Here is a 217,917-nt window from a genome sequence, read left to right as displayed (position 1 = left end):
GTTGTCCTAGTTGTTATCTTGTCTAAAAGAGAGGCGAAAGATACCAAAGGGATATTCAAACTATTAAGTTTACAACTGCATGGTTAAAACAAGAAAAGATAAACAATAGTAAAACAGACTAAAGAAAACTTGAGTTTGAGCAACACATACCTCATCAAAAACTGAGCTTGATCTCAGGTGTTATGGAAAGGTAAGCAGATCATTGAATGAGGGAGGATTTCAACTTCACCTTTTGAAACTCTTGGTTTAATAATTAGTTTCTTTGTGAGCAACAACTCTCAAGCAAGGATATCAAATTAGGAAATGCAAGTCATATCAAGTTGGAATTTCATTCATTGACATTCATACCACATCTTCTTATCTGATATGGTGTAATGGTCGTGTTTTACAGTGTGCATACTATCAATATTCGAAAGATATGTTATCCTCATTGTAGTCTTGTATATGTTTCCCCCTTAAAATGTCCTGTACCAAGTCAATAGTATAGAAGCTGTTATTATATAGTTCTTTTCTATGTACAATGTATGTAGCCTTTGTGTTTGTTTTTGTTGCACTTCAGTGTTTCTGTTGTTCTGGTGTTTGTCTCTCATGGTTGTGGTGTTTCCATTACTTTTAGTTTGTAAACAGGATTTGTTTTCTCTCCAGTAGTCAACACTTCGGTGTTGACATGAATATCAATTAAATGGTCATTTTTATAAATTTTCTGTATACAAAACTTTGAATTTTTCGATTAACTAAGGATTTTCTTACCCCAGCAGTAGATTACCTTAGCCGTATTTGGCACAACGTTTTGGAATTTTGGGTCCTCAATGCTCTTCAACTTTGTATTTATTTGGCTTTTTAACTATTTTGATCTGAGCGTCACTGATGAGTCTTATGTAGACGAAACGCGCGTCTGGCGTTTAAAATTATAATCCTGGTACTTTTGATAACTATTTACACCACTGGGTCGATGCCACTGCTGGTGGACGTTTCGTCCCCGAGGGTATCACCAGCCCAGTAGTCAGCACTTCGGTGTTGACATGAATATCAATTATATGGTCATTTTTATAAATTTTCTGTATACAAAACTTTGAAATTTTCGATTAACTAAGGATTTTCTTACCCCAGGAGTAGATTACCTTAGCCGTATTTGGCACAACGTTTTGGAATTTTGGGTCCTCAATGCTCTTCAACTTTGTATTTTATGTGGCTTTTTAACTATTTTAATCTGAGCGTCACTGATGAGTCTTATGTAGACGAAACGCGCGTCTGGCGTTTAAATTATAATCCTGGTACTTTTGATAACTATTCTCTCAATCGACTGATGAATTCTGAACAGCGGATACTACTGTTGCCTTTATGTAGTATCAAACTGTTACATACATATGAAACCATGACACTATTTGATGGATTGATTGCACATCATTACAGCATGTTACATCTGTGTAATTTTAATCTTTGTAATGAAGCCCTCCTCTGTGTGTGGGATTTTTTCGCTGTTAAATCCATTGACGGCTTTGAGCTATTTTATATATGCTTTTGGTCGGCCTGTTTTAATGTTTTGCCACATTCCCTATATCCATTCACAATGTTATCAAACATGCATACGATTTTGAGACATTTATAATTATGATTTCGAGATTCAATCATTAATACTACAATTTATTACGAGTTTGGTGACCCATTTTTGTCGAGCCTTCGACTTTAGTCGAAAAAGCGAGATTAAGCGATCCTACATTCCGTCGGCGTCGTCGGCGGCGTCAACAAATATTCACTCTGTGGTTAAAGTTTTTGAAATTTTAATAACCCCCTCCAACTATCCTGGGTTTGTACCAAACTTGGACAGAAGCTTGTTTATGATCATACGATAATATCCAGAAGTAAATTTTGTAAAAATAAAATTCCATTTTTTCTGTATTTTACTATAAATGGACTTTTTTCTGCAGGGAAACATTACATTCACTCTGTGGTTAAAGTTTTTAAAATTTTAATAACTTTCTTAAACTATACTGGAATTGTACCAAACTTTGACAGAAGCTTGTTTATGATCATAAGATAGTATCCAGAAGTAAATTTTGTAAATAAATAAATCCATTTTTTTCCATATTTTACTTTTAAATGGACTTAGTTTTTCTGCGGGGAACCATTACATTCACTCTGTGGTTAAAGTTTTTAAAATTTTAATAACTGTCTTAAACTATCCTGGGTTTGTACAAAACTTGGACAGAAGCTGATTTATGATCATAAGATTGTATCCAGAAGTAAAGTTTGTAAAAAGAATACTCCGTTTTTTCTGTAATTTACTTTTAAATGGACTTACATTTTCTTACAATCATAAAATAGTAACAAGAGGAATATTTTTATTGATTTTTTCCCTCATTGTTGTTGAGCCTGCGATTTACGAGGGCCCTCATGGGGTTTTTGATTATGTGATTACTTGGCCGTTTTTTTAATGATTATTTGATTATTAAGCCAAATATTTCATGATTATTTGATTACCTAGGACTGTATTTTTAGTTCATGATTATTTGATTACTAAAGATAAGCAAATATTTAATGATTATGTGATTATATTGACAAAAAAATGGTGATTATGTGATTACTAGGACCCCCCCCCCATGAGGGGCCTCATTTACAGCAAAAATAGGCGAGACACTCGGTTCCGCGGAACCCTTACAAATTTTATCTTATGATATAAATAGAAATTTCGTAGGCGATAACCTTCGTTTATTCTTTTTTTATTTAATCTCAAGTGAATATGTGGGAGCAATTTCAAAATATCATAATTCAAATAAGGAAGAAATTATTTCACCCATTTCCCGACAAACTAGACTATAAGTTTCGTTAGCTTTTAAAATCACAATTATCAAATGATATAGGCCGTTTGTGTACCCGATTCTTTTTAAAGTAGCTTTTTAAGCTTTGTTATATTTATTATATCTCAATATTCCTTCGATAATATGTCATCAAATTCACCAGGTTAACTCGCTTCTGATACAGTAAATCATAAGACAGGAAGATTTGATGAATTCTTAAGCTGGTATTTTACACACTAGGGAAAAAATTTTGTAAAAATTAACTGAACGTTTTATTACGTTTTCGTAATGATAAGCTTTTGAATGTCTTATTTATTTCGATAAAGCTCGTGATTCAAATTTCCTTGAAATTTTTATATCTTAGTCAAGCATGGTCAAGGGTCAAAGTAAATATTTTGTAATACTTCTCTGAAAAGTTTACGAGTCAAATTAATTTCAGTCAAGGTGTTTAATACCATTTTAAAAGAACGAGTATTAAAAAAGAAATATTAAAAGAACAAAAATCTGCTTACCCTTCCGGAGCACCCGAGATCACCCCTAGTTTTTGGTGGGGTTCGTGTTGTTTATTCTTTAGTTTTCTATGTTGTGTCATGTGTACTATTGTTTTTCTGTTTGTCTTTTTCATTTTTAGCCATGGCGTTGTCAGTTTGTTTTAGATTTATGAGTTTGACTGTCTCTTTGGTATCTTTCGTCCCTCTTTTACAATCATTGACGTTCCAAATAATCGATAAGAAGAATGAAAAACAAAGTTTTACAGCATTGCCAACATGGCAAACAAGTGGGAGTTGAAATAATGTATTAACATAAACTTTATAAAGAATAATCTGGTCATTCGTTTTTTCTTCTTCTTCATGTCTGCACACAAGTATGGCGTTTGATAAAAAAAAAGACTGGCAAACTAACTGATTTATTATATTATCAAAATATTTCCTGAAGCTGCTCACTAAGTCGTCCTGCTTTATTATATTATCAAAATATCATATGAAGCTGCTCACTCGGAACTGATTTATCATATTATCGGAACATTCTTCTAATGCTGAACTGAGTACTGATTAATTATATTATCAGAACATTCTTCTAATGCTGCACTGAGTACTGATTTATTATATTGTCAGAACATATTTCTAATGCTGAACTGAGTACTGATTTATTATATTATCAGAACATTCTTCTAATGTTGAACTGAGTACTGATTTATTATATTATCAATTCATTCTTCTAATGCTGAACTGAGTACTGATTTATTATATTATCAATTCATTCTTCTAATGCTGAACTGAGTAATGATTTATTATATTATCGGAACATTCTTCTCATGCTGCGCTGAGTACTGATTTATTATATTATCAGAACATTCTTCTAATGCTGAACTGAGTACTGATTTATTATATTATCAGAACATTTTTCTAATGCTGAACTGAGTACTGATTTATTGTAGCATCAGAACATTCTTCTAATGCTGAATTGAGTACTGATTTATTATATCATCGTAACATTCTTCTAATGCTGAACTGAGAACTGATTTATTATATTATCGGAACATTCTTCTAATGCTGTGCACAAAGTACTTAACCATTAATGTTAGCTGGTCATCATGTTTTACTCCTTTTTGTCTTAAGGATTTCTGTGCATTCATTACAATGACAGTAAACATATTCATTAAACCAAACACAAAAATAAATATGAACAAAAGTATAAAAAGAGGACCTAATTGTGGATGAAAATCAAGATATTGATTATAATTGACAATCCTGAAAGTACATTCTATAAGGACCATCAAACTGTCTCCGAATGATCTATAACCAGCTAATGATGCGCCAAATAACAAATGTCCACAACATGCAAACGCTAACAATGAAATAACATAGATAAAAAAGAAATATTTTAACGGTTTTTTAACATGTTCCATCAATGAAAATAGGTATTTCAATTTCTGATTCAGCATTAAAAGTTTCAGCAGTTTTATCATTGTAATTACGGTTAAAAAAGCCAAAATGTAAAATAATATGCAATCCCATAGGATTGCAAGACTAAAATTAATGTAACTGTCTTTACCATCATTTCTATACTGCCGGATAATGTGTGTTATCATTCTAAATCTTTCTATAAAAATCGCCATTGAAGTATAGCACAATACTAACATCAACAAGGAAAGTTTATTCCAAAACCGTTTAAAGTACGTTTTCAATCCGACCAGTCTTATCTTTTTGATCTCAATATAAGACACGAAGATCGTCAAAAGAAAAAATACTATCTCAAACACCAAACTTGTAATTTCTTTACTAGTGGAGTAGTGGGATAGAGGTGTTGTGTATATCTGAAATGATGTCGTTACTGTGCCAGGACTGCTATACTCAAACACTATCATAACTGAACTATACATGTTAACATTGGGATTATACAAGACAAATTCTATGAAAAAAGCTCTTGTTCTTGTATCAATCCATGACTTAAGCATTAGCTCTGAAATTTTTAAAATAGACGAAGGACCTGTGTTCAGGTCAACCAAGTAGCCTCCCCCACCATATATTGACCGCTCGCCTAGATATGGTACAGACTCTAAGTCCCAAGCATTTTGGAAGGACCATTCATCAGTGGATGGTAGTAGTTGTGACTGAATCTGCCACGATTTGTTGTAATTGTCATTGTCATCATTTATCGTATTCAATGTAGATGTACATTTCATGCCAAGATGGTCCAAGCCAAACAGTTTCCTCAACTTATCTGGGTATTTACAGCTGTCTAAAAAAAATGAAAACATAGGTATATAAAATGTTGGATGAGTTCCAATGAGACAACTCTCCATCCATATAACAATTTATAAAAGTAAACCATTATAGGTCAAGGTACGTTCTTCAACACGGAGCCTTGGCTCAAACCGAACAACAAACTACAAAGGGCTTCAAAATTACAAGTGTAAATCCATTCAAACGGGAAAACCCACGGTCTAATCGATATAAAACTAGAGGCTCTAAAGAGCCTGTGTCGCTCACCTTGGTCTATGTGAATATTAATCAAAGGACGCAGATGGATTCATGACAAAATTGCATTTTGATAATGGTGATGTGTAAATCTTACTTTACTGAACATTCTTGCTGCTTACAATTATTTCTATCTATAATGAACGTGGCCCAGCAGTTTCAGTGAAAAATGTAAGTAAAAATTTACAAATTTTATGAAAATTGACTATAAAGGACAATAACTCCTTAGGGGGACAATTGACCAATTTGGTCATGTTCATTTATATTTTAGGTCTTACTTTGCTGTACATTATTGCTATTTACAGTTTATCTTTATCTATAATAATATTCAAGATAATAAAAAAAAAGGCAAAATTTCCTTAAAATAACCAATTCAGGGACAGTAATCTAACAACGGGTTGTCCGATCCATCTGAAAATTTCAGGGCAGATAGATCTTTACCTGATAAACAATTTAAAATCAGATTTGCTCTAAATGATTTGTTTTTTTGAGTTATAAGCCAAAAACTGCATTTTACCCCTATGTTTTATTTTTAGCCGTGGCAGTCATCTTGATTGGATGGCCGGGTCACGCCACTCATTTTTTAAACTAGATACCCCAAAGATGATTGTGGCCAAGTTTGGATTAATTTGGCCAAGTAGTTTCAAAGGCGAAGATTTTTGTAAAAGATAACTAAGATTTAAGAAAAATGGTTAAACATTGACTTTAAAGGGCAATCACTTTTTAAGGGGTCAACTGACTATTTTGGTCATGTTGACTTATTTGTAGATCTTACTTTGCTAAACATTACTGCTGTTTACAGTTTATGTCTATCTATAATAAGATTCAAGATAATAACCAAAAACAGCAAAACTTCCCTAAAATTACCAATTCAGGGGCAACAACCTATCAATGGGTTGTAAGATTCATCTGAAAATTTCAGGGCAGATAAATCTTTACTTGATTAACAATTTAAAATCAGTCAGATTTGTTCCTAATGCTTTGGTTGTTGAGTTATAAGCCAAAAACTGCATTTTACCCCTATGTTCATTTTTTAGCTATGACGGCCATCTTGGTTGGTTGACCGGGTCACGCCACACATTTTTTAAACTAGATTTGAGAAAATAGTTTGGAGAAACAATCACATTGAATATAAATAAACTCATCATAGATACCAGGCTTATATTTTGTATTTACGCCAGACTCGCGTTTCGTCTACAAAAGACTCAACAGTGACGCTCATTTCCAAAAAAGTAAAAAAAGTCTAAATAAAGTAAGAAGTTGACTAGCATTGAGAACCAAAATTTGTAATGTTTTGCCAAACACACCTAACTAAAGATAGTTTATTCCTGATGTAGAAAAGCCTTAGATTTAGTATTTCAAACATTCAAAAGTTTTAGAAACGGTGACATGAGTACATTAACTATCATCAAACTCAAGGTTATTTGATAATAATGCCACTTTTCACTGGTAAAATGATTATCTGAATTCGAAAAAAACGACAGGTATAATTTTTACCAGGAAAATTCCGAAAAAATATGTAATGTTATTTTTTGTTGAGCCTGCAACTTTTGTTGCAGAAAGCTCGACATAGGGATAGTGATCCGGCGGCGGCGGCGTTAGCTAACTTCTTAAAAAAGGTTTATATTTTAAAAGGTGAAAGACCTGGATGCTTCATACTTTGTATATAGATGCCTCATGTTACGAAGTTTCTGTCAGTCACATGTTCAATGTCCTTGACCTCATTTTCATGGTCCATTGACCACTTGAAAAAAAAAGTTCAGAATTTTTGTTATTTTAAATTCTCTCTTATTTTAAGTAATAGGATAACTTTATTTGGTATGTGCGTACCTTGCAAGGTCTTCATGCCCGTCAGACAGTTTTCACTTGACCTCGACCTCATTTCATGAATCAGTGAACAAGGTTAAGTTTTGGTGGTCAAGTCCATATCTCAGATACTATAATCAATAGGGCTAGTATATTTGGTGTATGGAAGGACTGTAAGGTGTACATGTCCAACTGGCAGGTGTCATCTGACCTTGACCTCATTTTCATGGTTCAGTGGTTATAGTTAAGTTTTTGTGTTTTGGTCTGTTTTTCTCATACTGTATGCAATAGGTCTACTATATTTGATTAATGGAATGATTGTAAGGTGTACATGTCTAGCGGGCAGATGTCATCTGACCTTGACCTCATTTTCATGGTTCAGTGGTCAAAGTTAAGTTTTAAAGTTTTGGTCTTTTTATCTAATATTATATGCCAAAGATCAACTTTATTCGGTGTATGGAAATATATTATAATCTATATGTCAGTCCACCAGGTCTTATTTGACCATGACCTCAATTTCACAGTTCATTGCACACTGTTATTAAGTTTTAGTGTCTTGGTCTATTTTTCTTAATTTATAAGTAATAGGTCAACTATATTTGTTGTATGGAAGCATTGTTAGCTGTACATGTCTCATCTGACCTTGACCTCATTTTCATGGTTCATTGGTCTTTGTTGAGCTATCTTGGTTAATGTTAAGTTTATGTGAAAGTTGTAATAAAGCTTTATATTTAGGTATGAGTAAAGAAGGCGAGACATTTAAGCGTGCGCACTCTTGTGTTAGTATTGTAATTTATATTGTTTACCTCTTTTAACCCTTATCTGTCGCAGACGAAACTTTCCTATCAGTAGAAAATCATTTTCTGGAATTTTCTTTAACATGTCATAAGGTATTGTTCTACTCAATGGAGGAATAACACTTTCGTTGATATAAGTCCAAATATCACCACGTGTCTTAACCTACAACATAAAATTTAGATATAAGAAGTAAAATGGCAAACAGCATACACGATTAAACGTTGAATGCAGAAGCTCGAAGCTCGATTTTTTGAAAATTTTACATATCTGAATTCAAGTTTACAAGCCAATGCCGTACGTCACGTGGTAAAGCGGTATGACTGAACAAAAATTCAAAACGGGAAGTTCCTCCCCAGATTTAAAAATCTAAATCTCAACCACATCAAACGAATGGATAACAATTGTCATGTTCCTGACTTGTTACAGACATTTTCTCATTTAGAAAATGATCAAACCTGGTTTTATAGCTACATTTGTTTGACTTCTCACTTGCAAGACAGTCGCGTTGAATTCCATTAAATATGACAAGTGTGAGCAAACAAAACAGAAATCATAGGTAACAATGTAAAAGATAGAGAGACAGCAGTCAATGTTGTGTTATAATTTATAGTATTAAACGCTCAACTTGGTATAAGCCTTAAGACAATAATACTCATTTCAAAAATGTATTTTGACTTTTTTTTCTAGAGGAGAGAAAGGTACCGAAATTTACAATCTTATTTTGTTTGCATTCCCTTTAAGACTTAAACCACACAGAACACTTTAATATATTCTGTTTGATGTTAATTACCATATACTCGGCCCAGGCATATTAGACCATAAGGTCACACTAAAATTCTATTTTAGTATTTATTTTACTTCACACGTTAAATGTTGGTCTTTTTCTGTCTTTGAAGGCAAATTGATTTGTTTTTTGGAACCAATGCTTCAGAGTGCAAAATATACATCAGTTATAAACATGAATTTGCCATTTAAGTACAAGATATATATCAGAAATTAAATTTAGTTCAAAGGAAAAAAAATATTTTCTAGGTCTGCAGAGCTTCCCCTATGTGCCGTATTACATGAGTTATTCAAATTCCTTATGAAGAATGCAGAGCCTATCCCATGTGCCGTATTACATGGGTGACACAAATTCCTTGTGAAGATGGCAGAGCCTACATTATGTGCCGTATTACACGAGAAATACACAATCCTTGTGAAGATGGCAGAGCCTACCCTTTGTGCCGTATTAAATGAGTAATACAAATTTCTTGTGAAGAACACAGAGTATAACCTATTTGCCGTATCACATGAGTAATACAAATTCCTTATGAAGAACGCAGAGACGACCCTATGTCCCGTATAACATGAGTAATACAAATTCATTGTAAAGAACGCAGACACTACCCTATGTGTCGTATTAAATGAGTTATACAAATTCCTTGTAGAGAACAGAGTCAATCCTATGTGCCGTTTTACGTGAGTAATACAAATTCCTTGTGAAGAACAAAGCGCCTACACTATGTGCCGCATAACATGAGTAATACAAATTTTTGTGAAGATCGCAGAGACTACTGTATCACATGAGTTATCAAAATTCCTTGTGAAAAACGTAGAGCCTACCCTATGTGCCTTATTACATGACTAATACAAATTCCTTGTGAAGAACAAAAACCAACCCTTTGTGCCGTATCACATGACGAGTAATACAAATTCCTCGTGAAGAACACAAAGCATACCCTATGAGATGTAGTACATGAGTAATTCAAATTCCTTTCGAAGTGAAGAACGCAGATCCTACCCTATGTGCCGTATTACACGAGTAAGACAAATATCTTGTAAAGATATTTGTCTTACTCGTGTAATAAAAATTGTGCCAAGTTACTTGTAAAGAACGCAGAGCCTACCCTTACGGTACCCGAAAATCTTACGTGGTTGAATGCATTATTAATTAGTGCAGAACAGTTTAAATTATTTTCATGAGTGTCTGTCAATAAATAAATAAGTTGATGATTGTTAATATTATAAATGAAGCTATAAGTAAACGTGCTTTACTCTAGTTATAAAAAAAGTGCGTAAGATAACAGGCAAACTCATAAATTGAAACTACTAACAACACTTTGGCTAAAAAAGAAAAACTGCGAAATGATAGTGCAAAAGACAAAACAAAGAAAACCAAAGACTAATCATTAAGAACCCCGAAAAAAATGGGGTGGTATGAGGTGCTCAAGAAGGGTGAGCAGATCCTGCTCTAAATGCGAAACCCGTCGAGTTGCTAATGTTATTAAATAATTATGATGTCACAATCATACTGCATCTTCTTATTCTTAAATCTAGTATAGTAAACAAACAAAATCCTAATGTTATACGATAATTAATATAATTGTATGCTTGAGAATATTTATATTCAATTTAAGCTTAGTTTGGAGATATCTGTAATAATATAATACGTTTCGCTTTTGGAAAAGGTGTTCTCCTTTATATTCAGAAAAGTGCCCGTTTAATATAAATTTTAACACGACAATGGTTTGTTTTTTATGGTGAAATTCATTTGGACTTTTTTCGACAGACAATGTATGGATGCATATTCACGTTGCCCACCAAAAACAAAACTGTGTATTTTTAAAAAAAATAACATTGTCAAAACCAGATCCATTGATTTTGACATGACCTATTTAGTTCGTTTAATGCACACACTTTCACATATTGACGTTCTCAAAGTAATTATTCTTGCAATCTCCGTTACGGTAGTATTATCTTTCTTCCGGTGTCATCTTTTTCATGCAATGTGCAGTTTAACGAGAAATTCAACAAATTCGAGACAATATTCACTCAATTCATCATTTTGACGTGGCCGTTCACTTAGTCTCCGTTAAACTAGAAACGGTTGTAGAAAATTTATTACCTCAATCGAACATATATAGTTATTTATGTATTTATATTTTTCTGTATCATAAATAAAGATCCTACCTTTTCTCGGTCTGTTGATACATATTAGTTTTCATTATGTCCAAAATTGTTTGTGTTGATAGTTTATAAGACGCAGTGGAGTAACACGGCCAGCATTATCTCAAAGTGTCAAATATAAAACCAGTAACGGTGTTTCACTTAATAGCAATGTGCTTCGCGTCTTAGCTCCTTAGATCCCAGTACAGTATGGTCTGGTATTTTAACTTCTTTGAAATGAGGATGGAATGTGGATTGAATGTTGATTGAATGAGAATGGAATGTAGGTAAAATGAGGATGGAATGTGGATTGAATGAGGATGGAATGTAAATTGAATGAGGATGGAATGTGCATTGAATGTGGATGGAATGTAAATTGAATGAGGATAGAATGTGGATTGAATGTGGATTATATGTGGATTGAATGAGTATGGAATGTGGATTGAGTGAGAATGGGATGTCATTTGAATGATGATTTGCAAGGCGTGCGATGCATTAAAAGCAGTAGAAACTAATTTGTCGACATATCCTCTCTGGCACCTCATGGAGATTATTAAATTCTCATTTGTTTAAATTTTCATTTAGTTGTATCTTATTTATGGATTTATGAGATTGTTCCGTTTAATTTGACAAATGGTTTACGATTGCCCCTTTGCTCATTTCTTTCTTGTTTGTAATACTTACATGTTCTAATGTATTTTTTATAAAAATATTATTGATATCTTGTGACTGCATGAAACATTTCTCCACTGGTCGATGGTTGTGAACAACAAATAACAACATGAATGTGAAAAACACGTAAAGAATTATATCTTGAAGATTTGTCTGGATTTTTTCTTTTAAATCAAGTTCCTTTTTAGCTTTCTTCAAATCTTTTTTTGAAGCATGTCCTGGGATAAATGTCTTCGTATTACTTCTTTTCTGCAATAATGTATTGTTTTCTGGAATTAAAAGATTATTGTTTCAATATATTTCATCAAAGTTATGTATCAAAAAAGGTATCAATAATGGTAATCTTACATATCCAAAATCAGCTCAAAATCTGAAGGCCTATAGAAAAAAACGCCATAAAACAATTTTCAAAATCTTAAACCGTTAAATTCGGGGAAAATGAGCTGAGCAAAACTAAACTCAAACATAATCTGTAATTTATCACGGTTAACTAGCATACCAAAAATCAGCCCAATATCTCAAGGTGTTTAGAAAAAAAACCTTTGTTTAACAGTGATTTTCAATAACTTATCAAAGTCCAAAGCATTCGGCAAAAATTAGCAGAGTGGAACAAAATTTAAACTTGATCTGTAACCTATCATCGTTAACTCAAATACCAAAAATCAGCCCTATATCTGAAGGCCTTTAGAAATAAAATTCGTATAAGTCGAAAGTCCGTTATTTTGTCAGAAACTTAATACGTACATTTTACCTCATTATGGTTAGCTCACATACCAACAATGAGCCCAATATCTAAATGGGTAAAAAAACCTCAGTATAACTGATTTTCAACAATTCACCAAAGCCCAAAGCCCATAATTTCGGCAAAAATTAGAGGAGAGGAACGAAACTTAAACTTGGTCTGTAACTTATCATGGTTAGCTAACAAACAGAAACTTAGCCTAATATCCAAAGGCGTTTAAAATAAATCTCCGTATAATGGTTTGCTGCAAAATTACGGAATGACGGAATTAAGAAACGACGGACAAGGGTTAAACTATATGGCACAGACAACTTCGATGCGGGGACATAAAAACAAAGATCCGTATGTATGTTCACAATATTTATATATATATATATTTGTGAAATTAATTTGTGATAGATACTACTATTATAAATAAGTTATATCTTACCAATTAATTTTCCCCATCACTACTAGGTACGCTAACATGAGGTATACTTCAGTTACAAGCAGTAAACTCAATAAGTTGTTACAGAAAATATGCAATAAAGATATTGTTAAGTTAAAAAAAATTGTGTAAAGAGCTGAAAATCGCTGCCTTGTCACAAAAATTGTCTCGCAAGTCCAAAATTCCCAACACTTTTTAATTGTTTTCATGAGTAATAGACTTTTACCTTATTTTCAAAGATATGTACCCACAATTGAATGTCTGTCACAAGTCAGAAGCCTGTCATTCAGTGGTTATCCTTTATTTATGTGTTACATATTTGTTTTTTGTTTATTTTTCTATTTTTTTTTGTACAAAAATCAGACCGTTAGTTTTCTGGTTCGAATTTACATTGTCATTTCGGGGCCTTTTGTAGCTGACTCAGCGGTATGAGCTTTTCTCTTTGTTGAAGTTTGTACTGTGACCGTTAAATGTAAATTGCTGTGTTATTTGATATCTCGTTGAGTTGTCTCATTGGCTTGTATGCCTCACCTTCTTTTTTATATGGTTGAATGCTTTTTTTATATTTTCTACCCACCTCATATTTTTGAAGGTTTTTTCCCAAAAAGTATTCACATTTTTTTCTATAATTTTTGCATGCACATATTGACAAACATGAAAATCAAATATCCACGAAAATGCAAGTTTTCCTCAATCCACGAAAATAAATGAATCCACAGTAATAAGAAAGCCCAAATGACAACTCCCGATAAAAATCAAACAACAAGAACGAAGCGCAAACTTCATTTGTTGTACTTTAGTCCAAATATCTTATTATTTTAATCAAAGGAATTTAATTAAATTTCTCGAGTACTAGTAGTTTTCTATGTCAATGGACCACAACAACCAAAATATAAATCAAATTATATCTGTACCTATTAATGATATCATTCTATGTTAAGTATCTAATCTCTATCATATAAACAAAGTTGAAGAACAAGTGCAGGACCTGTTTTTATCCTTGTATATATGATAATATTAAAAAGAAGATGTGGTATGATTGCCAATGAGACAACTATCCACAAAAGACCAAAATGACACAAACATTTACAACTATAGGTATCCATACGGCCTTTCACAATGAGAAAAGCCCATACCGCATAGTCAGCAATAAAAGGCCCCGATAAGACAATGTAAAACTATTCAAACGAGAAAACTAACGGCCTAATTTATGTAAAAAAATGAACGAAAAACAAATATGTAACACATAAACAAACGATAACCACTGAATTACAGGCTCCTGACTTGGGACAGGTACATCAAACAATGAAGTGACGGGGTTAAATTTACTTAGCATATAAAGAAACAGACTGACAGACTGACTTACTGGTGAGCAAACATAACTCATCGTGACTTATGGCGTCATAAATAGGAGAGGTGACTTATGGCGTCACCGATAGAAGAGGTGAGTTATGACGTCACCGATAAGAGACTAGTATTATAGTAACTACACAAAAAATCTATTTAAGATTAACAAACTTACCTTCTGGTTTGTGTACAATCAATGCTGGAGCAGAATCTATTTTGATCTCCCGTTTCAATATAAATGTGAACAACATGGCAAAAAACACAACACTAATAGGTTCCATTAAAAAGACATCATCAACAAATGCTGTAAGAAAGGAGACTAGCCAATTCAAACTTTCATAGTAGCCATATTTTAATCCATACAGCATAACAAAATATGACGAAACCAACGATGTCAAAACAGTTGTGGTCCATGCAACGTATATAACCCACCATGGAAACCTGAAAATAATAAGTTTGGATAAAAATTACAGTAAAACCTGTCCAAACCGTATTTTTTATGTATCGAAAACATATCTAAACCAAACATGTTCTTAAGTCCAGTATATCAAACTTAATGAGATGTTAACTTGCTTAGACCTAACAACATATTTGTCCCCGAAAAGGTTGAGTTTAGACAGGTTTCACTGTATCTAGTTATATCAATATACAAATGTCATTTAAGTACTGATATGAAAAGATCTCAAAACATTGATGACAAGTATACGGTTATTTTGATTTACAAATGTCATAAAAAAATGATATGAAAAGATCCAAAAGCATTATGATTATAAGAGGTATTTCGATTAACTAATAATAACTACAACTACAATACCCTTCCCTTTTATAACGAATGTGACCTACCGAATTAGACTATTTACTTGATTTGTAATAACATAAGCAACACGACGGGTGCCACAATGTGGAGCAGGATCTGCATTCCCTTTTGGAGCATCTGAGGTTATCCCCAGTTTTTTGCGGGGTTCGTGTTGCTTTGTCTTTAGTTTTCTATGTTGTGTCGTCTGTTCTATTATTTGTCTGTTTGTATTTTTATTTTTAGCCATGGCGTTGTCAGTTCATTTATGATCTATGAGTTTGTCTATCCCTCTGGTATCTTTCGCTCCTCTCTTAGGAGAAAAGTATAATAACAAAAATACCGAACTCCATTTAATCATTCGAACGGAAAGTCTGAAAGAGAATTAGGAAAGATTTCGATGTAAGAAGATTGCTCTGCGATATTTTAATTACTTTGAGATAAAGAATAGCATTAAAAGCCACGTTTCTTTCTTTTTTTGTGTGTTATTTGCTGTGCATGTACTGATTTTGTTTTATAGATGACTACCTATTATATATTTTTTTTATATTGCAAAAACAGTTTCATATTTTATTTTGCAAAATCAAAAATTTTTAATCATATTTTTTTTGTATTACTTCAAGTTTTGTCTTCCAGCAATAACCAACCAAATCTTCATAAGATGAAAAATTCCACTTAAGGTAAATAGCTTTGGAAAAAAGCTACCAGAGAATTGTGATAAACATGAAAACAAATTGTAAATGATCAGATGAAGTAGAAGGAACGTGCACCTCGCGTACATTTGTTTTACTATGATATATATGTTCAGTTCATAGTCAAATTTCATACTAAATAAACAAATTCCCAGTCAAAATTTCTTGAAAAGGTTAACATTTTAAAATAGTGTCAAAATTAAAGCCATAAGGACGAATTAGAATGCACGCATGTTAACTACCAAAGATCTAGCTTATGATATAATGTGAGTTATATGAATTTGTTTTTTATCATTTAACCGTTAAACAAGGTTTTCATTTAATCTAGCTCCATAAGTTTTACTAACTGACATTGAAATATCCGTGCTGCGTATTGTTGAAATTCATTTTTTTCCTTTAAACATTTTTGCTTGGCGACGATACTTTCCTTTCAATCTTATTGCAGAATGTATATCACGTCTAAGCAGAAAGACTTCTAGTGTGTTAAGTCTTTCAACAATTTGTTTTTGTTTGTATTGTTAAAATGCTAGGAGCAAAATACTTGCGACCAAACTGTGTTCGTCTACATATTAGGAATTCTAAACAATTCGGCACCCAGACAAATCGGCACCTACCCTAGAGAAATCGACATTTGTGAAAGACAAATCGGCACCTTTCATAGACAAATTGTCACCTTACATAGAAAAATCGGCACCTTATCAACTATTTATCTTTGATCTAAATATAGTGAACCAAAAATTTAAATTTCCTAGCACTGTTTACATTTTTATGTATGAGGGCATGAACTCAATTTGCATGTTAAGTGTGAATATATATCAATTATGTCACTTTTGACAGCCATCACATTGTAAAGCTTCTTGTCTAGGGCGCACAACATTTTGACACTGTATACAACTGTCGTCTGACATTGTGTAAGAAAAAGTAACCCAAAAGTGTTGACCTTTATATATGTTTCTAGGTATTTATTCATTATAGCTTGCACACGTTGTTGTGTCAAGTATTGTGTTGTCTTAACAGATGTAAGGATCAAACGAGAACACAAGCTGTAAATCCAAGCTATACACTTTAGATCTCTATTGAGGAATTATAAGATTTAAACATAAAATACTGATTAATGCTTAACTACAATTTAAATATCATACCAAAATGTCCAAAATGGGTGCCGAAATGTCTTCGTACATTGGTGCCGAGTTGTCTGGGTATCGATATGTCTTGTTACCACATATTAGTATGGTCGAGTACATTCATTAGTATAATGTCTCTATAAACATAAGTATGCACCGTTGTCAATATAATAGAATATCATGCGACTGTCATACAAGTAAGAGGTTTAGCCAGCTATAAAACAAGGTTCAATCCACAATTTTCTACACAAGAAAATGCCGTTACCAACATGACCAAGTCAGGAATATGACAGTTGTTATCCATTCCATGTGTTTAAACTTGGTTTTTTTTTGTCATTTGATTAGGGACTTCCGTTTTGAATTCTTCTCGGAGTTCAATATTTTTTGATTTTACGTTTTAGGTATATTAGCCTAGCTTTACAAATAGGCTGAGCCCTTCGAATTAACAAAATTGGGATTCAAGAAACAGATAATAAAATAAGGTAACTTACATCCATTGTTTTACTGCTTTAGGTATATTAACCTAGCTGTATACATAGACTGAGCCCTTCGAATTCACACCATAGGAATACAAAAAACAGATAATAAAATAAGGTAACTTACATCCATTGTTTTACTGCTTTAGATATATTAACCTAGCTGTATAAATAGGCTGAGCCCTTCGAATTTACACCATAGGAATACAAAGAACAGATCATAAAATAAGTAAACTTACATCCATCGTTTTACTGCCACAATTTCATTATCTTCTTTATCTGATCTTTTTTCATCACTTGACGTTGGACGGTTTACATCAATTTCCATATATCGTTCTTTATGAAGCTGTTTTGTTTTTGATCGCACAAAGAGTTCAATAATGGCAAAGTTTATAGGAAACATTATTATACTACTTTGCAAACCAATGATAAAGTCTTTCAGCGAAAATTCAAATTGAATACTGGCTACATCAGAACTAATAGTTTCGTCAGTCGGAATTCCATGAAACATAAGACAGGACAACATTGTGCAAAACAATAAAGACAATGCGCATGATAATCTTTGAGCCCTCGTGAAATTACTACATGGTGGTTTTGAAATTATACTAATCCACAAATGCCCTCGACGTAAATCTTGACTTGTTCTTAGGAAAGACTGTTGCTTCAATTCGAAACCTGACTTGATTGACAAACACACTTTAGCAGTACCACTTTGAATTCCAAGCCAATTATCGTAGTAGAAATTAAATACTTTTTTAGTTTGCACGTCTTGTATAATTATTCTGGAAAGAAACCTAAAACATGATAAACAAATTATCTTAGTTCGTGTACTTTTTTTTTTATTGATAATCTATAAAACACAGATGTATACTTTTTCTTGAACTGATTCAGATAAGACACAATATTGAATTATTACTTAAAAAAAATCAATAGTAAACATCCATGTCATCTAGTTTTATTATTGGAAATTATACCACATATTTTTTTTATAGAACCACTTAAAATAGGACGACAACATTCGGTTATAAAAATCAAAGGCAAGGAAGGCAGCCAACTCTTCTAAAAATAGAAACTGTACATCTGTCGAGAATGATTTAACTTTGTACCGGTAAAATAAATATAAACTGTACCTCTGTCGAGAATGATTTAACTTTGTACTGGTCAAAATAAATATAAACAAGAATGTGTCCATTGTACATGGATGCCCAACTCGCACTATCATTTTCCAAGTTCAGTGGACCATGAAATTGTGTACGAAACTTTAATTTGGCATTTAAATTAGAAAGATCATATCATAGGGACCATGTATACTCAGTTCAAAGTTGATTGGACCTCAACTACCTTGACCAAACATTTTAACCTGAACTTCGCACTATGACTTTGTATGTTCAGTTGACTATGAAATTGGGGTCAAAACTTTAATTTGGCATTAAAACTTAAAAAAAACCATATCATGGGAAACATGTGTACTAAGTTTCAAGTTGATTGGACTTCAAGTTCATCAAAAACTACCTCAACCAAAAACTTTACATGAAGCAGTGCGAACGGACGCACGGGCGAATGAACAGACAGACAGATCAACGGACTAACAGACCTAACAACATAATGCCCCTCTATTATCGTAGGTGGGGCATAACAATGTACATTTGTCGTGAATGATTTATATTTCTACCGGTAAAATAAATATAAACTGTACATCTGTCGATAATGATTTAACTTTGTACAGATACACAACAATGAAAATATAAACTATACATCTGTCGAGCATGATTTTACTTTGTACCGGTAAAACAAATATGAAAATATAACCTATACATCTGTCGAGCAAGATTTGACTTTGTACCGGTAAAATAGATATAAACTATACATCTGTCGAGCATGATTTTACTTTGTACCGGTAAAATAAATAAAAACTATACATCTGTCGAGCATGATTTTACTTTGTACCGGTAAAATAAATAAAAACTATACATTTGTCGAGCATGATTTTACTTTGTACAGGTAAAATAGATATAAACTGTAAACCTGTCGAGCATGATTTTACTTTGTACCGGTAAAATAAATATAAACTATACATCTGTCGAGCATGATTATAATTTGTACCGGTAAAATAAATAAAAACTATAAATCTGTCGAGCATGATTTTACTTTATACCGGTAAAATAAATACAAACTTTACATCTGTCGAGAATGATTTTACTTTGTACCGGTAAAATAAATATAAACTATACATCTGTCGAGCATGATTTTACTTTGTACCGGTAAAATAAATATAAACTGTAAACCTGTCGAGCATGATTTTACTTTGTACCGGAAAGATGAAATTTAACTTTATCTCTATAGAGATTTCTACATTTGACACCTGTTGAAATGCATTTAATATACATTTTTGCGATAAAGTATATAAACCGTCGTTCTGTACAGATATATATATATAACAGGAAACTTATCTTTACAAATGGCACTACATAATATATACGGTTGTATTTAGTTTATAGTTTATATCTTTGATGACAGACGATAAACATTTTATGAAGCGTTAATTTCGATTTCGTGTTATGTCCGTCGTTGAAACTGTACAGTAAGCGGGCTTTTAACAATTGCATATAACGATTACTTTACGAAGATTGCTGTTTTTGGAAGTCATTAAGCCACCTTTATTTTCATCTTCAATTCATTGATTTGGTGTTGCTTAAACTGTTTAACTCAAATCGTAAATATTACATTGGAATTTACAAAGCCTGGGTTTAGATTTTAAATCATATTGAGTTTTTTTTTTCGATGACCTTAATACGCCATTTTTAACTACCTAGCTCTCTCATTTAGGTTGAACGTTCTAGTTCAAATCATATCCTGTTAATTTTTCTAATCAAATGTACAATGCATAACGTTTTAATTGATATATGAAAATAAATCAGAATAAAATTTCCAAAAAATTAGAAATATTTGAAATAAACATAAGATGTGATATGAGTGCCAATGAGACAACTCTCCATCAAACTCATACTTTGTTACAGTAAACCATTATGGGTCAAAGTACAGTCCTCAAAACGGAGTATTGGTTCACACCGAACAGCAAACTATAAAGGGTTTAAAAATGACTAGTGTAAAATAATTCAAACGGAAAACCAACGGTCAAATATATAATTATTTATATATATAAGTGTGTACAAACCATGATGGCGAGGAACCGCTGTTGTCGTGCCATACAATGACATTCACCATGTCTCCTATATCATAAGAAGAAGTTATTAGAAACCAGTCCTCACCACCAGATGTAAACAAAACCTGCGGTGATGAGGTCCTACTTAAACAATGCCTTGCACTTTGTCCATTGTTGCCTTTTATGTAGCATGAAACGTTCGCTGTAGTTCTAGCATCATACCGCCATCCAGTGACAATGCACATAACATACTTAAACGGGTCTGAAGGGTCACTTGGAAAGGGAGTCACAATACCATCCTACAGAAAATATACTTTGCAATATACATACATTATGAAATACCTATCGTGGTTCCTTGAATTGTCTCTTTGAATCATAGTATAACTATTAAATCGTTATTGAACTTAACACTTCATGATTCCAGAGTGAAAGAATTTGACATTGTTTGATAATGACTCTGTCTTATAAACAAGACTTCCAAATGTCCCAAACATATCCTTTCATCATTAAACTAGATATAGAGTAAAGATATTATGAACACTACCGTATACTTTTTAATGTTGTGTTTCTTTTGTATTGTTGTTCTCCTCTTATATTGGATGCGGTGCATTCAGTTTTAATTTGTAACCGGGATTTGTTTTTGCTCAATCGATTTATGAATTTCGAACAGCGATATATATACTACTTCTGCCTTTATTTTTATAATGATGAGTAACAGTGTTTTGCTTCAATAACTTTAAACCTTGATAAACTGACAACTTGTTGTGATTCTTTCCGAGCTTGGTTTGCTATCCAGCATACATTTTTTTTCGCTTACAGTTGCACGTCGTCTCATTCGGTTTACCCTTTTGAATCATCTTCAATTGTTGTCTCGTATATATAGCTTTTTTTTGCTCATATAATAAAGACGTCTTGTGACCCAACTTAGTCATTTGGTTTCCGGTATTCTATTTCTAAATTGTGTACTGCGTGAACATTTTTGTTGCATCATTTTTGATGTTCTTATTTATCGAATGATATTAATTCTGACTTGAAAGCTATTTCCGATACCCAGCGATGAATATCTGGATGTTTAGTCCATGATGGTAGCTAGTACTAAGTAGTCTATGCTTTGCCACCGACACAATTTATGTTTTATTTCGTTTAGTTTATAGGAAATATGTTCTGCTTCTACATGTATTAATAAACAAAGGCTTTAACTCCCTCAATCAATTATGATCAAAGATGATGATAGCTATCACTTATGGATCATTTATATTTGGTCTTATTGCTTATGGTTTTGGGCGTTTGAACTCCGTACATGTAAAAGCGACACAGAAGTTTTATTTTCAGTAATTATGATTTAATGTGGAACATGACAATAAAGGGAAATAACTCTATAAATTCAGCTGAACGTTTCACTAAAATTTTATTGTTAAGGAAATATAAAGCGTTTCAATGATCAAAATAAGTGTTTGTCAAACTACTATATAACCAATTTTTTTTTATAAAGTGGTTGGTTCAACTGTTTTGAAATTTTTATATATTTGTCAAAGGGTATAGTAAATATAAATTCAAATTTTTATGAATATTAAACGAGCCAAACTAATATAGGTCAAGGTGTTTTTGTTCCTCTTTAATGTTAAGTTTATTTACAAAAAAAAAGTAAAATCTAAAAAATAGTGGACTCTGAGGTAAATTCAGAACGGAAAGTCCCTTATCAAATGGCGAAATTAAAAGTTCAAACATATCAAACGAATTGATAACAACAGTCATATTTCTGACATGGTTCAGGCATTTGCTTATGTAGAAAATGCTGGATTGAACCTGGTTAGCAAGCTAAACCTCTCACTTACAAAATTTGAGTCCTTCCGATCAGCTTGTTTTGCCCTGTAAAGACCCAGAAAATATATCAACCAGACCAATATCACTACTGTAACTACAACTGGGTTGTCAAAGAACGTCAGAAAAAGTAGAGCATCTTGAAATGGATCCACAATATTAGGTAAAACAAAAACTCCTCCAGCAAAATCGGTAAGATGATCACATTCACACTCTAATGTTTCGCTTGATGAAACAGGTGAAACCTGCAAATGTAAATTTTCACAAATTATGAATAAGTATATAATAGTATGACGAGTGGTTAATTCCTTCAAGAAAATTCGATTTCATTAGTGTCATCATCAAAACCAACAACTGTAGTTCTGTAACCATTTTTTTTTGTCATGTGTTGTCTGCTTTTATCATACTATAAATTGGAATTAGCCATTATTTTCCTTTTCCCATCTAGCGTCCTGTAGTACTAATAGCTGAACAATTTAATATTGCTGATATTACATGCAGAGATTGATCTTTGGTTAAGGATTATGTAACCCCTGTTGACTCAATGAAAAACAAGGAGCAGTATTAACAAATATTTGTCAAACAACTAAGTTTCGCTTCGCGAGTTGAAAAATAACGTAAATATGAATCGTCGCAAAAATGTAAAACTTGGACATTTCCTTATTCTTGTTCCATTTCTTTTTTGCAACATTTCAGCAGCGCCTTCATACGATATTCCCTGGGTTATATTTCCTATCATAATTTCCGTATTAGAGAGTTGCTGCTTACAAGTAAGCTATTAAACCAAGAGTTCAAAATGGTGAAGTTGAGATCATTACTACGTTAATTTAACGGACGCCATAACGAGTAAGATGTGGGATAACCGTTTCACAGATGATATCGGATGTATTTCCAATGTCATTACTCCAATCCCCTGCCCTTTTTACGAATAAAACTATTCACCGGGTTTATAATAACATAAGCAACACGATGAATGCAACATGTGCAGCAGAATATGCTTACTCTTCCGTTGCACTTGAGATCACCCCTTGTTTTAGGGGGTTCGTGTTGCTTAGTCTTTAGTTGTCCATGTTGAGTCGTGTGTACTGTTATTTGTCTATTTATCTTTTCTTTTTTAACCATGGTGTTGTAAGTTTATTTTAGATCTTTGACTTTGACTGTCCTTCTGGAATTTTTGACCCCTCTTTTCTAAATCGACATATTGCCCGCAAAATTTTAAAACTCTTTGATTCAACATTTGCCCAATTGTAATGAGATTTCGTCGGCATTTACTTGTATATTCAAATTTTAACAAATAAAAATCTTTTTTAACCACAACAATTTATGATTTAAATGTCATAGGTCACTTATACAAACATACAAATGAATGAAACACGACCGAAGGTATGAATTTATTTAACATTTTAACATGTTTAAGTCATTATCAAATTTAGTATCTCAAGAAAGTCCATTATACATATTTTTAATTTCTTGATAATACAGCGAAATCAAATACACGAAATTTGTCAGCAATACCGATTTCATGAATATGATACATGCTCAAAAGGTACACTTACAATATACGGTATATAAACTAAAAAATAATGTATTATCGACTAAAAACTTTGCAATGGGTGTTTTATGTGTCTGTTAGTATACTTTAGACAGTTGTGTAGCAAGTCTGTCATGTGTATTTACACAATTTGGCCTGTGCTAGATCAAAAGTAATGTCTAATTTATTATAACCTAGAATGTATTAACAAGAAGATGTGGTATGAGTTCAAGTGAAACAACTCTTCATTTAAGTCACAATGCGAAAAAGTAAACAAAAATAGCTATAGATACGGTCTTCAACACAGAGCCTTGTCTCACACAAAAAAGCAATTGCAAAGGGCCCCCATATGACTAGTATAAAACAATTTAACCAGAAAAAAGCAACGGTCTAATCTATATAAAAACGAGAATTGAGAAACACTTTGATGTGCTTTAATTTTCGTTGTTTACGAATATAGTCCCTAGTGAAGACAGTGTGTTGCTCGCCAATTGTTTGTATACCCTTTCAATATCTATTTCTTCATGTTTTATGTCTCAAATAGCAAGAAGGGGACAAAATGACACTGTAAACAACTTTGGGTCATGAATTCGAAGGTCAAGGATTGATTTGGTCTAGCTAAAAAGGTAAGAAATTAGCATTTCGGAAGCTGGCAAAAGATTTCAAGACCCCTTAACATTAAAATGTCAGTATTCCAAGTTTAAGCTGATGAAGTTTTCTATAATTTTAGTATAAATAGTCCCAAAAGTAGTACAACACACTGTAAACATATTATATAGAAAGGGCAGGTGGGATTTTTTTAATTTTCATTTATTGTCTTTAAGAAATGCACTACTGAATAACTGTGGTATCGGACCACTTTGCATATCACCAACAAACGATATCACTGAACTACGGGCTCTGGATATATGCAATCAAATGTAGCGGATATAAACGTTTTAAGAAGCGCAAACCGTCATCTAAGCTATAACAGCAGTCATGAAAACATAAAATGATACACTATTATATATCAATTGCAATAGCCTAACTCGATCAAAAAGACCTACAGAAAATATAAGCTAAAGTGTCAACTCTTTCAGATAAAGTTAATAGATCAATGAAGCAATATAAGTAAGGAAATGATAATGTCTATGTGGGTTACTCATCAAAGTTTGTCTTTCCCGTTGGATGTTTTGCTAGCTATTAAACCAGCTGCAACTCTCCATTTGCTTAAGGAATGCCTGTACCATGTCAGGATTTTGAGAGTTGATTTTCACTCGGTTTTTTTTGTTGATAACGTTTGATTTTTTCAGTTAATGTGGACTCCATTGTTTAGTATTTTCGTTATACCTTTTTCATATTTGGATCACAAAATAACTATTTCATTATTATAGTTCTTTAATAACACGAATAAGACGATTCCTAACGTTACCCCTTTTTCGTTGAGCAGAAACTGGAAGGTATTCCACTCGTTTCATATTTATTTGTATTTTACATCTCTCCTTTTGTATAGATTATTATATTACATCCCATATTTTTATATATTAATACCTTACATCCCTCTGGTAACCATTTTCCGATAGTGTTATTCCAATATCGACAATTAACGGCAGTTGAGGAAATTCTAACAGATATATTCTGACTAATATTCCCATCGCTTCGGTCGTTGATGATAATTCCTAAACTCCAGTAGAGCGATTTCGTTTCAGGTTCTTTTAAAAATGCTATGTGTGCATTACTAATGAGCGTCCCATTTTCTGCATCTGACATAGACACCTGTTTATGAAATTCTATTGCAATCTTCACTGACATATTATACTGTGGACCATCTGTCATAATCTTCAACATGTAAAACATGTTCGCTGGCTGTTTCACTTTAAGACGTATGAAGTTATCTACTTGGGAATTCAAAATAAATTCGCTGTATTTTTCGTTTCCTGTAAAAAAAAAAGTATAAAAATATAACAACACATATTTATTGAAATATTTTTTTTCATTTATATTTAAATGAAACATTGCAAATAAAAACAGTTGTAAATACAATTTGACTGTGTTGGTCTTTAAGCATGGCCATCTTAAAACGTAGATATTACTGTCGCAAATTGAGATTACCTAGCGACGGATATTTGCTTAAGTTCAATTTTAGAGGAAGTAATTATAAATTATCCTGACTTGAGCTGAAAAATTCATATCTTACATTGCATATGAGCATGGCAAGAGCTTACAGGTTCCTGGAAGTTTGATACTACAAGACTAATACTTCTGATCTGAACAACAAAGCAAATGTGCCCTTCCCCTCTTTTATGATTTTTTATACTTTTTTTTTATCATACAAAAGAAACTTAAACAAGGATTTTACAGTAATCCCAATACCCCAGGCCTTCTGAGTTTTCTGAGCAATCACAAAGTGTTTCAAGATGGAAAAATTAATATGTTACCAAGGTTATCTTCCAACTTATTTTCCTGAGCGAACATAACGCCAAAACTAATCTTCGCGAATATATAAAACTTGTATATATATCAAGTAATTTAGAAAATCGCAGCAAAGTGAACAAGATAGAAGGGTAAAACGCAAAACAGATTCTTCGCTAAAAGTTTGTTTACAGTATTATTTTGGTGAATTCGTATTTGCAAAAGTCTATCTACTATTGTTTACATCCCCATTCATAACAAATAAATGTTTTAAATGACACCGGTATTGGGGTTTAACTCAAACAGCTACATATTGTATAACTAAGTATAAGACTATTAACAAGAGTCTTGGTTCGTAACCCATCATAATTATGCGTTACTTTTTTCTGATGATTATAGATTCTTACTTCCAATAGGTATGTCAATGATGATAGGCTTTGGTAATTTAGTTACATCAAGTGTTTTTTGGTTTAAATCCTTAAGAATTAGCGATATCATTGGAGAATTAATGTATGCAGATGACTTGTCCCAAGATCTTGGATTCTTTTCTGAGAAAAGCATCTGTAATAGAAAAAGGAAAATTAATGTTTGCAGACGATTTGTCCCAAGATTCTTGTCTGAGAAAAGCGTCTGTAATAGGAACAGGAGAATTAATGTATGCAGACGATTTGTTCCAAGATCTTAGATTCTTGTCTGAGAAAGCATCTGTAATAGAAAAATTTACAACTAATGTATGCAGACTACCTGTCCCAAGATCTTGCATTCTTGTCTGAGAAAAGCCTCTGTAGTTGAAAAAGTAGTACTATTGTATGCAGATGACTTGTCCCAAGATCTTAGATTTTTGTCTGAGAAAAGCATCTGTAATAGAAAAAGGAAAATTAATGTATGCAGATGATTTGTCCCAAGATCTTAGATTCTTGTCTGAGAAAAGCATCTGTAATAGAAACAGAAGAATTAATGTATGCAGACGATTTGTTCCAAGGTCTTAGATTCTTGTCTGAGAAAGCATCTGTAATAGAAAAATGACAACTAATGTATGCAGACAACCTGTCTCAAGATCTTTCATTCTTGTCTGAGAAAAGCCTCTGTAGTTGGAAAAGTAGTATTATTGTATGCAGATGACTTGTCCCAAGATCTTAGATTTTTGTCTGAGAAAAGCATCTGTAATAGAAAAATTTGTAAGGGTTCCGCGGAACCCAGTGTCTCGCCTACTTTTGCTGTAAATCGCAGGCTCAACAGAAATGAGGAAAAAAATCAATAAAAATATTCCTCTTGATACAGCCTTTTGATTGTTAGAAACTTCTGTCCAAGTTTGGTAAAAATCTAGGATAGTTAATGAATCTAATAAATGTTTTGAAAACTTTAAGAGCAGACTGTATGTAATGTTAACTGGAAGAAAATCTAAGTCCATTTAAAAGAAAACTACAGAAAAAATTTAGAGTTATCTTTTTACAAAATTCACTTCTGGATACTATCTTATGATCATAAACAAGCTTCTGTCCAAGTTTGGTAGAAATCCAGGATAGTTTAAGAAAGTTATTTAAATTTTAAAAACTTTAACCACAGAGTGTAATGTTTCCCCCCAGAAAAATTAAGTCCATTTAAAAGTAAAATATGGAAAAAATGGAGTTATCTTTTTACAAAATTTACTTCTGGATACTATCTAATGATCATAAATAAGCTTCTGTCCAAGTTTGGTACAATCCCAGGATAGTTTAAGAAAGTTATTAAAATTTTAAAAACTTTAACCACAGAGTAAATGTAATGTTTTCCCGCAAAAAACTAAGTCCATTTATAAGTAAAATACGGAAAAAATGGAATTTTATTTTTACAAAATTTACTTCTGGATACTATCTTATGATCATAAACAAGCTTCTGTCCAAGTTTGGTAGAAATTCAGTATAGTTTAAGAAAGTAATTAAAATTTCAAAAACTTTAACCACAGGAGGAATATTTGTGGACGCCGCCGACGACGACGAAACCGACGACGACGGAAAGTATGATCGCTTAGTCTCGCTTTTTCGACTAAAGTCGAAGGCTCGACAAAAATGACAACTTATGTATAAAGACGACTTGTCTAATGTTTGAAGATTCGTTTTTAAAAAAAATATCTGTAAAAAAACCCAGACGAGTTACATGTATGCAGACGACTTGTCCGAAGATCTAAGATTCTTGTCTGAGTAAAATATCTGTAATAGAAAAAGTGTCATCGCCACCGCATTGCCATTTAAAAAAATAGAACCCCCCGCCAAATGTTCCATTGAAATTTACTTATTAACCACAACCAGTCTGCATAAAAAAAAAGTGTCCCAAAATAAGTAATATACATATTACTGTCTTGTAACACTGTGTAATAGACATGTGAACCCAGCACGTACATCTTTCGAGGGCACATCATTCATCATTCATAAATATTCAAATAGAAACACCAAAATAAAAAAGATTAGAAGTGTCCTCCTTGAAGGGAGCATGGTATTTTCATGAAGAGCCCTAATTTACATAAACAAGATTGTGTTTAGCATTTTATTTTTTAATGAGATAATTGCTTTTCATATAAACTTCCACAATATCCAATAAAAAAGAGATTCACGGACCTTATGTTCCAAAAAAAAAAACCGCATATCATCCTACCACGTTCAGTACAATTATCTGCCCTTATGAGTTTACATTTTGTTAATTTCAAGAACAGTGAAAAGACGTTGTATTTTATGATAGTTTAATAATTCCAAGTAAGATGATTCTGTTGATACTTGGTACGCTTTTTGTAATAAAAAAGTATGTTTGCAACATGCCCCGACAAATCTACACAAAAATTACCTGAAATTTAAATCCATTCTTACTAGCTTCTTTAAGTTGTTCTTTTATTTCTGGTGGTAGTTTAAATGAGCTAGTGACGGTTTTATTACCAATTTTCCTGGAAGTGCTTATATCTGTTGAAGTGTTCGTTGAATTATTTAATTTTGAAACGCCAACTACTAAATTCATAGTCTTGGTTGAGAATTCCATAGTCATAGGTTCATCGTTAGACAGAGTTTTAAGTGCAGAATCAGCAATGATATCAACTGTGTGAAGGAGCTTCTTTGTTCTTTCGATCTAATATTAAAGTAATTATATATTCAAATTAATACGTGTGCATTGAGTAAGGTATATAATTAAAAAAAACTTGAAAAAAACCTCACCTTTTTGACTATGTCACAAACTCTGGTCATTGGAGGACATAAGTTTGTGCAATGTAAAACGTGAAAAGCAACCATTAAATTTTGCAAGGAATTAATCTTGAATTTTAAGTTTGCTATGAAATATACAAAAAAAACCAACTATGTATTTAATTAGATTTTTAGCACAGCCTAAATGACCTACAGGCAAAAGATAATAAATGTTATTCAAAGTAGCAAATAAACTGACAAAGTCACGAAAGAAATATAAAGACCGAAAGGCAAACAATAGTTCACAAAAAAACAACACAAAACTGTAAACTGAAAAATACGAACCCTACTAAGAAAATAGGATAATTTAAGGTGCTTAGCAAGGGTGAGCATTGAGACAAAAATCATTCTGAAATCAAAAGCAAAGTATTTTTCTCAAATTTATGTTCAATTTTCACATTTCTTGAACGATTTGTGAATAATATTCCTCTCACTAGTGAAAACCTTGTTCGCGGCAAATGATTGGTCGAAATTAAATTGTGACGTTAAATATTGTTAGCTTCTTCTGAATTTTCCTATTATAACGTGAATAACACGGGATTTTGAAATGAAGAAAAAAAAGTGTAAAGTGGTGGAAAATAATTAAAAAGTCCATCACCATGTCTCTTGTTGCTATTTGATGCTTATTTTTTTTAATCAGTTGTTTTTCATATATGTTCCAAATAAATTCAAATCATTCCTGTTCTATTCATTAAACTGTGAGTGTAGTCAAAACAGATATGCAATAAGAAAAATAGAATCATAGATGTAGTTGTTTGACTTTTTTTGTGTATTTCCAATTCGTAAATCTTCTTATACGAACCGTTTTCAAATTCGTTAAAAAATTCTAAAAATCTGCACTTTTTTTTCTTCTGAGCGTCACTGATGAGTTTTCTGTATACGTAATGCGCGTCTGGAGTATCAAATTATAAGCCTGGTAACTTAAATAAATATTAACATGGTTTCAACTTGATAAAAAATATACAAAACATTTTAAAAAAACATCAGTTTCGATATTTTGGCAAATATTTATAGTTTCCATATTTCTGCATGATCTGATTAATGTTAATGTAACGAGTTTTTATAAATACATTAAAAGTGATCGTTATACCTTTTTTTCTCTCGCCTTGATTTCTACCTCTGTTTCTTGTACTTGTGTTTCTTGTTGTTCTTCTGGACTTTCATATGGAACTTCTTGTTCGGGTTCTGTTTCTTCCACATGTATGACATCTTCAGTTTCAGATTTATCTTCCACTATAATCTTTTCTTTTACATTACGTTCAGGTACATGATTTAAATCCAAAAGATTTGAACTCGAATCAAAAAGTGACCTAAAAAAAGAAAGACGTGTACTATTATCAAAAAGGACAGAAAGACCACAACCGGAATTTTAATGAAAAAACATACGATTGATAGACTTCGTATCAGCTGACAGTACATCAGCAATTGCACTTAACGAGTTATAGTAATTTACTAAAATATACATGATATACATAGGTATTGGTTTTGCTTATTGTTGAAGAACGAGCAGTTTGCAATTTCTATGTACATGTCATTTGGTATGTTTTAAAACTAGAAACGTTATAATTGAAGTTCAGTAAAATGGTATTGTTGTTTGTCAATGTGATTACAACTCTGTTTCGATAGATTGTCTTGTCACTAATGTTAGATCCAAAAGCACTTTATCAGGACGCAGGTACAGTTTACTTGCAGCATCTACTAAAATCATTGCATCCTTACGTTTATGTCCTGCTTGTGACATAACAGCTAAGTAAGTATTCAAATTAAGGTGGTGAATGCCATGTAGGAGGTGCTCATCCCGTCAACATATCCGAATTCAATACTTTTTGAAGTTCGTTCGATCGTCTTAGTTGTTGTTTTTTACGTTTAGATCCAGTTTGTGACAAAACAGTGAAGTAATTATTCTTATTAAGGTGGTGAATATCATGCAGGGGGTGCTCATCCCGTCGACACATCCGAATTGGATTCTTTTTGGAGTTATTTTGATCCTGTTAGCTGTTGTTTGTTACCTTTGATTTGTAGCATGTTAACAATTTAAGATATTCGAACATCGGCAAACAACTATTGTCTAAATTTAGTATGAACTATCAAAAAGTTTGTGTGTTAGTCTACAACAAATCTCCGAATACAGTTCGACAATTCTTTGTTTTTTGCCTCTGATCTCCTGACATCGTCTTATTCTTCAAACCAACCGATGTGTAAACGTTTTTAATCAAAGCAAAGCCGAAAAGTGTTATTGCTAGATAGTAAATACATTTATAAATTTTTAGTCAAGTCAAACTAAGATTTAACCTCAAACTAATTGCAACAGAAAATGTTTTAGTTCTAATCTATAGCATTATGCCCTTTATATACACAGAAAAAAGTCCAATAAAATCTAACTTGAGGAAAACTCAAAATTAGCACTTTAAATTTCCTATGGGAATTAACATTGGAAGGGGAGATAACTTTTACAAAAAAGAGTCTTTTTTGGTCAGGTTTTGGTTGTTTTTCTTGAAATGTATGTATAGTATGATACTTTGATGGGGTTATAAGTTTGTATTTGACTGAAATATATAATCTTCTGCTCATGAAATGTACAAAACCAAAATGTTATGGGTAGTTTTATTTTTTTCATGCATTTTTCATTAAAGAATTTGCAAATTTGAAGCTTTGTAACCATTTTGAAAAGATAATGTGAAAAATTGGTAATGTTTATATCTGTATATTATATTATTTCAGCAACTTACTTATCTAAAGAAACTTTAAACCACAAAAAGAAGTATACATGCTTTATTATTTTTATTAAATTTGAGATTCTTTACCTTGAAATGTTGAAAAATTCAATAAATGGTCAACTAATGAATTACGAAATCTAGATTATAGCTTGATAAAATATATGAAAACACCTTATTGATTTGTTTATTATACTGTAAAGACCGCTAAAAAATCAAGAATCAATACATTCTGATGAATAGAAGCGGTAAAGTTATAATTTTGTATCAAATTTTATTGATATTTCTGCCTTTTTTGTAAGAGTTATCTCCCTTTTCAATACAAATCTCCATAGGAATTTTAAATGGTTATTTTTTTAGTCTTCCTCAAGTTAGATTTTATAGGACATTTTTCTGTGTATATTTGGGGTATAATGCTAAAGATTAAAACTTAAAAATCTTCTGTTGCAATTACTTTTAGGTTAGGGTCAAATGTATGCTAGATTGACTGGACTATTTAAGTAGATACAATAATGTAACGTTTAAAATATGATTCAACTATGTATAAATAAAAGAGAGAGGCAACATATATCAAAGGGACATTTTCACTCATAAGTCAGAAACAAAGTGACAACATCAGGGCTAAAATAAAAATAAAAAGACATGGAATATCGTATCAATTAGAAGATATATACCGTGATGAAGTTGTTGCTGTAGTGTTGCTTTATTGAAATGGATAGTTTACAATTGCAAAAATGTTGGCTTCATTTAAACGATAAAGAAAAATAATGAGAGCTAAAATATGCCAAATTAAATGTATCACCTAAGAGTTGCCCAATTTGTGGACATGTTCATTCATATTTTTCCAATATTTTTAAACCCAAGCAACCAATATCCCAATGCATTTTAAGGTTTACGTCAAAATATCGTTTTATCTTAAATTTTGAGTAAAGCCGATGTGTCAACAGTATAAGCAAAAACACAATACGTTTGTCTACCTCTCCTGGTGTTCTCAGATGGCAAAGTGCTATTCCATAGTTGGCCATATGGACACCAAACAATACAATGAATAACTAATTACATCTGGCTTTACCAGACCTTACCCCTCAATTTACCAAACGAATTTTACAATGATAATTGCATTTTTTTTTACAATATTTTTGAATTTAGAATTCTCCGGTTCGCTTTAAAGTAATACTCACTTGACCATAGTTTCTACTTTTCCCGGTTAGCTTTAACATTATACTCACTTGACCATATTTTCTACTTTCCCCGGTTCACTTTTATTGACATCAGTATGTGATATCTGATCAGATATTTTGTCCATAACATTAAGTAACGCATCCTGTAAGAAAACTAAAATGATCAAAATCTAATCCTCATAATCATGCTCATGATTTGATAAATTGCCCATGACTTAATTTTTAGTGTTTTATAATTATGAGTTGAATATTTTTCAATGTTTCAATACTTGGATTATTTTTTCTATATTATAATTTTAAGAAAAAGTTTCTTTGTTTCAATTCTTGGATTATTGCAACAAATTCTTATTACATTGACCATGGACTTTTTATTTCAAAAAGTAAAAAAAACAGAAGAGGAGGAACACTATTTATTTCTTCTCATTCTCAAGCAACGTAATCGACAACATCCTAATAATATCCATTATTGTATGCATAACGCCCTGGGCCGGTTGCTCAACTTGTCGTTAGCACTAACGATCCGTTAAATTTTGATAAAATATCGATTAAATTTAACGTAACGTTAATACTGTTGTTCGCCTTATAGTTACTTTTGAAGGTCCGTTATGTTGTTCTTAATTTGAATGAAATTAAACGCTGATAGGAAAGGACATAGTTACGATACTGTTGTCATGTCATTAAAGATTGCATATTTTGGCTATCATTTTCTTTCACTTATAGAGTCTTTGCATTGAAATTAAACATATTTATTCTAAATCTAGTTAAGGGCATGACACGGGTTATGTTCTTCTCAAATATTTTATGATTGTATAATAATAATTAATCCTTAACAAGACAGATTGCGTCTAATATTCATTTTGTGAAAACATAATATTTCAAGCAGTTTAATATATGGCTGGACCTGGCATGTCACTGCAAGTGGTCTGTTGTTATTTATGTATTATTGTCATTTTGTGTATTTTCTTTTTTTTCCCTATTCTTAATACGGACTAGTATACATACATCATATTTGTTTAGGGGCCAGCTTAATTTTTTTTTATGATCTAAAAAAGAGAGAAATCTAGTCAAGCAATTCATACTAAATTTTGTTTTACTACCTGAACGTTATCCGTTAAAGCATCTGCTTCCTTAGAAATTTGGTTCGACGCTTCTAAGACGTTTTCCATTTCAGCTTCGTTTTCTGTAGGTAACACAGCTAAAACTGTAACCATTTCTTCAATTATCTGTACACAAATTACATGAAATAAATATTGTACTGGGTATAATAATACAAAAATAAAAAAATAAAATGTAATCTGTTTATCAATCAGTTGTATTTTTTTTGGTAAAATGTATAGGACTTTTATACGTAAATAAAAAAGGAAGAAGATTCAACTTCAATATTTGTATCACGTTTTGTGGATTTTTTTTAATTTGTCATAATTTTCTCTATCTTGTATAAAAAAAAAACAACAAAAGAAGAAGTTAACCAATAATCCATGTTTACTAGGATGTAATGAATGGATTTTTTTTTAATTTGTCATAGCGTTTTCTGTCTGATTGTATAAACATTGAGCAACACAAATAAACATAAAAGAAACACCAGAAGTTAACCATGTTTACTCGGGTGTTACAGATGGACATATTCAGAAGTGACACCTATCATATAGTTCACGTTACGGTTGTTATAAGATATAAATAAACAAATAAACTGTTAAGACAAGCGATTTACAGAAACTGTCATACACCTACGACTAGGAATACAATTACACATACAAGTAGCATTCAATCTTGAATATTCTCATAGTGAAAATATAACCACTTGATACAAATCAAAGTCTAACACCTATGATGTTTTTCAATAGTTAAACTTATTTTTGTTTAAGGCAATATATGTAGTAATGTGTACACATTAATCATTGTACAGGATACAGCGGGTGAGTGTTTATTAACAGTTACTTTTCGCGTCTGGCGAAAATACTAACTTTATTCCTGGTATCTATGATGAGTTTATTTACAACCACTGGGTCGATGCCACTGCTGTTGGAGATTTATTTCCTCGAGGATATCACCAGCCCAGTAGTCAGCACTTATTGTGCTGACATGAATTGTCATTGATATGGTTATATTGATAAATTGACTGTTTACAAATTTTTTAATTTTTCGAAATACTAAGGCTTTTCTACCTCAGGCCTAGATTAACTTAGCTGCATTTGGCAGCTCTTTTAGGAATTTTGGTTCTCAATACTCTTCAACTTTGTACTTTATTTTGCATTTTAAACTTTTTTGGATTTGAGCGTCACTGATGAGTCTTTAGTAGACGAAACGCGCGTCTGGCGTATATACTAAATTTAGTCCTGGTATCTATGATGAGTTTATTCATTCTTCATGTCCTTTCACTTGCAAAAAGTAATACTTGTATTATCTATATATTTTTTTTATGAATAAGGAAAATACTTTTCACTTCTTTTTTGGATACTTTAAAAAAATAAAACACAAGTATACAAAAAAAAAAAACAACAACACCAACCAACAATAAAGCTACCAATGAACATCTGTCGAAAATAAAATCTAAACTATTTGTCTGTTGTGATGTAAAAATCTAGATGTACTTAAGTGGGTGGAATTTCAATAATATTAGAGATAAAAGATGCGAAGATGTATCAGGCTAGAAAAAGAATACTCCTTTGGTATCTTTCGCCTCTCTTTACATACAAAAGACTTAGGATTTTCTTATCCAAGGCATATATTACCTTAGCTGTATTTGGCACAACTTTTTGGAATTTTAGTTCTTCAACTTTGCACTTGTATGGCTTTGTAAATATTTTGATATCAGCGTCACTGATGAGGATCATGTAGACGAAGTGCGCGTCTGGCGTACTAAATTATAATCCTTGTACTTTTGATAACTATTTACATGCTGATCATCCACGTAACACTTATTGTATACGTTAAATAATGAATAATGGATTCAGTGAGAATGCTAATTTAATATTCCAATGGGATCTCTCTCTCATTATATATGAATGTTAATCCAAACGATTTACAATCCGATAAAGAAAAAAATGTTGTTTACAAAAACAAAAAGCACGACAGAGTGACAGAAGAAGGGGCAAAAAACAATATAAATGAATAGACCCATCTTACGTGCTCTTTTTCTTCTATCTCTATATGCATATGATGAATTGAATCCATCGTTGCTCCTACAATATTTCCAAATCCCTTCGTATCATTAACAAACTCCTCTGCATTGAAGCTAGCTAAAATGAAAGATGCAGTTCGGTTATTATGATAAATTTACATTTTACTTCAAATGTCTCATTTTTTTTTATGTTCATGCGTTGATGTAATAATATCATAATCCTAGAGAACAAACATAATTACAAGAGGGTAATCATAAATTCTTATTTGCTGCATTTTGATTTTCAATTGGTTTTGTTTATACTTTACTAACGTCAGATGGATTGTTTAAATCTATTATGTATGTTTGTTTATACTATTCTAAAGTCAGATATGTTGTATATAGATATTATGTATGTTTGTTTATAATATTTTAAAGTCAGATTTGTTGTATATCTATTATGTATGTTTGTTTATACTTTACTAACGTCAGATGGGTTGTTTAAATCTATATGTATGCTTGTTTATACTATTCTAAAGTCAGATGTGTTGTATACATCTATTATGTATGTTTGTTTATTCTTTTATAAAGTCAGATATATTGTATATCTATTATGTATGTTTGTTTATACTATTCTGAAATCAGATATGTTATATATCTTTTATGTATGTTTGTTTATATTATTCTAAAGTCAGCATGGTCAGATATGTTATATATCTATTGATGTTTGTTTATACTTTTCTCAAGTCAGATATGTTGTATATATCTATTATGTATGTTTGTTTATACTTTTCTAACGTCTGATGGGTTAATTAAATCTATTATGTATGTTTCTTTATACTATTCTAAAAATAGATATGTTATATATATCTATGATGTATGTTTGTTTATACTTTTATAAATTCAGATATGTTGTATATGTATTATGTATGTTTGTTTATACTTTTATAAATTCAGATATGTTGTGTATAGATATTATGTATGTTTGTATATACTATTCTAAAGTCAAATATGTTATATATCTATTATGTATGTTTGTTTATACTTTTCTAAAGTCAGATATGTTATATATCTAGAATGTATGTTTGTTTATACTTTTCTAACGTCTGATGGGTTAATTAAATCTATTATGTATGTTTCTTTATACTATTCTAAAAATAGATATGTTATATATATCTATGATGTATGTTTGTTTATACTTTTATAAATTCAGATATGTTGTATATGTATTATGTATGTTTGTTTATACTTTTATAAATTCAGATATGTTGTGTATAGATATTATGTATGTTTGTATATACTATTCTAAAGTCAAATATGTTATATATCTATTATGTATGTTTGTTTATACTTTTCTAAAGTCAGATATGTTATATATCTAGAATGTATGTTTGTTTATACTTTTCTAACGTCTGATGGGTTAATTAAATCTATTATGTATGTTTCTTTATACTATTCTAAAAATAGATATGTTATATATATCTATGATGTATGTTTGTTTATACTTTTATAAATTCAGATATGTTGTATATGTATTATGTATGTTTGTTTATACTTTTATAAATTCAGATATGTTGTGTATAGATATTATGTATGTTTGTATATACTATTCTAAAGTCAAATATGTTATATATCTATTATGTATGTTTGTTTATACTTTTATAAATTCAGATATGTTGTGTATAGATATTATGTATGTTTGTATATACTATTCTAAAGTCAAATATGTTATATATCTATTATATATTTTTGTTTATACTTTTATAAATTCAGATATGTTGTATATAGATAATATGTATGTTTGTTTATACTATTCTTTAGTCAGATACGTTTAATATAGATTTTATGTTTGTTTGTTTATACTTTTATAAATTCAGATATGTTGTATATAGATATTATGTATGTTTGTTTATACTTTTCTAAAGTCAGATGTGTTGTATATCTATGATGTATGTTTATCTATACTTTTCTAAAGTAAGATGCGATGTATAAATCTATGATGTATGTTTATCTATACTTTTCTAAAGTCAGAAATGTTGCATATCTGTATAACATGTATCCTGTATGTTTGTTTATACTATTCTAAAGTCAGATATGTTATATATCTATTATTTATGTTTGTTTATACTTTTCTAAAGTCAGATGTGTTGTATATACATGTATCTATGATGTATGTTTGTTTTTATTTTTCTAACGTCAGATATGTTGTATATCTATTATGTATGTTTGTTTATACTTTTCCAAAGTCAGATGTGTTATATTTCTATTATAAAATTGAGAATTAAAATGGGGAATGTCTCAAAGAGACATCCACCCGACCATAGAAAAAAACAACAAGACAACAGCAGAAGGTCACCAACAGGTTTTCAATAAAGCGAGAAATTTCCGCACCCGGAGGCGTCCTTCAGCTGTCCCCTAAAAAAATATGTACTAGTTCAGTGATAATGAACGCCAGACAAATTTCTAAATTGTACATAAGAAACTAAAATTAACATAATACAAGACTAACGAAGGCCAGAGGCTCCTGCCTTGGGACAGGCGCAAAAATGCGACGGGGTTAAACATGTCTGTGAGATCTCAACCCTGAGATCTGACAACAGTATCGTAACTATATCCCTTCTTTATAAGTCTATTCAAAGGTTTTGTTAGTTTCTGAGGTGAATACTGACACCTTTGTGCTTGATAAAGAATATTAATGCCCTTAAAAAATTTATGCGAAATACCTGAACGTATATAATAAGTCTGCATGTTGAGCTATATTTACGAATGACATCCTTATACCGTATGTTTGTTTATACTTTTCTAACGTCAGATGTGTTGTAAATATATTATGTATAAAATTAAGAATGGAAATGGGGAATAAGTCAAAGTGACAATTCCTCACCGCAGAGCAGACAAAAGCTGAAGGCTACCAATGGGTCTTAAATGTAGCGATAAAATCCCAAGCCCGGAGGCATACTTCAGCTGGCCCTTTAACAAATATATACTAGTTCAGCGATAATGGACGTCATACTAAACTCCGTATGATATAAGAAACTAAAATTAAAAATTATGCAAGACTAACAAAGGCCAGATGCTCCTGAATTGTGACAGGCGTAAATTTGAGGCGGGGTTAAAACGTTGACATAATTTTGGCTGATAGATCCAAATAACTGTCACGCTAACTAATTATGTCTGTTTGGGTTGCTCACAACATTTTGGCTTTACAAAAAAACTTAAAGCAGCTATAAGATAAGTTAATGGTATAGTTATCTATTTAACTAGGTTTGACTCACTATTTCTTTTTTTAAGTGCCTTTACCTTTTGAGAAATATAAAGCTTGTTTTCCATTCCTTGAATTAATTGATCATTTAGTCGAGCTTTTGTTTTTAACAGGTTTTATTGAATATCTCCTTTTCTTAATTCACGTGCGAGATCGTATTTTTGTTAAAGCATACTTTGTAAACAATTTAACCCATAAGATTAAAGCAATAAAAGGAAAACTTCCATAATAAAGCTGTCTATTGAAGGCCGTTCCGGTCAGAAATTGCCACAATATAAACAGAAGGAGATTATGTATGATAGGACCATGCGAGGGCTGCATAAACTATAAATGTCGTTAGAAACATCCTATATCATGATAATATCTTTTTATGATTTTTTAAAACTTTTTTTCAAAAGCAAGTTGTATAGATTTTAGTGCATTCATCGTCTGGAAACATATAAAGGAGATAAAATTGAGAAAGGAAATGGTGAATATGTTAAAGCGACAACCACCGACCATAAAACAGACAACAGCCGAAGGCAACCAATGGGTCTTCAATTTAGCGAGAATTCCCGCACCCGTAGGTGTCCTTCAGCTGTCCCCTAAAAATATGCATAATAGTACAGTGATAATGATGTCATACTAAACTCCGAATTATACACAAGAAACTAAAATTTAAAATCATACAAGACTAACAAAGGCCAGGGGCTCCTGGCTTGGGACAGGCGCAGAATTGTGGCGGGGTTAAACATGTTTATGAGATCTCAACCCTCCCCCTATACCTCTAGTCAATGTAGAAAAGTAAAAGCATTACAATACGCACATTAACATTCAGTTCAAGAGAAGCCCGAGTCCAATGTAAAAAGATGTAACAAAAGAAAATAAATAACAACAGACTACTAGCAGTTAACTGACATGCCAGCTCCAGACCTCAATTAAACTGATTGAAAGATTATAGATATAGGAAGATGTGGTGTGAGTGCCAATGAGACAATTCTCCATCCAAATAACAATTTAAAAATTAAACCATTATAGGTTAAAGTACGGCCTTCAACACGGAGCCTTGGCTCACACCGAACAACAAGCTATAAAGGGCCCCAAAATTACTAGTGTAAAACCATTCAAACGGGAAAACCAACGGTCTGATCTATATAAACAAAACGAGAAACGAGAAACACGTATATATTACATAAACAAACGACAACTACTGTACATCAGATTCCTGACTTAGGACAGGTGCAAACATTTGCAGCGGGATTAAACGTTTTAATGGATCCAAACCTTCTCCCTTTTTCTGAAACAATAGCATAACATCACAACAGAGAAAAACATACGATAAAATATCAATTGGCAGACTTAACTCAATCAAAAAATATGTCTTCATATGAATATCAGGCACAATCCCTCCCGTTAGGGGTTTAGTATCATACTGTCATTAAAAATATGAGAAGAACATAACCTGTGTCATGTCAACAACTGTTTTTTTTTTAGAAATAAATGTGTTTAGTTCCGATGCAAAGACCCTATCAGTGAATCAATAGTAAAGCCAAAATATGCAATCTTTAATGACCTGACAACAGTATCGTAACTATATCCCTTTTTAATAAGTCTATTTGAAGGTTTTGTTGGTTTCTGAGGAGAATACTGACATTTTTGTGCTATATAAAGAATATTTCCATAAAAAACTGGATGAGTAATACCTGAACGTATAAGATGTCTGCATGTTGAGTTACATTTACGATTTTTTTCTTTATACCGGTAATAAAATTTAGTAAATGTTTTGACCAGTTTGTGATATCGAAAACCCTGGCGTAATAATTTTTCAGTAATACATAAATTTCTCTTGCTAAAATCTAATACGTTGTTACATACACGAGCGAATCATACAAATTGAGATATATAAACACCAAGATGGTGACAAGGGAACGTCACCATCTAAAAATGGATAATTAACAATAGGAAATGAAAAATCATCTCTTTTATCATGAATATCAATAATGTGGTCATTTTTATAAATTTCCTGTTAACCATACCTTGAATTTTTGAAAAACTAAGAATTTTCTTATCCCAGGCATAGATTTCCTTAGAGGTATTTGGCACAACTTTTTGGAATTTTGGATCCTCAATGCTCTTCAACTTTGTACTTGTTTGGCTTTATAAATATTTTGATATGAGCGTCATTGATGAGTCTTATGTAGACGAAACGCGCGTCTGGCGTACTTAATTATAATCCTGGTACCTTTGATAACTATTATCATAATTTTTTGTATTAGGCTTCCCGTTTATGATATAGATATCAAGATCGACGAAAGGGCAGTGGTCATTGTTATCATTAGCTTTAATTAAAGTAAGTTCAACAGGATAAATTTCGTTAGTATACATACTGAAGTCGTCATTATTGATAGCCAATATATCATCTAATATCTGAAAGTATTGTTAAATTATTGTATCAAATGTTGTTTTGATGGGTCTTTGCTAATTTTAGTCATAAATTGTAACTCATAACAATACAAAAAAACCCAGGTCCATAATATGTGCTTTCTTAAATTCCTATTCTTTATCAACTTTGAGTCTTACGGCTCATCAGTATAAACAAGAACATGAACAGTGTATACATATGGCTTGATATTACAAACAATATGCATAGTAAACAATAGGTGACGTCAGAAGTTTCATCAATACAAAATATCTTTTATTGCAATAAACTGTTTCTTAATTTAAAGAGAAATTAATATACTTTCCTATAAAGTTACAGAGATGTTTTTTGTTTTCACTTGACAAATAATTCTATTGATTATTAATGAGATGAAATATTAAACACTTTCAAAAAATGATAACAATTAACCACTTTTATCTTTATTGGTATTGTTATTTTAAAAGACAATAAAATTTCATACCCAAGCTTACCTATTGTTTATTAAAAAAATGGAAGAAGTGATTGACACTTTTAAAATCCCAATAAAACTATATACGTAATTAATTTTTACTAATTTGTTCAATTTTTTTGTTAATTAGGCAGGTGGTTAAAATTTGTAGAAAAAAAAGTTATATCATTTACATAGAGACACTTGTCTATTTTATCAAATTAAACATGCTACACTGTACTTGTCTATAAATTCTATTACATAAGATTAATTAATTAAGGCGCATGAAAAAAAACCACATCAAAATTAGCTTTTTTGTGAGGATAAAAAATAAAACAAACAACCTTTAATATTGCAAGATACAATGTAAGCATAAGTAATCTAAAGTAATGATGATTAATTTAAAGAAAAGTGATCTAATGTAATCGATTACATATGAAATAGGGTGCAATCATAATGTAATTGATTACATTTTATAAGCAAAGTTATTGGAATTTAATCGATTACATTTAAAGTAATCGACCCCATCCCTGACATCTAGATGTAATTATGTTTCGAACCTTAAGTCATTTGATTCCGCTGAATGCCATCGAAAACATAGCTTACAGCTGTTCGGGAAACAAATTCTGTTAAATCTTAATGGAATAGCCCAGCCTCGGTTGAAATAATAGAACACCATGGATGCAAAAAAAATTTCTAAAGAGAAAGTCGTTCCATGAAGTCCGGTTCATTTTTTTTTTGCAGTACCGACGACTTCTTATTTCTCGACAACGGTGGTGAGTGAGCCACTCGCCGTTTATGCATGTCATATGGGCCATAAAAATCATTGTCTCGTAATTTCTGTTCATATATTTTTCTTACAAAAACACTTTACCGTCTGATTCAAAAAAATAAAAATAAAGAATTGAAGTTTAAGACAATCTATTCTTAAATATACTTTAACAATGACTCCAGAGTCCTGTATGATACATAGTATTTTTTAACCTTGTACTCCTATATACGCCACAACTTTCTTTACTGTTTTCTTCTTTCATATTTGTACCATTATATGACGTTTGCAATACTAGTATGCATTACTTAACTTAAAGTGTTTTTATATTTCTATTCATTTAATGTCTTGTATGGTAATTACACAAACACCATTACTCCTGATTTTCTACCTCTTTTGCTATAGTAATTACCTTTGGAGATTATACACTTCGTTTGATAAAAAAAGAAGATGTGGTATGATTGCCATTAAGACAACTCTTCACAAGAGACCAAAATGACACAAAAATAAACAACTATAAGTCACCATATTGCCTTCAACAATGAGCAAAGCCCATATTGCATAGTCAGTTGTATAGTAAAAGACCAAATGATAATGTAAAACGATTTAAACGAAATAACTAACGGCCTTATTTAAGTACACAAAATGAACGAAAACAAACATGTTACACATAAACAAAGCAATTACACACCTCTTAGCATTATTAAGACTTCACTATCATAATATATTTACAATAAAAAGTCATTTCATGTATATCATTTTATAGAGCATCAAAAATAGAAGTTAAAAGAACTGATTTTGCATAAGACGAGAAGTTGTGAGTTTGTTCTAAATGAGAGGTAAGTTTTACATGTTTTATCCGAATTCGACCTCACAATACAAGCACTTTAATTTTACTTATATCAACTGATTTTGGTAAAACTTGAATCTTAACTGCATTATGTGAACTGAGTTTGGGTCTATACAGGAGTAAGTGTAGATACTGAATACGTACCGTCGTTACAAGTATTATCATCGGCGTCATAATGCATCATTGCTGGCATTTCACAATGGCACACACTGGACGAACAAAGCAAAGGAGGATAACAACTTATATTTCTAACCGCTGTCGAACAAGAGTCAAGGTATCTTCCAGCTGTAATCAAAAACTTTAAATCAGCCATGTTTAAAGCAGACTATTATAATTCTTTATGTTTTGCACTATTACAATCAGTTTGTTAGGATTAATAAATATAATTGTATTTTCCAGCGGTTCGTATAGTAAAGCGGGAAAATATTGTATTGTCGTTTCGTTTTTCATAAATATTCACAAGACATGACAAAATTGACCAACCAGAAGATGAATTTTGTCTTACGATATATTGGTGTATTTCAAGCGCTTCACTTTTTAGCCGTCGTTAAACATAGTAAGCTGCATGGACGCCGATATTCAACAAACTATACGTGCCGAAGTGCATAATGCTGTACAAAACAAATAAGAACAGTTATTGGACAATATGACAACTTTACTAGAGTCTCGTTTGGACGGTTTCCAAAGAAGAATCCAAGAAAACCAGAAATCCTTGTCAGACACACAGATAGCAAAGATAGATGAAAATATGTCCGACACATATAAGTTCCGCAAAAGAGGTAATGAAGAGCAGTACAAACACAACCACAAAGTATTCGTGAAGATGAGGGAGGCCACAACCGAGATGGAAGCAGACAACATGAGTCAGACAAATTTTAACAACGCGAAACGGAAGATAGCTGAAGGTATGGACATAATCAAGAACAAAAGTTAATCAAATTAGCTGATTCTTCCGACGCAGGGTGGCGGGTAGTAGCTGAGTATATTGCTAATCCTTTGGCCGAGAATTCCGAGGACAAAAAGAAAATGTACAAGGCTCAGTCACGGGCAGATACCAAGATGAAAAAAGAAAAACTGAAAAAACGTACAGACCAAAGGGCAACACCATACACCAAAACAACGACATCAAATTCTACGGGAAGTCAGTTGATACTTGTTAATGTTAGCAGCGGATTTGGAAGACCTGGGGGATGCTTTTATTGTCATGAGAGTGGGCATTGGACATGACGGTGTCCAAAAGCCACAACAGAACAAAAGAATAAGATAAGTATAAATAGTACTTACAATTTTAATCGCATAGAATCGAGCGCACCTGTGTTGTGTAAACAAATATCAGCTGATTTTAAATCAATAAAATGTACACACAATAATGTATGTCAAGGTAACGGTACAGGTGTAGGGTATGTAAAAGAAAAGGTAGACTCGTGGAAAGAGATAGGTGCTACAAATTAAAAAAAACCCCACAAAATTAGAAAACAATAAAACTGCACGCGACAACTCTTATTTTGTCGCCGATGAGATAGAAAAACTTTTAGAAAAAGGTTGCATACGTCGAGTGAAAAGTAAACCTCACGTTGTAAATCCATTAACCGTAGCAAATAATAAAGGCTCAAAATTAAGATTGGTTTTAGATGCTAGGCATTTAAACCCACATATTGTAAAATTTAAACACAAGTATGAAGACGCAACAACCGCCAGACAGTTGTTTGGGAAGGGAAACTATGTATTTTCCTACGATTTCAAAAGTGCATATCACCACATAAAAATATGTCAAGCAGATACAACATTTTTAGGTTTCAAATGGGCAAATGAATACTATGAGTATAATGTTTTGCCTTTTGGGTTATCCTCTAGTGGGTATATATTTAGCAAAGTAATGAGAGATATCGTTAAACATTGGAGAGGTAGAGGCATGAAAATCGTTATGTATTTGGATGATGGCCTAGGTGGAGGTAACGGTTTTGATAGTGCTTTAGAATCAGGTAAAACAATCAAATCCGAATTAGAAAGGTTTGGATTTGTTTTGGCACATGAGAAATGCAACTGGTTGCAAGTTCAATCTTTAGAATGGTTAGGTTTTTTATGGGACATGTCGGAAGGGATTTTAAGACTCACAGAAAAACGCATAACTAAATTGAAAGGTATTTTGGTTATTTTCATTTACCAGTTTAGAAGTGGTATTTGGCTATTCAGAGTAAATTTGTGGCCAGTATTGTAGGCCAAATCATATCTATGCAGGCAGTATTGTGTGATCAGGCACGATTAAGAACTAGATATTTATATGAATCTATATTGTATAGAGCAAGTTGGAATGCTAAAGTACTAGTTAGTACAGAACCACTTAAAGAGTGCAGTTACGATCATCCCAATATGGCGGACACAAATATACGGAAATTTGATAAGGCTGATTTCTCCACTTTAGCAGGTTATTTTTAGATTTGTATTATGTCAAGGAACATCTTTATAAGCATTGCCATTAAAATATTTTTTCAGACAGGAGGGAAAAGCAACAAGAAGAATGGAAATCGACATACAAAAAATCACGATGATGATCATAGCTTGTGTTTATTTTTATCAACGATGATCGTAACTTAATTCTACTTAGGATGATCGTACCTGTCTGTTATAAAGAAGCATTATCTGATAAATAAGACAAATACAGCCGTCCAGTATGCGAAAAAAAAATGTACGTTATCAGCTGAAATTGTGAGGAACTATCACAAATAAAGGCAACAGTAGTATACCGCTGTTCAAAACTCATAAATCCATGGACAAAAAACAAAATCGGGGTAACAAACCAAAACCGAACGAAACGCATTAAATATAAGAGGAGAACAACGACACAACACCGAAACGCAACACACACAGAAACAGACCAATCATCAGACAAAACACCACAAGAATAACAAATGTAACATGAAAACCAAATACATGAATTTGGGAAAGACAAGTACCGTGCCACGTCTTATCTCAATATCTCAAAAATAAGAGAAAACACAAACGACTCAACGTAAAAATGCAACACAAAGAGAAACGAACAATATTATAACAATGACCATCTTCCTGACTTGGTACAGGACACTTTTAAAGGGGAATAAAAGTGGTGGGTTGAATCTGGTTTTAAGGCATGCCAAACCTCTCACTTAAATGGCAAAGTTAAATATAACATTGAAATGACAACATAATATTACAGGACTACAATACAAATAAATAGGAGAACATATTAGACACAGAAAAACATGATTAATAGATAACAAAAAGCATCAGGTTTAAAATTCAATACGCCAAAAACGCGCCTTGTCCACACAAGACTCACCAGTGACGCCCAGATATAAAAGATCGAAAGTGAAAAAAGTACAAAGTTGTACAGCACTGAAGATCAAAAGTTGAAAAGGTTTCGCAAAATACGGCATTGTTTTTATGCCCGGGATAAGAACATTCTTATTATATAGAACAATTCATGCTATTGCAAACAGTAAATTTTATCAAATGAATATGAAAGAGATATACACAAAGAAACTAAAGTATTAACTAATTACAGAAAACTAAACCTGAATACATAACGCCTAGATATTATCAAAGTTATCTTAGATTCTAGTTTAATATTAAAATGTTTTATATTGATTCAAATGTTTTATATAAATAAAGTTTTGCACAGTTCATATTAATGACCAGTTTGTTAAAATTGGATATTTTTTTCCCAGTATTTTCCCTTACACTTTATAGGAACAATAGTACCTTTCGAGGATCTGGTATTTCTTTTGAATTGAGACTTTATAGTTTTTTTTCATTAACAGATTTACGATTTTAAAAGGAAAAGTTGAACAAATAAAGCATTAAGAAGTGTAATCATATATTTTCAATGACAACAAAAAAAAACCAATGAAACCGTCAATAAAGGGAACTACTATTTGATTTTAATTTTCGGGAGGGATAATTTTGTCTTGCATTTTTTATGTTGAAATAACTATCCTGCTTTTTTTTTAGTCTATTCGATCCTGCTTTTTTCGTCCTGATTTTTTTTACATAAATTGTCATATTGCCTTTTTGTTCGGTCAAGATGTTCATCCGGCCTATTTTTACTCAAATCTCCTGTCCTGTCTTTTTCCAAATTACATCCCCCATATAAAAATCAAATGGTAGATCCCTGTTTGACTTAAAACAACTTCTTCGACTAACTTCAATAATACATGTCATATACCGTTTTTATTAAAATGTAAGAAATTGAAGCTTGAAAAATCTAATATGAACGTGTATACCATCTATTTCAACTTTTCCTTCTTAACATAAATAGCCAACCCATGGCAAATATAGGCATCAGTAGTCCAGTGGAGTATCCAGAGATTTTCATTAAGGGATGGGGGACTGGCTGCCTAAGAGTAGACCCGCTACAGTCATGCTTCATTGATTCCCTATACAATCAACCAAATTTCCCCCACAAAAAGGTGACGCGACCACCTTGACCCTCCCTCTAAGTCCGCCTCTATAGTCTTCCAATGTTAAATAGTCATAGTTGGATCTAGGAACAGTATTACTATATATGTTCCTGGTTTGACAAAGACAAAACAAGACCAGGTAACAATTTAAAACCGATAGAAAGTCATCAAAAGTAGTGTAACTTCATGCCTTCCTTTACTTTATTCCGTGAAAGTTTTGGCCTGTATTCTTAAACTGTATCATGAGAATGATATTTATATCAACTTCATATCAACGTGAATATATTTTGAATGTTAACTAAATTACTCATAAAAAATATATATTGAGGACATTTGCATATAGGTCTGCTAATCCCCTCATGTCATTTCTTTTTAGAATAGCGGTTTTCATTTATTCTTTGTGTAATTCTAAAATCATAAAATTTATTTTATTGTGACGACTAAATAGGTTGATAATTTAGTGACAAGAAAAACGTTCGTAAATTTTGAGTTACGATCATCTGTTTGTAAAAACAAGTCCAAGTTACGATCATCAATAGATGAAGTTACGATCATCATCGTGATTTTTTTAATCTCGATTTTCATTCTTCTGCTTGTTTTTCTATAATTTATGAAAAACACCTACAATGGTAATGCTTATAAAGATTTTTCTTGATATAAAAAAATTCTGAAAATAAGCAGTTAAAGTGGAAAAATCAGCCTTCTAAAATATCTCGTTATTTGTGTCCGCCATATTGGGATGATCGTAAATCACGTTGACGCCAGTGTTTAATGAAAAGCAAGATTATCACTTGTTCTGTGATGCATCAGGTAAGGGTTTTGGTGGTCAAATAGGTTCAAAGGACGAACCATTGGAGATGTTTGGAAGTTGGTCAGTAAACGAACAAAACAAAAGTTCGACATGGCGAGAGCTAGTAGCAGTACAGAGAGCATTACACAATTTTACAAATGTAATGAAGGATAAGATTATCCGGGTATACACAGATAACAAAAAAGTAACGCACATACTCTAAGTCACAAGCCGAAAAGCATCACTACATGAAAACGTGATGCAAATACATGAAATTTTTAAGAACCAATCAATTAAATTAAGTTCTGTTTGGATTCCATGTGAACAAAACACACACGCTGACATGTTAAGTAGATGGTCAGATTATGATGATTGGGAGGTACAGGATGAAATATTTACATATCTAGATCACTTGTGGGGTCCTCATAACGCCGATAGGTTTGCACATGACTACAACACCAAGTGTAAGCATTTCAATTCAAAATATTAGTTTCCAGGAACATCAGGTATGGAAGCTTTCACAGTTGACTGGAAAGGTAAAAATAATTGGCTTGTGCCACCACTAAATTTGATTCCTAAAGTGTTGAACAAATTCAAACAAGAAAAATGCAATGTTACTTTAGTTATACCAGAGTGGACCTCTGCACCATACTGGCCTATGATAATAGACGAGAAAGGGAACATGAAAGCTTTGATAGTTGCACACATTTTCTTTCAGGGAGAAAACTTGACCAAGGAAAGCCGCGGTCAAAGCGGAATATTTGGACAACAATTTTTGAAGTTTAGATTGATTGGTTTAAGAATACAATTTTAGATAAAAATATTTATGATTACTCTCTTTTTTAACAGGGACAAATTAGATTGTACAGTAAAGGAGGCCATTAGAAATAGCGGAATAGATGGTGACAGTTATCTTGATGGACTTTATCCAAAAATGTGCGAACTTTTTATAAACAGCAGAAGTGACAACACAGTCAAATCTTATTTTAGTGCTTTCAAAAGATGGTAACATTTCATATCAATCCTTGGACATGCTGCTTTACCAGCTCAACCAGTGCACGTCGCACTATACCTTACAGACTTAGTTAACAACGGTTCTACTTATCATCCGGTGTATAATGCAATATATGGTATAAAATGGGCACACGAAATCAACAGTTTAAAAGATCCTACCACGAACACTTTTGTAACTTCAATACAAGAAGCGTCTAAAAGAATTGCACCAAAGAAGACTAACAAGAAAGATCCAGTTACCACAGACGTTTTGATAGAACTTTGTGATAATTTCAAAGATTGTTTTGACCTACTTGTGTTTATAAGAGATTTGACTATGATGCTACTTTGTTTTGCAGGTTTCCTTAAATACGATGAACTTAGTTCTTTGCGTTTTCTTGACATTGATATACAAGATTCTTTTCTGATTTGACATATAACTAAGAGCAAAACTGACCGATACAGGCAAAGCAATGAGGTTATAATAGCAAAAGGTTCTACAATCGCATGTCCCTATAATACGTTAGTTAAATACACAAGTTTGGCTGGTTTTAGTAGTCATGAGAATACATTTTTATTTCGTCCTATCTACAGGTCAGGAGTTGTGTACATTGATAAATAAGGATAAGAAACTCAGTTACACGGCGGCTAGGGAGTGTCTTCTTTAGAGAATTAAGACTATTCGTCCTGGTTGTAACATAGGTCTTCACTCGTTCCGATCAGGTGGTTCCACAGTGGCTGCTAACGCAGACGTTAGCGACAGGTGTTTGAAAAAACACGGCAGATGGAAATCTGATTCGAGTAAAGATGGTTATATCGTAGACTCCAAAGAAAAACGTTTAAAAATGTCTCAAGTTTTAGGTTTATAGTTTTCGTATTTGGGACCGTGTACCCTTTCTTTGTATATTTCTATCAAGTTCGACGGGCTGTCGGCAAATTTATATTTGGGTTTTAGTTATATTTAGTCATGCAGTAGAGGCAATACCTATTCATTGTTTCCAGAATACATATTTAACTTTTCGCCAATGCGCTTGTAAATGTAATAGGGAGCATGATAATGACGAAATAAGTGAAACTGCAAACTACTGCTCACTGATGATACCCCTGCCCGCCCATGATGTTGTAATGACTCTGAAAACGCATCACACGGTTAAGCTGACTATTATAAACCCTGAAACCAACTTTTAGAAATCCAATTAGGAAGGATTAAGATGGCCGCCGAGCTGAAAACACTGTAAAAAGTCAGCTCCCAGTTTTTTGCAGTTTTTTGTGTTTTACATGAATTCTTGGATGATAAAAAGTGGATATACTGATAGATAACAATTTGCTGAATCATTGGATGTCAACATATGAGAAAAATTTGGTGGAACTTTTGTGATATTTACAGAAAACCATTTTTTGGATTTAAGTGTTCACCTATTATTGATTATATTTACTTGATCACAAAGGATTTAATACAACATGCCTGGAGGCAACAGCCTTACAAGTAACAAATCTGTGAATAAAAGTGGAAAATGTGGAAACACTGTTCAGACTTTACTAGCTGCCAAATTAGATAAAGTTGATAAAGAAAAAACTGAAAAACCTAATAAACAACCAAAAAGGACTCACTCTGAAGTGTCAAATGAATCAAATACAAGTGTTGATCTTACTGGTATAATTAGTATACAAAGGGACATAGAAGAAATTAAACAAAACCTTGAGGGTGGATTAAAAAAGATAGACCTTGAAAATGCAACAAAAGACCTTGTTAAGTCAAGTGATCTGGAAGTCATTGTAACTTCTATAGTGAAGAATTTATTTAAAGAATTTACTTCATCCATAGAGACAAAAATTGATAAAAAAAGTTTCAGAAGTCATAGGGGAAATGCAAGAGAAAATAGATGCATTATCAATAGAAAATGAAAACTTGAGGGAGAAAGCTGAGGTAGCTATGAAAAGCCTATCCGCAACAAAGAAAGAACTACACCAAAATGAACGACTGACAAGAGATGCTATTACCAGCAGCAACTACAATGAACAATATTCTCGCAAAAACAACGTAAGAGTTATAAACTTTCCATGGCGAGAGCGACAAGATCTGCGTGCGGACTTTATTAGTAAAGTGAAAAGGGACATGAATGTTGAACTTGAGGAAAGAGATGTTGTCGCCTTCCATAGAATTCCATCTGACAAATAAGGACCAAAGCCTCTTATTGTGAGATTATTCAGTAGTGATGTCAAACGAAGAGTGATGCGAGAAAAGAAGAATTTACAAGACCATGTAAGATTTTATGATGACATTTCCAAAAGAAACATTGAACTGATGAAAAGACTAAATGAGACTGAATGGTTCAGCGACGTATGGTACTTCAACTGTGGTGTATATGGAAGGATATCCGATGGTCTACAGCTGAAGTTCAATATATTTGATGACATTTTTCTAAGATTGAGACAAAGGAAATAAGTAGTTAACTTACTACTTGACTTTCATTGTTACATGTACATTATGTCTTGATGAACTTTGGTTTATTTTTTAAACATGTTAAAAGTGCTATTCTTATTTTTATGGGACAAATCTTAATACTATAAAAGTTGTCTCCACTTTGTAAAATAGTTGACCATGTCATAACTGATAAATCATATACAGGATATATAAAATTGAAAGAACAATTATACTGCAAAAAACTAAAAAAAATTTTTACATTATTTCAATCAAAAATGTATGCCATTTTGATGCTTAATTTTTGTTTTTATCTTTTTTCTTTTCTTTCCAGTCCTTCATTTTTTTTTATTAATTATTGCATTTCTGCAATATCATTCCATTACATTTTGTTTTGGTTTAGTTTATGGTGAGTTATCCTGTTTATCATTTTTATGCATCTTTATGTTGGTGAAATGTTTTTCTTTAGTATTGTTACACATATGGAGAAGACTCAGATACACTGTATTAATATTAGATTTTTTTAAGGTCATGCTATGTGCTAGTGTATTTACTGACATCATATCATGTGTGCCCTGAAGGTATTAACTGTTAATTGCCAAGGTTTAGGAGATAGTGTTAAAAGAAGAGATGTCTTTAACTATTTAAGAACAAAGAATTATAATATTTACTGTTTACAAGATACTCATTTCTTATGTGAAAATGAAAATAATATAAGAGCTATGTGGGGATATGATAGTTATTTTTCATCTTATAGCTCAAATTCAAGAGGTGTAGCAGTTATGTTTAATAACAACTTTGAGTTTAAGGTCCTAAAAGAAAAAAAAAGATGTTGGTGGTAATTATTTAGTATTAGACTTAGTTGTTGATACTTTACATTTTACATTTGTAACTATTTATGGACCAAATATAGATACTCCATTTTTTTATGATAGAATTATGTCAATTATAGATGATTTTGGTAATGATAGCTATATGATTTGTGGTGATTTTAATCTGGTTCTCAACCCTGATATGGACTATTCTAACTATTTACATGTAAATAACCCGAATGCTCGGGAGAAAGTTTTAGAAATCATTCAGGAAAGGTGTCTCATTGACCCTTTTCGTGAACTTTACCCAGATTTGAAGCGTTTCACATGGAGAAAAAGAACCCCCTTTAAACAAGCCAGGCTTGATTTTTTTCTTTTATCTGAAGATTTACTATGCTGTTTGAAAAACTGTAATATTGAGCCCAGCTATCGCTCTGATCATTCTATGGTTGTATTAAATCTAGAATTTAATCCTTTTGAGCGAGGTAGAGGATTGTGGAAATTTAATAATTCATTATTGTATGATTCAGAATATATAAAGATTGTTAAAGAAAAAATAGTTGAAGTTAAAAAACAATATGTAACACCTGTTTATGATATAGATAGAATTGAAGACATGAATAATGAAGATCTCCATTTTAATATTAACAGTCACTTATTTCTTGAGACAATGTTGATGGAAATTAGAGGTAAAACTATATCTTATTCAAGTTATAAAAAAAACTTTTAGAAATCCAGGTATTGCAGTTCCTGAGAAAAAAAATGTCAAAACTTTTCAACTTGGCTATCGTGTGTAAAATTGTGTAAAAAAGTGTTCCGGTAAAAATGAAGATTTGGAGTGATGAATCTGGGAACCAATTAGACGGTAATGATGTCTTATATAAACCATGAAACCAATTATCAGAAATTGTTGTACATGTTTTTCAACAAACTGTTGGCATCCCAATGGGAACAAACTGTGCCCCTCTTCTTGCTGACTTGTTTCTTTATTATTATGAGGCTGACTTCATGCAGGAACTTCTCAGGAAGAAAGCTAAGAAGTTAGCAATATCCTTTAACTCTACTTCCCGCTATATAGATGACGTTCTTTCACTAAACAATTCAAAATTTGATGACTATGTGGATCGCATCTATCCCATCGAATTGGAGATAAAGGATACTACAGATACAGTTAAGTCTGCTTCATATCTTGACTTACATCTAGAAATGGATAATGAGGGTCGGTTGAAGACAAAACTTTACGACAAAAGAGATGATTTCAGCTTTCCAATTGTGAACTTTCCATTTCTGCACCTGCATACGGAGTATATAACTCCCAATTGATACGATATTCCCGTGCTTGCATTTCCTATCATGATATTCTTGATAGAGGGTTACTGCTCACAAGGAAGCTATTAAACCTAGAGTTCCAAATGGTGAAGTTGAAAGCATCCCTTCGTAAATTTTACGGACGCCATCACGAGTTGGTTGACCGTTATGGAATAACCGTTTCACAAATGATATCGAATATGTTCCTTACGTCGTAACTACAATCCCCTACCCTTTCATGAATTTGACCTACCGAAATAGACTATTTACCGGATTTGTAATCACATAAGCAACACGACGGGTGCCACACGTGAAGCAGGATCTGTTTACCCTTCCGGAGCACCTGAGATCACCCTTAGTTTTTGGTGGGGTTCGGGTTGTTTATTCTTTAGTTTTTTATGTTATGTCATGTGTACTATTGTTTTTCTGTTTGTCTTTTTCATTTTTAGCCATGGCGTTGTGCGTTTGTTTTAGAATTATGAGTTTGACTGTCCCTTTGGTATCTTCCGTCCCTCCTTTGTAGTTCCTGAGAAAATATGACGACAATTTTTAATGATTTTGAATTCATAGCCTTAATTTACCACAATATATATGTCTACTCTACGGAAGCGTATTAGGGACATAGAAAAAATAAAATTGGCAATGAACTTTTTTTTCGAAGTCGAAATTTTGACATTTCAAATCACTAAAAGTTTGACTACAACTTGAAATTTTGACTTTTCAAATCCCGAAATTTTGACTACAACTTGAAATTTTGACTTTTCAAATGCCGAAATTTTGACTACAACTTGAAATTTTGACTTTCCAAAATCTTGAAATTTTGACTTTCTAGAATCTTGAAATTTCGACTTTCTAGAATCTTGAAATTTCGACCTTTTAAAAACTCGAAAATTCAACTTATTATAAACTCAAAATTTCAACTTATTTAAAACTCGAAATTTCAACTTATTTAAAACTCGAAATTTCGACCTATTCTTAAACTCGAAATTTCGACTTATTAAAACTCGAAATTTCAACTTATTTTAAACTCAAAATTTCAACTTATTTAAAACTCGAAATTTCGACTTATTTTAAACTCAAAATTTCGACTTTTTGTAAACTCAAAATTTCGACTTTTTTTCTTAAACCGTAATTTCGACTTTGATCTCAAAATTTCGACTGTTGAAATCTCGAAATTTTGTAGTATTCAAACACAGTTATTACAATTTTAGAAGGAGTAGACATGGACGCAAATTATTTAAGCGTCATCCACACATTTTGGCAATTTATATTCAGAAACTGGTCTTGTTCTTAAATTAAGATATGGATTAGCATTTAATATTGAAGAAACCATTCGTAAAGAACATGCATGTTGACAGAGTCCCCCCTCCATATTCCATGTTTTAGTTTCCACAACACTGTCATAGGATCATTAGGTCTGAGAACATTTAGCATCACAGTTTCAAAGGCCTGTTTGGTATACCAAATGCCCAATAGCAAGTCACTGACTTTGCCTTGTTTAAACAATGGTAAATCAAGTAGCCAAAAATGCCATGCATATTCAGAACGAACAATGAGCTGCTCAGTTTTTTTCTAGTTTTGGAAGTTTGAATTCTTATAACACAACTATTAACCCTTGTCTTTATATATTAGACTGTTGAGTAAAAGAATGTCGTAATATAGGTGTGTCGGAATAGCGGGGTTGTCTTGGTACACATATCTGAAGTCCACACTTGAAATATGTATTTGAACCTGAAACATATTTTGTTTATTCTTTGGCAAGAACAAGATTTTCTATCTAAAATAATCTCTTTAAAATGGTTTAGTTTATTAAAATATGCTTATGAAGTTTATGATGTAAATGGCTCTCCGTCTCGCTGATATAAATGACTGTGAATGTAGTAATCGCAAACGTATAAATACTGAGGAAAAGTCGAAATTTTAAGTTTTAAAAAAGTCGAAATTTTGAATTTAAAAGAAGTCGAAATTTCGAGTTTAGAAAAAGTCGAAATTTCGAGTTAAGAAAAAGTCGAAATTTCAAGATTTTAGAAAGTAAAAATTTCAAGATAAGAAAAGTTAAAATTTCGAGTTAAAGTCGAAATTTTGAGATTTGAAATGTCAAAATTTCGACTTTGAAATAAAATTTCACTGCCAAATTTATTTTTTAAATGTCCCTAATACGCTTCCGTACTACTCTTGTATTATTGTTCAAAGTTTCAAGCGTTTAGCATTGAAACCTAAATTCTTTTAAATCTATGCACTGATTTGTACAAAAACTGATTTTAAGATTACTTACTTTCATTACAACTATGTACATTTGGGTTATAATACTGGGTGGTGTTACAACCACAAACACCACTCACACAAATCATATTGCTGTGACAATTTGAACCATCTTCTGATGTTTGACACGGTTCTTTGTATTTAGCTCCTATAAATGAATTCATGTTACTTTGTTAGTCTTGTATGGTTTTTTTTAGTTTGATTTCCTCAGTATATTTCGGAGTTAAGTGTGTCGTCTATTATCACTAAACAAGTAAACAAAATATTAAGGAGCCAGCGTAAGCACGCCTCCCAATCGGAAGTTTCCGGCTGCATTAAAGACCTATTCGTGGCCTTCGAGTGTTGTCTCTATGACACATTCCACATTTCAATTCTCAATTTTACGATACATACATGTTATAACATGATATTTCAAAAGAGAAGAAGAGGGATAATCAATAAAATAATTTTCGGTAAATACAAAGTATTTCTCACAATGTTTTTGAATGTGTTGTTAACCAAACATAAAGTTAGAGCGTGAAAACGGCTAATTCATCATATTTTCAATTTATAAAAGGACATTATTCGTAAAACAGAGAAAGTGTACGACCCCCGAATTCAAAGTTGTATGTATTTGGTTGCATTCATCATTGCGTTTAAGTTTCATACTAATAGAAATGATCAGTGTATTGACAAACAAACCTTTCTCAATGAACCAACTGAATAGGAGCGTTCATTGTAAAACAAACGTACTTAAAACTTGTTATCATGTTAAAAGTGTATTTGGTTGCAATACATTAACAGTTATAAATGTTTTAAAAAATGTACCGATTTTAAAATTATCTTTATAATATAAATGATAGACGTTGGAATGTTTCCAAAAGATTCTAAATTTCTTAATTTACAACATCATGAACATAATAATAGGTTTTTGAAAAACAATTGGCATTTCTATGGGAATATTGTGTATAATGCTAAAGCCTGTTCCAATTTATTCCGATTTGGTATTTAAATATTACTAAAGAAAGCATCGGTAGAGCTACTACATGTGAAAGAGGATCTGCTTACCTTCCGGAAGCATTTGATCTTATTGTTTTTTTTTGGGGGTGATTTTTTTCTAAGTTTTTTTTAAATTGCTAAATTTATATTGTTTCAGCTGGTGTTATTTTTGTAACGTGAGGTTGACTTCTCTGTAATGTTAAGGTTTTGTCCTGGGATTTTCCAATTTATCTGATGGATTTAAAAGTTTTCTTTCCAATTAATAAGTAGGATAAATTGTATTCATGCTATGATTTGTAGCGCACAAGGCTATTTTAAGAACAAAAAGGCATTTTGAAAAAAATAGGTGATGTATGTGATGTTAAGTAAAATAGTCAGTGAAAAATGGCAAATTCATCAGTTATTACAAACTGTTTTGCAAAAAATGATAAATATTTAATACAATTCCAATTATTGAGTATTATGTAAATAAACTCATAATAGATACCAGGACTAAATTTAACATATACGCCAGACGCGCGTTTCGTCTACAAAAGACTCATCAGTGACGCTCGAATCCAAAAAAGTTAAAAAGGCCAAATAAAGTACGAAGTTGAAGATCATTGAGGACCAAAATTCCTAAAAGTTTTGCCAAATACAGCTAAGGTAATCTATGCCCGAGGTAGAAAAACCTTAGATTTTCAAAAAATTCAAAAATTTGTAAACAATAAATAATGCAAGTCTTGGGAAGAAATAAGCCTGGTTTATTAAATTAGTTTTCTTACTTCAACAGATATTGCTGGAGAAGCCATTTTGAGATAAAGTATCTACAGAGCTAAGTCAAAAATATAAATTATACATCATATAGTGTCGCTTATTTTATTCTATCAAATTTAGATTAAAATTGTATATCATGAATACGTACTTGTTTTACAACTTTTATCATAGTAAACGTAATACTGCAAGGCGGGATTCTCACAATCACAAATATCAGAAACACAAACCATATTATTGTAACATGTGGAATCTCCAACTAGTGTTGAGCAAGTCTCAGTGTAAGTTCTTTCTAAAAAAATATACTTAATTATTATATGTAATACATGTTAATACATTCATTGTGTAATCATACGTTTTTTGATTGAGTTAAGTCTGCCAATTGATATTTTATCGTATGTTTTTCTATGTTGTGGTCTTATGCTATTGTTTCAGAAAAAGGGAGAAGGTTTGGATCCATTAAAACGTTTAATCCCGCTGCAAATGTTTGCACCTGTCCTAAGTCAGGAATCTGATGTACAGTAGTTGTCGTTTGTTTAGGTGATATATGCGTGTTTCTCGTTTCTCGTTTTGTTTATATAGATTAGACCGTTGGTTTTCCCGTTTGAATGGTTTTACACTAGTAATTTTGGGGCCCTTTATAGCTTGTTGTTCGGTGTGAGCCAAGGCTCCGTGTTGAAGGCCGTACTTTAACCTATAATGGTTTACTTTTTAAATTGTTATTTGAATGGAGAGTTGTCTCATTGGCACTCACCCCACATCTTCCTATATCTAAGGATGTTCGCCGCTCAGTTTCAAAATATATAATTTTTCATTTAACTAATATGTACTAATAGGGAAAACATTGAGGAATCAAAAAAGCAAAAAAAAAAAAAAAAATTGGTCAATGTGCTTGTTTTCGAAATACTAGCCATCGGAATTTTGGCGGGACAATTTTCTCTCTTGATTTTTCATAGCTTTATCATTGACCAGTTAAAGTTCTCAAATACTATAAAAAAAAAATAAAAAAAATTTATAAGACTTTAACTTATAATTATACATGTGGAAAATTTATAAACAGAAAAATGGGTGTTCATGGGGATTTTTTTCCAAGGCATTCAAATGGATACAGTGATATTGTTTGCCTTAAATTAGCTGAGAATAAAGGCTTTTTCCCCTGGAGAAGAATCCCAATTTGAAAAAAATGGCTTAAAATTATTCCCAAAAAGACAATTTTTTTCCCAAACAGAGCTGTCTCAGTAGAAATTGTACATGACTGCAAACTGAAAAACACTAATTTAAACATTTTTCAGGCCAAAAATGACTATATTTGCAGATTTGAGGGTCTATCCATGTATCATCACTGACAAAATGAGGTCTTATTTTAAAGCAGGGTTTGACTCTTGAAAATGGCTCTGTAAATTGATGTTTTAGTCAAATTCATGGTTAATTTTAAATTTCCAAATTTGATGAAAATGACGCATATTTTCCCAATAAAAAAGGGTAGAGGTAGTTTTGAAAAAATCCAACAATATCACTACGGATATAACCAGAGTATTCCGAAAATCAGACACACATTCCAAAACATGACAAGCAGACATTCTCAAGAACAACAATCAAAGCTGTGTCCTTTTAAGACATTAAGTCCACGGTTCGTAGTTATGGCGAAGGTTGAGATCCTGCTCACATGTTTAAAGTCCAGTCAATGTAGCATAATTTTGACCCTAACCCGAAATGTATTGCAACAGAAGATTTTAAAGTTTTAATCTTAAGCATTTTACCCCAAATAAACACAGAAAAAAGTCCCATCAAATCAAAACTGAGGAAGACTAAAAAAAACACCATTTAAAATTCCTATGGAGATTTGTATTGAAAAGTGAGATAACTCTTGCAAAAAAGGCAGAAATATCAATAAAACTGATACAAAATTATAACTTAACCTCTTCTATTCATCAGAAAATATTGAATCTTGATTTTTTAGCGGTGTTTAGAGTATAACAAACAACTCTAACGGTGTTTTCATATATTTTATCAAGCTATAATCTAGATTTCGTAATTCATTAGTTGACCATTTGTTGAATTTTTCAACATGTCAAGGTAAAGAATCTCAAATCTAATAAAAATAATTAAGCATGTATTCTTATTTTTGTGGTTTAAAGTTTCCTTAGACAAGTAAGTTGCTGAAGAAATATAATATACAGATATAAACAATACCAAATTTTCCCAATATTTTTCAAAATGGTTACAAAGCTTCAAAATGCATGAAAAAAATAAAACTACCCATAACACTTCGGTTTGTACATTTCATGAGCAGACGATTGTATAATTTGGTCAAATACAAAGTAATAACCCAATCAAAGTATCATACTCTACATAAATTTCAGGAAAAACAACAAAAAACTGACCAAAAAAAGTAACATTTTGCAAGACTTATCTCCCCTTCCAATGTAAAATTTTCATAGGAAATTAAAAATGTTTCCTCAAGTTGATTTTATAAGACTTTCTTCTGTGAATATAAAGGGCATAATGCTATTATAGATTAGAACTAAAACATTTTATGTTGCAATTAGTCTGAGGTTAAATCTAAGTTTGACTGGACTATTTACCCTGCCACAGTCTCAATGTTTGTGTTTGTCCCAATTCAGGCGATTGTAATTTAGTGATATGCTACTTATTTGAATATCGTTATTTTTTTTGTTACATAAATTAGGCCGGTAGTTTTGTAGTTTGATTTTGTTTACATTTGTCATTTCGGGGCCTTTCATAGCTTACAATGCAGTATAGGCTTTGCGCATTATTGAAGGCCGTGCGGTGACCTATAGTGGTTAATTTCTGTGTCGTTTTGTCTTTTGTAGTGAATTGTCTTATTGGAAATCATACCAAATCTTCTATTTTATAGTTATAAATTTATTTCATGCAGATTATTTCATTACTAAAACTTTCTTATTTTGCACTTTTTTATGCAAAAGGAATTCATTAGTAAACATTTTAAGTCATTGATACATTAGATTCCCAGTCAGCAGACTAACAGTGGGCCAACGTTGGCAAATGGTCGGCCCGTTGGTCGACCGTTGGTGTTGGCTTCACAGCATTGGCCCAACGTTGGCAAATTGTCGGTCCGTTGGTCGCAAGTTTATGTTGGCTGCACAACATTGGCCCAACGTTGGCAAATTGTCGGTCCGTTGGTCGCAAGTTTATGTTGGTCTGTTGTTGTGAATTCATATTATTATCTCATGCTGGTTATAAATAATCGGGCATATGTTGGCATTATGTTAGTAGCAACATAGGGCCGATATGAAATTTTGTTAATAGAATTGATTATATAATATTTTACGCTTTATTTGTCTTGGGAGGCGGATAATTTCGATTGCAGCAGGCTTTATGAAAAGTTAATGTTATACCGAAAGTGTTTATCAACTGAAATTACATTTACAACTCTATGTTGGGCCAATGCTGGCCCAACGTTGCGTGATCATATATTATACTCTATATATAAGTCAGGTAAAATTTATACTGGAATATCATTACTGTAATAAAAAAAAATGTATATCGTAAACATAGATTGCCTGGTTAAAAAATAAAATTTATTGCAATCATTATTTATAATTACTTTATTCATTAAACTTTGTGAAACATAATAATAGCAATTATATGCAGAGTGATATTTGATACAGCCAGTCTGTTAATCAAGCCCATTCTGATAAGGTTGACCATATGTTCGACAAATTTCAAAGATAGTTGCTATGGTAATTAAGTTTATAGGAAATCTGAATGTAATGGGATGGTCACTTTTGTGATTATTTCCTGTTGTGTATTTGTAAGAAAGCAGTGATACGAAGAAAACAAAAAGAGAAAATCATGTCATCTGAGATTCAAAGAGAAAGATAGTAACATGTAAGTTGTAACTTTAAAAAATCTGATACATATATACGATTCAGAATGATAGATACAATATGATTGTTTAATCTGAGGGATGTTGTTAAAAATCAAAACATATATAAATTTCTATCATTTTATAATGCTGATCTTGAAGTTTAAACGTTTCGGGCGAAATATTTTCTAAATTTTAAATCATTTCAATCCTATTAATTATCATGAAATATTTGCCACTGAACATTAGTATCTTCAAACAAATGGTAAATTATATAAATCTATAACCACAACATGTATGATCATTACTGAAGTTAATGGAATAAAATTGTCTTAAGATGTACCTTATTCCGTAATGTTTCAAAAATGTGGTATAATGATTTCTACTTCATTAAAATATAAATGAATTTGTTAGTTTTATTGTATTTCTAAATCGCATGCAAACAGATACGATATATTTGTGAAACCTGATCATATACACACTTGAATGTGTAACAGTGTTTTTATATATCAAATATATAATTGTTCATTAATACACATCTAAATTATTCTTTATATATCATGTATATTACGAATATATAAAGTATGATACCGAATTCTGAAATAATAGTCATAAGGGGTTGTTATACCCACAAATCCGTCTAATACTAATAAATTTCTGACCATTAGACAAATAACCAATATAAAAAAATATGGTTATTTAAGATTTTATTTTGTATTAAATAGTGTTTAAACTATTTAGAATATACATTAATTTATATTACATATCTAGAAGGGAGATTTCGCACGCATGCATTAGACAAATACGCAATTCAAGTTTACTTATAACTTTATTACAGAGTCGGTTAGAAAAAAAACATAGCTGTAAAGAGTCTTCGGATAAGAAGATAGATGATGCAGTTAAAGATTGGCGGCGCTTGACAGAGAAGGTGGCAAGAAACAGAGAAGAGAAAAAAAGAATAAAATATATAAATAATAATGACACTGTTGAAGTTCAAATTGAGGAGGACACTACTCGTGGTGACGACCAATGATATCAAATTTAAAATAAATAAAGTTTCATCTTCTGAATTATTTAATTTTCATTCTGGATCTCGAACCAATACAACTAAAATTACATCTCGGAAAAAAACTATTTGTATGATCGCCTAACCATAAGCCATACGTCATTTGTTCTGTTAAAGAAAAAAATTAAATTGATATGAAAAAAGAAGATGTGGTATGATTGCTAATGAGACAACTCTTTACAAGACACCAAATGACACAGAGTGTATCTGGTCGATCCATCAAACATTGCCAAAGAAATATCTTAGCGTCACACAATAAATAAAATTAAAGAGGCAAAGTTCATGAAAAAAACAAGGACAGTAACAACAATGGGTAATACAAAAATACAGAATTGCTACCTTAAACTTTGGCAGTTTGGAACACAAAAAAAGATCAAATGCGCTCCGGAGTATTTATCATATACAGCTCCTCATGCAGCATCCATTGTAATTTGGTTGAAACAATAGACCAACGTATTGCCAACATAAATATGAGAAATACCTACCTTGGACCAACATGGTGCCAACATGAGAAAAGATATTTCTACGTTGGTCTTACGTTGTGCCAACATGGATTTCGTTTTTCATACAATGGGCCAACGTTTGCTCTATGTATTGCATATAACCGTACAACGTTGGGCCAACATGAAGCCATCATGTTGGGCCAACGTAGGCCCACTTTGCACTTATACGTTGGGCCAACGTTGAAATACAACGATGGGCCAATGCAATGATATACGTTGTGCCAATGGTGGGCCAACATACTCATGTTGTCTGGGTTAATACTTTTAATGTTTTTATTTTTTGGTAACATTGTGTGTCGGTTGGGAGAATTACATTACAATAGGATAAACAGAACTGTATTTGAAGAATTTCCACCGTCAATTGTGCATATGACGGTCGCAAATATCTGTTTTACTGGCTCAGCTTAGCGTCGTCAGTTAAACTACAATTGCCACCGTCAAATTCATAATTGAAGATTTCAACTCTTCAAATACTGTGCTGTTATTCTTTACTTGTTAGGTTAAATAGTACATTACAAATGTTAAAATAGAAACATTTCAAAATACAATTTATGCAAAATATTCAAAGTTATTTAACCACCCAAGACTGAATTTCCACAGCAAAATCCTCTCCGTGGAAATAAGATGTGCCAATTACAATACAACTGCATACCAAATATTATTAGTGTAAATATATTTTATTATTAATTAAATTGAGGTAAATTAATGTACACAAATAGGCATTTACATTATAATACACAGCAAAAAGTGCCACGCATGTTTCACGCATGTTAAAGAAAACGTGTGTAAAACGTATGTTTTTTGTGCGTTTAATGCATGTTTTTTACAACGTGCGTATAACAGGCGTGCAAAAACATATATTAAATATGCGTTACAAAACGCATGAAATACTTCACATGTGTAAAACGCGTGTTAATACAAACTCATGTAAAATACATGTTTTACATGCGTTTTACATGAATTTCAAAATTATATTTTTTTTATGACTGATTTTTTTATCTTTGGCTTATATGTTTTATTTTTATTGTGGAAATTAACAATTTAAAAATGAAAGACACGATTAGAATCCCTCCTTTATCTTTGGTTGGAAAAACCCTTTGAAAAATGGGCTTTTGGCTGGATCCGCCACTGAAGAATGTAATAACTTGAAAGTTTGAAAAATAAATGAAAAATACAAAAACATGTCTGCCTAAAATATTTAATATCTTAATTTTAAAGCATTTGGTTAAAGCTATATCATCTGACACAAGTTTGTTAAATTCTATATTTCATCACAGTCCTGTTGCTGCAAATGACTGGAACTGCTTCCTGGCACAGTTACTTCTTCTTTTTAATCTGCCCAAGACATTTCCAAGTGACAATTTCTTCTGTAAACATAAAAAAGATGATAAAGTAAAAAGACATTTGTGATGTTTATATAAGAGATGTCAAATTTCACAAGAACTGAATGGAACTGAAAGTTAAAAGTTCATGAAAGGCAAAAATATAATGAACATTCTTATGAAAAAAATGTGCAAAATCAACAGGTATATATTCTTGAAATAAGTAACAAATGCAGTTTTCTAAAGATAGGCTTGAGAGAGCTCACAATAGTATTTTTCATATCATTTATATTTCCAAGTGGCAACATGTGTACTAACTACTATTATTTAACTTCACCAAAACATTGTATGGGAAAAAGAATGTGTAAACATGCAAAAAAATGGATTAAATGAAAACTTGATGCATTTACTTTATTCCTGCAATGTGTTGTTTTGCAAGACAAAATTTTAAAAAGATGAAAAAGTACTAACCTAACTAGTTATGCAAATGCAGTGAAAAATTTGCAGCTAGCATGTATAGACATAATAAAGGACAGATTTTTTTTCTATAAAATTCCGGTTGCATATATGTATATTCATACCTTCTTCAGATGAAGGATAATTTATAGCATGGCACATTTGGTGTTAACTTTGTCTGATTCAGTAAGCAAAATATTTACTACTTGATATCTCTTCTGATTTATTGTTTGTTGGGATGCTGTCCCACTAAAATATACTTTACACATTCTATTATTCAAAAACAGATAAACTATTAAACAAAAGTCATTGCAGAATAAAACTTCTTACCTGAAGAGTCCATTTTTCTCACGTTTTTTAAACATTGTCTTGTCCCAAATTTTGTTTGTTATTGCATGTATTGACTTGCTTGGAAACTTTAATAAAAAATATATCAGTTTATTAGATAATTAAAAATGTTAAACAAAAATTGTAAAACAAATTGCTCTGATAATTACATCTATACATATATATATACATGTATATGTGTATGGGGAAAAATGGTTTATATATTAATGTTTGAGTTTTTATTAGCTTTTAATGAGCTTTCAATACTAGTAACTGAAAGTACTATTAAGTTTTGATTGTTTGTCTTCATGTTAGAAGTTTTTTTTAGCTTTGTTCCAATTCAATGAATCAAAACAATTTCTAAACGATTTCACCACTTTGTTCCTCTTTTGTGCTGTTACACAACAGTCCCAGTACACATACATTCTATTTATGCCTGTTCCAAGTCCAGATGAAATTTAGTTGTTGTTGGATGCAGTCTGCCATTTTTGATTTACCTTGGCAAATCATTTAACATTGTGTCATGTCATTAAGCCTTGATGGCACACCTGTTATACATTTTTTGTAGCTGACAGTATGAGCTTTGTTCATTGTTAAAGGTATTAAGGTGTCCTATATAGATGCTTAAATCCAGTTCATATGGACATTAGTAGATAGTAATCTCATAGGCAATCATACTAGTATTACTACATTGATCTCCTTATTTTCAATATCATCATTCAAAACTGTATAATTTTTAACACATGTATAATTAGTTACAAGAAATATAACTCAAGTTACAATCTAATGTAGCTTAAAAGCTGCCAGTGTAGTGTGCATTTCAACAAAAAATTGTATATATCTTAATTTTTTTAACACTGTGTCTGAATTCTGGTCATTTTGCCATGTTTGGCACCTGGTCAAATGGGCACCTTTGATAGTCAATATGGCATAAAAAGTCAAATCCACCCCTTTTTAATTCGGGTAACCCACAGTAGTTAAGTCCACACCCAAAATTACTATTATGTTTTGCAAGTGAACTATTGAAGACTCCCATAATTGTTTTATAAACTATCTAATATAATTGAACTGATCCTTAAACCTCCTTTGAAAAAGAAACCATATTTTTACATGTAGAATCTAGGTGCTCTATTTATATACAGTGCTGGATCTCCATCTACCATTACCACATTTACCCCCCCCCCCCCTTTGTGGGGAAAATTTTGTTGATTATATAGGGAATCATTGGAGCATGACTGGAGCGGGCTCCCGTTAGGTCAGTCAGAAAAAGTTATGGATCTGCAACTGAAAAGATCAGGAAAATCAGGAAAGGCAGATCATTAAAAAAAAAAAATCTGTGATAAAATTTAAGTGTTTTCTCTTCTTTTTTTCCTCGTCTGTATTACTATATACAGCAGTAGGGAAGAGTACCAAAAACTTCTTTCGTATAAAAGATGAAAACCGTTTTTAATATAAGGTGGCAGTTAAAAAATCAATTGCAGAAATTTCCTGAAAAAAGGTGCCGATTTGACTTATTAAAATGGGCTTAAATAAGGTGACGAATTGACCAGGTGCCCGTGTGTTTAATATCATTAAGTGTCCAGTAAAATTAATTAGAAATTACAGAGGTTTTTTTTCATGTTAATTGATTCACAGTATCGATATACTTACACTGATTGAGTCTTTGCAAAATTGTAGTTATACCGTATTTTATTGTACAAAAATAACCGCGGGAAATACCATTACACTGGCATGGAGACTCCGAGGAAATTACGGAATCCACATTCATATAGTTGTTTAAGGTCCAATCGGTTACATACAATTATTAATCATGTTTACTTGTTTTAATGACTTATAAATCTTCGGATAGATTTCAATCATTTAATGCCGTTTAAATGGAATCTTAAATGTTTCGTCTTTGGTTTAATATTAGCCCGTACGGTTCACCCGGAAACGAGCGTTCAGACAGACGACACTGATATTGACATCATGATTCGTGAACGCAAATTTTATGGAAGAAATGAGATGCAGCAACTACACAAATTCTTGGATGCAGCTAGGACAATGTAGGATATCTTCAATCTAGGACACTAAAGACAAGATGGGTAAGAATTCAACTTTAATATTTTATTTGATTAACATTTCATAAAGGATTTTTTGCCATTTCCAAAACTGATTTATTTATCCACAGGACTATCCTATACATGCTATAGGAGTTTGAAATCCTATCAACAATAACGGCAAATATACCTCACTTGAATATATGATTATCACAGTAGAGCTTCACTCGAATCAATCTTCTGTGATTCATCCAGTTTTATAAAAAAAAAAAATTTTTTAAACCTTTTTCAGCTGGACCAAATCACTACTTTCCTTAAAAATTCTGGACCCAATTTTTTTTACAGTGTAATTTCACCCCCCTACTTGCAATTTGAGGCATTAAACATGGAGAACTAAATTTGGAAGGGGTATAAAAATTAATGGCAAGTAACCCACTGTCAACACTAGGGACTATACCAATTATGAATAATACATGTACATGTATAGTCAAGTCATTATGTACCATTTAATCAGAAAAGATCATTATCCCCTGCAGAAATTTTAAGATTCAAGATTTCAATCATAACCTCAGACACATACTTGTGTTCAATATAGTATACAAACATTTCAAGATAATACATACCGATACAGGACAAACGAAACACAAATGCATAGTAATAAGTATATTATAAAAGACAATTGGTATAATCACGAAATTCGGAACCATTTATATTCCTATATTCCCAAGCAATATACACGAATAGCATACATACATAACATTAAAGTTCATTTAGTTTGTATTTTCCTAGCATGTTTCCACAGTATTGTCAAACATATTTGGCCGAGCGGAGCGAGGAAAAAAAAATTTTGAAGGGTTTTGGAATCGCTGAAGGCCCAAGAAGCTATAGACCTGCTGAGTTATTTTTTTTCAATACATTGCAAGTCAGGTTATTTATTTTCAAACTACCATAGAACAAACCATTTATTTTTGTGATTATCAAGGCTGAGTTATTTATTTTCAAAATCCTCCTGCCCCCCCCCCCCCCCCCCCCCCCCCCCCCCCCCCAGAATATCAAATGGTCGTCCCCTTACTTTTTCAGGCGTCAAAGAAAAAAATTATAATAGCCTTTCAAGACGTCATAATTTTGTAAACAAGTTAAGACCGTAAAGTAGAACCAGATGACCATTTATGCTTACACTTCCCGAGCACCCCTTGTTTTTGGAGGGGTTCGTGTTGTTTATTCTTTAGTTTCCTATGTTGTGTCGTGTGAACTATTGGTTTGTCCTTTTCATTTTTAGTCATGAAGTTGTCAGTTTATTTTTCGATTTATGACTCTGGTATCTTTCGTCCCTCTTTTATCTGTTTATAACCATTGAAATGTATAATCAGAGTTTGCGAAAAGTGTCAGTCCTCAGGATTTAACCACCAAGATGTTGCATAGGACTGACACAATTTTAGAATTTATTAATAGACTTGATAGTGAGGACCAGTAGATTTTCTTCAAGGACCACCAAGAAAAAAAGAATTGGCAATAACGACACAATAGCATTATACATGTACCACACAAAATATATCGTATAAAAAGAGATTAATGAAGCAGTTAAACCCTCACAGGTGGGTCAGACAAGCTTTTACTGTCAATGGCATTCGTTATCCTATATAAAAAAACAATATATACATTTACAAAAAATGTAGGTTAGCGATCGCTATTGACAGTAAAAGCTGGTCTGGCCTACTATTACTAAACAAGCCCCTGTCAACCACTAAAAACAATAAATCAAGCAGCTTCGACTCCATAATAAATGAGATGTTCAAACGCAGCCAATCATATCTGCTTAAATGTTTTGTCATTGGCAATCATATCACATCTCCTATTTTTATAGGACAACTGCAAGTTCTAATGGATGGTCTTAGAAAAATATCATAACATACATGTATATGATAGAGAAAAAAAATTCTCGGATAAGTATTTGTGGATAATGAATAAATGCCAGAGATTTTAACCTCACTGCAATAATATAGGGTTATTGCATGAATATTGGGGAATATTGTCCTGAGTAGAATTTTATATTGCACGAGCTTGCGAGTGCAATATATGTTCTACGAGGGACAATATTCCCCAATATTCATGCAATAACCCTTTTATTGTATAGCAATATAATATTTGAAAGTAAAAATTGGTTTAAACTATGATTTTGACGTTGATGACGTCATGAATTTTGAAGATTTATTGCACTAGTGCAATATTAGAATTTATTGCACGCTAACTTTTGGTTACGTTCTGTGGGAAATATTATATTGCTATACAATAATATATAATATTGTAGCACTTGATACAATCAGTTTTTATCATTATACTAAGGTTTGTTTTAATATATAAAATATTTATACACCTGTTCAAAATATGTATGAAAAAGAAGATGTGGTATGATTACAACTATCCACAAAAGACCAAAATGACACAAACATTAACAATTATAGGTCACCGTACTGCCATCAACATATTCCCTCAACCAATATAGTGAGTTCAGTATAAAATACACTTCTTAGTTTAATTATTTGATTGACATGAATTGTTTATACTGATATCTGAAATATTTGCCACTGAGACTTTATGCAGACTGCCTTATGTAGGCATTAAGAATTTAAGGCACTGTTGGTCCATCTTTCAGGATCACATTGGATGATGATCAATTTTTGTTTCCTTGTGTTAACTTTAGTTTACAATTGCCACTATTGTTTCAGATAAGGGTACAAGTTTGGTACCATTTAAACGTTTAAAACCCCTGCAGGTGTGTGTCACCTGTCCTTAGTCAGGAATCTGATGTCTAGTAGTTTTTGTTTGTTTTTGTTTGTTGATGTAGTTACTAAGTTTATAAGTTTTTCTTGTTTCTTCTTTTTATACGCCCATTTATGGGAGTACATACATGTATGTATTATGGTATACTGTTGTCTGTCTGTCCATGGTCAACATGTTGGACATGAATTCATAAATGCTTTAATATAACCATTTTGCATAAAAATTTGGTGAATTTGACATGAGCTCCCTTTCAATTTTTATAAATTTTATATTTTAAGTTTCTGAGTAGCAGGGTTGTTCATCAAAAAAGGATGATTCTTCAGTTTTTAGTCAATAACTCATAAATGTTTTCTTCTACTTGCAAGAAATTTTGGTGATTTTTTTTTAATATCTGTTGACATGAACTCCTTTTCAATTTTTATAAATTTTACATTTTACGTTTCTGAGTTACTAGGTTTTATATCCATAAAAAAGGTTGATTTTCCAGTTTTCGGTCAATAACTCAAGAATGTTTTCTTTTCCTGCAAAAAAATTGGTGAATTGTTTATTTCTTCTGACATGAGATCCCTTACAATTTTTATAATTGTAGATATTGGGTTTTTGAGTTACCAGATTTTATAAATTTATAAAAAGCTCTATGTTGAAGACTGTACTTTGACCTTTAATGGTTTACTTTTACTTTTATAAATTGTGACTTGGATGAAGAGTAATCTCATTGGCACTCATACCACATCTTCTTATATCTATGAACTTCATTTTGGCTTTCACATGAACACTGTGATTGTAAATTAATATGAAAATAGTTTCTGTAAGATTTTTATGAAATGGATTTCTTTTTATCCTTTAGGCTAGTTATCAAATTTGACCTCCCCTATATCATGCAGGAAGGTACATGTACATGGATGTTTAAAAAATTCCACAAATGGTGAAGAAAATGGCAAGGGAAGACGCCTGGTAAATGTTTCAAGTAAAATTCAGCAATTGTAAGTATATTTTTTGTATGGTGCAAGATTTTAACTCACCTGGCACGAAGGGCCAAGTGAGCTTTTCCCATCACTTTACGTCCGTCATCGTTAACTTTTACAAAAATCTTCTCCTCTGAAACTACTGAGCCAAATTAAACCTAACTTGGCCACAATCATCATTGGGGTATCTAGTTTAAAAATGTGTCCGGTGACCTGGCCAATTAACCAAGATGGCTGCCATGGCTAATAATAGAACATAGGGGTAAAATGCAGTTCTTGGCTTATAACTCAAAAACCAAAGCATTTAGAGCAAATCTGACATGGGGTAAAATTGTAACCAGGTTAAGATCTGTTTGTCCTGAAATTTCCAGATGAATCAAACAACCTGTTAATATGTTGCTGCCCCTGAATTGGTAATTTTAAGGAAATTTTGCTGTTTTTGGTTATTATCTTGAATATTATTACAGATAGAGATAAACTGTAAGAAGCAATAATGTTCAGCAAATTAAGGTTCACAAATAAGTCAACATGACCTAAATGGTCAATTGACCCCTTTAGGAGTTATTGCCCTTCTTAGTCAATTTTTAACCATTTTTCGTAAATCTGAGTTTATATCTTTTACAAAAATCTTCTCTTCTGAAACTACTTGGCAAAATTAATCCAAATTTGGCCACAATCATCATTGGGGTATCTAGTTTAAAAATGTGTCCCTTGACCTGGCCAACTAACCAAGATGGCCACCATGGCTAAGAATAGAACATAGGGGTAAAATGCAGTTTTTGGCTTATAACTCAAAAACCAAAGCATTTAGAGCAAATCTGACATGGGGTGAAATTGTTTCAAAAACAATATGTGGCCTTTCGTTTTTTTGCTCTTTGCGAGACTTACTGTATTGAATATGAACTTTGTAAGACAACTTGCTTTCAATACATTATTTATGCTGAAACTTATTACTATATATATATTAAGGTTACTTTGCTGTTACAATCAGCTGACAGTCTGTGCCAAACTGTTGTAAGTGTTTGTCTGACCAAACAGAAATTTTAACTTTTCTACTAAACATTCAACTGAAACCTCTTGAAAGTTCTTTCTTTCTGAACTGCTTTTTATCTGAGATTTGTTAGTGAGACAGAGTTTGGGATTCACTGCTGTTACAAATAGTAAGGAGAATTTATAAAAAAGGATAAAATGCAGTAGAAAACAACTGATAAATTATAAGGGGTATATATCAATGAATCAACATTAGTAAATACACAGCAAAAAAAAAAACCTCGTACAATTGCAAGATGGCCCATATATGGTATTTTGAACCTTATGGAAAATTGACCATTAGGTCAAAATACAGCTATTGTAATTTAACCCGCCTTGTATGGAAAATTGAACATTGGGGTAAAATATAGATTTTGGCTTACAAAAAAAGTATATCTCTGAAAACAAAGCATTTAGAGCACATGCAAGAGGGGGCTTCATCTGTGTCCCATGGAGACATTCCCCATTAATTTTCTTTAAACTCTTGTGAAATTAATTAAGCATATTTAATTTAAAAACAAAATAATGAAAATGGACTAACTGACATTTTGATAAACCAACTATTTATAGTGAATCAGTGTTTTATTTAGAGATGTCTAACAGGAAGGAACATAATGAACAGCATATAAAAAAGAAAATGTGGTATGATTGCCAATGAAACAACTATCCACAAAAGACCAAAATAACTCAGACATTAACAACTATAGGTTACTGTACGGCCTTCAACAATGATCAAAGCCCATACTGCATAGTCAGCTAGAAAAGGCAAAACACTGATAAGACAATGTAAAACAATTCAAACGAGAAAATGGCATGTATTACAGCTGATTTCCTTCTGCTTGCAAAGTAAAACTTTGGTTGGCTTGCTTGCTTACTTTGTTTGTATAATTGTTTATACAAGCTTTGTGAATAAGATTGACATCTTTAAACAAATTATGTATAGGCATATTTTAACCTGTATACATGGTATATATTATATTTGAATTCAATTGGGTGTTATCCTAATATGTTTGCACAATATACAAACAAAGCAAGCAAGCTAACAAAAATTTTGCACTTCATGCATTAGGAAATTAGCTGTAACCCTTTATTGAAAAACACTGTCATTGAGAGTGAATTGAAACTATTTGTACCTTTACCATGTTCATAATTAATACAAAATGACATCTTATAAAGAATTTATCCAAAACTTAATTTTATTTCATATTTATGTTACAGGAGTTTCTGGAAAGCCAAGCATACATAACCAAAGGATATTTTCATAGAATGGACTTCTGTAGGCCAAAAAAGTAGGTTTGTGTTTAAATATATATTTATAATTATGTAATATTTGGAGAGAGATTTAAAAAAAAAAAGTTTTAATCCTTGCAATCCTTGCTTTTCCTAACACATTGCAGTTGTTAAAAGTTTCATGGGTATTTAATACCTATAAATAAATGAATGAAAAGTTTCAACTAACATCTTATGGTAATAACACTTTAAAAACTGTTCGATTTTGTAAGTAAAAAGATCAGTTGTGGTTACGTTTTGTATTGCAATAGATTGTTTTTATTACAAATATTCATTGTGCCCAATTTTTAGCTACAATTTTTTAATATAAAAATAAGAAGATGTGGTATGATTGCCAACTGCCAATGAGTCATTACTCTCCACCAGCATTACCAGAGACCATTGAAGAAGAATTTAAAATAAGCAAAACTCATGCCAAATGTAAAACCAAAAATCATGTGTCTGAGACTTAAATATCAATCAGTACACATCTAATGGATTTAGTGAATATACCGCCATTAGTCATAGGATAAGAATATGATCTTGTACAATGCCAAAATATAGGTATCAACTGTTTGTAATACTGGTAAACATACATATGTGTATAACAATAATATTTAGTTTGGTTTTAATTTACTGATAGCAAAACAAATATTTATATTTATAAAATACTTTCCAGTTGTATTCAAATATGTTATATCAAAAGGAGAAAAATATAAAAAAGTAGATGTGGTATTACTGCCAATGAGACAACTCTCCACAAGAGACAAAAATGAGACAGAAAAGCATGTTTTAAGTCACTGAGGTTATTTCATTATATTTAAAACTAACAACTTACAGTATATGGGAATAAATCAAATTAAGTTTAAATGTATGATTATGAATATTATTGTTTTCTTTTCAGATAAAGACAACGTCAAGAAGAGTGACATTTAGAAGAAAGAACATTCAATTAATAATGTTATTATGTCAACAACAAAAACATAAATGTTGATTGTAACGTTTTGAGAATGCTGTAAATAAAAGTAGAGTGAAATCAAAATCCAAGTTTTTTTTCAAATTTATATTCTGCAACAAATAGACAACAGAGAGAAAAAATATAAATATATTCTTAAGCAGATTTATTGACTTTTTCATTTAATATGTTTAAAAACAATTATACAATCTCAGATCATTTAACATGCAAGGGACACAACTTCAAAATTGTATTTAAATTGATGCTAAAGGAACCATTAATACACTTTTTGGGTTTTCCTTTTCATATTACATGTATTATATGCATAAGTCAACAAATGTGTATGTTATAGTTTAACCATGAGTAACATTTTAACAAAAATTGTCAAATACATGTACAACATTCCACAAAATTTATTTAAGATAATTTTGACCTCTGTATAAAAGAGTTGTGGTATTACTGCCAATGAAACTACAGAGACCAAAGATTGTAGGTTTTTATTCCATCAAATATTTCATATTATTGTCTTTTCAAACATCTTAGTGTCAAATGTACTTGATAAAGGTTTTAGAAACATGAAAATCGTGTTACAGACATTTCTTTTGTTTATTGGTGTATTCAAACAGGGCTAATGAAAAGTGAAGTCTTGTCTGTAATATGATACTGATGTTGCTTGTTGAAAGGAGATTTGTGGTCAAAATAACATAAAAAGATGTTGTATGCCTGCCAATTGGACAACTACCCAACAGAGTCCAAATTAAACTGATTAAAGCAATTATGTCTAGGGAACAGCCTTCAAAAGTAAACAGAAGTCATCTTGGTTTTGTGGAACATATGGAATGTGAACTAGCTAACTTGACAAAGGTTTTATGGATGATTTGAAATATATGCATTATACGCATGTTTGTTTCACACATGTTATACGCATCATTTAAAACGCACATTATACACATGTTTCTTACAACACATGCTTAACGCATGGTTTTGAAACATGCGTTTAACATTACATATATTTTTCATGTGTAAAACGCACGAATAACGCATGTTTTTAACATGTGTTTTACATAACATGTATTATTCATGCGTAAAACGCATGTTTTTAACATGTGTTTTACATAACATGTATTATTCATGCGTAAAACGCATGAATAACGCATGTTTAAAACATGCGTTTTACATGTGTGGTAGGAAAAAGATGTTTCCCATGCGTTACCAAACACATGTTTTACATATGTAAAATATACGTAAAACATGCGTGGCACTTTTCCCTGTGTACAAGTGAATAATTTATAGGATCCAGAAATAAGCTGTTAGCTCATAATAATCCATTTCCAAATATCATTGACCTTCCACATTACGAGTGGTGCCACATAAGCTAACCTAATAAAAAAGCTAATACATAATTATGAATTAAGCAAATGGTTCACGAATCAATAGACAATGACTAGGCCAAAAAATTTCCATGGAAATGAGATGCAAAAAAATTAATAATACAACATAGCATTGACCTTCAACTAGTGGTTCCCCATAAAGAAAACAAATTAATAGATTTCAACTATTAAAGCAACAGTTTTAAAGGTCAATATGCAATTACACTTTAAATATTAAAACGATACAACACATCTAATTAATGTTAAATTCAAAGTTCAGGAAATATATAGACCGCATTTATCTCATTTAAATAGCGATGCAACACAAATAACAAAGTCGGATTCATGCATGATTTATATCTAGAAAGTGACATTAAGAATCCGTTCAGAAAAAAAAAGAATGGCAAAGGAGATTATTTCTGCTCCTTCATTATAAACTTTCTGTGCATTTCTATGTAGCATTATTCCAGCAGCGCCTGTATATATGAGTAAATTTCTTCTAGTAAATACAATATTAACAGAGTGTTCATGTTCTAACATGGTTTTTGTCTGGATGAAGGATTGCTTCTTACACTTTTAATTGGCGCCTTGGAGCTGGTTTAATGTTATAGAGTCATTTATTTCACAGATGATCACAAATATCATGAATATGTTCCTACAGTCTAAACCTATATCCCGTTCTTTTCAATTCTATTTGACATTAATTCTTATTATTTAACTAGGACAGATGCTTCACGTGGAAGAGGATCTGCATACATTTAAGGAGCATCTGATCTCATCCCAGTGTTTTATTTTGCTTTCCTCTTGTTTTGGGGAATTTAGTATTGTAAAGTCTTTAGTCTCTTTGTTACGATTTTGTAAAGTGGAGTCAGTTTTATCATCAATGTTTCGTTTTTCCCTAGGATTTCAAATTTTCTAATGAATTTTAAAGTCCTCTGGCAAATAACTGAGTAGGATTAGCTATACTAAGGTTGGGGTTAGTATTTATTTCTAAATTGATATGGCTTATGTTCATATACACTGCATTCGTGTAATGATGAGTTGCGCGCAAGGCAATGCTACCTATACACAGGCGTAATGTAAACAATAGGTAACGGTAGAGTCGAGGTTCGTTGCCTTGTAAATGAATAGCGCCATATTCTTGACATAAGTAACTACAATGTGTATTACAAATTTAAAAAAAAACGAATCTTTAATTCAAGCTCATTTAATGAGTCTTATACAGGCGAAACAGCCGTCTAGTGAACAAATAATCCTGTTTTTTTATGAGTTTTCTTTCTTCGACAGATAAATCTGCAGAAGCATAATAGAGATCAGTGTACAAAGATATAAAAAATTATGATCAAAAGATCAATTGTATAACATATATTGTTTATTAAGTTTGTTTTGTACGATTAAGATAACAAATAAATAACATAAATACGTACTTGCTTTACAACTTTTATCATAAGGATCGTGATACTGTATGGCGGGAATCCCACAATCACAAATACCAGACACACACACCATATTATTGAAACATGTGGTATCTCCAACTTGTGTTGAGCAATTCTCGTTGTATGTACTTACTAAAAAAAAATTATAAATTGTGTAATACATTTTAAACTTCTAACAACAAGACTGTGGAACTTTTATACATTTTTTAAATGGGACTAAGTCAACTATATTACAATTTACTATAGTACAGTCATGTTCAAATAGCAAAAATAAAAATCACAAAAATACTGAACTCCGATGAAAATTAAAAACGGAAAGTCCCTTATGGAACGGCAAAATCAAATGATAATTAACACAAATCAAACGAATAGACAAGAATTGTCATATTTCTGACTAGTAACAGGCATTTTAAAATGTAGAAAATGGTGGATTAAACCTGATTTTATTAGCGCTAAAACTCTTACTTGCATGACAGTCGCATCAAATTCCATGATATTTACAACGATGCGTTAACAAAACAGACGTAATAGGAAAAATTGTCAAAATACGGGTACAGTAGTCATGACGGTATAACAACTTCAAAACAAATAGATATTTGACAAAAAAGCACAAAAATGCATATATCAAATTTAACAACATTTATTGCTTACTTATCGCTGATATTATATTTTAGATAAAAAAAGATTGAAATCTTTGAAGTCATGTGACTACATTCACATCAACTTTTAGTGTAAAGTCGCGTGTTTCACTTACGTCACACAGAAAGAAATATGAAATAATTTTGTCGTAGAAGTATTTTTGAAATAATAATTTCACATGGGGAAAGATGATACAAACGGTTAAAAATTCAAAAAAATTGTCAGAACTAATCTCATAAAAAAGACCGAGATTTTAAATTATCCAGAAGTTCTTTATATTTTTTTTTAAGAATTCACATATGATTAATACCACTACGCAAGAAAAATAACAGTGTCGTTCAAAGTCTTTTCAAAATTATAATAGACCAATAACATAATGGCATTATAAAAGAACAACAACATAGTGGGGGGATCATGTAAGCTATGCAAAATATTCAAAGTTTTTGAACAATTAGGTACAGGGCAAAAGAATCGCAACGGTAATGAAACTTGCCATTGTTAATTCAACTAAAATTGAGAATGGAAATGGGGAATGTGTCAAAGAGACAACAACCCGACCAAAATAAAAAAACACAACAGCAGAAGGTCACCAACAGGTCTTCAATGTAGCGAGAAATTCCCGCACCCGGAGGCGTCCTTCAGCTGGCACCTAAACAAATATATACTAGTTCAGTGATAATGAACGCCATACTATAACATCATTGACCAACCACTTTGAACTGCCTACCATAACATCATTGACCAACCACTTTGGAGCTGATTTAATGTTATTGTACATTTATATTATAAATGACCTCGAATATTTTTCAACTGACTTAACCTTATTTAGTCTAATTTGACATTATTGAATTATTACTACAAAAGCATCAGGACAGGTGCTATATGTCGAAGAGGATCTGCTTTCCTTTCAGGAGCATTTCAGTTCATCCCAAGTACTTTAATTTTCTTTTCTTTTAGGGGGATTTGCACGGTTAAGTCAGACTCTTTAGGTTTTTTTTTGTGGTTTGTGCAATGAAGTTAGTTTATTGGAATGTTTCGTTTTTGTTCAAAGGTAACAACTTTGTCTATAGATTTTGAAAGTCCTCTGGCCAATAACTGAGTCGATTAAGTTATCTTTAAGGTAGTTGTTTGTGTTTAGCTCTTAATTGACAAGGCTTGTGTTCATATACACTGCATTTATGTACTGATGAGTTGTGAACACAGCAACTCTACATGTACAAAGACGTCACGTATACTATATATTTTGAAAAGACTTTGAACGACACTGTTATTTTTCTTGCATAGTGGTATTAATCATATGTGAATTCTTAAAAAAAAATATAAAGAACTTCTGGATAATTTAAAATCTCGGTCTTTTTTATGAGATTAGTAACATTAGTGTCGACCTTAGTTGCCTTGTAAATGAATAGCGCCATATCCTTGACATAAGTGAATTAATTACAATGTGTATTGCCAATTTGTAGTAACACACTTTAATATATGATTCAAACTCATTTAATGAGTTTTATGCAGAAGAAACGCCCGTCTGGCGAACCAATAATCCTGGACAGATAGTTATGAAGAAGCAATTAATAGATACAGTCTTTACAGAAATAAATTAATGATTAAAAAGATAATCTATATAACATATACGGTTGCCAAAGTTTGTTTTATCCAATTTATATTACAATTATATACCATGAATACGTACTTGCTTTACAACTTTTATCATAGAGATCATGATACTGCATGGCGGGAATCTCACAATCACAAATACCAGACACACAAACCATGTTATTATAACATGATGCATCTCCAACTGGTGTAGGGCAATTCTCGTTGTATGTACTTTCTAAAACATATACTAAATTGTTACATGTGATTCATTTTAAACTTCTAATTACAATACTGTGGACCTTTTTATACTTTTTTTAATGACTAGGTATGACATATTATCATTTTAACATGTAAGCTAGACAAAATATTCAAAGTTTTTGAACAATTAGGTACAGGACCAAACAATCTCAATGAAATGAGATTTGTCATTGTTAATTCGACTTCCTTCCAAAAATCATTGACCTATCAATAGTGGTTTCCTACCTTCGAGCTTGTTTAATGTGGTTGCGCATTTATTTCGAACTGTCTCAACCTTATTCTGGATCTCATTTATTCTCATTTGGCATTAATGAAATATAATTTCACAAGCATCAGACCAGGTGCTTCACAGGGAAGTGGATCTGCTTACCCTTTAGGAGCATCTGATCTTATCCCAGTGTTTTTTTCCCGTTTTATTTTTTTTGAGGGGGGGGGGGGGAGGGAAAGAGGAAGAAGGATTTGTATTGAAAAGTCTTATGTCTTTTTTAGTTTTGTTTTGTACAATGAAGTAAATTTTGTCTGCATTGTTTTATTTTGTCCTGGGATTTCATTGTTGTCTCATAAATTTGACAGTTCTAAGTCCAATAACTGAGTAGGTTATCCTGTATCTTTTATTTTTGATTCAAACTCAATTTTAGGGTCTTTTGAAAAAGTAACGCACGTCTAGCAAAACAATACTCTTAATTTATTTAGGGGATACTCAACACTATACCACCAACAAAGCATGTCGTTAAAGTTATTATGTTTTTCTCTCATTATACACTAGGCCAAGAAACATCTTTTAAAAAAAAATTGACAACTTAAATATGGCATCTTTTACATGCTAGTATCGGCCAAATTTGAAAGTTTAAGAAACAAGCGTAAAGAGGTATATATGTTGATGAATTTTAACCAGATGCTCCGCATGGCGCTGCTTGATACAACCGCAGAGGTCAAAATCTGAACAGTCGGGGCAAGTACTAATATGTTGACATATTTTTGGGTGAAAAGCACTTTTGCAGGCTATGACTTTAATGCAGTTCTGAATATTTTTTTGTTAAAAAATACACACTAATCAAGCTTTAATCATCCATGCAACAATATACACACATTTTGACATATCAACATATGCCTTGCACATTGAATAAATAATCAACATGAAAATACATAAAATTGTTTTTAAAATGTAGTTTCTATTGAAGCGCAGTATACGTAGTTAACTAGTCCACAGAATTATTTTTTTGTTAATTTAATACTTGGTCTCTCCTTGAAAAAGTACACGAGATGATAAAACAAAAAAGGGTGTAACCGATTTTTGTGTTTTGGATATGAGCAAAACCTCACTTAAGCATGAGACACCAAAAATACCTAGGATACACATGGAAAAGCTTAAAACTCAGCAGATAGCTTACATAATCCAGATTTTCAATGTATTGGTCTACATGTTCAAAAAAAGACAATTTAAACCCGAACGACAAAACCATTGATGCAAAGAACCACGGCTGCTGATTGATGAAATATAACTGACTGTGCAAGATCCTTATGTACAATCAAGGTCGTTTACCCTAGAATTTGTTAGTATTCTGCAGAGGTTATGAAATTATATACAACTTGTTTTTAGTTAAAAGCAAATCAGTGTCAAAATGCTGCTGTATCAAAAAAGAGTCTTTCGTCTGAGTTGCATGCTCTTTTTCTTATTTGTTAGTGGTATTGAACTACATGTCTAACAGGTACTGCAAGTATTCTTAGATCAGTACTTAAGGTTTTTTGTTGCTTGGATATACAAGTACCCGGCCACGTCCATTCTGAGTTTTTGTCAGATAGATTTCTATTCTAATCCATCTATAAGTTAAACCTTTCTCAACTAATTTTCATAGTTCGCTTTTATGTTGTACTGTTACACCACTGTCCCAGGTAAGGGGAGGGTTGGGATCCTGCTAACATGTTTAACTCCATCACATTCAATATGTATGTGCCTGTCCCAAGTCAGGAGCCTGTAATTCAGTGATTGTCGTTTGTTGATGTGTTTCATATTTTTTTTATTCATATTTTGTACATAAATTAGGCTGAATTGTGTAACATTTTTCATTTTGGAGCCTTTTAGTGAGCTGACTTTGCGGTTTGGGCTTTCTTTGTTCATTGCTGAAGGGCACATGGTTACCTATATCTGTTTATTTCTGTGTCATTTGGTATCCAGTGAGGAGTTGCCTCATTGGAAATCATACCACATCTTCTTTTTCTTTCATATACACCATACTTTGTTTTATTAGATTTTTAAAATCTAATTTAGAATACAATTATAAACATTGAATACGTACTTGCTTTACAACTTTTAACATAAGGATCGTGAAACTGCATGGCGGGAATCTCACAATCACAAATATCAGAAACACAAACCATATTATTGTAACATGTGGAATCTCCAATAAGTGTAGAGCAATTCTCTTTGTACGCACTTACTAAAAATATAACATATTGTTTAATCCTAATTTTAAATCAACTATTTACAAATCTTTGATTTTGTTTAATACTACCTAAAGATTAGATCACCTTCAACTTTGAACTTGAATTTGTCTTATTTTCATTTTCCTTTTTGATTGTCATTGTTGAGTCTTTTATACGAAAGCGCGTCTTTGGTAATTATAACAAATGCTTTCGACATTTTAAGACTTTTTGATAAATTGACAATGTAAATCATATTTTCATATTATTATCATATTAGATAGTACAACACAAATATTTAAGCAACAATACTTGATCATGTAATGTATGCAAAGTATACAAAGTAATTAAACATTGAGGTACAGGGCCAAACAATATCAATGGAAATAAGATTTGCTATGTTTAACACAACTGTATACCAACAAATCATTGACAAACCTCTAGTGGTTATCAGAAAACTTATTTTATTACAACCTCAACGTGTGAACTAAACAAGTGTAAAAGCCTATATATTATGATTGAAGGGAATGTGCCTAATAACTCGGTGAAAAAAAGATGTGTAAATGATAATACAACTGCTTATAAAATATCATTGACCTTTTTAAACACAAATGGTTCTCCGCATACTTATCTATTCAAAAACTAATACATGTAAACTAAGCAATTGTTTTACAAGTCAACATACAATGACTGAGTAGGCAGAAATTAGATCTGCCAATGCTAATAGAACTTCATAAAAAATAGCATTGACTAACTCCGAGTAGATTCCCATAAACTAGTTTAATCACAAATGGATTAATGTCAACCAAGCAAATGTTTCAAAAGTCAATATGCCATGATTGAGTGTGCAGGGTAAAACAATCTCCATGGAAATGAGATTTGCCAAAGCTAAAACAGCTGAATACTAGTACTAAATATAATTCAACTTCCATTAACGATCCCCCATAACCGACCTGATGAAACACTAATACAACGACAAAAACACTTGTGAACAACACTAACAAACTACAACAATTGATAACAGGTTCCACTTTGGACTGGTGCAACAAATGCAGTGGGTTTAAATGTTTTAACAGACAACAATATTTACCCTAACCAGCTTAACATAAGCAAATGGCTTTGAAATAAAGTTACGTACACAGGTAAACTTGAATATTATAATTTTGTTGTTAGAAGTACAGAATAATTTTTTTTCAAATTACATGTGCTATTCAATACCTATAATTCTGGTATTTTCAATGAGTTTTTCACTTCTTTGACAGATGTTTCTGGAGTAGCCATTTTTAGATACAGTCGATACAGAACTACATCTTAATGATAAAATTATATGTCATATAATAATAATTTCTTATTGTATTTTTTTAAGATTACCATCATATACCATAAATACGTACTTGGTTTACAACTTTTATCATAAGGATCGTGATACTGCATGGCGGGAACCTCACAATCACAAATATCAGAAACACAAACCATATTATTGTAACATGTGGAATTTCCAATTAGTGTAGAGCAAGTCTCGTTGTATGTTCTCACTAAAAGTACACTAAATTGTTATATTTGATAGATTTAAACTTTTAAAAATCAGTGCTGTGGACATTTTTTGACTGTTCAATTTAATGTGACTTAGTTAACCCTAGAATCATGTAAGTTAGTACAATACAAATGATAAAATAGCAGGACTTAAACAAGTGAGTTTTGCAAGTTATTGAACCATAAGGCGCATGGACAAGAATTTCAATGAGAATGAGATTTACCATTGTTAATAAAACTGCTTATCAAAATTATTGACCTACCAGGAGCGGTTTCAAACTTTCGAACTGGGTTACTGATATTGCACAATCATTTTATAGATGACCACGAATATATGTTTCAACTGTCCTAATCTAAATCCCGATCTCCTTTATTATTATTTAGCATGAATGATTTTTTACTACACTAGTATCGATCAGAACAGGTACTACATGAAATAAAGAATCTGCTAACCTGTCTTACTCCTATGTGGTTTTTTTTGCATTTTTTTTGGAGAGAGGGGGGGGGGGGTATTTAATATATAAAGTCTTTATTATTTTAATTGTGTTTTGTACTATGAAGTTAGTTTTATGTTTTCATTTTGTCTTTGAATTTGAAGTCCACTGGCCAATAATTGAGCAGGATAAACAGAAGGTTGTGGTAAGTTTTTATCTCTAAATTGAGAAGGTTTGTGTTCATGCAAAATGCATTTATGTAATGATAAGTTGCGCTCAACACAACGCTACGTATACAGAGGCGTACCCTAAACAGAAGGTAATGCTAGTGACGAAGTTTCAATTTAAATGAATAGCTGCAAATCCTTGCCATAAGTAATTACAATGTGTATTGCAAATTTGATGTAAAACATATTTTATATTTGATTCAAGCTCTATAAATGAGTCTTATGTAATCGAAACGTCCGTCTAGCAAACCAATGCTCCTGATTTATAAGATGAGTTTCATTTCTTCGACTGATGTTTTTGGAAAAGTTATTTAAAGATACAGTCTAAGCAGCAAAAACATTAGCATGATTAAAAAAGTAAATCATATACCATATACTGTAAATTCAGAAATTATTGCGTGCATTTATTATTGCGATTTTGTCATTTTACACTTGAATGCGATTTTAATTTTTACGATTTTGAGAAAAAGTCATGCTTAATTCAGTTAAAATATTACAAAATGCGAGTTTTAATTATTGCGTTTACAACTCAGTCGCATTATTCGCAATAATAAAAACCTCGCAATAATTTCTGAATTTACAGTAGAGTCTTTTTATTTAATTTATATTACAATTATATAGCATGAATACGTACTTGCTTTACAACTTTTATCATAAGGATCGTGATACTGCATGGTAGGAATCTCACAATCGCAATTTCCAGAAACACAAACCATATTATTGTAGCATGTGGCATCTCCAACTAGCGTTGAGCAATTCTCATTGTATGTACTTACTAAAAATATACTAAATTGTAATATGTAATACAATTCAACTTTTAACAACATATAGCAATGGACATTTTTTATACTTTTTTTTTAATGTGACAAAGTAAACTATAGTATCGTGTGAGATAGTACATAACAAATGTGGAAATAGCAACATTTTAACATGTAAGTTATGCAAAGTATTCAAAGTTATTGAACATTAAGGTACTGGGCAAACCAATCAAAATGGTAATAAGAATTGCAATTGTTATTACAAACACCTACCAAAAATCATTGACCTTTCAGTAGTTGTTCCACATCTTCGAGCATGTTTAAAGGTATTGCACATTTATTTCACCGATCGCCAGGAATATGTTTCAACTGTCACTATCTTAATCCCGGTCTCATTTTTCTACTTTGGCATCAATGAATTATAACGTACACTAGCTTCAGGACAGGAACTACTTGCTGACGAAACACCCATCTGGCGACAAATAACGCTGGGTTATCTTATTAGTTTTCTTACTTTGACAGTTGTTTATAGACCATTCTGAGATACAGTATAAACAGAAATAAATTTAAAAAAAAATTATATATCATATATTGTTGCATAAGATCATTCAATTTAGTTCAAATACGTATTTGCTTTACAACTTTTATCATAAGGATCGTGATACTGCATGGCAGGAATCTCACAATCGCAAATATCAGAAACACAAACCATATTATTGAAACATGTGGAATTTCCAACTAGTGTTGTGCAATTCTCTCTGTATGTACTCTCTAAAAAATAAACTAAGTTGTAATGACATAATGTTACACATTTTAGCTTTCAACAACAATGATGTGGACCTTTAAAACTTTTTATGTGTTACATGTTTGTTTTTCGTTCATTTTTTACTTAAAAAAGGCCTTTTGTTTTCTCGTTTGAATTGTTTTACATTGTCTTATCGGGGTCTTTTATAGCTGACTATGCGGTATGGGCTTTGCTTATTGTTGAAGGCCGTACGGTGACCTATAGTTGTTAATATTTGTGTCATTTTGGTCTTTTGTGGATAGATGTCTCATTTGCAATCATACCACATCTTCTTTTTTATACTTTTAAGACTATTCTGTAATATTAGTACGTAGATAATGTTATCATGTTTAATAATAAACTAAAACTGTTCAAATAGCTACACTTAAACATGTAAGTTTAGCCAAATATTGAAGTTATTGAATCATTATGAACAGGGCAAAACAATTTAAATGGAAGTTAAAGCTCTGTCCACTAAAAAAAATCATGATTTTTGAATGTCATTTCCAGAGTTGAATGACATTTAACTGTTAGCTTATTCCAAAAATAATTGTTTCTTTCCTAAAAGCATAAATAAGGGAAATAATTTGTTTCTTCCGGTTTAAAAATAGTCAATTCTGGTTTCATTTGATAGTTTACTTGACACTGATTCCAAAAATATATGGTTCTATTTACTTCAACATTAAAAAAAAAAAAAAAAAAAAGCTACATCCGGTATACACGGTGTAACTTCTGCTTTCAATGTATGGTCATATGGCTTGCAACTTAATGCAAAAAGTCCCAAAGTTTCATCATGCTTACACATTTGAAAGTAAAAATAAAGTTTCAAATCTAGAACATCAAAGTTTCTTATGACCTTTAGCAATTTAAAGGTCATAAACCAGAAAAATCAAATCAAAAGACTCTGGATCTGTATTGAAATTGATTTAATTAATAAAGTAATACTATACGCATACATGTAATTCTAAATATAGGATGGGCTAAAACTCAAATAAAAGTATACTCCCCCCTTTCACCAAATGCATGTGATATAACGTGTTGCAACTAACAATTTTGTAAAAACTTAAAAAAACATGACCATGACTTTTTTTTTACAAGGATCTCAATTTAAAAGATCTTAGGCCTCTATCACTTATTGTTTACTAGCTATAACTCTTGTTCTCATTGAAAATAGAAAAAGGGGAGAAAACTACCATATGAAGTCTCCGGACTGCTTTGCTCAAGATGTTTTTTAAGATCTTGAGGCTATAACGAGCAACTTGGTGAAATAATTTTCTCGTACTCTTTAACGGTTGCGAAGAAGATTTGTTCATAAGTAAAACAGTGTTTAAGGAGATAACGCTTGCAATAAAAATAATCCATCTTAAAAGGATACATTTCACAGTCGTAAAAGAAGGGGGACCAAAGATACCAAAGGGACAGTAAAACTCGTAAATCTAAAACAAACTGACAACGCCATGGCTAAAAATGAAAAAGACAAACAGAAAAACAATAGTACACATGACACAACATAGAAAACTAAAAAATAAACAACACAAACCCAACCAAAAACTTGGGGTGATCTCAGGTGCTCCGGAAGGGTAAGCAGATCCTGCTCCACATGCGGCACCCGTCGTGTTGCTTATGTGATTACAAATCCGGTAAAAAGCCTTATTCGGAAGGTCAAATTCATGAAAGGGAAGGGGATTGTAGTTACGACGTAAGGAATATATCCGATATCATTTGTGAAACGGTAATTCCATAACGGTCGACCAACTCGTGATGGCGTAACACTCATGACACTTGTTCAATACATAAGAAATACTCTAAGAGACATTTTGCGAAACAAAAAAGCTACGTTAGAAAAAAACATTATTTAGAGAACAATTAAAGGTATTTCTACCACAAACATGTATTTTGGTATGTAAACAGTAGATTTTGGTTTAATTTTCATTTCAAGTGTCAAATAATAGCTTATTGTACGGTGATATCAAAAATATATGGTTTCTAAACAATGTTTTTTTTAATATGGGAGATCATTTGTAGCTTCTTGTTTGAAAATGTTACTTCCGTTATTATCTAAATGTTTTTTGTTTTTTTTACTAGACACTGATACCAAAAAGTATCTGGTTCTATATACTTTCAAATCAAATAAGTACTAAAATGGGTACTTCCAGTTTGCACAAGGTCACTTTCGGTTAGCTTTTCCAAGGTCAAATGGCTTGAAACCTAAGTCCAATGGCTTTATCATGCATACACATGAGGTAAATGCAAGGGTCAAGAACGTCCAACTTACATATGTCATAGAGCTCGACTTTAAGGTCATAAACCAAGGACCTCAAATCAAAAGATCTCAGGCATAAATTATACTTGGTTAATAAGTTATATCACCATTCGCATATTTTAAATACAAGAGGGGAGGAAACTCTAATTCAATATAAGGGTACTTTTAAAACTAAGATGTATGTGCAACGACAAGTTGCAACTAGCAATTAAGTAAAAATAAGGTGTCGATGTTTAAACGGTGTTCGAAAAGAAGTGAAAAAAGCCAAATTACAAATTAAAAAAATACTTTGACATTTGCCCTTGATCCAATTTCCTTTTTTTTAAAACCAAGGACCTTAAATCAAAGACCCTAGGTCTGTATCACTTATTTTTACCAATGACGATTACATTTTTGAAAAAAATTAAAAGAGAAGGGAAAATAACTCATTTATGGAGTTTCCAGACATCTTTGGTCAAATCATTCTTAAGATCCTGCGGATATAACGAGCAAATTGGTGACATAAATTTGTCATTATCTTTTACCGTTGCGGAAAAGATGCGTACACAAGAAAAACAGTGTTTGGAGGGATAACACTTACAATTAAAAGTCTTAGACTTAACAGGGCCAACCACAAATTTCAGCTACATCTTGCGAAACAATAAAGCCAAGTGACAGAAAAATAAAGTGGCAGAAGGAAAAAATTATAGTTAAAAACAATTGTTCTCTGTTCAGAGAACAATTGAAGGTCTTTCCACCCGTAAAGATCTTTTCTGAAAAAGAAAATAGTAAAATTCAGTTTAAAATGTCATTCATAGCTTCAATTGATAGTTTTTTAGCGCTGCTTCCAAAAATATACGGATTATATACCTCTTTTAGATAAAGGAGATACTGGGTTGAGTCCGGTTTAAAATTGTTATTTATGGTATTATTCAAACAACTCATAAACACTGATACCAAAAACTTCTTGTTCTATCAATTTTTTTTATTAATAATGTACAAAAAATCTACTTCCAGTTTACCAAACTGAGACTAAATCAAATCAAAGCGCTGGAAGCACTGTAGGCAGTTAACCAAAAATCAAGGCAAACATAATTATGAAAGCTTTGGCAATTTCAATGTTGCCTCATTTTTTTTTAAAGATTTAAAAGAACAAACATTAAACATTCAGATATAATTGTACATTCATGTTTATTTAATAAATTAAATTAAATCATTAAGGCAAATAATTCATATTTTATCAAGGTTTTCAATAGCAACGTATATATCAAGTATATTTTTTCATGGTCATGAGTCTTGAGTCATCAGTGGTACAAGTTCGCAATGATTGCAGTTTTTCCAGTTGATCGTAATTGTTCGTTTTAGTTGACTGTTAGTAGTTCAAGTTGACTTCAGTACGAACTTGTAAAAAAATAAATGGACTTGCTTCCTTGGAAATAAAACTGAGATTATGTTCTACAATACAAAAGCTATAAGACAAAAATCAGAAAAAAGGTTTACTTCTACAGGGATCAATGGTGAGGTCTGACTGACCTGTCCATAGTAAATCTTAATGACTTCCACCTTCACCCCAAGTCAATGATATCGAAGATTGGAATAAAATGACAGGTGTTAGGTCTAGCAAAGTGATATGCATATGTGACGCCTATGAGATTGACCTTGTATGTCATTCAATCAGTCAACTAAAACGAACAATTACGATCAACTGGAAAAACTGCAATCATTGCGAACTTGTACCACTGATGACTCAAGACTCATGACCATGAAAAAATATACTTGATATATACGTTGCTATTGAAAACCTTGATAAAATATGAATTATTTGCCTTAATGATTTAATTTAATTTATTAAATAAACATGAATGTACAATTATATCTGAATGTTTAATGTTTGTTCTTTTAAATCTTTAAAAAAAAATGAGGCAACATTGAAATTGCCAAAGCTTTCATAATTATGTTTGCCTTGATTTTTGGTTAACTGCCTACAGTGCTTCCAGCGCTTTGATTTGATTTAGTCTCAGTTTGGTAAACTGGAAGTAGATTTTTTGTACATTATTAATAAAAAAAATTGATAGAACAAGAAGTTTTTGGTATCAGTGTTTATGAGTTGTTTGAATAATACCATAAATAACAATTTTAAACCGGACTCAACCCAGTATCTCCTTTATCTAAAAGAGGTATATAATCCGTATATTTTTGGAAGCAGCGCTAAAAAACTATCAATTGAAGCTATGAATGACATTTTAAACTGAATTTTACTATTTTCTTTTTCAGAAAAAATCTTTACGGGTGGAAAGACCTTCAATTGTTCTCTGAACAGAGAACAATTGTTTTTAACTATAATTTTTTCCTTCTGCCACTTTATTTTTCTGTCACTTGGCTTTATTGTTTCGCAAGATGTAGCTGAAATTTGTGGTTGGCCCTGTTAAGTCTAAGACTTTTAATTGTAAGTGTTATCCCTCCAAACACTGTTTTTCTTGTGTACGCATCTTTTCCGCAACGGTAAAAGATAATGACAAATTTATGTCACCAATTTGCTCGTTATATCCGCAGGATCTTAAGAATGATTTGACCAAAGATGTCTGGAAACTCCATAAATGAGTTATTTTCCCTTCTCTTTTAATTTTTTTCAAAAATGTAATCGTCATTGGTAAAAATAAGTGATACAGACCTAGGGTCTTTGATTTAAGGTCCTTGGTTTTAAAAAAAAGGAAATTGGATCAAGGGCAAATGTCAAAGTAATTTTTTAATTTGTAATTTGGCTTTTTTCACTTCTTTTCGAACACCGTTTAAACATCGACACCTTATTTTTACTTAATTGCTAGTTGCAACTTGTCGTTGCACATACATCTTAGTTTTAAAAGTACCCTTATATTGAATTAGAGTTTCCTCCCCTCTTGTATTTAAAATATGCGAATGGTGATATAACTTATTAACCAAGTATAATTTATGCCTGAGATCTTTTGATTTGAGGTCCTTGGTTTATGACCTTAAAGTCGAGCTCTATGACATATGTAAGTTGGACGTTCTTGACCCTTGCATTTACCTCATGTGTATGCATGATAAAGCCATTGGACTTAGGTTTCAAGCCATTTGACCTTGGAAAAGCTAACCGAAAGTGACCTTGTGCAAACTGGAAGTACCCATTTTAGTACTTATTTGATTTGAAAGTATATAGAACCAGATACTTTTTGGTATCAGTGTCTAGTAAAAAAAACAAAAAACATTTAGATAATAACGGAAGTAACATTTTCAAACAAGAAGCTACAAATGATCTCCCATATTAAAAAAAACATTGTTTAGAAACCATATATTTTTGATATCACCGTACAATAAGCTATTATTTGACACTTGAAATGAAAATTAAACCAAAATCTACTGTTTACATACCAAAATACATGTTTGTGGTAGAAATACCTTTAATTGTTCTCTAAATAATGTTTTTTTCTAACGTAGCTTTTTTGTTTCGCAAAATGTCTCTTAGAGTATTTCTTATGTATTGAACAAGTGTCATGAGTGTTACGCCATCACGAGTTGGTCGACCGTTATGGAATTACCGTTTCACAAATGATATCGGATATATTCCTTACGTCGTAACTACAATCCCCTTCCCTTTCATGAATTTGACCTTCCGAATAAGGCTTTTTACCGGATTTGTAATCACATAAGCAACACGACGGGTGCCGCATGTGGAGCAGGATCTGCTTACCCTTCCGGAGCACCTGAGATCACCCCTAGTTTTTGGTTGGGTTTGTGTTGTTTATTTTTTAGTTTTCTATGTTGTGTCATGTGTACTATTGTTTTTCTGTTTGTCTTTTTCATTTTTAGCCATGGCGTTGTCAGTTTGTTTTAGATTTACGAGTTTTACTGTCCCTTTGGTATCTTTGGTCCCCCTTCTTTTACGACTGTGAAATGTATCCTTTTAAGATGGATTATTTTTATTGCAAGCGTTATCTCCTTAAACACTGTTTTACTTATGAACAAATCTTCTTCGCAACCGTTAAAGAGTACGAGAAAATTATTTCACCAAGTTGCTCGTTATATCCTCAAGATCTTAAAAAACATCTTGAGCAAAGCAGTCCGGAGACTTCATATGGTAGTTTTCTCCCCTTTTTCTATTTTCAATGAGAACAAGAGTTATAGCTAGTAAACAATAAGTGATAGAGGCCTAAGATCTTTTAAATTGAGATCCTTGTAAAAAAAAAGTCATGGTCATGTTTTTTTAAGTTTTTACAAAATTGTTAGTTGCAACACGTTATATCACATGCATTTGGTGAAAGGGGGGAGTATACTTTTATTTGAGTTTTAGCCCATCCTATATTTAGAATTACATGTATGCGTATAGTATTACTTTATTAATTAAATCAATTTCAATACAGATCCAGAGTCTTTTGATTTGATTTTTCTGGTTTATGACCTTTAAATTGCTAAAGGTCATAAGAAACTTTGATGTTCTAGATTTGAAACTTTATTTTTACTTTCAAATGTGTAAGCATGATGAAACTTTGGGACTTTTTGCATTAAGTTGCAAGCCATATGACCATACATTGAAAGCAGAAGTTACACCGTGTATACCGGATGTAGCTTTTTTTTTTTTTTTTTTTTTTAATGTTGAAGTAAATAGAACCATATATTTTTGGAATCAGTGTCAAGTAAACTATCAAATGAAACCAGAATTGACTATTTTTAAACCGGAAGAAACAAATTATTTCCCTTATTTATGCTTTTAGGAAAGAAACAATTATTTTTGGAATAAGCTAACAGTTAAATGTCATTCAACTCTGGAAATGACATTCAAAAATCATGATTTTTTTTAGTGGACAGAGCTTTAACTTCCATTTAAATTGTTTTGCCCTGTTCATAATGATTCAATAACTTCAATATTTGGCTAAACTTACATGTTTAAGTGTAGCTATTTGAACAGTTTTAGTTTATTATTAAACATGATAACATTATCTACGTACTAATATTACAGAATAGTCTTAAAAGTATAAAAAAGAAGATGTGGTATGATTGCAAATGAGACATCTATCCACAAAAGACCAAAATGACACAAATATTAACAACTATAGGTCACCGTACGGCCTTCAACAATAAGCAAAGCCCATACCGCATAGTCAGCTATAAAAGACCCCGATAAGACAATGTAAAACAATTCAAACGAGAAAACAAAAGGCCTTTTTTAAGTAAAAAATGAACGAAAAACAAACATGTAACACATAAAAAGTTTTAAAGGTCCACATCATTGTTGTTGAAAGCTAAAATGTGTAACATTATGTCATTACAACTTAGTTTATTTTTTAGAGAGTACATACAGAGAGAATTGCACAACACTAGTTGGAAATTCCACATGTTTCAATAATATGGTTTGTGTTTCTGATATTTGCGATTGTGAGATTCCTGCCATGCAGTATCACGATCCTTATGATAAAAGTTGTAAAGCAAGTACGTATTTGAACTAAATTGAATGATCTTATGCAACAATATATGATATATAATTTTTTTTTAAATTTATTTCTGTTTATACTGTATCTCAGAATGGTCTATAAACAACTGTCAAAGTAAGAAAACTAATAAGATAACCCAGCGTTATTTGTCGCCAGATGGGTGTTTCGTCAGCAAGTAGTTCCTGTCCTGAAGCTAGTGTACGTTATAATTCATTGATGCCAAAGTAGAAAAATGAGACCGGGATTAAGATAGTGACAGTTGAAACATATTCCTGGCGATCGGTGAAATAAATGTGCAATACCTTTAAACATGCTCGAAGATGTGGAACAACTACTGAAAGGTCAATGATTTTTGGTAGGTGTTTGTAATAACAATTGCAATTCTTATTACCATTTTGATTGGTTTGCCCAGTACCTTAATGTTCAATAACTTTGAATACTTTGCATAACTTACATGTTAAAATGTTGCTCTTTCCACATTTGTTATGTACTATCTCACACGATACTATAGTTTACTTTGTCACATTAAAAAAAAAGAATAAAAAATGTCCATTGCTATATGTTGTTAAAAGTTGAATTGTATTACATATTACAATTTAGTATATTTTTAGTAAGTACATACAATGAGAATTGCTCAACGCTAGTTGGAGATGCCACATGCTACAATAATATGGTTTGTGTTTCTGGAAATTGCGATTGTGAGATTCCTACCATGCAGTATCACGATCCTTATGATAAAAGTTGTAAAGCAAGTACGTATTCATGCTATATAATTGTAATATAAATTAAATAAAAAGACTCTACTAGTATATGGTATATGATTTACTTTTTTAATCATGCTAATGTATTGCTGCTTAGACTGTATCTTTAAATAACTTTTCCAAAAACATCAGTCGAAGAAATGAAACTCATCTTATAAATCAGGAGCATTGGTTTGCTAGACGGACGTTTCGATTACATAAGACTCATTTATAGAGCTTGAATCAAATATAAAATATGTTTTACATCAAATTTGCAATACACATTGTAATTACTTATGGCAAGGATTTGCAGCTATTCATTTAAATTGAAACTTCGTCACTAGCATTACCTTCTGTTTAGGGTACGCCTCTGTATACGTAGCGTTGTGTTGAGCGCAACTTATCATTACATAAATGCATTTTGCATGAACACAAACCTTCTCAATTTAGAGATAAAAACTTAACACAACCTTCTGAATTGTTTATCCTGCTCAATTATTGGCCAGTGGACTTCAAATTCAAAGACAAAATGAAAACATAAAACTAACTTCATAGTACAAAACACAATTAAAATAATAAAGACTTTATATATTAAATACCCCCCCCCCTCTCTCCAAACGAAAATGCAAAAAAAAAAACATAGGAATAAGACAGGTTAGCAGATTCTTTATTACTTGTAGTACCTGTTCTGATCGATGCTAGTGTAGTAAAAAATCATTCATGCTAAATACTAATAAAGGAGATCGGGATTTAGATTAGGACAGTTGAAACATATATTCGTGGTCATCTATAAAATGATTGTGCAATATCAGTAACCCAGTTCGAAAGTTTGGAACCGCTCCTGGTAGGTCAATAATTTTGATAAGCAGTTTTATTAACAATGGTAAATCTCATTCTCATTGAAATTCTTGTCCATGCGCCTTATGGTTCAATAACTTGCAAAACTCACTTGTTTAAGTCCTGCTATTTTATCATTTGTATTGTACTAACTTACATGATTCTAGGGTTAACTAAGTCACATTAAATTGAACAGTCAAAAAATGTCCACAGCACTGATTTTTAAAAGTTTAAATCTATCAAATATAACAATTTAGTGTACTTTTAGTGAGAACATACAACGAGACTTGCTCTACACTAATTGGAAATTCCACATGTTACAATAATATGGTTTGTGTTTCTGATATTTGTGATTGTGAGGTTCCCGCCATGCAGTATCACGATCCTTATGATAAAAGTTGTAAAGCAAGTACGTATTTATGGTATATGATGGTAATCTTAAAAAAATACAATAAGAAATTATTATTATATGACATATAATTTTATCATTAAGATGTAGTTCTGTATCGACTGTATCTAAAAATGGCTACTCCAGAAACATCTGTCAAAGAAGTGAAAAACTCATTGAAAATACCAGAATTATAGGTATTGAATAGCACATGTAATTTGAAAAAAAAAATATTCTGTACTTCTAACAACAAAATTATAATATTCAAGTTTACCTGTGTACGTAACTTTATTTCAAAGCCATTTGCTTATGTTAAGCTGGTTAGGGTAAATATTGTTGTCTGTTAAAACATTTAAACCCACTGCATTTGTTGCACCAGTCCAAAGTGGAACCTGTTATCAATTGTTGTAGTTTGTTAGTGTTGTTCACAAGTGTTTTTGTCGTTGTATTAGTGTTTCATCAGGTCGGTTATGGGGGATCGTTAATGGAAGTTGAATTATATTTAGTACTAGTATTCAGCTGTTTTAGCTTTGGCAAATCTCATTTCCATGGAGATTGTTTTACCCTGCACATTCAATCATGGCATATTGACTTTTGAAACATTTGCTTGGTTGACATTAATCCATTTGTGATTAAACTAGTTTATGGGAATCTACTCGGAGTTAGTCAATGCTATTTTTTATGAAGTTCTATTAGCATTGGCAGATCTAATTTCTGCCTACTCAGTCATTGTATGTTGACTTGTAAAACAATTGCTTAGTTTACATGTATTAGTTTTTGAATAGATAAGTATGCGGAGAACCATTTGTGTTTAAAAAGGTCAATGATATTTTATAAGCAGTTGTATTATCATTTACACATCTTTTTTTCACCGAGTTATTAGGCACATTCCCTTCAATCATAATATATAGGCTTTTACACTTGTTTAGTTCACACGTTGAGGTTGTAATAAAATAAGTTTTCTGATAACCACTAGAGGTTTGTCAATGATTTGTTGGTATACAGTTGTGTTAAACATAGCAAATCTTATTTCCATTGATATTGTTTGGCCCTATACCTCAATGTTTAATTACTTTGTATACTTTGCATACATTACATGATCAAGTATTGTTGCTTAAATATTTGTGTTGTACTATCTAATATGATAATAATATGAAAATATGATTTACATTGTCAATTTATCAAAAAGTCTTAAAATGTCGAAAGCATTTGTTATAATTACCAAAGACGCGCTTTCGTATAAAAGACTCAACAATGACAATCAAAAAGGAAAATGAAAATAAGACAAATTCAAGTTCAAAGTTGAAGGTGATCTAATCTTTAGGTAGTATTAAACAAAATCAAAGATTTGTTAATAGTTGATTTAAAATTAGGATTAAACAATATGTTATATTTTTAGTAAGTGCGTACAAAGAGAATTGCTCTACACTTATTGGAGATTCCACATGTTACAATAATATGGTTTGTGTTTCTGATATTTGTGATTGTGAGATTCCCGCCATGCAGTTTCACGATCCTTATGTTAAAAGTTGTAAAGCAAGTACGTATTCAATGTTTATAATTGTATTCTAAATTAGATTTTAAAAATCTAATAAAACAAAGTATGGTGTATATGAAAGAAAAAGAAGATGTGGTATGATTTCCAATGAGGCAACTCCTCACTGGATACCAAATGACACAGAAATAAACAGATATAGGTAACCATGTGCCCTTCAGCAATGAACAAAGAAAGCCCAAACCGCAAAGTCAGCTCACTAAAAGGCTCCAAAATAAAAAATGTTACACAATTCAAACGGCCTAATTTATGTACAAAATATGAATAAAAAAAATATGAAACACATCAACAAACGACAATCACTGAATTACAGGCTCCTGACTTGGGACAGGCACATACATATTGAATGTGATGGAGTTAAACATGTTAGCAGGATCCCAACCCTCCCCTTACCTGGGACAGTGGTGTAACAGTACAACATAAAAGCGAACTATGAAAATTAGTTGAGAAAGGTTTAACTTATAGATGGATTAGAATAGAAATCTATCTGACAAAAACTCAGAATGGACGTGACCGGGTACTTGTATATCCAAGCAACAAAAAACCTTAAGTACTGATCTAAGAATACTCGCAGTACCTGTTAGACATGTAGTTCAATACCACTAACAAATAAGAAAAAGAGCATGCAACTCAGACGAAAGACTCTTTTTTGATACAGCAGCATTTTGACACTGATTTGCTTTTAACTAAAAACAAGTTGTATATAATTTCATAACCTCTGCAGAATACTAACAAATTCTAGGGTAAACGACCTTGATTGTACATAAGGATCTTGCACAGTCAGTTATATTTCATCAATCAGCAGCCGTGGTTCTTTGCATCAATGGTTTTGTCGTTCGGGTTTAAATTGTCTTTTTTTGAACATGTAGACCAATACATTGAAAATCTGGATTATGTAAGCTATCTGCTGAGTATTTTTGGCGTCTCATGCTTAAGTGAGGTTTTGCTCATATCCCAAACACAAAAATCGGTTACACCCTTTTTTATTTTATCATCTCGTGTACTTTTTCAAGGAGAGACCAAGTATTAAATTAACAAAAAAAAAAATTCTGTGGATTAGTTAACTACGTATACTGCGCTTCAATAGAAACTACATTTTAAAAACAATTTTATGTATTTTCATGTTGATAATTTATTCAATGTGCAAGGCATATGTTGATATGTCAAAATGTGTGTATATTGTTGCATGGATGATTAAAGCTTGATTAGTGTGTATTTTTTAACAAAAAAATATTCAGAACTGCATTAAAGTCATAGCCTGCAAAAGTGCTTTTCACCCAAAAATATGTCAACATATTAGTACTTGCCCCGACTGTTCAGATTTTGACCTCTGCGGTTGTATCAAGCAGCGCCATGCGGAGCATCTGGTTAAAATTCATCAACATATATACCTCTTTACGCTTGTTTCTTAAACTTTCAAATTTGACCGATACTAGCATGTAAAAGATGCCATATTTAAGTTGTCAATTTTTTTTAAAAAGATGTTTCTTGGCCTAGTGTATAATGAGAGAAAAACATAATAACTTTAACGACATGCTTTGTTGGTGGTATAGTGTTGAGTATCCCCTAAATAAATTAAGAGTATTGTTTTGCTAGACGTGCGTTACTTTTTCAAAAGACCCTAAAATTGAGTTTGAATCAAAAATAAAAGATAAAGGATAACCTACTCAGTTATTGGACTTAGAACTGTCAAATTTATGAGACAACAATGAAATCCCTGGACAAAATAAAACAATGCAGAAAAAATTTACTTCATTGTACAAAACAAAACTAAAAAAGACATAAGACTTTTCAATACAAATCCTTCTTCCTCTTTCCCTCCCCCCCCCCCCCTCAAAAAAAATAAAACGGGAAAAAAACACTGGGATAAGATCAGATGCTCCTAAAGGGTAAGCAGATCCACTTCCCTGTGAAGCACCTGGTCTGATGCTTGTGAAATTATATTTCATTAATGCCAAATGAGAATAAATGAGATCCAGAATAAGGTTGAGACAGTTAGAAATAAATGCGTAACCACATTAAACAAGCTCGAAGGTAGGAAACCACTATTGATAGGTCGATGATTTTTGGAAGGAAGTCGAATTAACAATGACAAATCTCATTTCATTGAGATTGTTTGGTCCTGTACCTAATTGTTCAAAAACTTTGAATATTTTGTCTAGCTTACATGTTAAAATGATACTATGTCATACCTAGTCATTAAAAAAAGTATAAAAAGGTCCACAGTATTGTAATTAGAAGTTTAAAATGAATCACATGTAACAATTTAGTATATGTTTTAGAAAGTGCATACAACGAGAATTGCCCTACACCAGTTGGAGATGCATCATGTTATAATAACATGGTTTGTGTGTCTGGTATTTGTGATTGTGAGATTCCCGCCATGCAGTATCATGATCTCTATGATAAAAGTTGTAAAGCAAGTACGTATTCATGGTATATAATTGTAATCTAAATTGGATAAAACAAACTTTGGCAACCATATATGTTATATAGATTATCTTTTTAATCATTAATTTATTTCTGTAAAGACTGTATCTATTAATTGCTTCTTCATAACTATCTGTCCAGGATTATTGGTTCGCCAGACGGGCATTTCTTCTGCATAAAACTCATTAAATGAGTTTGAATCATATATTAAAGTGTGTTACTACAAATTGGCAATACACATTGTAATTAATTCACTTATGTCAAGGATATGGCGCTATTCATTTACAAGGCAACTAAGGTCGACACTAATGTTACTAATCTCATAAAAAAGACCGAGATTTTAAATTATCCAGAAGTTCTTTATATTTTTTTTTAAGAATTCACATATGATTAATACCACTACGCAAGAAAAATAACAGTGTCGTTCAAAGTCTTTTCAAAATATATAGTATACGTGACGTCTTTGTACATGTAGAGTTGCTGTGTTCACAACTCATCAGTACATGAATGCAGTGTATATGAACACAAGCCTTGTCAATTAAGAGCTAAACACAAACAACTACCTTAAAGATAACTTAATCGACTCAGTTATTGGCCAGAGGACTTTCAAAATCTATAGACAAAGTTGTTACCTTTGAACAAAAACGAAACATTCCAATAAACTAACTTCATTGCACAAACCACAAAAAAAACATAAAGAGTCTGACTTAACCGTGCAAATCCCCCTAAAAGAAAAGAAAATTAAAGTACTTGGGATGAACTGAAATGCTCCTGAAAGGAAAGCAGATCCTCTTCGACATATAGCACCTGTCCTGATGCTTTTGTAGTAATAATTCAATAATGTCAAATTAGACTAAATAAGGTTAAGTCAGTTGAAAAATATTCGAGGTCATTTATAATATAAATGTACAATAACATTAAATCAGCTCCAAAGTGGTTGGTCAATGATGTTATGGTAGGCAGTTGAATTAACAATGGCAAGTTTCATTACCGTTGCGATTCTTTTGCCCTGTACCTAATTGTTCAAAAACTTTGAATATTTTGCATAGCTTACATGATCCCCCCACTATGTTGTTGTTCTTTTATAATGCCATTATGTTATTGGTCTATTATAATTTTGAAAAGACTTTGAACGACACTGTTATTTTTCTTGCGTAGTGGTATTAATCAGATGTGAATTCTTAAAAAAAATATAAAGAACTTCTGGATAATTTAAAATCTCGGTCTTTTTTATGAGATTAGTTCTGACAATTTTTTTGAATTTTTAACCGTTTGTGTCATCTTTCCCCATGTGAAATTATTATTTCAAAAATACTTCTACGACAAAATTATTTCATATTTCTTTCTGTGTGACGTAAGTGAAACACGCGACTTTACACTAAAAGTTGATGTGAATGTAGTCACATGACTTCAAAGATTTCAATCTTTTTTTATCTAAAATATAATATCAGCGATAAGTAAGCAATAAATGTTGTTGTTAAATTTGATATATGCGTTTTGTGCTTTTTTGTCAAATATCTATTTGTTTTGAAGTTGTTATACCGTCATGACTACTGTACCCGTATTTTGACAATTTTTCATATTACGTCTGTTTTGTTAACGCATCGTTGTAAATATCATGGAATTTGATGTGACTGTCATGCAAGTAAGAGTTTTTGCGCTAATAAAATCAGGTTTAATCCACCATTTTCTACATTTTAAAATGCCTGTTACTAGTCAGAAATATGACAATTCTTGTCTATTCGTTTGATTTGTGTTATCATTTGATTTTGCCGTTCCATAAGGGACTTTCCGTTTTTAATTTTCATTGAAGTTCAGTATTTTTGTGATTTTTATTTTTGCTATTTGAACATGATTGTACTATAGTAAATTGTAATATAGTTGACTTATTCCCATTTAAAAAATGTATAAAAGTTCCACAGTCTTGTTGTTAGAAGTTTAAAATGTATTACACAATTTATAATTTTTTTTTAGTAAGTACATACAACGAGAATTGCTCAACAAAAGTTGGAGATACCACATGTTTCAATAATATGGTGTGTGTGTCTGGTATTTGTGATTGTGGGATTCCCGCCATACAGTATCACGATCCTTATGATAAAAGTTGTAAAGCAAGTACGTATTTATGTTATTTATTTGTTATCTTAATCGTACAAAACAAACTTAATAAACAATATATGTTATACAATTGATCTTTTGATCATAATTTTTTATATCTTTGTACACTGATCTCTATTATGCTTCTGCAGATTTATCTGTCGAAGAAAGAAAACTCATAAAAAAACAGGATTATTTGTTCACTAGACGGCTGTTTCGCCTGTATAAGACTCATTAAATGAGCTTGAATTAAAGATTCGTTTTTTTTAAAATTTGTAATACACATTGTAGTTACTTATGTCAAGAATATGGCGCTATTCATTTACAAGGCAAAGAACCTCGACTCTACCGTTACCTATTGTTTACATTACGCCTGTGTATAGGTAGCATTGCCTTGCGCGCAACTCATCATTACACGAATGCAGTGTATATGAACATAAGCCATATTAATTTAGAAATAAATACTAACCACAACCTTAGTATAGCTAATCCTACTCAGTTATTTGCCAGAGGACTTTAAAATTCATTAGACAATTTGAAATCCTAGGGAAAAACGAAACATTGATGATAAAACTGACTCCACTTTACAAAATCGTAACAAAGAGACTAAAGACTTTACAATACTAAATTCCCCAAAACAAGAGGAAAGCAAAATAAAACACTGGGATGAGATCAGATGCTCCTTAAATGTATGCAGATCCTCTTCCACGTGAAGCATCTGTCCTAGTTAAATAATAAGAATTAATGTCAAATAGAATTGAAAAGAACGGGATATAGGTTTAGACTGTAGGAACATATTCATGATATTTGTGATCATCTGTGAAATAAATGACTCTATAACATTAAACCAGCTCCAAGGCGCCAATTAAAAGTGTAAGAAGCAATCCTTCATCCAGACTAAAACCATGTTAGAACATGAACACTCTGTTAATATTGTATTTACTAGAAGAAATTTACTCATATATACAGGCGCTGCTGGAATAATGCTACATAGAAATGCACAGAAAGTTTATAATGAAGGAGCAGAAATAATCTCCTTTGCCATTCTTTTTTTTTCTGAACGGATTCTTAATGTCACTTTCTAGATATAAATCATGCATGAATCCGACTTTGTTATTTGTGTTGCATCGCTATTTAAATGAGATAAATGCGGTCTATATATTTCCTGAACTTTGAATTTAACATTAATTAGATGTGTTGTATCGTTTTAATATTTAAAGTGTAATTGCATATTGACCTTTAAAACTATTGCTTTAATAGTTGAAATGTATTAATTTGTTTTCTTTATGGGGAACCACTAGTTGAAGGTCAATGCTATGTTGTATTATTATTTTTTTTGCATCTCATTTCCATGGAAATTTTTTGGCCTAGTCATTGTCTATTGATTCGTGAACCATTTGCTTAATTCATAATTATGTATTAGCTTTTTTATTAGGTTAGCTTATGTGGTACCACTCGTAATGTGGAAGGTCAATGATATTTGGAAATGGATTATTATGAGCTAACAGCTTATTTCTGGATCCTATAAATTATTCACTTGTATTATAATGTAAATGCCTATTTGTGTACATTAATTTACCTCAATTTAATTAATAATAAAATATATTTACACTAATAATATTTGGTATGCAGTTGTATTGTAATTGGCACATCTTATTTCCATGGAGAGGATTTTGCTGTGGAAATTCAGTCTTGGGTGGTTAAATAACTTTGAATATTTTGCATAAATTATATTTTGAAATGTTTCTATTTTAACATTTGTAATGTACTATTTAAACTAACAAGTAAAGAATAACAGCACTGTATTTGAAGAGTTGAAATCTTCAATTATGAATTTGACAGTGGCAATTGTAGTTTAACTGACGACGCTAAGCTGAGCCAGCAAAAAACAGATATTTGCGACCGTCATATGCACAATTGACGGTGGAAATTCTTCAAATACAGTTCTGTTTATCCTATTGTAATGTAATTCTCCCAACCGACACACAATGTTACCAAAAAATAAAAACATTAAAAGTATTAATCTAATGTATCAATGACTTAAAATGTTTACTAATGAATTCCTTTTGCATAAAAAAGTGCAAAATAAGAAAGTTTTAGTAATGAAATAATCTGCATGAAATAAATTTATAACTATAAAATAGAAGATTTGGTATGATTTCCAATAAGACAATTCACTACAAAAGACAAAACGACACAGAAATTAACCACTATAGGTCACCGCACGGCCTTCAATAATGCGCAAAGCCTATACTGCATTGTAAGCTATGAAAGGCCCCGAAATGACAAATGTAAACAAAATCAAACTACAAAACTACCGGCCTAATTTATGTAACAAAAAAAATAACGATATTCAAATAAGTAGCATATCACTAAATTACAATCGCCTGAATTGGGACAAACACAAACATTGAGACTGTGGCAGGGTAAATAGTCCAGTCAAACTTAGATTTAACCTCAGACTAATTGCAACATAAAATGTTTTAGTTCTAATCTATAATAGCATTATGCCCTTTATATTCACAGAAGAAAGTCTTATAAAATCAACTTGAGGAAACATTTTTAATTTCCAATGAAAATTTTACATTGGAAGGGGAGATAAGTCTTGCAAAATGTGTCTTTTTTTGGTCAGTTTTTTGTTGTTTTTCCTGAAATTTATGTAGAGTATGATACTTTGATTGGGTTATTACTTTGTATTTGACTAAATTATACAATCTTCTGCTCATGAAATGTACAAACCGAAGTGTTTTGGGTAATTTTATTTTTTTCATGCATTTTGAAGCTTTGTAACCATTTTGAAAAATATTGGGAAAATTTGGTATTGTTTATATCTGTATATTATATTTCTTCAGCAACTTACTTGTCTAAGGAAACTTTAAACCACAAAAATAAGAATACATGCTTAATTATTTTTATTAGATTTGAGATTCTTTACCTTGACATGTTGAAAAATTCAACAAATGGTCAACTAATGAATTACGAAATCTAGATTATAGCTTGATAAAATATATGAAAACACCGTTAGAGTTGTTTGTTATACTCTAAACACCGCTAAAAGATCAAGATTCAATATTTTCTGATGAATAGAAGAGGTTAAGTTATAATTGTGTATCAGTTTTATTGATATTTCTGCCTTTTTTGCAAGAGTTATCTCACTTTTCAATACAAATCTCCATAGGAATTTTAAATGGTGTTTTTTTTAGTCTTCCTCAGTTTTGATTTGATGGGACTTTTTTCTGTGTATATTTGGGGTAAAATGCTTAAGATTAAAACTTTAAAATCTTCTGTTGCAATACATTTCGGGTTAGGGTCAAAATTATGCTACATTGACTGGACTTTAAACATGTGAGCAGGATCTCAACCTTCGCCATAACTACGAACCGTGGACTTAATTTCTTAAAAGGACACAGCTTTGATTGTTGTTCTTGAGAATGTCTGCTTGTCATGTTTTGGAATGTGTGTCTGATTTTCGGAATACTCTGGTTATATCCGCAGTGATATTGTTGGATTTTTTCAAAACTACCTCTACCCTTTTTTATTGGGAAAATATGCGTCATTTTCATCAAATTTGGAACTTTAAAATTAACCATGAATTTGACTGAAACATCAATTTACAGAGCCATTTTCAAGAGTTAAACCCTGCTTTAAAATAAGACCTCATTTTGTCAGTGATGATACATGGATAGACCCTCAAATCTGCAAATATAGTCATTTTTGGCATGAAAAATGTTTAAATTAGTGTTTTTCAGTTTGCAGTCATGTACAATTTCTACTGAGACAGCACTGTTTGGGAAAAAAAATGCTTTTTGGGAATAATTTTAAGCCATTTTTTTTCAAATTGGGATTCTTCTCCAGGGGAAATGCCTTTAATTTAAGGCAAACAATATCACTGTATCCATTTGAATGCCTTGGAAAAAATCCCCATGAACACCCATTTTTCTGTTTATAAATTTTCCACATGTATAATTATAAGTCATTTGTTAAAGTCTTATAAATTTTTTTTATTTTTTTTTATAGTTTTTGAGAACTTTAACTGGTCAATGATAAAGCTATGAAAAATCAAGAGAGAAAATTGTCCCGCCAAAATTCCAATGGCTAGTATTTCGAAAACAAGCACATTGACCAATTTGTTTTGGTTTTTTTTGCTTTTTTGATTCCTCAATGTTTTCCCTATTAGTACATATTAGTTAAATGAAAAATTATATATTTTGAAACTGAGCGGCGAACATCCTTAGATATAGGAAGATGTGGTGTGAGTGCCAATTAGACAACTCTCCATTCAAATAACAATTTAAAAAGTAAACCATTATAGGTTAAAGTACGGCCTTCAACACGGAGCCTTGGCTCACACCGAACAACAAGCTATAAAGGGCCCCAAAATTACTAGTGTAAAACCATTCAAACAGGAAAACCAACGGTCTAATCTATATAAACAAAACGAGAAACAAGAAACACGCATATATCACCTAAACAAACGACAACTACTGTACATCAGATTCCTGACTTAGGACAGGTGCAAACATTTGCAGCCGGATTAAACGTTTTAATGGATCCAACCCTTCTCCCTTTTTCTGAAACAATAGCATAAGACCACAACATAAAAAAACATACGATAAAATATCAATTGGCAGACTTAACTCAATCAAAAAACGTATGATTACACAATGAATGTATTAACATGTATTACATATAATAATTAAGTATATTTTTTTAGAAAGAACATACACTGAGACTTGCTCAACACTAGTTGGAGATTCCACATGTTACAATAATATGGTTTGTGTTTCTGATATTTGTGATTGTGAGAATCCCGCCTTGCAGTATTATGTTTACTATGATAAAAGTTGTAAAACAAGTACGTATTCATGATATACAATTTTAATCTAAATTTGATAGAATAAAATAAGCGACACTATATGATGTATAATTTATATTTTTGACTTAGCTCTGTAGATACTTTATCTCAAAATGGCTTCTCCAGCAATATCTGTTGAAGTAAGAAAACTAATTTAATAAACCAGGCTTATTCCTCCCAAGACTTGCATTATTTACTGTTTACAAATTTTTGAATTTTTTGAAAATCTAAGGTTTTTCTACCTCAGGCATAGATTACCTTAGCTGTATTTGGCAAAACTTTTAGGAATTTTGGTCCTCAATGATCTTCAACTTCGTACTTTATTTGGCCTTTTTAACTTTTTTGGATTCGAGCGTCACTGATGAGTCTTTTGTAGACGAAACGCGCGTCTGGCGTATATGTTAAATTTAGTCCTGGTATCTATTATGAGTTTATTTACATAATACTCAATAATTGGAATTGTATTAAATATTTATCATTTTTTGCAATACAGTTTGTAATAACTGATGAATTTGCCATTTTTCACTGACTATTTTACTTAACATCACATACATCACCTATTTTTTTCAAAATGCCTTTTTGTTCTTAAAATTGCCTTGTGCGCTACAAATCATAGCATGAATACAATTTATCCTACTTATTAATTGGAAAGAAAACTTTTAAATCCATCAGATAAATTGGAAAATCCCAGGACAAAACCTTAACATTACAGAGAAGTCAACCTCACGTTACAAAAATAACACCAGCTGAAACAATATAAATTTAGCAATTTAAAAAAAACTTAGAAAAAAATCACCCCCCAAAAAAAACAATAAGATCAAATGCTTCCGGAAGGTAAGCAGATCCTCTTTCACATGTAGCAGCTCTACCAATGCTTTCTTTAGTAATATTTAAATACCAAATCGGAATATATTGGAACAGGCTTTAGTATTATACACAATATTCCCATAGAAATGCCAATTGTATCAAAAACCTATTATTATGTTCATGATGTTGTAAATTAAGAAATTTAGAATCTTTTGGAAACATTCCAACGTCTATCATTTATATTATAAAGATAATTTTAAAATCGGTACATTTTTTAAAACATTTATAACTGTTAATGTATTGCAACCAAATACACTTTTAACATGATAACACGTTTTAAGTACGTTTGTTTTACAATGAACGCTCCTATTCAGTTGGTTCATTGAGAAAGGTTTGTTTGTCAATACACTGATCATTTCTATTAGTATGAAACTTGAACGCAATGATGAATGCAACCAAATACATACAACTTTGAATTTGGGGGTCGTACACTTTCTCTGTTTTACGAATAATGTCCTTTTATAAATTGAAAATATGATGAATTAGTCGTTTTCACGCTCTAACTTTATGTTTGGTTAACAACACATTCAAAAACATTGTGAGAAATACTTTGTATTTACCGAAAATTATTTTATTGATTATCCCTCTTCTTCTCTTTTGAAATATCATGTTATAACATGTATGTATCGTAAAATTGAGAATTGAAATGTGGAATGTGTCATAGAGACAACACTCGAAGGCCACAAATATGTCTTTAATGCAGCCGGAAACTTCCGATTGGGAGGCGTGCTTACGCTGGCTCCTTAACATTTTTTTTACTTGTTTAGTGATAATAGACGACACACTTAACTCCGAAATATACTGAGGAAATCAAACTAAAAAAAATCATACAAGACTAACAAAGTAACATGAATTCATTTATAGGAGCTAAATACAAAGAACCGTGTCAAACATCAGAAGATGGTTCAAATTGTCACAGCAATATGATTTGTGTGAGTGGTGTTTGTGGTTGTAACACCACCCAGTATTATAACCCAAATGTACATAGTTGTAATGAAAGTAAGTAATCTTAAAATCAGTTTTTGTACAAATCAGTGCATAGATTTAAAAGAATTTAGGTTTCAATGCTTAAAGCATGAAACTTTGAACAATAATACAAAAGTAGACATATATATTGTGGTAAATTAAGGCTATGAATTCAAAATCATTAAAAATTGTCGTCATATTTTCTCAGGAACTACAAAGGAGGGACGGACGGAAGATACCAAAGGGACAGTCAAACTCATAATTCTAAAACAAACGGACAACGCCATGGCTAAAAATGAAAAAGACAAACAGAAAAACAATAGTACACATGACATAACATAAAAAACTAAAGAATAAACAACCCGAACCCCACCAAAAACTAAGGGTGATCTCAGGTGCTCCGGAAGGGTAAACAGATCCTGCTTGACGTGCGGCACCCATCGTGTTGCTTATGTGATTACAAATCCGGTAAATAGTCTAATTCGGTAGGTCAAATTCATGAAAGGGTAGGGGATTGTAGTTACGACGTAAGGAACATATTCGATATCATTTGTGAAACGGTTATTCCATAACGGTCAACCAACTCGTGATGGCGTCCGTAAAATTTACGAAGGGATGCTTTCAACTTCACCATTTGGAACTCTTGGTTTAATAGCTTCCTTGTGAGCAGTAACCCTCTATCAAGAATATCATGATAGGAAACGCAAGCATGGCAATATCGTATCAATTGGGAGTTATATACTCCGTATGCAGGTGCAGAAATGGAAAGTTCACAATTGGAAAGCTGAAATCATCTCTTTTGTCGTAAAGTTTTGTCTTCAACCGACCCTCATTATCAATTTCTAGATGTAAGTCAAGATATGAAGCAGACTTAACTGTATCTGTAGTATCCTTTATCTCCAATTCGATGGGATAGATGCGATCCACATAGTCATCAAATTTTGAATTGTTTAGTGAAAGAACGTCATCCATATAGCGGGAAGTAGAGTTAAAGGATATTGCTAACTTCTTAGCTTTCTTCCTGAGAAGTTCCTGCATGAAGTCAGCTTCATAATAATAAAGAAACAAGTCAGCAAGAAGAGGGGCACAGTTTGTTCCCATTGGGATGCCAACAGTTTGTTGAAAAACATGTACAACAATTTCTGATAATTGGTTTCATGGTTTATATAAGACATCATTACCGTCTAATTGGTTCCCAGATTCATCACTCCAAATCTTCATTTTTACCGGAACACTTTTTTACACAATTTTACACACGATAGCCAAGTTGAAAAGTTTTGACATTTTTTTTCTCAGGAACTGCAATACCTGGATTTCTAAAAGTTGGTTTCAGGGTTTATAATAGTCAGCTTAACCGTGTGATGCGTTTTCAGAGTCATTACAACATCATGGGCGGGCAGGGGTATCACCAGTGAGCAGTAGTTTGCAGTTTCACTTATTTCGTCATTATCATGCTCCCTATTACATTTACAAGCGCATTGGCGAAAAGTTAAATATGTATTCTGGAAACAATGAATAGGTATTGCCTCTACTGCATGACTAAATATAACTAAAACACAAATATAAATTTGCAGACAGCCCGTCGAACGTGATAGAAATATACAAAGAAAGGGTACACGGTCCCAAATACGAAAACTATAAACCTAAAACTTGAGACATTTTTAAACGTTTTTCTTTGGAGTCTACGATATAACCATCTTTACTCGAATCAGATTTCCATCTGCCGTGTTTTTTCAAACACCTGTCGCTAACGTCTGCGTTAGCAGCCACTGTGGAACCACCTGATCTGAACGAGTGAAGACCTATGTTACAACCAGGACAAATAGTCTTAATTCTCTAAAGAAGACACTCCCTAGCCGCCGTGTAACTGAGTTTCTTATCCTTATTTATCAATTTACACAACTCCTGACCTGTAGATAGGACGAAATAAAAATTTATTCTCATGACTACTAAAACCAGCCAAACTTGTGTATTTAACTAACGTATTATAGGGACATGCGATTGTAGAACCTTTTGCTATTATAACCTCATTGCTTTGCCTGTATTGGTCAGTTTTGCTCTTAGTTATATGTCAAATCAGAAAAGAATCTTGAATATCAATGTCAAGAAAACGCAAAGAACTAAGTTCATCGTATTTAAGGAAACCTGCAAAACAAAGTAGCATCATAGTGAAATCTCTTATAAACACAAGTAGGTCAAAACAATCTTTGAAATTATCACAAAGTTCTATCAAAACGTCTGTGGTAACTGGATCTTTCTTGTTAGTCTTCTTTGGTGCAACTCTTTTAGACGCTTCTAGTATTGAAGTTACAAAAGTGTTCGTGGTAGGATCTTTTAAACTGTTGATTTCGTGTGCCCATTTTATACCATATATTGCATTATACACCGGATGATAAGTAGAACCGTTGTTAACTAAGTCTGTAAGGTATAGTGCGACGTGCACTGGTTAAGCTGGTAAAGCAACATGTCCAAGGATTGATATGAAACGTTCCCATCTTTTGAAAGCACTAAAATAAGATTTGACTGTGTTGTCACTTCTGCTGTTTATAAAAAGTTCGCACATTTTTGGATAAAGCCCATCAAGATAACTGTCACCATCTATTCCGCTATTTCTAATGGCCTCCTTTACTGTACAATCTAATTTGTCCCTGTTAAAAAAGAGAGTAATCATAAATATTTTTATCTAAAATTGTATTCTTAAACCAATCAATCTAAACTTCAAAAATTGTTGTCCAAATATTCTGCTTTGACCGCGGCTTTCCCTGGTCAAGTTTTCTCCCTGAAAGAAAATGTGTGCAACTATCAAAGCTTTCATGTTCCCTTTCTCGTCTATTATCATAGGCCAGTATGGTGCAGAGGTCCACTCTGGTATAACTAAAGTAACATTGCATTTTTCTTGTTTGAATTTGTTCAACACTTTAGGAATCAAATTTGGTGGTGGCACAAGCCAATTATTTTTACCTTTCCAGTCAACTGTGAAAGCTTCCATACCTGATGTTCCTGGAAACTAATATTTTGAATTGAAATGCTTACACTTGGTGTTGTAGTCATGTGCAAACCTATCGGCGTTATGAGGACTCCACAAGTGATCTAGATATGTAAATATTTCATCCTGTACCTCCCAATCATCATAATCTGACCGTCTACTTAACATGTCAGCGTGTGTGTTTTGTTCACATGGAATCCAAACAGAACTTAATTTAATTGATTGGTTCTTAAAAATTTCATGTATTTGCATCACGTTTTCATGTAGTGATGCTTTTTGGCTTGTGACTTAGAGTATGTGCGTTACTTTTTTGTTATCTGTGTATACCCGGATAATCTTATCCTTCATTACATTTGTAAAATTGTGTAATGCTCTCTCTACTGCTACTAGCTCTCGCCATGTCGAACTTTTGTTTTGTTCGTTTACTGACCAACTTCCAAACATCTCCAATGGTTCGTCCTTTGAACCTGTGGTCAAATGACCACCAAAACCCTTACCCGATGCATCACAGAACAAGTGATAATCTTGCTTTTCATTAAACACTGGCGTCAACGTGATTTACGATCATCCCAATATGGCGGACACAAATAACGAGATATTTTAGAAGGCTGATTTTTCCACTTTAACAGCTTATTTTCAGAATTTTTTTATATCAAGAAAAATCTTTATAAGCATTAGCATTGTAGGTGTTTTTCATAAATTATAGAAAAACAAGCAGAAGAATGAAAATCGAGATTAAAAAAATCACGATGATGATCGTAACTTCGTCTATTGATGATCGTAACTTGGACTTGTTTTTACAAACAGATGATGGTAACTCAAAATTTACGAACGTTTTTCTTGTCACTAAATTAACAACCTATTTAGTCGTCACAATAAAATAAATTTTATGATTTTAGAATTAAACAAAGAATAAATGAAAACCGCTATTCTAAAAAGAAATGACATGAGGGGATTAGCAGACCTATATGCAAATGTCCTCAATATATATTTTTTATGAGTAATTAAGTTAACATTCAAAATATATTCACGTTGATATGAAGTTGATATAAATATCATTCTCATGATACAGTTTAAGAATACAGGCCAAAACTTTCACGGAATAAAGTAAAGGAAGGCATGAAGTTACACTACTTTTGATGACTTTCTATCGGTTTTAAATTGTTACCTGGTCTTGTTTTGTCTTTGTCAAACTAGGAACATATATAGTAATACTGTTCCCAGATCCAACTATGACTATTTAACATTGGAAGACTATAGAGGCGGACTTAGAGGGAGGGTCAAGGTGGTCGCGTAACCTTTTTGTGGGGGAAATTTGGTTGATTGTATAGGGAATCAATGAAGCATGACTGTAGCGGGTCTACTCTTAGGCAGCCAGTCCCCCATCCCTTAATGAAAATCTCTGGATACTCCACTGGACTACTGATGCCTATATTTGCCATGGGTTGGTTATTTATGTTAAGAAGGAAAAGTTGAAATAGATGGTATACACGTTCATATTAGATTTTTCAAGCTTCAATTTCTTACATTTTAATAAAAACGGTATATGACATGTATTATTGAAGTTAGTCGAAGAAGTTGTTTTAAGTCAAACAGGGATCTACCATTTGATTTTTATATGGGGGATGTAATTTGGAAAAAGACAGGACAGGAGATTTGAGTAAAAATAGGCCGGATGAACATCTTGACCAAACAAAAAGGCAATATGACAATTTATGTAAAAAAAATCAGGACGAAAAAAGCAGGATCGAATAGACCTAAAAAAAAGCAGGATAGTTATTTCAACATAAAAAATGCAAGACAAAATTATCCCTCCCGAAAATTAAAATCAAATAGTAGTTCCCTTTATTGACGGTTTCATTGGTTTTTTTTGTTGTCATTGAAAATATATGATTACACTTCTTAATGCTTTATTTGTTCAACTTTTCCTTTTAAAATCGTAAATCTGTTAATGAAAAAAACTATAAAGTCTCAATTCAAAAGAAATACCAGATCCTCGAAAGGTACTATTGTTCCTATAAAGTGTAAGGGAAAATACTGGAAAAAAATATCCAATTTTAACAAACTGGTCATTAATATGAACTGTGCAAAACTTTATTTCTATAAAACATTTGAATCAATATAAAACATTTTAATATTAAACTAGAATCTAAGATAACTTTGATAATATCTAGGCGTTATGTATTCAGGTTTAGTTTTCTGTAATTAGTTAATACTTTAGTTTCTTTGTGTATATCTCTTTCATATTCATTTGATAAAATTTACTGTTTGCAATAGCATGAATTGTTCTATATAATAAGAATGTTCTTATCCCGGGCATAAAAACAATGCCGTATTTTGCGAAACCTTTTCAACTTTTGATCTTCAGTGCTGTACAACTTTGTACTTTTTTCACTTTCGATCTTTTATATCTGGGCGTCACTGGTGAGTCTTGTGTGGACAAGGCGCGTTTTTGGCGTATTGAATTTTAAACCTGATGCTTTTTGTTATCTATTAATCATGTTTTTCTGTGTCTAATATGTTCTCCTATTTATTTGTATTGTAGTCCTGTAATATTATGTTGTCATTTCAATATTATATTTAACTTTGCCATTTAAGTGCGAGGTTTGGCATGCCTTAAAACCAGGTTCAACCCACCACTTTTAATCCCTTTTAAAAGTGTCCTGTACCAAGTCAGGAAGATGGTCATTGTTATAATATTGTTCGTTTCTCTTTGTGTTGCATTTTTACGTTGAGTCTTTTGTGTTTTCTCTTATTTTTGAGATATTGAGATAAGACGTGGCACGGTACTTGTCTATCCCAAATTCATGTATTTGGTTTTCATGTTACATTTGTCTGATGATTGGTCTGTTTCTGTGTGTGTTGCGTTTCGGTGTTGTGTCGTTGTTCTCCTCTTATATTTAATGCGTTTCGCTCGGTTTTGGTTTGTTACCCCGATTTTGTTTTTTGTCCATGGATTTATGAGTTTTGAACAGCGGTATACTACTGTTGCCTTTATTTGTGATAGTTCCTCACAATATCAGCTGATAACGTACATTTTTTTTCGCATACTGGACGGCTGTATTTGTCTTATTTATCAGATAATGCTTCTTTATAACAGACAGGTACGATCATCCTAAGTAGAATTAAGTTACGATCATCGTTGATAAAAATAAACACAAGCTACGATCATCATCGTGATTTTTTGTATGTCGATTTTCATTCTTCTTGTTGCTTTTCCCTCCTGTCTGAAAAAATATTTTAATGGCAATGCTTATAAAGATGTTCCTTGACATAATACAAATCTAAAAATAACCTGCTAAAGTGGAGAAATCAGCCTTATCAAATTTCCGTATATTTGTGTCCGCCATATTGGGATGATCGTAACTGCACTCTTTAAGTGGTTCTGTACTAACTAGTACTTTAGCATTCCAACTTGCTCTATACAATATAGATTCATATAAATATCTAGTTCTTAATCGTGCCTGATCACATAATACTGCCTGCATAGATATGATTTGGCCTACAATACTGGCCACAAATTTACTCTGAATAGCCAAATACCACTTCTAAACTGGTAAATGAAAATAACCAAAATACCTTTCAATTTAGTTATGCGTTTCTCTGTGAGTCTTAAAATCCCTTGCGACATGTCCCATAAAAAACCTAACCATTCTAAAGATTGAACTTGCAACCAGTTGCATTTCTCATGTGCCAAAACAAATCCAAACCTTTCTAATTCGGATTTGATTGTTTTACCTGATTCTAAAGCACTATCAAAACCGTTACCTCCACCTAGGCCATCATCCAAATACATAACGATTTTCATGCCTCTACCTCTCCAATGTTTAACGATATCTCTCATTACTTTGCTAAATATATACCCACTAGAGGATAACCCAAAAGGCAAAACATTATACTCATAGTATTCATTTGCCCATTTGAAACCTAAAAATGTTGTATCTGCTTGACATATTTTTATGTGGTGATATGCACTTTTGAAATCGTAGGAAAATACATAGTTTCCCTTCTCAAACAACTGTCTGGCAGTTGTTGCGTCTTCATACTTGTGTTTAAATTTTACAATATGTGGGTTTAAATGCCTAGCATCTAAAACCAATCTTAATTTTGAGCCTTTATTATTTGCTACGGTTAATGGATTTACAACGTGAGGTTTACTTTTCACTCGACGTATGCAACCTTTTTCTAAAAGTTTTTCTATCTCATCGGCGACAAAATAAGAGTTGTCGCGTGCAGTTTTATTGTTTTCTAATTTTGTGTTTTTTTTTAAATTTGTAGCACCTATCTTTTTCCACGAGTCTACCTTTTCTTTTACATACCCTACACCTGTACCGTTACCTTGACATACATTATTGTGTGTACATTTTATTGATTTAAAATCAGCTGATATTTGTTTACACAACACAGGTGCGCTCGATTCTATGCGACTAAAATTGTAAGTACTATTTATACTTATCTTATTCTTTTGTTCTGTTGTGGCTTTTGGACACCGTCTTGTCCAATGCCCGCTCTCATGACAATAAAAGCATCTCCCAGGTCTTCCAAATCCGCTGCTGACATTAACAAGTATCAACTGACTTCCCGTAGAATTTGATGTCGTTGTTTTGGTGTATGGTGTTGCCCTTTGGTCTGTACGTTTTTTCAGTTTTTCTTTTTTCATCTTGGTATCTGCCCGTGACTGAGCCTTGTACATTTTCTTTTTGTCCTCGGAATTCTCGGCCAAAGGATTAGCAATATACTCAGCTACTACCCGCCACCCTGCGTCGGACGAATCAGCTAATTTGATTAACTTTTGTTCTTGATAATGTCCATACCTTCAGCTATCTTCCGTTTCGCGTTGTTAAAATTTGTCTGACTCATGTTGTCTGCTTCCATCTCGGTTGTGGCCTCCCTCATCTTCACGAATACTTTGTGGTTGTGTTTGTACTGCTCTTCATTACCTCTTTTGCGGAACGTATATGTGTCGGACATATTTTCATCTATCTTTGCTATCTGTGTGTCTGACGAGGATTTCTGGTTTTCTTGGATTCTTCTTTGGAAACCGTCCAAACGAGACTCTAGTAAAGTTGTCATATTGTCCAATAACTGTTCTTATTTATTTTGTACAGCATTATGCACTTCGGCACGTATAGTTTGTTGAATATCGGCGTCCATGCAGCTTACTATGTTGAACGACGGCTAAAAAGTGAAGCGCTTGAAATACACCAATATATCGTAAGACAAAATTCATCTTCTGGTTGTTCAATTTTGTCATGTCTTGTGAATATTTATGAGAAACGAAACGACAATACAATATTTTCCCGCTTTACTATACGAACCGCTGGAAAATACAATTATATTTATTAATCCTAACAAACTGATTGTAATAGTGCAAAACATAAAGAATTATAATAGTCTGCTTTAAACATGGCTGATTTAAAGTTTTTGATTACAGCTGGAAGATACCTTGACTCTTGTTCGACAGCGGTTAGAAATAACATTATTTTGACAATAAAAACAATATTGGCACAAAAATAAATTATATTTTGTTGTACTTCTTCAAACTGTCGTTAACGCACTGTAGGACCAGCAAGTTAAACATAAGGCCGTTATAGACGTCAAATAATGTGGGAATATCAAACGATATGCCTAGTTCTATACTTTGGTATAAGTACAACAATAAAAAGCCTGATACGCCCGCAGATGTTGAAGCATGAAAAGTTGGGGCACGTTTGGACACAATATTCTGATACTGTCTGAGATTGGATTGTCATCATCAAATTTTTGAGATAATATAGGTTTCTGACACAAAATATATATGTGGTCGAAGGTCTTAAAAAACTATTGTGCAAAATATGACACCCTCCCCCTTTCCACCCTTCTTAGAATACTTACCCCCAAACTCAATCCCAGCCTTTCCTTTGTGGTATGGAACCTTGTAGTGCATTTTTAGAACGATCCACACACTTAAACACAATTTATTGTCAAATAGTAAAACTAGCAAAATGCTTGTTTTTTGCCCCTAATTCCTGAAGGTTTGGAGCAATTAAATGCACCCTAAACTCAATTTCAGCCTTTCATTTGTGATATGAAACCTTGTGGTATAATTTCAGAGAGATTCATTACTTCTCAATGTCATATTAGAAATTAATGAAAATCTAAAAGGAATTTACATCAACAGATATAAATAATTCATCAAAATTGTATGATAATTGGTGGAAGCATATGAGAGTTATCGTACAAAAACTGGAAAATCCCCCCTTTTTTAATGAATAAAACCCCATATCTCGGAAACGTAAAATCGAAAATCTATAAAATTCTAAAGGGACCTTACATAAATAGATATGACCAATTCACCAAAGTTTTATGAAAACTGTTGAAAGCAATATTTAGTTGTTGTCCGAAAGCGGATAAATCCCCCTTTTATAATGAATAAAACCCTATAACTGAGAAACATAAAATCTAAAATCCATAAAAAACTAAAGGGAGCTCACGTCAATAGATACATGTGTATAAACAATTCACCAAAGTTTTATGTCAATTGGTTAAAGAGTCTGACGTTATGACGACGGACGGACAGACGGACAACGATATACCATGATATGTCCCGTAAACGAAGGTATACTAATTTAGCACGTATTATACTTTTGACATTTGGCCACATCAGTAGAAATATTTAACACACACACGCGTATGTATGTAGAATTACATGCTAAATAGTAACCAACACATTCATGTTCCGTCCGGTGAAAGAATATTCCACTCATATAGACAAATATTTTGTGATGATGTTTATGTAATATTTGCCACTGAAAGTTTTGCAAAATTCAAGAAAACAATGGAAAAAAACACTAAAAACAAGTTATAATAGTTGAGATGTAGGTTTGTGTTCAGGTTACTTTATTTTCAAATTTAATATCATTAATCAGTTTTGGCAGTAAAGGTACACATACCGTAATATAAGATGAATGAAGAAAAAGAGGTGCACCCATAGAAAATAGAAACTGCAAACTTACTCCTAATTTCATCGGAGCTCAAATTTTAACTGTTACCAGAATTTTTACTCTATTTAACAGTAGCAATTTTTATACGTGTGCATGTAAAACAAATTTCGTTGTAGAAGGGCCTAAATACAGCACAAACAACACGATGTAAACATAAAGGTATAGACTCCATATATACAATATAAACACGATGTTGACACAATATTGTCAACATCGCGATGTATACGATGTGAACGATGTAAACAGAAAGGTAGATACTTTATATATATATTTACAATTTAAACACGATGTTGACACAATATTGTCAACATCGCGATGTATACGATGTGAACGATGTAAACAGAAAGGTAGAGACTTTATATTTATATATATATATATACAATGTAAACACGATGTTAACACGATATTGTCAACATCGCGATGTATACGATGTAAACGATGTAAACATAAAGGTATAGACTCTATATATACAATATAAACACGATGTTGACACAATATTGTCAACATCGCGATGTATACGATGTGAACGATGTAAACAGAAAGGTAGAGACTTATATATAAATATACAATATAAACACGATGTTGACACGATATTGTCAACATCGCGATGTATACGATGTGAACGATGTAAACAGAAAGGTAGATACTTTATATATATATTCACAATATAAACACAACACGATGTTGACACGATATTGTCAACATCGCGATGTATACGATGTAAACGATGTAAACATAAAGGTATAGACTCTATATATACAATATAAACACGATGTTGACACAATATTGTCAACATCGCGATGTATACGATGTGAACGATGTAAACAGAAAGGTAGAAACTTATATATAAATATACAATATAAACACGATGTTGACACGATATTGTCAACATCGCGATGTATACGATGTGAACGATGTAAACATAAAGGTATAGACTCTTAAATATACAATATAAACACGATGTTGACACAATATTGTCAACATCGCGATGTATACGATGTGAACGATGTAAACAGAAAGGTAGATACTTTATATATATATTCACAATACAAACACGATGTTGACACAATATTGTCAACATCGCGATGTATACGATGTGAACGATGTAAACAGAAAGGTAGAGACTCTACATACACATTATAAACACGATGTTGACACGATATTGTTAACATTGCGATGTTTACGATGTAAACAGAGAGGTAGAGACTCTACATACACAATATAAACACGATGTTGACACGATATTGTCAACATCGCGATGTATATGATGTGAACGATGTAAACAGAAAGGTATAGACTCTACATACACAATATAAACACGATGTTGACCACGATATTGTTAACATTGCGATGTATGCGATGTGAACGATGTAAACAGAAAGGTATAGACTCTATATATACAATATAAACACGATGTTGACACGATATTGTTAATATTGCGATGTATGCGATGTGAACGATGTAAACAGAAAGGTACAGAACATATTGATAGGATACAATGTAAACACAATAACGACTCTATAAAGTTGAAATTGCAATGTTGACAATATCGACAAAACATCGTGCACTGGACATAGTTCGAACTATGACACAAGAAACACTTGCAAACGCACTATAAAATGGTTGATTTATACCACAGCTAGGTAGAATTCAGTTAACAAACATACTTTTCAAATCTATCTTTGTACAACACAATGAAAGAAATATAAGTCAAATGGCACTGTCAATCTGCACAGCGCAATGAAACAAAACAAGTCAATGGCACTATCAATTTGCACTATTTGTCAAATTGATCACTAGGTAGCAAAATGAAAGTTATCCTATAATCACTTTAATATAACAATAACAGAATATTCCAATATGGCAAAATGAATTATTTACAATAGACACTAATCAAATCAACTAACCCAACTATACTAAATAAAGTATCAAATTGAGCACGATATATTTCCACAGTCAAACAGCTTGTCAAATGGCTAGTCAAATAGCTTGTCAAATAGCTAGTCAAATAGCTTGTCAAATAGATAGTCAAATAGCTATCACTTATTTATTCCTTGAATATATTATTAGAATTCCGAATATTAGAACTATTATTAATAATCCACACTTCACTTGGAATTCACTACTTTAATCCAAAGAACAAATTATACTCACTATTCACACTATATGAGAATTAATTATAACCGCTCAGAATGGCATATACATCGACACTGAACTGATTTCGGTGCGGTCTTATATACTACCTAAATGGACGAGTCCAAGTCCCAATTTAAGGGTTGTCAAGAAGGTTTGCTTATCACATGACTTAACAAGTCTATTATCAATAAAAGGGGTGTTTCAGTACTTAACAAAGTGTGCTCCTTATTTAGGAGGAAATAAATGTAACAAATGAACAGATTGACATGCTTTAACTCTTTTCACTCCCCGGAACTATTGTGTACAATAACAAAACAGGTATTTTCGTGACATTACCCACGCCTCTAAAACCATGCGTCCTCGCATGACTCCTTAAATACATCTGACATGCTGAGAAATCATCTATTTCCATTGGACATATATACAACAAGACAAAGCCTTTTCCCGCTTTGCCGCTTCACAGTACCAAAATAACTTTGGTTAGATTCTAACCATATATATCTTCAACTATATATATCCTCTGACCACAACGTCAGGCACCATACTATACGACAATAATGTCAGTTTTCCCTTTTGTCCATCAGGTCTTAACAGACGACATCATAAACCACAACCCGTAGATACAAAGTCTACCTATATATCCAACATGTCCAAATTCCAGGCAGCCATATCAAACATTTCAAACCTTATGAACTACCTTCTTTAAAATATCCTTGTTTCTAACATTAACCTCTTGCTTATTAACGTCTGTAATTTTGAGTGTCACTGCCAAAGAATAAATTAAAAAGGTCCCAAACAAATTTAGCCTCTGCAGCGGCCCCAAGGAGCCTACTCTTATCGAAATCTGCAGGAGGGGTCTTTTACATGCACAGGACGTGACATTTTCCTGTACATGGGGCCTCGGATTAACGTCCCCATCTGACGGACTCAAACATAAAAGGGCTGGATATAACAGTAAACACAAAGAATAGATATTTATACAATCAAACTCTTGTTGACTTTATTAAATGAAACAAAATGAATGTCAGTTCACTGTAAAATGTCTATAGTGAATCAGATGGCACTTTCTTCTCAATGATTTTTATCTTTTTGCCATTTTCTTCATATTCAGTAATTATTTTAATGTACTTGGTCACTAGTCTTGGTTCCTTTACAGACTGCTCCTTCGTACTAACCGTTTCCATTTCTCTTATAGTGTGAACCTTGGGTGTATTTACTAATTGAGGGACCAAAGTCTTTGTCAATTTCTGCCTAAGATCTTGTAGTTTTCCTCTTGGCGTGTACACCGGAGTTGGTCTCGTTACCTTCCTTATTATTCGTCCAATCTCTACAGCTGAAGTAGTTGGCTTATCAGCCATATAAGCCATCTCCGGAGTTTCTGGATCCCCAACTTTGGCAACACTATCGTCATCACTTGATATGTCGTCCAATATACTTTTTGAATTGTCCACTTCTTCTTTACCGTTATCTTCCTCTGAGCTTGAAGAGTCAATATCATTATCAACCTTCTCGGGGTCCTTCTGATCTGTCTTGTTGTGGTCTATGTCTTCTGAAGATTGAGTCAAATTGTTATGATTACTGTCAGTCTTATCGTTATCCTCGATTTCCGTACCTTCCTTTCCGGATTCAGCTGAGCAATGAATGTTCTTAATATGCTTATTCAGATATACCCGTTTGGTGGTGTTATACGGACACAAGGCACAAAACAATCTTAAATCTGTGCATTCAATGATATGCTTGTTTCTTTGCTCCTTGGTCTTAAAGATGGAAGGGCAGAAAGGACAAGACATCCGCTCACTAGCATCAACTTCAATTGAGATAGGAATATTCCCCCTTCTGGGCGTCACTTTTGTCTTTGGCATCTTGAACTGCAATGATAAAGAAAAACACTGATACTAAATTGGCACAAATAAAAATAAGGTCACAATTAACGAAGCAAAATCACATAGCTATTTACAAGTTAAAACATAAATATCTAATCACTGTAATCTTTCATCCAAACGGGTGGTTGTCTCCTTCTTCCACTCCAGTTTGAAAAATTTGAACTTGTTCCTATATTTTCCAGTGGTCCTTCCTCTATAGTGTGCTGTTCCTCACCCTCAACAGGGACACTCTCAACATGTTCTAATATCTCGGGCTCTCTTCCTACAATTTCCTCATTCATATCACTTAGAGTTTCGGGTGGTTCTAATGGTTCCACACTCTCTCCCTCAAGTATCTGAGGATTCCGTTTTCGCAAACGGTCTACATGAATGATCTGTGTCTTCCCTCTTTGACCACAATTAACTTTATATGTCACATCGGTACACTTCTCGAGTACCTTAAATGGACCCCTCCAGTAAGAGGTTAACTTTGATGACAATCCAACCTTCTTTACCGGAAAATAAACATAGGCTTCGTCATTTTCCCGAAAATCCTGCCATGACAGTTTCAAATCATGATACCTCTTCTGTCTTAACATGGAAGTTTTGGTATTTTGTCTTACTTTCTCATGGGCTTCTTCCAAACGTTCTTTCAACTCCAACGCCCATTGATTACTTAGAAAACTCTGTACATCAACAGGAATCTCATACATCAAGTCAATTGGCGTAGAAACTTCCCTACCAAACATGAGATAGTTTGGAGTATAACCAGTGGTCTCGTGTTCTGCACTTCGATACGCCATCATCACATACGGAAGGTGTTTGTCCCAATCTTTGTGATGGTCGTTCACATATGCACTAAGCATGGTCTCTAATGTTTTATTGAAGCGTTCAACTTGTCCGTCCGACTGAGGATGATAAGGTGTTGTTCTTGTCTTCTTGATATTTAACAAACGACACATTTCACTGAATAACTTACTCTCAAATTGTCGTCCTTGATCGGAGTGTATGTATGATGGGACGCCAAACCGTGCCACTACCTGTTCAACAATTAAATTTGCCACGGTTACGGCTTCCATGTTCGGCATGGCGAAACTTTCAGTCCACTTAGAAAAATAGTCGGAGACTACCAGAATATACCGGTTGCCGTTTTCCGTTTCTGGAAGTTCTCCCAAAATATCAGCAGCAATTCGTTCCATAGGATGACAACTTTGAACCAATTGCATGGGAGCTTTATTTGTTCGGCAAGGATTTTTCCTGCGGTTACAAAATTCGCATCCTTTAATGTATCTACGAACATCAGCTTGTAATCCAGGCCAGTAATACTTCTGACGAATTCTCTCAATTGTCTTTCGAACTCCCAAATGTGCGGAAGTTTTATTATCATGGCACTGAAAGAGCACATTTCTCCTCTCACTATATGGCACTATCGCTTGTAATCGATTTTTCGAGTTGTCAGAGGTTTCAAATCGTCGGTAAAGTATACCTTCAATAACTTCGAGAATATCCCATTGAGACCACAAACATCTAACAGACAAACTCTTTCCAGATATCTCTAAGAATTGTGGTCTCTTCTTATTCAGAAAAGACCCTTTAATAAATTGAATGTCTTTATCGTGTTCTTGCAATTCCTTCAAAGTAAGTTGTTCGACTTGTGAAAACTCATTAGAGAGATCACCATTGACTGCTCGGACGATGCCTTTTTCGTTTTGCAATTTCTTTTCCCAATCAGTGTTGTATCCACATTGTTTACATGGTATCCGACTTAAAGCGTCAGCATTATTATGTCTTTTGCCGGGTCGATGGACAATTTCAAAATCAAACTCACTCAACACCTCAAGCCACCGAGCAATTTGACCTTCTGGATTCTTGAACTGCATTAGCCAGCGAAGGGAACCATGATCAGTTCGGACAGTGAACTTTTTCCCATAAAGATAATGTTTAAAGTGTTTTACGAAATAAACCACTGCTAAAAGTTCTTTTCTGGTCACACAATAATGTCTTTCGGCTTTATTCAATGTTCTACTGGCATAGCCAATAACTACTTCTTTTCCATCTTCACCCACTTGAGAAAGTACAGAGCCGATAGCTTGGTTACTCGCGTCAGTATCAAGTATAAATGGACGTGAAAAATCGGGATGCCCTAGAATAGGTGCACTGGTCAATTTATTCTTAAGGAATTTAAACGCATCTTCGCATTCTTGTTTCCAAACAAAATCCCTACCTTTCTCAGTTAATCTGTGAAGACATTTAGCCACAGCTGAAAATTTTTTTATGTATCTCCGATAAAAGCCACATAACCCTAGAAATGATCTTAATTCAGAAACATTTAATGGCGTTGGCCAATTCTTGATAGCCTCTATTTTTGAAGGGTCCGTCGCAATCCCAGTTTCAGAAATGATATGTCCTAAGAAAAGAACTTCTTTTACACACAAGTAACACTTTTTGGCCTTCAATTTTAGACCAGCCTTTTGAAGGCGTCCAAACACTTTTTCCAGGTTCTGAATCATGCCGCTGAATGTTTTCCCCATAACTATGATGTCATCTAAATATATCATGCAAATATCCCATTGTAGTCCAGCAAGCACTGTCTCCATTAGCCGCTCAAACGTACTTAGTGCACAACATAGTCCAAATGGCATTGTTTTAAACTGAAACAAACCTTTCCTGGTTGCAAAGGCTGTCTTGTAACGATCTGCTTTGTCTAACTCTACCTGCCAATAACCACTACACAAATCAAGAGTAGAAAACCAAGCATTCCCTGAGAGTTGTTCTAGAGAATCATCGATCCTTGGAAGCGGATATGCATCCTTAACGGTTACTTTATTAAGTCGTCTATAATCAACACAAAATCGATATGTCCCATCTTTCTTCTTGACAAGCACCACTCCTGATGCCCAAGGACTATTGGATGGCTCAACTGCATCCTTCTCTAGCATTTCATCAATATTTTTGTCTAATTCACATTGTAGATGCACTGGCGTACGCCTAGGTGGTTCTTTAAAGGCAGGCGCATCTCCTGTATTTATTTTGTGTTTGACAAGGGTAGTTCTTCCAAGATCTTTATCAGTCTCGGCAACTGATTCTTTATATCTAAGAATTAGTTCTCGTAGCTGTCTTTCTTGGTCACTATTGAGGTGTTTACTTGATTTTTCCAGCAAGTTTTGTAAATCTGGCCTTAGAGAAATTTCCGGATCTGCATTATGTTGCTTCTGATCTGAAATACTTATGACTTCATGCACTTGTCCTATACTTGTCCCTTTGTGAATAATTTGCACTTCTTTACACAAATTCATAAGTCTGATAGGTACTTGATCATCGGTGTTTACCAGTGTTCGAGCAACTAATGGTCCATTCTGCTCCAGTTTGTTTTCCAGAGGTTCTACTATCCCTTCGAAGTGTTTCATTGTTTGTCCCTTCGGTACGCATACAACACAAGAAATAACCATTTCACTTTCAGGTGGAATACTTATCGTTTCCGCTGCGACAATTCTATAACATCCAAGCTTACCCTCAAATTGAACAGGATAGTCTTTCCCTCTAACAATCAATTTCTTTGCTACTACATCAATAACGCAATCATTGTCTTTGAGAAAATCTTACCCAAGAATACCATCGGCACGAATATCAGCTACAACAGCTTTTACCTGAAAGAAAGTATCCCCGATTCTCACATTAAATGTTCCTTTCCCTTTCACAGTTAAGAAACCTCCATTTGCCGAGGTTATTTGTTTGTTGCACTCTTCAAGAATAGGCTTATTATTTAGCTGGTAATAGAAACTAGAAGAAATAATTGAAAGAGTCGCTCCTGTATCAACTAGAAACTTTGCATCTTTATTATTCATATGCACTGCAATGTACATTCCAGCCTCGTCAACTATAGATACGTTTGGTTTTCTGTCATTATTCATTCTACGAATGACCCTAGAAGATCCGTTGTCATTTGATCGAGGGGTTTGGTATCTATCCCCTCGTCCACGTCTATTATATCCACCACCTCGGCCTCTATGGAATGAATTGTCGTATGGTTTTCGTTCTGGGCATTCTCTCACAAAGTGACCACTTTTACCACAATTGTAACACTTTTTGTCATTTGTGAGATTATTCCGCGAGCGTTCTGCATCTTTTAACTTACCCATTTCAATTGTAAGTTCCTTAATCATATTTTGAATAGATTGCATGCCCTGCTCTAGTTTTTCTACTGCAGTATTTGTATCTTGGGCTGCAACAGGGATGGGCTCATTCCCCTCTTCTTTACTATTATAATCTGCGGATCGCAAATAACCACGATGAGCTTTGTTTGATTCTTCGGCTTTATTGAAAGCTTCTAATTCTACAGATAGTTTAACTGCTTCATCTAGACTTTTAGGTCTTGATTGTTTTATTTTTAATCTCATATCAGAGTCGTACAATGAATCTATGAACTGCTCTAGTGCAAGTGTCTCACGCACGTCCCTAGGTGCCGTTGGATATGCTAAGTTTGAGAGCCTTCGAAACACTTGGCCTAATTCAGGCAAAGACTCTGTTGCCTTTTTTCTACGCTCCCGAAACTGAACCCTGTATAGTTCCGTTTGACTTGGTGGGGCAAACCTTTCTTCTAATGCAACCACAAGACTATCATAATCACTTCGAACTTCTTTTGATAAATCACCTAATATTCCTTGTGCCTGACCACGTAATGACACTGCTAAGTACAAACCCATTTGTTCATGTGACCAATCATTGACTTTTGAAACCATATCAAAATGCGATTTATAATCGATCCAAGAATCACCCCCATTATATGTAGCGGGTTTAATTTTAACACCTTGGTTAGGATTTTTCTTTTCACTAGAACTGTCCCTTGTAGACTTTTGATTCTCCTCTACTAGAATACCCAAATTCGAATTTCTAGAATTACTAAGTGGCATATTTGTATTCGGGGGCTGACTGATATGACCTTGCTTGTCATCGGAGTTTCTATCTAAACTATTACTATAAGGGAGAGTTTCTGAATTTGTTGAAATACCATTTTCTGATGTGACCTTAGACCTTGCACCAAATATGACTGTGCGACCTGCTTCATCAGATCTCAATGGGTTTGTTTGTAAGGCTGTTTCAACCCCAGAATCACTTTCATGTGCATTAGTACCAATTTTAGGTGTTGAATGCATAAAACTTGTTCTTTTCTTTAAACTATTTTCAAGGTGTTCAATAGCCGATGTTATATTTCCTATTTCATTATTTAAATCAGACATGTTTAATAAATTTACTCACCAACTTTATAACTATTTTGGTCTTCAAACTGTTAACACGACGTAGTCTCTCCAACTACAAAATATAATTCTTAATTATATATAGCAATGATATTCGAACACAAAAATCACAAAACACAATTCAAATGAATCATGTATTTCTAAACAATTTAGAATCCCACCGTGCTGCCACCAATTTGTAACGTGTAAACCCGAGCAATCAAATGGTCTAATACTTAAATAGACAAATCACAGTTTCCAAAGTATATCCCGAAATATCAATCAGAATCGTTATTTGCAAGTCACTGCAATATTAAACAATGATAACTAAAACACCTATGTATAGAACTATGACACAAGAAACACTTGCAAACGCACTATAAAATGGTTGATTTATACCACAGCCAGGTAGAATTCAGTTAACAAACATACTTTTCAAATCTATCTTTGTACAACACAATGAAAGAAATATAAGTCAAATGGCACTGTCAATCTGCACAGCGCAATGAAACAAAACAAGTCAATGGCACTATCAATTTGCACTATTTGTCAAATTGATCACTAGGTAGCAAAATGAAAGTTATCCTATAATCACTTTAATATAACAATAACAGAATATTCCAATATGGCAAAATGAATTATTTACAATAGACACTAATCAAATCAACTAACCCAACTATACTAAATAAAGTATCAAATTGAGCACGATATATTTCCACAGTCAAACAGCTTGTCAAATGGCTAGTCAAATAGCTTGTCAAATAGCTAGTCAAATAGCTTGTCAAATAGATAGTCAAATAGCTATCACTTATTTATTCCTTGAATATATTATTAGAATTCCGAATATTAGAACTATTATTAATAATCCACACTTCACTTGGAATTCACTACTTTAATCCAAAGAACAAATTATACTCACTATTCACACTATATGAGAATTAATTATAACCGCTCAGAATGGCATATACATCGACACTGAACTGATTTCGGTGCGGTCTTATATACTACCTAAATGGACGAGTCCAAGTCCCAATTTAAGGGTTGTCAAGAAGGTTTGCTTATCACATGACTTAACAAGTCTATTATCAATAAAAGGGGTGTTTCAGTACTTAACAAAGTGTGCTCCTTATTTAGGAGGAAATAAATGTAACAAATGAACAGATTGACATGCTTTAACTCTTTTCACTCCCCGGAACTATTGTGTACAATAACAAAACAGGTATTTTCGTGACAGTATAGAACCCATAGATAAGCTTGTAGAGTTTGGTGTTTTGAGTTTTGAACACATGGAGGAAATAAAAGCCTGTCGTACACCACGAGAAAAAATAGGAAACTTTTACGTACACTTATGTTCAAATTTAAAGACGGATACAAGAATTTTCTAAATTCACTAGAGAATGATTGTGTTCATGAAGATCTGGCTGAAAAAATCATCCAAACAGAAGTAACAGAAAAGGATAGACATCTATTACGAATAGGTAATTGTGTAATATTTGAAATAACATTTATGGATTTAAGATGCTGAACATTGTTTTCCATTTGCTTTGCTCTGTTTTGTTTTGTTGCAAATGTCAATAAAACCGACAGGTTTGTGGTAAAGGAATTGCATATAAACAGGTTTATTCCGAAACAATGGAATGTATAACGACTGTACTTTGTTTAAAATTATTTTACTATGTGTTCTACATTTGTGGTTTGCTTTGACGGCGTGCACAAAGCTGAGTCTATAAACGTAACGTCTTCAAATTACCAAAACCATTTAAGACGTCGGCATTTTCCTCCAGAAAACAAGCGCGTAACAAAAACACTGGACACTTAGTTTATTACATAACTTTAAATATTTACATTAAACATATTTCTTTTTTCTTTGGAACAAAAAAGTGCAGCAAATTCACATTCTGGAAATATAAATAGATATATGCTAAGAGTAGTGAAATGGAAATGATTAGCGATTATGTCGTAGACCCTTTTCAGAAAATAGCGTTAAAACGTCATTTCTTAAGATTGTAACATACTAGCTGGACATTACAAAAATTCCGGTGTTTAGTCTTGACTATCAAGTCATTCATATTTTGCAGATTATTTTAAACCTCTGGTTATGCACATTTGGAATACCAAGTTATTTTGAAAATAAAAAGATTGTAATTACATATTTTTCTTGTCGATTCTTCCATTTTGATTATTAGTCCTTCCAAATAACTACTTCTTACACATAACGAAGACCATTCCAAACTTAGCTATCATGATCGTTTTTGACTTTTTTTGCGATGAATTTCGTGTGATGCCCGAGTCCGAATCCGAACAATTCTATTATACGAAAATGCAGGAAAATATGTTGAAGTTGTATAAGTTTTAGGTCAAAAACTCTAATTTATGCTTATTTAATGTTACAAGTTACACCGTATTTTTGCCGTGTTCTATATGCCCGTTTCATGCTTTATAGATTAAATTTTAATTTACCTTACTCATGTTACTAGTAATGTGGATTTTAATGGCATGCATTCATCATTTTATCATGAAAAAATTCTTATTCCTAGTCTTATTAAAAAGTATTTTAAACACGGTTGTATAAAACTATTTAAAAGGCGCATTTTACAGTTGCCGTCAACTTTGTGCACGCCATCATTTTCATTGATTGGTAACCCATATGGTTTTTTCTTCTTTTTGTTGTTTCTGGCAATAGACATACTATTCCTAAATATTTACTATATTATTATCAAATAAAAAATAATTCATTTACCATTTGTAATCTGTGCAAGAAAGAGAATACATAAAAACAAGCAAATAAAAGGTAAATATATTTTTTCTTATGACACACTGAATTATAGATGCGTCAGAACTTTTACCATTCAGAAATCCTTCATTCATCAGAATAAAACGTTTTTCACTTTCAGAGTAAAAATGCAGAAACATGTATTGTTCATACAATATAGCACATAAGGAGGTGACGAAACATGAAGAAATAATTTAGTAAAGATGAATGGTGACAAGATTGTATTGTTGACTCAACTCCATCATTCAGTTACGGACTTCTTAATTAAGCGTTATTAACCCTCAAGGGAACCCTAATTTGCAAGCTCCTTTTGGACCACTATGTGTGGTCACGTCCTGAACCTTTGTTGGCTTATATGTAAATATATTTCAGGTCATTTGATTATTATGATAATCGTGTTTGACACTCAAGGTACTTTTTCAGTGTAAAGTTTCAATTTCTATGTTGCAATATTCCAGCCAATATATGTGTATGGAGTTAATATGATTACGATTACGGTATCAATCCATCGGTAGCTTCCTTACATTTTTTACACTACAAAGATGAATATTTTTATTAATAAATGTATATAATAAATGTATAATCTGACACAAAATTACTAAGGTATATTGTGTATGAATCTTAAACAATCATATCAAACAAAGCCTTCATTATTATTAACTTTAAAGTCAGACATCGGGTAAGTTAGGTAGGATATGATAGGTTTTATATAATTTAAAAATATTCTGTATTCATCTGATACCATAAAACGGCCGAAATTACTAATAATCAAATCTTAAGTTACTCCCCATTTATCCTGAATTGTTCAATCTTTAGTTTTTGTGTAGTTCTTTGTGGATTGTTAAAAATGAACTATCAATCTTTTTACAAATAAAACTGTTGAAATATACAGCCGTAGCCTTTTCAATAAAATCAAATGTTTCTAACTTTTCACTGATACACGTTTGTTGTTCCACATTTTGAGAGATGTCATTTGTTGCTATAAAAAAAGCCTTTTCGTCTGTTTTAGTTGTTGAAAGACACGTTCGTCGGACAAATGTACGCTTCAAACCTTAATTTGCGAAACTGTATGTTTCTAATTTAGTGGTTGTTTGGCTTTTTTTTTGTACAAGTAACAAATAGAAAAAAAAGGAGCAAAAACGAAACTGTTGATGCCGATATAAAAGTATTTAAAATCTCTGTAGCAGAAAAGAATAAAGGTTTGAAATTTGAAAAATGTTTTGCATATGCAGATTAACACCATTTGTTTATTGAACTATGAACTTTCGAAAATCTAGTTGAAGTGCTATTATCTAATAGCAACAAATTTCATTATATTATTATCAAACATCACATAAAAATTGTGTATTTACAATGAGTAGTTTTCAGTAAACAAGTTTGTCAAGTGGTTTAAACGAGTTAGTTAAGTCGTTAAAACAAGTTAGCTGTGTTGTTAGTTAAGTCGTTATACATGTATCAAGTAAACTTATTCGTTATAACGACTTTAAAATAAAACTCCAATCAAATTAAAACTAGAAAATGCTAATTTACCTTAAAATTATAATATCAGGGGCAGCAACCCAAAAAGGCGTTGTCTAATGTAACTGAAAAATCTCGGGCAGATAGATTATGAATTGATGAATATTTTTATCCCAGAACTAAATGCTTTAGTTTCAGAGATATAAGCTAAAATCTACATTTTACCACAAGGTTCTATTTTTAGACATGGCGGCCATCTTGATTTTTGGGCGGGGTCATCGGATACTTTTTGGAAACTACATACCCTAAGGATGATTGTGGCCATATTTGCTTTAATTTTGCCATTAGTTTCAGATTTTCTGAAAATTAACGACGACGACGGATGCCAAATGATGGAAAAAGCTATATTTACCCTCTGGTGAGCTATAAAGGCAAAACGGACAAAAAGCAACGGACAAAAAGCAAAATTATCGAACAAAAAGCAAAACGGACAAAAAGTGTCGGACAAAAAGCAAAATTATCGGACAAAAAGCAAAAGCGGACAAAAAGCAAATTGCGGACAAAAAGCACCGTATCATACCGTGTTTTTTTTTATATTTCCGAATGATTATCCATTTAATAGTTTACTCTTACTGTTGATACAGAAAATTTAGTACATTTAAAAAGCTATACCATATTGTCATCAGTTTAAGAAATAATTGGTAAGGATGGGTGATGCTAGAACTAAACTCCGGATATGCATTCAAATTGGATTTTATTTATCATTACCATTACAAAGATGGAGCTGGCATGTTAGTAACTGCTGGTAGTCCTTTGTTAATTTATGTAGCATTGTCATCTTTTGTTACCTATTCTGACATCGGACTCGGAATTCTTTTACACTGAGTTTTACTCTGCGTATTGGTGTGTGTTTCTTTATTCTACATTGGCTAGAGGTATAGGGAGAGGGCTAAGATCTCTCAAAACATGTTTTACCCCGCCGCATTTTTGCGCCTGTCCCAAGTCAGGAGCCTCTGGCATTTGTTAGTCTTGTATGTTTTTTTTTATTTTAGTTCATTTATATGTTTTAGAGTTTAGTATTTTCACTGAACTAGTACACATTTTTATTTAGGGGCCAGCTGAGGCCCATCTCCGGGTGCGGGATTTTCTCGCTGCGTTGAAGACCCATTGGTGACCCTTGGCTGTTATCTGCTCTTTGGTCGGGTTCTTGCCTCTTTGGCATATTCCCCATTTGCGTTTTCAATTTTATTATTTAATTGCCTTTATTTCGTAGCATCAGTTCAGAAAGTTATAATAGACGTGAAGTCAACAGTATCAAAAAGTGATCATGACAAGATAACAACAGGTTGTGACTTGATAAAGATAATGGAGGACAACAATATTGGACCAGACGATGAGTACCGTTGTCATGTAAAACAATTCATTCAAACATCATCGTACACTGCTATACAACGTTTTGTTTCTGTTGATGATTTTCAAACAGATTCAACGACAGATGTAGATTATATATCAAAGGAAGGTATGTTAACTGTGATAGTATTTACAAATATTCCCCTCCTTTTTCCAATTATAGATAGGAGAAAAATGAAAATGATCAGAGAAAATCTAAATAACAATTGACATACGTAGTCGTTAACAATAAAAGTTTTGATAAAATGCAAATGAAGTAATTGGTAAAATGGAAGCTGATTGAATGAATGCCCTCACTCATATTTTAACTCTATTTTTTTTCGTAGTTTAAAGAAACAAAGAATAATTTGTGTCTTTATCAGTACTGACATTGACATATCTGAATATGTATTGCTACATGTATACTGTTAAATATTATGAACAATTATCACGGTCTTACATCCTTTCGATACTGGTAACTTAATATGCATGTGGTTAGGTCATGCTTTTCTACATAAATGGGCATTGTAGATACCTTGATTAAGGTCACGAAAAAATATTATTTTGTGAAGTACCGCAGAAACAAATACACTTAAGGTGATATCATCAAAAATGCTTGATTTTGTTTACATTTTTGAAAGATATATATGTAGGATTCAAATCTATGGTGGGTTCCAAATGTATGGCAGATTCCTAACCTATGGCAAATGTGACGTCATGCCATCCCAAATTAATGGCAGATTTTTACAATCCTAATCTATGGCAAGTTTTGTAATTTCCTAATCTAGAGCGGATTTTTGTTGTTTCCAAATCTATGGCAAATTTTGAGCTAATGGAAAACAATGCAGTACATATATGATCAATGACTTGTCTGAAACCAGTGGAAATGTACGACATGTCTATAAACATTTGTGAAATGATGGTCAACCAAATCGTGATGGTAACCAATTTTTGTTGTTGTAAATGATGAATTCCTCAATACAGACTTCAGGCTTGAAATGTTGTGCCCAGTAAAAATTAAAATATATATATATAATCATGGTACCTATATTTTACCCATTCCTTAGACCAACTAGTAAGTCCCTTAACAAAAAAAAGTTAAAAAAATAAAAATAAACAGTTTGAATTTTTAACTAATACTTATTTTATCGTTAATACATCTTTTTTATTTGTTGACAATTTAAATCAAATAGATATCCGTTAATTTTATCTTTCACTTTATAAACTTTGCCAGCTGCAGATAGTAAAACATTTACTATAACTCCTTTTTTTATAATCCGGTTCTGAAAAAAGTGGTGCCCTAGCTTGTACATCGCGGGTTTTGGCTGATACAGCACATTTTGACCCTCTTCCGAATAATAGGTCACATTTCCTTTAAATCATCCGCAAATTGTTGTCCAGGATAATACCTACATCTGGAATCGTGTTCAAATCTATGAGCTTCGCAATCGTTTGTGGCAGCTACCATGTAATATTGCGTTATTCCATTGTGACGCAATTTAAAGATCTGCCATTGATGTGGAGAAAACAAAAATCTGCCATAGATTTGAGTTGTTTGGCGTTTGTAACGTCACATTTGCCATAGATTAGGAATCTGCCAAAGATTTGGAACCCGCCATAAATTTGAGTCCTATATTTATTTAAACAGATAGTCGCTAGTCCAATAGGAACAACTCGTTCACCCCTAAAATTAATATTATATGAAATCATATGAAACAGAATTTACACAAAACTATCTCAAAGACTAAAACAAAAAGATAAAAAAAATCCATTCATTGCTCCCGTTCTGATTTGTCGCGAATATCAGAACGTTTTCAATACATGAATTTAATTTTAATTAGATTGCAGTTGCTTTGTTATGATATGCAGTTAAAAAAGACACAAATTGATATTCATTTACAAAGGAAGCCATGCATATACATGGATGTATATGTATAAGTATATACACATTGTGAGACCAATCAAAGAACTTACTGTGGAAGTACTTATATATGTGGGTATCAATTTTCGTGGTTTGAGCAGAATTTGTTTGTCGTTGGTTCTTAAATTCTCGGATTTTAGTCTTCTGAATAAAAAACATAGAGGGAAGATTTAAAGCCATCACAATACGAAGATTCTTGAAATAAGTTGTTTTTATAATTATTTGCGGAACATTGCAAGTTAGTGTGTTCATTTTAACTTACTTGATCGGCTTTCATCACTTTATTACTGGCAACATTCATCAATGTTTTTATGAAATGATTGCTCTCGGAAAAAACCTGATTCAGTTATGATTATAAATTGTCTTGATAGAATGATTTGCATATCCCACCAAAAACTTCACAACCTTAATTTTGTTATATATTTTTGAATAAAATAAGAAGATTTAAATTGAAAACGAGAATATTAATGCTAAAGACCATGTGACATAAATGTAAGTAACGATTAGTTACCGTATTGCCTTCAATAATCAACAAAATCCATATCGCATTCTAAGCCATAAAAGGCCACGACATGACCAAGTAATATTTCAAACGAGAAAGCAAACGTCTATTTCAATGTCGAAAACAAAAAAAGAAAAAGAAAATAAATATATAAAGGAAGGAATGACAACCACTGAGTTACATGCATACATGTATACTAGCAAACTCCCCGGCAGTTCCAGTTCCGATCCGCATACGGGCCCGAATACTACTCTTCACTAATGATGGAGTAAAGGAAAAAAGTTCCGGAACGGAAACGATCACTGTACGGAGTTTGGTATACTAGAGGGATAATCAAACCCATAAGTCGAAGAAAAACGGACAACGTATATGTTCTTCCTGCCTGTTTTCGCATTAGTTGTAACATACCTTAACGGGACAACGTATATGTTCTTCCTGCCTGTTTCTCGCATTAGTTGTAACATACCTTAACGGGACAACGTATATGTTCTTCCTGCCTGTTTTCGCATTAGTTGTAACATACCTTAACGGGACAACGTATATGTTCTTCCTACCTGTTTTCGCATTAGTTGTAACATACCTTAACGGGACAACGTATATGTTCTTCCTGCCTGTTTCTCGCATTAGTTGTAACATACCTTAACGGGACAACGTATATGTTCTTCCTGCCTGTTTTCGCATTAGTTGTAACATACCTTAACGGGACAACGTATATGTTCTTCCTGCCTGTTTCTCGCATTAGTTGTAACATACCTTAACGGGACAACGTATATGTTCTTCCTGCCTCGTTTTCGCATTTGTTGTGACATACCTTAACGGGACAACGTATATGTTCTTCCTGCCTCGTTTTCGCATTAGTTGTAACATACCTTAACTAGACAAATGTACACGGTCGGAACATTTATTCAGATCAATAACTGCGTTTCATTTATTTTCGTGGGTAACAATTTTTGTGGATGTAGGAAATATTTAGCTAGCTATAAAACCAGGTTCAATCCACCATTTTCTACAGTCAGGAATATGACAGTTCTTGTCCATTCGTATTTGATGCATTTTGTTATTTGATTTTGCCATGTGATTATGGACTTTCCGAATTGATTTTCCTCTGAGTTCAGTATTTTTGTGATTTTACTTTTTATATATATTTTTTTTTTATCTAGGACACTGCACGTAGTTCTTTTTAATCTGATTCATGCACTTTTGTAATCTGTAGGAATTTGTAAGTTGTTGAATTTTTAATTCGTTGCTGTTCTTGCACTAGCTATGGGTTTATGAAAGTAACAACTGAAAGATAAGAATAAGAACAGTTTGATCATAATCGTAAACAACACTCTGATACCAAGCCCAAACTTTTTTGTTGATAACTTTGGCATTATGTTACAACTGAATGCAAACTCCGTACAGTGATCGTTTCCGATCCGGATCTATTTTCCTAAAGTCCATAATGTTGTAGAGTAGTATTCTTATCGGAGCTAAAACTTCCGGAGAGTAAAACACTAAATGCTTCCGGCTTTACTCGCAGAAAAAGCATTGGTATTCAAGCAAGTACTGAATAAGATTAGGATGCTAGCAAACGTCTATATCATCTATGTCGACTCATTTTTGTAATACTCTAGTTTGATTCTAAATATTAAAGAACTATATGAATATCCGTAACTTATTTTTATGTACAGCCATAATAATACTTTCAATAACTCAACATTAAAATCGTTTAAATTTTTGAAATTTTAATTAAATGTTTATGTTAAAAGTGTTATTGACCTATAATGGTTTCTTATGGTATGGGTCATTTTCAAAAAATGTCGAATTTTGAAATTAAAAAATTTGTAAAAAGTTACTTATTCAAACAACCCTCTACATAATCAAATCAAAACAAACAGTACTTTAAGAACAACATATTAAAAGATGCAATCTTAATAATGACATACAATAATATCTTGAAACAATATTTTGTCTATCCTGTTACCATTTTCAAAAGAAATTTTGGGTTATTAAGAAAAGGTTTAGATAAAATGTTAAGCTTGTTTTACGTTACCAATTAGATGGTTTTCAAGAGAATAGACTTCTATATATATTCATTCTGTAAAATAATAGATTATTTGCCAATTTTCTAGGTTGTACTGGAAAATGGCTCTAAAAATTGGTTTTCAAAGGTTGTAAAAATTACCACCAGTAATGCAAGTCTAAGATAGCAATTTATATTGTTCGGCCTTTTTTCACCCTTTCAAATAAACCCAACATCAAGTTAATCCCTCATAAGTTTATTTACTTTTCTCTTTATTTCGTTGGTAACAGGAACGTACGTTTCTGATATATCACTATATAAAAGTCTATCCTGTTACCTTTTTGTCTATCCTGTTACCGATATCAGTATTGCACCTGTAAATGCTTAATTGGAAAGATTAAGACGTTATAACCTTAAGATGAGTTCTAACAATGAAATATTTTATTCGTTTTCCACCTACATGTTAAGATAAAAAAATTAACGACGTTTTTGTCTATAATTGTCTTTCCTGTTACTGTAACCATAGCAACCATAGTAACAGGATAGACATAACAGGATAGACAAATTTCTTCGTTTTTGATTGCTGTTGTGAAATAACTACTCCCTTTGGTGAAGTGATTATGGTTTTCTATTGTGAATTTGGTTTCCAACACGTTATTGCACTTTTTACAACCATACTGTTAGTGTAATTAATCAAAATGGTTGGTAACAGCATAGACATAAAAAAAAAGTACGCTCTATTTTTTTCACTAAATGTCTTGAAATTTCTTTTCTCTACACTGTCGTTCAAGAAACGAGGCGTTATTAATGTAAAGATTACTTTGCATTTTTGAAATCAACACTGACTGATTCAATATTCATAGGGAGAATAATTTAACGACTGATTTAAGTAGCGGTAACAGGATAGATATGAACCTCCTGTACGCTGATTGAATTTAGTTTGTAGATCATAATCTGTAACATACAATGATAAAGAAGCTACGATTTGTCGTTAGAATGATAATTAACGTTCTTAAAAAGTCCCTTGTGCAGATATCAAGGCGATCAGAAAATCGGAAAAAAATCATTTGAAATGTGTTTTTCTGACAACGTACGCACACAAATACCCCCAAAATCGGACTTAAATGCAGTTTAATCTTATCAAAATAGATGTAAGGTGTGTTTATTATTGATGTTCTGAATCACAAATCCGACAAGCTTTCATTTAAACCATTACAACTGAAATTTCCATTAGAAATTAAAAAAATTAGCATGGGTGTACTGAAAATTCGACATTTTTTGAAAATGACCCGTACATGTATATGTTATAATTGATGAAAGAAAAACATTTTTCGAAGTTAAGCATTAATTTGTAGTTTTATTTTTTTATTTTTTTATTTTAGAACATTTTGACATAACATGTATGAAAGTCGTTGATAATTTCAAGGAAACTATTCAGTTTCGGGAAATGGTTGAAAAAATTGAGAAGAACCGCATAGTCCTTAGTCAAAGGTAATTATAATAGCCCTTCATAACAAAATGGAAAAAGAAATAAACGAAATACACACCAGAGAGTTGATAATAACGCTGAATTCATTATTGAATAGCATTTAAGGAGGTAGACCTTTGTTCAGGGAGATAACTCTTTAAATTAGGTATGTGTTTGTAAAAGTCAAGTATCATCAATGTATTTAAAGCATTTAACTGAAACAGATTGGAAATAATCTATGTAACATAGAAGCTTAGAATATATTTATGAAAATGGTTGACACAAACGTACTGATGATTTTAAGAGTTATTTCCCTTAACCTAGGTCTACCTCCTTAAATGGGAGTTTTAGTTGCAAATAAAAATGGCGCTATTTCAGAAGGTGAAAAGCTACTGATTTTCCAACAGGAAGACTGATCTACTCGACTAATTTTACACTGAATTGCACAGTTCCATTGCCTGAGATTATTTATCCACATTTGTATGTGCATTTTAAATCCTTTTAAAGAGCCCACAAGAGTCTTACGTCTCATAACAAAACAAAGCACAAACTAGGTTTATCAATATATTTATATATCTATTATGTCAATATTTGTGACATTTTTTTGTCGGGGTGACGAAGTCCAAAACCGGTCTATAGTTTGAAATGTTGGGCGAATTGTTAGACAGTCTGAAATTTTTGTATAATCAATTATTCAATTATCAACCCAGATCTCTGAAATAAGATTGCGCAAACGTTCAAGTTGTGCCGCTGTGTTTATAAAATTTGTAAAGGATTTTCCGTCATATTTCCATACTTTTCCTAAACAGATTTTTCAAAGGATGGTACCAGTTTTAGGTAATCAACTCCTCTTACAACTTTCAATCTAGAGCGATAAAACTTCACAGAAAAATTGCATTCACGTTGAAGTTGGTGAGCTGCTATCATAGAATGGTTTAAAGGAATTGTCCCAATTATTGTTTGTCCTTGATATTTAGTCATTATCAACTTATATGTTTTTCAACACTTCCGTTAGCTTTAACACCATGTACCTGACACGTCATGGATAGATTGGGTACATGTTGAACCTGTGCATCAGCAATTCTGAAATTGTTTGACGAATCTGTCCCGATTTTTTAAACTGGGGACTAAGTAATTTTTCAGCACAATTTACAAAAGAGGATATTTTCCATGTATTACAGTTATGAAAAAGTGGGCAAACATTTTTATCCGACATTTGTTCAACAATGTATATGGTCTATTTAAGTGATAAAATATTTGGACGCAAAAGCAAACCGCCACTTCTTCGATGTACCTAAAAAAAATAACGGCATAAAAATTAACTACGATATTGATGATATAAGATAAAAATATAGATTTCTTATACGTGTTCTTTTCCTTAATTTTTTTTTAATAAACTAGGAGAATTAAAAAAAATGCTACAATCAGTGAGAACATTTTTGTGTTATAATAAATCTTTAATATTTTAGGTCCAAATGGTTCAGGAAAGACACAGTCCTCATTTGCATATGCCAATCAATTTTCTGCAACGTTTCCCTCTGCTACAATCTGGCGAATTCCATGTAGTTCTATGCAAAGTATGACTATGTCATTATCTATTTTGATGACAAATCTCAAAATCGACAGTGGAGAAATGTGCAAGGAAAGGGGTATTTATTCGCGTTTCCATGATATGATCAAAACGGTCTTTGTCAGAATGTCTGACATGAACGACACGAATCATCTTATGTCATAGGTAGTCAAACAACATCTTATGTCATAGGTACGTCAAACAACATCTTATGTCATAGGTACGTCAAACAACATCTTATGTCATAGGTACGTCAAACAACATCTTATGTCATAGGTACGTCAAACAAAAGATTTATGTCATAGGTACGTCAAACAACATCTTATGTCATAGGTACGTCAAACAACATCTTATGTCATAGGTAGTCAAACAAAAGATTTATGTCATAGGTACGTCAAACAACATCTTATGTCATAGGTACGTCAAACAACATCTTATGGCATAGGTACGTCAAACAAAAGATTTATGGCATAGGTACGTCAAACAACATCTTATGTCATAGGTACGTCAAACAAAAGATTTATGGCACAGGTACGTCAAACAAAAGATTTATGTCATAGGTACGTCAAACAACATCTTATGTCATAGGTACGTCAAACAAAAGATTTATGGCATAGGTACGTCAAACAACATCTTATGTCATAGGTACGTCAAACAAAAGATTTATGGCATAGGTACGTCAAACAAAAGATTTATGTCATAGCAAACTCCCCGGCAGTTCCAGTTCCGATCCGCATACGGGCCCGAATACTACTCTACACTAATGATGGAGTAAAGGAAAAAAGTTCCGGAACGGAAACGATCACTGTACGGAGTTTGATGTCATAGGTACGTCAAACAAAAGATTTATGGCATAGGTACGTCAAACAAAAGATTTATGGCATAGGTACGTCAAACAAAAGATTTATGTCATAGGTACGTCAAACAAAAGATTTATGTTATAGGTACGTCAAACAAAAGATTTATGTCATAGGTACGTCAAACAAAAGATGTACGTCAAACAAAAGATTTATGTCATAGGTACGTCAAACAAAAGATTTATGTCATAGGTACGTCAAACAAAAGATTTATGTCATAGGTACGTCAAACAAAAGATTTATGATCACTCAATACAGAAAGTACGGCATGGAAATGAACAGAATGACGGAATTTAAGCTTTTTTGTTCTTTGAGTTTGCAGAATATAGCAGGGAGGACGTCACAACATTAGCCAAAAAACTAGATTGTTTGCCGTTAGCGCTTTCGTTTGCAGCTACTTATATAGAAAATACCCAAACATCTATAGAAAATTATATACATCTTTTAGAAAATGATGAAATATTCAAACAAACTTTAGGAGCTGACTTGGTTTTTCAGCCATTTAATTTAATACTTCAAAGACTGCAAAATGATCTCACAAAAAGGGTACAGTGTGTGCTGAGCTATGCGCCGTATTTTGTGTACGATAACATATCGGTGATGCTTCTTAAAAAAAAAGAGGGACGAAAGACACCAAAGGGACAGTCAAACTCGTAAAAGTTTACTACCGGATTTTTTATCAGAAGGAGAAAAAGAAGCTGAAATAAATAACCTTATTATTACTTTAAGGAAGTATTCTGTTGCAGTAGTTAAGGGTTATGGTGAGCGACGGAGTATATCGATACATAGTATGACTAGTCTGAAAAAATAAAACAAAAGAACAAATTAAACAAGAAGTATCTTATCTTTTGAAACACTACTGTTTCATTATGGATTTAGATCTTCGTTTAATTGAATCTATCAAACGAAATGTCTGCTACTTAAGTCATGCTACTCTTCTCTTAGAAAAGTTTCATTCTTATTTAGATACAAATGTTTTTCAAATGAGAATATATAAAAGTTTTTTATGTTGTGCAATAGGAGTAACATTTCGGATGTATGGAAATGCAGAATTATCATCATATGACTACCTAGAACGAGCCAAAAATATTATTTTCGATTTAATAAAATTTCAACCAAACATTTCTGTTTATCCATTCACTTCTACAGATCCCGTGCTTTATCTAAAGGGTTGTTCCGTTCTACAAAAGGATACAGAGGATATATTTCATAGATTAGTAAAAGAAAGTGAACAAAAAATGACAAAAGATTTTGTGCAAACATTTTTAGCAAACAAATTCAGGAGTTCAAGAAAAATGGAACTCTTTGAAAAATATGCTAATGGGGAGATAAACAAGAATGAAATAAAACACTTCAAATTGACTTCATACAAAACTAAAAAAAGGGGAAATATGGAAAAAAAATTTGATCCTTTTAAAAGTATCAAGGAAACTTTCCTTGTTGATTTACTTATAAGTATTATGCATGAAAGTAGTAAAAATAAGTGGTGGATGGAATATATCGACAAATAGCATGGTCACTGAATATGGCAACAATGAAACAAAAATGGATAGTCTGACTGACAGTCAATTTGCGTATAATCTCGCAGTTAGGTTGCAGTGTTATTTCAAAAAAAGTTATAAAAACTACCTACCTATTGCTGCTTTAGTAGAACATCGCGATGGCATTATTAGATTTTTGAGATCAGAGATAACTGTTTCAACTAAAAATCTGCACAAGATCATACAAAGGCTAAAGGAAATGCAAGGAGAGCGTTCATCAACTTTGTTCTACACCTATGGTGCTTTAAAAATGGCGCCAAAATTTACTCTCTATCATAAATGCATGATCAATCGCGCTCTTTTAAAGTGCTGCTTTATTGAATGGCGGGAAGGAAAAAGTGAAAAGTGTCTTGAAAAAGCTATTTTGCAAGCACAAACCTTAAATGAAATAGCTATCACTATGAGAGAAGATTGGCTAATCTGTATGATGATTTACCTTGAAATTGCTGAAACATACCTCCTCTTTCCCACGAAAAACAACATTGATCAAGCTAAACAAAAGTACAAAAAAGCATTTGAACTCCAATCAACATTTGGTGGTATACTTCTGACTACCCAATACCATTTCAATCTTTATCAACAATATATTCATTTTTGCTTGAAATTTGGCAATTTAGAAGATCTCAACGATGCACGGAAAATTTCTGTTGAAATGAGGGAGAGGTGTGTCCAACAAAAACGTAAACAAGCAATTGGAGACAACTTGATTAAGATTGAAGATAGAACAAGATCAAAGGTGAGTTTGGTTATTAATGAATGTTATCTATGCATTATATACAGAAAAGTAAAGGTGTGTATATACAAACGGGGCAATGCAAAACCAAAACGAAAACAGAAAACAACAAGACTAATTACAAACGCCCCATAAATTCTTCACATTATACTTAATTTAGAACACCAAGAACAAGATATATTGATGAACGCAGGCGCTTAGGGTGGGACAGTAGTTTATATTCCACTAATGTTTTCCGTCGTATTTCTCCTTCGGTGATGTCACACATATTACCTACATTTGTAGTTTGAACCCGCAACATTCTGGAAGTACCTGTCGTAAGTCAGGAGCTTGTATTTCAGTGGATGTCGTGTGTTGATGTATATAACTTTTGTTTCTCGTTAACCTTTTTGTACATAAAAAATGCCGTTAGTTTTCCCGTTTGAATTGTTTTACCTTTATCATTTCGAGGCCTTTAATAGCTGAATTTACAGAAAAATTAACATTTTAATGTCATCAAAAAAGTGCTGACTATGCAACACTCGTGCTTCGTCTTCAGAAGACTCATCGGTGACGCTGGAATAAGAACAGTGCAAATCAAAAAAGAAAATATAGAGCTTTATAACGCATAAATTCCGAAAGGTTGTACAAAAAAAAAGGGCTTAGACAATTGTAATCTTTACCTGGTGGTAGTAAGAACTTCGAATAGTGTACACACTTTACTGATGTAATCTCATTGCAATTTATACCATAAATCTCACTATAATACATAATATTAATACAATAACCAAATATATATTTGCCGACTGCCCAACGTAATCTAGAGGACACCGAATTTATTACAAATAAATAAACATGACATGTGAAATATAACAGCATGTGTGATATAACGATACAGCATAACATACTGAGTTGTAATTAATAATTATAAATCATCAAAATTTCTCCATCCTTAACGATCCCGCCGGCCAGGAAAAACCAACTATGTCGATAGACGGCGTTGGAAACCTGTGTCCAAACCCTAAATTAGTCGAAAGCTAATATGCTCGAAAGACCGTTTCCGGAGTCATACTTGGACAGTATACTTAAAGATATGACATAAAACAAAACAAAAAATGATATAAAGTGAAACATGAAACAATAATACATTGCACAAACATAATAAAAACCCAATTAAGATCTAGATATGAAATATTAATGAAAAACGATATATACAAATATCGTTAAGAAACTTGACTGTATCGGTGTTGGGTAGAGAGTGATTACTCCACGGGATTATTTCCCGCTCATTTATTACATGTACATGTAAACATGTGATAATCACATGATTAATCAGACGGAACGTTAGTACAATAATTTTCCTCTATACTGCGAAACGCGGAAAATTATAAGTACACACTTTACTGATGTAATCTCATTGCAATTTATACCATAAATCTCACTATAATACATAATATTAATACAATAACCAAATATATATTTGCCGACTGCCCAACGTAATCTAGAGATCGCAAAGAAAGGGACGAAAAGAGCCCAAATTATAAACCAAGTTTTCTAGATACTGATAATCTCATATCTAAGGAATCAGCAATGTAACCATCTTTGCTAATATCTGATTTCCACCTTCCATGACGTTTAATACATCTCTCATTTACTTCTGACCTGGCTGCTGCAGAAGCACCACCAGAACGTAAAGAATGCAAACCTAGGTTCAAGTCAGGAGCTACAGTCTTTAATCTACGTACAATATTCTCTTTTGTGGCTGTATAGCTTAACTTCTTATTCTTATATATCAACTAAGCTAACCCCTTAGACCTAAAAATCGGTCGAAATATAAAATAATCCGAATTAACATCCAAACTAGCAAGTGAAATGTATCGCTTATACATAACAACTGGACATGCCAAAGTGTTACCCCTAGAAATAAGTATCTCGTTACCTTGTCTGTATTGATCGGTCTTGGACCGGGGCAGAAAAATAGAAATATGATCATCAAAAATCTTAACATCCCTACATGTAATAGAACTTAATTCGTCAAAGCGCAAAAATCCAGCATAGCCTATCAAAATCATAGTCAAATCTCTAACAATAAGCAAGTCATTTTCAAATTCATTAATTTTACAGAGTTCAAGTATTATATCCGAGGTAACAGGGTCCTTCTTTACGACTGGTTTTCCATTTAATCTTTTACATGATTGAGCTAAAGCATAAATTATCGAATCTAAAGTACAAGGTGATGACTTCTTGTCAATCAATAAAGTTAAAAACAATGAAACATGAATCGGATCTGCTGGTAATTATTTAAAACCATATCCTTGAGCAAAAGATCTCCAACGAGAAAACATTGTCAACCGCGGCGAAGCCAAGGTTGACAATACTTTTTCAAGGGGTACCAATCTGCTCTATCACCCTCTCAGCTATGTGTTATTTATATAATGTCATAGGTACGTCAAACAAAAGATTTATGTCATAGGTACGTCAAACAAAAGATTTATGTCATAGGTACGTCAAACAAAAGATTTATGTCATAGGTACGTCAAACAAAAGATTTATGTCATAGGTACGTCAAACAAAAGATTTATGTCATAGGTACGTCAAACAAAAGATTTATGTCATAGGTACGTCAAACAAAAGATTTATGTCATAGGTACGTCAAACAAAAGATTTATGATCACTCAATACAGAAAGTACGGCATGGAAATGAACAGAATGACGGAAACTTAAGCTTTTTTGTTCTTTGAGTTTGCAGAATATAGCAGGGAGGACGTCACAACATTAGCCAAAAAACTAGATTGTTTGCCGTTAGCGCTTTCGTTTGCAGCTACTTATATAGAAAATACCCAAACATCTATAGAAAATTATATACATCTTTTAGAAAATGATGAAATATTCAAACAAACTTTAGGAGCTGACTTGGTTTTTCAGCCATTTAATTTAATACTTCAAAGACTGCAAAATGATCTCACAAAAAAGGTACAGTGTGTGCTGAGCTATGCGCCGTATTTTGTGTACGATAACATATCGGTGATGCTTCTTAAAAAAAAAGAGGGACGAAAGACACCAAAGGGACAGTCAAACTCGTAAAAGTTTACTACCGGATTTTTTATCAGAAGGAGAAAAAGAAGCTGAAATAAATAACCTTATTATTACTTTAAGGAAGTATTCTGTTGCAGTAGTTAAGGGTTATGGTGAGCGACGGAGTATATCGATACATAGTATGACTAGTCTGAAAAAATAAAACAAAAGAACAAATTAAACAAGAAGTATCTTATCTTTTGAAACACTACTGTTTCATTATGGATTTAGATCTTCGTTTAATTGAATCTATCAAACGAAATGTCTGCTACTTAAGTCATGCTACTCTTCTCTTAGAAAAGTTTCATTCTTATTTAGATACAAATGTTTTTCAAATGAGAATATATAAAAGTTTTTTATGTTGTGCAATAGGAGTAACATTTCGGATGTATGGAAATGCAGAATTATCATCATATGACTACCTAGAACGAGCCAAAAATATTATTTTCGATTTAATAAAATTTCAACCAAACATTTCTGTTTATCCATTCACTTCCACAGATCCCGTGCTTTATCTAAAGGGTTGTTCCGTTCTACAAAAGGATACAGAGGATATATTTCATAGATTAGTAAAAGAAAGTGAACAAAAAATGACAAAAGATTTTGTGCAAACATTTTTAGCAAACAAATTCAGGAGTTCAAGAGAAATGGAACTCTTTGAAAAATATGCTAATGGGGAGATAAACAAGAATGAAATAAAACACTTCAAATTGACTTCATACAAAACTAAAAAAAAGGGGAAATATGGAAAAAATATTTGCTCATTTTAAAAGTATCAAGGAAACTTTCCTTGTTGATTTACTTATAAGTATTATGCATGAAAGTAGTAAAAATAAGTGGTGGATGGAATCGACAATAATAGCATGGTCACTGAATATGGCAACAATGAAACAAAAATGGATAGTCTGACTGACAGTCAATTTGCGTATAATCTCGCAGTTAGGTTGCAGTGTTATTTCAAAAAAAAGTTATAAAAACTACCTACCTATTGCTGCTTTAGTAGAACATCGCGATGGCATTATTAGATTTTTGAGATCAGAGATAACTGTTTCAACTAAAAATCTGCACAAGATCATACAAAGGCTAAAGGAAATGCAAGGAGAGGGTTCATCAACTTTGTTCTACACCTATGGTGCTTTAAAAATGGCGCCAAAATTTACTCTCTATCATAAATGCATGATCAATCGCGCTCTTTTAAAGTGCTGCTTTATTGAATGGCGAGAAGGAAAAAGTGAAAAGTGTCTTGAAAAAGCTATTTTGCAAGCACAAACCTTAAATGAAATAGCTATCACTATGAGAGAAGATTGGCTAATCTGTATGATGATTTACCTTGAAATTGCTGAAACATATCTCCTCTTTCCCACGAAAAACAACATTGATCAAGCTAAACAAAAGTACAAAAAAGCATTTGAACTCCAATCAACATTTGGTGGTATACTTCTGACTACCCAATACCATTTCAATCTTTATCAACAATATATTCATTTTTGCTTGAAATTTGGCAATTTAGAAGATCTCAACGATGCACGGAAAATTTCTGTTGAAATGAGGGAGAGGTGTGTCCAACAAAAACGTAAACAAGCAATTGGAGACAACTTGATTAAGATTGAAGATAGAACAAAATCAAAGGTGAGTTTGGTTATTAATGAATGTTATCTATGCATTATATACAGAAAAGTAAAGGTGTGTATATACAAACGGGGCAATGCAAAACCAAAAAGAAAACAGAAAACAAGACTAATTACAAACGCCCCATAAATTCTTCACATTATACTTAATTTAGAACACCAAGAACAAGATATATTGATGAACGCAGGCGCTTAGGGTGGGACAGTAGTTTATATTCCACTAATGTTTTCCGTCGTATTTCTCCTTCGGTGATGTCGCACATATTACCTACATTTTTAGTTTGAACCCGCAACATTCTGGAAGTACCTGTCGTAAATCAGGAGCTTGTATTTCAGTGGATGTCGTTTGTTGATGTATATAACTTTTGTTTCTCGTTAACCTTTTTGTACATAAAAAATGCCGTTAGTTTTCCCGTTTGAATTGTTTTACCTTTATCATTTCGAGGCCTTTTATAGCTGAATTTACAGAAAAATTAACATTTTAATGTCATCAAAAAAGTGCTGACTATGCAACACTCGTGCTTCGTCTTCAGAAGACTCATCGGTGACGCTGGAATAAGAATAGTGCAAATCAAAAAAGAAAATATAGAGCTTTATAACGCATAAATTCCGAAAGGTTGTACAAAAAAAAAGGGCTTAGACAATTGTAATCTTTACCTGGTGGTAGTAAGAACTTCGAATAGTATATCTTGATATAAACAGTAAATGTAGCAAAATTATGAAAAGTTTTATAAATACATTGATAAATTTCTTTAAAATTCAAATTATATCTGCTTTCCATTTCAGACTAGAAGAAAGGTTGCCATTAATCTACTCGGAATACTATTTCTGATTTCATCTGTGTTTGCTGGTGTGTGGTTCTTTATGACCAAGTGATTCAATCCTATCGTTGATTAAGAACAATAGAAAAGATGTGGCCATGCTATTGACATTGAATATCTTGAACGTAAAACGATGAAATGTAAGACTTTAATCACAGACGATTGAACAAGTACTATGTATGCTTGACAAATTAAAATGAATAAATTAGAGTTTCTTAAAAAGTACTTGGAAAACAAATAAGACGATACAACGTGTATTTCTTAACCACAATGTTAAATATAATGATTTACTTTCCGGAGACATATAATCAGTATAATTGCTTTGTCTTATGCTTTCATTTTTAATCATCTTTAATAAATGCTATATTTTATTAGGAAGTGCATCTCAGAAACAATATAAAAGTGGTGGTGGTGGTCCAGGGATCAAGGTCGAGAAAGCTGTCACTTATAATGTACCTGCAACAATTATTTTACTTCTTTACAACTATGAAGGGATGCAAGTTGTCTAGCTCATGTCCTTAAAAATATTGTAATGAGCATTTGATCCGAGTGAAAGAGAAATGAGGGGCGCAAACAAACTAACAATACCATAGCAGATAACACAATTATATGACGAAATTTGTCCACTACTATCTTACAAAGGTGCATGATCTACGACGGTAACTGTGATGGTTTTACCAATAACGATACAATAATCGCTCAATATGCAGGCGTCCTTGTTTTTCCTCGGTTTACAAGAAAATGTATGGGGTAGTCATACTTGACTCAAAATCAGTAAATGCATAGCAAAAAAAAATACATAATTGGCAAGATGAGACACTTGCAAAAAAAAAAAGTCAGGATGACAATTTATGTAAAAAAAGTCAGGCAGGATAAACTAAAAAAAAAAAAAAAAGCAGGCCCGGATAGAGTGAAAAATAAAAATGCAGGACAGAGATTACAACTAAAAAAAATGCAGGACAATTTTTTTCATCCTAGCCCCCCCCCCCCCCCCCCCCCCCATAAAAATCAAATGGAAGCTCCCTAATGAGATTGAGATGTTCTTTTTGTATCTTCAGCCTCTAATTCATTTGGATCATATTTGTATCGTTTGATGATATAAGTTTTATCATGTTTTGAAATATACTATCCCGCAACCAAATTACACTGCCTTTAATCGGTATGTTGATCGTTAAGTTAAATATAGCGTTTGTCAAAATGGTCCAATATAGTGAAAAATTATCTGAGGGAAATCAAATGTTTAACATTCATAATTTTAACAAAACATAAAATAACAACTTGTTTTACACAGATATACGAAAATGTGATATGAATGCTAATTAGACAACTCTCAATCAAATATAAAAAAAAAATAATTTGTAAACTATAATGGTATGGTCTTCAACGCAAAGCCTTGACTCACGCTGACCAGCAAGCTATAAAGGGCATAACAACATATTTTTTGTAAAATAGAGATTTGTTTTACAAAATGAATAAATGACGTTTCTCTGAACAAAAGTGTTCTACATAACTACTCGCAAAGTCTTTTTAAACTGTATTGCTGTAGTTTAGTCTTAATAAAATTGAGAATGGAAATTGGGAATATTTCAAAGAGAAAACAACCCGATCAAATAACAGAAACAGCCGAAGGCAACCAATGGCTCTTCAACGCAGCCAGCATGAAAATCACGCTCCTGGAGGTGGTCCTCAGCTGGCCCCTTAATAAAGTTGTATACTAGTTCAGTGAAAATGGACGTCACACTTAACACTAAAACATAGAAATAAACTTAAATAAAAAAAAACATACAAGACTAACAAAGGTCAAATGCTCCTGACTTGGGATAGGAGCAAAAATGCAACAGGGTTAAACATGTTTTGTGAGATCTCAAACCTCCCCATATACCTCTAGTCAATATAGAATAAAGACACACATAGCAATACGCTTGTACAACTCAGTTTAAAGCAGTCTGAGTCCGATTTCAGAATAGGTAACAAAAGAAATTACTCAAAATGACAAAGATACATAAATTAACATAGGACTACTAGCAGTTACTGGTATGCCGGCTCCTACAGACCTCAATAAAAACTGATTGAAAGATTATGTCTTCATCATATAAAAAACAAGTACAATCCCTCCCGTTAAGGGTTTAGTATCATACCATCATAAAATATATGAGAAGACAATACGTTTGCATTCTCTGGAATATTTATAATCATTTGATATTCCTTTTAGCGAATTATAAGGTACCATTTTTGTTTCGTATTCCTGAAAAGAATCGTGAAAGAATATGCACTAATTATTTGAGTTTTTTAAAACATACTTGAAGAATAGCAGAAGAATTCAAAGAACCGACAATAAAAAACTGTCTAAAATACAACATAGAAAACTCAAGACTTAGTACCACAAACCTGAAAAAACCAAGGGATTATAAAATCTATATATACATTTGGATGTTTACTTATACTGTAAAGCTCTTTACTTTAATTAATTTTGTCAATAACGGTAATAAGTATGATTAAAAAAATTATTAACAGAAAATCTGAAACGTATAGTATGACTTCCTAAGTATTTTTAGAGATTCTTTCAGTTTGAAGCGCAAAATATAAAAAGAAATTATATTTACGGAAAGCAAGAACTGTACGATTTATAATGGCGTGACTATGTAATGACTTTCCGCTATATAGATAATGTTCTCTCACTAAATAATTCAAAATTTGGTGACTATGTTGAACGCATCTATCCCATCGAACTAGAGATAAAGAATCACACAGCATATACAGTTCAGTCTGCCTCATATCTTACGTACATATAGAAATTTACAATGAGGGTCCGTTGAAAACAAAACTTTGCGACAAAAGAGATGATTTCAGCTTCCTAATTGTGAACTTTCCATTTCTATGTAGCAACATTCAAGCAGCATCTGCATACGGAGTATATATCTCCAAATTGATACGATATTCCCGGGCTTGTATTTTCCTATCATGATTTCCTTGATAGAAGGTTCATGCTAACAAAGGAAGCTATTAAACTAAGAGTTTTAAATGCTGAAGTTGAAATCACCTCTTAGTACGTTTTTCGAACGCCATCACGAGGTTAACCGTCATGGAAAACCCGTTTCATAGATGATATCGGATATGTTCCTTATATCGTAAATACAAGCCCTTACCCTTTTCAAAAATGTGACCTACCAAATTACACTATATACCCAGTTTGTACAAATATGAGCATCAAGACGGGTGCAGCATTTGGAGCAGGGTCTACTCACCCAAACGGAGCACCTGAGGTCATCCCAAGTTTTTGGTGGGGTTCAAAATTTCGTTTTCTATGTTATGTCTTGTGTACTATTTTTGTTTGGTTTACTTTATCATTTTTCGGAATGGCGTGGTCAGTTTATTTTTCGTTCTATCAGTTTCAATGTCCATCTGCTATATTTCGATTCTTGTTTATGGCCTTTTAAAGACAATGTTTGCAATTGTTTTGCATATTGGCTAATATCTTATAAATCTATAATATATAAATAGATGAATAAAAACTTTTAAAAAAAAAAGGTCAACAAGCAGGATCGCAAATAAGTAAACATGAATGAAATCGTTAGTGGACTGCAATTAAAAGTATTGTCCTTAAGAAACAATTTTTCTCATTTTTGCCTTTTGTCTTGAAAACTGTAAGATATAAATGGAAACTTAAATATCAAAAATTATCACCAAGACAAGAATTAGAAATATGCCAAAATAGTAAAAATCTTCAGTTTACTCGTTTTCGGTTAATGATAATTTTGAACATTTTGTTTGCATTTTTTCGTTAAATGAAAAACATAAAAAAAAATAATAAAGCAATGTCATCAGAGGGAGTGTTGTAAAAATATGAAATACGTAAAACGATAAACTCATACATATACTCTTCTGGAGCTTTAATTTGAATACATATAAATTAGAATAATAAATCATCTTTACCCATTAATATATTTGTATCACAAAATGGGAACTATACGATTTAAAAATAATGTTGGACATTCGGGAGGCTGTACAGCGAGTTTCCGCCATTCGAAAAAGTAAAAGTCGCTAGGGTAAAAAGTTAAATGTACAGCAGTTGTGAGTTAACATGGCATTTCAATTGGTATTCAAATTGGTTTAAAAGAGGCCAGGGACGAAAGATACCAGAGGGACATTCAAACTCATAGATTGAAAACAAACTGACAACGCCATGGCTAAAAAAGAAAAAGACGAACAGACAAATAATTATACACAAAACACAAAATAGAAAACTAAAAGACCAGGCAAAACGAACTCCACCTAACACTAGAGTGATCTCATGTACTCCAGTCACTGCTAGTAGTCTAAGCAAGTAATCTAAATCTGTCTAGGTAATTTGCCAGAAATCAAAACACCGAACCATTATATTAAACAGTACTTATAAGTACTTCTTTAATTTGAACAATGATCTGCCGTCATTAATCAAAGAATCACTCTTTGGTTTCTGGTGGAGTCAATGACTAAAATTAAAAAAGAGCAACTAAAGGACGATCTCAGTTCAGATTAATATAGGCATATGTAATATTTGATTTACTTTCTCATACATATTGTAAAAATGTTAAGGCATACTAAATTGTATCAGATTGATAATGTTCTCTATGACAGCAATTTTCATTTTTTCACATTTTTTAGCCAACGACAACATAAAAAGCAAATTTATATAATGTCTGAGACGTTTGTCATAGCCATTTAAGTTTTGTGAATATAGCTTCCCATGTTTTTGATGCATGACTGTATTGCTATGACAGTTTGTTTAGAGTTGTGTGTCATGAACATTGATGTCCGGATTTACTAGTGTCTGAAACGTTATTTTATAGGAAATGAACTTTTATTTTGGTTTCCAAAACCGGGAAATTTGTTTATCTCGTTATGCATTTCACAGTTCATATATTGAAGTATTATTCATGTTACAGTAGTGTTTATGCTAAGTTGGTATTTTTGTTCAAAGTATAATGTATGTTTGAATATTGATGCTCATCTAAATTATATATTAAATATTTCTGAAGGTCCTTTGGAATTTCAAGTTCTGTCAAACTATGTAGAAAGGGTAGTCGCAAATGATAGCGAATTATCCATCGACATCGGTTTTTTAAAGTTCTTGGAGCATTTGAATGGTATATTGCCCTGATCATATTCAGACATGTTGATTCAATCATGTCAAAGTCGTCATTTTTCAAAATTCTCCGTAGATTCCTCGTGGATTTTTTGCAACCAATGAAATCATCCAATACTAAAGACAGTAATGCCATTCTGTCTAAACTAGATGATTGTATAAACGTGTTCTAAAACAAAATAGATTTTATCATATTTGCATTAAAATCTTTCAAATGAAAGCCATTAATGTAGAATAATATCGCTAATTGAAAATATTGCTTTGCAGCGGATATAGCTATACCAAACGCCGACATGTCTTCATTATTGATAGTGTACAAATTGCATCCATGTTTCATTAAGAGGGAACATATATCTAGTTTGTTTCCTTCAGCGGCATAATGAAGTGCAGTGAATAATCGTTTATCATGTGCGTCAATGTCAGCTCCATTTTGTAAAAGCAGTTTTAAAATTTCAAATCGCGTAGATTTTGACGTATTATTGTTTTCGTCCGTTGTAATAACTGCTGCCATGAGGGCCGTTTTTCCCTGTGTTGTTTTTAGGTTAACATTGCATCCGTGAATTAACAAAACTTTTACGACATTAACAGAGAGATAATAACATGCCCGATACAATGGTGATTCTCCATTTTTACTTTGTATATTCACTATACCACTTGCTCGTAATAAAATATCCGCTATTTGCCAATGATCGTAATATGCTGACGCTCCAAGAGGCGTAACACCAGCTACATCTAAATAATTGACGTCACTTCCTCTTTCCAACAAGTTGACAACGAGTTTAATTTGACCATTTAAAGAAGCGAAGTACAAAGGTGTACGCTCAAACTGATTACCAATATTTATATCAGTGTGTGGATATTCTAAGAGAATATTTACTATTTTATCTAGCCTACCACGTACTGCTCTTGTTAGTGCTGTTTCTTGACAGTACGTGCAATTAACATCAGGATCATTCTTGAGTATTCTCGTCAAATGTTCTACATCATGCTTTTGAATAGCAAAATGAAGATCCTTAACGGACATTTTCGTTATTCCTTGATAACCATGATGATGATAATATTCCTATTTCCTACAAAATTGGAAAAAAATATTTTTTTGAACAAATATTTAATTGTATTTTCCTTTTTTTGGGGGGTAAATCAAGACATCCTTTTTCATACCAAATGTATTTTAATGTAGTTTATTCCAAAACAATCATCTGTTTGGTCCATAATACTCTTCATCCTCGTACTTCATTTGGCCTTTTTAACTGTTTTGGATTCGAGCGTCACTACTTAGTCTTTTGTAGACGAAACGCGCGTCGTATATACAAAATTTAGTCCTTGTATGTATGATGAGTTTATTTGACGTTTGTTACGCTTTTACATTTTAAAATATTTTTGTCTCATTTTGACGAAATGTGCCTTTGTTGCAGTAAATGTGGCACTGGTATTCAAAGCAGTGAAAATTAAACAGCTGGTGACTGTAAATTGAAATTAATATCGAAGATTTGAAAGTATTCAAAAAACAAGATATGTTGACTTAACAGCTCTAGTCTTTGACAACAAATATCTAAAGGGCAAAATACAATTTTCGACAAAACACATCTGAAGAAAGTGGACGCCAACATTAAATATTTTTCAAACACATCTGAGGAAAATATGATTACATAGTAGGCTATATTCTGTATAACAATAAATATAAACAAAGAAGATGCGGTATGATTGCCAATGAGACAACTCCTCATAAAAGACACAAAATATAACAAGTATAGGTCACCACACGGTCTTCAACTTTATATTTAGTCAGTAATTAAAGGTTAAACCAAATAACGAAAGCCCTTTTTTTGCATATAGAGTAATAATTGCCCTCTGTCCATTGGTGTTAGATATATTTTACCCGGTTTTGTATTGGTGTCTAAACGCAAGGGAAAATTTGTAAATTCTTAAAAGCAGATTCAAAAGTAATTTAGAAGGTGAAGTAGTCAGTACGTTTGTGTTGACCTGAATTATCATTGACGTGGTCATAACTATAAATTAACTAATTAACAATTTTTTTAATTTTTTTTTAAATACTAATGCTTTTCTTCCTCAGGAAATAGATTACCTTAGCTGTAATTGGCAAAACTTTTGAGAATTTGTTGTCCGCAATGTTCTTCAACTTCGTTATCTATTTGTCCTATTCGATTTTTTTAATGAGTTTCACTGATGAGTCTTCTGAAGACGAAACGTGCGTCTGGTGTAAAATCAAAATTTCAATCCTAGTATCTATGATGAGTTTATTGATATGCTGTTAACGTATTTATCATCGATTTTGGCATATTACATATTATATCTGTAATTGCATTTTCTATAATATTTGAAGTTTGCATGCAGAAGTGCATTCCTCAATTTTTTTATAACAATTATTAGCTACAAGCAAGGTTATAAATTATTTTTGATATTGAAAAGATTGATAACGTGCTAACCAAACTCTAACTTTCTGAGCGTGTCAAACATAATTATTATAAGTTGATTGTATTGCTGATGAAATTTAAATTAAAATATTTACATATATTTTCCTTCCAAAATGTTTGAGGCTCGAAGAGTCAATTTGAGTACTCCAAATAGAAACAGTTAACAACCCTTGATCAAATGCTAAATGAGTTAATACTTTACACCACTCACCGAAAAGTTCACACAAGAAACGTCGGATGAAATGAATAATTTGTTGGCAAAAGAACATTCACAATAGAAAGTTTTCAACATCACTCTAAAATATATAAAAAAGTCAGGTAAAATAAAAGAGTGTCGTCAGAAGGTCTATTGTTAAATTTGAAATTAGTAAAAGTATAAGGCCAACTATATAATATAACAGAAATTGCTAACTCATCCGGAGCACTAGCGATCACTACAATGTATTGTGTAGTTTTTGCTACATAATTATCATATTTCTATATATTAAACAGCTTTTGGATTGTTTTTTTTTCTTTTCAGTAGATGTTGCGGTCTTTCAAATTTTGTTTTATTCTTGCAACTCTTTATTACTTCTCGATCTCCGATTAATATACATTTCAAAAATGTAACAGCAATCACATAATACTATTGTTCAATTTAACATTAAATCGTTGAATTCTTGTATAGGCCATGTAGCTTTAAAATAAATCAAATAGTATTGAAAGCTGTTCAACTCCCGCGCTTTATGTAAACTATGAAGATAAAGAGTTTGCTTCCTCTTCGCTTCCTTTGATTTCATGTAGAAGCGTCTGGTGAGGGCTTTACAAAATACAGTGTAATTGGCAAATTCTAACAAAACAAAAAAAAAAGCAAAACCAAGAAAAATAAGCTCAAAGAATGCAAAAACCCAGAAATAATGCATTGCTGAAAACATGACATAGAGAATAATGGACACAAGAGATGAAGATTAGAGAAAATGACAAAAATAAAGAAAATGTAAATGGAGACCATCGAAATCTGACCAAAGTGTGTATTTTTAACCGACGTACAAAACTTTATTCACATCTTAACACTCAGGCATAATGCGAATGTTATATTCAAACAGGCTTGTCTCTGCATGCATGTTAATTGCTTGAAAGTGAATGGTAATTCCGCAATTCAACAAGACTTTCCTTAGATATTATCCGCTCGAAAATCAATGATTGTTTCGTACATGAAAATCAAGCGTTTTTTGTGTAGATATTATTTGCTTAAAAATCACTGGTGATTTGTACTATAAGTGGACATTCTCTAGATGCAATTTGCTAAAATAATCGGTTATTTCATAGTTAGTCAACTTGACTTTCTCTACACGTTATTTTCTTGAAAATCAAATGGTAATTCCGAAATTCAACAAAACATTCTCCAAAACGCATTTCTTTGAAAATAAATTGTACAAAGAATAATGCCCTTTATTCAAAAACCTTTGCGTATGCAAATTTAATGGAATGAGTTATTGGATCACTTGTTGTATCTGTTTCTTATTTTGGCATACATGTACATGTACATGTACATTTGAAAAGAACAGTTCAGCAAGACTCAGCTTGTAGCAAGAGCCATAACTCTTCAGTGACATTTAACGTTCCATGTTTTATAAGTAGAAAGATATAAGAAGGTGTTGTATGTGGTATGAGTACCAATTTGATATATGTAAATGTAAAAATTAAAGTAAAAACATGGTACGATTCGAAGGCTGTTAATTAAGGTCTCAGAACCGTTTATGAGTGCTCCGCGAAACTTTTTTCTAATTTATTAACATCTATTTCATCAGCAATCAAAGCCGGGCTCCAAGTTATTGTGAAACTGTCTTTTCTACAGGTGGCGTGAATCAGATCTTTTTAAAGAACAAACGATCTACATGTAAGACTCTCTCATCTTACAATAGTAATAACAAATTTTACTTTTGTACACTTTACACAAGTACTCCAAATTCCAAACTAAAAGACAAGTTGAAAGAGTTGGTATTACTTTAATTCGTTTCATTAAAAAGAATGGCGGACGTCGATACAAGTATCTTGACTTTGGGAGAGATAAATCCTACTTTGTATGTTGTGTCTTCTATACTACATGTATTATTTGTCTGTTTGTCGTTTTATTTTAAGCCATGGCGTTGTCAGTATATTTTTCATTTATGATTTTGACTCTCTCTCTCTCTCTCTCTGGTATCCTTCGTCCGTCTTTTAAAAGTTATAACTAAAGACATATTTGACCTTGACGAAATACATTCAAGTTAGAGATTAGTGCAGAAACACTTGTTGCATTCACTGAACATCTTGTAGTAAAAAAAAATAAAGATGTCAAGTGCACAGAAGTTCGGGATCTTGTCTTGACTTGGAGAATAAAAGGCGTTGTTAAGTATTAATATGGTAGTTGACTGATATACGACGAAGGAAATTGGCATGCATGTTATTGACTATTACGCATTCAAAATTTATGTAATTTGTGCTGAATTGTTCGTAGTTGGGTCGACTTATGAATTTTTGGTTATAAAATTGTGTATGTTTTAAACATAGCAGAACTGGATCTGAACATATATAATACGTAGATGGAATTAAAACAGCAACAAAAATAGAAGTTTATAAATGTAGAAAACGGAAATAAAAAGCAGTATTGTGTCCAAGCAGTTTAAAATTGGAAGAACATGTATATTTTGAAGGTTTAGAACAGAGGGATGAAAGATACCAAAGGGACAGTCAAACTCATAAATCTAAAACAAACTGACAACGCCAAGGCTAAAAATGAAAAGACAAACAGAAAAACAATAGTACACATGACACAACATAGAAAACTAAAGAACAAACAACACGAACCCCACCAAAAACTAGGGGTAATATCAGGTGCTCCAGAAGGGTAAGCAGATCCTGCTCCACATGTGGCACCCGTCGTGTTGCTTATGTGATTACATTAAACATATGGTGTGAAACCAGTCGACACCATAAAGTTTACCAACATTTGAGCCAACTTGTGTATGATAAATAGCTACAATTCCCTCGCTAATAAGACCCATGATTTTTAATACACACACGAATCTGTTTTTACATGAATTTACGTTAAGACTGAAAATTGCCCTAGTGGGGAAACTGTCACTTAATTCATCTATCTTAGTATCTATCTTTAGAAAGTGGCTATATACTTATTTATCTTTAAAATAACAAATTCACAATTATTTTAGATTACATATTGTTTCAAAATTATCATCTTTTATGATTTAAAATATTTAGGGTCACTGAATGCATTTTTTTTTCAAACATCACCATATCTGCGTCGAATAGAAATTGACCTTATGCGAATGGATATCAATACATTATATGTCAACCTTTTTAGAGTTGAGTAAAAATTTCTTTGCAAAATCTGTAACTGATTGATAATTTGAAGTTGCGGATCCAAAAACCTTTTATAAAACCAATCAAAGTGTTATACATGGACGTGCAATTATACAAAGGTACCATTTATATCCGATATATAGCTCATTTAAACTTCAAATTGAATTATTTTATGAAACAGATGAATACAAGTTGGAATGATTTCACATTAAGGGTAAGACATCCTAACAACTAATTTGGAGAGGAAAAACAATCAACTAAAAGTTAGCTTTATAGCGTTTTTCAATCAAAAATGTTTACAAAAAATGACTCACAAAAAAACTACAATATTACTAATGTCTTACCTTTATAGCTGAAAATGTGAAAATTCTCAAAAGACATAAAAATCCAATTTATACACTCACAATTTAACAAGTTTCATGTGTAATTACTGTTCACGTATATTATGCTGGCCAAATATCAGAATATAAAAATGATATAAGTGCCTATGAGACAGTTATCGTCAAAGTTCAAGGATGTAAACAATTGAAGGACCACAGTACCGAATGCAATGATAAACACGAACGTAAGAAAGAAAAACAACACAATAACCTGATTTAAGCTAAATTAAATGGGATAACGATAAACCACTAATTTCTATAATTATGACGCACAACAACCCTTAAGTTAACACTAGATCTACAAGTTTCTTTTTTTGACTAATGTTGCAGGGTAAATAAAGCACGTTGTATCAGAACAACTTTGAAAATTCGATCTACTTCTGAACAGTGAATAAGAGCTCACATTTAACTGTAGTAAATGCACCATAGATCAGTTTAGGGTTTTTTTTTCCCTAAAAAAGCATCGATTTACTTGTTTTAATCAATGTACTCCTATGTCTGCATAAGCCATTTATTTATTTTATTTTATTTGAGAATTCGCGCGGCGATAAGTGAACGATACCTTCAGTATCCTTCCTTTATTACTCTTGCAAAATGAAACAATTCATTGACCGTTAGCTTCATACGAAACATGGTTCCTATTAATATGTGCTAACTTTTTAATTTACAAAATGAGTGTACTAACGATTAAATATTTATTTATTTATATAATACTAAATATACGGGCGATTGATTCTGCCCGAATATTTACTCTCGTTTTGCGTTTAAAGAAGCATAACAGCTAATGAACGTCGATGTAAGTATATTTCGGCATTCAAGAAATTAGAGTTTGATAGAGGAAAACCGGCCATCATTGTTGTAGAACATAAATTCCGTCAGGCATTTGTAAAGAAAACTGGAGAAATGAAGTGGAGATGTACAGTTAAGTCGTGTTGTGCTAAGTTATTTACAGATGAATCGTGTACAATTATTTTGAATGGAAAATTATATCATAAATTCATGAAACAAATGTCAAGAAATTAGAACGTCAAATTTTGAGAACTGCGGCTAACTGCTGGTCCCAAGCCTGGATAAAGGAGGAGGGAACTTAATCATTTAGTTGTTATGTATAAATAAAAATGAATAAAATTGGCGCAATTAGATGATTATTTTATTGGCGCAAATGATACCTATAGTTTTGAAAATTAGGTGGCGCAAAAGAAGTATTGACGCAATTAAGTTGTGGCGCAAATGAGGTACTTTTTGGCGCACAAAGATAACAAAGATTTCCATCTTATTATACAGTTTTATATTTTAGCCGATTATATGTATAAAACAGTCATTTTTGTATTGAAATATAAACTTAAGACTCATGCACTTCTGCGAATTTCGATATAACATGTCTCCATCATCTCTAGATGCACTTAAATCACACCCTTTGATGGAATAAGGTACCAATAGGATTTAAAAGATAAGATGCACATAGTTATTCTAAAAAAAATACATTTATTACTATGACAGAAGGTAAAGCATCCAAGGACAACCACTGGACAAAAGTAGGTAGTCAAGGCTCAATATAATTATGTCCAAACTATATATATCCTCCGTTTTTAGTAGCATTCCAAACTTAACGGCTTTTATCCCGGTTGACCACTATTGTAGGACCTACATCCACCTATTGTAGACATTGCTAAGTTGTAATGGTCCTGACCATATATGAAATAGTTGCCACTGGACTTGGACATACATGTACATGCTAATGTTAATTTTTTTTATAATTAATACTCATCAAATCTGACTTTTAAAAAACTTGATTGGATATTCTTCCAAATAAAGGAAATGTTTGTGTCCAAATCGAACAATTCAATTTAGCAACAAATAAATGGAATATTCTGTGTCCGAAAATCATCTTGCTTCCCCAGAATATCAAACAGTCATCCCGTTTATTTATGTAAGTATTGTATTAACTATGAAGGTTTTTTATAAGTTAAAAAACACTCGATTTGACAAATTATAATAGTTTGTATAAGTATGCATGTTAGCCTGTAAAAATCTCCAGAGAGAAGTAGTTCAGGTCGCAAAATACTTCCTCCAACCTTTATAAACATGTTTGTACTTCAGCTGTAGTAAGAGTAAAGGACACAATGAGTTACTTGAGATGGTAAACTGTATTGTTTTATAATATGTCGTTTAAATGTCCAGTGACAAGTATTTTATACATATTTGGGACAAAAACCTATTTTTTGAAAAATTTTGTTCGACGGAGTACATGTATGTCGACCAGAATAAGACTCTTGAAAAAAAAAACTACCATGTCTGGGGAAAGAGAAAATGATGAGATAACATAAAAGAAACTACAATTATTTATTATTTTGGGAGGAGGGGGGATTTTTGAAAAAAAATAAAGCAGTTTTTAAAGACAAACTGGAGAAATGACGCGAGTAAATATAATCAGTAGTTTTTATTTTCTCTCCATTGCCCGTGAAATGTCTTTTTTTTGCAAATATCACAGATTTTTAGATATCATATAATCTTTAAAATTAAGATCATAGCTTGACATTTTCGTTAGTAAAATTACCTATGTATAGGAATGTTTTCCTTTAAATATTCATTCACAATGAGCTTTTCGTATCCATTTTTGAGTAGAGTTTTTGTGATTTGTATGCTTTAGACTGAAAACAACAACGAATTGAGTGCATCTTTAAACAGGAACTTTTTCGGTTAGATCGTTAAAATGGTCAAAATCACCTTTACAATCACTATTAAAAGGTGTTATTCCTTTTAAATCGACGTAAAAATAGACGCACATTGTATACACATATAATTTTTATTATAAATAACAATCCATGAAATGACGAGCACCTAGTTTTGTCTTGGATAACTTCATATACAAATATCGCATATAAAAACGAGTGGTACAATGTATACCACAATCCTGCATGTCCAAGTATTGATTGTGCATTGGCCGTGATGCAAATCAAGTGGAACATAAGTTTATGATAAATTGCTTATATTGTTTAATAAACACGGGTGTCATTCGGTTTATCGAGAGAAATGGGCGTGAAAGAATATCTAACGGCGGTCAAGTATTGAGAGACGATCGTGAAAGTTCTGGTAACGGATCGTGAAAGACATTTAATCGAGAAGACATATGAAAGATCAGTAAATATTCCAATTTAATTTATTACACAGACACATTTACGACAAAATAAAACTGTCTGTCAAAATGGTTCAACATTATGATCAGTAAGTCAGAATATCCAGTTTCAAAAGTACACAGTTTTTACAAAACGACAAAAGGCAGATTGCTTCTCGACATTTCAATGACATAAAAAATGTAAACAAACACGATTTTTTTACAAATTCGACAAAATAAACTACGTTTATCAAAATAAGGGCATTGCATTTGAATTAATTAAACGGTTCTCATAGTTATTTTGTATAAATATAATCTGAAACTTGGTAAATAAAGAACTATTCACACAAAATAGATTTTTTTGGATCGTGAAAGATCACGTACCGCATTTTTTGAAGATAGTGAAAAGGATCGTGAAAGATCTGATGCTACGAAGACGTTCATGTTGCTGACAGTGCGTGTTTCAGAATGAAGCGCGAAATATAAATCAAACGTTTAATATTTTTTTATGGCTAGCATTATTCCATACAATAGTTTATTTTCTTATCTAAAGACCATCAGAATTGGCTCAATTTTATATTTTGAAATGATATAGTTAATGTAATGTTGATTTGGTGCCACGCAACTTCCAATGTCACTGTAGGGTGTAGTGCAGTCGCCAAAAAAGTAAATTTTATATTATCCACCAATGTATGTTAGTGTATACTGCAAGTTGTTACACCCGGCACTTGAAACTTTTGTTTAGATCTCAAAGAGGAGCTAAAATGAACTGCTGCACATAAAAACAATCCATATCATCGTTTTCTCGGGATATAAGCGGGGTAACAGGAAATTTTAATTTGTATAAGTACAAATAGTTAGCAAAGGTACCAGGATTGTAATTCAGTACGCCAGACAAACAAGTAAAAAGTTGAAGAGCATGGAGGATCCAAAATTCCTAAAAGTTGTACCAAATACGACTTTGGTAATCCTTTAGTTTTTCGAAAAATTCAAAGTTTTGTAATCAAGAAATTTGTATCAAATGACCACATTACTGATATTCATGTCATCACCGAAGTGTTGAATACGGGGTTGGTGATACCCTCGGGGACGAAACTTCAACCAGCAATGGCATCGACCTAGTTGCGTAAAAAGTTATTAAAGGTACTAGAATTATAATTTAGTACGTAAGACGCGCGAATACATTGAAATTATTATTTGGGCATTCGTGAACATGTTGTTTGTAAAATAGTTGGATGATTGTAGGATGAAGTTTTTTTTATCGTCATTTGAAGTACTCACTTATCATGTGTTATAGGATACCCATATTTTGTATATTGGATCCTATAAACTAAATGCCCGTCAAACAGGATTCACCTGACTCTGAATTTGCCTCATTTCATGGATGAAGATTCATTTTAGTGGTCAAGTCCGTATCGAGGATTCGTTAAGCTTTATGATAAATGTCTGTTGTTATGATTGTAAGGTGTATATTTTCGACTTGTGCAAGGTTTCAACTAACATTGAACTCATTATCATGCATCATTCGGCAATGTTTGTTTTATGTTGTTTGGCCTTTTGAATATATACACGTATGCAATAGCGACAAGGTGTTTCGTGTATGGTGTACATGTATGTCTGTATGTTTCTTATATGACCATGATGATTCAATTGTGTTTGATTTATTAAATGATAGAAAGATGTCTATGTCTGGCTGTCGGTCAGGGTTCATATACTTTTGAACTTATGTTTCGAATTAATTGGCCAAGCATAACTTTTACATTTGTCGGTTTCTAAGGCACTGCAAGGATCGGAACACATTTATTTGGTGTACGGGATATTTGTAGAGATCTGTATGGCATGGTTCATCTAACCATGGCCTTTTTTTTTTATGAAACATTGATAATCTTAAGCGCATTTGACACTTCTAGTAAAATCCTTGATATTATAGACGTTCAACACGTATACTATCATAAGTAAAGCAAACAAGACATTACAGCATTTGCGCTTTGGTATTCTATAATATGTAAGTATATAGTTAAATCAATCCTTATCTGCGTTGTTTATAAAGAACCTAAAAAGTTCTGTTGCACACAATGTTGGTTATCGTTCAATCCAAAACTACACATGAAATGTGCTGTTTTTGCTATGATTTTTTGTTTGATGGATAACATTTTGGTTTAAACGTTGCATATACTATCCATATTATTGGCTAACTAGTGTCGGTGTGCCTGAAGTGCACTAGACTGATTCACAGAGCTGAATCTTTCACACTTATTTAGACACGTTATTAGTTGTTTTTTTTTAACTTTTGAGGTAAAGTGTTGAATAGAAAAAAAAGATAATAGCTTTAATGTTCATCCTTATCAAAATAGTTACAGGCTTCAACCACTTGCAGATTTATCAAATGGTAATAGAAAAACTGATTTCTGATTACTAGTATTAAGTCTGGTCACGCATTTTCTTTCACGATCGAAAAAAATACGTTGGCTGATCTTTCACGATCAAGTTTGATGGAAATTCAACAAATTCAAGGTTTTCATAAACAAATTAACGCTTTTAATGGAAGCACATACTTTAATTTTACTGTACTATCAGATACACCAAAAATTAAATTTCAAATATATCATGATATTCTGAAATATGACCATTATAGGTACACAAAGCGTGCTATTTTTAATTAATTTCATAGACACGCAATGCGCCTTTTGTGTTTTTTTCAAAAAGTACTTCATATTTTCTTTATCTTCTTTCACAGTTATGTTGAGGAAGTTAAACCATTTTGACAGACATATTTTTTTGTTCGGATTTGTTCCGCGTTTTGAAAATTAAGCGATTTTTTCAAAGATTCTGAACTAGAATGTACATTAAATGCCTTTCACGATCCGTTACCAGAACTTTCACGATCGTCTCTCAATACTTGACCGCCGTTAGATATTCTTTCACGCCCATTTCTCTCGATAAACCGAATGACACCCGTGATAAAGCGTTGAAATGATCATTGTCTAGCCGTATATAATGTTTCGACTGACCTAGGTATACATGTACCACTTTGTGTGGCATAATTTGATGATTAGCAATCTGATTCTACTTGTTTTCTCTTCCAGTTTTCTTTTTTGACTTTCTTATTACAACTCTTCATATATGAAGCTAGAGCACTCTCATCGAATATTATAAAGTTGAGCGTTTCAAAGTCAAATTTGTCGGGGTGTCGATTACTCACGAGAAACTCAGTTACTCCACTTTCCGAAAGTTTTTCAATAATTCCATCTCTCAGCTTTTTCAATGTTTCTTCCTCGTCAAATGTCGATGGATGTGCCTTCTTTTCATTTTCAATAGCAGCGTCAACTTTTGTTCTGACGAAAATATATCTTCGCCCATGACTTGCTATTAGATTATTCAAAGCAAGTTCATACTCAGTAACAGGTCCGCCGCAGCAAACAACAAAACCGTCGTATTTCTCTATTTCAATTCTTTCATCGTACCCCTCTAAACCCTCGTTTTGTGTTCCTACTCCAGGTACATCCCATAATACAACTGAACAACCAGGAATTTCGAATTTCTCGCGTTTTTCTGTACACTCTAGAAAGTCTGTCTTAGGAATATCGGGACTTTCCGGTCCCAACTGCGATTGCAGCATTAGTTTGATAAACGACGACTTTCCGCTATTTGACCGTCCTATGACACCTAGATTGAATTTTCCTCGTGACCGTCTGCCATTACCACGATGTCTTCCCTCCGCCATGCTTTATCTAAAACAAAATATATTCTAAAGAATGAACACTACGATTTATATTAATGTATCTGGTATTTAAAATATGTATTTGAAAACATTTCAGAATGGAACAGGGGAATTTGTCGAACAGACAGCAACCTAAACGAAGAGCAGTAACAGCCAATGACCAACCACGGGTCTTCAACACAGCAACAAATCCCGCAACCGGTGTACTTGTTCAATGACAAAGAAAGCCATACTTAACTGCAAAACATATCACTGAACTTAAATTAAAAACCATACAAGACAATTAAAGTTCAGATGCAATGGCTTGGGACAGAAGCAAACATGCGGCAGAGTTATTCATGTTTAGTGAGATCTCAACCCCCAATCTACAAAAACAAACACACAGCAATACGCATATAATAAACTGCAGATTAAAAAAATCGAAGTGGAATGTCAGAATAGGTAACAAATGAAACTAATTATGTAGAATAACTATAAATGACTGATTGATTTCTGCTTACTTAACGTTCATTAGCAAGCATAAGAACTTTAGCTGATATTAATATTCAAGAAGATATAATTTGAAAATTTTCGTTCAAATGATCACTCAGCAGATGAATAAATATTGTACGATATGATGATGCAGTACTTTTAAAAGGTTGATGACTATTGCCTCCGAAATCTGTGCTGCTTGACTATCATTTTGATTTAAAATAATTTGTCTTGCAAACAACGAACATTTGGTTCCAAGGTAATAAACAGTCATGGCAGTTTCCCCAAAATATGATCTTTGGCACTGTTATTGATTTTTTTGTATTTTTCATATTCAATATACGAGATACTTGTATTTACAAATATGTCCGTCTTATAAAATATTCTTAGATCTAGTAACTTAAAACTACCGTATCTATTATATGAATACAACTGACACTAAAACAAAGATTGATATCAGTAGGAAATATATGAAACCATCTATAAAACGGTGACCACTTATCCTTTATGTCCTGATGTCTGGGCTTTCCAGAGACTAGACTTTTAAACTGATTGTATTTTATGTATGTAGCCCTTTTATATGTTTACAATATAGAACTATATACGATTCTTTACTATGCATCCCTTGAAAAATAAGTCATCAATTTCATTTCGTAGTATTCTTTCAAAATGTACAAAGTTATTAATGATTGATTGATAATAAGTTATTTTACGCCCAGTTGCAAATATTTCACGCATTTTCAGAACAAGAACAAATTAAAACGTTGAACAAATGCACGTCTCCCTTGCAAGGGCTTTTATAGCAGAGAGCTTACACTAACCCTATCCAATGCATCGGCTTTAATTTTCCCACCTGACGAACGTGGTAATCCACATACATAATGTAAGCAAGCGTTTACTGTCGGACGGGATATCATAAGTCTCAGAAATGACTATATATTAGACTGATGGGTAGTTAAAAAAAAAGCTGCTAAGCATATTCCGATTCTTTAAATTAATTAAATATACCAATGTCGGACTTTTAGGATGTTGGACTATTTGCGTGTTGGACAAATGGGTACTCAAACTTGCTGAGCGTCGGAACAATAGGGTGTCGGAATATCGATAAAAGAAGGAGGTTTGGGCCTTTATTCAAGAGATTCTACACAATAATAATTTTAAGCTTTACAGAAACCGAATTCATAAAAGTTGACAAATTCATTAATAGCCCATGAGAAATCTAAACACATTTCCATCAAAGACAAAAACACAAGATTTAAGTAACTATACAGTGACAACTTCTTTCGAGATTTCTCACTTGGGACTAGCACCTCTACATCAGTTAGGCGCGATCTTCCGCATGTATACAATCAAATCTATGTAGAAAGATACCTACCGGTTTAGATCAAAATTAGCATACGTATAAATTGTCATTACTCCATAAATAAGTCATGTGACGCAACGTAAAATTTGTATACAAAGCTCATACAGGACCGATCATACAACACTAACACTTTTATAATACCGGGCATTTGTCAGTTCAACATATAATTTTCTCCGATTAAAATATGTTTTAAGAAACAATATAATGTAAATGGACCTACCTTATATAATCAAATGCTGTTTTCTGACCAGAAGTTCACAAGAAAATGAAAGTTAAAACCCATTAGCTATAAATAACTTGAAAATTCCTTGTTGATCTTCCACCACCTGTCGATGAAATCTTTATTTAAATGTTTACATGTATTTGTTGATAGTGACGTAGGACTTTATAAACACCGGAATTTAGCGCGAAAATTCAAAACCAGTATATATATAATATGACGGGTTCCACATGTGGATCGAGTACGGTCTGTTTACCATGTATATATAGCCAACTATACGGTATGTTTATCTGGCACTATATGTATACACAGACGTCTACATAAGAAATACTAATGAAAATATAAATGAAATGGTTTGTGAATTCCCTATATGAAATATGAATGAGTTACTCAGTATACCGTACGTAACGTAAGGGTACCCAAATTGCACCGAGTACCGAAATTGCACCTATTTAGAAAAAAATAGCAATAAAAATCTTACAAGATTTCCTAGAGACTAAACATGTTGTATTTTTATGATTTTAGCACAAACCAGTATGTAACATGAAGAATTGTTTTTTTTAACCCTAGTTAGACGTCTGTATATATAACCACATGTGTACGACTCTCCGAGGTACGACTCCCTTTTTTTTTTTAAACCTAATAGCCTACATAATTAATGTCGTCAAAATCAGATGTTATATTTATAATTCAACATAGGATTAGAAATGCATCTGTTTACAAGTTTGTGTATATGTATATAAATATATAAATACATTAACACACAACTGCATGTGAATGTAAGTGTACATACCTAACAGCTAGATTATATTGTTGACAAAGAATTGATAATGAAAGTAAAAACCATGATAGCTACAAATAACTTGAAAATTCCTTATTTATATTCCTTTACACATCGTCAGGTCAATACTATTGGTTACAATCGACGTAATGTTTATTGACTTGATAATGACGCAGGAATATTTTCTCGTAGGAGAGAATTTTCGCGCGAATTTCAAAATGTTAGATAAAACATCTAGTAGTTGTGCGAATAAAAATGGAATTTCAAAACAGTGTAAAGGGTCGACTATATATAGTGTACGTAGACTACATTCTAGTGTTTGGTTGTATTGTATTTTTTTATTATTTCATTGTTTTAACTAAAATCACTGTGCTCATTGCATGAAATCAAAAAGTCCATAATTGGGCATAATTTGATTTATAATTAAAGTATTCGTATAGTTCAACGCTCATTGATATTTGAAAAATCTGTTGCAATGTAAGCTACTTCGTTAGATGAGTTTGATAAAGAGCTGGGTACTTGAAAATAACGGAGGTGCAGTCATAGAAAGATTTAGTCCAATCCCCTTTATGGAGCTACATATATGGTAATGTACCTAGTTACTGTAATTTTATTTCAACGGTGTTTGTAGATTATTTTGATATTATTAAACATCGCAAAAAGTATTCAGCAAAAATTATTTATCAAATGGTACTCATTGATGGATCGGACAATTCATAAGACAGTCCCTCTCTTTTTTCTTGTATCACTTTCAATTGCTTAATTAGTGAATTGATCACTGAACAAGAAGTTTCTAAATTGATAGGTCAGCTAAAATATAGAAAAGCTGCCGGACATGACAGAGTACAAAACGAAAATTTGCGTCACGGAGGTAGCCCTGTTGTGAAGTGTATAAAGGTCTTATGCAATCTCATCGTCAGATTAGGACGTATACCAAAGAACTGGAAGCTAGGCCTCCTTGTTCCTATCTTCAAGGTGGAAATAAGTGCAAAACTTCACCCGATAATTATAGACCAGTTAGTTTACTGTCCTGTGTTTTGAAACTTTTTGAAAGTATAATTAAAGCTCGGTTAATTGAATTCGTGTTGTATGACAAAACATGCCGAATCTCCAACAACAAGGATTTCAAAAGTACCTTAGTTGCTTAACTGCATCGTTTAATTTACATGAAACAATTTATCATAACCTAGAATTATTCAGTAAAATTTTTGTTGCCTTTTTAGACAGTAAGAAAGCTTTTGACACTGTCTGGAGAATTGGTCTTATGTATAAATTGTATAGAATAGGTGTAACAGGCAAATTATGGTCAGTTATTAATGACTGTCATATTGATACTATGAGTTCAGAAATTGTAAACCAGTGTCAGTCTGAGTTCTTTCCTGTATTACAAGGGGTTAGACAAGGAGGAGTTTTATCTGGTTTATTATATTTAGTATTTATAAACGATATGTTGTTTGATCTTGAAAAATGTAATAAGAAAACTGGTGTTTATCACATAGCTAGCTGCTCTCCTGCTCTCGCTGACGATATTTCATGTATTGGCACAACTCCGTTGTGTCTCCAGTGTATGTTAGATATATGTGCTGACTATGCCCATAGATGGAGGTTCTGCTTCAACGCGAAAAAGTCCTGCGTTATATAATTTTCCTTAAACCCACGAGAAGTTCGAGTAACATACGACTGGCATATTGCGAGCAGTGTTCTACCGGTAGCCGAAGAATACACTCACTTAGGCATTGCGCTAAATTCCAAATTCAGATCGACAGAAAGAACATCAAATGCATATAGAAAAGGCAAGAACTCTTATTTTGCGCTCAACGGTGTTTGCGACAAGTCAACACATCCATGCGTTCTACTTAAACTGTTTAAATCTATAGTGTTACCTACTGTTCTGTATGGTTGTGAAATGTGGACTAGTTTAAAGTCAAACGACATTGCTGCGTAGAATAGATTTCAACACTTTATAGTCAAGCGTATTTTGGACTTGAAAACGTCTACGAGATCAGATATGTGCCAAAGCATACTTGGACTTCATACTATTACCTCGTCTATAGAGACTAAGAAGTTATATTTCTTGCAAAAACTGTGTAGTCTTGACGTAAACTTCTTAACGAAGAAAATATTTCTTGTGCGTCTGTTTACCTATTTAATTGACAATGAACGCAATCATCATGGGTTCATTCCTGATATTATGAACATTTTGTATAAATATAGCCTTCATTCCTATATGCTTGACTTTTTGCGAGAGGGAGTTTTTCCAACGAAGCAATCTTGGAAAGCTATAGTGAAAAATACAAACTGACGAATGGACTCGGCGTTTACATAACGATAATAACTTTTCTCGTTTTAGAAGTGTTTACCTATCGGTTAGGGTTCCAGATTTCTGGAAAAGTTCTAAATCATCCAGAGAAATCGTAAACTCCTATTATATTACAAAACTGCTAACCGACATTCCAAATACCACTGGAGGTACTTGTGAATTATGTAACACTCAGTTTTTAGATGTATATGTACATGTATGTTGTAGCTGTAGCGGAACTCATTTAAACAGAGATGTGGTTGGAGTTTATAATGGAAAAAAATCCATTGCATTTATTTGTGGAACTTTATTCATACGACGATGAAGAGTTATATTGCATTCTGTTGGGGAAGCACGTAACAACAAGCAATATAGATACCGACAGTTTTCATAATCTTTGTCATGTGCAGGTTGCACACTGTGTCGCTGCTTATAGTAGATTACTGAGAACAACGATTAGTTAATGTGCCAGTGCATGAACCGTCGTAAGTGAGAGCATTTTTTGTCAAAATTTTCTTCATTTATGTAAATAAGCACAGCACTTTATTTTGTTATGTACATATTGTAATGTTATATTGTGTTATTATCATGTTTTGAAAACTTTTGAAATTTGATCTGTTTAAATATATGATTGTTCATTGAATCTCTTAATAGAGGAAATAAAGATATGAATGAGACATTTATAAGTTTGTGACTTGACAGTCTTCAATGTTCGTCTACTTCGTACTTCATTTGACATGTTAAAAATATATTGTTTTAACAATTAACATGACTTTTGTACAATTAAATTCGAGTAAAATTTATATATGAAAAAAGTGATTTTGCATGCTGAGAGATGACTATCCGAATTATTTTTCACATTTCAAAAACTGAATGAAAAATCAACGACAGACAGCATTCCTTATAGTTTATTGACTGGCAGAAGTTATTTATATTCCATAAGAGACTTACAAACGGGTTACCATATACATTACAGGAGAAGAGTCCTTGCTTTATAAACACTGCCATGCGGGTTCTCATGAATTGCGGCAGTGTTTAAGGTGACCGTGACAAAAAACACATTAAGGATAGAATAAATTTTATTAAGATTGAATCTTCAGACGAACATTGAAAAGACAAGCTCTCAAGAATGTTTTACTACATTAAAACACATACTTTTGACATTTGAGTAAACAATTACATTAACAAAAAAGAGGACAGGTAAATTTATAGAGTATGGTACAAAAACAAAATTATCTAAGTGTTAAAATATTTGCATGTATATAGAACAAAGATATACAAGTTAAAAAAAATAACGAAATGAGAGTATGCATGATTGTTTTTATTTTTCATTGATAAGAAGCCCATAATCAGACAGTTTCATTTCAAATTAATCTTTATGATAAAATTACATGTACCAATGCAGGAATATGACAGTTGTTACAGTCTGAGTTCTACTTCGTCAAAATTATCTCCCCTTTAAATATGTCAATTCATTTCACGATCGTAGAAATGGAAGCCATTGTAGGGATGACGCGCTACCAATTTTGCTCTTGGAAACCAAATTTTTTTATCCACATAGCACCATTACGATCCTTATATGTCAGTTGTATTTTAAAGAACAAATATATCTAATAGCTAATGAGCATCAGTTAATGATTTTGAATAAATAAAACACTTATGTCTTACATGCAGGCGTGCACATTAATTCACCGCCTTTCTTTTCACATTTGTTTCCATCTTGACATTGGTGATCTGCACATGCCCCAGCAAGAGCCTAAAATATAACACTACTGGAAACTATTTTTTGTACAAAGGCTGAAACTGAATAACAATAAATGTAAACTCATCTACTGATTCTTTTGGAAAATGTTTATAACAAATCTTTAATAAATTATACATGTATTAACATTATAAAAATCGTATGTAACAGTTAAATGGTTACTGCGCGACCAGCACATATTTCAAAAACTACCGTTACCAGATATGCACGATGCCTATAATAAAGAAAGCTAAACAAATGCAATAGGGCAAACGCACTATAATACAACAGAAAAAACAGAAGGCATATTTGTTTTCTCACCAATTAATAATTTTATGTATTGGAAATACACAATTGTACTTTTTCCAAAAAAATATTTAATACATGCATTAAATTGAAATTTGCATTTCACGCTAAGTGATCATAATTTGTTATATTTTATAAACTAGTGTATCGTATTCGTGTAATATGCAGCAGGTCGTGAAAACATAAAAAAATAATGTATTTGCGTAGAAACATCGAACTAATCGATATTAAGTTTTACAGTCATTCATTCACACATAGTATTGATTGTATTTATGGAATATCGAACTATACATATGATGCAGACATGTCCACAAGACCACAGGTGTCATCATGGGTTGCCAACTGATAATAAATTGTATATAACAAGAACTATCTTTAAAAAAAGATATCCGACTTATTTAAATTTGAGTATATGTTTAAAACTATCATTTCGATAACCTTCAGAAACACAATGACATAATGATGCAGGACCTCTTTAATAAAATCTCCATCTGAATGTAGCTACAAGAAATTCTTTACTAAGTCTGGTTATATTACGGCAATAATATATAAGAATATTGTGATGACGCCTAAAAATTGTATTTGTCAAAAATTCAAGGCAAATAACAAGAAACAAAAAAAACATTTACTAGTGTTTACGTTAAACTTAATTCATAGTTAACAAAGCTAGAAACCATTGGTAGTATAGTCTCAAGTAGTATAAGTAGTATCTTTCTGTTTACATTCACCAAACCCCGCGGAAATCGTTCTAAAAGTCATGTACGTTCGTACAACAAAGTTTGCATTAAAAATTATATAATTGTCCTGAATAAACAGCTGTCATTAAGCAAAGAGCTATTTGAGAAACAATTATTTTAATAAAAATATAAATCTTTGTAAAATCTAGTTCAAATATTTATAGTTTTTCACTTGCTTTTCATCACGATATAATTTTTGAGACGTTTTTTTAAACACAACCAAATCACCCACCATGACAGCATTTTGTCCAAACACAGAGAGGATTTTCGAGCATGCGTAATATGTTGCCATAGTTCAGTGTCCTTAAGTTCAAAGGGCACAAACCGAAACTATACCGACTACGTCGAGAAAATATATGAAGTAATTTTAATTGTTAGTAGCTTATTTGTATTTTATAGGCAAAACCACAAATAAAATGTCCGTGCGATTTCCATTTATGTGATTTGTATAATAAAAAAGAAGTGTCAATTGTTACATTCAAACGCCTCAACGTTATTCATTGTGTCAATCATTTAAACTTTCAGGTGCTATGTAAGTCTTCCTCTATCTTGGATTGTAAAAATACGGGAAACAATGGTCCAGATTCTCTATCAATTTGGCAAAATTTGATGCAAGAATGCAGATATTAAAGGTGAATTTTCATTTAAAAGAATCAATTCATAAGGATATAACTTGTAAATATTTATAGTTTTGCACATATTGAAAATTTTAAGTTGTTTTATAAAAAAAAATCAAAGTGGTATTTAAAGGGGACGTAACTCTAAAACAGTCCATTTTCTTAAGGATTCTACAGTGAATTTTCCTAGTTTGTATTTTAGCCGGAAAAAAACGTACGATGACCTTATCTTTTCTTTTGATATTCTCAAAGCATTGTCTGAAAGACTATCTTTCCCTTTAGTATTTAGCAATTCTATCATTTTGTTTAGTTTTTAATCACAAAATGATGTTTTTTCCTGTATAAACCATACAAAATGTGTCATTTTGTCACGTCCTATAGCTTGAGAAAAAGCGCGGGGACCTATCATTTTCATTATATTTTTCAACATATCTCAATAGAAACTACGTCTTGCCAAAGTATGAACAGGTTCTATCATTTTTATTTTATACTCCCATACCACCTTAAGACATAAAAAAGACCAATCGTAATAGGATGGAAGGTTGTCTCATTGGCACTCATACCACATCTTCTCATATCTTATATTGGAACATCCGTCGATGTGTTAATGTCAGTGATACATAACAGACTTCAAGGAGGTTTTTGAATCCCAGACAGTGCATACAAAAATCAGAAACGTTAATGGGAAGTTTTTAAAACAATTCAATAAGTAAACAGAAATCAGCTTATTAACCAATTCAAAGTTAATGAAATACCACACATACACAAACAATGAATATTATATGGTGTGCTCATTTCAGCAACAGATTAAAAAATCGATTATCCTAGAGAAAAATCACGGTAAATTAATAGGCTGAAGTCACGGCAATGGTTTATAAGATTACAGCTCTGAACAGGTGAATTTTTTAAAGATAATAATTAGCTTGATGATAACAAATGTGCATGTTTGTTGATTTTTTATATGATAAAACATTGTACATGTTTGTCGTTTTCTGGGATTGTCCAGTAGGCTTGGAAATTTTCCTGTAATTGGATTTTATTTTCCCAGATGATCCTACCCGTCCTCGCGATAAATGCGTACTTTTTGTACAAGTTGATAATTAACAGTGCATAATCGAGTGATGTCAAAAGGTCATAAAAACTGGTTGCTATTTTCCCGTTAAAAAGATATTCATAAGGTTCTGATTTACAGTTTGGAGGGTTAGGCATGACTGCTTTTCTATAATAAGGAAAATATTCATCACTTAACAATTAATACAAAATAGAAAAACAAATATTTTATCGGAAAAAAAACTTTATCACACATCAAATCATGTGTCAACCACATGTTTTTCTGGCTATCAGAACCATTATCGACATTCTGCACAGTATTAAGCATCCGTTGTGTATTATATACTATCTGCATTAGCTCCACACCTACATTTTTCACAAAATTGATATGTTTTCAATATGATAAGAAAAACGCAATTAGTCCAATAAAGATAGTAAACACTATTGTAGAGGTGAATTATCTCATTCGGAATAGTTCGTTTTCATTCTTCTTTTTTTCCCCTAATTACACGGACGTTTTACTAGACATTTGCGAAAACTCGCATACACCTACGATTAGGATTACGATTACACTTACAGGTAACATTTAAACTTTGGTCGTCTCAAAGTGTAAATACAAACTATCGTTCAAAACAAATGCCATCTCTTTTATGATGATTTTAAAAGTTGAACAATTGAGTTTTCAAGCAAAACATGTATCCATAATTAACATATTTAATACAGGCGCAGATCCAGAGAAAAAGGGGGGGGGGGGTTCCGGGGGTTGGAACATCCCCTTTATTCGGACGATCAATGTATTTGAATCGGGACATGTAGTTGGACCCCCCTTTTTTAAATAATGGTTGGATCCGCCCCTGTAATATTGGTCGTTGTGTTAAACTATAGTTTAAGTATGCCACTCTTAAGCATGCATATGTTGAAGGCCGAACATTACTTTTATAAATTGCTATTATAATAGGGAGTTGACTCATTGGCGCTGATACTACATCTTCATATATCTTTATATGAAAAAATTAACAAACATCATTTCATAAAATGATCTGACAACTGAGATTTTTATTTGAGGAGAATGAGAATCAACAAGTTGTTGTTTAAGAACTACATGTACATGTATATATAATATTTTGTGCGTGGTTTTTCATTTCCCTTTCGGTAATTTTTTATAATCTAACTTTATCTCAATCGAGAAAACAGTTTGTTTAGTAGTCTTAATTTACGTTCTCTTTTAATAAATATTCAAAAGTATACGAAAAAAAAAACCACAACCAATTTTAGCCTTCTTTGGATGAATGGCAGGACTTACAAGGTGGGTGGGGAAAACTTCCGTTTGCAGTAGGGGCTATTGACGGAACTTCAACTGAAATTTATAGGCCGATAACAGAACCACAGGAACAATGTTATTCGGGACACAAACAATATCACTGCATTCATACACAAGTTGTTATATCGAACGAAGGCAGTATATGTTATGGAATGTGTATTTCTTGGACATCAAAACGATGCTCAGCAATATATGTTGATGCGAAATATTGGACAACAATTACCTTTCCCGGATGAGCTATTTCTGCTGGGCGACAAATTTATCCTAACAGACATCCAGTACTGACAGCTTATACTAGACAGCAAATTGTTAGAAAACCCAGGAATATACAGAGAAAATGTAGAAAATTAAATAGACTGATAACCCACTATAGAGGTAAGGTTGAACACGCAATCGGAGAATTAAAAAATTATAAAGTTATTGGGACTTTGTGGAGACTTCCAAGACAGCGATTAACATCTGTTGTGACCATATGCGCTGCCTTCGTTTGCCGCCGTAAAGATTTATTTACATAACAAAAAAAATCATTTTACTACTGTATCTTTATTTGTTGTTTTTTTCATTTTGAGATGACCCTTTGTTTTTTTAAGGGTAATCGTAAGTCTTAGGTGTAATCCTAGGTGTAGACCTAGTTTCCGCAAATGTCTACTAGTGAAGGCATTTCCCCAAACATGAAGTAAAATTATATATATGTAGTAACACTTGATGTTATTTTACAATTATTGCTGAATATTTTCAAATTCGGAATGAATTACATAAATCAATACGACGGGAATTTGAAAACAAACACTATATTTTGTTTCAATATTTTGATTCCGAAATAACAATGTCTGTAACGCTTAAAGTAAATTTGTCCTTTTAATTATTTTTTGGCAATTATTTTTAAAAGGTATTATGATCGTGTCTCATTTCTCACAATCGTTATACACTTACTGTGGATTCCTATATTATCGCGTATATCAATTTTCGTGAAAGGTACAAACTTTGCATTTTCATGGATATTTGATTTCGTAGTTCTGCAAGAATCTGGAAACAACTTGATATTTTTTTTTATTTCGCTGAACATTTAAAACTCGGGGTACACCTGTACACACACAATCCACGACAATTGGTATCCAACGAATAGTAATGAATCCACAAGACCGTAAAAAGATGTGGTGTGTTGTGTAGATATACAACATTTTTTAATAAATAAATTTGATGTTTTAACTGTCTTCTGATTGGTTAAAATTATTAGTTTTATTTTCAATGTTGTCAATTTTGATGGCGACACGCCCATTCTGACAATGTGTATTCATACGCCAACATGTGTGAACGTTGCTATTGTTAATATAAATAATACAAAATGTTCTTTTAGCCTTTTTTTTTATAGAAATTTATTTATAATGAATGGCAATAATTTATTTTGATTTTACAGAACCATAAAACTAATTTTTGACTCTTCACATTTTACATAATCCGTTTCGCGGATTATTCAATGTGAAGAGTCAAAAATTAGTTTTATGGTTCAATAAATTCAAAATAGATGATAGCCATTCATTAAATGAAATAAACATGTGTATTGCTGTTGTCTTTTCTATGGTCGGGTTGTTGTCTCTTCGGAACATTCCCCATTTCAATTTTCAATTTTATGTATGTCCAGCAATGTTTTGTCAGACTTTTTTTTTAAATTCATACCTTATTCCATGTTGACACCTTTGTATATATACTTCCAAGTTCATTTCGGAGATTTTTTCCAGGAGGAAGATCGCCAAGAACATCGCAAAGTTTCCAGTTCTTTCTGTAGTTTACAGCCATGCATTGTGATGTCACAAAACACTCTCTGATACATTCCAGCATGCTGACACGCGTAATCCTGCGTAAGATATTGTCTTGCTGACTTTTTCCGGTTTCTAAATGCCCAGTTTTATCAATCTTGTTCGGATGCTGACATTCTAAATCATCTCTGTCACAAACATCTTTCAGCAAGGATTCACAGTGTTTCACCAAAGTCACATAAACAAAAACTGTAATTGCTCGATTTAATAGGTACATGCTTTACATTAGTTAAAAAAAAAAAATCAGTTGTATTCGTTATAAGTTGTGATGTTCTAAATGCAGTACTCAAATGTTTCATTAAACAAATTTCCTGTTTCAACTTTCAAATGTGTCCTTAGTTACTGGTTTGTTTGTGACATTATCATGTTTGTATGTAGTCAAATTTACATTTTGTATCATTTTAGTTTAAGTGATCCCAATTTGTAATATTCTATAACTAGTGGAGCATATTCGTTAAATAATGCAGCTATTATTGACTTGAAGACATGAAATATTTATGTATTTGGGAAGAAACATTAACCTAATCAATAATTAGTTTGAATTTGATTTTACATATAACAGTGCATCATTCGTTTGCAGTGTTGGTAGTATTTATGGACACCTCACACTTGCCATATGGTAAAGACCTGTCTTTAGGGTACAATCTAGCATCTCGGCGGCTCTTCTTAACTTCAAAGTGAAATTTTAATAGCAAGAACACTAAGTTCATTTATCCAAATGACATGAACTAATTAAAATAATAAATTCGTTAGTTAATGTTTTTTGTTTGTTTTGAGATTGTAACACAGTGATGACTGATGGAACCATATTTTTGACTATTTTACCTTTTATGTCTGTTTTATTCACGCATTGTTGTAAATATAACGGAATTTGATGCGACTGTCATACAATTAAGAGGTTTAGCGCTATAAAGCCAGGTTCAATACACTATGTTTTCTACATTTGAAAATGCCTCTACTAAGTCAGAAATATGTCCATTCGTGTGATGTGTTTCATCATTTCATTTTTCCATTTGATAAGGGACATTCCGTTTTGTGATTTTACTTTTGAAGGTGTTGATTTCTGAAAAGTTAAACCCGAATTGTATGTCAAACTTAAATGCAAACAAAATGGACGAAAGATACCAGAGGGACATTCAAACCTAAATGCAAAAACTAAGTTCCCTCTATTTCTAAAGCATGTTATGTACTTCTGAAATAAATGGAAAAAAGTCAATCTAGATTTAAAATTCTGAAAAATGCGGAAAAAGAACTACACAAAATACTTCAGATGTTATCTTTTAATCATAGGAAGGTACAAATGAAGTATACCCTTGTTAAAGTCTATACAGGTCTATAACAGTTTAATAAAGTAATTGGTGTGTCTAAACTTAATTGAAACCACAAACTTTATACATTTTGTGCATTGCAGGGTGTTTTTGTTTGGAATTTACCTTTATCAAAAAACGCTCAAATGTAAACATTCATAGCAAATGCAAGGAATACAGAATACGCTGGAACTTGAAAATGTTTATTATAAAACAAGACTTTAAAGGCACAGAATATATTAACATTACCTGCAAACAATCTGATTCGATCAATTTATCAGTGAAATATACAAAACTATACAATTTTAATGTTGGATCTTATAATTTGATGTTCATTACACAATGTTTCTGTTTTATTCTTTGAGATAATATTTTAAAGATATTTGCTTCAGTTAAAAGTGAATACTACATTACTACACTCAGTGAAGACCATATAGATTTTCACCTTCGCTGCATTCTGTGCTATTTTTAAAGATTGTATTGTCACTTTGGTGTAGTTTCCTCGTCATTATTTAATCTACTTCTGAATTAACGCTCTTCCCTTTTAACGTAGAATTTGAAGTCTTATGCGACACGTGAAATATACGTTTTCTTAATAACAAATAACAATATGAGACTAAATTATTCATAAAACTCTCATTAGTTTAACTTCTCATTGTCATATTTTCCTGACTGCATTCTGCAATTTTGTTCATAGTACTAGTATCACAGTAGTTTACAGTCTTTTAAAAAAAACCAGTGTTTAATGAAAGTTAGAAGCCCTTGTATTAAGTATAGTCTAACATATGCTTAGAATGTTGTCCAATGGATTTAGAATATTTACAAGCTGGTTTGCAACACATTTCATAATGTATGACACAAGGTGTGTTATGTCTTAAGTAGTAGTCCCACCAAAAATCTTTTAAAAGTTGTAAAAGCCTCAGTGTCCTGTGGCCTAAACATTTTGGCGTTGCGTTACATCATAACTTACTATTAGACAACAGCGTATGTCGATAAAATTCACAGAGCTACAAGAGCAGGCAAAATACTAAAGTTGAAACATGAACGTGACGTTTAAACTTGATATCAGAATTTCGAAGACCCATTGGTTGCCTTCGATTGTGTTTTGCTCTTTGATTTCGTTGTATCATTCCTTATTTCGACTCTCAAAACACTTACCAATCAAAAAAACGAGAATGACTCTATTCTATTTGTAGTTGGGTCAGTTAAGTAAAACGAAACACACTATCTCCAGAAAGTATCGAATATGTATGTGACAAATATTTAGTGATACTTTTTGTTATTTCTGATGGATGAAAAGTTATAACAAGAAACACAGTGTCCACTATTGTCCATGGAAGAAACTCCCATGATGAAAAGTGTTCGATTGAACAGCGGGGGTTTAAACGCCCAATAACTGTACGGCTATCTTTTTGACATGTGACGTCTAAGAAACATTATTCCCTGACGAAAAAAAAATAATCACAACAACACCAAAAAATATCCCACGGAAAAGTGGAATACCGTTCAAATACATTAAATACATGTATGGAAAAATCTGTACCTGAAAATAGAAAGAAATAGCACAATTGAAGGAATGTGGATTTCATGTGGAATATATTTACAGAATGAAATGCCACAAACAAACAAATGTTTGCTCTCAACAAAGCTGTTACTTGTATTGCATTTCATTTTATGAAATCTTGTTGCACGATAATTTGAGTTGCTTACTACAATAACTCTTACATGTATTTTATTTTAAACCATGTTGTTTGCGTTGTTCATGTTGGGTATATGCTTTCTTTGTTAATGTGTCTTTTTCTTCTGATTAATTCAACCATGAATGTGTATTATTTCATGCTTTTTGTATTGTTCGTATATCAGTTGTATTGTTAGATTGTAAAATAAATGTACTTTGTTTTTATGTTTCATGTCATTATAAAAATTCTTCATGACTTATAGATAATTTGTTCACATCGACAGTAAATATAAAATGTTTGTGATCTTTTTTACGATTGACTTAAATGTTGAACAACAGTATGACTGCTCAAAGAACATGCTTCAAGTTATGATTATTTTTTTTTTTGAAGAAAGATTAAATATAGGTATTTTTTTGTCCTAAGTCGATCCTTCAATTACAAATACTTATATTTTATGATAAATATTATTATGAGGTATTTAAAGTAGGATCTTGTACCTGTAATAAAATTCAAAACTAAGTAAATATATCGATCTTTCTTTAAGATAGGACATGTCCGCCACAATAAACATAGGTAAGTATAAACTGTTACTCTAATTTGGAAGGTTTATATTGAAATAAAAAAAAATTGGAACAAATATTAAGTATCGCGTTTTTCATGTATCATCAGTTGAGTATTTACATAAAAAAACACTTCAAATTCTAAAGAGGATGTGGTTCAGCTCTTCAAAGTTCCGTATAACGTAGCAACGATCAGTGTTATGTTATACTGTGAGGTTGATTTAATATTGTGTCTGTTTTTAAACAGTATACGTAGCTCAAAGTTAACTGAATGATGTTATTATTTTAGATTTTACATAAACCAAATGAAAAAAAAGAAACACATTCATGATCACAATCATAATTCTTTTCAGTTTTATGTTGTCGTCTTCTTCAGGTCGCAGTGTAAATGAAATTAGAATAACTAATTTAACTTTTAGCTAACGACAAAAAGAATGCATGATTATGTTTGAAAATATCACTAGTTATAACGTTAACGGTAGTAGTATATGTATGATGTTTTGAATGCATTTTAAAAAAAGTGTATATTAATAACGCATGATAGATGAAAGATTCTACAACATATTTGTGTCGGGGGAAAGTATCTTCTTACATACTGCTCTATCACCCTTTTCCCCATGGACGTTCCCTCCTGTAATCACTGATAATATCTAGTGTACTTTAAAAGGAATTAAGGGAATGAAAGAGACTAAATTGAATGAATTCAAAAGTAACAATCTGTCAAACTCCACAGGAATTCGAGTTTGATACGATAAATAATCACATAAAATGTCAACCTTATAAATAACGAATTCGATCTGATTTAAAATACCACGATTCTTATCATTCGACTTTATAGTGATAATAAATCAATGTCATATACTGATATAACTTGTTATAACTTTCAGGTGTAATCTGGTGCAGTAATTTATTTGCCAGACTTGGGTGTACTTGACAAAAAAAACCGGGGCAATTTGAAAGGTATGTATTTTTTTAGTCATCCGCAGTATGTAGCTTGAAATAACACTTTGACCATATGAAATAAATATCTAAAACAATTTGACAAATCTTTTTATGGATATTTCACTATATTACAATAGTAAACTCTTCAATACATTTGATTTTACTAACTTTAAGATGTCGTCGTTTTGTGCAGAATCGATTTACGAGAGATTCTCAACTGCTTTTTTTCAAAGTCATTCTCCGACGCGAATTCATATTTACATGTCATGTTGGCTACTTTATGGTCTTATTTAGACATTCAATTTTAAGTGATTAAGATGATAACAAAATGTTGAATGCTGTACTCCTAATTTTTACATTTTCACATATAATGTCTGTTTGATTTGTACACACATCGTTTTCAATATAATTAAATTTGATGTAGAAGGTTTAGCTAGCTATAAAACCAGCTTTAATTCACCGTTTCCTACATCAGCAATCGCCTTTACCAAGTCAGAGGTATGACAGTTGTTATCCATTCGTTTAAAATGTTTAATGTATTGGAGCTTTTTGTTTTGCCATTTGGTAAGTATTTTTTTTTTTGAGTTTAGTATTTTTGTGATTTCATTTTTGATCCTATTGAATTTGAAATCAAAGATACGACAAATACAATTGCGTCTGATTCATATCATAACTCACATCTAGGAGTTTCCAATTAGGGTCGGTTGTAAACAGAACTTTACGACATAGAGATGGTAAGCTTTCCAAGTGTTACCTTTACATTTCGACTCCAGCAGCAACTATTGATGAGTATGTATGTCAGTCGATACTAATCTTTATGGCGTGTGTTTCCTATCATAACTTCCTTGATAAAGGGTTGCTGTTCAGAAGGAACCTACTTAAACAAGGAGCCAAACATACCAGAGGAACATCCAAACTCATAGATCAAAAACAAACTAACAACACCATGGCTACAAAAGAAAAAAAACAACAGACATACAGATAGACAGACAGACAGACAGACATACAGAGAAACAATATCAAGCTTACTGTTTGTGTCATATATGGGCATATGTATGTAATCAGAATCTTCCATAGATTTTATATCCAGTATATAAAATGGTAAAATATAATTTCTTTTGGGTGTATCCATGGCAACAATCTGCATTTATTTGTTATAAAATATAGCAAAAAGGGGGGGAAAGATGTCTAATATTTCCCCAAAATTTGGCTAAAAGTAGAATTTCAATCGCTTGAAGTAATACCTTTTCTGAAACTGTGTACATATATCATTCAGCAAATCCAATGAAAATCATTGTCTTTCGTCTCATTTTTTTTTTAAATGCGTCAAAAACTTCGAGTAGAAAAAAAGTGTTTGTAAACATTACATTAATTTCTGGACCGATGGCCGGTCTAGCTATGAAAATACGGATTGTCAAACAGAAAACAGCCCATAAAACATGTAAAAAATAATATTGATGCTCTTAAAAACCATCTTTGAAGGCTAAATTAGCACTCAGCTGTCTAAAAATGTATTTTATTACACAATAACTTTAATTTCCTATTTGAAAAATCCACAGGGGCCAAAATGCGAAACTAAACTCCTAACTGTGTATTGCTATCTCATCCTTCCAGAAAATCTGATTTCACTTCCGGTTTTTAGTGGAGTTCGTGTTGTTTTTTGTTTATTATTTATAACTGTTCATGTACATGTCCTTTGACTTTTCAAATCTGTGTTTACTCCTTAGTTTTGATTGTTATTGTCTTATAACCATTTGGTCATTTCCATTCCTGAGAGTATCACTTCCTCAATAGACTTTACTTCAGATCTTATATAAAAATCAGTTAAAAGATCAGTTTGTTTAAATGTTTTCGTACAAAAATGAGAAATAATCTGACATATATTTGCTGAGGCAAGTAATAAATGACATAACCAATACTTGGCTCATCTTAGTTATATTATGTTTTTTTTATTATTATTCTCCGTACTTAATTAGACCGTTCAGTTATTTTTGTTCGAGCGCAACTGGTGATTTTTGTATTCCAAATTAACATATTCCTTCAAATCAATATTTAACGAATATTTGTTATACAAGATCTCCTTGCACATCTAATCATGCTGCAATTTCGTCACGTTACAAAAATTGCAGATTGCCATTTATTTCAATCAGCCAATAACAGAGAGGTGAAAGATACCAGAGGAACAATCCAACGTATAAATCGAAGAAAAAAGGAAAACAAAATAATAAAACAAACAGACAAACAGTATAACACAAAACACACCATAGAAAAATAAAGACTTAGCAACACGAACTCAATCAAAACACTAGGGAAGATCTCAGTTACTTAGGAAAGGTTAGCAAATCCAGCTCATCATGTGGCGCCCGTCGTGGTGGTTATGCTAGTACAAACCCGGTAATAAGTCTAATTCGTTAGGTGACTACTTGCAAATGAATTATCCTTTGCTCATTGTTGAAGGCCGTACGGTGACCTATAGTTGTTAATGTCTGTGCCATTTTTGTCATTTTTGTCTTTTGTGGATAGTTGTCTCATTGGCAATCATACCACAACTTCTTTTTTATATCCTGAATCTTTTTGATTTCATATAGTAGGTAAAAAAATATTGGTCATAATTTTACATATATAAAAACGATTTTTCGTTGATCGAATCAGTAAAACAAATCGTTATACTTATTTCCCTTTCAATGCTTACCTTCTTTTCCTTTAAATAGCTGAATACATCAGTAACCAATCTCAAGCTAAGGGGTTTAGTTGAAGGACACATAAATACGGCTTCAAGCAGGTCGAACTATTCGGTTGAAAATAAATCATTCATAGCTATGTTTCTTTTTACAAAAATAAAAGTCAACTGGCTGTTATAAACGAATTTTAATTTCATCATTTTATTTTAATAATGATTGACAAAAGCAAATCGTATTTTTATTATTTTATTTTTAAATCTCATATATGTAGCTAAAACCACTTTAATAAAGAAAACATATTTTTTTAAGTCCTACGGTGACATGGGTGACTTGCGGTTGTTTAAATGTGCGTCTTTTACTGTCCGCGAAAGGTGTATTAATGACAAATATATCATCATACCTCTTTATTTTAACATCTATTATATAACTGTTGATCAAATATTCGTTGAATACTAATTTGAAGCGCAGGCCACATGTTCTTTTGTCTTACATATTATTTGTTTTCTATCCAAGAGCATAACAAAATTTCTAGTTTTATATGATATTTACTATTAAGAAACACGATTTGCATATATCTTCAATCGACATGATAATATATGACAGGATATAATATATGAATGACACAAGCAGATATAAGTATAAAACGCCGGTACAACATCCTTTCCTACTTGTAACCACAATTAAATTCAATGAAAATGATAGGATGATTTTACGGATTGTTACAAATTTTATTTATTCTCCGAAAAGAAAAGGATAAGTCGTCTTAGCACAATCCAGATTTCTACCATTTTGTAAGTCTTATTATTGTTACTTATAAAGAATTATGGTAAATAAACCAGCAATTTTTAACTTGCATAAAAGACTTAAACAATATTATTGTAATTTGAAAAAAATAGGTTACTTAAGATTTACAATACTTATTGGTATTACTTTTGGGCTTGTGAACGAGCACAACAAAAACAAGTCTTTTGACCCGGTTATGTATTGGGATGTATTTTTAAAATATTGCACTTATTTCCTATACAGATTCATTTGGTCTCGACAAACATTCGTTCTTTCATTTAAAAATGAGCAAACAAATATCATAGTCAATTTCTTGTTAAAAAATAATCTATATTTCTTACGGTATTTATTTTGTCAGTATCGAACAATTTAAAAATTCATTGAAACTCTCTGATAACGATTGTGCACGTATCCACTTTGTACTCCCTTCGACGGGATTTGAACTCATTCTACTGTGATATCGTGACAACAAATCGCCTTTCACTGTATCCGACGCGCTAGGTCACTCGACCACTAGACTCTACAAAATAAAGCTTGCGTTGGCCAGGTGTTACCCTTCCTCGTCAGTTTCAATCTGGCATCATAACACAGTGTGTAGAAGTTATGAAGATGGAATTGTAACATATCAGCTGAATTATCTATTGTAAAGTATCCTACAAATTAATGTAAGATCCAGCCATAGAAATATTTATATTATAAGTACGTCTGAACCAGTGACCACTCTACAACATATGTTATTCATCAGATCATTAGCAGTGATTGTGCTAAAAGGCTGATCATACATTCTGTATACATAATTCGTCGAAACATTAGCCAAACAATGTTCGCTCTCTAGATTTACCTTCGCTATATATATGCATTTATATTATTGGCAAATACACTCCTCACCTGTTTATTGTCTAATTAAGTTAATGAGTAAATATAGGTCAATATGTGGGTTTAAATCTAAACTCTTATTCGAATTAGTAAAATAAAGGATCTTCAAACGAAATGATTGTTACGAACATACTTCTGTCTTTTATTAAACCTTTTTTTTTTTTTTTTAAAGTATTCCGTTCAACGTTCAACCCTTTTTAGATCTATGTTATAATCGTTCGTTATGTACAAATTATTGTACCTACTTGTTAAGCTTCCATGTGTACATGGGTACATTGTATTTATTCAGTCTGCAAGAATAAGTCAAAAATCTTATTAAAACAAACTACAAATGTATTTGAAAGAGAGAGTAAATGTCTCATCTAAATATAAATACCGTATATCGAGGTTTATTTCTGCCAGTGTTTAATTTTTGCTTTGTTCGCGGCACAAACAAAAACCTACAGAAACGCGAAAACTTTACCCATCGTAAATTACCCTGCCAATTTCTAGATTTACAGCTGCTTTAAAAATAAGGGTGAAATATCATTATATGTTGATATATATATTAAGTCTTTTATGTATTATTAATTAAGATAATATTATGTGTTTTTATATAAATCAATTTGGCTACCATATATTTCATATGTCATACCTTTCAACAACACAGAAGGCACTGACATGTTTAAAGACGTTTATTAACGAGTCTATTGGTTGTTTTCATAACCTAAGTATTATGAATTAAGCATAAACATTTAAATTAAAATCAATCAGTATTCTAATATGACGTGCTTCTTACGCTTTCTGATAAACTCATGCTCTAAATCCAATAAAATGTTTATATTGACAATTGCTGAATAATAGATTTTATCAAATTGGTATGCATTTAATATATATGTCATTAGCTTAAATACTTAAATAATGCACATGTTGTTACTAATTCATTTATTATGACTGTAATGTGTTATGTGAAATTGACATATTTGACCTCGAAACGACAAGCGTTCCTGATGGCTGTTCAAAACACCTCCCTCTGAAATATCGCAATGACGGTCGTTTGCTTGTTTACAAACATAAAAGGGAGTTTAATTGAAGAGCCTACACAAACGCTCTACACATGGGATAGAGAAATCACCGTAATTTTCGTAATCAGAATCGATATAATTGATGCAATCTATACTTTATTGTAGTTTTAACATGGATTGACATTATGTCCTTGATATGCCCGAGCAATAAAATAAACGTATATTTACAGTCATACGCTAACAAAATAGCCTGTTATATATACCAGCACAGATTTTATCAAAACCTTAATTTTTACCATGCCGCAATGAAATGTGAAAGTTAGTTTTCAGGGCTAGTGTTTATTTTTAACCGATAATCTGTCAGTGAATCAGATTTGTTTTCATCTTTTACCATGCAGTACAGTAATATTTTTCGCATGCTTTTTTGCATTTAGCAAACATTTAATTTGCCTAATTTGTCATCAAATAGTGAAAAATATACGACGACCAAAAACAAACGACATTGTCTATTGTGATGAATTGTCCTTTATATGTAGTTACATCCCAGCTCTATTTTTATACTTCAAAGTTTCTATCTCTGAAATAAATATTGATTGAATAGATCTGTTGTTACAAACAACAATGTTTTGTTTTACCTCAGGATGTGACGAGCGGGGTTTTTTAAGGCCTCTGCTTCTACATCCCGAAAACACAGTACATTGTTATTTATAACAATAGAAATATTTTTTTTTAAAATGACATGAGCATGATAAATTATTAATAGTGTTCACTACAATTTGTTTCAAGATTTAAAAAAAAAAAACATTTTGCGTATGTTAAATTTGTGAATGTTACTGTATATTTGTGTTTATTCTACCAGAACATACCAGCACTTCGAATTGTTTAATATTTAGGGAGCCAAACATAAAAGATTAAAAGTATTGAACTCCATGAAAAAATTCAAAAAAAGACCCTAATCAAACGTTCAAATCAGTAGCTCAAATATATGAAACGAAAGGATAACAAGTGATGTTTCCCTAACTTGGTAGAGGCATTTTCTTATGTAGAAAAAGGTGGATAAAACCCGGTTTTAAAGCCATCTAAACCTCTCACTTGTATGACAGTGGAATAAAATTCCATCATATGAACAACAATGCGTGAACAAAAATAAACAGACACAATAGGTAAAAATGTCAAAATATAGGTACAGCAGTCAACATTGTGTTACTTTCTGAATAAAAAAACGAACGCCTTTGCAACCTACATAGAAACGATATTTTTCATAACAACCGTCATTTTCATCGGTACAGGACATATTAAGTGTGTTACTGTTTTTGATGTCCGGAGCTGTCTGTCGTTAATGAAAGATGTAAGTTGTTGTTCTGGAGTTTGCGTCGATTTTATATTAATTGTTTGTCGTTTTTCTGTGATGAGTTCTCTTACGTGTGTTTGTGCTGAATTTCTATCACGTAATATTGTCATTTTAGCGATATCTTTTAACATTGCCACGTCAACAGACGGTTTAGCTAGCCTTAAAACCAGGTTCAACTCACATATTTTTCTTAAGAGGACCTTCACGCAGTCAGTAATATGACAGTTGTAATCAAATAGTTCATTCCTATGTATATATGATGGCGTTTGCTTTTGTTGCACTTAAATGTCCCTCTTGTTCTTTTGTGTTTCTCGTCAGGTTGATGAGTTATCCTCGGTTTTAGTTTGTAACCTGTTTTTTTTTTTCTTTCTCAATCGATTGATGAATTTTGAACAGCGTTTAATAATATTTCCTTTATTTATCAGGAAAATAAGAAAAGTTGTATCAAACAGCCGGTTGGACTGTATTTACAGCAGTTGTTGTATATATGTACATATAATCTAACCAAATAAAAAGAATATCAGACACAAACTATTTCCAATATAAGCGATAATTCAGCAATTGTAATACATGTAAGTACCGCCGTCCGGAACATGTCATTGCATACGGATAACATTCTTGCTTGTAATTAGCTCTTACGGACAACACGTGCAAGCAGTATTATCAAAAATTTTACCATTTAAACAAAGAAGATGTCCAAAGACACTTAGAAATCACAATAAAATTTGCATAACACAATACTGATATACTTAAGCCAAAGTGCATAGTGATTCGTGTTATAAAGATTGCTAAATATTAATAAAATATTGCAAATGTTACTTTCCTTAAGCTGTTTCTCACGAAATCATCAATAGTTTTATATTTGATTGAAATTCGCCATAATATATAGTGGATTCATTCATTTTCATGGGTACGAATTTCCGCAGATTGCGGAAACCTTGCATTTTCGTGGATATGTGATTTTATGATTCCGCCAAAGTTTGGATACAAATTTAAAGGAACTTGTATTTCGTTGAACACTTAAATACGAGGTTCACATATACCATCGAAACCCTCGAAAATTGTTATCTAACCATAATAATTAATCCATAGTATTTATATTCGACATTCAATGCTTGTTCATGCCCTGATATTACTGTTTTACAGGGAAATGGCATGCAACTCTCCTCTATGCGGTATCTGCGATTCGAGAAATATCTCGGTACCATCTACTGTATGGTGTTTTGATTGTAAAGAAGGGCTCTGTGGAGAATGTAAAGAACATCATTTACTGAACAAAGCATCCAGAGGTCATGGCGTTATACCCGTAAACGAATATCAAAAGTTACCTATAAACTTCCTTCAAATTGCTGCGACATGTATATTACATGGTGAAAAATATCAAGCATACTGTCATGAACACAGGTGTTCATGTTGTACAAAATGTCTTATAAATGAACATAAGACATGCAAAGATGTCGCAGACCTAAATGATTTTATCAGCAGAATAAAGTCGTCAAATATGATTTTGGAAATCGAAACGTCATTGCGCGAGGTTGCTGAAAATTTAAAATGGATAAATATGAATCGAACAGGAAATCTGTCATCCCTTATCCTAAGCAGACAAAAGATTGAGAAGAAAATTCAAGGAGCTAGACAAACAATCAATGAACACTTTGATCGGCTTCAAGATGAAATAATGAAAGAATTAATAAAAATTGAAAATGACCAAAGAAAAAATATAAGCAAACATTTGGCGTTGGTTGAAAGAGAAGAAAAGAAGATAGATGAACTTCAAATTAGTCTCACAATAATAAAAAAACATGCATCCGACTTACAAACGTTCCTTGTCAGTAAACAGATTGAACATGAATTGGTTGATACCGACAACCTCGCACAGTCCATGCAAGAAAATGGCGATCTATCAGATGTCATTATCTCTTTACAAGCTGAGGATTTGGTTAAACGTATCAGCTTAAATAATATTACGTTTGGTGAAATTGTGGTACAGAGAGGCTCGTGTGATACATCTTTAGTCAGACGTAAAAGTAAGCAAGCACAAACTTCTGTTGATGTTTCGAATAGAAATACTTCAAAAAAGAGATATGAAAATATAGAAATTATGGAACATGCGACAGGTTTGTTGACATAATATTGATAATGCATTTCAAAAACACTTCTAAACGCTCCTAAACACTTCTAAACACTTCTAAACACTACTTAACGCCATTCAGATAACTCATGTTACTGTCGGATTCTTTACAAGTATCATCTTCCTCTGCATCTTACGTTACTTAAAATTTACGTGCACCATTATAATAAAAATTAGGTCTATATCGATATTTGAAGAAAAGAAAATACATTGTATTCATATGTTAAACATATCTTTCTCATTATGATATTTTACTTGAAAACTTAAAAGATGTATAATATATGCGATGTCTTACAAGGGTATTGTTTTAATTGTTCTTCAACGAGTGTTGGATTTTTTATTTTTTAAATATTTGCCATTAAAATATTGAAAACAACACGTTATTAATTTCTTGCGTCCGAAGCGCTTTTCTGGATGTACCTTCATCAGGAACGCTCAAAGCCAAACATTTGAAATCCGAAGATATATAAGTACCGAAACCGTTGAAGAGCTGTTTGTCAAAAATACTTAAAATTAATAGCCAAATTCATCTAAAGCCAACTTTGCCTGAGGGAGTTGAAACCTTAGTTTCTTAATAATTTATAAATTTATTAACGGACAATTTTAGTAAAGTTTGTTTAATCATGTCAGTACCGAAATACTGACTACTGAGCTGATGATACCCTCGGGGACTGATAGTCCACCAGCAGAGGTATCGACCCAGTGATGTAAAATATTGAAAACAACACGTTATTAATTTCTTGCGTCCGAAGCGCTTTTCACTAAAGGTTATACTGAAAGGTCCATTTTCAGTTAGGGCTTTATGTTCATGTAGTCTAAGTAATGCCACTACTATAGCGTTAGCCTGTCATACTGCGTTTGTGGGTTATAATCACGCTCAATGCAGATACGGTCTACTTCATCTTCATTCACCTGGACTTTTACTTGTCTGACAAAGTTCGGTGACTCACTTACACTCTAAAACAAATAGTAAGAAAGAAGCATTAAACACCAACTCTTAAAAAAACAATTATTAATGCCTTGTATAAAATTGCACTGTTATATGGAACTCTCAAGTAAATTTAAAAAGGGGAAAGTCAATAAAAAAAAAGACAAAATTAAACACTCGACTATATTTAATAACATAACAACTGGGAGAAACTGTCATAGTCCTAACCTGGTACACGAACCGTCTGGAGAAAATGGTGTGATAAACCTCTAAATCAAAATAAATTTGTTTATAGTTCTTTTACAAAGATTTGTTACACAATATTTTTATACTTGCTACAATGTTGAGATTTTCAAAAAACAATTGCTTGTTCAAATAATCTCGTCTATCAAATGGCAATATTATCATATATTAATAGCAATATTCTCATAATAAATATTTTGTAACTCAGATGTAAACCATTCTTACTAAGTTTTGGGAACTTTACATTACAACAACTTTTGACATAAAATGCATTATAAACAATTGCTTTTCATTACAATGTAAAAAGAATTACGCAAAAGACACAACCAATAAAAGTTCTCTCCACATTACATATAGAGATATAGATCATATACTTACAACTGTATGAAAAATAGTAAAACTATTAATGCATGCTACTTATGAGTACTAACAAACAAATACATATTTACAGAATGTATATATCATATTTTAGTGTGAAGATAATCAATCATCTGTTATTTAAGTACTAGGAGACATGTAACCGTCAAAACCATTGATAAGTAAATGGAAATATACTAGGCAACAAATGAAGTGTGAACTACAATTTATCATTATATGAAATAAAAAGAAAAACTATTGAATTATGCAATAAAAACATGCATTTACATAGCAAATTCATATGATTAAAAAAATCTGACCAAAGTTGAAAGTTTCAATGTACCGAATTATAAGTCAGAGCGGTCAAATCTATTTAGCAGAAAATGATGACCAAAGTCGGCACTTAATTTATGAAGATGAGAATCAAGTATTCACTAATCTGCAGCGACATTCAAAATCTTAATGTTTAAATTGTTTAAGTCATATATCGATTTTTGAAATCGCAAAAAAAGTCCCCAAAAAGTTTATCCCCCCCCCCCTTCAATCAATGGTTTTGGTAAGCAAATAACATTCTGTAAAGATTAAATCAATAGGGCAATTATTTACATGGGTACAGTGTATCCAATTTCATTTTATATGGAAAATTTTGTCTTGTATCAATTCTTCTGTTGACTAAGATTGAGATGGATATTGAAATTGTGTCAAAGAGACAACAACCCGATCAAAGAGAAAACAACAGAAGAAGGCCACCAATGGGTTTACAATGCAGCGAATAACTCCCGCACTCAGAGACGTTCTTCAGTTGACTCCTAAACAAATATGTATACTAGTTCAGTGATAATGAACGACATCATAAACTTCGAATTAAACACAAAAATTCTTATAAATGAGATAATGTAATAATAAAGAAAATATGATCACATTGATAAACAAAACGGTGAATGTCACCAATATATTTCAGAACAGATTCAGAAATTAAAAAAAAAGTTTCCAAATTGTCATCGTCAACAGTTATGACAAAATAATTATTCATTACTGTAAGTTCAATCATTTGTATGGGTAACAATTTTTGTGGGTTGAGTAGAACTAGCATGTTAGTATATATATAATCTCGTTGTATGACAAAGTCTGCGCACATTCTTTTAGAAAACCTGTAGTTTGGTAAACAATTAAATTCGTGGGTCTTCTATTCCCACGATACTCAAGAAATTTGTATCCAACAACTAAATATGAATCAACAATATCGTGTTAATGAAATCGATCATTGTTTTAGTGCATACAACAAATATTGATCATCTTTGAGCAATATGAAGATCACAACTAATAGTGCTAGCTAATAAATACTTTTTGGTTTAAATGAAACTAGGAACATAATGTTATTTGATTTCAACAAACGTAATATTTCTTTATTTTTTAACACGTGTAATGGACATAGATTCCGAATACTTATTTCGGAAGTTAAACTATGAGTTTTTGACTATAAATGGAAGTAGTATTTTACATGTTTTAATCTAAAAAAAGGTAGAATGATTTGTATCTTTTTATACCTTCAACGAATATTTAAATGGGAAAGTGTACAATTAACCCTGAATTTGAAAAAAAAAACTCATGACTTAAAAGGTTACTAAACTAAAGTATGCATTTAAATCGAGGTGAATAATTACCTTGCACATTTCACTATTTTGTGCCCAGAAGCACGTGTCATTGAACATTGAAATCGTCCAGGTTGTTCCTTAAAACAATAACCTATTGCTTTGCAATGAAAGAACTTCATATAGGTGTTTACAATATTATAAAACAGGTTACGCGGTTAATATCTGTATACGGACCTTAACAATATTTAAAGAAGAACATAAAATGTTTATAATAATTTAATTGTGTTATAATTTGAAATATGTTATAACTTATATTGGAAAGTACTATCAGAAAAATGCACCTATGATTTTTTTTCATTTTAGATCTGTGTTTTAATGTCGTCGTAAAACCAGGAAAAGATGCTCTGAGATTTGGATTGAAAGGACAATACAGGCTGTACGTTACAAAACAAGGTTTTCAATTAGAAGACACCGAGACAAACACGTTAAAATATTATTGGCCACATAACATAGTACGTCATTATGGAAGATCAGAAGAAGGAATCGTGATCGAATTAGGCAGAAGGTCTCTTTTAGGACAAGGGACATTCACGTTTTTGTGTGATCCATGAGTTTATCAATTAAGAAAGATAGTTTTACCCACATTTTAAATTCACGATTAAATCTTGATTTTTTTTGTTATTAAAGAAGGCAAATAAACACAGATGCTCGAAAAAAACAACATACAAAAAAAGACTGTAAAGTAAACACTGTATGACTAAAGTGTATTGCAGTAATTTTACTACTTAGGACTCGTCGATAGGGAACAACATTTTTTATCTCGTTTCAAAGTATCTAGCATATTAAGGTTTTATTGTTATACATGATTAAACAATCAAATTTGTATTCATATGAATGCGGATTTTTGGGAAGAGGAAAGATAACTCTATTGTTTCTTTTATACATTACATGTACATGCTTTTTTCGATTTCTAAGTAGAATATTAACTGTAATAGAGTTTTTTCTTTATTGTGATTTAATGCTATTGTTTCAGAAAAAGGTGAAGATTTGGTACCATTAAAACGTTTAATCCCGGTGCAAATGTTTGTACCTGTCCTAAGTCAGGAATCTGATGTACAGTAGTTGTCGTTTGTTTATGTAATTTATACGTGTTTCTCGTTTTCCGTATTTTTATATATATTAGACCGTTGGTTTTCTCGTTTGAATGGGTTAACACTAGTTATTTTGGGACCCTTTATTGCTTGTTGTTCTGTGTCAGCCAAGGCTCTGTGTTGAAGGCCGTACATTGACCAAAATGGTTTACTTTTATAAATTGCTATTTGGATGAAAGTTATCTCATTGGCACTCACACCACATCTTTCTATATCTAGTGTTTGTTTTTCATTATTGGTGTAATTGCTGTTAATAGCAGAAAATGTAGATCTTTATATTGAAGATATCTACATGTTCAATCTAAAGCTACTACAATTTTATGTCCAGAGCGCTTTTGATTAAAATCAAGCCCCACAATTGAAAATAATTACCAATTTACGATGTGATTTTCATATTAAATGCATCTAAGTTTATGATGGTTGGGCCAGAAATATGAAGAGAATCCGACGAAAAATGAAGGTTATTCCGGTGGCAAATTTAATAAGGACTATCTTAACAAGCCTTCTCCACGATGATATTGTTCCCAATGTATTTTTTTTATCGTCAGTGTGCTCATCAGAAGTAGTAATGAGTTGAACATTTTATTCAAATTTTTATGCGTTTGAATATCAAGGCTCTATCCAAGCGACAAGAGTTGAAAAGCGGTATATCACAACTTCCCTTTGTCGCCAAAAATGCCCGTATTTTATATTATTCATCCAAGATTTCGATAAGTGAAAACCCCCATTCATAAATTCAAGAGGATCTTAGAAGAAAGTATTAACCTATGAAGCGACAACATTACCTTCAAATATGTTAAGATATGTACACCGCTCAAATACAGTTCGTCATTCAAATGATTTCTGATTATTTAGCATTGAAATATATATCGGATCTGACAAAAAAAATGAAACTTCATCTCAGATAGACGGACTGAATGAATTCAGGATGGGACAATTAAAACATCATCCTTCGTTTTAATGGTCTATTAATTATGCATAGACGAACCCGCAATAAAAAAAAACGGACAAAATTTGAGAATTCAAGTAAATGTAACTTTAAAAAACACATATTTAACTTTGTCCTATAAATATTGGCCTTAGCAGCCGGTGTTGATGTGGTTCGACTTCTTGATCTGGGTTTTTTTTCCATTCAAGTTTTTTTTTCTATCACTTTGTAAAGTAGCTACTTGCTCATACTTCACTTGTATTTGAAGTGTTTCTTCCTTTATCGTTCAAAGTTCAAATGAAAATTTTTAATACAAAAGTTATCGTTGCTTAAAGAAAAAAATGATGAGCAAGTATTTGGTCAATGAACTTCTAATCCTTTTTCTAAAAAAATTAATCGACGGGTTCCAATAAATATTGGTTGTCAGAAATAATGCCGGATGTTCTCGAACTATATATTCTATTATGATCCTGCATATCACTTCATTGACATTCGCACTCACCCCGTCAATGTCTTTATACTGGCATGTCACTGTTGTTCGTCTTATTGTGGCTCGTTATTTAAAGATGTGGATTCCAAATGTTTGGCTATCGTTGTTCATGATACAGGTTAGTCCATTTAGGAGGGGACTTTGGACACATGCTGTTTTATAATGTTTATTTTTATTCTTGTAGCTTCGAATTTATATTTAGGATCTCTGTTCCTTAGTTGGGTATGCTAATGTGTAAATTTTATTATATTTTATTATACTGTACTAGATTATATTTACTTATATCAAAATAATCTGTTATTGCCTTTATGTTGAATTCAGTTGTATGTTTGTTTAATACAGTTTATTTCATTTGCATATAACACTGTATAATGTTATGCACTTTTCTGATACTTTTTTAGCTGATGGATGAAAATTATTACTTCGTTTAATGATTATCTCTGCTCTAGCTAAGGGGTTAAATTGAAGTGCATATACATACGGATATAATGAGGTCGAATTATTCACTTACAAATGCACAATTAATTATCAATATTTCTTAGTTTAGTTTTACAAAATTGATTTATTCTGGCTGCTACAAAAAAATATTATTTCTCTTTTTCACTTCCGTTAATGATTTAACAAAAAACCACCATGCATTAGATTTTCCATATATCTCGTAGCAAGTGATCCCACATTAGAATAGTTTATATATTAAGAATAACTAAATATACATATTAAAATTATTTCCTTTTCCACTATATCTATTTTGTAATAAAATAATACTTAAATGCCAGTGTCAATATACATAATTCATATACTGTAAGAGGGCAGATACAGAGTGATACCATTTTGTCATCAAACTGCGTCATCATAATTTTGTCAGTGGTGACGTTGCGTGGCTTGACTCCATTAATAAACGTTCAAGTGAGAAATTCTGAAAACAACAGACTATGGTGTGTTTTATGATTATTTGATAATTGAATTTTATTAATTTTGAATTTAATGAACCACAAAATTAATTTTTGACTCTTTTCACTGAATAATTCCGCAAAGCGGATTATGTGAAATGTGAAGAGTCAAATTAATTTTATGGTTTAATTAATTCAATTTGAATTATTGCCATTAATTTAAATTAATTTCTATCAGGATTATGGCTCAAAGAACTTTATATAGTATCGATATTAACAATAACAACGCACACGCATGCTGGCATATGAAAACACAACGGCAGAGTGGGCGTGTCGCCATAAAAATTGACAACATTGAAAAAAAGGTAATACTTTAAACAAATCAAAAGAAAGTAAAAACAGTATGTTTTCCTTATCTTATATGTTCATATCTATTTCGTGCCTAATGTTTTTGCTGCTATTTGAAGGTAGCACAATACAAAGATTTCCTCACTCCCAATCAGACTACTTTAAACTGATGTAATTCATTTCATCCTTTTATATATTTTATAAATGAGGTACCAAAAGAAATATGAAAGATTAATCTTTCAAATTTTGATAGTTTCATTATGACATAATTATTACATAATTAATTATTATGTAACTAGTTGCTATATTTTGATATCCACACTTGAATGAATTTAGCGTGTTTGTACTTCATACTATTCCAAATTATTTTATAAATTCTTATACAACACAGCTTGACCTCCAAAACTGTGTCTCAGATTTCCAACAACACCAATAAAACACATTTTATACCCAATTGAATTTAGTGGTCTCCTATGAATTGATGTTGCAAACTTCATTGAAGATTAATGAGAGAATGAAATACAATAGGAAAAATCTGAGACACTGTTTTGGAGGTCAAACTGTGTTGCGCAAGAATCTATAAAATATTTTGGGATGCTATGAATAACAAAGAAGCTAAATTCATTCAAGTATGGACATCACAATATGGCAACTAATTACATAACCATTAAGTATGTTATAATTATGTCATAATCAAAATATCACAATTATAGAGATTAATCCTTCTGTTTGGTACCTTATTTATAAAATTTATAGAAAGATGATATGAGTGGAATTACATCAGTTTAAAGATGTCTGATTGGTGATGAAAAATCTCTGTGTTGTGCTACCTTAAACAAAGCACATGACGTGAATAAAATAATGAATTTAATTGAAAATTTTCACACTACTTATTTATTAATTGACGTCTAATTTCTCACAATTTCCACATTTTTAACATGTTCGTATGAATGAATAATATCCAAAAGTCAATTCCCCGAATGCCTATATTGATCTAAGAAAATAAGAGGTAGATATTGTAATTTTGTATTTAAGAAAAGCTGCCAAACACTATTTTCTGAGGTCCAAACAATTGAAGTCATGAATTGTACAATTATGTCATATATGGCTGTCACAAAAAACGTTTAGCTATGTAAATATTATGTTCAATGTGTTTCGCGTTTCACATCAATCTATCATTTTTTTATCTGTACAGCGGTTCTGATTATCTTATATGCGAATCTTCAGACGATTAAACAAGAAGTGCTTTAAGGAGGCCCGCGGGTACAAAAAATTAAACATTTTTTTTTCATTACATATTTTGTGTTTACACTGTAAGTTATTACTTTATGATATGGTACAAAAATTAACCAAACAATCGATTCGGTTTGGCCCAAGATGAGTTTTAAAATGCCATTTGATAGAATAAAATGGAAATATCTGTTTGAACTCATCGGTGACCTATTTTTTTTTTTATTAATGTTTGCAAAGAAGTTGTACAGAAACTAAATAATTGAACATTTTTAGCGATTTCTGTAATTTAGTTCTATTTCTATTTCGATATAACCTCTATTTCTTCTATTAGTTCAACAACAAAAAAGGACACAAACAAGAATTTATTATGCTTCTTTCAGAGGCAGATTGTGACCCCATTTTTTTATTTAATTTTTCTATTTAAAGTATAGTATAACGTTCATTAAGATAATTTAGCGAAATCTTAGGCATATATTTAAACCAAAAATGATTTCTACACGCGAACACCCTTAAATGTATAATAATTTGGTGACAACTGGAGACAAGGATGTTTTGTATTTAGAGTTTTTGAACTGACTTGGACGAAGGTTAAAATTCCACATACTTATGGAGTAAACATTATACTATCATCGGACGGACTTTTGAGTCACAGAAAAGACCTCCGTTTATGACATTTTAAATTACACAGAATACAATGTTTGGAATACCTGATCTACGAATGGGCATCAAAAATCCGATTTATTAGGATTCCGGGAACTTTTGTATAATCATGGTTATTTTTTTTAATTATTTTTGCAATTCGGAGATTTTCACAAGGCCTGTTCATTATATTTGAATATTATTCCAAGCGTATGCAAGAATGTAAATTAAAAATGTATAGACCCAGGCCATGAGAAGATGAAAAATTTATTATATGCATGAACTATTTTGATGCAGTATAGTGTACAAGTTAGGAGTACAATACCAGAGCAACAATCAGACTCCTTTATCGAAAATAAACTGACAACGACATGGGTAAAATCGACACAACATAGAAAACAAAAAACTAAGCAACACGCACACCAACACCGCTCCACGTGAGGCAACCGTCCTGTTCCTTATATTATTACGGATCTGATAATTCCGTACGTAACATTTGTGGTGAAAATGAAAGTATATTGTAGTTACAAGATAAGGAACATATTCGATTTCATCTGCGAAACGGTAATTTTATAACGGTAAAAAAAATCGTAAAGTTTTCCACTAGAAATTCATGACGAAATTTCTGTAAAATATAGCGAGTTTGTGCCTAAATCGCATTGTGACGTCTTCGGTTTATAGTAGTTGTGGTTTATTGAGAACTTTATTATGACTCTATTCAAATGACGTATTATGCACCCAATATTTGTACTTATTGGCTTTCTTAAAACTTTAGCCTGACTACGGTTCCAGATCTCCGTGAAACATGACAGGTGTATGCACTTGTATTGTTTATTGAACTTTTCATTTTGACTGTATGCATGAATTCAATCTTATTAACAAACTACAACAACTGAATTACAGGCCCCTGATTTGAAACAGGCACATACATACAGGTAGTTTTCTTTACAAGTACTCTAAATATCCATATCAAAGAAAATATTTGTAATGCATATCGATTGCAAAAATCAGTCGATTACTACGAAAAAAGTGGTCATTTGTACAAATATGTTTATCTAAGCATAAAATTGACGGCCATTTTGTTATTAGTTTATATGGCTCTATATTCTAAAGTGTTTCAAACCATGTCAATAGTTTTAGACTGTTTCTATGAATAAATTCATCATATATACCAGGATTGAACTTTTTGGAATTGCGTCAGACACGCGTTTTGTCTACATTAATACTTATCAGTGATCCAAAATGTTTATTAAAAAGCCCCAATAAAGTACTAATTTAAAGAGCATTGAGGACCAAAAATTAAAAAAAAAAAAATCCATTAAGATGAGTTACACCAATACATCGTACTTATCCTCTAGACTGTTGGTGGCCATTATGTAAGTTTACGAGATGGTTCTAGTAATGTGCAACAGTTCTTGCTTTCACATGTTTATAGCCTATTGACTCTAAGTGGCCATTTTTAATTTGGCGGGCGTTTTGGATTTTTTTTCAGTCAAATATTGTTTATAAGCATTCTAACGAACGCTGTATAAAGTTTTATATATTAACCATATAGTTAAGTGATAAATGGTGACAGTATATTGGATTTAGTCGTTGTTCTTATAGTTAAAAACAACCTATCAAATGTAACAAATATATTGTCAATAGAGATATCAAGTATGTTTATAATATCAGTTTTAGACATTTTGCTTGTTAGAATGAGAACGATTTTTCACGGAGTAGAATTTACACCCCCTTCACCCTCTATCAGCAAGATACTTGTATTTACGTTGGACTTTCTTCTTTATGTTCTTCTTAGTTTTTCGAATAAAGTACAAACTCTTTCAATTGGCGTTTAGAGTTATATTTGTAATTCTCATCGGATTTTGTCAAATGTGTTGACGTCTTTCTTTTATATTTATGTGTTATGGAAAGAAAAATTAATCACCGTCTTCTTTTATTAGATTTGATTTGTAACAAATATATTGTCAATAGAGATATCAAGTATGTTGATTATATAAGTTTCAGACATTTTGTTTGTTAGAATGAGAACGATTTTTCACGAAGTAAAATTTACACCCCCTCCCCCCTCTATCAGACAAGATACTTGTATCTATATTGGACGTTCTTCTTTATGTTCTTCTTAGTTTTTCGAAGAAAGTACCAACTCTTTCAATTGGCGTTTAGTTTGGAATGGAGAAAACCTGTGAAAAGCGTATAAAAGTAGATACTTTGATATTATTGCAAATTAAAAGGAAATAGTAGAGATTGTGTGTCCTCTAAACGATCGATTTTAGTATTCACATCTGATTTGAGTCATCTCTAAAATACGTTGAAATAACTTTGATGACCGGCTTTGCTTGCTGATATATAAAGGTAATGAACCACAGTTCGAAAGTTATAAATCGATTGAGAGAAAACAAATCCGGGTTACAAACTAAAACACATCAATCTTAAGAGGAAAATAATGAAACAACAGAAACACAACAAAATACCAAAAACGACAATGACACACACAACGAAAAAAACTATAAGATATCAACTGCCATTTTCCTGACTTGGTACAGGACATTTATATAATTGATGTTAGTAATTAAGAAAGAGGTTTCGTGGAGCTGTTTGAAGACACAGAAATATACAGTTGTTGGTATAGACATTTTAAGTAGTTTATATATTAACACAGTGGTGCATGGGAGATACAATTCTCCGTTTGGTTTTGAAGTTTTAGTGTATATGTTGAGTTTCAAAGTGAATTGTCAATACAGTTTTGTATCTAATGCATTTATAAAGTAGTTGATGTATCATGATTTACACTTACATAATTATGTAAAAACGATATTGTTTGTTGTTTTATCTCATCAAGAAAGAGGGACAATCTTTTTACAACATTTGGTTCTCTAAATATTCATGTAGCATGGGTATTGATTAACCCAATAAGTTTCTTAATTATATTTCGTATTAAATATGGCACATTCTTAATACATTAGGAACGAGTATCAACGTTTTCGTTCTTTGTTCAACGCATTGCCTGGTATACTCCTGGACTGTAGTGTTTACCATTTAGGCTAACGAGATTTTGCGCCCATGGATAACATACTTCTCAGACAAGTGTTATTGACCATTAATTACGTGTCCAGACGGATTATATATGATTGGTAAAACAGCAAAGCTATAATCTAGATGTTTAGTCTTGAAGTCATCAATACTGGGATCCCGCAACACGTGTTTGAAATTGAATACTTTTGATGCAATTGATTACACGAAAATTCACCGAAACTAAATTAACATAACTTCTGCATTCAGGTCCGTACGCTCCACATATACTAGTAGTCGATTGAAGAGAGGCATAGCACTGAATGGGGAGAGTATATGCTTATATCCTGATTATCTGTTAAAAATGTATTGCTATTCAAAAGAAATCTTTTCGAACATTTCATTCGATTAATTTAAAATTGTTGAGAAAATAACTACTTTTCAGCGGTAGAAATGTCATTTAGAATAGAAAAAACAATGCGCCCTCCATCCTCTTTAATAACTAAGCTGGAACAACAAATTACTTACAATGTGTCTTGTATTAGTCATATACCATGATCGGATGGTAACACATTATGTGTATTTTTCTTCATGCAATAAAAGTTACATTTTTTATTGTGAATGGAGAACAATTTCAAAGTTTTATATATAAATTAATTAGTAGGTTGTATATCTAAATTAATTAGAGAGTTTTATATCTAAATTAATTAGTGAGTTTTATATCTAAATTAATTAGTGAGTTTTATTTCACATTGAAAATCAGCCGTATGGCGTATTAAAACCTAAACGCATTAGAAAGTTTTATCCCATTTAGAAAATAAAATTAACGGTACTAATTTTCTTGCACCAGATGCGTATTTCGACAACACATGTCTCTTCAGTGATGCTCGTGGCCAAAATATTTGAAATCCAAAGCTTATATAAAAGATGAAGAGCTATAATCCAAAAGGTCCAAAAAGTATAGCCAAATCCGTGAAAGAAATCAGAGCTTTGCACGAGGGAGATACATTCCTTAATTTATAGTAATTTCTATCATTTTGTAACAGCAAATTTTAATAACACAAAAAATCCGTATTTTCATGCCAGTACCGAAGTACTGGCTACTGGGCTGGTGATACCCTCGGGGACTAATAGTCCACCAGCAGAGGCATAGACCCAGTGGTAGTAAATAAAATTAACGGTACTAATTTTCTTGCACCAGATGCGCATTTCGACAACACATGTCTCTTCAGTGATGCTCGTGGCCAAAATATTTGAAATCCAAAGCTTATATAAAAGATGAAGAGCTATAATCCAAAAGGTCCAAAAAGTATAGCCAAATCCGTGAAAGAAATCAGAGCTTTGCTTAGAATGGTCGGTAAATATTATGCTAAGTTTTGCAATTCTTCTCAGAATACTGCATATTTTGACTGTCCCTTTGGTATCTTTCGTCCCTCTGTTAAGGGCAAAAATCTAAAAATTAGTTCAAACGTCCATTCAAATTTGTAGAGGAGCTGATCATGATAAATTGAGATCATATCCCCCGCTCAAACATTGTCTAATTGAAATGATTTCTGATTTTTCTTCATATATATATAGAGGATCAGAAAACAATAATAATAGCGCTATCGTGGTGACTTCAAAGTAATCATGGGATGAACGGAACAAATTTCAGAAGAACTGGTCATTAAGTAAAAAAAAAAATGTATGGTTATTTGCAATAGTTTATGAATTATTAACACAGTCTTATAATTCACTAAGTTTTGTTTTTAGTATATCAGTTACTTTATTTTATCAAAATTAATCTTATCAGCAGGTTTACACTTGTTTCGATTTCCTGATTGTTTGTCGACTTATATATTAAGAACAATGCTTTTCCTTGTTTAATGTACTTATTTTAACATAAATCTCATGTTTTAAAAGTATATGTTCTGCCTTTAAAGTGCAAAGTTCATTGAACATATTTATATTCTTCCTTAAAGATGAAAATAGGACATGGTGTATAAGTATAATTATCAGACTTTCGTATCTGTACTTCGAGGTTAGTACTGTATCATTGTATAATATTTTATCACAAATTGTGCATTTTCCCTTTGATCTTTTTTGTGATAATTTTTCATATCATGCTTCTCGCTTGAAATGGTAAAGTATCGCGAGAACCCGAGGAGTCACGTGGCGTTGTTAATGAAATTAATATAACATTGACAACGTCGTCATTGATAAAATAGCGATAAACTGATTAGAATTGGTCATCTCAACTCGATTGCTTTTCTCGCTTTCACCATCTCGGCAGAAAAATAATCTCGTTGAATATATAGTTATTACACGTACCAGGATTATATTTTAATAGAGATGATGAACGATAATCAATACATCCAGGATAGTTCAATCTCAAAATGTCAATAATATTGAGAACAATGAACGAAGAGACCAAACCCAAAATCGGAAGTAAACCAAGTTTTACTCAGAAACAAAGAAATTGCTAATATCATTCGAACTTTTTCTCTACAACAACATGAGCAGTAAATGACAATGTAAATGATTTTTGGTTAAAAAAGAAATAACTGTTTATCAATATTTCAATGTGCTGTTATCAGGGTTGTATACCAGTCAGCTAATAGCATGCCTATATATCATTGATAACAGCATGATTATTTTTGTCTTATTTCAGATAAAAATATTGATTAGTGTGCAAGACTGAAAAATGTAAATATAATTTACAAAGATTGGTATTAAAATTTTAGTAAAATAAGACATTGGATAAGGTAACATTTATATCATCTTATATGTTATGCTTGAAGCATAATATCATAAAAAAAATTCATACACGTGTAGATCATTTATCAATTTGAAACAGTTCATTGACATTAGTATATAACAATAATACAAAAATAATGATTTTCAATTTGATCATTTTCCCTGAATATGTCATCAACATGATCCTTTTTTCAAAAATACTTACTTCATTTTGAAATGCACAAAAGGCAAAAAACTAAAATGATTAGTTTTGATAATACAGCAAATATTTGTTTGCTTCTAAATGCTGCATACTGACATCGATTTTACGTTCAGCACCATGCTCTAGATATTGGCGCCATTAAGTCTAAACACGTATAGGTAGCTAGTCGGAAAAAAATAACCATTTTAAGCTAATTGTTATCAAAGGTACCAGGATTATAATTGAAAACGCCAGACGCGCGTTTCGTGTACATAAGACCCATCAGTAACGCTCATAACATAATAGTTATAAAGGCAAACGAGTGCAAAGTTTAAGAGCATTGCGGACCCATAATTCAAAATACGGCTAAGGTAATCTATTCGTGGGGTAAAGGAAATCCTTGGTTTTTTTTAAATTTTAAATTTTGTAATCAGGAAATTAATTAAAGAAAAGTAAAAAAATATATGACCATTCCATAAATATTTATGTTAACACTGAACTGATGACTACTTGGCTTGTGATACCTCGGGGACGAAACGTTCATCAGCAGTGTAATCGACCCAGTGGTGTAAAAGTTATCAAAGGTACCAGGATTACAATTTGATACGCCAAACGCGTTTAGTCTACATTAGACTCATCAGTGACGCATAGATCAAAATAGTTACAAAGCCAAACAAGTACAAAGTAAATAACATATTATAATTGTGTCATGCACTAATGTAACAGGTTCCGTATTTGTAACATGTATATTTAATAGCTAAAGTGTTAGGGTTTGAAATTTTTTTGTCGAATTATTTCCATTAATTGTCTATGGTATATTAAAATGATTGAATGGATCTAAACAGCAGTAGACCAATAACGAGAAAGTCCAAATTCTATGATATAAGGAGTGACTTAACATTTCAATAGTCTTCAACCAGGAATTGGGTTTACGAAACTTTCATAAGATCTGTCATAAAAGAGGGACGAAAGATACCAAAGGGGGAGCATTTAAACAAGAACTTTTCGAGATCGGCTCATCGCTACTGGTTATCGTGCGATAATACCATTTCGGGGACCTTCGCCTACGAACAGACACACAGATGCCCGTTTCCAATATATTGCAGACTCGTCAATGTTGAAAAAAGGGGTCGTGGAGGAAAATCACTTGTTCTAATATAATTCGGTTTATCTTCCAATAGTAGCCCCAATTTAAACCATATCAAGCATATATGGGACACTATTGGGCGTAAAGTGCATGAAACAACACCCCAGTTCAAACAAATCATAAAACAAACAATACCCTTCGTCAAGAATGGTTACTGGTAGATAAGCAACATGTTAGTCGACTTATGGCAGGAATCAGAAGACTTTAAGATGCGGTTATCCGTTTGAATGGAGGCTGGGCACAAAGTACTACTGTCACGATATCTCAGTAGCATGGGCTCGAATTCCGGCGAGGGAAGAACGAAAAATTTGCGAAAGCAAATTTACAGATCTAACAATGTTGGGTTGATGTTTAGACGAGTTATATATACATAATAAACACAGCCATGTTTCACCATTGCTGGTGATCCGATGGATACATCTTCTGTAGAGTTGTCACTGACTCAGACATACTTATAAATTATATATTATACATATGAAACTTCAGATATCAAATTGAGGGAAAGAAAGAATAAACGAGTGCTTTAAATCAATTTGTCGCTGTATCTGTTATGATAACTTTTAAGGATTAAATTGATACTGATATTGAAAAATCGAATGTTCACTGTTGACAAATCATGATGATATTCGGAACATGCAGATTAAGCTATAAACAGGAAAATGAGAATAGATAATTATATGATACATTTTGTGTAATAAAATGTTTGCTGAATTAAATAAACAAATGGGTGATGTGTATACTAGTAAATAAACTTAAGACTATTCTTAGACCATCAAAAGACTCCTCTCGTGTAGTCCTAACTTTAAAACCAATGTTAAGATTTCTTGCACTGCAGGTAAATTCTCACTTTGTGATTGGTTTAACGCCGTCACCTGGTGACTCTTTATGAGACCGTAGGGGGTAGTAAATTTCATGACGTGTTTATAGCGACGACATATATTAATGTTGTTGTGTTTCATTGTTAGTTTTTTTAACAACACATAGCAGAAAAAATCAAGCGTGCGATAAATTTGTTTTACGGTTCACTACTGACCCCCTACGGATCCATAGAGGGTGAATATAATTCATATGGATTTTACTTCATGTAAACCTCTATGAATCCGTAGGGCTCAGTAGCAAACCATACAACTTATACTGTCTTAATCTATGACTACTTTGAATAACAGACTTTCGACTAAGATATGTTGTAAGACCGTCCTAATGGTAAGACATGTATAAGTCCTAAGACAGCTTCGTGAAACTAGTCCCTGGATGTTATGAAGGGGAAGGATAATTATGATTGACCTGGTAGAGGGTTCATGGGTAAAAAGAATTCAGAGTATGTTTAAAACTAACGAAAATGAAAGGATTTCACCTGGCATTCGCCCCTGCTAGTGAAGTTCCGTATAATATGTTTGCATTAAGCTTTAAACAGTGTTATTTATCAGTTTTATGAAAGATAAAACTATAATTGGACAGTTATGCCTTTTACCATCAAAATGTGTAATTAAAAGTAAATTGGTTTTTTTTTCTCCAGAAATATGGCAAGTAAATTTCCAGTTTGCAGTATCTGCGATTCCAGAAATATTTCTGTACCATCTACTACATGGTGTATTGATTGTAAAGAAGGGCTCTGTGGAGAATGTAAGGTTCATCATTTACTAAACAAGGCATCGAGAAGTCATGGCATTATACATATATTACCTGTAAGTGTCCTTCAAATTGAAGAATCCTGTAAATTACAAAGTGAAAATCATCAAGCATACTGTCATGAAAACGAATGTTCTTGTTGTACAAAAAGTCTTATTGAGGAACATAAGAAATGCAAAAATGTCACAAATATACACGATGATAAAAAGCTTTCAAATGTGAATTTCTCTCAACAAATGGACGATTTTGTAGACATTTTAAATCAAAATATAATTAATACGGAGGAAATCGATGAACAGACCAGACAAATTTATAAGGCTTTAATTCAACGGGAGGATAATAAGGCAAAATATGAGGAACACGGTAAAATTGTTGTGCAGACAAGCTCAGACTATAGGTCTTTAATGAAACAGAAGAATAAAGAGGCTAAATACTGGAAACTTGGTGCAAACGATGAACAGCTTACACAAGCCTATACGTCTTTAATACCACGGGAAAATAAAGAGGCGCAATACTCAAAACTTGAAGAAAACGATAAGCAGATTATACAAGCTCATACGTCTTTAATACCACAGGAAAATAAGGGAGAAGCATATACAGAACTTAGTGAAATTGTTGTTCTGACCAGTGCAGTTTCTGCATCTTCAATTGGACCGGAAAATACAGAAGAAGCATCTACGGAACTTGGTAAAATTGTTGAACTGACCAGTGCAGTTTATACGTCATCAATAAAACAGGATAATACAGAAGAAGCATCTTCGAAACTTGGTGAAATTGTTGAAGTGACTAGTGCAGTTTATACTTCATCAATGGCTCAGGAGAATATAGAAGAATATTATACGGAAATTGGTGAAATTGTTGAACTGACCAGTCAAGTTTATACGTCATCAACGGAACAGGAGAATAGAGAAGAAACATATACGGATGCTTCATCTATGGAACTAGGTGAAATTTTTGAAATGACCAATCCAGTCTATACGCCATCAATAGAACAGGAGAATATAGAGGAAACATATACGGAACTTGGTGAAACTGTTGGACAGACTGATCCAGGTAACATGTCTTTTGTGCGACAGAAATATAAATAAACACATTCTAATGATTCCACTTTTAAACCGGCAAAGAAACATTCATGTTATACCAGACTGACCACAGATCATTACATAGGTTGTTAAATGTTAAAGCCTTAAATTTGAAAAGGATGTTTTAAGAATAAGTATTTGTTTGTCATAAGTAAAGTATTACAACCATTGATTAATTCAACAATTTTTGTAAAACACGTAAAATAATAGATGAGTAGAAGTGAGGTGGGAAAATCAAAACGAAAAAACAAAGTTAACAATATCATGACAAAATAGAAAGACAATACACAGTGAACATAACGCAACATAGAAACCAGACTCAGCAACAGATTTTTTTTCAAAACATCCTTCTTTATATAGTTTTCTTAAAATCTTATTCATGCAACCTAATTAGCACGATATATGTGCATACACATGAAAATCATGTATGTATATACCAATACATGAACTAGACAGTATAAATGTATAAACCCAAATTAAGGATTTGATTATTGAAATATGACCATTCCTTGATCTTCTTTAAGCTAACGTTATAACCCTAGCAAAAAGGAGTGTCCATTTCGCTGTGCGGGGTGTACAAATTTGCAGCCACTTCGGATCAGAATAAACGTCCGATGCGAAGCCTCTTTAAGTGAGAAAATTCGAGGTCTTTGCACGTTAAAGAAACACTTTTTCTAACACTTTTTTGAAGTGCCCATTGAAAGTCAAAATTAATATCCGTATTCAAAAGTTCACATTTTCCGCTCTTCTCGCTCTTCATCCACGCCAATTCCTAAATTACAAACCTTCCTATTGTATTCAAAATTGATTTCTTCTCATACTGAAAAATTGAGAAATATTTCCCACTGGAAGCTACGCTTATCACACAAGCAGGTAACCAAGCGTTGTTACAAATCCTTCCTCAAATTCTTTTTTTAAATGAAATAAATAGTTTTATTTCCTGCTCTATATTTGTCTGTCCAGATGTCATTCCGTTGACCTAGATATAGACAATAATACTGCATTGACCTAACATATCAATGATATAAGGATGAGGCTTAGAAACGGGGAAATGCGAAACTCTGCAGAGCATTTTCCCCGTTTCGGGCTGAATCCTTTATATCATTGTATCTTTTATACTGCAATCTATACAGTCCGCCGAAAGTTAAGCACCCCCGAAATATAACTGGCAATATTTTTATAACTATTGCAAAAAAATTATTAATGTTTAGTGTTATGAATTACCTTCAACATACCCTAAGAAAATCCATTACGACCAAAAAGATTGAACTCCGATAAAGCAGTCAAGCAACCTCTTATCAAAGGTCATCTGCGCGTTTACAAATACACTGTTTCTCCAGGTGGTCGTGTTTGTATTCGTACATTGGTCAGTCGACTTCTCAAAGGCAACCAAAGAGCAAGTTTTGGTGTATAGAGACCTGTACTTACAGGTAGGCACTCTACCGTCAGGTTTTAATGGGATAATGACTATCTATGCTTGAACATAAGAAGCTGAGAAAACACTCATTGTTCAGATTGTAGTCAGTTTCTTTTACTGCCAGTAGACGCCATAATACGAATTTCGCGGGAAAACAAAACGGCCTATGACCAAAAAACAATGTTTGCACAAGGACTGCATTCAGTGCTGGTGGTGTTTCAGTACGGGGTTGCTTCTTATGCCCTTATAAGCTTGGTACGCATATTCTTCAGGGTAGTATAAACGGACATACATAGAGAGATTTGGTGCCTTAAAACATTGTAGTCCCTCATTTTGATAACCCCCCACTTGCGTCTACATTGCTAAGACCTTTGTACATGGAGGACAACGCTAGAACACATAGGGCAAGGATTTTAACCGAGTCCAAAGAGACACAAGCATTTACACTATGTTTTAGCCTTCCATGTCCCCATACATAAACCTTATCAAACATTTCTGAGATGCCATGGGCGGAAATCTCAATCACAGAGATCCACCTTCACAATATTTAGTCGATTAAAAAGTGGTATTTGTTGTTTAATGCAACAGATTTCCCTAAACTAAAGCTTGAAGGCTTGCACCGATAATGATACGTCGTGTTATGAAACTGAACCGGAAGTGAGGTTGTAAGACATGCTATTGACTCAAATATTGACCTTAAATTTGCCAAACATACCAAAGCTTATGTGTAGACAATTCAAATAATATTGGGTGATCAATTGTTGTAAAAAAATAAAATCACAGTGAAGTTTAAATTATGTTTCTGAATTGTGTATTTACACTATTTCTATGAACGGAAAACCTACATGCATAGAACCTTCATAAGTGACTATAATTACATTTCTGGTTTGTTTATGGTATACATTAGCAAAATTGCTATATGATTGATTTCTTTTTTTGGTGGAATAATTGATTTTTTAAATTTGAAAAAAAATCTATGCAATAAAAATAGGTGGTGCTTAACTTTTGGCGGACTGTATATAAAGAAAAATATGTTCAATTCTTGTTTAATGCCTTAATGCTATTATTTTATTTAAATATTTTGAAACTTCCCCCTGTGATAAAAAAAAGGCCTCATATCATGCAGGCGGAGACATATACAACACAATGACATGTACATTACCTGTAGAAACCCGAAATCGATGGTAAACAAATTTGTTTAAGAACTAAATAAAATAACAACAATAATCACAAAACCTAAAATATTTATAGTGAAATATGTTTGGTTTTTTTTGGTTGAAATTGCAAACGAAGTTTGCGTCGTTTTATACATTGGAAACAAGAACAGGTTGAATCGATCGTATGAATAATTAGTTATAATTTTAGAAATTTTCTATTTCAATATTCATGAGGAAAAGTGATATCAGGTCAGTGACTGTATATGACATAAAAATTAAACGGTCAACGTATTCTGACTGCTCAAGTGGAACAAGTGCAGTATAAATATGTTTAATCAAACATGTTGTTGTGTTAATTTTAGCCGAATGGGTCCATTGGTCTTGTGTTTACACAGATCTAATGTATGTAAGGTACAATACGTTGTTATAATTTCTGCAATTCACTTCAACATGAACAATGGTCACAAAAATTAGAAGGGTTGTATATGTTCCTATTAGAAAACAAAATTGCAAATCGAGCTAATTTTCGCGAGCGTTTATTTTCGCAACAAAAGAAATATCTTTTATTTGATAGATGCTTGCAGAAAAATCATTTGAATACAAGAGAAAGAGATGCGAATATCATGCCAATTGAATGTCATGCATCATGGTAATACTATGTTTCATATTAAAAAAAATCCTATTTTATTCTGTAGAGCCAATTAAATGATTAATAGCAAGACAGTACAGATAAAACAAAAATATAAAGGCTACTTATAAGTTCCTTTATAAGAAGTGTAGAGATTAAATACAAAGAGTGGATATATATTTAAATTGTATATATAATGTCAAGTTTGTTCGTTACATACAGAGTCGAACAAGTACTTTTACCCTCCGAATTTGTTTTGTCCTTCGTTTCAGGTCTTTGTTTCATTGTCATGGTCAAACCAGGGAAGGCTGCATGGAAGTTTGGATTAACTAGTCATTACCGACTGCATGTTAAACCTGATGGCTTCACATTTGAAGACATAAAGAAAAGGACGTTAAAATGTCATTGGCCATATGATATCGTGCAACAATATGGAAAGTCAAAAGAAGGGCGAGAATTTGTAATTACTGTAGGTAGGAAGCATATTTTAGGTCCGGGTAATATCACATTTCGGTGTGATTCGAGAGATAATTTAGAAAGACTTTTTCGCTTAGTACCCATCTTTATACAACAGTCAGCAGGCAAACCTTGACACCAGAGGATATAGACTTGAATGTATTTAATACAACCTAAAACCGATAAAGCCATTATATCTGTTTAGAAGAAGACAAGACATTTTTTTTCCTTATGAAACCAAAACATACAATAACTTTGATTTTTATGTTACAACATACAAGCTGAAAGAAAACAGATTTTGTATATATCTTTAGTAACAGTTGAGCAGATGAATTAAGTTCTACAGTGAAGGCGAATCATTCAAGTAACATAAAAAAGATCAACGAATTACAATTTTATATAGGTTTGTATGCAGAATTTGACAAAAACTACGAAAGTTAATATCCACGAAGATGTGAGATTTCCTTAACCCTCGAAAGTTGGTATCCATGAAAATAAATGAATTCACAATATAATATTTATACTATCTTATGTGCATATTATACTTTTGTGCCTGCAAGAACATGTATTGATTTAATTAATGTTTAGATCAGCTTATATGTATATGCGTTGAACCGTGTTTTTATTTTGCCGTAAATTAAAGCTATAAAATTCCGATGCTAACTTCTTACCTGTTATTGTATTAAGAGGTACTCGTGTTTTAAAAAAAATACCTTTGTTCGTTAAATCATATTAATTCGACGAATATACAATGGTGTCAACAAATTATAGAAGAAATAGATGACAAACATATGCAAAAAAGCCGATTTCATAGGTTTTGTTATATAACTTAACATCTGGTAACAATATACCTCACTTTTATTCCAAGAAAACACTGCTTAAATTATCAATTATCCAAGAGCTTGCAACACCAATGAAAATGCCAAAAGTTATCGTTGCTTGAAGACAAAATTGATGAGCAAGTATTTAGTCAATGAACT

At 32.2% G+C, this 217,917-nt stretch overlaps 8 protein-coding genes, 2 long non-coding RNA genes and 1 pseudogene across 17 annotated transcripts; 5 read left to right on the top strand and 6 right to left on the bottom strand.

Annotated features, from left to right (window-relative positions):
* Nucleotides 1–4,322: 4,322 nt before the first annotated feature.
* Nucleotides 4,323–59,458, bottom strand: LOC134683023 (polycystin-1-like protein 2). Of its 2 annotated transcripts, XM_063542022.1 has the most exons (17): nt 59,324–59,458; nt 57,455–57,589; nt 44,563–44,703; nt 36,718–36,830; nt 34,689–34,814; nt 33,640–33,734; nt 30,787–31,006; nt 29,308–29,583; nt 26,898–27,051; nt 25,630–26,015; nt 22,583–22,813; nt 20,760–21,046; nt 17,824–18,378; nt 14,675–14,940; nt 11,996–12,252; nt 8,392–8,545; nt 4,323–5,540 (listed from the first exon to the last, which is right to left on the bottom strand). In XM_063542022.1, the coding sequence occupies exons 1-17, from the start codon at nt 59,403–59,405 to the stop codon at nt 4,330–4,332; spliced, it is 4,689 nt and encodes a 1,562-aa protein (XP_063398092.1). In that variant the 5' UTR covers nt 59,406–59,458; the 3' UTR covers nt 4,323–4,329. The 2 variants fall into 2 exon arrangements, with proteins under 2 accessions (XP_063398092.1, XP_063398093.1); XM_063542023.1 differs by lacking the exons at nt 4,323–5,540; nt 8,392–8,545; nt 11,996–12,252; nt 14,675–14,940 and adding an exon at nt 17,139–17,245.
* A 6,409-nt stretch (nt 59,459–65,867) lies between these two features.
* On the bottom strand, nt 65,868–68,481 carry LOC134683948 (uncharacterized). The gene is made up of 3 exons (XR_010101121.1): nt 68,347–68,481; nt 66,700–66,785; nt 65,868–65,958 (listed from the first exon to the last, which is right to left on the bottom strand). It is a non-coding gene; the product is annotated as an uncharacterized LOC134683948 (long non-coding RNA).
* A 147-nt stretch (nt 68,482–68,628) lies between these two features.
* Nucleotides 68,629–76,097, top strand: LOC134683947 (uncharacterized). Of its 2 annotated transcripts, XR_010101119.1 has the most exons (4): nt 68,631–68,780; nt 72,364–72,499; nt 74,729–74,799; nt 75,684–76,063. It is a non-coding gene; the product is annotated as an uncharacterized LOC134683947 (long non-coding RNA). The 2 variants fall into 2 exon arrangements; XR_010101120.1 differs by lacking the exon at nt 72,364–72,499 and having other exon boundaries at nt 68,629–68,780; nt 75,684–76,097.
* An 18,655-nt stretch (nt 76,098–94,752) lies between these two features.
* On the top strand, nt 94,753–97,041 carry LOC134684681 (uncharacterized). Its single transcript, XM_063543985.1, has 4 exons — nt 94,753–94,877; nt 95,491–95,631; nt 96,725–96,865; nt 96,950–97,041. Exons 1-4 carry the CDS (start codon nt 94,796–94,798, stop codon nt 97,039–97,041), a joined length of 456 nt encoding a protein of 151 aa, XP_063400055.1. The 5' UTR covers nt 94,753–94,795.
* A 14,113-nt stretch (nt 97,042–111,154) lies between these two features.
* On the bottom strand, nt 111,155–112,197 carry LOC134683946 (uncharacterized; annotated as a pseudogene).
* Nucleotides 112,198–122,762: 10,565 nt separating this feature from the next.
* Nucleotides 122,763–123,581, bottom strand: LOC134684680 (uncharacterized). The gene has a single exon (XM_063543984.1). It carries the CDS (start codon nt 123,579–123,581, stop codon nt 122,763–122,765), a length of 819 nt encoding a protein of 272 aa, XP_063400054.1.
* Nucleotides 123,582–148,233: 24,652 nt separating this feature from the next.
* Nucleotides 148,234–150,717, top strand: LOC134683944 (uncharacterized). The gene is made up of 2 exons (XM_063543257.1): nt 148,234–149,715; nt 150,501–150,717. Exons 1-2 carry the CDS (start codon nt 149,179–149,181, stop codon nt 150,588–150,590), a joined length of 627 nt encoding a protein of 208 aa, XP_063399327.1. The 5' UTR covers nt 148,234–149,178; the 3' UTR covers nt 150,591–150,717.
* Nucleotides 150,718–154,907: 4,190 nt separating this feature from the next.
* Nucleotides 154,908–161,915, bottom strand: LOC134683943 (putative ankyrin repeat protein RF_0381). Of its 2 annotated transcripts, none has more exons than XM_063543255.1 (2): nt 161,782–161,915; nt 154,908–156,730 (listed from the first exon to the last, which is right to left on the bottom strand). In XM_063543255.1, exon 2 carries the CDS (start codon nt 156,682–156,684, stop codon nt 155,830–155,832), a length of 855 nt encoding a protein of 284 aa, XP_063399325.1. In that variant the 5' UTR covers nt 156,685–156,730; nt 161,782–161,915; the 3' UTR covers nt 154,908–155,829. The 2 variants fall into 2 exon arrangements, with proteins under 2 accessions (XP_063399325.1, XP_063399326.1); XM_063543256.1 differs by lacking the exon at nt 161,782–161,915 and adding an exon at nt 158,307–158,393.
* Nucleotides 161,916–167,892: 5,977 nt separating this feature from the next.
* On the bottom strand, nt 167,893–171,639 carry LOC134683021 (interferon-gamma-inducible GTPase 10-like). Of its 3 annotated transcripts, none has more exons than XM_063542020.1 (2): nt 171,501–171,639; nt 167,893–168,663 (listed from the first exon to the last, which is right to left on the bottom strand). In XM_063542020.1, the coding sequence occupies exon 2, from the start codon at nt 168,654–168,656 to the stop codon at nt 167,985–167,987; it is 672 nt and encodes a 223-aa protein (XP_063398090.1). In that variant the 5' UTR covers nt 168,657–168,663; nt 171,501–171,639; the 3' UTR covers nt 167,893–167,984. The 3 variants fall into 3 exon arrangements, with proteins under 3 accessions (XP_063398090.1, XP_063398089.1, XP_063398091.1); XM_063542019.1 differs by lacking the exon at nt 171,501–171,639 and adding an exon at nt 170,708–170,843; XM_063542021.1 differs by lacking the exon at nt 171,501–171,639 and adding an exon at nt 170,422–170,444.
* Nucleotides 171,640–189,200: 17,561 nt separating this feature from the next.
* Nucleotides 189,201–198,482, top strand: LOC134683020 (uncharacterized). Of its 2 annotated transcripts, none has more exons than XM_063542018.1 (3): nt 189,201–189,336; nt 193,706–194,676; nt 198,177–198,482. In XM_063542018.1, the coding sequence occupies exons 2-3, from the start codon at nt 193,710–193,712 to the stop codon at nt 198,422–198,424; spliced, it is 1,215 nt and encodes a 404-aa protein (XP_063398088.1). In that variant the 5' UTR covers nt 189,201–189,336; nt 193,706–193,709; the 3' UTR covers nt 198,425–198,482. The 2 variants fall into 2 exon arrangements, with proteins under 2 accessions (XP_063398088.1, XP_063398087.1); XM_063542017.1 differs by lacking the exon at nt 189,201–189,336 and adding an exon at nt 192,991–193,131.
* Nucleotides 198,483–208,411: 9,929 nt separating this feature from the next.
* LOC134683019 (uncharacterized) lies at nt 208,412–217,456 on the top strand. Of its 2 annotated transcripts, XM_063542015.1 has the most exons (4): nt 208,455–208,524; nt 209,155–209,189; nt 212,085–213,250; nt 216,754–217,456. In XM_063542015.1, the coding sequence occupies exons 3-4, from the start codon at nt 212,089–212,091 to the stop codon at nt 217,071–217,073; spliced, it is 1,482 nt and encodes a 493-aa protein (XP_063398085.1). In that variant the 5' UTR covers nt 208,455–208,524; nt 209,155–209,189; nt 212,085–212,088; the 3' UTR covers nt 217,074–217,456. The 2 variants fall into 2 exon arrangements, with proteins under 2 accessions (XP_063398086.1, XP_063398085.1); XM_063542016.1 differs by lacking the exon at nt 209,155–209,189 and having other exon boundaries at nt 208,412–208,524.
* Nucleotides 217,457–217,917: the final 461 nt, after the last annotated feature.

This window comes from Mytilus trossulus, chromosome 9 (genome assembly GCF_036588685.1).
Source record: "Mytilus trossulus isolate FHL-02 chromosome 9, PNRI_Mtr1.1.1.hap1, whole genome shotgun sequence".
Taxonomy (NCBI): Eukaryota; Metazoa; Mollusca; class Bivalvia; order Mytilida; family Mytilidae; genus Mytilus; species Mytilus trossulus.
Note: the sequence above shows the minus strand (reverse complement) of the source record. Positions and strands in the feature narration are given on the sequence as shown.

Bases quoted from the DNA above. Each gene is read 5' to 3' on its own strand.
- LOC134683021 (XM_063542020.1), bottom strand. From the start codon at position 168,656: ATGGCGGAGGGAAGACATCGTGGTAATGGCAGACGGTCACGAGGAAAA.
- LOC134683020 (XM_063542017.1), top strand. The intron at 194,677-198,176 runs GTTTGTTGACAT...TTTTCATTTTAG, and splicing joins AATTATGGAACATGCGACAG to ATCTGTGTTTTAATGTCGTC.
- LOC134683023 (XM_063542022.1), bottom strand. From the start codon at position 59,405: ATGGTTTGTGTTTCTGATATTTGTGATTGTGAGAATCCCGCCTTGCAG. The intron at 57,590-59,323 runs GTACGTATTCAT...ATTCATTTATAG, and splicing joins TGATAAAAGTTGTAAAACAA to GAGCTAAATACAAAGAACCG. The intron at 14,941-17,823 runs GTAAGTTTACTT...TATTATTTTCAG, and splicing joins GTGGCAGTAAAACGATGGAT to GTTTCCATGGTGGGTTATAT.
- LOC134683019 (XM_063542016.1), top strand. From the start codon at position 212,089: ATGGCAAGTAAATTTCCAGTTTGCAGTATCTGCGATTCCAGAAATATT. The intron at 213,251-216,753 runs GTAACATGTCTT...CCTTCGTTTCAG, and splicing joins TGTTGGACAGACTGATCCAG to GTCTTTGTTTCATTGTCATG.
- LOC134683943 (XM_063543255.1), bottom strand. From the start codon at position 156,684: ATGTCCGTTAAGGATCTTCATTTTGCTATTCAAAAGCATGATGTAGAA.
- LOC134683944 (XM_063543257.1), top strand. From the start codon at position 149,179: ATGCAAGGAGAGGGTTCATCAACTTTGTTCTACACCTATGGTGCTTTA. The intron at 149,716-150,500 runs GTGAGTTTGGTT...TTTCCATTTCAG, and splicing joins AAGATAGAACAAAATCAAAG to ACTAGAAGAAAGGTTGCCAT.
- LOC134684681 (XM_063543985.1), top strand. From the start codon at position 94,796: ATGGTTTGTGTTTCTGATATTTGCGATTGTGAGATTCCTGCCATGCAG. The intron at 94,878-95,490 runs GTACGTATTTGA...GTATATTTTTAG, and splicing joins TGATAAAAGTTGTAAAGCAA to TAAGTACATACAATGAGAAT. The intron at 95,632-96,724 runs GTACGTATTCAT...GTGTACTTTTAG, and splicing joins TGATAAAAGTTGTAAAGCAA to TGAGAACATACAACGAGACT.
- LOC134684680 (XM_063543984.1), bottom strand. From the start codon at position 123,581: ATGCCAAAGACAAAAGTGACGCCCAGAAGGGGGAATATTCCTATCTCA.